Genomic DNA, 268,278 nt, shown 5'->3' on the forward strand with positions numbered 1-268,278 from the left:
TAATGCAAATGTCTCCATCAGGTTCCTTCCAGATATGCTGGAGCTACAACTCCTGGAATTATGGCATAAGATTTCCTTAAAATTGTTCACAGACAGAGCTAGACCCCTAAGCTGACTAACAAAAGAGTGAGAATGAACATTACACTGGCTCAAAACCAATTCTGAAGACTTCCAAATACTGTATACCAGAGACCCAGTCTGGTGTAGGGTTAAGGTAAGGGTCCCCAACTCCCGGTCCATGGACTGTCACCCAGCCACGGCATGCCAGAAACCGGTCCACGCAAACAAGCAAAGCCCCATCCATAGGATGCAGGCAGCAAACAAAATCACGCCCCCTTCAGTCCACGGAAAAACCTCTCTCCACGGAACCTGTCCCTGGTGCCCAAAAGGTGGGGACCTCTGGGTTAAGGCATCAGGATAGAAAACAGGAGATTATGAGTTTTAGTCCCATATTGGGCATGAAGCCACTAGGTGACCTCTCCCTTAGCCCTAGGAAGGAAGCCATGACCAACCACTTTTAAAATCTCGCCAAGATAACTACAGGGACTTGTCCAGGAAGATGCCGGGAGCCCTCAGTGATGACAAGCACCCCATCTCCCCAATCATACTACTTTAGCACCAGTTCATCTCCAAGTGCCATGCATCAAGAACTTATAATTAGATCTGCAGCCCAACACTCCTTCACTCTTTAATATTTAAATTAATCTATACCTTGAATTTTGGGATGAGCTGCTTTCCCAAAGTCATTTTCTCCATATCGTGCCACTAGTAGTTCATTGCATAAATTACAAAATAGGGAATACATTTCATTAATGAAAGAAGGAGAACAGATACCTGGATACCGAGAAGCCTTCTTTTTCGTGATAATGGTAGGACCTTGAATTTCACCTTTATATTACTCTCTTTTTTAATGTAGTAATTTTGTTAAATATTACATTTAAAAAGATAAAAATCTAAGAAAAATAAAAGAATAAAAAGAAAAAAATAGAAAGTGCAGGAAAAATAGGAAAAACTATAAAAGAAAGAAAAAATAAGAGTAAAGAAACCAAAAAATGGCTTCTGTCTTTATACTATGAACAATTTTAATACTTATCATCTTCTCTTAAAATATGAGAAATGATTTCTTCTTCCCATATCTCAACTCTTATTTATTAACAAATCCTTAAAGCCTTGTTTATTTCTAGTCAGCAAAAGTTGATTAAGGGTTACCAGAAATAACATGTTTATATTAGTCTTGATCAAATAAACCTACTTCATATTTCTTCTTTTTATTTTTAACTACCTTGATCTTAATCTCTTCAAATAATGTCCTCAAACTTGATTACTTTTCAGTTTTTCTCACAAAATTCTTCAAATCTTTAACAAATCTCTTTGTCTTAATAATTAAAAGGGACATAAAAAATTACAATCCAAAAGAACAACCTGGACAATATTGGATTTAAAGGGTTTTGTTAAAACTCTTCTGTCAGTTCCAAAACAAACTTTGGCTGTTCTGACTTTTTACCACAGAGAAATACTTAGCTGTGAACAATTATTTGAACACTATATTTTTCTATCACCACTCCAGACCTCCAGAATATCATTCCCTAGTGGTCTGTTTGGCACTATCCCTTCTCTGCTTTGGAAAGATAGTGAACAGCTGGGTGTTGTTATTGTTGTTGTTTTTGGGCCAAGGTGTTTTGTGATCCTGCAGGGTGATGGAGGATTAGTCAAGAGAGCTTATTAGTCGAGAGGATTATTTAACAAGTTACACATCCCGCATTACAATTGTTGTTTTCATTCAGGTTTTAAATGCAAGGCACTAGAGATATCTTCAGTGTGGTGATCTTATTAATCCAATAAAATAATTATCATCATATCGAACATGGTAGAGAACTTTTGGTAATGTCTGTAAGAAACAAACTAGTGAAAATGGAATCTAGCAGGAAGGGAAGTTTACAACAGTGTCAGCTATATTTCACTATGTAGATAGTGAATAAATGTGATGAATTGTATGTAGGATGGATAAAGTGCAAGATTAAGAGAAGTTTGACTTTTTCCCCCCACTAGCATTTGAAATATTTATTAAAGTATTTTTGCTTGCTGTAAGTTTCTTCCCTCCCCTCCCAGTTTAGGAACTCAAACCTTAAGGCAGGGCTTTTCAACCAGTGATATGGGTACCACCTGTGGTACATTGGCACCTGGCAGGTGGTACGCGACCATCCTAGAAAAGTGGTAGTGGGGGAGGGGAATGAGCTGAAATGGTGGCAGCACTGCACAAACCTGAGCGAGAGACAGCTGGAGCTGCAGGGCTGTCAGGGCTCAGTGGAAGCACCAGGATCAGCGCTTCTTCAGGGCTGTCAGGGCTCAGCAGAAGCACCAGGATCAGCGCCAGGCTCCAGCTGGAACTCGGTGCTGATCCTGGCGCTTCTGCTGAGGCCAGAAGAAGCGCCGATCAGCTGGAATGTTGCAGCTTCCCCAGGGTCTTGTGATTTACATTCAGATGCTTGGCAACTGATTCATATTTATAATGGTCACAGTGTCCCAGGGTCATGTGAAGTGACCAAAACCTGCTGCAACCACCCAGCATTCAGCGGGGAATAAAAACCAAACACCCCCCACTGCTGATCCTCAAAAGAAATGCTCACAACAATGAAAACCTCGGACAGGAGGAAGAGCACCATTGTAACTTCGAACAGTCACTAAGTGAACTGTTGTAAGTTGAGAACTACTTGTACTTCATCACTTTTTGCTAGGCGACTGGTGGTACTCGGATGTTGCCATATCCTAAAAGCGGTACAACGGGTGAAAAGGTTGAAAAGCCCTGCCTTAAGGGATCCCAATAGAAAGGCTGAAGCCAACATGTAGCCATATCTTTGATACATGTGCTGTCTGGCTTTCCTAAAGACCACTGAGACTTTTTGTAATGTATTCCACACAAGAATGACAGCTGTCAAAGGCCGCTCCACGTGGCCGCACTGACAGCTGTCATGGAAGGGCCGCGCACGCGCGGTAACAACCACGAGCTGTCAAGAGGCCGCTCCACGTGGCCGCACTGACAGCTGTCAAAAAGCTGCGCATGTGCAGTAACAGCCGCGAGCTGTCAAAGCGGCAGCAGCCGCGAGCTGTCAAAGTCGCGCACGCGCAGACACATCAGCCACTGACAGCCGCTAGCTGTCAAAACGCCAGCTAGGTTTACCCGGGTTCCCAGCTGAAATGGCAGCCAGCTGACAGGATCCCCAGCTCAGAGGCGCATGCGCCATCACTGGGGAAATGTCAAAAGCTGCCAGCTGATTATTGGGCACGGCCCCTCGGCGGGAAAACGCCCGTCCCTGATTCGTTAACCTGTTTGACAGTTGCCTATATAAAGGCTGTTTGTACCGTTTTGCCCCGTCCGGGCTGAGTCAATAAATGTTTGAGCTGAAGCCATCGTCTCCCTCTTCATTGCCCGAGACAAACCACCTGGCGACGAGGATGGGATCGCGGTACAACTAGCTGAAGTCACGGCCTAGAAGGCAAGCCGTCCCAGCCGCCCGATATCGCTGAAGTCACGAGCTAAGTCACTGGCTGGGGCAGGTTAACCTTCTTAGTGCCACGGTACCACTGACCCAACATGGCAAATCTCGGGCATGTTAGAGAATTCGACGTCCGCCACCCTGAAGGCTGGGAGTCGCATTGGGGCCAAGTCAAGGGGTACCTCGTTGTGAATAAAATCACCGAGGACCGCCACAAGGCCGCCGTGCTCCTATGCCTCAGTGGACCGGCAGTATATGACATTGCCGTGGGACTCTGCAGCCCGGACCCGGTCGCCACGGTGCCATACGCTGAGCTAACAGATCGCCTCAGAAAACACTTTATGCCCAGGCGATCAGAGCTGTATTGGCGACTCCATTTCGCTCGCCGTCGCCAGCAACCAGGGGAACCTTCCACTGCCTTCATCGCCGGGGTCTGGCACGCCGCTCGGAAATGCCATTTCCTGGACCTGGAGGATCGCATCCAGGATCAAGTCATCGCCGGCCTCCAGAACGAATGCCTGCAGAGGAAACTTGTGGCAAGGCCCACAATGGACCTCGCAGAGCTCATGCTAGAGATAATGGCATATGAGGACAGCCACCGTGAAGATCCCCTGGCGTTCAGCGACAACCCCGGCGCCTCGGTTCATCAAGCTCAGGAAGCCGACCAAGGACCTCCGGAGCCCGGCTCCGGAGTGGACGCAATCCTCTCCCGATTCAACCGGATGGCTGCCGGTCGAGAAGGAAACCGCGGACAGAACAGGCCAACGGGCCCCAGCACGAAGAAACCTCCGGCAGGCAACGGGGCCAGATGTGCAAGCTGTGGTGGGGCCCACGCGAGAGCCACCTGTCGCTTCAGGAATGCGAAATGCCACGGTTGTGGGAAGACCGGCCACATCCGTTCTGCTTGCCGCAGTCAAAACCGGGAGACCCTCCACGAGCTTGATGAGATCCCCGCAGGTAGGACCAAGTTCCCCCGCCATCCCCAGGGGTCTGTAGGGTCCGTATTTTCCCAACCCAAACCCACTGCCACGCACCTCATCCGTGCCAAGGTCAAGGCCTGGGTCAAAATTCAGGGAGTCCCCTGCGAGATGGAGGTCGACTCAGGGTCCTCTGTCTCCATCCTATCATGGGACACACTCCAAAAAATAGCACTTAAAACCAAACGCCGCATTCCCTTGCAACCTTCCAAGGTCCTGCTAGCAGATTTCCAGGGCGCCCCTATAGAACTAAAGGGACAGGACAGCCTAAAGATTGAATTCAAAAAATTCAAAGGGAACCTTTTAGCCCAGATAACCGAACACCCCCGGACCAGCCTTATCGGGTTGGACTGGTTTGAGGCATTAGGCATTCGCCTAGAAGGGACGAACCGCATCCAACCTCAGTCATTAGAAGACATTTGCAAAAATTTTGCAGATGTATTCAACGGATCACTAGGCAGATACAACGGCCCGCCCATCGACCTCAAGCTCAAACCTGAGTTTGGGCCTATTAGGATCAAAGCTAGAAGAGTCCCCTTTGCGCTGAAGCAAAAAATAGATAAGGAGTTAGACCGCTTAGTCGCCCTAGGAGTCTTGGAGCCCACCGACAGCGGAACATGGGAGACTCCCATAGTGATGCCTGTCAAACCAAATGGGGACGTGAGAATCTGCACGGATTATAAAGCAACCCTCAACCGCGCACTGAACCCCCACGCGTACCCCGTCCCCTCTGTCAGGGATGTCCTGTCAGAAATCGGCTCCGGCTCCGTCTTCGCAAAATTAGACCTAGCACATGCCTTTCTGCAACTCCCTGTCACCAGAGAGACTGCAGACGCCCAAACTATAGTTACTCATCGTGGGGCGTTCAAAGTGAACCGCCTCCAATTGGGCATATCCGTGGCACCTGGGATTTTCCAGGAAGTCATGGAACGCACCTTAAAAGGCATTTCCGGAGTATGCCCATACTTCGATGACGTGCTCATCGCGGGCGACTCCGAACACATGCTGGCAGCCAGGCTGCATGAAGTTCTCAGTAGATTCCGGGCAGCCGGATTAAAGCTAAAACGAGAAAAATGTTCTATCGGGGTCTCCTCCACGGAATTCCTAGGGTACAGGATAGACTGCAAAGGCATTCACCCCACCAATTCAAAAATCCAAGCCATCAAGGCCGCCCCAGCACCCAAGAATAAAACAGAACTCCAGGCATTCCTGGGGCTCCTGAATTTTTATCACGCTTTCCTACCCGGCAAAGCGACTATAGCAGAGCCCCTCCATAGATTGTTGGACAAAGGAGCGCCCTGGCAATGGACCGCCGCTCACAACGACAGTTTTATAAAACTCAAACAACTACTGTCTAGCGATACCACCATTTCGCACTACAACGAATCCAAGCCCCTATGCATCGCAAGCTATGCATCCCCTTATGGAATCGGAGCGGTCCTAAGCCATACATTTACCGATGGCACACAAGCCCCAGTAGCGTACTACTCTAGGACCCTCTCGAGGGCTGAACGCAACTATGCGCAAATTGATAAAGAGGCACTAGCCATAGTAGCTGGAATTAAAAAATTCCACGATTATCTGTACGGCAGGCCCTTCACCATTTACACGGACCACAAACCTCTCCTTGGGTTATTCATGTGGGACCGTCAAACTCCCCAAATATTGTCCCCTCACATGCTGCAATGGACTACATTTCTCTCTGCATATTCCTACCAGTTAATCTATAAACCCGGCAAAGAGATGTCCCATGCAGACGGTCTCAGCAGACTGCCCCTGCCGCAAATAGACCCTGACCCGGCCCCGGCAGGTCGTATATTAGCCATACAGGAGTTTTCAGAATGCCCAGTGACAGCCAGGGACATCGTGTCCGCCACCAGCAGGGACCCAACGCTCAGCAGAATCCTGGCCTGGGTGTCGTCAGGCTGGCAATCCACCTGCCCCAGCCCCAACATCCAGCCGTATTTCGTGAAACGCCACGAGCTCACCACCCATTTAGGCTGCATTCTATGGGGGAGCAGGGTGATAGTTCCTCCATGTCACAGACCCAGGGTCCTCCAAACCTTACACGACGGTCACCCGGGCGTCATAAAGATGAAAGCCCTGGCACGCAGCTACGTATGGTGGCCTTCAATTGACAAAGACATCGAGGCACACGTAGCTGGCTGCTACCTGTGCCAGCAAACCAGGCCAGCGCCCCCCCCCCATTCCCCTATACACAAATGGGAAACTACAAAAAACCCCTGGTCCCGCATCCACCTCGACTTCGCTGGCCCCTTCCAGGGACAAATCTTTCTTATCATTGTAGATAGTTTCTCTAAGTGGTTGGAGGTTCTCCCGGTTTCTAGCACCACCACAAGTGCCACCATCCAGGCTCTAAGGGGGGTTTTCGCGACGCACGGTCTTCCCGACATAATAATCACTGACAACGGGCCTCAATTTACCTCCCGTGAATTTCAGATCTTCACAACGAGCAATTGTATTAAACACGCCACGTTGGCCCCCTTTCACCCATCGACCAATGGCCTTGCAGAGGTCATGGTGAAGACCACCAAAGACTCCCTCCGCAGGCTCGTCACCGGGGACTGGCACCTCCGACTCGCCCGATTCCTCCTCGCCCAGCACACCACACCCGTATCCACCACCGGAAAATCCCCCGCAGAACTCCGCTGGGGTCGCCGGCTAGTGACTCAACTCGACAGGCTCCACCCTGACAGGCCTGCAGCCGAGAACACTATCATTCCACCGTCAAGGACCTTCAACCAGGGACAAAATGTCTAGGCCCGCAACTATGGGGGAAGGGACAAATGGACTCAGGGGGTTATCCTCGAACAAACCGGCCCCCTATCTTATACTATCAACATCGGCGGAGGGCTCACCCTTCGGAGGCACGCAGACCAACTGCACCCCAGGGCACCCCTCAACACCCCTCCAGAGCCTACGCCAGAAGATACCAACCGTCCCAGCACCAATCACCCCGCTATCGCCCAAACACCCCCCGATCTTCAAACCCTGCCTCCCGAGGAAACTCCCGTTGACAGATGAAGAGCCACCGCTCCGTCGCTCCACAAGACCCAGACGACCCCCAGCCTACCTGCCGGACTTCGAGTGGGCCGGAGGCACGCCGACATTCGGCCATAGTTAAAAAACTGTTCTAGTTACACTGTTCTCTTCAAAAGGGGGGGGAAAGGGGTGTAATGTATTCCACACAAGAATGACAGCTGTCAAAGGCCGCTCCACGTGGCCGCACTGACAGCTGTCATGGAAGGGCCGCGTACGCGCGGTAACAACCACGAGCTGTCAAGAGGCCGCTCCACGTGGCCACACTGACAGCTGTCAAAAAGCCACGCATGCGCAGTAACAGCCGCGAGCTGTCAAACAGCAGCAGCCACAAGCTGTCAAAGCGGCAGCAGCCACGAGCTGTCAAAGTCGCGCACGCGCAGACACATCAGCCACTGACAGCCGCTAGCTGTCAAAACGCCAGCTACGTTTACCCGGGTTCCCAGCTGAAATGGCTGCCAGCTGACAGGATCCCCCGCTCAGAGGCGCATGCGCCATCACTGGGGAAATGTCAAAAGCTGCCAGCTGATTATTGGGCACGGCCCCTCGGCGGGAAAACACCCGTCCCTGATTCGTTAACCTATTTGACAGTTGCCTATATAAAGGCTGTTTGTACCGTTTTGCCCTGTCTGGGCTGAGTCAATAAATGTTTGAGCTGAAGCCATCGTCTCCCTCTTCATTGCCTGAGACAAACCACTTTTGAAGGCTAAACTCCTGTGTACTCAGCAAGAGTTTGCCAATAAACTGTTGCTTGACAACAAAGTTCCCCTAGTTTTGTTTAGTTTTGAACTAAAGTTGTCCAAACATCTGTGACCTTGTGCTAGGTTTTTCCCCACTTGTTAAGCAATAAAATTTGTTTTGATAATCCCTAGTGGGTTCCTATCTAGGTCCAGGATTTTTCCTGATATATTTTCTGGCATTCATTTGCTGGAATTATTCATCTCCCCCATGGAGGCTGATACTCTGCTCTATCTTTCTCAAACAGTTTCAGTCCCACAGGCATTCTTGGTGGTGTGCTTTGCTCATCTGATGACTTCTACTAAACGGATTACAAAATTGAGTTGTGTGGGAAATGCCCACTTTAAATAAGGGAACAAAATGTTTGGAGAGTGATGCAACCAAATATCCTTTGTCGGCATGCACAACTACAATGATCACCAGGCCGCTGACCACCCACCCACCCACCCACCCAAAATGCAAAAGGAGCTAGAACAAGGTAAGATTATGAGTTATGTACCCAAGAAATCCGACATAGCAAATCCCAAAGGTGCTTTTCCAAAAAGCAACTGGACTTTGTTTTTCCTTGGACATTTCATTTCTCATCCAAGAAGCTTCTTCAGTTCTGAACTTCTTGGATGAGAAGCAAAATGTCTTCAAGGAAAAACAAAGTCCAGTTGTCTTTTGAAAAAGCACCTTTGAGACAACCATGACCCGAATGACTGAGAATCTCCATAGATAGCTACATAGAAAAGATAAAGAAAGCAGTGTCACTCAAACTATAACCTTTACAATAGGAATGCAACTTCTTAATACTACTATTATGGAATGATCTTATTATGGCTCACTCAACTTTCTTTTCTTGTAATGAAAAGACCTACCACATGCTAGATCTAAATAAATATTGGCATTTAGCAATAGCAACAATAGCACTTATATACTGCTTCATAGCGCTTTACTGCACTCTTTAAGTGTTTACAGAGTCAGCATATGGCCCCCAACAATCTGGGTCCTCATTTTACCAACCTCGGAAGGATGGAAGACTGAATTAACCTTGAGCCAGTCAGGATCGAACTGCTGGCAGTCAGCAGAATTAGCCTGCAATACTGCATTCTAACCACTGTGCTACCTTAACTCTGTCATGGTAATCATTTATTGTGTCTATGTACTGGCTCCCATCACTACCAAGGAAAGAGTCTGGTTTCTAGTATCTGTCTTGTTTCTTTCCAGGGTCAACAGGCGGCTCTGGTTGGCCTGTCTTTTGATATTTCTTGGCCTTCCCTCACACTTATACTATGTACCATCCTATGTGACCAACCTCCACAACTGGTTAATTTTGAGAACATCCTGTGATTCGAATCATTCATATTGAGGTAATACTGCAGGAAGACGCACTTAATGAAACTCTGGAAAATAGAGTGATTTGAAATGGCAAAAATTAGAGATGGATGGGAAGAAAAACTACAATATAACGATATGTCTGAATATGCAGGAAGAGACCAGGATGAGAGTAGTCCAGCATTTCTGTGTTTATTTCTGCAAGACTCTCAGACAGGTAACTTGCTATTACACATGCTCTTTCTGACTGTCTTCTTGAAATGTATTATGATTGTGCAAAGTAGAGTGTCTTCCACCGAAGCATGTTCCTTCCATCCACATTTACCTTTTTGTATATATAAAATTGTTTGGCAGGATTTCTTTCATTATCCCTGAATTATTTTCATTGTTGTCCCCCCTCCATCTTGACCATCAAGTCAGTAGAAATTGGCTTTACAAAGCCTGCAGGCACAATTTGCTGAGTCTGCAAATCTACATGATCTCCGGGAGGATGCAAGCACCCATCCAACTGTGTATGTTTTAGTAGGTAATTGTTATGGCATAGCCAAGCACCTTGCCCATATTGCAAATACTGGATCTTGAACTTTCATAGAATATTTACTGTATAGATTACTTTACTGTTTGGGATACTTATGGATAAGCAGCCACTATTCATACATATATTAGAGTCCAACCTGATTTGAGAGTTCTATCTCTCATATATAATACTTGGAAAGACTTTGATGACATATTTTTGAAAAATGTCCAATGGGGTCAGTAACCACAAAGGAATGTTCTTCTGTTCTTGCCCATGCTATAACTACTAGCCAGATAGGTTAGGACTTAAAATTGCAGTGGCCACTGTCAGATTCATGGCATAATTAAACATTTTTAAAATGTGAGTTGCCTTTTATTTTTCCAGAACCTTATGACCTTGAAAAAGCCTCTGTGCTGACTAACAGTTTACAACTGATAAGCATCAAACAGCTTTTCTGCAAAAAAAAATGTGGAAAAGGGGAACAAGAAGATGAAAAGAAGATTTAAAAATAGCAGGGAAAATCAATTTTAAAAAGCAGAGAACACAGCAAATGTCCTGGAAATTGCCCAGGATTCAAGGTAACAACAAAGTTTTAATTAACCAATTCAAACTAAATTTCAAAACTTTGGCCACCACACCCTCCTGCCAATCTTTTGATTAACCAGATATTGCTTCATAGGTCAGTAAGGGACAAGTGAATGCGAGAGTAAGAATCCAACAGAAGGAAGAAGAATAGAACCATCAAACATAGAGAGGAAAGAAGGCCTGTTAAGTCAGAGATGGGGATGAGACTATAGAAGCATGTGTATATACTAACAGAGGAGTATCGTTGTTTGCAGCTATGACAAACTAGAGGATAACATTTGTGTGTGTTAACAATGTTCTCCATAAAGTAAGAGCATGACATGATTCCTTCAAAAGGTGATATGTCATCTGTCAGGAAAAGAATTGTCACCCTACCAGCTTACTCAAAACTACTGGAATCTACTTTAGGGTACAATGTGTCACCTATTCATTTTGTTGTGGCTGCCATGGAGCCTCAGGCACAGATTACACTCATTTCTTCAGCCATCAAAAAACAAAGAATTCTTCGGGTATTTTTTCTGCCTGTTTTCATTCAATTTGACAAAAGAAAATGGGCTTTAGAAATTCTTTCAGAAAAAAAGAAAAGAAAATTGAACAGAGGTCTGCCTGGGCAGGGTACAGTGTGTTTCCACTCATTCAGTTGTGAGGCGTGTTTCCACTCATTCAGTTGTGAGGCAGCTAAAGGGTGCGTGTGTGAATATGCTCTTTTCCACTGTGCAATCATTTCATCTGGGCTCCCCACAGTTTTAATTAAATTCCAAGGCAAGATATAAAGAGCTAAAGGTTCTATTAACCAATTCTATTTTTGATCCTCCATCACTCCTGGATGGAGAGAGAGACTTTTCCCAATGTAGTAAATAAATCTGGATTCAAAAATTTCACTGTTGCTGCCATTTATCTGCATCAGGATTTCCAGGAATGTCTGCAAGTTTTGTGACAGTCTGACTGAAGCTCTGCCTGGTTTTTATGTGCATCATTCATGCATATGCAACAAACATGTACATGGAAAACACATATATCAACCCATGTGGAGCTTCTATTTTCATAGCTGTGGTCTTTCTTGACCATTTCTCGTCAACAGTCATTGCCATTTTCCTAGCCTGCTATTCAAAATCTGATTCCTTTGCCATGTAAAAGCCTATTGTACCGATTACTTCCTTTCTGCACACCTCTTTAAAAAAAGAAGAAGAGATGAATAATTTCTGGAGCACAATATATCTTCAACATCTGACTGATTTATTCCATACAGTATGTGAGCATATTGCACACCACGTCAACTCTGCAACTTACATTTACCAACAGCTGTTTTTCTTTCTTGGAACAGATGGTGCATTGAATGTTCCGTGACATAATTCACATTTGCGTTATCAGTCACAAATGCTAATGTGTTGGAGGCAACTGCATTTTTGTGTTGAGCTAAGATATATTTAGTAGCCACAGCACTTTTTAGCATCTTCTCCAAAACTGTTTGTTAGTTTAGTCAGTGAAAGTCAACTTTTTCCTCAAGTTGAGTGGATAACATTAGCATTTCTCTTTCTATAATAAAAGAACATATTTATTCATCATCCATTTTTAATTGATCTTCATCCATCACTCTTTACACTGATTAAGAGGTCGGTGTTCCTTGACTATTTCAGTAATTTAGATCTGATGCAGCACTAACTTCTAAAAACATTTCTCTTAGAAAAAGCTGTGGCATGCTGCTAATTTATTTCTTCAGTTTACATGCATAACTACATAATATCTGACCATATGGTACGAAGCAACACTTATAAAAAAATGTCACATCTAGTCTGAACTCTGGGGTGATTTGACGGCAAAGTGCTCCTCTTGATATGGATCTTGCATTTTTCATGAACTGTCCGTCGATTTAGCCATTCTAAGCATTAGGAAGTCAATATATGCTTTTTGGAAATTTAAATGTATCACATATTTATTTTCAAGAGAAATGTGTGATTTGCCCAAAATAGAATCTGTCAAGGCACAGCTAATTTTCATTAGTATCCACTTGAAAATGTTTCTTGGCTCGAAATGATGTCTGTGGGAAAATTGTACATGAAAAACATACATTGGAAAGGATATAAAATATGCATATTTGAAGAAGCTGCATGCACAAAATGCATATTTGCCAAAGGAATACATAAATATATAAAAAGGGCAGATTTGAGAAAGTGAAATAAATGTATTTTAGGAGATGTTGTAAAGAAACATACATATATTAGGAAAAGATGTATACAAAATACGTTTGGGGAAAATGACACAAGACAGCAATTTCAGATTGCATATGTGTGTTTATTTTAGTAATTTATAAAATAACTTGTTGCATTTACTAATACTTGAATGGATCTCCTGCTAATCTAGACTAGATTTTGACTGACACTGTCATCTCTATTCTGTAGTCAGTTTACTCAAACTGAACATTTTCAGACACTGAGGCCTGGGCTGCCCAGCACTCAATCATGTCCTGCTTTCAATGAAATAAGCTGAGGGCAAAAAAGAAGCAAAAAATCCCAGAGCAATTGCAGCAAGGATTTCAGAAAGAAAAGATGGAGAAAATAATTTCCAAAGCTGGAAAAAAACTTTCCTGTCCTTCCTTTTCACTGCTTCATTAAAAAAAACCAAGCAGCCTCCCAGTTTTATAGACACAGTCCAACTCATGCTCTTGCAAAATTTATTTAATGTTTATAAAGTAAAGATAAGGAGTTTAGAACCAAGGTAGGAGAAATTTCCTGACAGTTAGAACAGTCAATCACTTGCCTCCAGAAGTTGTGGGTGCTCCATTAATGGAGGTTTTTTAAGAAAAGATTGGGCAACCAATTGTCTGAAATATTAGAGGTTCTCCTGCCTGGGCAGAAGCTTGGACTTGAAGTCCTCCAAGGTCCCTTCCAACTCTATTATTCTGTTTCCTGAAGATTCATTCTTACAGTCCTTCATTGGTTATGCCACTATGTATCTTGGGAGTTATATTCTCAGGAACCCTACAAACATAAGGAAGTTTATCAACTTTGTATCTCTGATGTCTGTCTGTCTGTCTGTCTGTCTGTCTCTCTCTCTCTCTCTCTATCTATCTATCTATCATCTATCTATCTATCTATCTATCTATCTATCTATCTATCTATATCTAAACTTGCAGGCATGTCAAACTGCAACGTCATGTGACATCACGCGATGTATCGGAGCTTTTTCCGCATTGCCGGCAATGGGGTGGGCGCGGTTTCGTCGCAACGCATCCGGCCTGCGGGCTGGCAGTTTGACACCCAAGCACATATCCATACAGTTATTTTATTAAGGGTGCAGTTCTCTGAAAACTTGCAATTTGCATTGTGCAATGCCATGTGTTGATTAGAAGAAATATCTTTGGTTCCTGTTAACAACAATGCCATCACAGCATATGTTCATTTCCATATTGACAAAGTGGCTTGTTTTTGTCTTTAGAGCTTTGACAATTCTTCTTTGCAGAATCCTTCTTGTTCCTCTGAGCTTAAGGAGTATTGGTTTTATGAAAAGAAAGAGAGAGAAAAATCAAGAGTACCAAAAAAATGAATTGTTCAAAATTAAGATCAATTTTCACTTAAAAATAATGTAGAACATGAACGAATAACAGCTGGGCTTCATTCCTACTTATATTGTTCCAACATGGAGCAAACATGAGTAAAAAAGTGGATTCTGTTCCTGACAGTTTTCATAATGAAATGCAGCGAAGGCTAGGTTATTCTTTGTTTTTTCTAAGTGGACAGAGGACAAATATAATATTGTAAAGCACACAACTGTGTTGCCATCATCTTGCACATAATATCAGACAAGCTAAGAGAGAATGCTTAGAAAATGGACAGATTTTCTGAGGATGTTTACAAATAAGAAGATGATTCCACTTCAGATAAGCAGAATTTGTCAAATGCTAAAAAAAATATTGCTATTGTTTAATATTTAAAATCTATCCACAGCACAGAAAATGGAACAGAATAGTATTTAGAGTCCTGGAATGTTCAAAACCATTTGTGTGAGTGTGTGTGTGTGTGTGTGGAGTATTTATCTATGAACTAGCCTTTGTGTAAATTCTTTTACAAACATTCAGGTATTATTACCATGTGAGGGTTTTTTTTCACTCTCTCTCTCATTTAAAAATATAGTTGTTCTGCTTCCAATACATGTCTTGGCTATTTCTTCCATTATTGAAATTATTGAATGTTAGTTCTTTCACACCTTCTTTGTTACTTGCAACATATCTGATCTGCTAAAATTATGTACTGCAGCCTGGTTAGTCACTGTCTGTCTTATTTTAAGGCTGTATCCAGGACTGAGTCAGTTTAAGTCAAGGATTGTTTTACTGGGTATCCATCTTGACACCCAAAGATACAAAGAAGGACTAAAATGGCCACTTCAATCATTGAGCCATCTCTGTAAATCACCAGTATCCGGGAGCCCCAAGCCTGAAAACATAACCTGATCTTGAGCACCTTTCAGACTATCAAAAGGGATGGAGTTAATCCCTTTACACATTGGGTTTTTTAAATATTTTGATAACTATATTTGAGCACAGTTTCCTTTGTAATATAGCTTATGTATCTTATTTTATGTGTCTAAATATATTTTTTCTGAGATAAAAAAAAGTTACGAAAACCTGGCTTAGATAAACTGTTCTGATTTGTTCCTGATTCTACAACATTGTTTGTTAGGGAAAAATTATATTTCTAGCAAAAATTTTTTTAAAAAAACTCATCATTTTAGAAGGGTTTAGGACAACTTGTTGCAGCCAACTGACCATGAGACAATTCGCTGCTGGACAATTCAAGGCTGCATTAATCATCTCATTCAGTTACATTCTTGGTGACCATGTTTCTGTCAAAATTATTGTAACTCTTGCATTTCTGGATTGATTTCATTTTATTATTATTGGCCACATTTCCACTGAAATTGATTTAACTTTTGTATTTATTGAATAGTTTTGAGGCAAGTTGTCCTGTGGGGAATTGGCAATGGAAAGTTATCCCATTCTGATTTTAGAATGTGTGATATTACCTAGTTTGGTAATGAAATGGCTGCAAGACAGCCACAGAGAGCACCAAAGATCTCACAGTTCAACCTTGAGCTACAAGTGTTCTCTTCTATGGTATATTGTCTAAGATATATCATGTAGATATATTTACTACATGTGTTAATTTATGTAATAACTTATTTGAAGTTACAAATACTTTGGATTTAGCTATCATACAGTTGTCTGCACTCTTAGAGATACTTAAGGATTCTTTGCATAATGTTGTTCAGACTTGCAAAGTTCAACCTCCGCTATAAAGGGTTTTTTCTTGCAGATATGAAATGCTGAACAAGTAACATTTGGCAAGGAAAAGTAGAAGTGCAGAAAGCAAGGAAGATAATGTTGTAAACTTTTCTAGTCAAAAGTAATGCTTTGTCTGCAACTGGACCAAAATTATCCTTGCAAGCCAGGGAATTGTCAAATGAAATTTAATCTGTTCTGAAGCTGGGATAGAGAGAAAAGTGACATAGCAATAAGTTATCCAAATCTGGCATATGCTATAATTGAAGAAATTTATGTAAATGGATTTATTCACTTGCATATCAACTGATTCCATATAAAAGTTGTGAAAATAGTACATTGTAAACTATGTATTATTTGATTAAATTATGTCCCATCCAGTTGCTCTTGATTCTTAACAACTACTTACATTTTCACCAGAAGGATCTATCTCCATCTTAGTCCTTGAGGTCTTGCCTCTGTAATTGAATCCATTCACTTTGCCTTGGGTTGTCTTCTGCTCTTGATTTTGTATCTTTCCCAGCAATATAAACTTTTCCAAGAGGTAATCACATAATTCCCCCATCTGCAAGCATTGTTTGGGTATACTTTTCCTAGCTAACAAAAGATGCAGATATCAAGTAGGTCCAGATGTTGAGTACATATGTTTTGGGGTTTGGGGGTTTTTTTGTTTTTTGTTTTTGTAAAAGAGGATCCAGCTGAGATTGTACAACAGTCTCTTGTCTCCATCACACCTTGGCAAGGAGAAATGTCAAAAGCTACTCTTCTACCACACGGAAGCCAGATTATTCAGTCATCTCCTGACTTAAAGACGAGTTTAATTCTAGTATCATTAGTTATTCTAAATCAAGTTAAAATGTTTGTGTCCAGGCTGTGTCATAACATAAATCATTACCATTATGTATTCATGGTTACAGGGGTCAGAAAATTGCTGCAAAGTCTCATGGGACTAAATTTAACTTTTTTGTTCTTATGGCATCTTACAATAAGCTAAGTGCCAGAATCAAAGAAAGTTACTCTAAAATGCAACTTTTCCAATAAAAAAGAAAAACAACACAGTGCAGAAAGGTGAAATTCTATGGCTCTTCTCAGCTTACTAAAGAATATTTGTGTGTGTGTGTGTGTGTGTGTGTGTGTGTGTTTGTGTCTAGATACATAAAATATACAGGAATGGAACACAATATTTGGAAGTAATAATCACACCAGTATGAGTACTTAAGATTGCACTCATTTTATGGAAGATGAGAAAAGAACATAGTGACATTCAGAAACACTTAAAAACAGAAGACAGAAGGGGAGAAAGTATTGTATATCTCTCCAGGCAGTCAAGGAACACAAAAGAAATGATGGCAAACAAAGACTTCAAAGCCAATCAAGTGCAGTACCCAGGATAGGCCTGTATCAAAGTTCTACCTCATGGAAGTTTCCAACCAAATTACATCAACACCCAGCTATAATTAATCACAGCTGTTTTTAGTGTCTTTTGCTTATATTGCCAAAATCAGTTTCTTTTCTCTTGTTCTTGAAAGTCTTTGCCTCCCTCTGCCAAGGATGAGGCCATCCAGGTTTAGTAAGTCTTTGTTTATTCTAGGTGGTATGTATTGAAGATGAGAAAGACCATCCCAATAGTCCCAATTATTCCATATCAAGTACAAGACAAGACACAGAATAACCCTTAAATAAATGCTTAATTCTGTATTACATGTTCAACCAATACCTAGGTATTTAAAGTTGTATGCATTGTGAACCTAATGAAAAGAGGTACACACCATTGCCCAGTTCCTCCTAGCCAAACTTTTCATGAAACCAAGCTTACCACAGAGATGGGTGGAAAACGCCAAGATGGTAGCCATGACTATGCAATCAGAGCCCTAATTATGTGTCACACATAAAAATGGGGTGAGGCTTCATTCATTTGGTTGTGGCTGCAACCTTGAGTTTCTGGACTCTTCCCCCAGATATCCGTGCAAAGTTGCAGGGCGCATGACATTTGAATCAACAGAGCCGCTCTGAACACCTGCAAGCAGTCTCTCTCTGCACTCTTTTTGTATTAAGTCAAACTCGGTTCACATTCTTTTTTAATCAAGTATGATAACAGGTTTGAATTAATTCAAACATGCTCTCTTTGAAATAAGTATAGCCAGTTATCAATCTTTATCTTGAAAATAAAAGTTCCTCTAAATTTTAAAATAAATAAATAAAGTAAGTATATGATGTAATGCTATATATCACATACCTTCAAGAAACTTTACAGCTACTTGGGAATTCAATGTTTGGGTTCTTGGTGCTCTCTCAGTTTGGTTTTTTTCTTGCAGGCGGTTCGTTACTTAGCTAGGTAACTTCATCAGTGCTGGAAGGGAGTGGGATTTTGCTCTCTGTTTATATCTATTTATTTATTTATTTATTTATTTATTTATTTATTTATTTATTTATTTATTTATTTATTTATTTAATGGGACTTATATGCTGCCCTATCTCCCGAAGGACTCAGGGCAGCTAACAACAGTAAAATTTTATTTATTTATTTATTTTTTATTTTAATTCCATTTATATCCCGCCCTTCTCCGAAGACTCAGGGCGGCTTACAAGCTTAGCAGTAGCCTTCATTCTATGTATATGCCTGCTTATTAGGGCTTTCACACACACCCAAGCGGCATTATTACAAAGTCAGCTTAATTGCCCCCAACAATCTGGGTCCTCATTTTACCTACCTCGGAAGGATGGAAGGCTGAGTCAACCTTGAGCCTGGTGGGATGCGAACCTGCACTAATTGCAGGCAGCTGGTGTTACTTAAGGAGGCATTAGCCCACTGCTCCACCAAGTAAAAATACAAATATTAAAAATTAAACTATATCTATAGCCCCAACTACAACCCATAAAACCTTAAAACCAGATTAAAACCCCATTATCATCATCAGTCCAGGTCGGCCTGTTGGAAAAGAAATGTCTTAAGGTCACGACGAAAGGACCGGAGGTCTGGGGTCATCCGGAGCTCCAGGGGAAGCTGATTCCACAGGGCAGGTGCTCCCACAGAGAAGGCCCTCCCCCTGGGGGTCACCAGCTGACATTGTCTGGCCGACGGCACCCTGAGAAGGCCCTCTCTGTGTGAGTGCACAGGGCAATGGGAAGTCGTTCCTGGCAGCAGACAGTCCTGTAGGTATCCCAGGCCTAAGTCATGTATATGAAATGGCTTGCCTTGTCAGTGTTGATGGAAGTGTTCCCAGTAGTTCCTTGATTAGCCTGTAGTTTACTACTTGATTGTTCATCTGACTCTTTCTCATTGTCTAACTTTAGTGTTTCTGGAAATGGGAGAGGCTGTAGCTGTCAGATTCAATAGAGGTAGCAGTTCTTGAACAGATTCCTCTTCTTCTGAAGCCTTAAACCCAACAGAAGCTGAGTCTAGAGCTTTGATTATCAGAAGGCAAGGGTCAAATCTTTGCAAATATTTATATTTATCAAGCTTACAGCTCTAGCCTACAATAATAATCCTTCACATTATGACCCATGCTGGTTCATTATTAGCCGAGGGGGAGAAAATAGAAAGTTTTGGGGTTACCTGAAAAGTAACAGACTAGATCTAGAGAATCTGAAAGCGGCTTTGGGCCATCGTAATGCAAATTGCACCCCCCTTTCACATGTGCATGACATTACGAGACCCTTACAAAAAAGTCAGTGCTGCATTGCGATGGTACAAAGCTTGGTTCATCCTTGCCTCTTGATTTGGCTCCACCCAAAAAAACTTCTTGCAACAGCCCAGATTATTTGGACCAGTGAATCTATGCAACTAATAATGGCTGTTAATTCTGAACAACAATGGGTGTCTTCATCTATTATGAAGTCAGGGTGAGTTGATAAAGGGAAAAAGCATAAGGCTGTTTCTCTGTGATTCCCACGTTAGGCAGCCTGCAGGTGAGATACTCCAATTCTGGAAAAAAAAAGTCAAGCTTCTCAGGAGTAAACAGCTTACAATAGTTTAGCTTAATTGCATTTGCATAAATTAATTATGGAAACATTTTCACAATCAAAAGTGGCATTTTGATACCCGACTCTAATTAATCTAATTCAACAGGACATAATTATGTTCCAGTGTCAAGTTCAAAACTGAACACTGTAGTACACGGAGATAAAACTTGACTTAAGACACGGCCATAATTATTTACATCCTCAGTCTGAATGATTCAGATGAATCTGAACATAGCAATTGTATTTACCCAAACTATTACTGGTTCCTTTATTTATGTCATACATTGATTAAATCACCACTCTCCTTCACTTCTTTTCAATTCAATTTCTTGACCATATTCACTGAAAACTGTATCAGGCAAAGCTTGCTTTGTATTTGCCCTATTTTAACTGGCATATTTCTCACTGATACGAGAGATCTTCAGGAACATTTTATTCATTAAAATGAGGTTGCATTTCACAAAAGTACACCAGATTTTCCTTATCTCTTTTAATACATTAAAGTCTGATGATGGCATAAAGAAATATGTACTGGAAGGCATTTTTGACAGTTGTGTTTATTAACACACATTTCTTTTTTAGGGCTGTTCTTTAAGAAAGAAAGAATAGCTGTGTGTAAAAATTACCTTTCAAAGCCATATTCTAAATCGTCCTTTTGTTCGAGCTGTTTGTTTTTGATGTTTTGCATATGTGAAATCTCTGAAAAAGTAGGGTTGCCATGGAATTGTTAAATATGAATGTTGTTAGCACTGGGAATAAATCAGTGGGTAGAGGCCCATATGTCCTGTAATACTACCAGACAATAACTGCAACTAGATAATAAGAAAATGAGCTTGGTAGCTCATCAGAGTCTCCGTGGTCCATCAGTTTAAATGATATTACAAGAATTGTTGGGTAACTTGATATTTTGGAGGATAAAATAAAGCCTTTGATCCAGGTTTTTTTTTAAAAAAAGATTTCCTTCAGCACCAATATTAAGTCATGCAATAAGCATACTATGATTTTGAGGAGCATTTGCATTTTTATTTTTATTTCACAGGCAGTCCTTGTTCAACCTCCACAATTGTGACTGGCACCTTAGTGAAGTGGTCACTAAGAGAAACCGTGACTGTGCTTATGATCTTACTTCATCTTTGCTTTACAGACCTGTCACAAGTGGGAGGATTGGTCACAAAATTACTTTTCATCATCATCATTGTAATTGCGAATGGCAATAAATGAAAACTATCTGTATTATGTACACTATTATTTTAAGTCTGCATTCATAGATCAGCATTACAGGAGCAGCACAACTATAAAATTAATTATAGCAATGCAAATAGTTAAAAAAAAATTCTTTATAAACTGAACAGTTCCCAGATTGACCACATTGCTCATTTCTTTGTCTCTCATTTGAAAAGTGATTAACTCAAACCTTGATACACAATGCATAGCAACAATCTACAGCTGTAAATCAGGTACGCATCTCACCTTTCATCTGATGCTTAAATAATGTTGTTAGACAACACCCTGGCCTGAAAAATTTATAATCCTTAATGTCTAATTATCGATTCCAATATTGGGAACACAGCTAAAAATAATATATATATATCTCAACATACAGGGATTGATGCAGAGTTATATTAACAATTGTTGAGATCAGCACAAAATGCAAATATAATAGGGCAAGACTAAGCTATATATGGGTTAATGTTCCAAGTCCTGAATTATATCACCTTCAGCAAGCAACCATCATTTGATTTACCAAAACAGGATATTCATGCTTGTTATATCAAGCCATTAATAAATAATATAAATTTATCCAGCTTTCTATAAAGAAAAAATATTGGTTTAAGGACTGCCAAAACTTAAAAAATTGTGAAACATTAGAAGGAACAATTTCATACAGGACAGAGAAATTAAATAACAAATTCTTAAGTTGAACATGATGTTAAAAAAAATATTCAGAGTTAATTCCATATTGCTTTTAATTCTGTAAAAAACATTTTCAAACAACTTCTTCAGAGCTGAAATAATCAAAAGTAATATTCAAAAAACAGATGTAGTCACTATGTTTAAACTCAGCTTATCTAAATCCCACTATTGGGATCAAATATCAGCTCTTTGCCTTCTTTAATAAAACCACTTACTACTGTATGCTAATCCTTTAGGGTCTGATCCAATAGAATATACAAACAAAAAATCTTTGGCATCAGGTTAAACATAATCTTTACTTCTCAGAACTATAATCCTATAAAAGAAAAAAAATATAAATATATAATATCAGTAGGGGACAGAGAAATTGAAAAGTTGTACAGTTAGTACTCAGTATATATCATAGATGAAGGATTGACTATAAAAAGCAGAATATGTTAAGTTCTTTTTAACAAAAAGCGAAAGGATTTAAAAGTGTTTTTAAATGTCTGAGCTGAATACCAATGTGTCCACTATTTTATTATTTAAAGATAAATCTCTTTTTTTAAAAAAAGAGGAAGGAAAGAAGAAAAAAGCTAGTAAAAGTACTATTGAGTGAATGTATTCTAACTTCTTCTTTGTTGTACTCCTGGTGTTCAATATTTAAAAATATTCAAACTTTTCATATATTTCTAATTTTACTTCTTTAGCCAATTATTTTTCCCCTTAAAAACTGTGCTCCATATGTTTCAGTTTGCCATGCGGAACAATATATAATGTACATCGACACCACTCCTGCTTAAATTTGGCCAAACTTTTATTATGAATATATGCTGTTAATTTTGCTATTGCTGCCTAGTCTCCAAGTTTAAGTTCTCAGTGGTGACGCATCCCTTTTCCAATGTTGTTCTAAGTTTACCCTCAAGGCTGTCAACATGTATCTCAGTAAACTGTGATTTTCTTGTTGTTGTTGATCTGTCTTGGACTTATCCCTAATTTTAAAATCTGTTTTGCATTCAAATTTAGATTCTAAGACTTTTAGCATGATGGTCAGATCATAACTAATTATGATATTCTGTTGGTGTATATCCGGGTTTCTCAACCTTGGCAACTTTAAGACGCCTGGACTTCAACGCCCAGAATTCCCCAGCCAGCCATAGGTTCTTCGGTTGGGTTATATGAAAGATTGAACAAAGGAACTACTCAAAATTTTGAGACAGTAATCACATCCCCACAAAATCAACACCCTCAATCCTTTTTTTTTTTTTTTTTGCATCTAGATACATTTAAAATGCTAGAACTTCAATTGCATGGTTGCAGGCATAATCTTGAATTTTTGTCCACTATATTTTGTTTTTTATTCTGCCAAACTATGTTTCCACCTTGGGCATGAATGTCCAGGAAGGAAGAGCGGGGGGGGGGGGGGGAGTGAAAGCAATTGGCAACAGCCATATTTGCAGAAGAGTCGAAGAAGTCAAGAGGATAGCCAGGACCATGTGGTCAACATGCCCCTTTGTCCAGGCATGTGACATCAACATGTGCAAGAAAGTTAGTTTTGAATGGTTGAAGGGTTGATAATGTGGTTGCAGATGCCATCTTGATTGACTCTCCATGATGATGCCCCTGTGACAGATCCATAAGCAAATGCTGGAAAAGAACAATACTGTGCTAGGAATAGAAATCAATCAATTTCTTACATGTCTGAGCTAATCAGTGTGATCAATCGGCTTTATAATTTAATATTGACCAAGTTTATCTTTGAATAAAATCACCTGCATTTATCACATTTCACTATGACAAAAGGTCTCTCGTACTGCATTCAGCCTTTCTGAAATAAATAAGTTCAAGCATCCATTCTGTAATAAAAAAAATCTTACAGAAACAGAGAGACAGAGAAGGGGGAGGATTTGGACCACTGCATTAATAGAAAAGTTAGTGTATAACTTTCAAATTAGTAAAAGTTCCATTAGCCAAACTAATCTCTTTACTAAATGGTAGCATTTATATTATGGTAGCAAACCATGAGTTCTTTTTTGTGTATTGGTTTGCATAAAGATAGTTGGAATAGTTAAAATTAGAGTATTTCTGGTTATTAATTATTTTTGCATAATGACTGATTTCTTTTCTTGTTCGACTAGTTATTAAAACCAAAAACAAGAAAACATTAAACATTAATAAGCTGAAAATGCAGTAGGATAGAGTTCTATTATTTGGGCCTTCCAGATATGCCTTAGAGAGCAGGAATTCTAAAGCATCTGGAAGTTAATCTCGAGGGTACCAGGTTGAAAGTCACTCCACAGACATTCATTTTAAAATATGTTATCTGCATGATTTAGCAATCTCATTATGACTTCCTGCCAATCCTTTCCTTTTGATTGTGTGGTTGTCACAGGAGCAGGAAATTAGAACAAAAGAAACATTTCAAAATATCAGTTGCCAACTATTCTAAGGATATCCACACCTACAACAAATATTCCCAATGTATTTAAGATCTTCCTCCCTAACTAATAATAAAGATATGCTTTTCGGGTAGGTAAAACTTTGCTTTGAAACAATGAAACGATGTAACCTTATTAAAATTTCTTTAGGCATTTCTTTCCCAGGGTTCAAGGTAATCCAAGCCCAGGTGTGAAAATATTTCTTCCTCATTTGCAGCACTCAGAAAAATATTCTGGAAGAAGAAAAAAGCTCAGTTTAAATAAAAGAAGACTATTTCTGAAACAACTAGATCCATAATTAATGTACTTAGCATTTGTGTTGATCTTGGCAAAAATTTGAAAATCTGACTGTCACATTCCAAATGAAAAACATGTTCGTATTCTGCAAAGTACTTGACTACTGAAAAGCAAATAAACAGGGTTTTTTCCTCCTAAGATGTCATATTTTAAATTCAGCATCAGTTAGGTCTCTGCAGAACTCTTGTTTCATCTCAATCAATTATTTCATAAATATTGTATTTATGTAACATATTTTCATTGACCTTTAAGTACACTTAATACAAAATGGCTGTTTTGCAAATGATTTCAGACTATGAATTCCATTTCTGTAGTTCTCATTATAGCTTCACTGGTCAATAAGGTACAAGAAGCATGAAGTGAAGAATTTAATTAACATTTTAATCAATAAATGATTGCAATTTCACCAAGCTCAAAGTTTGTACTATATTAAAGTATAACTTGTTCTTTTAAATATATCCTTAATATTACAAATGTAGTTTTCCAGAATAGTTGCCCAAGAAGAAAATCCTGAACACAAAATAGAATTTTCCACTATCTTTGCCATTTTTTTTAATAACAAGTAAGAATCTCTTAGCTTGGTAGACAGTGATCCTTAAACTGAGTGTAAAGATGAGATGAGATCTGAATAAGTTGAATACATTAATAATATTAATTAGTTAGAAATAAGAATGCATTCATTTTTTTTAACAACGCTGTAATCACTTGCATTGGGATGGAGTTGGGGCAACTGAATGGAGCTGAGCATTTACTGGCTGGATGCTCTTCCTGATGCCTATATGGAGTTCACAGCAAATAATAACTCATTGCGCCCAGAGAGAAAAATATCTGCCATTACCTAGGATTGAACTCACTGCCTACTGATTGTGAGGTGAGAGCTCCACCTCTAGGCCACTGCGCTGCTCGCATTCATAATGTTTATTAATAATTAAGAAATTAATTACAGAACAGTTAGCCTGTTTCCTTTTTTGTTTAACTTCCAGGGTTGCAACTGAGAGTTTCTGTCTTTAATTCAAAATATGTGATCAGGTTGTATAACTTATGGCTTCTTCTATTGCTATGTTAGAAAACTGCCAAAGAAGGAGGAAAAGATGGAACTGGACTAGGAAAATATGGACAGATTCATTATAAATCTTTTCCCAGAAGTCTTTTACTATGGGGCAAGTCCACCACATGTGGTAAAAGGTTCCTTCTACAGCTTTACATTTCCAGCATTTATTATCATGTGTATGATAAATTTTTGCAAGTTTAACCGGTGTTAAATACCACCTATACACCATCTTCATCATATTTTCTTTCAAAACATTGCATGCTGTAAACTTAATACCCTTTTTCCACATCCTCTCCCAGTCCTCCATCATAATGTTATGCCCCACTTCATTAGCCCAATCAATCATCACTGATTTCACTTGTTCATCTTCTGTGTGCCACTCCAGCAATAAATTATACATCTTGGAAAGATTCTTTGATTTTGTATCTAACAGTAACGTTTCCAATTTGGATTTCTCTATTTGAAAACCTCTTTTTTTATCCATTTTATACACTTCATTCATTTGGTAATATTGAAACCAATCATCAACATTATCTTTCAACTGCTCATATGTTTTTATCTTAAATTGGTCTCCTTCTTCTACCAATATATCCTTATATTTCAGCCACTTGGTTTCCATATTTGACCTTTTCTGGGTCTTAGCCTCTAGTGGTGAAATTCACCAATACAGAAAGATCCACAGAAAGATTTATAATGAATTAAAGAAAGTTTTGAAAAACACATTTATTAAGAAACCAGAAGCCGCCTTATTGGGTATAGTCGTAAAAGAAATTCCCAAAAAAGATGTTACTTTCTTTCTGTATGCCACAACAGCGGCGAGAATTTTGATAGCCAAGAATTGGAAGACACAAGAAATACCAACGGTGGAAGAATGGCAGATGAAAATGATGGACTATATGGAACTCGCTGAGCTGACCGGGAGAATCCGTGACCAGGGAGAAGAGTCGGTGGAAGAAGATTGGAAGAAATTCAAGGACTATTTGAAGAAATATTGTTATATTAACTAGTTTGAAATGGACTTGGAAGTGTTTATAGGTTGTAGTTTTAGAGTTTAATGTTTAGTATTAAGGATAATATGAAATAATGATTGTTAAATGATAAGAAATTAAATATAGATAGATATTAAATATGATTTAAAATTATGAAATAGAATTTGCTAATGATGATTTACGATGAAACACAGATAGAGGGGACTTGAGGAAGTCACCTGAATATGATTAGAAAGATTAGGAATGACGGAGGTTAAGTACTCTTTCTGTATTTTTGTTGATTGTATTGTTTACGTTATGTCTTGTTTTTTATATGTATTTTTTTTGTTAAAATATATGTTTTCATAAAAGCAATAAAAAAGAGGGGCGGAAAGGAAAATATGGACAGAAGCTTCACTTTTGTCTCTTCAGTTTTAGAAGGAAGAAATGTGCCTCTGAGTTCAAACCTGGAGATCCTAAATTTGAGATTTGGGGAAGTCTCTGCCTTTGTTTCTTGAGCAATGTATTTCCATGGCTGAGTCAGTCTTACTCTACAATTTTGCCATCTTCACTGCGAAGGATGACATTCAGTTCTATAACATCTCTAAAAAAGTGTATATAATTTAAGCACCCTTGAAATCCTACACCATAGCACCTACTATCCATGAATGTCTCAAGTCTTTCCTTATTAAAATGCAGCAAGTAATAGAAGGCAGGAGCAACTGAGGTGTTTCCTGGACCAAACCTCCCATGTATAACATAGTTGACAAATTAGCTCTAGAATGTTCTTCCCATGTCATTAAGAAATTCAGGTAGATAGTTCCATGCCAGCACAGAAGAAGTTAGGATAAAAAAAGTTAGGAGAGTTAGAAACTTAGAACTTCACTTTGTAGAAGATTACTTCTGTTCACCTCCATGAAGACGAACCATGCACACACACATGCAAAGACACACAGAAACATACATACAGAGTGTTCTATCTTACAAACAAGCTTTAATCCCCCCCCCCAATACCCTCTGGCTTTACCAATTCCCAATGAGTAGGAACTTCTGTCATCCACCCATCGTAACAATAAATATTGTCAAAAATAACTGAGCCAAAGTTATGGAGAAATATTACTGTTTCCCGTTACAAGAGATTACAATAATAGTATAATAGCCATGTTTAATGTAAAAGAAGAGAAATAGAAGAGGAAGTAGCAACAAAGATATCCTATATCACAGTGGTTCCCAACCTTACTGGCTCTGTGGACTGGCAGTGGTGGTGGGCAAGGCAAGAGGGGGGGATGGTTTCATTTATGTGTCTGCTGCTTGCACAAATGGAGCTTTGTGCTGTCACATGCTCACACACCACTTGCACAGCCCAGTTCCCAACGGGCCGCAGCCCAGTACGGGCCCAGGGGCTGGGGGACCCTTGCTATAGCAGGAACAATATATAGATATTATTGTAGATTGGATAGAAGGGAGAGAGAGAGAGAGAGAGAGAGAGAGAGAGAGAGAGAGAGAGAGAGAGAGAGAGAGAGAGAGAGAGAGAGAGAGAGACAGAGAGACAGAGAGACCACAGAAATAGACTTGGTATACACTGTATGTATGTACAAAGTATTTATTTATTTAGTTATATTTATATACCGCCCTATTCCCTGAGGACTCAGGGCGGTTTACAGGGAATTAAAAATCCAAAATACAAAAATTAAGAACCAAATTAAAAAATATTAAATTAACCCTGTAGTCAGTTAAAAAGAACCCCAAATTAAAAATTCCTCCTCAGTCTGGGCCCGAGAGCTCAAAGAGCCAGGTCTTCAGGCCCCGGCGGAATGATCGAAGGTCGGGGGCAGTTCTCAGCTCCACCGGCAGCTGGTTCCAGAGGGCAGGCGCTCCCACCGAGAAGGCCCTATCCCTGGGTGTCACCCGCCGGCAGTCTCTTACCGGCGGGACCCTGAGCAGACCCTCCCTGTGGGAGCGCACTGGGCGAAGGGCATTTGATGCCGGCAGCAGGTGTTCCCTCAGATATCCCGGACCCAGGCCAAGTATAGGCTTTGTCTCTGTCCCATTGGACTTACAAGGCTCTACGGATTTAACAGAATTAACATCTGTTTATGCTTTCCACTGCTGCAACATCACAATGCCTGTTACAAATGAGTAGGGCTTATATCATGTCAGAGTGATGCTGTTTTTATCAGACTGAACCATTCCGTACAAGCACACCTATGGACATTGCTGTCTGACTTCATTTTCATAACCAATCGTTTTTTAACCTGCCCTGCCCAAATTATCCTTTGAAATACATGGTATTAACAACAAAACTCTCTATAGTTAAAGAGACAAGAGCAAATAGATTTCCAATCCTTTCCTTCCATTTCCATTTATCACTACTTCAGGTAGATCTAGAATTTAGATAACTCAAAATAATGTACCAATTAAAGAACACAAAGAGCATTTTCAAACTGAATTAACAATATATATATATTGATCCTTCAAGCAAGAAAGTTACTCATTACTCCTTTTTCATACAGATTTCTTTTTCTGTCAAGTCTCAATAGAATATTGGGTTTTGCAGATTTTTTTAGCCTAACTTTAGCCCATCAGCTCTAAATGTTTTTCAAGTCACAAGCTATCATCACGAATTACTTTAAAGTCACCATTTCAAATTACACATACAAGTTAAAACTGCAGTAATCTCTGTGAGTTCATGGCTGGAAATTACTACCATGGATGTTACATTCTAGATAGAGATTTGGTCTGTCATTAAATGAAGTGCCTATAATGAGAATCAATCTCAAAGAGCTTTTTTTTTTTTACATTAAGCTCCATGGACTGCAATGTCAACAGCAGGGAATCTGTGATTTGGATGCATTTTATTCAAGCTTCTCATTCATTCATTTCCAGACACTGGTTCAGTGTCGAAATATGGATGCATTTCCCAGGATAGGGGGGAATATGTTCTTATGATAGATGTTCAGAGAAGGATAGATGTCCACATTTTCACCAAACAGAAGGATCACATAATCAGTGGGTTCTGTCTGAACTAGGCTCTGGAGATGCAGAAATCAAGTCAGCAAATGTTAATTACCATTCAAAATAGTTTGAATCCAGGAAGCAAGGAAGGCAAGCATCCATAGGTCAGAGGAAATGAGCCCCGGAAAATGGAATAATCATGAGCTGTGAAACAGTTGCAAAGAGCCAGGATAAAAGTTTAAAACAGACAAAGGAAAGTATGAAGGCCAACTGTCCCAATTAAGCGAGCTCTTTGGAAGAATGGATATGCAACTACTGTAGCAACACTATTAAAAAAACAACTATCCAGCTGATTTCCACATGTTGCATTAACATGCATTCCCACTGTCTATGAGTTGGCAGAAAAGAACATCCGTGTAGAATTTATATTGTGCTGCTCCCATGATTGAGCTGAATTCTGCTTCAGCAACGAGCACAGGGCACAGTTCTTTCTTAACAGATTTAATTCAGAACAGATTCAAGATGGCAGATGGAGGATTTGTAGGCTTCTTTTTTCTCTCCCACCCAGCAGGAAAAAACACCGCCATTTTCCTTAAGTGCACCAAACCAAACGCAACACACAAACACACAATACTACATCTTTTCTTCATGTTCTGCAGGCAAAGCGGTTGTCATCCCCACCACACCTCTCAGCATCTCAGAATACTCCCTTTAACTCCCAAATCCTGCACTGCTACATCTTGCTGTGAAGGTAATCCTAGATTTACAACCAAAAGCTGTTGTTAAGTTTGTTACAAGAATCATTGCAATTGTTAAGAGATTTAGGTGGTTATTAAGCAAATCCAGCTCCTCCCCCCCACTGACTATGCTTATCGGAGGACCGCTAGGAAGTTCATAAATGGTGATTACTCATCCCTGAGATACTGCAACCATTATAAATACTGTACATCCCAGTTGCCAAGCACCCAAATTTTGATCATGTGACCATGGGGTTGCTGGGACAGTTGTATGTGCAAGGACCAGTTGTAAGTTGAGGATTACCTGTACCTATTTTGTAAGAAGGCCTCCAAGGCTCACAGTTGTAATTGACATATGTGACACTTTTGTATTATGACAGCCTTCAACCTGGTTTTCCCATTAGTCTTTTTAACTTTTTTAGGACATGCAGGCCTTAGTGGGATGCAGGGGAAGTTGTCACAGAGGTCTACAATCAGGAAGTGGACAATTCAAGGTTTTGTCATGCTTGACTCCACTACACGTGCATGTGCGTGCGTGCGCGCACACACACACACCCCTTGCAAGCAGGCAACAGAAATAGGGAGGTGGGGTGGTAGATCTGGATTGCAAGGGAAGGAATTGTGGAATGCAAGGGCCGACTGTTGCCTGGCAATGTCCTGATGCCCAAGGATGAAAGATCGTTTCCCAAAACAAGTTGACTGCAATTGATTGATGGACAATGAACAGTGGGTGGCCCAGGGGAGAAAAGGAGATTTTAACTACACTGCTTCATACAAGAAAACTTCAGAACTGGCTTCACTTCTCCTGTGCCTATGTGGAATTATCAGTAAAGTTATACTCTTGGTAAAATAATGTCCCAGGAGTTTCTTTTGCTGCATATGCCAATGGGATGGTTGACAGTTTTAGAAAGCATCAAAGTCAAAAGATTAGACAACCACCAAATGTGCATATCACCCACCCAACCTGGTTAGGACTCAGTGACATTTTATTATGTTTTATTCTTGCCCTGTACACATTTTCTGTGTTTTATTCTTGCCCTGTACACCGCCCTGAGTCCTCCGGGAGAAGGGCGGTATAGAAATATTAATAAATTAAATTAATAAATTAATTTATTTATTTATTAATTTAATTTGTATACCGCCCTTCTCCCTAGGGACTCAGGGCGGTATATTTCTTCTGATATAAAAAAGGGAGGTTTAATGTTGGTTATGCAAAGTTCAACATGTTGAAATATCTAAAACAACCTTGACTGTATGATTTATGAGCCACAGGGTCCACTCAATTTTTCTAGCAGAAGTTCATAAAAACATAATGTCTATAAAGCTGCATAATCCAACTGGTTGTAAATTATTACTTCCAGGTGGTAACAATCACTAATGAGAATATATATATGCCAGGCATTAATTATTTTGTTAATGAATAAGAGATAATGGGAAAACAGTGAAATTATTAGTAGGAGCATGATCCAAACAACGTTTTCAAATGATGACAGTGAGACTTTTAGCGAAATAAAGCTTTCTCATTAATTGCTGGAACTTCTAAGTAGCTCCTCTAAATCATAAATGTGAAACTTCAGGTTTCCCCTTAAGAATGAAAGGGTGCTTTGATTCCTTCCTCACCAGAATACACCATATATATCTCATTGATCAGTAGTTATGGCAAAATAAACATTAGACAATGAAGGACTATAAATGTCATAATAACACTCAGCATCTCACCAGTCCAATTATTCAGCTAAAGCCTGGCAAGAAAAACAGTTGAACATTATTTCATGCATATAAGTCACACAACAATCAAGTTATATATTTAAAAATGGGATCGAAGAGTTTAGGCAGAGAAATCTATCCATCTTAGGCACAAGGAGCCATAACAATACCATAAGCTGATCAGGTTTGCTTCTTTATTGTTGCCTGCCTATTTACAAGAATCTTGCCAGATTGGCTGCATTCACTTGGGAACAGCCAGATAAAGGCTTCAGGGATTTTTTTTTTTTGGAGGGGAGGGGGAGTCTCCTAGGCTTCCTCCCCTGCAAGAACTCCAAGCTTGCCAATTTCTTAATTCCTCTCCCTACTGTAACTCTCTACCACGATCCATTTGGACAACAATTAAAACATTTATCAGGAAATAAATTTATATAAAAATGAAAAAGATATAGAAGTTCAGTATTTCTGGATTCAGGAACTTGTTAAATAATGAATATTTAATAAAAGGTAAAGCCCAGATAGTCTGCTACCACACTGGATTTATTTCTCCTAAAAATTGAAAAACAAATGTAATAAGAGAGTTCTCATTTAATGATTCCTATTCATTGTATGTGCCATTTATAGACTTTGGACAGAAGCCATTGGTATGTTACATCAGCTAAATGCTACCCTTCTGGATCACAGTTTCGAAAGCATTCATTATGCTTCCAAACCAAGACAGACACGTAAAGTAAGAAAAAAGAAAAAGTGAAGTAAAGATAATCTGTGGGTTACAAGAATTGCTAAGGTTATTGCATCTAGACAAACATGGGAGCTTATTAGATCTCCTCTTGAAATAAACTCTGTATGTTATTTCATACTCTAGAAAAGGCTCATGTCCTCAAAAGTAGACCTTTTTGTCCATTTACAAGGAAAATCAATTCCATGTTGCAGAAAGCAGAAAAATCAGCAGATCACAGCCAGGTTTAGGCCAGGTATATATGTGGGAATGGGGGTTAAAAAGGAGATAGATCTCCATTTATATTCCTTTTTAAAAAAAAAAATTCTTCTTCTCCTGAAGACAATCCTGCTTCTCTCTCTGACACAGAATAATTTTATATTCCCTTCTGAGTCGTGATAGAAATTTTGGAAGTTATAGGTAGGTATGCACTGATGCCTGGAGTAACCTAGGAGAGCTGGGAATTAATCAAGGAGCACAGATTCCATTCATGCACTTTCTATGTCTTTTGCCCACATAAATTAAGCTCATAGAAATGCATTTGAATAGATGGAGTGATCAAATCACATCCTGTTGCACAAATATCTCAATGCTCCTTTTATTGACATTCACTTTCCTGCAACTCCCAAAATAGCACTTTGAAAGGATTCCCCCCCCCCCCGGTTCTTGTATCCATTTCAATCCTCTGAGTCTGCAAAATTTGGCAGTATATCTCCTAAAGCACTGAAGAATGAATAATACTGAACAGAAACATTAAAAAGGGAGATTGTACTGTGGTAACTGACAAGCCTGGGGTGAAGTTCACTAGAGAATGAAATACACTAAATGATCAATTGGAGAGAAGTCCGAAAGTCTCTTCATTTCAATCAAGAGTTTGGACTGGTTTTGGCACTGAAATTGCCTTGCTGGGAAGGGAAAGTGACATTACATTTATTCTTCTGGACTGGGCTTCTTCACAACTTGCAGCCAGGATACTGTACTAAAGCCATGGTGACACAGTGGTCAGAATGCAGTATTGCAGGCAAATTCTGCCGACTGCCAGCAGTTCAATTCTTGCTGGCTCAAGGTTGACTCAGCCTTCCCTCCTTCCGAGGATGCAACTTGTTGGAGGAAATATATGCTGACTCTATAAACCACTTAGAGAGGGCTATAAAGCATTGTGAAATGGTATATAAGTCCAAGTGCTATTGCTATTGCTAAAAGAAGCTCTGAATATCTTAGAACCTTGCAGTAGCTCCCCTCATCTGGCTCCTTCCAGATGATACTCAGCAGTTAGTTGTCAACTACATGGTATTTATATGCTGAGGTTCTGCAAGACTGTGCTTTAGCCTCCATGCTATCTAACATAGCAATAGCACTTAGACTTATACACCACTTCACAGTAGTTTATAGCCCTCTCTAAGCAGTTTACAGAGTCAGAATATTAGCCCCAACAAGCTGGCTCCTTATTTTACTGACCTCAGAAGGATGGAAAGCTGAGTCAACCTTTAGCTGCTGAGACTTGAATTGCCAAACTGCTGGCAGTTGGCTGTCAGCAGAATTAACCTGCAATACTGCATTCTAACCACCGCACCACCATGGCTCTAACCATGGAGTAGGCAATTCCAAGATTGAGAATAGCAGCTCTCTCACTTGCCTTTCCAAGGCTGGTAGTGGAAATGCTGGCTCGGTACCTGAATGTGATAAGGACCAGCAAACCAAAGCTCCAGTGAGACAGGATGGAGATAGTGACAATGCATGATTTCTAAGTCCACATGAGTGACATTCAACCTGCTACAGAAAAGATGGCATTCCACCAAAGGATCCCACCTGTAGGTTGACACTTTTGGATTCATCACTGTCTCCTCTGCTGCACAAAGTGCCCTTTACCAGGTAAGGGCAATGAGCTCCAGACTGCCAGAACCAAAATCCTTAATCCTCTCCTAGTACAGGTAGTCCTTGACTTACATTCGTTCATCTGGTGACCGTTCAAAGTTACAGTGGCAGTGAAAAAAGTGACATATGACCATTTTTCACACTTACAACCACTGCAGCATCCCCATAGTCATGTGAGGAAAACTCAGATGCTTGACCACTGAGTTACTTATGACAGTTGCAGTGAAGATGATCCAAGGTTGGCCTCCAGTTGAGTGGGAGGGACTGGGATGTGGAACAGAATAAAGAACATTCCATTTGGAAATGCCTGCAGTCTTCATTATACATTGCCTTCTAAAGACTCAGATGATAGAGGTGCAGAGACCTGAAAGGGATTCTATGGCCGCAGTGACTTGAAGAGATATATTCAAAGAAGCCTGAACTATGACCTGGTATTCTCAAGTATTGTGAGAATGTAAACATATGTTTTACTTTGCAGTTAAAATTGAAGCTAATCTTACCAGATGGTCTGAGAACTACCATTTAAAAACAGCAGTAATGTTCTTTGGAAACGTGTAAGCATTGTTCAGAACTGTTAGGACACCAGCTGTTGGTAAAGTTGCGGCCACAAAGGCTTCAAATGGGATTGAGGGGCTTTATATGGAAAAAAGAGTATATCGCAATATCTCTTCACTTCAGTGATCCAACACGAGTAGTATCAGCTATGCTGGCAGCCGAACTCTCTAGCCCAGCATTTCTCAGCAACTTTAAGAAGTGTGGACTTCATCTGGGCAATTCTGGGAGTCCACATAGTCCACAAATCTTAAAGCTGCTGAGATGGAGAAACACTGCTCTAGACTACTCTATTTGCTATTACCTAAAGGGGATCAAAGTCATTGCCCTCAGGCTTCCTTTTAAAATTTTGTGCAGGTTTTTGGGCATTTCATGTGTTTCATGAGAATGCAAGATAAAATTAACTTTATTATGAACCTATGCAACAGTGATAAGTCAGGCTGAGACTCATCTCCAAGGAATTCTAGTCAGAACATCTAAAAAGAGCTAATATATGTACTGATCACGCTTGGCACCCAAAACTTTTCTGAAGGACACACGTTATAGCTTCTCCTAAAAATGATTTCAAATGGGAAATAAACAGAGGAAAAGTACATGCAATAATAAAAGGGTCATTAAATGGCAGGGCAAATCCAATAGCATTGCAGTTATGGTTTTTATTAGAGATGAAATATGTAGATGGATAATTGGCTGACAAGAAAGGAGCTTTGCTGAACGTATGGGAGGGAGCAAAAGAATCAAGGGCAACTGCAGGTCATCAGAGCTAGCAGAAATAAAATAAAAGATAAAATCCAAAAGGGCAAATGGGATAACAGCATGATTTTGTGTGTGTGTTGTATCAAAATGGGGACAAAGCAATTGTGCACTGGATTGCACAGTATATATTTGTGTGTTTTTCACTTCGATAAAACAGTCTGCATGGGTAAACAATTGAATTTGCCTGAGGCATTACACTACGCAGCAAATGTAAATTTTATATTTAACTAGCATTATTTCATACCAATATGCACGTAGCGTTCCTGCTCTGAAATCCAATCTATCCCAAATCCAGCAACAAATATAATGACAAATGTATTGGAAGGAAAGCCATCACTCTTTGAAATAAGATTATAGAAAACTCTGAATAAGGAATTTGAGAACATAAGCCATCAACTATGAGCCCTTAAGAAACATCCTGAGACACTGTATGCCATGGGGTTTATTCCAATAATTCTGATTATGACTACATTTTAAGCTAATATGAATCAAGATCATACATCCTAGTTCATTTTAGCATGGAATAAATTTTGCAACCAGAAATAAACGCAACTGTATAAATGTAAAAAATGAAAGCTTTTTTGCAATATGTAATTTAAGAATAGGTATCCTAATTTATTGAGCCATTATTAAAATGAACCGCAACAGTAAATGGACAAATTTCTGGAAATCCTGAAATCCAGATTAATAAAAAAATATGGTAAATCCATCCAAATAATTTTTACTCCCTTCCAAAAGGTTTATATGCACACTGTGTTTTACTTCTATTTTATCTGAGTCCACAGTTCATTAAAGAACATTTTATGTCATGGCACATGCTCTTTTCAACATCCTTTCCCAGGAATTAGATGGTTCCCTGGCCCTATTGGCCTTCCATAAGGCCAAATACATGTTTTTATTCCAGGACCTAGGAATTTCAAGGTGTCATTTAGCCTGTGCAATAGTCATGTTGATCCATCATTTTCACCTGGGTTGCAAATTACATGTAGCTTCTTTATTGTTTTATGTTTTTTTTAAACATGTTTTACTCATAAACCTATGGGGAGCTTGATGGGGTCCTGCATCAAACTGTAGATCACATTGTTGACCAACTGTAAGCTGACAGCATATACTGGTCTCATTTTTAAAATATAAATGATGCTGCACTTCAATACTTAGCCTAGACATTGGTATTTGAACATAGTTCATTCTAACATTTATATTTTATTGGGTTCTACTAACCTAGATGAAATGTTAATACTGTATATTGCTAGTCCATGTATGATATGCTAAATAAATAAATATGTGGAGATGGGGAATGCAGAACTCAGTTTGAAAAAATGCTAACTGTAAATTAATTTGTCTGTCAGAGTTCTATATTCAGTTTGCATAATGGAGTACAACTCATGTAGAAAATCCCTTAACCAATGCACAAGCAGATTTGCTCACTTGACTATAGAACTGTGCATACAAATGAAGGCCACCCATTGAGTCTTCTTTCCCAGTCAAAACCCAACTTAAGTAAGAAAACAAAGCAATTATCTTTTCTTTATTATTCTGGGAATAAAACAAAGACAATTGTACTTCTAGCATGTTTAGAAGAAAAACATTTGGTCCACGGTGGATCTCCATGTTGATCCCAATTTAAAAATATTGTATTGCAATTTTGAAAAGAGAAATATGCAAAAGAACCATATGCAAAAAGAAATTAAAATGGCAACATTCAACAAATTAATTAATTATGAATTTCTAATTGATTCCCATGTTGTTGAGGACAAGATTCTTTGAAGTACTTGGTCTGAGGCTATATGGGGATGACCTTGAGAGAAATTGTCAGAAACCATTACAAAAGCAGCAAGGGCAGAACCATTGCTTAAGCTTTGGGACAGTAGATAGGAAAAGAACTAGGCTGGCTCTTCCCTGACTTAGTGTGATGTAAGGAAGGAAATTTAAAACACAAAGCAGACCTACAAGATCCTATTAATAGAGCCTATCACAATATAGTTTTAGTCTTCTTGTGGAGTCAATTTCAATGTCTAGACAAGACTTCAAAGGCTCATTTTGACCAGAATTTCCTCTTATAGTACAATGAAGAGACACAGTGGAAGTTGAATCAGCTAGACTCTTCCTTCTTTAAAGTAGGACCATTATATCCACTGCCATATCTAATTGTTTATATAGAAACAATGGAAAAATCCATCATCACCAGATGGATTTGTAACTGGTTCACCAACTGCGCTCAACATGTAGTCCTTAATGGAACTGCATCTACATGGAGGGAAGTGAGCAGTGGGGTATCCCAAGGCTCTGTTTTAGGTCCAGTACTCTTCAACATCTTCATCAATGATTTGGATGAGGGGATGGAAGGGGAACTCATCAAATTTACAGACAACACCAAGCTGGCAGGAATACCCAACACTCCAGATAATAGGCTCAAGATACAAAAGGATCTTGACAGACTTGAATACTGGGCCCTATCTAACAAAATCAAATTCAATGTACAGAAAAGTAAGGTTTTACATTTAGGCAAAAAAAAAACCAAATGTGCAATTTCAGAATAGATGGTACATGGCTCAACAGTAGTAACTGTGAGTGGGATCTTGGAATTCTAGTGGACAATCATCTAGATATAAGCACTGTTCTGCAGCTGCCAAAAAAGCCAACTCAGTCTAGGCTGCATTAACAGAGGGATAGAATCAAGATCATGTGAAGTGTTAATATCATTTTATAATGCCTTGGTAAGGCCACCCTTAGAATATTGCATTCAGTTTTGGTTGCCACAATGTAAAAAAAGATGTTGAGACTGTAGAAAGAGTGCAGAGAAGAGCAACAAACATGATTAGGGGACTGAAGGCTAAAACATATGAAGAACAGTTGCAGAAATTGGGTATGTCTAGTTAATGAAAAAGGGACGCAGTGGCTCAGTGGGTTAAGTTGCTGACCTTGTCGATCAGAAGGTCGGCAGTTTGGTGGGTCGAATCCCGAGTGCCACGTAACAGTGAGCGCCTGTTACTCGTCCCAGCTTCTGCCAACCTAGCAGTTCGAAAGCACGTAAAAATGCAAGTAGAAAAATAGGGACCACTCCGGTGGCTTTGAAACGGAGATGAGCACCGGCCCCTAGAGTCGGAAACGACTAGCACGTGTGTGCGGGGGAACCTTTACCTTTTACCTAGTTAATGAAAAGAAGGACTAAGGGTGATATGATAGCAGTGTTCCAATATCTAAGAAGCTGTCACAAAGAAGAGGGGATCAACCTATTCTCCAAAGACCCTGAAGGCAGGATAAGAATGGAAACTAATCAAGGAGAGAACCAACCTAGACAAGGAGAAATTTCCTGACAGTTAGAACAATTAATCAGTGAAACAACTTGCCTCCAGAAGTTGTAGGTGCTCCAACATTGAAGAGTTTTAAGACGAGATTTGACAACCATTTGTCTGAAGTATTATAGGGTTTCCTGCCTGAGCAAGGGATTGGACTAAAAGAACTCCAAGGTCCCTTTCAACTCTTTTATTCTTTTATTTTTTTATATGGTTATTCACAATACTTGTATGGCCACTTTAGGAAGATCATTATTCTCAAAGATATGATACAAACAATGAGGAGAGGAGAGGAGAGGGGAGGGGAGGGGAGGGGAGGGGAGGGGAGGGGAGGGGAAGGGATATTTGGATTACAGGGGATGCTACCCATGCTAATCTGATTTTAACATCATCCACTATTTATAGCCTTGGTGGAGCAGTGGGCTAATGCCTCCTTAAGTAACACCAGCTGCCTGCAATTAGTGCAGGTTCGAGTCCCACCAGGCTCAAGGTTGACTCAGCCTTCCATCCTTCCGAGGTAGGTAAAATGAGGACCCAGATTGTTGGGGGCAATTAAGCTGACTTTGTAATAATGCCGCTTGGGGTGTGTGTGAAACAGTGGCGTAGCGTGGGGGGTGCAGGGGGGCCCGGCCGCACTGGGCGCAACATCTGGGGGGGTGCTCACACTCGCAGCTCTCTGCCCCTGCCTGGCTCACTCACTCCCTCTCACTGCAGTGCTGGCTGTGCGAATCCGATCCGAGCCGCCGGGTCGCCGCCCACTGTGGAGGGGGGGTGCCAGGCGTGCGGTTAGGGGGCGCAAATTACTTGCCTTGCCCCGGGTGCTGACAACCCACGCTACGCCACTGGTGTGAAAGCCCTAATAAGCAGGCATATACATAGAATGAAGGCTATTGCTAAGCTTGTAAGCCGCCCTGAGTCTTCGGAGAAGGGCGGGATATAAATGGAATTAAAATAAAAAAAATAAATAATTGTCCAAAGGATGAATGCATATGATAAATAGGAAAAAAGAAAGAAACCAAGGGGAAAAAGAAGAAAAAGAAAAACCAATAAAACACTCTTAGAAAAATATCAGTTAAAGCATTACTGGAAAACTATTTGATTTCAAATTCCATTGCATTGTACTTCAACTAAAACTTCCAATAGATATATTTATAAGCATTGGAATTATTTCTGACTACAGTAAGTTATTTTGCCCTTAAAAGCGGTGTCTAAATTTGCCTTGTGTGATATATGATAACTAGGGGAGCCATTCTTGCTTAAATTTGGCATGCTTCTCTTCTGAATGTAGGCTGTTACTCTTGCTATTGCTGCATATTCCTCAGGTTTGCTTTCTGGCCTGGCATCATTGGAAAATGTCTCTTTTTCCAGTACTGAGTCAACTTGACTTCATCAAATTTTAGGGTCAAATATAGAATATACTCCTCCCTACAGCCAGATCAGTAGCCTCTGGTTCAAATAGCAAATTTAGTATTTGAACCAATGTCAGTTACAACTCATTTACTCATAAGAATAACAAAGATTCATCTTGGGAACTAAACTTCTAAAAAAGTGTTGGGGGGGGGTTAAACTAAAAAGAATGGAGGCAGGGGCTTTAATAAGAAGTCAAAGAAAATAGTTAAAGAGTATCAATTATGCTGACATGCTGAATTGTTGCCTTTGATTGCTCTGTCCAACACATTGTGTTAAACATGTGATTTCTTGACATTTCATTTAAAGCAAACCAAAGCATTTAACCAGGCTATGTTCTATATTATATTTAGGAGGATTTGCACATTGGTTGCCTAAAAAGGGACACTGCATTACAAATTGCCAGCCATAAAACTGCCATTTGAATCCTTCTGTGGAAGGCTTTGATCTGAATCGCAGTGAATGGTCATTCCTTTTTATTGTAGATAAATACCGAGATGATTTTAACTCTTGATTTCTAAAGCAGGCCAGGTGCAGAGAAACACAAATTCCCAGACTTGAAAGCCTAATTGCTGTTCTGCCCAGGGAAATAAAAGTAAGGGAAGCACTTAAGGGGAGGAAAATGTACATCTGTTTAAATGACTCAGTGTTTAATTGAAGTAATGACTATGTGAACAACACTGATCACATTGGAAATCAATATTATAAACTTGGAATCTTTATGTTTACTTTATGGTTAATCCAGTCATTACGGCAGGCATCTAAAGCAAACACTGCAGCTGTACCATGTTTAATTCATCAATATGTTCGCTCAAGACTGACTGCTTCTCTGTTAGCACTACATAATTTTAGCAGAGCATCTGCCAAACTCCAGTCTATAACATCCCAGTTTTGTAAAGAACTATTAAAGATCCTTTTTTAGGTTGGCAAGTAAAGCCACTTCTGGGTTTTTTTAAAAAATAATAAAATGGAATATGAAAACAAACAAATCAACACAAACACTCTCAGTTGCTAGCAAATGATTTGGCAAATTAGAATGGTTTATTAGCAGTTTTGACCAGCTTTCTGCAACTTGTTGTCTTCCAGATGTGTTGAGCTTCCCCATGCATTATCTTCAGATAGCAAGCATTCGTCTTGAACACATTTGGAGGCCAGCAGGTTGAGGAAGGCTGGTCATAGCCTACATATACAGGTCTAGGGCAACTCACCGTGATCAGCTCGCCACAGCCAACTCACCATGGCCAACTCACAGTAGGACAACTTGCTACATGAGAAGAGTTACACTAATACAGAAGAAATGGTGGAATAGAATCATTGAAGAAATGATGCAAAAGGAGGGACAAATGAAATGTGCATGGCAAAAATTAAAATTATTTGTTTGTTTTAAATTATTAGATTGAATTATTGACTTGTCCTGCGGCAAGTTGTCCCATGGTAAGTTGACCATGGCGAGTTGTCCCATTCTGTATGTACACAGCCCCAAACCCCAGAGGGTTGTTTTGTATGAGGGCAGGATTTCCACATTATATTTGATTGATTTTGTTCAATTTTTAGGGCTGCCCATCTCATATAAGCACCTCTGAGCAATGAAGACTGTTAAAAACATTAGCACTACAATAAGTAAAATGTCCACAATAAGAATAAAACAAAAACAATGGCAACCAAGGATGACCATCAGCAATATACTAACATTATCCCAGAGGTGCACCTAACCTTCCAAGACCTGGGAGAATAACAAGCTCTTAAGAGCCTCTTGAAAGACCAGCCAAGTTTCAGGGAAAGGATGTTCCAAAGGGGAGGTGTAGAAAGGCATGCTTCCTGTCTCCCACTAGATAACACTCTTGATCAGGGATACCTTGGCAACTTTAAGACTTGTGGACTTCAACTCCCAGAATTCCCCATCTCTCAAAATTTAGGGAAATGGGGAATTCTGGGAGTTGAAGTTCCACAAGTTTTAAATTGCCAACGTTGGACAACCCTGCTCTGGATGAAACCCAGAGCATGTATCTCTCCTGTCAGACCTGATGCAGATCAACTGTAGAAATGCACTCCTTCCAATATCCTGGCCTCATGCCATAAAAGGTTCTATAAGTGACAAACAGCACTTTGAATTGCACCTGGAAGCCTGTTGAGTGCCACTACAGCTTGCAAAGCAAAGTTGTAATGTAGGCATACTAAAGCACACCCATCATTGTTTGTGTGTCCACATTTCAGTACTATTTATTTATTTATTTTATTTATTTAATTAGTTTTGTATACCGCCCTATTCCCGAAGGACTCAGGGCGGTTTACAGGGCAAAATTTAAAAGACAATATAAAAGTTGAAATAGAAATAGAATTAAAATGAATTAAATTAATTAATAGCCCAACAAATTAAAACAAAGTTTAAAAACTTTAAAACCCCTCAGTCCAGGCCAGATAGATCAAAGAACCAGGTTTTCAGGTCCCGGTGAAACGAACGAAGGTCGGGGGCGGTCCGGAGTTCCACAGGCAGATCATTCCATAGGGCAGGTGTGCCCACAGAGAACGCCCTCCCTCTGGGGATCACCTGCCGGCACTCCCTGACCGGCGGCACCCTAAGGAGGCCCTCCCTATGGGAGCGCACAGGACGATGGGAAGTTGATGCCGGCAGCAGGTGCTCCCTAAGATAATCCGGGCCCATGCCATTTAGGGCTTTATAGGTCATCACCAGTACCTTGAATCTCACCCAGAGGGCAACTGGAAGCCAATGCAGCTCGCGGAGAAGAGGCGTTACACGGGAGTATCGGGAGACTCCCATCACAACTCATGTGGCTGCATTCTGCACCAGCTGAAGCCTCCGAGTGGTCCTCAAGGGCAGCCCCATGTAGAGAGTGTTGCAGTAGTCTAACTGGCAGGTCACGAGTGCATGAGTGACTGTGCGTAGGGCATCTCAGTCCAGATAGGGCCGCAACTGGCGGACCAGGCGAACCTGGGCAAAACCCCCCCTGGTCACGGCTCCTATATGATCTTCCAGACTAAGCCGTGAATCCAGGAGGACGCCCAAGTTGCGAGCCCTATCAACAGGGGGGGGTAACACCTCACGCCCCATAATTAGTGATGGACAAAGCTGGTTCTCCTGAGATGCCGGTATGCGCAACCACTCAGTCTTGGCGGGATTGAGTCGAAGCCTGTTTCTCCCCATCCAAACCCGGACCGCCTCTAGGCAATGGGACATCACGTCGAGGGCATCACTGGGTTGGTTTGGGGTGGAAAGAAAGAGCTGGGTATCATCAGCATACTGATGATATCCCACCCCAAAACCACGAATGAGCTCACCCAGCGGCTTCATGTAGATGTTGAACAAGAGGGGAGAGAGGACCGACCCCTGAGGAACTCCACAAACGAGAGGCCTCAGGGCGGATCTCTGCCCTCCCGTCAACACCGACTGTGAGCAGCCCAGGAGGTAGGAGAAGAACCACTGTAAAACAGTGCCCCCCACTCCCAACCCCCTGAGACGCCGCAGTAGGATACCATGGTCGATGGTATCAAAAGCCACTTAGAGATCTAACAGGACTAGGACAGAGGAACAACCCCTGTCCCGAGCCTGCCAGAGATCATTCACCAGCACGACCAATGCTGTCTCCATGCTGTACCCGGGCCTAAAGCCCAATTGGTATGGGTCTAGATAATCAGTTTCCTCCAGGAACAAAGGAAGCTGATGCGCCACCACGCTCTCGACAACCTTCGCTAAAAAGCGAAGGTTGGAGACCGGACGATAGTTGTTTAAAATAGCCGGGTCCAGAGCAGGCTTCTTGAGGAGGGGCCTCACCACCGCCTCCTTCAAGGCAGTAGAGAAGGTACCCTCTCTCAAAGAAGCAGTTATTACTGCCTGGAACCAGCCTCGTGTCTCCTCCCGAGCTGAATACACCAGCCAGGAGGGGCACGGGTCCAATAAACACATGGTGGAACTCAGTCTCCTCATTATCCTGTCCACCTCATCCGGAGTCACAGGATGGAATTCACTCCAAATGACATTCTCAAAATCGCTCAATTCCTCCCCATCAGTCTCTGCCCAGTCAGAGTCCAGACCAGCTCGAATCTGAGCAATTTTGTCTGCAAGATGATGACTAAACTCCTCAGCCAGCCCCTGCAAGGGCTCCTCCCTCACCTCCTGATTATGGAGGGAGTGGGTCACCCTAAACAGGGCGGCCGGACGGTTATCTGCGGACGTGATGAGGGCAGTGAAGTAATTAGACTTTGCTGTCCTCATCGCCACAAGGTAAGACCTTGTGGCGGCTCTCCACTGCAATCAGTCAGATTCAGATTGGCTGGATCTCCAACAGCTCTCCAGACCCCGTCTCCAACACTTCATCTCCCGAAGCTCCACAGAAAACCATGGGGCCCATCGGGATCTGCGCCGGATCAGGGGTCGCAAGTGTACAACACGGTCGAGCGCCTCAGTGGCAGCCCTTTCCCAGGCCTCCACCAAGGCGTCGGCCGGGCTGTGAGTGACGGAAATAGGTATAGACCCAAGCGCCATCTGGAACCGTTCCGGATCCATTAGGCGCCAGGGGCGGAACCACCTGGTCGGTTCCGCAGCCCAGCAGTGAGGGGTGGCAAAATGGAAGACCAACTGCAGGAGATGATGATCAGACCATGACAGGGGGACAATAGTTGGCGAGCCCCCTCCCAGATCATCAAGCCACTGTCCAGATAGAAAAACTAGGTCGAGAGTGTGACCCCCCCTCATGAGTCAGACCCTGAATTATTTGGGTCAGGTCCATGGCCATCATGGAGGCCATGAACTCCCGAGCTAACTCTGACGATCCCCCTAGGGAAGGAAGGTTATAGTCACCCAGAACTATAAGACTGGGAAACCCAACCACCAACCCTGAAAGGGCATCAAGAAGCCCGGGCAGGGCTGTTGCTACACTGCTGGGCACCAGGTATGTCAGCAACAAGCCCAACTGAGCCCCAGGGCTGCACCTCAGGAGGAGTGACTCACTCCCGCCCATCTGTACAACAGTGGTTTCCCGCGGATATAAGGTCTCCCGTATAACCACCACCACACTCCCGCCCCTACCCTGAGCCCGCGGCCGGTGAAGCAAACAGAAACCTGGAGGGCAAAGCTCAGTCAGAGGGACACCTCCCTCTGAGCCCAACCAGGTTTCCATAATGCATGCCAGATCCGCGCTTTCCTCCTCAATCAAATCACAGATGAGGGGAGCTTTGTTCACAGTGGATCTGGCATTAAAATATACCAGCCTGAGCTCAGGGCCCTGATCCCCCTCACCCCCCAGATAAGCGGGTACCAATCTGAGGGTCGGAGCGTGCCACCGCTTGAAGACAGCGGGTGTGTGATCCCAGATGTTGATATGGCCCTCCGTGTAACCGCCTGCTGCCATTCCCAATCATCGTGGGGATTTGAAACCCCACCCCGCTGCTGGGAAAACCGGAGGTCCCCAACCCCATCTCGCTGGAAACCATCTCAAGCCCGGACTGACAACTGGTTGATAAAATACACCCCATATCCCTCCCAACCCTACCATGTACAAGAAGTATACCAAGATGATGGAAGGAAAACTGCTGAAAGGTTAAGACATTTGCCCACCAGTAATCCTCCAGAATCACAATCAATATTATTTCAGCCTTGTGTCCAGGTACAAAATTCATGTTTCACCTAAAGGTACTACATTGCCGTAACATTGATGAAAATGTAGAAGCTGCCTCTCATGATACACAAGGACCTGTAGAAAGCTGGTTATCCGCCAATTTATGCAATCATCTGAGGTCATCTCAAAGGTGCCTTTCCAAAAGGCAACTGGACTTTTTTTTTTAAAGACATTTCGCTTCTCATCCAAGAAACCTCTCCAGTTCTGTTCAGTTCTCTTCAGAACTGAAGAAACTTCTTGGATGAGAAGCAAAACATCTTTAAGGAAAAACAAAGTCCAGTTGCCTTTTGAAAAAGCGCCTTTGGGATAATCATGACCTGGATGACTGAGAATCTCCACAGACAATCATGTGAGATGTTTCTAAATAGTATCAGCATAGCACATAATAGCCTGCCTCATGTATATACAGAGGCAGGCCATTATGCACTATGCTGATACCATTTAGATACAATACAATACAATACAATACAATACAATACAATACAATACAATACAATACAATACAATACAATACAATACAATACATACATACATACATACATACATACATACATACATATATACAGTACATATATATATATATATATATATATATATATATATATATACTGTATATATGTATGTATGTATGTATGTATGTATGTATTGTATTGTATATATATATACAATATATATATATATATATATATATATATATATATATATATATATATATATATATATATATATATATATATATATACACACACTGTATATATGTATGTATGTATGTATTGTATTGTATTATATTGTATAATATAAAAGGGACGCGGTGGCTCAGTGGGTTAGGATGCTGAGCCTGTCGATCAGAAGGTCGGTAGTTTGGCGGGTTGAATCCCGAGTGCCGCGTAACAGAGTGAGCGCCTGTTACTCGTCCCAGCTTCTGCCAACCTAGCAGTTCGAAAGCACGTAAAAATGCAAGTAGAAAAATAGGGACCAGTACGGTGGGAAGGTAACAGCGTTCCGTGCGCTTTTGGTGTCTAGTCATGCTGGCCACATGACCACGGAGACATCCTCGGACAAGCGCTGGCTCTTCGGCTTTGTAACGGAGATGAGCACCGGCCCCTAGAGTCAGAAATGACTAGCACGCATGTGCGGGGGAACCTTTACCTTTACCTTTATATATATTTCTGCACCACAATCCAAAGCCTAGAATTGAGTAACACATATCGCTAGATTAGTTTGCATAGCAGCAATTGAAAATAGGAGTGGGAGGAGGTTTGAATGCCAGACTGGTCTTTAAATGACATGCATAGGGACTGTGACAAGTATGTAAATTACTTCAGCAACTTGCATCTCTGACCTAGTGGAATGTGACAGCATCTTTGTTACTGTGTAAGGCTCATACTGGCACCCTTCCCACATTGATGAGCTTCTGTAGCATCCATGTCAATAGTTTGCCTTCTCGGGATACTTTTTACAATATGTCTTGCTGTGATACTTCAATATCTTTACCTTGGGAATTCCATCTCTCATATGCAGCTCATAAGGCTTTGTGGCTTATCTGCCCTATTGTTAGTTCCAATAGCCAATCATAAATAGAGATCATTGCATGTTTAGTTAACAATTTTTAGCCACTAGATTTTTTTTCCAAATCAAGACAAAGGATGAGGCCAGATGAGACCAGGATAAAAAAAATGCACGAAGCCAAGACAAAAGCTAAATTTGATGTAAATGTGTATATTCTTAAAGGAATTAAAGCCACCAGGATTTAAGTTGGACATGCAAAGTTTCCTTTGCAAATATAATTCTACCCTAGGTTGTTGGGTTTTTTTGCATTAATATTGTAATCTATTGTCAATTTTTAAAAAGGGCTCTTGACACTCACATGTGATCATAGTTTTGCAGCACTGTTCTAGAGGGTACCAGTCCTAGCATACAGGATTTAAGCCTTTATCAGCTTCATTTTGCATATGAGAGAGACGTAAACAAATAATTGTCTCTTGTGTCTTCTTGCTTGTCATGAATGCAGGTCTCTGTGAATGCACATGAATGCACAGTTACGCAGGTTTTACTTTTTAAAAATGCTGCAATGTAGCTTAAGTGATGAGATCTGGAATTATTTCCCATGAATTAATGATCATTGATTTATTTAGCAGACATATGCCCAGCAAACATATAAGCCCTTCCTATATAAAAAGAACACCTAAATATTCAATAAGATTACTTCTTTAGGAACTTTGCTCTGGTTTCTCAAATAAATGGTGAAAAATAGTGGTGATATGCACATAATGGTGAAAAATAGTGGTGATATGCACCAGCTCCGGCTGGTGTACTTGAATGCCAGGTCTGTCGCTAACAAAGCTCTTCTCGTCCGTGACTTGGTCGAGGGTGAGCAGGCGGACCTGGCTTGCATCACGGAAACTTGGTTGGGCCCAGAGGGCGGTATTCCTCTGGTTGATCTTGCCCACCAGGTTTCCGGGTGCTACACCGGCCTCGGGCTCAGGGTAGGGGTGGGGGAGTGGCTGTTGTTATGAGGGAGACCTTGTGCCCACGGGAGGCCACCGTTCCCCAGATAGTCGGGTGTGAGTCTCTCTTCTTGAGATGCGGCCCGGGTGCGCAGTTGGGCTTGCTGCTGGTGTACCTTTCGCCTAGTCACGCAGCAGCAGCCCTGCCTGAGCTTCTCGATGTCCTCTCTGGGTTGGTGATTGAGTTCCCGAAACTTATAGTTTTGGGGGACTTCAATCTACCATCTCTGGGAGGATCATCCGAGTTGGCTCGGGAGTTCATGGCTTCCATGACCGCCATGGACCTGACGCAAGTAATTTCGGGACCGACTCATGAGGGAGGCCACACCCTTGACCTAGTTTTCTTATCTGGACGGTGGTTAGATGATCTTGGTGGGGGCTCCCCAATTGTTATGCCCCTGTCATGGACCGATCATCATCTCCTGCGGCTGGTCTTCCGTTTTGCCACCCCCCGCCGTGGGTGTGTGGAACCTATCAAATGGTACCGCCCCAGACGCTTAATGGATCCCCAGAGGTTCCAGGCGGCGCTGGGGTCCCCACCTGCCTCCCTTGCTCACAGCTCGGCAGATGCCTTAGTGGAAGCCTGGGAAAGGGCAGCCACTGAGGCTCTTGACCGAGTTGTACCCCTGCGGCCCCTGACCCGGTGCAGATCCCATCGAGCTCCATGGTTCTCCGCGGAGCTCCGGGAGATGAAGCGTCGGAGACGGGGCCTAGAGAGCGGTTGGAGATCCAGCCGATCCGAATCCGACCGATTGCGACTAAGAACCTATACTAGGTCTTATCTCGCTGCGATAAGGGAGGCGAGGTCTAACCACTTCGCCACCCTTATCGCGTCCGCAGATAATTGCCCGGCCGCCCTGTTTAGGGTGACTCGCTCCCTCCTGAATCAGGAGGTGAGGGAGGAACCCTTGCAGGGTCGTGCTGAGGAGTTTAACCAGCATCTGTCGGACAAAATCGCTCGGATTCGGACCGGTCTGGACTCTGACTGGGCAGAGTCTGTCGAGCAGGACACGGGCGGTCTTGTCGATATCACCTGGGAGGAGTTTGATTCTGTGACTCCAGAGGAAGTGGACAGGATCATGGGGAGGCTGAGCACCACCACATGTTTATTGGACCCGTGCCCTTCCTGGCTGGTCTATGCAGCCCGGGAGAGGACACGCAGCTGGTTCCAGGCAGTTATATCGGCTTCTTTGAGTGAGGGCAGCTTCCCCGCCGTCTTGAAAGAGGCGGTGGTGAGGCCTCTCCTCAAGAAGCCTGCCTTAGACCCAGCTGTATTGAACAACTTTCGTCCTGTCTCCAACCTTCGCTTCTTGCGAAGGTTGTTGAGAGTGTGGTGGCACATCAGCTCCCTCTGGTCCTGGATGAAGCGGATTATCTAGACCCGTACCAATCGGGTTTCAGGCCCGGGTACAGCACGGAGACGGCATTGGTCGCGCTGGTGAATGATCTCTGGAGGGCTCGGGACAGGGGGCATTCCTCTGTTCTGGTCCTATTAGACCTCTCAGCGGCTTTCGATACCATCGACCATGGTATCTTGCTGCGGCGTCTCAGGGGATTGGGAGTGGGAGGCATGGTTTTACAGTGGTTCTCCTCCTATCTCCAGGGACGCTCGCAGTCGGTGTTGGCAGGAGGGCAGAGGTCGACCGCGAGGTCTCTCATTTGTGGAGTTCCTCAGGGGTCGGTCCTCTCGCCTCTCCTGTTCAACATCTATATGAAACCGCTGGGTGAGATCATTCGTGGTTTTGGAGTTGGGTATCATCAGTATGCTGATGATACCCAGCTTTTTATTTTGACCCCAAACCACCCCAGTGATGCCCTCGACGTGATGTCCCGTTGCCTGGAGGCGGTTCGGGTCTGGATGGGGAGGAACAGACTTCAACTCAACCCCGACAAGACCGAGTGGCTTTGCATACCTTCATCCCGGGTTTATTCGGACATTCCACCTCTCGCTATGGGGGGCGAATTATTACCCCCCGTAGATAGGGCTCGCAACTTGGGAGTCCTCCTAGATTCACGGCTCACCCTGGAAGACCATATAGGAGCTGTGACTAGGGGGGCTTTCGCCCAGGTTCGCCTGGTGCGCCAGTTGCGGCCCTATCTAAGCCGGGATGATCTATGCACGGTCACTCACGCGCTCGTGACCTCTCGACTAGACTACTGCAACGCTCTCTACATGGGGCTGCCCTTGAGGACCACCCGGAAGCTCCAACTGGCACAGAATGCAGCCACGAGAGTTGTGTTGGGAGTTTCCCGATACTCCCATGTCACACCTCTGCTCCGTGAGCTGCATTGGTTGCCAGTTGTCTTCCGGGTGAGATTCAAGGTACTAGTAATGGTGTTTAAAGCCCTACATGGCAGGGGTCCGGAGTACCTTAGGGAACACCTGCTGCCGGCGTCAACTTCCCTCCGCCCTGTGCGTTCCCACAGAGAGGGACTCCTCAAAGTGCCACCGGTCAGAGAATGTAGATTGGTGGCCCCCAGGGGGAGATCTTTCTCTGTGGGCGCCCCGGAGCTATGGAACCAGTTACCGGTTGAGCTCCGGACGGCGCCCGATCTTCGCTCCTTTCGCCGCGATCTGAAAACATACTTGTTCGAACAAGCCGGCCTGGCCTGAGGGGGGATTGGTGGGGTTTTTATTATCATTTTATTGGGGTTTTTTATTATGTACCAATTGTTTTTATGGGCATGTATTTAATTACCTTTTAATTTTTGTAACTCTGTGTTTTATTCTTGCCCTGTACACCGCCCTGAGTCCTTCGGGAGAAGGGCGGTATAGAAATATTAATAAATTAAAATTAAAATTAAATTAAATAATAATTAAAAAGAAACTAGCTTCACATTTCCCAGAAATCTTTTGATTAAAGGTGGATTCTGAAGCAATTTATTTTCCACTGATGGGTCTTGAGAACAGCATCAGGATCTAAGACTGAATTGGGTCTGGTTTTAAATATAACGTTTGCCATACAGTAATTTCTGCCATAATTATGCTCTGTCCTTAGTGCTGTGCTATGGCATATTATTATAAATATTTAGGATTGGCATATGCTTGCATGACAGGGCACAAGCACATACACTCACATCCTTACCCCAATGAAGATTCAGTTTTAAGATGGCCAAGGCAATCCTAAATTGCATTAATAGAAGCATAGAATCAAGATCACGTGAAGTACTAGTACCACTTTTAGTAAGACTACACTTAGAATACTGCATCCAGTTTTGGTCACCATACTATAAAAAAGATGTTGAGACTCTGGAAAGAGTGCTTAGAAGAGCAACAAAAATGACTAGGGGGTTGGAGGCTAAAACATATGACGAACGTTTGCAGGAATTGGATACTACTAGTCTAGTAAAAAAAGAAGGACTAGGTGTCTCATGATAGCACGGTTCCATAATTCGAAGGGCTGCCACAAAGAAAAGAGAGTCAACTTATTTTCCAAAGCCAGAAGGCAAGACAAGAAGTAATGGATGGAAACTACGGAGAGAAGCAACTTGGAATTAAGGAGAAAGCTCCTAACAGTGAGAACAATTAACCAGTGGAACAACTTGCCTTTAGAAGCTGTGGGTGCTCCAGAAGAAGAGACTAGACACTCACTTGTCTGAAATGGTATAGGGTCTCCTGCTTAAAGCAGGGGATTGGACTAGAAGACCTCCAAGGTCCCTTCCAATTCTTTTATTCTGTTATTTGTTATTGAAAATATTCGGCTTGAGTGCAGTACCTGTAACTATTATCTCAAATCTAACATCAAGTTAGTAGGGCGTATTTTAGTGAAATGGAGGCAGGTTTTTTTTCCTGCTTTGGATTAGAGAGAACTGAAGACAAAATCTACCAATGAGTCTTTGGAGTTGCATTGTTGTGATTCAGGGCCAGCCTGTGGGTCCGGCAGCCGGCTCGGATGTCTCGGATGACTCAGACGAGGGGGAGGAGGAGGGTGTTGAAGACGAACTTGCTGATGATGGCTTGGAGGCTTCGCAGAGCCCCCAGCCAGGGCCCTCTTCTCAGCTGCGTGAGCCCGACAGTGCGGATGATGATGACCCACAGCTGGCCCTGTTCAAGGACGCCCGACGCAGGAGGCAGTCAAGCAGGAACAAGCAGAGAAAGGCTGTGGGACTCCTCGGAAGGAGGCACAGGGAGGCCACGCCCTGAACTCTAATAAAGGGAGTGTTTGGGGAAGGGCTGGTTGCTGAAAGCAACCGCTCCGTTTGAGGATCACAGTTCCAGTGTTTTGTTTCTTGTTCTGTTGTTTGTGTAATAAATCTTGGCAGACGCCTTCCAGCTTCAGACGCTCTCCAGCCTCTGCCGTTTGTACAGGGGTTGCCTTTCTGCAAGGCCGGTAGCAGGCTGGTTCAGAACATGCATGGCAAATGGATGTGGGTGCCAACTCTCAGTGGTAAACTCTAATTCGGAAACCTTTTAGTAGCTGCACAATGTTTCTTGTTTGCCCAACACGCTGCAAAGGCTTTTCTTTGATTTGTGCCTTACCCTCAGCAGTAAGAGATGAGGAGGACCCCATTCTCTGAGAGAAGCTCTCCTTGTGCTCAGAATGAACTTGAGACCTTTTTACATGTATTTTTTCACTGCCCTTTCTACACAGCAGGTCTATCCTTACCAGTGGTGTGGCGTGGGGGGTGCAGGGGGGGCCGGCCGCACCGGGCGCAACATCGGGGGGGCGCATTAGATGCATTTTACTTTAATTACATCAGTATTTTCATAACAAACAATACATGTGCTTAGGGGGTAAGGGTTTCTTTAACTAATCTAGTGGAAGAGACTCGAGTGCTAAAATCCACGGGTTAGGGGGCGCAAATTACTTGCCTTGCCCCGGGTGCTGACAACCCACGCTACGCCACTATCCTTACTGCTTCCTAACAGTAACCAAATCTGTTATCTTTCCTCTGCACAGATTGGAACCTACCATCAACAAAAGAGTTGCTAAGCTGCTATCGGTAGTAATTTGCATAAAAAGGCATCATGAAAGCATCGATGGTGACACTTTTTTCTTCTTCTACCGCATTGCATTTTTAATTTATTCAATTTCTATTTCATCTTATTTGATATTGTTTTATTCCGTTTTGTTCTATTCTTATTATATTTTCCCCCTCTCTCTGATTTTTATAATCTAATTTGGGGAGTTTATATGACCATTACACTATTTTTGTTGTATTAGGTCATTACTTTTCTTGGTATTATTATTATTATTATTATTATTATTATTATTATTATTATTATTATTATTATTATTATTATTATTATTATTATTATTATTATTATTTGGTTATCTGGTCAATGACCATAGCTGAATAAATTTGATTTAATCTGCCTTGATTGATAATGGCTGGAGATTGTGCTAATTGTGCAAGTAAGTCATTTGAAGATTATCTTATCCTGCATTCATGGAAATATAGCATTCTGTTCATATGATGTAATAACTGCATTTTATTCTGGTCATATCTGGAGAGTTGTGTTCAATTCTTTCAAGAAAGGAGATAAACTGGAGCATGTATACAGCAGGACAGTCAGAATGGTGAAAGAACTGAAATAATCCTATCAGAAAATGATTAAAATTATTGGACAAATTATGTTGGGATCCCAGTTGAATCCAGCTGATAAAAAAATGAAGCCTTCTTTTTTTTTTTAGGAGAGTAAATTTAACTCTTATCATGTAACATTTGGGAATTGGTAAGAAGACAAAAGAGAATTAGAGAATATTTAAAATGCCATTGTTATTCATTTTGCATTGCTTTATGTATTGGAGGTTCTTATTTAATTTTGCTTAGCATATTGCTAAGTACCATGTTTCCTTTAACATTATTTCCAAGATAAAATCTAAAATGAAGGAATTAATTCATGTGTATACATTAATAACCAATCTTTGGGAAGGTATTTCATTTCTGAGAAAGGAGATTATAATCACTGTAAGTGTAGCTATACTAGGATAGTATAAGAACAATGTAATCTCCGCAGAAAACAGTCACATTCTTCCATCTTTATAGATTTTAGGTTTGTTTTTTTAAAAAAACAACAACACAATTTTAATCAATTATCACCGTCATGCCCAATGTAATGTAAAGTGAGGATGACCTTGGGGAAAGAGGGAAAGACATGCTGCCCAGAAAACAATCAGACAACAGCAGCAGCAGCAGGACTTCCGGTGGCGACGCGACGCTGAAGACAGCCGTCTCCGGGCTGTCCGCTCCGCACCTTTGTTGAATCATCGAAAACAGCGCCGATCAGCTGTTTAGGTGATTCGGAAGCCCCCTCCCCAGGAGAAGAGGAGGGGGTGAGGCCCCAGGTAGGGGTTGAGCTCTCCGGGGCCGCCTGAGCTTTAAGTTTGGGCGGCTGAAGGATCGAGCCCCCCCGAAGCCTGGGTTTGCTCCGGGCTGCGCAGCGTCTCTGCTCCGTGATTTTTGGAGCAGAGCCAAGCATTAGCAACCACTCCTCCCAGAAGGAAGGACTCTTGAGTATCAAGACGCAGGCAGAGCGGTACAGGAGGTCAAGGTGAAGTGGACTTTTATCTTTACTCTCTAGCTCAACGGATTTTATGGATTAAAAGTGAAAGTGTGCAACAAGTGAAAGTGGGGGAAGATGGCGACGAAAGCCTCTAAAGTTCTTCGGAGTGCGGGGGCTTCCCCGGTGCAACAGACTTCGTTGCAAGCTTTGCTCCCTCCCGCACCTGCTCCGGCACTGACTCTTAAGGATTTACAGGATGCCTTTGAAAAGCAAACACAATTAATGTCAGATATGATGGAAAAGCTGGAGGAGAAATTGGAGGAGAAAATGGAAGAGAAGTTGGAAGAGAAGTTTAGAGCAATGAGGGCAGACATCTTGTCTACAATTGAAAGTGTGGCTGTATGTGTGCAAAGTTTGGATGAAAAAGTGGAGGATCTTAGTCAAAAGAACTCTATATTAGAAGTAAAAGTATTAGAGAATGAAAATATAAGGGATAAAATGGACGGAGACTTGAGTCTGGTCCAGTACCATCAGATGGAGTTTGCTATCAGAATCAGGGGCTTAAAAGAGAATCCTAAAGAAGATTCAAAGCAGCTGATCTCCGAGGCTTTGGAAGTGGTACTGGGCCAATCAGCAGCTGAAATTGAGGGAAGTATAGATAAAATCTTTTGTGTGAACTCATGGATTGCAAGGCAGAGGAAGTTACCTAGAGATGTGGTGGTTTACTTTACAAAGAGAGCAATTAGGGATGAAGTTATTCAAGTTGCTTATGACACTAAGTTTGTGGTTGCTGAGCAAGAAGTTCTGGTTTTAAAAGAGATTCCTCCAAAGATTTTAAGGAGAAGGAAAGATTTTGCCTTCTTAGCACAGGAACTTAAGAAATGTGACATTAAGTTTAGATGGGAGATCCCAGTGGGCATGGTGGTGATGCACGAAGGCAAAAGACACCGTCTGGTTACAGTGACTCAGGCACGTGATTTTTACAGCAAAGTTTTAAAAGCAACCCCTCTATCACTTCTGGAAGCTGTAAAGGGATATGGCGAGGGAAAGCCTCAAGATGCTGATGGAACACAGACAGAGGAGAATGGTGCTGGAGGGGATCAAATTACAGTTTCATCGGCAGCTGCTGGAGAGCAGAGGATGACGCGTGCCGCTTTAAGACGAGTGAGACAAGAGCAAGAACAAGATCAGCAGAAAGTTATGGAACCTCCAAAGCGTACTTACAGTGAAGCTGTGGGAGGGGCGCGGCCTAAGGAAGTTAAAGGGGTCCTGGCAGACGTGCTCCAGAAGCTTCGGGACGCCAAGAATGGCGACTAAGTTCCTAACCTGGAATGTTAATGGATTAAATTCACCACAGAAGAGAAAGAAAGTTTTTCAATATTTAAAACAATTTAAGACTGATGTTATCTGTTTGCAAGAAACGCATATTAGGGTTATGGACCAAAAGTATTTGTTGAACTCAAGGCTGGGCACGCAATTTATTGCTTCTGCAATTAATAAGAAAAATGGAGTGGTTATCTATGTCAAGAGTACTCTGACAGCGGAACTAATTGAAGTAGATAAACAAGGAAGATATGTTATGATAGATTTGCTGTTAGAAGGCAAAAAAACGCTTTTAGTTGGACTGTATGCTCCTAATCAACAACAAACTGATTTTTTTAGTTTACTACATACAAAGATTACCCAGTTGGATTATAAATCTTTTATTTTTATGGGAGATTGGAATGGTGTCCTTGATGTACAGCTGGATAAATCTGGTTTCTTTAAGCGTGCCCCGAGTCATGCTAAACTGCCTAAATCTTTTTTTGAAATGAAGGATGACCTGGAATTGAGAGACATTTGGCGAGATACACACGTACATGAAAAGGATTATACTTTTTTTTCTGATAGACATCAATCTTTTTCTAGGATTGATTTTATATTACTGACTAATGACCTCTTTTCTAGGACTAAGAAGGTAAAGATTTGTGCAAGAACTATATCTGACCATAGTCCAGTTTGGTTGGAGATCAACAAGGACAATAGAGATAGGCGCTCCTGGCGCATAAATGAGAATTTGTTTAGAAACCAGAGAAATGTGGAAGAATGTAAAAAGCAGATGAAGGATTTTTTTGAAATTAATATGAACAAGGATACCTCTATGGACATGGTTTGGGATGCTAGCAAAGCTTATATGAGAGGGGTGTTAATATATATGAACAATAAATATAGACGTAATTTGGAAGTTAGAAGGAAAGAACTGGAGAATGAAATTAGGGAAAAAGAAAAGGCCCTAATTTTGAATCCATCGGATGCGAAGATTAAGGAGGTCATTAAACTGCTAAGAGGACAATTTGATAAGTTGATGGCTGATCAGGTGGCAACTAACTTACGGTTTGCTAGGCATAATACTTTTTGCAATGCCAATAAACCAGGTAGGTGGCTAGCCTACAGGTTAAGGAAAAAACAAAGGGCTTCTAATATAGATAACATTGAATACAAAGGAAAGGTTGTGTTTCAACAGGATCTTATTAAGGAAGCCTTTGTGGATTTTTATTCTAAACTATATGTTAAGGAGAAGATTAATGAAACAGATATTGATGTATATTTGAAGAATGCTAGCATCCCGGTTCTTACACAAGAACAAAAGGAGGAGATTAATCAATTGATAACAGAAGAAGAAATTTTTATAGCAATTAAGGAATTGAAGTTGGATAAAGTGCCAGGTACGGATGGTCTGACTGCGATTTACTACAAACATTTACAATTGGAGCTGATAAAGCCATTAAGGGAATTGTTTCAGACAATTCAGAGGGGGGGAAAGGTGCCTCCGTCTTGGAGAACTGCTTTTATTTCTTTGATTCCGAAGGAAGATCAAGATGCTACTCAAGTAAAAAACTACAGACCAATATCACTTTTAAATACAGACTACAAGATATTTGCTAAGGTGTTAGCTAATAGACTGATGAGGGTTTTGCAACAGATGATTCATGGGGATCAAACCGGGTTTATTAGTGGTAGACAAATGAAAAATAATGTGAGGCATATAGTTGATGTGGTGGAGTTTTTGGAAAGGAACAACCAGATCCCTGCGGCGCTAATTTTTTTAGATGCTGAAAAAGCTTTTGATCAATTGAATTGGCAATTTTTGATGAAAGTTTTAGATAAAATGAATTTTGGGGATAAATTTTTACAACCAATTAGGGCATTATATCAAAAACAAACTGCCCGAATAATAGTTAACAATAGTCTGACTGAAGTATGCAATATTGAGAAGGGCACAAGACAAGGGTGTCCGTTATCACCTTTATTATTTGTTTTAACATTGGAGATATTATTGATAAAAATACGGAACTCGGAAAAAATTAAGGGTATTCAAATTAGAGATCAGGATTATAGACTGAGGGCGTTTGCAGACGATCTGGTTGTTACGGTGACTCAGCCAGAAAACTCTGTTGTGGACCTGATGGAGATAATAATGCAATATGGGAAGGTTTCTGGATTTAAGGTTAATGTACAAAAAACAAAAATTTTGGCCAAAAACATGACAACACCGCAAAAGGCCCTTTTAGAAGGATTAACTGGATTTGAGATTGTTAAAAGGGTCAAATATTTGGGGGTGTATTTGTCACCCTCAAATGCAAAGTTATATAAAAATAATTATGAAAAGTTATGGGGGAAAATTCAAAAAGGATTGGAGAGTTGGGAAAAATTGCAATTGTCTTTACTGGGAAGAATTGCAGCAGTGAAAATGAATGTCCTGCCTAAATTTTTATTTTTATTCCAAATGATACCGATTCTTAAAAAAGATTCTAATTTGGAAGAATGGCAACGGGGTATCAATAAATTTGTGTGGGCAGGGAAAAGGCCACGAGTTAAACTTAAGATTATGCAGGACACTCGTGAAAGACGTGGTCTTAAAATGCCTAATCTTAAATTATATTATGAAGCTGCTGCGTTGTCAGGAATAAGTGATTGGATTAATTTGACACAAGGGAGATTATTAAATCTTGAGGGCCACGACTTGTTATTTGGCTGGCATGCATATTTGTTGTATGATAAGAAGGTAGATAATGTGTTTAAAGTGCATATTTTAAGACAGGCATTGTTGAGAGTTTGGAAGAAGTATAGATATAAGTTAGACTACAAGATGCCGTTGTAGGCAATCCCGAAACATGCAATAGAAAACATAAATGTTGGCTTCAAACATGATGTGACTACGTATAAGGAGATCTTAAGCTTGGAAAGGAACGTTTGGTGTCTGAAGCCATACAATCTCTTGCGAGATGAGAAGATCGTTCAAACTTGGTTTCAATATACTCAATTACGTGCCAGGTGGAAAGAAGATCAGAAAATTGGTTTCTCAATGACCGATGAAAATTTGATAAAGCAAATTAGAAATCAGGGTCCAGCACATATCAAACGGATTTATCTTGCATTGATAGATATTGACTCAGAAACAGAACTTGTTAAAGACTGTATGATAAAATGGGCCCAGAATATTCAAGAAGTTATTACAATGGACACGTGGGAAAAGATCTGGGTGAGGAACGTAAAATTTACGCAAGCCCAAAACCTAAGAGAGAACTTTTATAAAATGTTTTATAGATGGCATTTAGATCCTAAAAAGCTTGCAAGTATGTATCCGAATTATCAACCTAAATGTTGGAGGTGTGGTGGCGAAGATGCAACGTATTTTCATATATGGTGGACCTGCAAAAAGGTTAAGGCTTTTTGGATAAAAATTTGGTGGAATATGCAAAAGATCTTTAAGCAAAGGATAAAGTTTTGTCCGCAATTGTTTTTGCTGGGCATAATTACAGATGCTACTGTTGTGGACATTAAGTTGATGTTGAATTTAATTACAGCAGCAAGACTCTTAATAGGTCAATATTGGAAAAAGGAGGAACTGCCGACTATAGAAGAATGGACTCTAAAGGTTTCTGACCTGGCGGAAATGGCAAAGATCTCGGCTTACTTGAAAGATCATTCGCAAGAACGTTATATTATGGAGTGGAAAAAGTGGATTGATTATATTCAGAACAAATATGGGACTAAAAAGTTTCACTTAGCATTTGAATAAGTTTTCTTTTCTTTTTTCCTTTTTTTTCTTTCTTTTTATATGTAACATTAGTATTGCTTGTAGTCATTTCATATGAGCTAGAGGGCGATAGAATCAATAGTTTATTGTTTTTAGCATATGGATGTTTATGATTGTTCTTTGTTTTTATACCTTGTACTTAGTTCTGGGAAGTCGGGGGGGAGGGGGAATGGGGGGAGGGATAGGGAGGGTTAGGTAGGGGTGGGTGGAGGGAGGGGGGGATTGTTAAAGATAAAATGTATGGTAAAACTTTTCAATAAAAAAAACAGCAGCAGCAGCAGCAGCAACAACAACAACAACAACAACAACAACAACAACAACAATAATAATAATAATAATAATAATAATAATAATAATGTTGGAAGGGACCTTGGAGGTCATCTAGTCCAACCCCCTGCTCAGGCAGGAAACCCTATACCAGGGCTTTTCAACCTTTTCATCCATTGTACCACTTGTAGGATATGGCAACATCCGAGTACCACCAGTCGCCTAGCAAGGTGTCAAAAACTTGATGACAAAAAAAAAAGGAAATAAGTGATAAAGTACAGGTAGTCCTCGCTTTACAACAGTTCACTTAGTGACTGTTTGAAGTTACAATGGCACTGAAAAAAGTGCCCCCCTAGCTACAGCCAAGCAAGACACCTGCCTGCCTGCCCAGCGGCGCTCTTCCTCCTGTCCGAGGTTTTCATTGTTGTGAGCATTTCTGTTGAGGATTGGCAGTGGGGGTGGGGGTTGGGGGGGTGTTTGGTTTTTATTCCCCCCATCTGCTGGGTGGTTGCATCACTTCACATGACCCTGGGACACTGTGACCGTCATAAATATGAATCAGTTGCCAAGCATCTGAACGTAAATCACAAGACCCTGGAGATGCTGCAACATTCCAGCTGATTGGCGCTTCTTCTGAGCCCTGACAGCCCCAAAAAGTGCTGATCCTGGCGCTTCTGCTGAGTTCTGACAGCCCTGCAGCTCCAGCTGTGTCTCGCTCAGGCTTGTGTGGTGCTGCCACTGGTTCAGCTCATTCCTCTCCCCCGCTACCACTTTCCTAGGATGGTCGTGTACCACCTGCCAGGTGCCAATGTGCCACAGGTGGTACCCGTACCACTGGTTGAAAAGCCCTGCCCTATACCATTTCAGACAAATGGCTGTCCAAACTCTTCCTAAAGACTTCCAGTGTTGGAGCATTCACAACGTCTGGAGGCAGGTTGTTCCACTGATTAATTGTTCTAACTGTCAGGAAGTTTCTCCTCAGTTCTAGGTTGCTTCTCTCTTTGGTTAGTTTCCATCCACTGTTGCTTGTCCTGCCTTCAGATGCAAGAGAGGCAGGAGTCTCAGTGGCTTAATGGTCAGAGAAATAAACTTGGGAAGCATTTGCCCTAAGGAATCAAATAGTCAAAAGTGCTGGTGGGAAGTTTGTTCCTTCAGACTTGCAAGATTCTGTTAATGTAGCCTTACAATAAAATAGAATTAATTCATCTAGTCATGTTTCCGGTCCAGTTTACTTGTGAATTCAGAATAATCCTTGCCTTAATTCTCTCTCATTTATTTAAAAATACAATTGGATTTTTTCAGCCAATTACTAACCCATGAGCACTATTAGCAAGATCTATGCCAAGCACCTTGCTGTTAAAAACTTGGATCGGATGGTTCACAGGCCATTGATTAAAGAACAAATCAGATTTCAAATAGTCTTATATATTAAAAAAATAAGAGTTTGTAGGGACCTTGGAGGTCTTCTAGTCCAACCCCCTGCTCAAGCAGAGACCCTATAGCATTTCAGACAAGTGACTGCCCAGTCTCTTCTTATAAGCCTCCAGTGATGGAGCACCCACAGCTTCTGAAGGCTAGTTAATTGTTCTCACTGTTAGGAAATTTATCCTTAGTTCCAGGCTGCTTCTCTCCTTGTGCAGTGAGAAATCTCCTTGCATACCTCCTAAAAGCTTGTATAAATTAGTATTGACCCAGGTATGATTTTTGGGGAGCAAACATCACTGATCACAGTAATATATACTTTTGAGCCAGGGGTTTTTAAACTTTTTCAGACTGTGAATCATCTCCTGAACCCCATGAAATGACAGCTGTGACATTTTTCATGGAAAACAGTTCCTACCCTTTTCACTATGCTATACCTTAGGAAAAAATGCCATGGACGCCCCAATATGAATTTCAGTTAATTTTTTTTTCTCTTCTCTCTCTTCTCTTCTCTTCTCTTCTCTTCTCTTCTCTTCTCTTCTCTTCTCTTCTCTTCTCTTCTCTTCTCTTCTCTTCTCTTCTCTTCTCTTCTCTTCTCTTCTCTTCTCTTCTCTTCTCTTTTCCTCTCCTCTCCTCTTCTCTCCTCTCCTCTCCTCTCCTCTCCTCTCCTCTCCTCTCCTCTCCTCTCCTCTCCTCTTCCTTTTTTTGCCCTTAATCTCTCATGGAACTCCATCAAGTTATTCTAGAACATGAAATTTCTGCAGTACAGAAATTTGTTTGTTTTGAGCAATGAGGCCAGGATCATACAATTATACTTAGGTGTTCCTCAACTTCTCAGGTGGCCTCTATTCAGATCAGCTTAGCTTTAGAAGAAAAAGCTCCCATGAGCTTTTAAAACATTGGACTATTATCAGAGGAATACATTTCTTTCCTTTGGATGAAGTATGCGTAAAATTATTTTTGTTTCAGCTAGGCTTTGTTTTCAAGGCTAACTGAACCTTATTTAGTTTATTCCTTTGAGGGATTAAGAAACAAGGAAGATGACAAATTAAGTCTTTTTTTTACTCTCTGAGGTCCTAGCTTCTATTCAAAACTTATTAATCTGAGAACTTGAGAGACAAGTTTTACTTTCTCTCAAATCAAATTTCTTAAATCAAATTAAAAGCATTCTATAGGTTGATGAAGTAAATTTTAACAATGATTTTAAGCAGTTTATATTCTGGAGAATATAATTGGAATTTAAAATTAAATTGCTACTTTGACTTTAACTGGAAATTCTCTTTCATTAATGTTCTTTCTGAAATGTTTCTCTAAGTGATGTTTTATTTCATATGTGTAATTTTCTCTGTAGTACAAAATTGTTTGAATTATTATGTGAGTTTATTTAATTACTTAATGCTCACTACAGTCAAGTTTAAGTCTCATGGCACTTGTAACAATAGGAAGCAAGTGACAGTGGCATAGTTATAAGAGAATAAAACAAAGAAAAAGAGGCTAGAGGCTGGAAAAAGGAAGGGATTAGGCTCAAATCCAATTCCATTAGCTGTTTGTATATAGATATGCAAGAAACCGGAATTTAAACAGAACTCTGTAATCAGTGGTGGGATTCAGATAGGTGAACAACCGGTTCTCTGCCTGGATGCTGCTTCTGGAAGTCCATTCTGGTCCTGGGCAACAAAAAATTACCTACCGGTTCTGCCAAACTGGTGCAAACCGGCTGAATCCCACCACTGTCTGTAATGTTAACTGGGAGCAGCTATAGTTAATCATTCGTGTTTCTCACTGGAGACATCAGTTCCCAACAGGAAATCCTATAAATATTGCATAAGTAGGCAGGAATCCTCTAGTCATCTTTAGAAAGGAAGGAATACAGCTTCACTGCTACATTTTAAATTTTGTTTAATTTATTTTCTCTTTCTGTACAAACCTATTCATGTGAAATATTTCTAGGTAATTGCAATTTGACCTTCAATTTATTTGACAATCAGAGGTCTAATTTTTTGCTTAACAGATTGGGGGATGAGAAAGGCACTGAATAGTGGGATGATTGATGAATTCAGTAATGACGGTAGAAAGGAAAAGACATTACCTTCGTTTTATCATATAAGCCATGATTATCCAACATCATTTTCCGCTCATGGGTGGCATATCTCCGCAGATCACGTTCAAATTGCTGCATGCATATAAAATACTCGGTGTTATTATACCAAAGCCAGATTATCTATATCTATCTATCTGTCTATCTATCTATCTATCTGTCTGTCTGTCTGTCTGTCTGTCTGTCTGTCTGTCTGTCTGTCTGTCTGTCTGTCTGTCTGTCTGTAGGTCTGTCTGTCTGTCTGTCTATCTATCTATCTATCTATCTATCTATCTATCTATCTATCTATCTATCTATCTATCTATCTCCTTTGTTTTAATCTATTGTAGCACTCATTATTATAAACTTTTATTAATATAATGTAGATATAAATTTAAGATAAATTTAAGATAAATTTATATTGTCCTGCAACGACTTTTAAAATCCTACAGTGAAGATGTTCCTGAGAGCTAATATTAAAAACAAGTAACATGAGGAAGCCTGCTAGGTCCTCATTACTGCACATGTAACCATAAGTAATGTGATATTGCAATATTATATTACACTTTTTTCTATAATGAATGTGGTCTGCAATTCTTACAAGTTTTTTAATGGATGTTCACCCAGAGCTACTCTGTTGGATGTGCGATACTATATCACATTAGCTAGTATTGTCTTCCTGATAATTATAACTTTATAAGAAGAGATGGTTGAAGTTTAATTTAAACATACAGTGGATTCTATTTGCTTCTGACTCACAGAAGATGTCTGAGTGAAACAAAAATCTTTAAGTGTTTGCACTTTTTCAGGAAGCATTACAGTCTATAATATGTTTGTTGGTAGCTGCCTAGAGATTAGAAGCAACTGTCAAGGAAACACAAAATACAGAATAGAATAGAATAGAATAGAATAGAATAGAATAGAATAGAATAGAATAGAATAGAATAGAATAGAATAGAATAGAATAGAATAGAATAGAATAGAATAGAATAGAATAGAATAGAATAGAATAGAATAGAATAGAATAGAATAGAATATCTTTATTGTCATTGTGTATCTCACAATGAAATTTAGTACTGTCCACAGGGCACACTACACACAAGTAAAAACCACAAGTAATATTAAGGAATCAGTGCAACCTTCAGCAATATTCAGAAGTAAATATCATTGAGTTAAATAAGCTTACTCTAAAGGTAATATATAAATTACAGTTATAGTCTACACTTTCTAAATCTCATTCAACAAACTTGGCTGATTCTTTCCTGAAAAAAACTTCCCATTCTTCTCACCATCTCAGTTTTATCATTTTACGGAGACAGGAAGACATGAACTAAAGGTTATTTTAAAAAAAATTCTGCTTTCCATATTTATTCTATAAAATCAAATTTCTATCAAATCAGAATGCAATGAATGTTTAATTCAAATGTTGTAATGAAGTCTTCTACAAAATAAGTGAATTAAAATTTGGATTTTGCTTTGTTTATTTAAATTTTTAAACCCTGAAGTCTTCTGCTTATTGAAATTATATTTTGTTTTCATGTTTACTGTAGAATTTTTACACTTCTATGACCTGTTTTTAGAAAGTAGTTTTAAAAAACAGAAGAAAGAAAACAAAAAGGCAAATGGGTTTTCAAGCACGTTTTCTCTTAAACATAACTGCTATTTTAAAGTTCCCTTAGCTGAGGAGAAAGGTTTTGAAATATTCAAGTAAAGTTTCCTAAAGGAGGGGAACAGATTGATGCATGACCTAATGTTTCTTCATATGCTCAAGAAACTCAAATTCTGAAAAAAAAAGGCAAGGTGCCAACATAGGTAACTAATGTCAAACTTGGATTTTCCTGTGTGCAAAAAAAAAAAAGTTGCTGTTTTTCCTCCAGTGAATTTTGTATTTATAGCTTCTCTAAAATACTGAAACTGGATTGGGAAGACCAGATAAGATTTATGGGGGGAGAAATAATATTTTACCATTTCATGATGGGTCTGAAAGAACTCTATTAGACAGAGCAGAAGAACTGAAACAGTTGATGACACTTACAGAGAACAAGATGGATTACAGAAACCACAACCACAACCTGTAAAGGATACTGTTTATATTGGAATGTTCTAGTAGCAGTAGAAAGGGGTGAGCCTGGGCCCTTATAGGAATGTAGAATTTAGAAGGGTTGGGCCAGAACATCTTAAAGTTACCCCATCTTGTTAACAGATACTGCATTTCAGCTGTAAAGATCAGAGTATGATTATTATGGCTTTGTGGATGATTTCTATGTTACAGTTCTGGGAGATTATAGCCCATAACCTTGATTATAGTATTTCAGGGCTCTTTTGTAATCTTGTGGCCAGGACTACAATGATCAGTATAGTTGTGCATGCCAATAAAAGATACTTCATTGTATCGATCAAAAAATGCTTTGTTTCCTTGTTTGAAGTAGGTATTTTTCCACAACAGTTTATAAAACTCAATTGTTGCCCTATACTATTTCAGTAAGTATTTTTCCACCTATTCAGGACATAACGTAGCACTGTACCTTTCAGGAAAGAAACAAGGAGAAAATTAATATACAAGTGGCAAGCCAAAGAAATGAACATTTTTTCAGATGTACACTTCTGCATGGGATATTGCCTTATACAAGTTAGGATAGAAATATAAACAGGAAGAAAGGAAGTTATTTACCCTAGATCCAGTCCATCCTAAGAGAGCAAATGCGTAGTGTTCAAAAGGGGTAACAACCAGATCCACACGAATTGCTTTCCAGTCTTTTGTTTCTTCTTCAGCGAGAACCTCTGATCTGATGGCACTTCCTTTGTTCCCCCATTCCTTATGGACTTTTAAAATTGCAAAGCACTTCTGAAAATGGTCTAAAGCATCGACTTTTCTGCTTGGCAACTTTGTATTTTCAAACATTGATTCAATAAGATCATAATATAAGAGCAATTCCTAGAAGAAAACATATTTCATATATTATTATTATGCTGAGAGCCAATGTGAGGTGATTGTTAAGGTGTTTGCATTAAGTCATCCTCAGCATGAAGGTATATTGTGTGACTTTGGATCAGGCACTCTATCTTAGCCCTTGGCTCCTAGGACTGTAGTTGTGCGGAAAAATTGGAGGAGGAGATGATATTCCATGCTGGCTCAGGAATTCTGGGAGTTGAAGTCCACGAGTCATAAAAGAGCCAAGGTTGCCTACCCCTGGTCTAGTGCATATATCTTTGGGAGGTCTTGGATTAAACAGAATTTCAAAATATGTATTGCAAAGAATCCTACTGGTTGGGCAAAAGAAAACATTCCTATAACATTGTCAGCATTCCCTAAATAAATAAGAAGTTGGCAACAAAAGAATCACATTGTTATCCATGGAGGCTTTTGATAATCACGTGATTTATGAACAATCATTCTGAGCTATTATTCTAAGGATTGGAGCTTTAATAACTTGAGAGAAACAATTATTATAACTATGCTAAAATGTTTTTCCCAGAAATTATTCACGTATAACCTTTCATGTTTTGATGGGTAGAAGCTTTCTACTTGAACAAATATGAAACTGTCTTCACAGTGCAGAATGTGATCCTAAGTGATTACACTCCAAATCAAACATTAGAATCACAAAAGACAACACCTTTTGATGTACCAGTCAAGAAAATACAGTATTTTTCTGCATCAGTAGAAAATAAAGTAGAGCTTACAAGATGAAAAAACAACTCCATAGTTTATCATCAAAGTTACACAGCACATTATAGGATTATATGTAGGACAGCCTGGAGTCTTAAGCCCTTAATAGCAAAGATTATATATGCAAAAATGTTGAAAATAAAATTACTAAATATTAATAGCTAAGATTCATATTACTCCCACATATCATAATTCAAAAAGCAACTGTATATATTTCTAATAACTGAGCCAAAGCTTCTCTTTATGTTTTTCATATGTGAAATTTAGAAGAAAGAATAAAAAGGTAAAGGTAAAGGTTCCCCCGCACATGTGTGCTAGTCGTTTCCGACTCTAGGGGCCGGTGCTCATCTCCGTTTCAAGGCCGAAGAGCCAGCGCTTGTCCAAGGACGTCTCCGTGGTCATGTGGCCGGCATGACTAGACGCCAAAGGCGCACGGAACGCTGTTACCTTCAAACTTAGACTAGGAACATTAATTAAAAATTAATGCTTATTTTCTGTTCCAATGGAACTTCCTGAGTATGTGACAATACGCTGTACATACTGCTTAGTTGCTAAATTTCAGGCAATAGCGCGTTGGGTTGAAAGGAGAGTCTAGGTTAGAGATTCTAGCATGCATAGTGCAGCAACAACATATTTGGGGCAAAAATTGAGTTTCTTTTTTTTCCCCTAAGCCTAATTCTTTTATGGCAAATGACAGACTGTCTTTACCAAAAACAGAGAATGCTGAATGTGGGATGAGCATATTTATGACTAGCAACCTTGTCTACTTCTTCATTCTATTGAAAAGTGTTATGCGTCAGACTTGATTAACCAAATCCATGAAGGGTGATAAGCCAGTATTATGGATCTGCTGATGATAACCAACATGGAATATAAAAGAAGATACAAATTAACAAGGGGAAGGAGAAAAAGGTTGTGTGATCCAATTGTTTGTTTGTTTGTTTGTAAGAGAAAAGGAAAGCATGTGAAAATCTGAATGAAAGCAGCCTTCCTTATTTGTGGGCTGCATTTGATGACAAAAATATAGATAAGGTTGTGAAGTTTTGATTATAAATGAAAGAACCAAAGCACATGTCACAAAGAATGAGTTGGTGTCATCTAGATTGTAACATGTACGGGTAGTCCTCAACTTACGACGACAATTGAGCCCAAAATTTCTGTTGTTGAGTGAGACATTTGTTAAGTGAGTTTTGCCCCATTTTACTACCTTTCTTGCCATAGTTGTTAAGTGAACCATTGCAGTTTAATTTAATTTAATTTAATAATTTGATTTCTATACCGCCCTTCTCCCGAAGGACTCAGGGCGGTGAACAGGGCAATACACAATAAAAAACCAGATACAAAAATTAAAAAACCATTAAAAACCAATTAAACATCATGCCCATAAAATCAATACATAATTAAGTTAAAAACTAATTTTAAAAACCCAACCCCATCCCGTCAGACCAGGCCAGCTTGTTCGAAAAAGAATGTTTTAAGATCGCGCCGGAAGGAGCGAAGGTCGGGGGCCGTCCGGAGCTCAACCGGTAAGCTGTTCCAGAGGTCTGGCACGCCCACAGAGAACGCTCTCCCCCTGGGGGTCACCAATCGGCATTCTTTGATCGGCGGCACCCTGAGGAGGCCCTCTCTGTGGGAGCGCACTGGACGGAGGGACATTGACGCCGGTCGCAGGTGTTGCCGTAGGTAATCCGGACCTAAGCTAGTAACACAGTTATTAAGGGAATCTGGCTTCCCCATTGACTTTGCTTTTCAGAAAGTTGCAAAAGGGGATCGCATGATCCCGGGACACTGCAACCGGGACACTGCAACCGTCATTAAATGTGAGTCAGTTGCCAAGCGTCTGAATTTTGATCATGTGACCATAGGGATGGTACAATGGTTGTAAGTGTGAAAAATAGTTGTAAGTCACTTTTTTCAGTGCCATTATAACTTTGAGCAGTCACTAAATGAACTGTTGTAAGTCAAGGACTACTGTGTTTCCCCCAAAATAAGACCCGGTCTAATTTTCTATTATTATTATTGTTATTGTTGTTGTTGTTGTCTCCAAAAGAGGCACAGGTCTTATTTTCAGGGGATGTCTTTTCCCCTGTCTCACCTTGCAACAGTGGCATTGACAGCCCTGCCCAGCCAGCCAACTTATTTATTTATTTATTTATTTGATTTGTATACCGCCCTTCTCCCTAAGGACTCAGGGCGGTGAACAGTGACATAAATAATAGAATGTACAAATATAAATATTGAAAATAAATTAAACTTCTTCTGCAGCTGCTCATTGCCGCTCACGCATATCGTCCCTGGCCTCCATTTCACCATCATAGGCCTTCGGGAAAGGCCTCTGCAGCCAAGAACCGGGCTCCAGATTGACACATGCAGTGCCCCCCCTGGGCCCCAGGGGGCACCATGTGCATCAATCTGGAGCTCAATTCTCAGCTGCAGAGGCCTTTCCTAAAGGCCTATGATGGCAAAATGGAGGCCGGGGTGATGCATGCGAGCAGTGGCGAGTGGCCACAGAAGAAGTGGGCCAGCAAGGTGAGGCAGGTGTCACGGCATGGGAGGCCTGGCTGCAATGGTAAGCAGGTGCTGGGTGCATGAGGCAGCTCCACCACCCTCACCCCCACTCTAGCTTTATTTTTATGCATGCGCTTCGCCCCAAAGCTTGGGCTTATTTTCAGGGTAGGTCTTGTTTTAGGGGAAACACGATACCTATATTAAGAAAGACGGAATTAATAGGGTGATATCAGTTGCATGTTTTGTTCGAATGAATCATTATAACAAAAGAATCAGGGGAAGGTTTTGGAGAAAGTGGTGCACTATTCTGAATGCATGTGATCTGAGGAAAAGATTGTTTTGCTGAGTAACAGAAATGCATGGGTTGAAGCTAGATGAAAAAGCACAGAAAATTGATAGGGCATTTAGAGATCCCAAGAATGAATGAGAACGGTGATGTTTGCTGGCTATCTGTTTAAAAAATGACTGCTTGTTTGAAGACATCGTTTAAGCATAAATCTACTCTTCAATTTCCAAAAAAATACCTGAATTGAAGACGAAGCATGATTGATTTAAGAGTTTAGGATAAAGGACTGAGATAATTAGTGAAGTATTACAAAGGTGATGAGATATTCTGAATCTCGGACAGATCATTTTTTGATAGTGTCAAGAATGAGACTTGGGCAAAATGTACATGGAAGAACAGGAAAGAAATGAACAAAAACAGAGTGAATGCTGAACAATTGGAAAAAAGAAAAAATGCAGATATTGTATGAAAAAGTGGTGGATGGTATGTTAATGTTCCAATAGAATGAAGGGAAGAGGTGTCCTCTGCTATGCACAGAATAGGGTGGAAAATATGCTACAGAAGTATATGTAATAACACCAGTGTGACATATAAAAGAGAATGCTTGGCAGACTGATATTGGGGAAAAATGATAGATGTGTGCAAATGAGGAGGGGGAAAAGCACATAAAAGAAGGATTTCTGAAAAAAATGAAGATCAAAGAACAATATTGTGCAATGTGTTTATAAAGAAGAAGATAATTGCAAAAAATGTAGTCAGGAGAGCAAGGAACTGTTAAAATTAAAAGAGGCAGAGAAAATGCAGAGCAATGTCAATGAAAAGTAAGAAGGAGAAAAAAAGTGAAATATTTTGGAAGTGGATGAGGAAAGACAAGCACAAAGCCCCTAGCAGAATAAGTAAAATAAAAAATAAAAAGGATGAAATGATTTGGGATGAAATTGAAGCAACAGGATGCTAGAAGGAGTATTTTAGAGATTTGTATGAGAATGCTCATGATGTGTGGAGGAATGAAACAGAAATGAATGCTATAAATCTTAGTGTCCAAGGAAAAAATTATGACAATAAAGTCATAAAAGGCTCAAGAATGTTGAAAAATGATAAGGCTCCAGGTTTAGAAAGCATAATTGGAGAAATAGTAAAAAATGGATACATTTTGCTTATGGAGTGGCTGTGCAATTTGTTTAATGCATCTCTGAAGGCTGCATCTACACCTGATAATTTTTCCCCTATGGAAATGTGTGTGTGTGTGTGTGTGTGTGTGTGTGTGTGTGTATAGGTGTAGATATAGGTATAGGTATATTTGTGTGTGTGTGTGTGTGTGTAATATACACATATACAAACTCATATATATACATACACACACACAAACCCATATGCATACATACATACATACATACATACATACACATATATATAAGGAATTAGTTTGTTAAGTCTGCCAGGGAAGGTCAAGGCAGAATTCTGATTGAAAGGCTACGGAAGGTGACAATGTGCAAAATCTGGAAGTGCAGTCTGGTTTTTTGACGGGCAGAAAATTTGTAAGCCAGATTTTTGCTCTTCAGCAGACCATTGAGAAATAAATGGATGCGAGAATCACGGACTTGTGAAGTTGGAAGAGACTACTTTTTGAATATTGATAATTTGTATTGTTGGATGAGAGATTCAGATAGATGGTACCTTGAGACTAAGAATATTAATTTGAAGGTTGATGTATCAAAAGACAAGGTCATTGTATTTGACAGGTAAGAGTGATGTTCATATTCAAATGGTGAAAAACAAGAACAGTAGATGGTTTTGTATATTTTACTCAAACGTTTATTCAAATGGAAACATGGTTAGAGAAATTATTAAAATGGAAAATGGATGGTAAATGTGATTAAAAAAGAGAATCAATGGTAGGTGGTTGGTTGCAAGTTATGAATGTTTATCAAAATAAATGAAAATGTGTGGGTTGAAAAATGTCATTATGCTTACTGTTATATAAAAGCGATAGGTGGATAAGTCAAGAGAAACATAAAAGTTGGTTGTACACAATGAGAAAGGATACTATGTGATAAAAGAAGCAGAGACAGGGTCCAGAATGATGGGGTGCTGAGTGTATGTGGATTGATTAAAACAGTGAGTGATTCAGGACAAAAGAGGTTATTTGAATGAAGATCAAGTCACAAACCCAATGCATGAAGCAAGAATGAATGTGTTAAGGGTGTTGGGAAAATACTATAGGTAATTTCCAATGTGATTTGTAACCAGTCCAGTTCCAGTCAATCACTATGTTCAGATCAGAGCAAGCGTACATGAAACTCAATACAACTAGCATACAATGTAGCTTGGTGTTTATTTATTAAACATCAGAAAACATTAAAAAAAATTGGCAAAATTGGATAATAGGGAAAATAGGGTAACAGACGAAAGCAGGAAAGAGTTTGCAGTTTATGTATCTGTCTGTCTGTTTATCTCATTAATCAAAGACCAAAAAACTCTTCAAAGCCAATGTATTTACTATTTTAATGGATCTATTCTGTTGGTCTGATTTGACTTTCAAGTTGATCTTTATAATGTCCATTGACACTAATAGATACTTTCCACCTATTTTTTTAATTTGTTGTGAAATTAATTTGTTAGAAATATTTAAGCAACTATGCCTTAGAATGGTTAGTCATAAAACTGACCAAGCAGGCAATCCTAGTTTTAACTGTAAATGGTACCCATATCTTTTTGAGATATAAGTATTGTTAAACTGATTAGAAGCAATGACTTTATAGCAACCAAAAATATTTTATATGCAGGATGAAATTGTAATGAAGGCCATTACAATTCTATTTGACTTGAAGGAGGTATCTTCTTTCAAATGAGAGGCTTGGTAAAATGTAAGTTGAAAGAGAAAATCAACAAGGTCAGATCTCTCCAGACTACTTGGAATTATTTAAATCCATAATAATACAATTTATGCACATTTGCATAAATTTCAACAGGTCACTAAAATAGTCAATGAGCTACATTAAAGGAGCTAGTTATTAAAGAGAAAAAAGCTTTATTAAAACAATGGAAAGGAGAAGAACAAATATTTCTTGCATGGTTTAATGATACAAAAGGGGATTTTGAGGAGCATATCATTAAGACTATTAAATCCAGCAAAAGAGCAATATTATATCAGAAGTAGTAGAAAAATTCTTGGATAAAAATAGAAGCAAATTGATATTAAAGAAAGATAGGAATTCAGTTAGGTTGAACGATTTATTTCCATTTGTCTTCAGTGCAGAAATATCAAATATTTATACATAATGATATATCTTCAGGAAGAGAACCTGAAGGACTGAAGTAAATAGAGGTGATATAAGATGGATTTGGGGGGATGGTCAACCCAAGCTCCACAAAAATATGGATGATCAACATAGGTTCTGTTATATCTTCGGTTCTTTAGGCATTACGCGAGATGAGGTGTTGAAACAGCAAACAACTTTATTAACTCAGAACAGAAGCAAGCTAGTGGCTGCTGCACAGCTATTTATACGGTTGGCCTCTAGGCAGTGACCAATAGGTTTAAAGTAGCAGTTTCCCACCCCAAACCTAATTATCAGCCTGGAGACAGCAAGTCTGGCTCAGTAACAGCAACCATTACATAACACAGAAAAAGTAGGTCAGACATTAAACAAGTGATCAGACATTAAGCAAGTGATTTTAAACAGAAATGGCCAATACATTACAGGTTCCACAATGGATTTTTAGGGGGGGGGACCAGGAAAGGAATCCTTAAGTTTTGATGTCCAGCCCTATCAAAATACTAGTCCAGTGTATAAACTGTGTTAAAATGATAAATTCTATGCAGGGGTGAAATAAACAAAAACACACAAAAGATATGAATATCATGAATCTCTTCTTTAAATCCATACTGCTAGTACAGCTAAAAATTTTAAATACTGTAAGTTACTGCAGATCTAGAAAAATATGGAAAAGGCAACTGAAATGATCCAGTGATTAAGCAGAACAACATTTTGGTGGATGGAAGCTATTCATTTTTTCTGTTTTGTTTTCTTTCTTTTCTTTTTTCTTTTTTCTTCCTCTTTCTTTCTTGCTTTCTTTCTTTATTTTGAAAAATCCGAAGGAAACAGTAAGAAGTGGGATGGCTGAGAAATTCTGGGAGTTGAAATCCACAAATCATAAAAGGACCAAGTTTGAAGACCCCTGTGTTAAGTGAATCACTACAGTTCTTATGAACATGGTTGTTAAGTGAATCTTGCTCCCCCTTTGACTTTGCTTGTCAGAGGTTCACAAAAGGTAATCACATGACCCCAGGACACTGTAACTGTCATAAATATGAGTCAGTTGACAAGCTTCTGAATTTTGATCACATGACCACAGGGATGCTGCAACAGTCGTAAGTGCGAAAAATGGTCATAAGTCACTTTTTCCAGTGTTGTCATAACTTCAGACGGTTCACTAAATGAACTGTTGTAAGTTGAGAACTACCTATAATTTGAAATTAGAGGAAAGTAAATCAAAAGTTACCCACCACTCAGCTGGAACAACTCTTCTATGAGAAAAAAAATATTTGAAAAAGGCCAAATATGGCAGATAGGTTTGGGATATATAAATCATGCAATCCACAGAGAAACTGATAAATCAAAATGCTCATATTTATAGCTCTCTCTTTCCACAAACCTTCTTGTTTTGTGACTTGGGTTTATCCAGAGAACATTCTTTTCCTGCTGGATTATTGTAGGTAATTATAGCCCATTAAGTAAGTTAGCAATAAAGCTCAGATGAAATACTCACTTTCTGTTCCTGATTGAATAATATCAACTCCCATAGAGAGTTTCAAAATTAGCAGGTCCTGCTAAGTAGGAAAATTGATGAGGAGGCCATTTTCAGGAATAAATACCTCAAGTTATTCTTTAAAGCTTTCCCACCATTAGAAGGCTTTGCAGTTTGTAGAAGTTAAGTAGGGAGAACTATAAAGACCAGCAGACTGCAGACCGACATTATCAATGTTTTCTTCTTAAAAAGATGCATTTAAGCAGCAATTACACAGGTGCTGACTTCAGCAAGTAATAAAAATTCGACTCAAACTAGAAATGCCATTTTTAAATAAAAATCAAGGGCTAGGGCTAGATCCATTGGGACAACCTTTCTGATTAATCTGATTTGATGAAGCTCTGGACAACTCTCTTGTATTGAATTCCGGCAGCTGAAACACCATTTCCCAAGCTGCACTCTGATCTTTTTTAGCAAAGCAGTTAGCTGTGGAAATTTTAAGAAGGCCTAATCTGAATGTTGCAGGCTACACAGCATCAAGTAAACAGCATCCTCAGCTGATTTTGCAAGCGTCAACTCTTATTTTGATTGTGGATAAAGCAGCATTATGGATTAATTAATTTTATTTATTTATTTATTTTGTATAAATATTTTATTAGAATTTTTTAGCATAACATAAATCATTCAGTAATTTGTAAAACAGAATGTTGTCTGGGTAACATTTATAAGACAGTCCTTAACAATTAATTTCTATGATCTATATTCCATATGTTAATTTCATTTGATTTCCCCTTTCCCCAAAGTATCTTTCTTTGCAAAACATTAGATTAAGACAATTCTCATTATTTTAATTAACAACAGTTAAGTATATAGTTTCAATAATCCTATTTGTCATTTTAGTTGCCTTATCATAAATCCTGTACCGTGTTTATTTCACCTTATTTCTCCCCCCAAATTTATTTATTTATTTATTTATTTATTTTTATTTTAATCCCATTTATATCCCGCCCTTCTCCGAAGACTCAGGGCGGCTTACAATCTAAGCACAAATCAATGTGCTTAGCAATAGCCTTCATTCTATGTATATGCCTGCTTATTAGGGCTTTTGGCCTAATAATTCTAGATATTCTTACAAGTGACAATCTTTTCAACACTTAACTATATTTACATTGGTGGGTTTCATTCTGTTTTTTCCATATAAACCCTCTCATGCTTTTATATTTCTTAATCAATAAGTAAAAAAGTAAAAAGAGAGAAAAAAGAGAGAGAAAAAAAGAAGAAAAAAAGAAAAAGAACAAAGAAAAGGGAAACAAGAAAAAGAGACAAGAGCACTGAGATACAAAAAGTAACATATAACTTAAAATATGTATCCCTCCTAATTTAATATATATTTATTCCCTCAATTTCTTATTCTTTTTTACCATAGCTAAGAATGTATTTAATCTGTTTAAACTTTAAGCATTCCATTCAATAGTTCTAATCATCTAATTCTTTAACTCTCATTCAAAACACATTTTTATGCTTTTCTTATCGTCACATTTAAATAACTAAAACATTTGCTTTAGTTTATATCATTTCAAGTTTTTTCAGAAAGAGGAAAAAAACATTTTATATTAGTTAAGGAAAAAAGAAAAAAAATCATTCCTCTAAGAGTAGTGTATTTCAAAGTTTTTCCATTTTTTTAGCCATATTCAAACAAATGTTTCTTTTTAAAGTATTCTTTCTGATAAGCTCCATCTTTTTTCTGAATTTCCATTTTAGTCTTCTTTCTCTGGCCATTGCCTTTCTTAATCAATATGTTTTGCTGCATCATTTGTTTTCCTGTAAGGATTTTTTTCTCATTCTTTTCCTTATCTTCAAAGTTGCTTAGATGTGTTGAAATATTTCCCATTTGGATTAAATCATAATTTTTTATTTTATATGGTTTCATCTTCAAATCTCTATCGTCAGAATTATATTTAGTCATCTCTACTGTATTTTCCTGAGAAATTTCTTGGAGTGAAATTAGGTTAAAAAGAAGTTGATTCATGCTCTCAAGGTTGTACTGCATTTCCTTGTAGTTTAAAGTTATTGTCCTTTGAAATTTTTGCCGCTTATCATATGTTTCCTTTTGTAAAGTAATCATTTTAATATGGTTCCACCTTTAAGTCTCTATCCTCATAATTTTGTTCAGTCATCTCTACTGTATTTTCTTGGGAAATTTCTTGGAGTGAAATTAAATTGGAAATAAGTTGATTCATGCTCTCAAAGTTATTCTGGATTTCTATGTAGTTTAAAATCATTGTCCTTTGAAATTGTTGTCACTTATCATATGTTTCCTTTTGTAAAATATTTATTGCTTCAGCTTTGTTATTCTCACTTTGTTTACACAGCTGCATTTTCTAAAAACTTTGAGGTTCAGAGAAAAAAAATCCTTATCCACCAGCAGGTGTCAGCATTTGCTCATTTTTCATGTCTTTCTAGTCTTTTTTCTTTCTCTAAAGGGTAAGTTTTGCCACTAACTAAAAGGGAGGCAGCAGAGTCCCCCTTCCTCTTTCCTTCTTCGGAGATCTCTTATTTTGGGGACTTTCTTCTTCAGGAAAATAGGTAGGATAGAGAAAATCAACATTCTTACCCAGATTCAAGCATGCTGTTTAAGATCCACTTAGTTTAAAAGCTTATGGCTTCCGTTGTTTCAGCTATGGCTGGACATGGAGTTAGCCAGCCTTTTCTTCCATTGGTTTCTGGGAGGCTTCTCCTGGACTGTTCGGAGAGACCGCTGTCTCTCCTAAGTCTCTGGGATTTCCTTCTTTCATTCCACCCCTTCAGGGTGGGTTCTGGCCCCTTAGGGTCCCCAACAAAAAGAAATTTCAGCTGAAGGATTCGGCATTCCGAATCTTCCAACTGCTCTGCTGAAAAACAGGAACCGGAAGCCCAGATTAATTAATTTTAGCTGAATTATTTCAATATTAATAAAATTAATTCAGCTGCTCTTTGTTAACAAAAGGTCTTTTCCTGGACTATAAGTATTCTTTTTAGCATTATGAGAGAAAGGGGAATGATTTAACTTACCTATAACAATTATTTTGGATAAAAGGATTTAAATTTCACATTACATCACCTAACGTTCCTTCAGTTTGATTTCATTCAAATACTTTACCTTCCTTCCATTTGAGAGTAGACACTTTAAAATGAACAGTGAAAATATCCAAGTTCCCCCCACATGCATATTTTTCTTTCTGTTAAGTTCTAAAGTGAAGGTTTTGAATAGCAGAAAAACACAGAAATTCACTGAAGTCTGAGTGTTCTACATCTATAGAATTTCCTTGATAAATTTAGTAACTTCATCAAACCCAGTTTTGGTTCAGTGTCCTCTATGTGCTTCAAAGGAATCAGTGTGTAATATCAACCAACAATTCCTTGAAAGCAACTGCACCTCTTCCATGGATTATGCAGTTCCCTCTGCAGCTGTTGGGCAGTTCTTGGAAAGAGCTGAGCTGCCTTTTGGTTTGACCAATAGATACTAAATTACATTCCCATGCCTTTCCAAAAGCAGTTTTTGAGATCAAATCCAGAGAATTGTAGAGCCTAACCAAAGTTCTCTTTCCTGGTTTATCTATTAATATCATAAGGCAAAGACTACTGAATAAGACAGCACCCATTAACTGATGAAGTCAAGCCATTTTACAACAGGGCTGAGTCAAGAGCCCTCTTGGCCAGATTTTACAATATCTCTGGGGGTTGGAAGTCTGTAAAATCACCTTCTCACAATAAAAGGAGAAGGGCAAGCTATCTCCACATGCCCTTGCTGAGGGATTGTCATTGCAGAAACCATAGAAGCAGGTCATCTTTATCTCTGCCCCATTTCTTTTGGAGTAGCATTCTCTAGAGCAAGGGTCTTCAAACGTGGCCCTTTTATGACTTGTGGACTTCCAGAATTCCTCAGCTCGCATGCCTGGCTGAGGAATTCTGGGAGTTGAAGTCCACAAGTCATAAAAGGGTCAGGTTTGAAGACCCCTGCTCTAGGCACTTGAATGGCCCTGTCTTCTTTTCCTGTTCAGAAAATCAATAAAAACTTGCTATTCCAATAGTAGAAAATATATGTACTAAAGCTCAGGATTAAAAACTGTTGCATTCTTGATATTATCTGAGTTTGGTTGTTTTCCTGAAAACATTTCATTACCAGACTAGGTAACACCAACAATAGCAACCTGACACTTGCTATTCAAACAAGCTGAGTACTTTGTTTGACCTTCTAGCAATGAAAGTTCTTGTGTCAGGGCTGATTGTGATTAATTCTCAATATCATATATAATGTCAAGTGCCGGGGAAATCAGGAAATTCAGACAATTCAAATAAGTATAAAGATTTATTGCAAACTTAAGCTCTCTGCAAGAAAGTCAGAGTGGGAATTAAAAAGGCATTCAAGGTGGGTGGGACTTAAATCTCTTGTGGGCGTGCAGTGACTCATGGCTGATGACACATTTGACCACTCTCTCAGGCTCAGCCTGGTCATCTCCTACATATACTGTATGTTATTTTGTTGATGCAAGAAAATAAAACAAAATATATACCTAACTGAAGCAACAGGTGAGAAGAATACTTTAGACTCTGTTCTATCCACAATTTTGACCAGTTCAGTCTATTCTACATTTAATGTGTTATACTGCACTATCCAAAGCCAGATTTGCTGCATTTTTTAAATCTGAATTCTGCTGCAAAGCTAATCTAGAACTGCCTTCTAGCTGAGCTTAATGAGCATAAATGTATTTATCATTAGACAACTGCTAAATCAGTTGGTACGAGTGAGACTAGTTTCATGTAAAAAGAAAATACAGTTCTAGCAACAGGAACAGGAGAAAATTATTAGGCTGGTAAAATTACAAATGGCATAATTTCAGGGTCCATCTAATGTGTAAATCTTAAAAGCTTAAAAATGTCATTTCAATTATTTTTTTCAGTGATTAATCACAGCCTTGTTCAAAATTGATTTTCTGCTACTTCTTTTTTAGATTGGGTAGAAGAAGAAAAGAAAGAAAAGAAAGAAAAGAAAAAAGAAAGAAAGAAAAGAAAAAAGTAAGAAAAGAAAAAAAGAAAAGAAAAGCTATTGCAGTTGGTATTAGGAATCCTACTAAAATGACTAGAAAACATTTTCTCCTCTTTATTCATTTGAGGTGAGGAAGAGGAAGAATTAAGAACATCTGTCTAAATTCCAGACGACACAATTTTGTTATCACAAATTTTGTAAATGTTGGGTTTTGAAACCCAATGGCAATCATGCCAGGCTAGAAATTCTCATTTAGCAATAACTGAACAACTATTTATAGAACAAAAAAGGGAGTGCGGAATTCCAGTGAGGCTGAATGCAGGCATGTGTCCTGTCCTGTCTGTGTGTGTGTGTCTGTGTGTGTGTGTGTGTGTGTGTGTGTGTTGGCTACAGATCCGAGGGAAGAAAGAGCAGCAAGGTAACTAAGACATAACCTAGTTGAGGCTCTTTTACTATCAACTGGCTGCCAACCATTTTGTCCAGCTGCACAAGGAGCTGAGCTATTTCATCACTTTCATGATTGATCAACTGCCTTTGGCTTCCCTCAGATATGATCTCCCAGGCAGTGATTCCACCAGGCTGCAGAGCAGAAAGAAATATGAAAAAGCCATTACCTCTGCTAAATCATTAGCTGCCTCCGGTTCTCCCCAACTGCCACCTACTTGGCAGGCAGGCCATCAGTGACCTGAACTGTTGACTTTTCAATTGGTCATAAGAGCTCTGTCTTTTAACAACTGATCCTTGAGCTTATTTCCTCCTGTTTTTCAACCCCTTTTTCCCTTGGAATTTTCTCATGCAGACTATAAATTTGAAAGTAGAGGTGGTCTTACTTGTAATGTGGTTTGGGAGCCTGTTTGGCTAATTAAAATATGTTGCAATAAATTGCAGAGATGAGGAAGAGAGAAAGAGGCAAGATAATCCAGTGTGTGTGTGTGTGTGTGTGTGTATGAGAGAGAGAGACAGAGAGAGAGAGAGAGAGATTCCATTCTAGTGATGTATATAACAATAATTTCCAGTCTATCTCATCCTAGAACAGAGGTGGGCAACTATGGCAATTTTGCGACCTGTGGAATTCTGGGAACTGAAGTCCACAGGTCATAAAGTTGCCATAGTTGCCCACCCCTGTCCTAGAAGGACAAAACAACTCCTATCTGTGACCACTGTAATATAAATAAATTTGAATGTGCTGAATTACACCTTAGATTTCAACTTTCAACACAATCCCAACACAATGAAAATATTTTATTGTGATGGAACTGGTTATACATGAGCCCTCCCCAAAAGCAGAACGATGCTTATTCTGCAAGACTTCATTGTCTGCTAATAGGATTTGTGGTCCAGTTCAAAATACCGTTTGGTAGCTATGAAGAGTTATATAGTTTGGACCCTTGTTATCTTCTCCAAGTTGAATCTACCAGTCCTGTATAATTTAACTAGGAGAGAAGCTATGGATACCATCTGTAGAATGATTGGGATTGGAGAACAGCAATCTCAGAAATTTTCTTATTTAGAATTTGCCCATTGAGGACTAGCTAGCACCCATATTTTTTATTTTTTTAGAAAGCAGATTAATGCAGGGCATTTAATGGAAACCAATACAGACTTGATAAAGATTTTAATATTTTGTTGATTTTATGGATATTGTAATGTGTACAGGTTATAGGCCAGGTAGATAATTTGAATTGGTGATTATGAACATCATTTTAATAGATAAATAATATATGGATGAATGGGTTGCAAAATACAGTGTTCCTCCTTGCTAAATATAAAATATTTTGCAACTGAATAAAATCCACCCCCCTGAAGCTTTGCACGGGCTCACCACAGGGCTGTGTGCTTAGCCCCTACCTGTACTCACTGTACACATACGGTTGTGTATTATCCAACCCATCCACCATGATCATTAAGTTCGCAGATGATACCACCCTAGTGGGTCTTATTACAGGTGGTGATGAAACAGCGTACAGGGGGGAGGTACAAAAACTATCCTTATGGTGTTTAGAGAACAACTTGCACCTGAACAATGGCAAGTTAAAGGAGATGGTGCTAGACTTCAGAAGGAAAAGAGAGGAACCTGTCCCACTTTACATCGGGGGGGGGCTGTGTGGAGAAAGTCTCCTCCTTTAAATTCCTGGGAGTCTACCTCTGTAAAGATCTTACCTGGAAAGTCAATACAACCCAGGTGGCCAGAAAGGCCCAACAGAGACTCCACTTCCTTAGGGTCTTACGGAAGAACAGGTTAGAACAACGACTAATGACCTTCTTTTACCTGTCTACTATAGAGAGCATCCTCTCGCACTGTATTGTGGTTAGGTATGCTGGCCTGACAGCTGCGGATAGGAAGATATTACAGAGGGTGGTGAGCACAGCACAAAACATCATGGGGTGTCCCCTGACACCACTGGATGACATCGCCAGGGCTCGTTGCCTTGGAAGAGTGAGGAAAATTCTCAGGGACGACTCACACCCTGGTCGGTGCCTCTTCACTCTCCTACCAGCTGTACCAACAGGCTGAAGAACAGCTTCTATCCATGGGCTGTCAGGTTCCTGAACAGGATATAACTCTATGTATGATTGACTTGCGAGGCCGGTACGTTGTGCAATTAGCTCACATGGTGTAACAAGACGGTGGGTTTGTTGTCACTGTGAGTTGGGGGGGCACGAAGGGAGGCTCAGGCAATCTCACTCTACACATGTTGTACTTTCATAATAAAGGTTCATTCATTCAATCACCTTGGATGAGAGAAAGCCTTCATGGGTTTCTATAGTGTTAACATGCAAGATACTCTGAGGGTGAAATTTAGAGCTCTCAGAGAGGTCTGTGGATATATATTTAGCTGAAGCTGTGTTCTGGAGTACTTTGAAGACAATAGCTAAAAGTCTATAGATTTTTCAATAGGATTCAGGTTATTGATTTGGAAGCCAAGGACTGAGCTTACAAAATGAAAGGCATTATGCAGATCTGGAACTGACATTGACTTTCATTGGCTATTATTTGATACTATGTTCCATTTTTTTCTGTTCAGAGTTAAAAGCTTGCATGTGGCTGAAGAATGCAAATCAATGCTGCCTTTGAGAAATGAAGCTTGGGAAATGGAAGAAAACACTAATTTCACAGTCATACAGATAAACAGGCCTTCAGGGTAATTTCATTTTGCATATTTTTCTTCTTCTGTGCTATATCAACTGCCCCCTTTTCCATGTGTTGATCCATTGCATGGCATTCTTTCCCCCAAGTTCTGAATCTCCAGATGTGTGGACTTTCACTTTAAAGCAGGGGTCCCCAACCCCCGGTCTGTGGACAGGAACCAGGATGCGGCATGACAACAACCGGGCTGCACAAACAAGGAAAGCCCCATCCACAGGATGCAGGCAGCAAACAAAACCATGCCCTCTCCAGTCCACGCCCCCTACAGTCCTCTCTCCACATAACCGGTCCCTGGTGCCCAAAAGGTTAGGGACCTCTGCTTTAAAGTTTTCAAGGCAGCATACCAGAGCAGGTCAAGTACTGTCATGCACAAGCAACCAGAATCACTTTGTGAATAGGCCAAAGTAGATATTTTATTATTCATCACTTATATTTATTTATTTATTAAATCTATATACCACCCATTCCATTATTAAAGTGACTCTGGGTGGCTTACAAATAATAAGATAATGTAAAAACAATTAAAATTAACAACAGATTAAATAGACACTGAAAACCAAGAAGACAGGTGGCACTGGATGGAGTCTTCTCTGTATCCCATCAACCCACCCCCAGTGTAAAGTGCCATCATTGGGGCCCAAAGCCAGCTAGTAGAGCCAGGTTTTAGGGCTCTTCCAGAAGGCCAAGAAAGTGGGGGAAGGTCTCAATTCTGGTGGCAGAATACGCCAAATGGTGGCAGTCACAGCAGAAAAGGCTCTTCTCCTGGACCATACCAACAATAATTCCTTGTAAGACATTGTCCATAGCAAGCCTCTTCTGCAGGGGCAAATGGGATGGGTCAATCCTACTGGAACAAGATGGGTTTTCAGATACCTTGAACCCATTTCCACAAAAACACTATTTCTAGTCTGAAAACTTTTTTAATTTTCTTAATTTTTCTTGACTTTGAGCAAGAAAATGGTCATCGGTCCTTCACTGCTGATCTGAATTGCTGAAGTTCATAAAGTAACAAAAATTCCTTCACTCCCACTATATATATATATATATATATATATATATATATATATATATATATATATATATATATATATATATATATATATATATATGGATCCTTGGTTTTTCGGGTTTTTCCCCGCGTAGAACTAAAGGTGTAGGCGCAACGTTTCGACGGAATCCCATCCGTCATCATCAGGCTTTAGCTTCCTTCTTCTGGGAGAAGCATGTGGCTGTTTGTTCCTCTTTTTTAAACTGCCAGAGGGGGTGTGTTCTGTGGAGGTGTGCTATTGGGTAGGGGACCAAGTGTGTTCTGATTGGGTGGGAGTGTGTTTTGAATGGTGGGTGTGTTCTGATTGGGTGGGGGGGGTGTTCTGAGTGGATGGGCTGGTCTCAGCTGCCAGCTCCAGACCTGAGCTGGTGAGTTGTGCTGCTTTTGTTCGGCTTCGTGTTTGTGGTGGTGCCATGTCGAAACGTTGAAACGTTGCGCCTACACCTTTAGTTCTACGCGGGGAAAAACCCGAAAAACCAAGGATCCACATACAGGCACCCGCGAAAACCTCAGAAAACATATATATATATATATATATATATATATATATATATATATATATATATATATATATATATATATATATATATATATATATATATGTAGACCCTGTGTTAGGCTGCAACAAAGCCATTGAACAACCTTTTCTTTGAACAATAGGGTTAGTTCACAGGCTGACAAAAATTCTGGTAGACAATTGCAAGGTTCTTTGTTACATGCAATAAAAATTACATTTCCTTCCAGTTTACAGGAAAATGGTTTAAAAGACATACGGTAAATCTTTACCTTAAATCATGAGATAAATTAGTTCAAATTTATCTAAATTCTAACTTCTAAGCAATAATTGAGTTGCTGAAATTGCTGTAATCCTTTATTTTTCAGCTCTATAAATCTTTTCAAAGAAGTCTTTCTCAAAACCTTGGCTTGGAAGGCTTACTCTTGGTTGAGGAAATTACCAAAGGTTGTTAAAAGACTAACATTAAAAGACTAGCTAGAACTACTGAAGTCCAGAGGTCGGGAGGAATGCCGAAGTAAAACGTCTTGCAAATAAGAAACTAGACCAGTGTTTCTCAACTTCAGCTCTTTAAGATATGTAGACTTCAACTCTCAGAATTCTGGAGCAAATTCTGGAGTAGTACAGAGATCCTGCGCAGAAATGCTTCCTGTCTCCAAAAGTGGCCCTTATAAGCAGGCCATGAAAATGACAACCATCTTCTGTTTATTCACAGGATCCACATTGAGACTTTTTCTGTGATTCACTAGAATGTCAAAGGATTAAACTGGATAAGCAGTGAGGGTGAATATAACTGTCTATACCCCATGGTCTTTCTATTTACTCTCCATGTCCAACAAGGTGGTCTTAAGAAGCCATATGCATGCATTCATGTAGATATATGTAATCCATGATGCAATTTTACATGTGGTATGAATGCATGGATTGGATTCATGTCTGAGCAATGTACATATAGCTCCTCTTCAGACTTGAGGAAAACGGAAGGAGAAAACACAGGAAACATAAAAAGAACAAGCCAGCTTATATAACTCTTGCTTCTTACGCTAGAATACATGCAGAGGAGTCCTATTTTTAAAGATTCCATTTTGCTTTCATGTCTAGTAGCAGTCACTAGGACAATTTTCAGAAACAGAATGAAATGAGTGACATACTGTATATAGACTAGTGATGCCACATCTGGGTTGCAAAAATCAGGATAAATTTAAATTAGCAAAGAGGTACCAAAAGCTCTAATTCTTTGCTATCACATAATAATCAGCCCAATTTTTGCAATTTAGATCTGATAGTTTCTTTGAAGCATAATGGAAAGTTCAAGCAGTCTAAAATGTAATTACTTTATTGGCAGCTCAAGAAGACTGGCTCAGTAATATGGAATGGTGGAATTCCCCAAGTCAAATGAATGGTGTCCAGTGTATCTACTCAAAATCAGAATATTTATAGTGAGTCTGGGTATGCAGTTTTAGCATACAAAAACACAGTTCAAAAAACACACTGTTTTAGTTGAAGAATTGATCTGAGAAATATCTCTATTAAATTATAATCTTTGTTATTGTGGTTGTGTTTTCTGTTACAGCTATATATAATTTATTTTGCCTACAATTATTCTTCCTTTGTTGGCTTTAAAACAGTGCAAACAGCCATTTTCACTGAGAATCAAGATAATCTAATATGAAAGATTAAAATACTGAAAGAACACAGATGGCTTGGTACAAAACAGTTTAAATATAGCAGGTATTCAGATGTTCTGACAACAAAAGGTTAAATTACCATTTGCATTGCTCTATAGTTCTGATTGTTTTCTTATATTTGATAACCATTATAAAGTAGCAGGAAAGGATGAGTAACGTTGGGTTTTTAAAGTGATACTATAAATATTTAGAAAGAAATCTAAAATACTATGATATTGCAACTAGCCTCAGAATGAATAACATTCATATGTAGAGCCAGTTACAACTAAATACCCAGTTTGGTCTAATGGTTAAGGCACATGACTAGGAACCAAGAGACTATGAGTTCTAGTCCTACTGCCAGCTGCCTAATTTTAGGCCAGTCACTCTCTCTCAGCCCAACTCACCTCACAGGTTGCTGTGGTGAGGAAAATAGGAGAAAGGAGGAGTATTGGTATGTTCACTGCCTTGAGTTGTTTATAAAAATAATGAAGGTGCAACATAAATAAAAAATAAATAAATTTAAAATATAATAGAACCCACACCTTTGAAGCGCCCCACCCCCTTGCGGGGGAGAGATTCAGAAGCAACAGGTTGCCTTAAAAACATGCAACTATGAACCATGGAAAGCTAGATATTCTATATATCTCCAGAACTGTTATTATGATCATAGAATGTCAGAGCCGCAATCCACCAGGATGACTCTGAAGCTTAGGTCAAGAGGTTTCTTTTATTTCTGATTCACCGTTCCCAACAATCTTACCACACTGCCTGCTTTCCCCTGGGAAAGTCTGATATAGATCTAAGTGTTTGATCTCATATATTCCTCCCACCTATGGAGTCCAAGCTACAATGTCTTTTAACTCCCCTATCAGGACCTCCTTCCTTTCAGCCATTGATTTCAACACATAGAGGAGGCAAAGTCACATTTGAGACAACAAACCTGGTCTCTTGTATGATTCACAAAACTTGGTGCTGTTGTTCTAATCCAAAGATGGGTGATTAAGAAGGAGGTGTCTTCGTGAGCACAAGTTGACTTAAAACTGGACCTTACTCATGATGAGAAATTCCTCTATATGGCAAGAGAAGCTTGGCTAGGGCCCTATAAAACATTGTTCATCCTTATCAGTTACCAAAAGCATATATTTATACTGGTTTTATTTGTATTCAGCTGGCCTTAGATTAACTCTCTGAACACTACTTCTGAATGTCGGACTCTGTAGTGGGCCTAGCCTCAGCTTCAGCTTTCTAAATTGCCTTTGAATTATTGTCTCTCCGGTGTTCCAGACCTCATTAACTGTACAATCACCCCATAACCAACCATACCTACAAACACAGATCCATCCACATATTTTGTTAAATGTGTAGTTTTACTTCTCAAAGATTTCCAATGTACTGCAAAAACTGTTCTGATCGCAACAGCGCAGCCAATAGGGAAATAATGGAATTTATCAGCACTAGGATACCACTAGCTTTCTAATTCTACCTTCATCTGCACATTGAAATATTACATCAGATAAATAAATATGCTATCTCTTTCTCCCTCTGTGTGTTTCTCTCTCTCTCTCTCTCTCTCTCTCTCTCTCTCTCTCTCTCTCTCTCTCTCTCTCTCTCTCTGTGTGTGTGTGTGTGTGTGTGTACATGCATGCATCCATATGTCTTACTGCAACATTAAAAACTACATTAAACCCATGTGATAAGGCCCATAAAGCAACTTTTAAGTCATTATTGTACAAAATACTCTATTGACTACAGTGCAGCTTATCTTATTTATTTCCCTTTTAAGTTAAAAGAAGGAGGGGGATGTTCCTAGACTCATTTATCCCCAGTGATGCTACATCAAAATGCATTGTAGTGTTGACTTACTCCATTTGTTTTCCACAGCCTTTAGGAGGGCTTGGTAACGTTAAACTTCCAACTGAGAGAAAGAAATTCTTCCAAACTATTGGGCCCATGGGAAGGGGGGAGGTTTAACTGCCGTTTACAAATCAAACGGTGTGGAATGCTTTCTCCAGAAAGCAGATGAAAGAAAGTCAACATGTGACCTTAGCCATACTTTTTGATGCATTTTATGCTTTGAAGCAGCAGTACAAAAGCAGAAAAGAAGAGTTAATACAGAGAAAGGCTTGCTGTCAAAAGTATGAAAGTGTTTTCTGTGAAAGGTGTTTTGTTTTGTTCAGCTTCCCAAAAGGGTGGAAAAGTATACTTCTTTGCTTCACTTTTTGATATATTTTTTGATATTTTTTTAAATAATTCTCGAGAGCAAATACTTTCACCCATGCTATTTAGGATTGAGATGATAAAAATCCATATTAGCTACTAGAAGTTGGGCTCTGGATCACATGTTTGGAATTTGTGAGGATCCCAACCCAACACAAAAAGAGCATTATCTTATTTTTCTTGCCCCTTTGGATGGTCTACTATTCTATTTTGATATTACACATTCTGGATTTCCACCTTTGGACCATATTTACCCATGGAAAGAATTTATCCATGGAAAGAATTTACCCATCATTAAGAAGAGATTGCACAACATTTCTCTGAAATGATCTAAAGTTTCCTGCTTGAACAGGGGTTTGGACTAGAAGACCTCCAAAGTCCCTTCCAACTCTGTTATTCTGTAATTGTTCTGTTGTGTTTGAAAACATAATGAGATATTCTCCTTGTAACGTATAATGGGCTTTAGTCAATCATGTTTTTCAGAAGGCAAACTCAGCCTTTTTCTGAGCAGAGTTGTGGACAATGCAATGGGAAGAAGAAGAAGAACAAAAACTGACATTGTGGAGAAAGTAGTGCAATTGTGCCACATTGAATGTAACAATCTTTGTCTATTTATCTCTTAGGAAATGTTGAACATGGGCCTTGAAGCTTATAATGTTGTTTTGCATGCATTTCTAATATAATTGGCAAATATCCTAGTAGTTTAGATATACAGTTCTTCTTTTGAGGACTGAACAATCTGTAGATCTCACTTCAGAATCACTGCAAGATGGATTTTGAATGGAGATGTTTTTCACAACAACCTCAGTCAGAGACCTTCATTACAGACCTTGATTTACTTATTTTAATTGATGTTTTATACCACCTTTAACTTCACAATGGCTGTATTCAGTCAGTTTAGTGACTCAAATAAGCTAATTCTCTATTTCTCTATGTGTAGGCAACGCTGTACTGAAAAGTACAATAACATGATCTTTTGTATTGCAGGCTGAAAAATGTGTTGGACAAACATCCCGAACCTTTGTGAGGCAATGGCAGATTTGAAATTTTGAGAATTTGTCATGATACCTCACATAAAATGGCTGCTACCATAGGCTGTGACTAGCCTACACAAACAGGTTTGGGTGTCTCCTGAAATTCTAATGGTCATTCATTGACAAGTTCCTTGTACAATTTGAGCAAGAATAGAAGAGTGAAGTTCTTCTTTGTAAAGAGGAACAGAATTAGGATGATCAGCCATGCTAATTCTTCTTAGGGTATAATGATGACACCAAAAGGGCAAAAGAGATTACTTGTCTTTGTTTTATGAAACTCTGAATACTCTTTCAAAATGTTCCTTTTGAACACACAAAGACATTTTAGCAAATCTTATATTCTATTTTCCTGGAAAATTCAGGCAAAATAAACATTGCATAAAGTGTCTTTGTTGCTCCTACACATCCCACACTAAAACACCAACATCCTGGCACATGACACAGGTAGAATATTCCATCAATACACCGCTACCAAAGTGTTCCCTTACATCTGCCAACTAGCCCTTTTCTTTATTTTGAGTAGTGGTGGCTATCTGTCATTTCTATTTTATTATAATGATTCTTTTGCTGAGGTTGGAAATAAAAAAATGGTACTGTAAGACTTAAGTATCACTTTGCAGCATTGCCAGCTTTATGGTTCATTTTTTTTAATATTGGAAAATGTAAAACATTTCCCTGGATGAAGATTGAAAATAAAACAAATTTTACCTAATAATGTTCAGTAGGAAGGCAGGTGTATTTGTTTGTTTATGTGCTACCTTTATTATTTTTTACAAATAACTCCAGGTGTCAAACATATCCACTAACACACCTTCCACTTCTTACTTTCCCCACTACAATCATCCCATGAGGTGAGTTGGGTTGAGAAAGAGTGAGTGGCCCAAGGTCACCCAGTTGTCTCTTATGTCTGTGGCAAGACTAGAACTTACAACATCTCTGTTTCTAGCCTGGTGCCTTAACCAGTAGACCAAACTGGCAATAAGAGGCAAGGAAGACAGCAAGACTCAAGTTATTCTAGAAGGTCTGATTCAGAATAAAAAGTAGATCTCTGATATTAGGCAATGAAAGATACCTTTAGGACATAATAAAAATTGGGAGACTTACGTGCTCTCTCTGTCTCTCAGAAACTGTGCATGCTCAGCAGAAAAAAATAGTTGAGAAATTTAGGTTAAAAACCACGAAGATAGCTAAGTGCTGAGATACCCCCCCCCCCAAAAAAAAAGTAGTGATCTGAATAATGACAATTCCAAGCAACATTTTTAAGGAGTACAAGACTGATTTGTGAGTGGATTTAGCACCAGCAGTGAATCCACTGTAGACAGATTCAAATTAAGGGATGCGAGGATAAAGTTGGAGACAGAAAGCTGAAATGCCAGCTTCATCTCTTGAGACAAGTAGCTGGCTTCTCTCAGATGTAGTAAGCCTTACATGAAGGAGAGGCCAAGTGTCTGGAGGAACTTGAAACTTTCAATATTCAAAATACTACTTATTTTAAAAAGTGATTCTAAGAAGAAACTGAGAAAGGATGTATTTGAGAAGGGAGAATTATCCATATGAATTTCCTTCTAGTTAGGTGACATAATAGATACAGAGACATCCTTGACTACAGTATTGATACGGCATACAGGATCATCAACAAAAGTGGATTTTTTCCAATCAAGTAGAGTCTTATCAGCCACTTAAGAGAGGCAGGAGTAAAAAGATACAAAGATTCCCACCGAGACATGATGTATTAGAAAAAAGGACAAAAGTTGCCTGAAGTGACAATACTGAAGTGTTTCTTTCCTTTTCAGAAAGCTATATAGTTATTCTCCAGAACTGAAGACATCTTCAAACTATGATTCAGGCATTTGGAAATAAAAGTTTTAAATACCAACAGTTACCCTATTCACAATACATGGTAATACTATTGTAAATTACGTACACCAGTCAAAAGTTCCAGGAACAATATCTAAGCTGGGCATACATTGCAGATTTGATTTTTATCACCATGGGTCTATCTGCAAAAGAGTTGGGCAATATATAATCCACGAACCATGTGAAGATTCCAATATCATATCCCAGTATGCCACTGAAATTCTGGGCAAAATGGTCCAGTTAATGGAGCAGAAGGCCTCTAGCAGATAGACAATTCACCTCCCTAAAGAGCATCCACATTTTCAAGGACAATTTCACCCATACTTTGGCAAGGGGAAGTTAATGGTGAGAATGGAAGCAGAAAACTTCCACATTGTCATTCCCATTTTTAAAACCCCTAAATCCAGTACAAAACATGCCCGCATGGTGGCGACATGGGAGTTATTTGGGACTTTTTTTAAAAAAAATGAAATGGGTCTAGTTTTCCTCTTAAAAGTTTCCCATTTTTATTCATCTCCTTAACTTACAAAATAGGAGAACCTTAAAAAAAACAGGCTCAAAATTTGCAGATTTGTCCCCAGATCACCAGATAACCTCTTATATTCAACTCAGAAATCAGAAATCTATAAGACTTCCCCAAATGGCCTCTTTTCAGATGTTTTGGGCTACACTCTTATCCTTCTCAGTCAGGCTAATTGGTGACTATTTCACCCATACTTTGGCAAGGGGAAATTGGTGACTATTTCACCCATACTTTGGCAAGTGGCTCTTTCAGCTGTCTCCTGCGGCTCCCAGTCCTCTGCCATGTGCAGTCCAAAAAAAAAAGTGGGTCTAAAAAAGTTCAACCAATCAGTTCAAATATGCAGGGTAGGTGCATATCTTGCCTTGGCTCCACTCTTCAGTCAAACCCTGTTCTGCGCATGTGCACATGTATGCGCATGTGCACACATTTTTTTGCGGCTCCCAGTTTTTCCTTTTATGAGGGAACCAGTTCTGAGTGGCTCTTTCACTGTTTCAGGTTGCTGACCCCTGCCCTAGGGAAAAGGAAAGGAGAGATGGCAAATGAGATTGATGAGATATATAGAATCCACACAAATTATGTAAGAAATAACTTACCCAAGGAGGTACATATCAGATTTGTGAAGAAGACAATTAGGGATGAGATTTTGCACAGAACAAGGGACAACCCAATAGAATACAGAGGTAAACAACTAACTGTCCTCAAATAAGTCCCTAGGAGGGTAAGAGACTTGAGAAGACCCTACCAACATATTACATCAAAATTAATAAGACAAAACATCAATTTTAGGTGGCTGATGCCAGAAGGGATTTTGGTGACCTGGCAAGAAAAAAGATATAGGTTAGATTTGATTGATAAAGCAGAAGAGTTTTTCCAGCAACATCTAGGCAATGAAGATGAACTAGAAGAAAGAGAGTTAAGAGAAGAGAACAGTACAGAGAGATATAATAGAAAGACACAGGAATCACAAGGCAAAGAACGGGAAAAGGCGAGAAGAGAAAAAATGAGAATGAACTTCGCCGGGACCTAAAAACCTGGCTCTTTGAGCTATCTGGTCTGGACTGAGGGGTTTTAATGTTTTTAAATTGTGATTTTAATTTTATATTGTATTGTTTTTAAATTTTGCCTTGTAAACCACCCTGAGTCCTTCGGGAGTAGGGCGGTATATAAACCGAATTAATAAATAATAAATAAATAAATGATGATGATGAAAGTAGACACAAAGAACTCAAGGAAGATAGACCGACAAGGGCAACAAGATCAAAACAGAGGCAGTAATGTAGAAATATTAACAGTATTATCATTAAATGTAAATGGACTAAACTCCCCAGCTAAGAGAAATATAATTTTGAATAAGCTCAGTAAGAAAAACTTAGATATAACAATTCTACAAGAAACACATATAAAGACTCAAGACCAGGATTTATTAAATTACCCTAAGTTAGGAATCAAATTTGTATCACTTTCACAGCAGAAGAAAGGAGGAATTGTGATATATGTTAAAGAAAGAATCCCAGCAAAACAAATCTATCGAGATGAGGAAGGTAGAATACTGATTAGTGAAATTTTCCTGAATAAAAAAAAGGTTGCCCTGGTAGGAATTTACACCCCCAATGAAAAACAAAGACAATTTTATAAGAAACTGCATAAAGTTATTGCTGATATGGAATATGAGAACATTTGTATAATTGGCAATTTTAATGCAATTATAGACAGAGAATTAGATTATAAGAGTGAGGAAATAAGGAAACGAACCAGGAGAATATTACCCGGTACTTTTTTAAAAATGGTGGAAGAATTAAATATTCAAGATAGTTGGAGGGAGAGAAATTTGAATGAAAAGCAATTTACATACTATTCAGGGCGGCATCAATCGTGGTCCACAATTGATATGGTCTGGACAATGAAAGAATTAAATTCAGATATTGATGACATAGTAATAGACATTAATACTTGGGCAGACCATAATCCCATTGTAATTAAATGGAAAGAACAGAAGACAACAACAAGGAGGTGGACCCTAAAAAAGGCAATCCTAAACCAAACAGAATTTAAGCATAAGATGGAGGAACAAATGCGGACATTCTTCCAGACAAGTAAGAAAGAGGAGACTAGCACACAAAATTTATGGGATACGGCCAAGGTAGTTATGAGGGGAACTGCAATTGCGTACATGGCCAATGAATATAAAAAGAAAAGGCAATATCGAAAAAGTTTAGAGGAAGAACACAAAAAATTAGAATTAGAACTACAAAAAACCCCACAATGTAGAGATTTAAAACAACAGCTAGATTTAAATAAGCATAAATTGAATATTATAGAAAAGGGAGAAATGGCACAAAAAATAAAAAACATTAGACAAAATTTTTTGAACAGGCAAATAAACCCGGGAGATGGCTGGCCAATAGATTGAAAAAACAAAAAGATAATAGATGGATTAGTAAATTATGTAATCAAGCAGGGGAGATAGTACATCAAAATGAAGGAAAAAAAATGGGTGATGTATGAATTCTATAAAAATCTTTATAAAGAGGATGAAAGGATCACTGAGGAAAAAATTTCACAATATCTTATGAAAGCAGACTTACCGAAGGTTCTGGAAGAATTTCAAAATATATTAAATAAAGAAATAACAGTCCAGGAAATTATGGAGGCCATTAAAAAACAAAAAAGTAATAAAACACCTGGCCCTCATGGATTACCATCCGAAATATATAAAAACCTCCAAGAACTTTTGGTTTCAACCCTATTGGATTTATTTAATGAGGTACTAAACACAGCAATAACCCCAAATTCATGGAAAGAAGCAATCATCTCACTAATCCCTAAAGAAAACTCTGATTTGACCTGCATTAAAAACTATAGGCCCATTTCTTTACTGAACACGGATTATAAGATTTTCACGACTATAATGGCAGAAAGATTAAAAAAATATTTAGCTGAATTTATCCATATTGACCAAAACGGCTTCTTGCCTAAAAGACAAATTAGACATAATATCAGGATCATACTAGACATCTTAGAATATTATGAATTACACAGCGAAAAACAAGTGGCATTAATTTTTGTTGATGCTCAGAAAGCGTTTGATAATGTCAAATGGAATTTTATCTTGACTCAACTCAAACAGATGGAATTCAGAGGAAAATTTATAAATATGTTTAAAGCAATCTATTCCAAACAAGAGGCAAAAGTAATCATAAACAGAGAATTAACAAATAGCATTCAAATACAAAAAGGTACGAGACAAGGCTGTCCAATATCTCCTTTATTATTCATTCTTTCTTTAGAAGCACTCACAACAATAATCCAAAAAGATAAGCTGATTAAAGGATTAGAAATCAGAAAAGAGACATTTAAATTACAGGCCTATGCAGACGATTTAGTTTTCATTCTGGAAGACCCCTTAGAGTCTGGAACAAGATTATTACAGGTACTGAAAATTATGGAGATATTGCGGGATTGAAGATCAATAAAGAAAAAACTAAAACGTTAGTTAAAAATATGTCCAATTTACAAGAAACTGAGCTAGTAGAAAAAATTAATATCCAGACATGCAAAAGAGTAAGGTACTTGGGGATCCAACTGTCGGCAAGATGTATTACACTCAAAAGAGAAAATTATGACAAGTTAATAGACCAAATTACAGCAGACCTAGACAGATGGAAAAACTTGCAGCTCTCCTTTATGGGGAGAATAGCAACAATCAAGATGAATATACTTCCCAAATTACTCTTTTTATTCCAATGTGTACAAATTAAACTAGGTAAGGATTTTTTTTGAAAATTTAAACAGAATTACATCCAAATTTATCTGGCAAAGTAGAAAACCGAGAATCAAATTAAAATTATTACAGGATGCAAAGGAAAAAGGAGGGCTCGGCCTCCCGAATTGGGAAAAAATATTATCAAGCCGCAATAGTGGTATGGATAAAGGATTGGATACACTTAAGGAACAGAAGACTACTAGCATTAGAAGGTCATGACATGCAAATTGGGTGGCATGCTATAATGTGGGACGGAAAATATACGGCTCATCAATACTTCCAGAATCATCATATTAGATGGGCACTATTAGATGTGTGGATAAAAATTAAAAAGATTAATTATATAGAAATCCCCAGTTGGCTATCCATATTAGAGATTTTCATGCACCCCAAATTCATAAATTTAGGAAGAATAATCACATATAAAGATCTCTTAGATGAAAATGGAGAGCTGAAAACAAGAAAAAGACTATTAGAAGACGGTAGAGAGTTGGAATGGTGGGCATACTTACAAATACAGTCAAGATACAGAAAAGACAAAAAAGAACCAGAGATAAAATTAGAGCATACACAATTAGATAAAATCCTTCTAGGAACAGAAGACCAAATGATAAAAAGACATATCAATATCTATTAGAACAGGATTTGTTAGAAGAACAGGTAAAAGAAACAATGATAACCTGGAGTAAAAATTTTGGTTACAGTATTGACCTAGATAATTGGCAATCACTATGGGATAGAAATAGGAAGTTAACGCTAGCCACCTCCTATAAAGAGAATCTGTACAAGATGTTTTATAGGTGGCACCTTCCCCCTACAAGGTTAGCAAAAATAGATAAAAAAATCTCACCGACATGCTGGAAATGCAGAAGGCTTCCAGGGACTTACTATCACATGTGGTGGGAATGTTCAAAAGCACAAAATTTTTGGCAGCAGATAAAAAATTGGTTGGAAGAAATATTACTACAAAAAATTGATTTAAAACCAGAAACCTTCTTATTAGGGATTATTAATGATAAACTCAGCTAAGCATCTTTCTACTTATTATTGCATATTTGGCAATAATGGCATGGGTCCGGGTTACTTACGGGAGCACCTGTGGCCGGCATCAACTTCCCTTCGTCCAGTGCGCTCCCACAGAGAGGGCCTCCTTAGGGTGCCGTCAGTCAAAGAGTGTCGACTGGCGGCCCCCAGGGGGAGGGCGTTCTCTGTGGGCGTGCCAGACCTTTGGAACCATTTACCGGTTGAGCTCCAGATGGCTCCCGACCTTCGCTCCTTCCGATGTGACCTAAAAACATACTTATTTGAACAAGCCGGCCTGGTCTGATGGGTTTAGGGGTATTTTAATATTATTGTATTAACTTATTGAATTGGGCTGTAGTATTTAATATTTTTTTTAACTTTTGTATACTGTATTTTATTGTATTGCCCTGTACACCGCCCTGAGTCCTTCGGGAGAAGGGCGGTATAGAAATTTAATTATTATTATTATTATTAATCGCAGCAAGATTGGCATATGCCCAAAAATGGAAAAGAAAGGAAACACCCACTGAAGAAGAAATAATAGATAAAATTTTATCCTGCACCGAAATGGACAGGTTAACCCTAGAGATCAAAAATAAGACTGAATCAGAGTATTATGAAATTTGGCAAAATTTGTACGATTGGTTAGAAATAAGGAGGATCGCTGAGATGACTATTGTTTGATTAGTTGATGATGTAAGGATTTCTTGTTAGCACCTATAGCAGAACACAACTGAAATATATGTAAACATAACACTGACGACTGAAAGACAGTTTACCAAAAAATTTACAGGTTATATGTACAGTTTGTTATACTCTGTCCTGTCATAGAATGTATTTTAAGTTTTTGTTATTTCTTTCTGTAACATAAGGTAATACTAATAGTAGTGTTGTAGCCAGGGAAGTTGAATCATGTCCACTTTTGTTTTTAAATGTACATTTAATTTTTTTTTCTTATGTATATATATATAAACAAGGGGGAAAAATGGAACAAACAGCATGTGGACAACTACCAGATATCATGGATCACAGAAATCTCCTAAGACACTCTAAGTCAGAGGCCCCTTTTGGGCACCACGGCCGGTTCCGTGGAGAGAGGTTTTTCCACAGACCGGAGGGTGCCTGGTTTTGTATGCTGCCTGCATCCCGTGTATGGGGCTTTGCTTATTTGTGTGGACTGATTGCTGGCATGCCGCAGCCTGTTACTGGTCCACAGACTGGGGGTTGGGACCCCTGCTCTAAGTGATTGCACTTTCACTCTTAAGCTGATAGCTTTCTCTCTGTCTCTCTTTCAGTATTAAATTTTGCTACTTGTCCATGCAACCTGTTCCAATCTCTTCCAGAGCTGTACATAAAAATTATTTCCTATCAAGAAAATATCTATAGGTATTCTGACTTATTTTGCAAAATCTAATTCAGGTAGTCTATTAAATTCAAAAACTCAAATTGTGATTGATTCAGAAAAAAACAATGAAATACAACTTGGATGTTGGCATCAAATCACTGAATTGGGTTGATTGGATTCTGAATTCTAAAACATGTTCAGAAACTTCCAAAACGATTCAGTTAGATGATTCACAGTGATTTTCTTTTTTGATTCAGAAAGTTGATTGGATTTTTTTAACTGAATGAATGACTGTAAATCAGCAAATTATAGACATCCCTATTACAGCAACTACAACAAAATTTTATATATTGCTAGACCATAAAGATAATTTGAATCATCTGAATACACGTGTCTTGTTCATTTTTTGAAAAATATATAACCTGGTTTTTTTTCCTGTGTTCAAAGTGGGTTGGCATTATGCTTTTATTTTGAAGGATGAGTATGCCAGTTAATTATATCAAATGAACCATCATTTAAGAGACAATGGGAGGCAAAGCTGAAGAAAAATGGGAAGAGTTTTATGAAACAATAGTCCAAAATGATTAAGTTGGCTCAGCCATTTTCATAGCAGTCCAGAAAACAATGCTCTGGGAGAAATGGATGTATTATATCCAGCAAAAATAGAAGCTTGAAATTAACTATTTTAGGGTTTTAGAATTTTTAATGCATCATATTATGGCATGCTTTAGTATTCACTGGCTGATGAAAGGTGTAGTTACTCTAAGATTCCTAACACCCATGCATATGTTTAAACATATAAAAAGGTTTTTTTAAAAAAGGCAAAGATTTCCCTATCCAGTCGTGTCTGACTCTAGGACATAGTGTTCATCTCCATTTCTTGGCCGAGGGAACTAGCATTCTCCAAAGACCCTTTCCGTGGTCATGTGGCCACCATGGCTATACGCCAAAGGCACAGGAAACACCGTTACTTCCCACCAAAGTGGTACCTATTAATCTACTCTCATTTGCAAGCTTTCAAAGTGGTAGGTGGGGAGGAGCTAGGGCAAGGAACGAGAGCTGACCGCATTGCACGGTACTTGGGTCTCAAACCCGAGCTATTAGCTTTCCAGCTGACAAGCTTGGCATCTTTAACAGCTGAACATCCTGCCCTGGTAGTTTAAACATATAGGCTCTATCAAAATATTAGTTGCATCTCATAGAATAACATCAGATTAAAGAGGTCGATCTTACAGTTTTCTCTTCTCTACAGGCTGCAAGCAATCAATACTACGCAGAATGTAAAAAGTTGTATTGACAAAGGAATACACTCCCTAAGAAATAAATTTGACTCCCACTTTCCTTGTATTTAGGAATAACACATTTCTTTCACAAAGCTTTTTCTTAGTTACATGACTGGTTTTAATTTTAATCATACAGGCATTCTTTGATTTAGGAAGATTAGTTTAGCGACTGTTCAAAGTTACAATGGCACTGAAAAAAATTACTTAGGACCAGCCCTCATACTTATGACTATCACAGCATCCCCACAGTGACATGATTTATAAATCCTTAGTAAGGCCAGTGCTTTTTTTGTAAGAGAAAAAGGTGCCGGAACTCACACATGTCATACAACCCGCCTTGCCTACCCTACAAGGTTCCATCCAAAAAAGGTGCCGGAACTCCATTCTGAGTGTTCAATGAGAAAAAAAGCCCTGAGTAAGGCCATACCTGGAATATTGCATCCAGTTTTGGTCACCACATTACAAAAAAATATGTTGAAGCTTTGGAAAAAGTGCAGAGAAGAGCAACTAAGATGATTAATGGCCTGGAGACAAAAGCATATGAAGAACGGTTGCAGGATTTGGGTTTGGCCAGTCTAGAGAAAAGAAGGACTATGGGGGATATGATAGTAGTATTCCAGTGTTTGAGATGCTGACACAAAAAGAGGGAGTCAACTTATTTTCCAAAGTACCAGAGGCAAGAAAAGAAGTAATGGATGGAAACTAAGGAGAGAAGCAACCTGGAATTACGGAGAAACTTCCTAACAGTGAGGACAATTAACCAGTGGAACAGCTTGCCTTCAGAAGTTGTGGGTGCTTCATCACTGGAGGTTTTTAAGAAGAGACTGGACAACCACCTATCTGAAACGGTATAGGACCTCCTGCCTGAGCAGGGGGTTGGATTAGAAGACCTCCAAGTTCCCTTCCAGCTCTATTCTGATTGATTGATTGATTGATTGATTGATTGATTGATTGATTGAAATTTGCACATTTGGCAGCCACCATGTATTAAGATGGTTGTCATATCCCAGAGTCAGGTAATTGCAATTTGCAACTTTTCCAGCCATCCGCTGGCAAGCAAAGTCAATGGAAGCTGGATTCACCTAACAATCATGTTATTCCTTTAACAAAAATGGACATAAAATTGGGTGTAACTCACTTATCAATGAAAGTCTAGCATTATCTATAATCATTTTTTTCTATAGTTTACACATTCTTATTGTTATCAGCTGCCTTTGAATAAATAGGGAGATCTAGTCCTCGACTTACAATAGTTTGTTTACTGACCATTCAAAGTTACAATGGCACTGAAAAATGTAACTTATGACTGTTTTTCACAGTTACGACCTTTGCAGCATCCCCATGATCTTGCGATCAAAACTGAGATGCTTGGCGACTGGTTCATATTTATTTGCTGCATCACAAGGTCATGTGATCACCTTTTGCGACCTTCTGACAAGCAAAATCAATGGGGAAGCCAGATTAACAGCTGGCAAAATGCACTTAAACAAATGTCTCACTTAACAACAGAAATTTTGGGCTCAGTTGTGCTCATAAGTTGAGGATTATATGTATACACTCAGAAATTATAAATGTATACAAAAATGCATCTGTTATAATAGTTTCCAGAGGAGATAGAACTATGTGGAGGAATCCAGGCTCTTATGATGACTTGCTTAGCACTCATAACTTCAATACACTAATAGAAAGGTAGTTCATGTCGTGATATCGGGCCACAGCTAGAAGCAATATATATTTTGTTGACAGGTATCTGATTATTATCAACCTTTATTTTTCCCCCTAGTTACAGCTCTATATTAGGGCTCAAATCCCCTTATTATCCTGAAGCTCACTGGCTGACTTGGACCAAACATCATTTCACAGTCTCATCTATCGCGCAGGCTTACCGTGATATAAATCAGGAAGCAAGAATCAAGTTCACTACATGGACGAAATGTAGGACAGAAATAACCTATAAATAAATGAATTTTTCTCTTCCATGAAAGAATCAAAGACTGGAAGCCTTACCTAAGGTGCCACTGACCAGGAACTGCTCAGGTCAACTTACATTCAAGACATCTTGCTGCCTCATGTGATAGATCAGTAAAAGAAATATACTTTGATAGCAATTTTCATTTCTATATTTATGACATCTCTCTCGGGAACTACTGCTGCTTGATTACTTCATAGATTCAAAGCCCAATAGTATATTTTGAGTAACTCTTCTTATATCTACCATGTGCACACAGATAAGCATATTTGTGCATGCTCATTCACACCCATGCACATGGGTGTATGCGTGTGAGTGCAAGTGGAAAGAGAATGTGTGAGTTCTGTCCTTTGCTGTGTGAAAAACTAATAAATGAAATCATTAAATCATGGGAAACAGAATCAGGGCGTATTGTTATACAACTGGAGCATGTTCCAAAATTTAACTTCAGGTAGGAATAAATATGCATCAATCTCAGAGGAGAATCCCCTGGTCATTCTAGCAAACAAAAGAACAATTAAGTGTCTATGGCCTGGGAATAGATGTACAGAAAGTAATTAGCACTTTTTTTTTCTATCTAGACTCTAGAGCTACTCACAAATTAACAGAAGCCAATAAGTGAGATTGAAAAACAACTGCTGTGGTGTTGATTGGAGCAGATAAAGTATTTAGCCTGCAAATATATGTCTTCACATATATACATCAAGCAAAAACTAGAGAAAACAGTGACCTCAGGACAATTTCTCCTACCTGTTTCTTCCAGATATCAATCACTGTGTGTAACAGTTCCTCTTCCTGCCTTGATCCTGGAACAGTAATCAGAAAGTCTACATCATGTCCAGTCTGCTTCCCCCTGTCAATTACAAGTAAAAAAGGAAGAACAAAATCATACAGTTTCTGTGGGAATCAGGCTCTGCTTTGAGAGAGATTTGCTTCTCTTACTCCCTGCCTGTCACTCTTCCTTGTGAAACAAAAGTTTAAAGTGTTTGATGTACTGTATTTTGTCTCTAACTTGAAATGGATCAATACATGTTTGGAGTAATGGGTGATGTTGCACCTTTTGTTAATCTTACTTTTAGAAGGGTTCTGTTATGTATGTAGGCACTTGCATAGCAACAGCCGCCAGGGGGCGTTGGCCTGAACAGTTTCGGCGGGAAACCTAGGGACAACCCCATTGGCTGTTAGCTCACCTGGCCAGGTATATAAGGAGGCCAGGTAGCCCTCATTCCCCAGTTCACTACCCCCTTCAATAAAGAGCTGAACTCACACACTGGCTGGCGTCTCTTCCTTGCGTCGGACCCACTACACAATAGGTTCCCCCCCCATTGGAGATGCAAAACTGAACTATTTGTCAATACAGGTAGTCCTCGAACTTACAACCACAACTGAGCCCAAAATTTCTGTTAAGAGAAACATTTGTTAAGTGAGTTTTGCTCCATTTTACAAGCTTTCTTGTCACAGTTGTTAAGTGAATCACTGCAGTTGTTAAGTTAGTAACCCGGTTGTTAAGTGAATCTGGCTTTCCCCGTTGACTTTGCTTGTCAGAAGGTCGCAAAAGGAGATCACATGACCTTGGGACACAGCAACAGTCATAAGTATGAACCAGTTGCCAAGCGTCTGAATTTTGATCACATGATTATGGGGATGCTGCAAAGGTAGCAATAATTGAAAAACAGTCATAAGTCACATTTTTCACTGCCGTCATAACTTTGAACAGTCACTAAACAAATTGTTGTAAGTCGAGGACTACCTGAACAAGATAGTAGTTTCTGATAAATCTGACTGTTTTGCAACCATCCAACATTTGGTTCTTTAGTACGGTAACCATTTTATCTATTAATAAATTGAGAAACAAATCAATTATCAGTAAAACAGACCTAGTTGTGGATAACTGCAATATTTCTTTCCTATGAAGACAACATTACTGAAAGTTATTGTTCCTCAACAAAGGAACAGACTCAAACATATCTTCTGTATTTAAAACATATATATGTAAAACATAAAATATAACAATATTGTACATGAAATAAATGAATTAACCAAAATGTCTACATCTATCTGTATTAATATTAAAGAGAACAATGGTAAAATATATGAAGTGCTACAGAATTCTTCAAATTGTCGAGAGAATTGGAAGTTGACTATGTATAAAGTCAATATTAACAACAGCAACAATGTTCTTTATTGAAAAAGGATCAGATCTCAGAGGACTCTTTTCCTTTTTTGACAGTGCATAAATCCTGGCTTATATTAGGCGTCAACTCAGAAGGGAATATGAAGTGCTGGGAATGAACTAGATCAGGGATGTCAAGCTGCCGGCCCATGGGCCAGATGTGTCATGCCGAAACCGCACCCACCCCATTGCTGGCAATGGAAAAAAGTCAAGATACGTCACAACACATCATGTGACATTGCGAGTTTGACACCCCTGAGCTAGATGACTTGCACAACCCAAAGTTCTAGAGTCCCATTCAACCTCATTTTTTTTAACATGCAGAATCCAGTACAGGGTTCAAGGAACAGGTCTGGTCCTCAGTCTATAAACATTGTATGCAGAATCTTTATGAAGTTAAACATAGGACTGAAAAGGTAATGGATGAAATATTGGGACATAACATAGCAAACAATATGTAGGGAAAAATGAAAACTAGCCTACTTTCAGTATAATTTTGTCAAGAGAGTCACACTGAGACTACATCTTCTCCAGCTTGACCAAAGGATAGGCAGAAGAAGGCCTTCTCTCTCTCTCTCTCTCTCTCTCTGTGTGTGTGTGTTTGTGTGTGTGTGTGTGCGCGCACGCACGTGTGTCTGAATTATTTCCTCAAATCCATCAAATAGGGCCAGGGGTACTCAAAAATGTATCTTGATTCTCTCAAAAACTCCCAATAATTATTGTCAAAGAGCCAAAGGAAGGGAGATGAAGCAGGAGCTCAAGCTAAGTCTTAGATGTATGCCATGGAGACTGGATATTTGGGATGAATATATTCAGGCATACTAAGTAATTTTTTTCCATTTCTTCCACAAACAAGTCAACAAATATATTGCCATACATAAATACATACACGTAAGTTTGGTTGCTGCTCGTCCATTTCCCCTTTCACTGTATCCACCCTCCTTCTCTCTCTTCCCTCTTCTCTACTTTCTTTTTCCCATTCTCCTTTCTTTCCTACTCCCTCTCCTTCCTCTCCTCTCCTCTTTCCCTCACCGCTCCCCTCCCGTTTCTCCCCACTTCTCCTCTTCTTTCCCTCCAACCTTCCTACTTCCTTCCCCCTCCTCTACTCTCTTCCCTCTCTCCTCTCCTTTCTTCCCTCCCATTCCTCTTCCGATACAATTCAGGGGTGATGTCCGAGCAGCTCCTCTCCTTAGATTTTCAATGTCTATATTAGGTATGATAATATCCTTATCTCATTTTTCTTCCATCTAAATTAGTGTCAGCTGTCTTTTAAGCATATTCTCTTTTTCACCAACTCATAAAATTTTCCCCAAATTTCATAATACTCTGACTCTGTCTTATCTTTAATTATCATTGTTAATCTATTCATTTCCGTACATTCCATTATTTTCCTGATCACCTCTTCTTCTGGAGGAGCTTTCAGTGCCTTCCAGTTTTGTGCAAACACAATCCTAGCTGCAGTGGTTATATGAATAATCAAATATGTGTTCTCTTTGCTATATTTCTCTGGTAAAATACCCAACAGAAATATTTCTGGTCTTAATTCTATATTTTTCATCTCCACCCCGAACCAACCCAGTGATGCCCTCGATGTGATGTCCCGTTGCCTGGAAGCGGTACAGATTTGGATGGGAAAGAACAGGCTTCGGCTCAACCTGGCCAAGACTGAGTGGCTTTACGTACCGTCATCTCGTTTAGTCCAAGAGGTTCCATCTTTGATTATAGGAGGAGAGATGTTACCTCCCGTTGATAGAGCACGCAATCTGGGCGTCCTCCTAGATTCACGACTCAGTTTTGAAAATCATATTGGAGTCGTAGCTAGGGGGGCATTTGCCCAGATTCGCCTAGTATACCAATTGCGCCCCTTTCTGGACCGAAATGCCCTACGTACAGTCACCCACGCACTCGTTACCTCCAGTATAGACTACGCTGTCACCATTGTCAGTTTATAGTTTCTTTCCCACAATTGCTACCATCTATCTAATTCAATCGTATAACCAAAATTTCTTGACCATTTTATCATTGACTCCTTAACTTGCTCCTCCTCTAATTCCCTATATAATAAGTAGCTATACATTTTTTTAATCCATTTTTCTTCAGTTCCCATAAGTATTTCATCTAACTCTGTTCTCCCCAAATTAAAACCATCTATTTTAGCATCTTTTTCATATCTAGATTTTATTTGCGTTCTCATGTACCAATTCATTTTTATTCCTTGTTCCTCTAATTGTTGTTTAATTGTAATTCTCAAGGCATCCTGTGATTTTCAGTCAGCTATTTATTCTGATGAAGTATATTGTCAAGGAATAATTACCTAACTCAAATAGAATATTGATTCTCAGGTTTTAGAAATGATTTTATTATGTTTCCTCATGCTTTCAGGTAAAAGTCTGGTAATACTCTCTATCAATGAAGAACAAAAATAAGAGCACTAACTCACTCTACAACTGAGAATAAAATATACAAAATAGGGTTCTAACCAGTATAAATTCACTCAACTGGATTCCAGGATGTATCACTTTAGTACCTATGGTAACCTCAGGCAATCTACACTATTTTTCTCCTAGTATTTTTGTTTTGGTTTCTGCTCTCCATCCATATTATTCTCTATCTAATATTTAAGAGTGAGGCTATGATCAACTTGACCTCTAGATGGCTCTTTTAACTATAATTTTATGATTCTCCTTTCTAGATTCTGCTTAAATTGCTATATGATTAGGGTTCCATATAGATGCTGATTTTAGTCATAAAAGGACTTAAATTTCTGTGCTCAACTACATAGTTATCCATTCAAAGGTCAAAATGGCAATCAAAATAAAGGCCATTTAATTATTAAGAGTTATGGCAAGGGACGCGGTGGCTCAGTGGGTTAGGACGCTGAGCTTGTCGATCAGAAGGTCGGCAGTTTGGCGGGTCGAATCCTGAGTGCCGCGTAGCAGAGTGAGCGCCTGTTACTCGTCCCAGCTTCTGCCAACCTAGCAGTTCGAAAGCACGTAAAAATGCAAGTAGAAGAATAGGGACCACTCCGGTGGGAAGGTAACAGCGTTCCGTGCGCCTTTGGCGTCTAGTCATGCCGGCCACATGACCACGGAGACGTCCTCGGACAAGCGCTGGCTCTTCGGCTTTGAAACGGAGATGAGCACCGGCCCCTAGAGTTGGAAACGACTAGCACGCATGTGCGGGGGAACCTTTACCTTTACCTTTATGGCAAATAACTGATTTAAATAAACTGGATGTCCATATCTTCTCTTGGGTAGAATAAGGAATTGAGATCTACAACCGACATATTCCCAAACAATGCAAAATGTTTTGAAGTAGCATAAAGAAATATCCTCTAAGTTTTTTTTATTCTTACTGGCCCCAAGTTTTGCATAGGATTAGAAAAAAGAGGTGGTTACCACCTAATTGTAGCATCACATTTTTTTTTCCAAATCAGATTCTCAATACATTCAGCATCCTTTATAATTACCAAGCTCAGTTGCATAAAGAAAAGCTGAGCATTAATTATTGCTCTGGCTTCACTATGAATCAGGTTATTGCATAATATAAAAAAGAAAAGAAGCCAGCATGTCTTTAAAAGGCAGTTCTTTGGGGTTTAATCCCTTTGAGAATTAAGCAGACCCCATCAAAGAAGAAAAACATACAGTTATATTTTGCTCAGTGGCTGGAGTTCTCTGTGTGACATGTAACCAAAGAAGACATGCTGGCAACCTAGGACCAGGAAAACACACATAAATACATGAAGATAAAACATAACAAGTGAAAAACTTCCTCCCTGATGCTACCAAATGAGATAGATCTCCTATTTCATCCCATGTTTCCTTGGTTACCTTTTTCGGTTCTTAAAAACATCAATATGAGATTTCTATGAAAGAATACCATTCAAAATGACATCTCAAAATGATGAGATAGGAAGAAAGATGTTGATCCCTGACGTAAATCAGGCATTTAAAGGACCTTCTGCTTTGCAATTTAGCAGCTGTTTTCAATTACTGCAATCAAGTAAAAACTAGCAAGAGGTAAACATCCTTATTATGTATATAGTGTTATATGAAACACCTTGCCTATGACTTACAGCTCTATTGCATCTTCATATCATGGGCTTATTGTGACTAATAGTCATAAATTCTATGACTGTTCCATCAGGAGCCCCACTGAATCCCAGCAAGGCACAAGCAAACAGATCCACATGTGATTGATTAAAGGTGGCTATTTTATTGGATTCTACCCATAATACGGAACGCTGTTACCTTCCCACCGGAGTGGTCCCTATTTTTCTACTTGCATTTTTACGTGCTTTCGAACTGCTAGGTTGGCAGAAGCTGGGACAAGTGCGCCTTTGGCGTCTAGTCATGCTGGCCACATGACCACGGAGACGTCCTCAGACAAGCGCTGGCTCTTCGGCTTTGAAACAGAGATGAGCACCGGCCCCTAGAGTCGGAAATGACTAGCACGCATGTGCGGGGGAACCTTTACCTTTACCTTTTTTACCCATAATACTGGAATCTTTCCAGACTGCTCTGAGTTGCTTTGTTCTCCTTGGGAACAAAGAGATAAAGTCCCATAGAATTCAAGTGGGATCAGTCCTACGTTTCTTGTTGCTGTGCAACAATTCAAGGCTAACACCCCCTTGATCCCTCTTCCTTGCCAGATTGGCAGTTTCCCAATAGCAAGACTTACTTTTGCCTATCCACATATTGGACTGTACTGTATCAGCAGTTTACTAGAAGACTTTTCTTCATACATTTTGCTCATAAATGTACCACTTTCTTTATTTGGTTTTAATCATTATCATAGAGCGAGTTGAAACCTCATAACAAAAACATGCATTTTTATCGAAAAGATATATTTGAAAAAGACAATTGGGACGGAGTCTTCAACAAGGCAGCAATTATTTTACTTTTTTAGGCTCTGGAAATTTATCCAGATTCTACATCTGAATAAATATTCTATGCATTTATCCAGATTCTGTTCCAATATTTGAGGGGCTGCCACAAAGATGAAGGAGTCAAACTATTTTCCAAAACACCTGAAGGCAAGATAAGAAACAATGGATGGAAACTAATTGAAGAGAGAAGCAACCAAGAACTAAGGAGAAATTTTTTAACAATGAGAACAACCAACCAGTGGAATGGCTTGCCTTCAGAAGTTGTGGGTGCCCCAACACTGGAGGCTTTCAAGGAGAGACTGGACAGCCATTTGTTTGTAATGATATAGGGTTTCCTGCTGAAGCAGGGGGTTGGACTAGAAGACCTCCAAGGTCCCTTCCCTGTTATTCTATGTTCTATATGTCATCATTTTTAGTATAGATAAACATCAAATACCAATAATAATGATGCTAACTTTACACTTCAAAATCTAAATACAATTGTCAACATATGGACTACTGGGCCTCTACTCTCATAAATTGACTAGCCACCGTGCAAAATAATGACTTGAACTGCACAGAGCCTGGAATTTCTACCTTGCTAAGGGCCCCATTCATGCTAAAGATTTGTAGGAACCTCCCAAGTGTTGTCTGAAGAGGTGAAAGAAGTTTATAAGATGAGAAACCAGCAGAAAACCTAGATGCAAAAGTCTCTCAAATATACAACATGAAACAGATCATTGCTCAATGAATTCCTGCCTTACACTTAGTGGGAATTTGGTAAAGGGTTTCTTGTTGGGAGAGTCCCTGCTCTCCTATGATATTAAAGAAAGTTGAAAAAAACTCAAAAACTATTTTCATAGCATGTGATAATTTGTCAAAGCTTGCAAATTATTCAGAAATGTTCACATCTCTTACATAATGGGGACATCTTCTTCTATTTCTGTGCTTGCTTCCAGGTAAAATACTAAATGTACAGTATGTAATCCTTCCTCCTTTGTGAAGAGAAGGGAAAACAAAAACATATGTGCATAAAGAAATAAATGCTTGCATTAACCAGAGATGTGGAAAAAAAAAACGTAAATTGAAAGTAAACCTTGCAGTATTTCAGAGTATATTCATCACACAAGTTCTAGCTTTTACTTTGTCACTTAATTCCTGCTGATAAATGGAAGAAATTAGATTCACATATTCAAGTCCTAATCAGACCTTTTATAAATTAAACAATGTTATAGCAGATTAAGTACTGTGATTTTAATGTTCACAAGTATCCCCATTATTTACCATCAATAGTTTATATTCCCAAAATGGTGAACTGCTGAAACCTTAGACCTAGTAAACCTTCAATACAGCATTAGAATATCTCAAAAATACAGTAATGATAGGTTTCAGTTGGAATATGATAAACAGGTTGGGTATGCTAGGCCTATTTCAAAGACTGTACATTAAAAGTATCTGTATTTCAGATACTATTTATAAACTACAAGATATCCCATGTATTACAATGTCATGAGATCAATGATCAGAAGACAGTCCTTGCAAAAGCTGAAATATGAGAAAAGTACTTTATATCATATTTGATTACTCTCAGAATGTACTATATGCTTCTGTTAAAACAGATCTACACTAAAATGCACAAGGTTATATATTACTGCTGAAGCTAACTGGATTATTTATGTCATACTTTATATGAGGATTTATATTTAGCCTCTAATCCTATGTACACACTAATCTGGAAATAGCTCTATTTAGAGACATCAGGGCAAGGTTTTATTGAAGGGGGCAATGACAAAAGTAACATCCTGTCACCATGATACAGTCTTTACCTCCTTTGTGCATGCAGTGCAATACCATTTGTTATTTTGATGTAAGTGCCATAGCCCACAGACCCCTCTATTCCATTGAAATTAAGAGATGCCTACAGACTGGAGATGCTGTGAAAGTTAAAATCTAGCTTATTGCAATAGATTTAATTGATGGTTATGACCTATACCTATTAAATAAGCTCTTCTGCCAGAAATAAGTAATTGTTCTTTCTATGCAGTGAATCACTTAATACTACAGAGAGCAAAGGCATTTCTTGCTTATTCGATCTTATTTTTTTTTATTTCCTTACTTTAATTCTATTTACAATACAAAGTTTGTATTCTGAAAGCAGAATACACATAACCTTATTTAATTAAATTACTGAGAAACCTATAACTGGGTAGCATTATATTTCTAGTGTGCATAATAGATGCAAACCAGGAGACATAAAAATCATAATATTGCAATATTGATGTAGGTGTTTGGCCAATATTTCCAGCAGAGAAGTTTTTAAACATATTTGCTACTATAGAGAAATATTCAAAATCTTTCCTGTTTTCCAACTAGCCACTAGCTGTCTGGCTGCGACCAACAGACCTCTAGCAATTCTTTATGATCTGAAGTTTGATTTGGATTATCAAAAAGAGAGAGAAAGAGAGACCAATGATTAATATAATCATCTGAGTTGTGATCTGTCCTCTTTTTTTTTAAATAGTCAAAAACAAACAATTTTCCAAGGATTATGTTATGTTATTTATTCCTTTATATTTTATACAACATGTTGGACATGTATGGGAATTTCTCATTTCCTTGGCATTGGATACAATTTATAAAATATCTTTTCTACTAATTTTGATAGTTTTCTATGCCAATTTGATATCCACAAAAACTACAGGTAAAAAGTCTTCTTTATTTTTCTTTTAAATTGTTTTCATCCCATTCATTCATTCATTCATTCATTCATTCATTCATTCATTCATTCGACTTCTCTACCACCCTGGTAGAGGTGGTAGAGGTGACCCTGGCTAGCTTATAAATGCAAAAAGCAAATAAACATTAAAACAACAAATAACAACAACAATAAACAACTGTGGCAAAAAAAAGCAAAGATAGTACCCATGGTAATAGGTTCCTTGGATGCAGCCCCAAAACAACTGGAGCACCACTTGAACACCAACAACACTGACAAAAAAATTTTTTATGGTATTATTAAGAGTGAAAATTTGGCAGCTATGTGTTTCTCTGTTTTTGTTTTGCCATAAGAGTAAGGGGGGAGGTATTGCATTGGAATGGGTTAGTTAGAGAAATGAAACCTCTCCAGTTCTATGGAAGTTTACTGAGAGCCAGCAGCCTGGAAGACTTTCAAGGGCATTCTAGTAGGTGTGAAGAAGATAGCAGACGGTTTCTATAAAAACCAAGAACTTGTTTACATGAGATGATCAGACAACTGGGGTGTTTGGCTGGGAAAGTCATTGTTATATGCTATGATCTGATGCCTTGGGATTCTAGAATTACTTTTACTTCGCCTTTACTAGGCCATGTATTCAATAAACAGTAAGTTTTTCAGTAATGAAAATAATTCTGGACTTTTATTTGGATATTCTAACTGGAGGTTGACAGGTATATTTTTGCATTCTCTCTTTAACTAAGGTTGACATCATAATAAGAATTAATATAATATTAGGTTGCAAATAACCAGGAGCATTTGTTGAGTTCAAAGCACAGAAGGGTTTATTATTGTTAGTTACCTGTGTACCTGTCAACTAAAAGTCAAAGTAAAATAAGGGTCAATGGAATTCATGGGGGGCTGGACATTTGTGGCAACACAAGGACTCCAAACTGATGACATGCTTAACTCTCCAACTCAGCCTGCTTTTCTCCTACATAATATTTGAAATCCCAACCTTCCTCCTTTTATACTTTTATAAAGAACCTATGAATTCAGTCTTGCTTTTTTCATTCCTTCAAAGAAAAAGAATGTTCAGAAAAAGGAAGAGAAAGCTGATCTGCATCTGCCATAGCTGTGGTCTATCTCTATCCCTCCTCAAAGTAAAGCAAGAAATAAATTTTGGAATGCTATTCTTCAGTTATGGATAATTTATGCATGGAAATGTCTCTAGTAGTGGGCCTTATTCACAATGACAAGGTGGAAGCTTACCGCAAGGAGGTTGAGGGGTTGGTGAACTGGTATAAGGAAAACAGCCTAGTTTTAAATGCCAGAAAAACCAAACAGATCATTGTCAATTTCAGAAAAGGCAGGCACAGCCACACTTCTCTGTGCATAAATGATTCACTTGTGGAGATGGTTACCAGCATCAAATTCCTGGGTGTGCAGGTAACGAGCAGGCTGGCTTGGTCGCTCAACAGTGAGAAAATGGTGAAGTGGGCACAGCAGCACCTGCATTTTCTGCATCGCATGAGAAAAGCATATCTTCCTTCCCCTGTCCTGACCACTTTCTACAGGGGAACAATCGAAAGCATCCTGTCATACAGCATCACAGTCTGGTTTGGAAGCATCACTGCTTCAGACAGGAAGGTGGTGCAGAGAGTGGTGAGGATGGCTGAAAACATCATTGGCAGTTCCCTCCCCTCCATCCAGGACATAGCACAGAAGTGTTGCTTGAGCAGGGTCCGTAAGATTATCTGGGACACTACACATCCTCTTCATGACCTCTTTTCCTTGTTACCTTCTGGGAGGAGGCTTCGTTATATATTCAAGATGGACAGTATTTAATATTTATTTGTTATGTATATGTAGGGGTGTGTACATATGTGTGTAGTATGTTTAGGTGTGTGTCATGTATGTGTTCCACTTTGAGAGCGGGCAACTAAATTTCATTTTTGATGTGTGCCGTTGTGCCCACAGTAAAAAAATGACAATAAAGGTTATCTTATCCCATCTAGTGCTCACTCATACAACTTTTTACCAACAAATGAAAATAGTTGCATTCATATATGCTTATAGAATATTGAAAGGATTTAATTTGATTACTATTTATTTTTTTGCTATTGTGATATTTTATTGTTTTGAATATGTAGTCCTTATGGTTTTTTTGGGGGGTTAGTTTAAAATTCTAATAAACTGTCCATAGAGTGGCAACATTATAGATATAGTCCCCAACTTATAACTATTCACTTAGTAACCATTTAAAGTCACAACAGAACTGAAAAAGTGACTTCAACTGGTCCTTGCACTACGATTTTCTCAGCTTTCTCATGGTCATGTCATCAAAATTCAGGCATTTGGTAACCAGCATGTAATTATGACCATTGCAGTGTCCTGGAGTCATGTGGTCACCATTTGTGATCTTTCTGGCTGGCTTTTGACAAGGAAAGTCTATCGGGGAAGTTGGATTTGCTTAATAACCACATGACCCGCTTAACAAATACAGTGATTCAGTTAAAAATTCAGACCAAAAATAATAATAAAATCAGGTGTAATTCACCTAACAACTATCTTGCTTAGCAACAGAAATTCTGGTCCCCAATTGTGGTTGTAAGTCGAGGATTAACTGTAACAGCAATGTATCTTCCAGCAAAAGACATGTTCTTATTCCAAGTGAAGCCATGTGCAAATCAGCTGTCTCTGAATCCTTAAAAAAGGTAAACAAAGAAATCCAGTTTTTACTACCTGAAAAAGAGAATACAATTTCCACCCTCATACTTTTACAGTAGGAAGATACACATTGGCTGAACGGTAAAAGTTGCTGAAATAAAACTATCTGTCCGTGTGATATTGTAGCAGAAAAAGAACAAGAGAGGGGGAAAACAAGCATTCTTTTGCCACTCTTTTCCAATTTTGACTTGTACTGCACATTTTCTGTTTATTAAAGCAAAAAGAAACAAAAAAAATGTTGCCAGATAGAATCCAAGGCTTAGGAACATATAAGCACTGTATCAAGTTCACCTGTGTGTTTGCTACATGATCCTTATTTTTTCATCTGCCAGCTGGGGACAACAATGCATGATTGATGACAATGCTAGAGGCAAGATTTCATTGTATAATTCCTCATGATGTATAGTCAGAAGCTACAGAAAACCATGAGCATATGGGATGACAAAACAGAGCAATGACAAGGCATTGCAAAGGCTGTGTCTAAAATACTTCATTATATACTCTCAAAACTGCATTCCTTTCCTAAAAAACAATAATCTGTGCAGTAACTTGGGATTCTTGCCAAAGATATCTAATTCCCAAGTTGCTTTTATGTTTCCAGAGAATGGAACTATATGAAGCTGAAGTCAGAGTAGTATGTATTACTGTAGCTGAAGGACTATCTGTTTATGTGATTTCTGAAACAAACAAGTGATAGTTGATTAAAGAAATGTTCAGGAAAAAAAACATTCCTGCACATAGATTGTGCATTATTAAATTTATTTCATCTTCCCTGACTTTCTTAGTTCAACATCACATACCCATGTGCCTTAGTCTTCCATTCAAAATGCCCAACAATTCTTGCAAGCCAAGGTAGGCCAACAGTATAGAAAAGATATATTCAATTGTGGAATATATTCAATATTCAATTATTGTGAACATCAGGCTGCAAGCTGACATTCACAGCCCACCAATCAATCTGCCTTACAGATATAGACATAGAATCAACATCTTCTTGAGTATGCTGTTTGCCTCACAGGCACAGAAAGGTTATAGCTACAGAATGTTTTTTTTGGCATAAAAAATGGATGGGGAATCCATTTGTCATTTATTTTAATTAAAGTCAAATTGTTCAAAGACTCAATAGCTCTTTCATGGTATTCCTGGCCATCATTTACAGACTTTCTGAGTAACATAGGTTTTATTTTTTCTTCCTAGTGCTTTCTCACAATTGTGGGGTTTTCTTTTTTTCTGGATCAAACAAATGTTCCAATAGTAATTGATTGACCGGGTTGTCACCCAAGCTTCCCATTGTGGTCTGAGACAGAATGACTGGCCCAAAGTCACCCAGCCAGCTTTCATGCTAAGATGAAACTAGAACTCACAATCTCCTAATTCAGGGGTGTCAAACTGCCAACCTGCAGGCCAAATGCATCATCCGGAAGCCCACCCCACTGCCGGCAATGGCAAAACCATCCTGATACGTCACATGATGTCGCAAGTTTGACATATTTGTGGACCTAATTTCTAACCAATAGACCACACTGGCTCTTTAATATGCAAACATAGTAATGACCTTAAATCTAAGACCTTATGCTAAGCCAGTTAATATTGCCATTTGTCTGATGTTCTAACTAAATTGTGTTTAGTTTGTTTAGATCATCTTTCTCCAGCTCAGACCAAATAACATTCTGTTGCTAAAATGGAACTACAATTCCTATCATCTCCTGCCAGCAAAGTCCATGGTCATGTTACGTGGCAGATCTTCTCCAGAATGCTACCTGTTTAATTCTCTCATCTTATTACATTTAGCTAACTTTTTGTCTTCACAAAACCTCTGATTTTTTTAAAAAGGAAATGATCCAATGACCCTAGCTCTAAATATATGGGATTTTCCTCCCATTAAGATTAATATTGCCAAATGGTAGAAATCTAGATATTAGCTACTATTTAATGTATATTTATTTTTATTTTCTACTGAAATTAAGATATTAATTTAATTTCTGATCCATTTGTTAAAATTATCTCATTTCAGTCTTATCTCTGTTAAGCTTTGCAAACTGTTCTTATCTACTATTTTTGAATAACTGTCATTCATAATGTTTTATTACATAACTATTATAGAGCAGCTTTGAAACTTTAAGCTCCCAGTTCACATTTCTCATCATTTTTCAGTATTGTTCATTATTACAATATTTTGTACCATAACATTCTGCTATGTGACTTTTGATAAGGAACTCTAATTTTCTCGCTAACACAGTAAACATCCACATGATTATAGATAATAATAAAGACTTTGGAAAATCTGACACTGGACATATACTTTATCAGGTTTGGTCAGCTTAATATTATGTGCTTAAAAATATTTCTTTAGCTAGAATTTGTTTGGTGGTTTTTTTTCTTTGTTTTTGCAATGACACAATATTTTATTCATTTCTTAGATGTCAAGGTTGGTTGATTCCAAGAAGGCTTTGAGCAGCTTACAAATGTGCGATAATATAAAAAAGAAATGCCCAGACAGATTAACTAATATCAATCCCAAAAAATCACCAAGGTCTTCTCAACCATCCTAACCCCAGGCCTAGAAAATGAGTCAGGCCTCAAAAGAGAATATTTGAAAGTGAGAGCCATACATACGGCTATATGCACCACCCTTTTGAATAAAAAAAGTGAACTTGTATAAAAGGTTTGCCTTTTATAGTCTTATAGGTATAATATTTTTTAGGTACCACTGACTTTCACCAACTTCACTGATACTTGCACACTGCAGACTGAGGAAGAATCCATCAAACTAAGAGTTGTGTTATCACGGTACTGGAACAAGAGTGAAAAACAATGTTACTATTTCACTTAGGGTTCCAAAACAGAAATATCAACTTGTTAATGTTACAGAGTATCTTCATAATCTAAATTAGGAGGTCTCTAACCCTGATAAGAATTGGGCTACACAGCTGGAGGTGAGCGGTGGGCGAATGAGCGAAACTTAAACCATCTCCCCCGGTGCAGTCCATGGAAAAATTGTCTTCCATGAAACCAATCCTTGGTGCCAAAAAAAAAGAGGAGACCGCTGATCTAAATAACCCAAAGTACAGATAGCCGAGCACTCTTCTCAACCTGAACAAAATACCACTGTAATCCTGTGGTTCATTCTCAGAGGCTATATCCCATGTCCCCGTGGTGGCAAACCTATGGCACGCATGCCACAGATGGCACGCAGAGCCCTCTCTGTGGGCACACGCACTGTCGCCTCAGTCCTAGGCCTTCAGCTGGGTTTTATAAAACCTTTTCGCTTTAGGCCTTCACCGCTGTGTGCAAAAAAAAAAGGTTCAATCAATCAAACAATTTCAACTTCTCGTGGGGAAAAAAAAGATCTCACAAAGCTGGAATTGATTGAACTTTTTAGTGCCACTCAGTCTGCCGTTACCACCACAGCCCGCCCACCCAATGGACCAGGCCCACCCAATTGGCCACACCTACCCAATGGGTCACACCCACCCAATGGGTCATGCCCACCTGGCACCCGATGATACATACCGTATATACTTGAGTATAAGCCAACTCGAGTATAAGCCGAGACCCCCAATTTCACCCCCAAAAACTGGGAAAAGTTGTTGACTCGAGTATAAGCCGATCCGCCATTCTGCAAGCCTCCGCCGCCGGCGGAGGCTGGATCCGTGCTCTGCAAGCCTCTGCCGCCAGCAGAGGCTCGATCCGCCATTTTGCAAGCCTGAATACACAGGAATACCCTGTGTGGCCGCGGCTCTCGGGGAAGCCCTGGCTGTCCGCTTCCTCGCTCCACGCTGCCATTCGGGGCCCGCGCGTTCCCCGGGCAAATCGCGGCGCCCAGCAGGCGAGGAAACACGCCCGCTCCAGTCGCCCCCCCTTCCCTCAGGAGACGCGAAGCAAGTGACCGCCCGGAGCTTACCGAGGACTTGCGCGCGGCCGAGGCTTCGGTGCTTCCAGGATCGCGCGCACCACTCCCAAGCCGCCGCCGTCCGGAGACCTGCCGAAGTTTGGGGAGGTTTGGGGAGGTGCGCGCGCACCTCCCCAAACCTCCCCAAATGTCGGCAGGTCTCCGTTCCTCCGCGCAGACCTGCCGACATTTGGGGAGGTTTGGGCGCCTCCCCAAACCTCCCCAAATGTCGGCAGGTCTCCGTTCCTCCTGCCAACGTTTGGGGAGGTTTGGGCGCCTCCCCAAACCTCCCCAGGTCTCCGTTCCTCCGCGCAGACCTGCCGACGTTTGGGGAGGTTTGGGCGCCTCCCCAAACCTCCCCAAACGTCGGCAGGTCTCCGTTCCTCCTGCCGACGTTTGGGGAGGTTTGGGCGCCTCCCCAAACCTCCCCAGGTCTCCGTTCCTCCGCGCAGACCTGCCGACATTTGGGGAGGTTTGGGCGCCTCCCCAAACCTCCCCAAATGTCGGCAGGTCTCCGTTCCTCCTGCCAACGTTTGGGGAGGTTTGGGCGCCTCCCCAAACCTCCCCAGGTCTCCGTTCCTCCGCGCAGACCTGCCGACGTTTGGGGAGGTTTGGGCGCCTCCCCAAACCTCCCCAAACGTCGGCAGGTCTCCGTTCCTCCTGCCGACGTTTGGGGAGGTTTGGGCGCCTCCCCAAACCTCCCCAGGTCTCCGTTCCTCCGCGCAGACCTGCCGACGTTTGGGGAGGTTTGGGCGCCTCCCCAAACCTCCCCAGGTCTCCGTTCCTCCTGCCGACGTTTGGGGAGGTTTGGGCGCCTCCCCAAACCTCCCCAGGTCTCCGTTCCTCCGCGCAGACCTGCCGACGTTTGGGGAGGTTTGGGCGCCTCCCCAAACGTCGGCAGGTCTGCGCGACGTTTGGGGAGGTTTGGGGAGGCGCCCAAACCTCCCCAAACGTCGGCAGGTCTGTGCGGAGGAACGGAGACCTGCCGAGGTTTGGGGAGGCGCCCAAACCTCCCCAAACGTCAGCAGGTCTGCGCGGAGGAACGGAGACCTGGGGAGGTTTGGGGAGGTGCCCAAACCTCCCCAAACGTCGGCAGGAGGAACGGAGACCTGGGGAGGTTTGGGGAGGCGCCCAAACCTCCCCAAACGTCGGCAGGTCTGCGCGGAGGAACGGAGACCTGGGGAGGTTTGGGGAGGCGCCCAAACCTCCCCAAACGTCGGCAGGAGGAACGGAGACCTGCCGACGTTTGGGGAGGTTTGGGGAGGCGCCCAAACCTCCCCAAACGTCGGCAGGTCTGTGCGGAGGAACGGAGACCTGGGGAGGCGCCCAAACCTCCCCAAACGTCGGCAGGAGGAACGGAGACCTGGGGAGGTTTGGGGAGGCGCCCAAACCTCCCCAAACGTCGGCAGGTCTGCGCGGAGGAACGGAGACCTGGGGAGGTTTGGGGAGGCGCCCAAACCTCCCCAAACGTCGGCAGGAGGAACGGAGACCTGCCGACGTTTGGGGAGGTTTGGGGAGGCGCCCAAACCTCCCCAAACGTCGGCAGGTCTGCGCGGAGGAACGGAGACCTGGGGAGGTTTGGGGAGGCGCCCAAACCTCCCCAAACATCGGCAGGAGGAACGGAGACCTGCCGACGTTTGGGGAGGTTTGGGGAGGCGCCCAAACCTCCCCAAACGTCGGCAGGTCTGCGCGGAGGAACGGAGACCTGGGGCGGTTTGGGGAGGCGCCCAAACCTCCCCAAACGTCGGCAGGAGGAACGGAGACCCGCCGACGTTTGGGGAGGTTTGGGGAGGCGCCCAAACCTCCCCAAACGTCGGCAGGTCTGCGCGGAGGAACGGAGACCTGGGGAGGTTTGGGGAGGCGCCCAAACCTCCCCAAACGTCGGCAGGAGGAACGGAGACCTGCCGACGTTTGGGGAGGTTTGGGGAGGCGCCCAAACCTCCCCAAACGTCGGCAGGTCTGTGCGGAGGAACGGAGACCTGGGGAGGTTTGGGGAGGCGCCCAAACCTCCCCAAACGTCAGCAGGTCTGCGCGGAGGAACGGAGACCTGGGGAGGTTTGGGGAGGTGCCCAAACCTCCCCAAACGTCGGCAGGAGGAACGGAGACCTGCCGAGGTTTGGGGAGGCGCCCAAACCTCCCCAAACGTCGGCAGGTCTGCGCGGAGGAACGGAGACCTGGGGAGGTTTGGGGAGGTGCCCAAACCTCCCCAAACGTCGGCAGGAGGAACGGAGACCTGCCGAGGTTTGGGGAGGCGCCCAAACCTCCCCAAACGTCGGCAGGTCTGCGCGGAGGAACGGAGACCTGGGGAGGTTTGGGGAGGCGCCCAAACCTCCCCAAACGTCGGCAGGAGGGACGGAGACCTGCCGACGTTTGGGGAGGTTTGGGGAGGCGCCCAAACCTCCCCAAACGTCGGCAGGTCTGTGCGGAGGAACGGAGACCTGGGGAGGCGCCCAAACCTCCCCAAACATCGGCAGGAGGAACGGAGACCTGGGGAGGTTTGGGGAGGCGCCCAAACCTCCCCAAACGTCGGCAGGTCTGCACGGAGGAACGGAGACCTGGGGAGGTTTGGGGAGGTGCCCAAACCTCCCCAAACGTCGGCAGGAGGAACGGAGACCTGCCGACGTTTGGGGAGGTTTGGGGAGGCGCCCAAACCTCCCCAAACGTTGGCAGGTCTGTGCGGAGGAACGGAGACCTGGGGAGGTTTGGGGAGGCGCCCAAACCTCCCCAAACATCGGCAGGAGGAACGGAGACCTGCCGACGTTTGGGGAGGTTTGGGGAGGCGCCCAAACCTCCCCAAACGTCGGCAGGTCTGCGCGGAGGAACGGAGACCTGGGGCGGTTTGGGGAGGCGCCCAAACCTCCCCAAACGTCGGCAGGAGGAACGGAGACCCGCCGACGTTTGGGGAGGTTTGGGGAGGCGCCCAAACCTCCCCAAACGTCGGCAGGTCTGCGCGGAGGAACGGAGACCTGGGGAGGTTTGGGGAGGCGCCCAAACCTCCCCAAACGTCGGCAGGAGGAACGGAGACCTGCCGACGTTTGGGGAGGTTTGGGGAGGCGCCCAAACCTCCCCAAACGTCGGCAGGTCTGTGCGGAGGAACGGAGACCTGGGGAGGTTTGGGGAGGCGCACCTCCCCAAACCTCCCCAAACTTTGGCAGGTCTCGGACGGCGGTGGCTTGGGAGAGGTGCGCGCGATCCCGGAAGCACCAAAGCCTCGGCCGCGCACAAGTCCTCGGTAAGTTTTTTTGTTGACTGGAGTATAAGCCGAAGTGGAATTTTTCAGCCCAAAAAGTGGGCTGAAAAATTCGGCTTATACTCAAGTATATACGGTAAGTGGGTTTTGGGTTGCAGTTTGGGCACTCGGTCTCTAAAAGGTTTGCCATCACTGCCATATCCCAACTGCCAAGGGCAGAAAGAGAGGGCTATCCTTGGATGAATTTGGAAATCATCCCCCAGCCTCATGGAAATTTCTCAGGCCAGTCTTTTCCAACACTAAGTACCGAAGTCAAGAAGAATAAAAGCAGGAGGATTCAAAGTAAATCATAGAGAACCCACTTATTTCTGGGGCCCAGATGGAGGATAAGCTGACTCTGGAGTTCATCCTCTTCCACTGATTTATCAAATTAATGCATTTCTGCATTTTATCTTACAGCCAGTTTTATAGTGGGCAAGATGAAAATGTGTTAGAGGTTGTGAGATCTATACATACATCATATATATTGCTCTGTATTTTCCCCACTTACTTACTATCTTTGGGCTATGAGCAGGCAAGTGTCACACTGAAGTAATGTCTCCTTGACTTAGTCAATGGATGCTGGTAATACCATTCAGCTTTTCATGGAAGACAGCAGGAGATACACTTTGGCACTATCTGTATATCTTACACAGCTTAACATCCCAAATCAGAGAAGGGTTTTTATCTTAGCCCAATATAATGTTCTTTCTTTAGCACTTCTGGTTGAAAGATACAAAAAAAACAACCCATACTCATTAGGAGTATGTCCTTTTGACTCAGGACAAGTAGAAACTATCAAACATGTTCCTCTGTATGCCAGTTTTATCTAGAACCTCCAGCTATTCAAATTACCCCATGCCTAACTAGCAAAATAGGATACAACAATCATCAGTATAAGCATTTTCTACTTTCTGACACCAACCTTGAATATAACACACAAGGTTGCCAAGTTTTGCATGGTGGCATTCAAAATTCAGCAAAGAGCATTTGCATCTACCTGAATATAAATAGCCAGAAATAACTTGGGCTCAGCATAAACTATTGGATTTTGAATGTACATGCCATACCAGCTCTTGTAGTCTGTTTTTCTCAGGTTTGACAGGGGTGTGTAAGAGAAATGTATAATTCTTAAGTCCCTTTTGGATGATTTCATTGTTTTATTTCCAAATATACATGTAAATGTGTATGTGTGCGCATGCACATATGTGAGTGTGTGTGTGTGTGTGTGTGTATTTTATACTGTTATTCTATGTTTACATTGTCCAGATAATTAATTTTAATTTCTTCTCATTATATATGTATGGCCTTAGCAAGTTCTTCAGCACATTGTGATTTAATTTTGTCTTTTAGCTATTTTTTTGTCTCTGTGCATTTTTCTTAACTATCTAGACATTGTCAATTTAGTTTGGAATATTTTGTGTATTTGAATACCAGTTCTCTTGTGCGGGTTGTGATTGCAATAACTTCAAATAGGACACTGTTCTGTTCCTTTGCAATTCTATGCACAGATATCCAGAAGTAAACTCTATCAAATGCAGAGGGATTTACTTTTAAGTAAAGAGGCATGAAATTGATTGGGCTGTCAAGCTTCAAGCAAAAATGTTTCCTCAAGAGTGGCCATATGCTCAAGTCTCGAATGAGCGGAGTGTTGACTGAAATGTATATAGTTCATATGGCATTCTGTAATTTTATTCTAATACAGGAGAGTCCAGCTTTAGCTAAAGATTAGAATTAGAATTAGAATAACAGAGATGAAAGGGATCTTATGGGTCATCTAGTCCAGGGCTATTCCAACCTTTTCACCGATTGTACCACTTTTAGGATAAGGCAATATTCGAGTACCACCAGTCGCCTAGCAAGGTGTCAAAAACTTGATGACACCCCCCCCCCAAAAAGGAACAAAGTGATAAAGTACAGGCAGTCCTCGACTTACAACAGTTCACTTAGTGACTGTTCAAAGTTAAAACGGCACTGAAAAATGTGACTTATGACCATTTTTCCACACTTATGACCATTGCAGCATCCCCAGGGTCACGTGATTTACATTCAGATGCTTGGCAACTGATTCATATTTCTGCTGGTCACAGTGTCCCAGGGTCATGTGATCCCCTTTTGGAACCTTTTGACAAGAGAAGTCAATGGCTGGGAGGCGCCTGTGGGGGAGGGGTGGGGGGGCTGTGGGGGTGATCCAGGGGTCTCCAGTAGAGGGGGGTGGGACTGGGGTGGGCACCATGGCATGGTCCACCAGAGGAGCCTCACCGTCCCTCTTGGGCTGCGAGGGGGACTCCCAGAGGGTGGCGCGGGCTGCCTGGAGCCCTGGGCAGCAGAGGGCAAGTGCCCAGCCCAGCCCTCGAGCTCCTGGGGGGGCACCAGGACCCTGCAGGTCAACCCAATCCAGCCCCACTTTCCTGAGTGGGTGCTGGCTGTGCTTTCCTCCTCCTGCTGTGCCCACTCTCCTTGGCCAGGTTGCTCATGGTGGGTGCAGGAGGGCAAAGTTAAATTATTAAATTAAATTATTATTAAAAGTGCATGGGTCAGAGGGAAGCCCACACCCTCTCCATGTGAGGAGACCCAGCTTTGTAACCAAAGCATCTGTCGTGATAGGATGGGAGACCATCAGGTTAGGCCAGAAGGAGGGGGCAAGGGGATGGCAAATGGGCAGCAGGGCTGCTGATGGCCAAGTGCTAAGACAGGACTTCCCTCAGAGCCTCTCATTATAATCTCCTTCCTTCCTTCCTTCCTTCCTTCCTTCCTTCCTTCCTCCCTCCCTCCCTTCCTTCTTCCCTTTTCTTTTTTCCTTCCCTCTTCATTCTCCTTTCTTTTTTCCCCTTCCCCTCTTTCCTTCTTTTTCTTTCCTCTTTCACTTTCTCCTTTCCTGTCCCTTCTTGGATGCTCAAATGCAAAAGGGGAAACATTTCTCGATGCCTCCTTGCCTTCTGATCAAATGCCACTTTTGCTAGTAGTTTGTAGCCACTTAAAAGATTGGGGAAAACCAGGCTCAGTTTATCCCGTGCTTGCAGACAACAGTACAGCAGACTGTCGAAATTGTGGCTGTGATAGTTGATCAGAGCTCCTCCGTTTTTTATGTGCAACAGCTTTAGTGTTTAGGAACAGAGGTAGCTTAGTTGCTTTTCTATAAATAAAGGTAAAAGGTAAATGTTCCCCCACACATGTGTGCTAGTCGTTTCCAACTCTAGGGGCCGGTGCTCATCTCCATTTCAAAGCCGAAGAGCCAGCGCTTGTCCGAGGACGTCTCCGTGGTCATGTGGCCGGCATGACTAGACGCCAAAGGCGCACGGAATGCTGTTACCTTCCCACCTATTTTTCTACTTGCATTTTTACATGCTTTCGAACTGCTAGGTTGGCAGAAGCTGGGACGAGTAGCAGGCGCTCACTCTGCTACGCGGCACTCGGGATTCGACCCGCCAAACTGCCGACCTTCTGATCGACAAGCTCAGCGTCTTAACCCACTGAGCCACCGCGTCCCTTCTTTCTATAAATACATAATCCTTAAAAGGGTTCTCTTGTAGGCACCCTGCCTTGGTCTAATTCAGACTGGAAATATAGCAAAGGAAAATATTTTTCCCCACTTTGCTTTGTCCTGTTTTCCCCACTGGAAATGGCTGTTAGCGACACACAAGGGGTGTGTTTTTCCAAGAGCTCACAATTCAAGAATACCAATGTTAACTTGGATTGCCAACAAAGTCCTGTCTGTAACAAAACACAAAATTGCTTTCTCCTTTGAATTGGGACATTTCCAATCAAGTTGCCTCTCCTTCCTTCCTTCCTTCCTTCCTTCCTTCCTTCCTTCCTTCCTTCCTTCCTTCCTTCCTTCCTTCCTTCCTTCCTTCCTTCCTTCCTTCCTTCCTCACTCACTTTTTTTTAAGCTGTCCAAGGTTCCAGGCAGAGGTGGCAACAGGCAGGCAGTAGCGGGCAGAGGCTTCCCATTTTGACCCCTCCCCCTTGTCGTTGCCTCTGCGTGGCTCTCAGCTTATCTCCCCCGGACCTTCTCAGGTGTTTTTGTGTGTGTGTGCGCGCACGGGGGTGTGTGTCTCAGCCCCTGCAGCCCTGTGCCCTCAACAGAGACACTCTGTGATGGCAGGCTGCAAACTAATGAAAGCTGGGTTTTTTGAGTCCTTATTTCTTTTTCTTAACTTGCCACCGATCGCATCGCACCCTCCCCCCTCAGCTCCCACCCCCAGCCCCATGGAAGGCTGCAAGAAGCTCCCATCATAGTTTCTCTTATCTCTCCCATTCTTTTCCTCCCCCAGGTTACAGTGTGGGGCTGCAAGAAGTGAGACCCCCCCATGCGCCCACCCGCACACACACACACACACACACACACACCTGTGCATGGGCCTGGGAGAGGTGAGCCGAGAGCCACACAGAGGCCCTTCAGGCACAGAGGCAACAATGGGGGGAGGGGTCAAAATGGGAAGCCTCCTGCCCAGAGCCTCAGGCAGCTTATAAAAATGAATTTGCGAAGTGCTCAGAGTGCTGCCCACAAGGACGCCAAGCCCCACACGCTCACTTCCTGCCCAGGGGATGGGGCAGGGGCGGGGCTGAGGTGGTCCATTGCTGGTTCCAGGGCTGCCCCGTGGATCTAAGGGTGAGCATGTTCTGACTTTGATGGTAGCTACGAGGTTGTCAATCAGCACCTGGTCGGCCAGGGCTGGCCTCTTTTCTGAGTGGTCAGCAGGGACACCGGGCACTCACCACCCCCTGTCTGTATCCCCAGGAGGCGGGGCAGGGCAGCCCGTTACTTTTTACCTCCTCTTTTTACATCCTTTCCTCTCTCCCCCTCCTTTGCTGTGCACCTCCAGCTACGCTCCAGCGCCAATCAGCTGGAGCCTGGCACTCATCCTGGGGCTTCTGTCAAGCCCCAACAGCCCAGCAGCTCTAGCTGTGTCTCCCTTAGGCTTGTGCAGCGCTGCCGCCACTTCAGCTAATTCCTCTTACCCCTGCTGCCACTTCTCTAGGACCTCTCTGCCAGGTGCCAAAGTACCACTGGTGGTACGCATACTACCAACTAAAAAGCCCTGATCTAATCCAACCCCCCATCCAAGCAGGAGACCCTACACCAGTGATGGCGAACCTTTTAGAGACCGAGTGCCCAAACCACAACCCCAAACCCACGTATTTATTGCAAGGTGCCAGGGGTGCATCAGCATTATGGTACCCTCGGGGGGCGGGGGCAGGGAGGCACTTCTCAGTGCCGCCTCTGCATGCAAAAACCAGGGGCACAAAAATGGATCACTGTGCTGCAAGGTGCTGATACAAGGTGCTGCACCATGCAAGAACAGGGCAGGGCTAGTGAGTATCATGCAGGCATTAGCCCCACCCCCTTTGCAGCGCACGCATGCTCGCAGCCCCATGCATGCACGCATGCAAAATGCTTCCCTCTCCCTTTTCTTCCAGTCCACCAATCAACAATGGTTGGTGACCTCTGCTCTACCACCTGTACTTGAACTTGCTAGTCGGCCGCTTCGCCTCTTTTGTGCTGGGCGGGGCTCCTGCTCTGGGCAGCGGTGGCGGCCTGATGGACCTGCTGCTGCCAGCAGTGGTGCACGTGCCAACAGAGAGGGCTCTGAGTGCCGCCTCTGGCACGCGTGCCATAGGATCGCCACCACTGCCCTACACCATTTCTGACAGAGGGGAGTCGAGTCTGTTCTTGAAATCTTCCAGTGATAAAGCTCCCACATCTGAAGGCAAACTGTTCCATTGGTTGATTGTTCTCACTGTCAGAAATTTTTTCCTTATTTCTAGTTTGAATCTCTCCTTACTCAGTTTCCTTGTCTGGACTTCAGGTTCTTTTGAAAATAGATTGATCCCCTCCTCTCTGTGACAGTCCCTCAAATATTGGAACACTGCTATCATGTCTCCCCAGGTCCTTCTTTTCACTAGACTAGCCATGCCCAGTTCCTGTAACTGTTCCTCATGTGTTTTAGCTTCCAGTCCCCTAATCATCTTTGTTGCTCTTGTCTGCATTTTTCTAGAGTTCTAGTGTGGAGACCAAAACTGGTTCCTAAAAATCTCCAAAACAGCTTCTGTCACTGGAATCCATTCAATATTTTATTATCCAAACTTAACACTGTTCTTAAGTTTTGACTCTGTGGAAATCCAGACGCAGGTTCATGTAAATAATGCAACTCTACCTGGCAGCCATTCACAATATTGTAAGCCTTTAAAGCTTAAAGCTTATGAAATGTAACATACCAATCTGTCACTGTTTTATATGAAGTCATAAAATACATGGTTGGAGTTTTATTTTTGCTGCCTTGGCAGGTCTTGTAAATTGCATTCGTTTCCAATCAAGCATTTCAAATGGTATCATGGCAACTTCCTGAATGCATAAATTGTTGTGAGTGACAATCAATGCTGAAAGTCAGAAGTGTGGGGAGGGAAGATGGGTCTAAAAGATGCACATTCCCACTGAGTATTGATGCAGATTGGGCACCAGCTGTACTCAGCTGAAATGTTACCATAATCCATTCTTTCATCTTAAAACATCTATCTGGATTTACACACATACCAAATAATGGTCAGCACAATTTCTCACACTCGGCAGCACATTTTCTAATGGGTGCAAGGCCCACTGCAGTAGGGTAAGAGCAACATGGGCCATCTAGAACAGGGGCCTTCAAACTTGGCCCTTTTATCTTGTGCAACACTGTCTGAGGAATTCTGGGAGTTAAAGTCCACAAATCATAAAAGGGCCAAGTTTGAAGACCCCTGATCTAGAATGATGACTTTTGAATGTGCAAAATGAACAAGGGGGGGGACTACTGGTGAAGTAAGGATTGTGCATCCCAAGAGAGTATGGAATTTAAAAATAATTAATGTGTCAGATGAAACTTTTAGGGATGCTTTGTGAGTCCCTCCATCCACTCTTTCAAAAATGTTAATGTCCTGCAACAACAGGACACTAGCAGTCAGGGAGAAAATAAGCCGAATCTCTTAATATTTTGGTTGCTACTACCGAAGCCAATTTCTTATCCCATCTCTTCCATTTTGTTTAAGTGATTATGCATGGTGGCTTTGAGAAAAGTGAATGGTTGACTTGTACAAACTAGTACCAATGTTATTGGGTGTTCTCTCTCCATGTATCAGATGCTAGGGGCATTATGGTAGAAAATGCAAGCTATAAAGACAACCATCCTCTTATGTATTGCTTAATTGATTCAGGTTGAATATCAGGCTATAATGTCCCAGTCTAAATTCAAAGCCCAATTTTATATAAAAGCCTTGGGCTCTACTAACATTTAGTCACTCTAAATGGGCTACTTTTGTCAGACATTGTATGTGGGACCTTGGGAGACAGGAGGAAACCCCATAGCCTAGACCAAGGTTAGGCAACCTCGGCTCTTTTATGACTCGTGGACTTCAACTCCCAGAATTCCTGAGTCAGCTATGCTGACTCAGGAATTCTGGGAGTTGAAGTCCACGAGTCATAAAAGAGCCGAGGTTGCCTACCCCTGGCCTAGACAATGGCCTAATAAGAGGCAGTTCAGTCTACAGGTGGGAGAAAAGCATGGAAGCATTTAAGAAAGGACCTCCCCTAGTTTTCCAGACCCTAAAAAGAGGGGAGGGGAGAAATACTTTCTATCTGGCAAGATTCTGTTAATGTAACCTTACAATAAAATAGGATTCGTTCATCTGAGTTTACTTGCTATCTGGACTATCTCTCAAGGACAATAGGCTGAGACCTGTCTACCTCTTATGAGAAAAAATGCTAGTCACATCACAAACCTCTGACATTTTGAAAAACAAAAATCAATTAATTTATACAATAAAATATATTTCAGCTTAGTTCAAAAAATAAAAAAAATCATTACATTGGTATCTTGGCACTCAACTGCTTTAAAATGCATCAATTTTGGTACTCGGTGCATTTTGATGTGAAAATTTTGTCCCAGTACTCAGTGTTTGTTTGGTACTCAACGCACAAGCTAGAATTTGTGAGTATCAGCTGCCTTGTGACTCACTACATTACATAAGGAATATGGAAAAAAATTATTTAGTACTCATCATTTTTGGTACTCAGAATTGGTACTTCCCAAAACCAATTAACGATGATTACTGAACTACCACTGTATCTTATTGTGAGGTGGTCTTGATTTTTATCCAAATCAATAGAAGTTCATCTTAAAAAGCTTGATAGGACAGTGTCACTACTTAATTTTATTATTATCCATTTCCCCAACAAATATTTATATTATGACAAGTTTCCCTCTTAGCACATTACCTGTTTACTAGAAGTATTAAATGATAAAACATAATAATGGGAAGCCCTAGTCACTGACAGATTTGCTCAAACAATAACTGAATGATTGCTTTAGTTTCATTAATAATGTAGCAGTGGAAAAGAGAAAGGTCAGCTGCATAAAAATTATTTACTGAAATAAGTGGACAGTGTTTGAGGTTATTAATTATGAAAGCTCTGTTCTTTAAAGGGAGATCTGATTTTATGAAGCTATTTGTTGTACTTACCACTGGTAGAAAAGAGGTTTTGAAGCAAGACAATTTCCATTTACCAGTTCAGATTTTTATTATCCAAAGGAGAGTTGTTTGTTTTGGAATTACATTTCTATTCTCTTCTTCAGAATCTCATTAATATATATATAAACTAGTGAGTCTGAGCTTTTAGGTTTTTTGTGAAGGAAGTAGGAAGAAGACATGTTTCTTTACTGAGGCTCTAATAAAAATAACAAATTACTTAATGGCAGAGTGCTTGTTCGGTTAATGCATTCTAGTGGGCTAGCAGAAATAGGCACCCAGTTCTGACTCCCTCCTTTGATGGTTTTAAATGAATTATTTCATTGTCATGTTTACCACTCCAACTTTTAACATGCTCTTATTGGGGGAACATCAATTTTAGTCTATAGGCAGTCAAAACAATCCTTCTTCTCTATAGTCCTTCAAAATATAATGTTGACAATCTGTAATTCTGTTCAAGCTCCCGTGTATCTGGGTCCCCAGTCTGGGTTGCAAAAATCCAGAGCTTCTATGCCACCACATAGATATAAAAAACGCTTCATTTGCTACTAGCTGGTAGTTGTCTATTTAGATTTCCATCTTAGTTGTAGGAGAAATTAAGTAAAGATGACAGTTTTTCCATTAAAAGCTGAGGGCTAGAAAAAATAAACTACTGAAATTCATACTGGGTTGGCTAGGCATTTAACTTAAAATTGGAATTGTGTCTCTTGTCTCCATACACTGGCACAGGAATAGATATAAGGAGTGTGCAGCTGTTTACACACCTGCTGAAAATGTAACCGTTCTTCCAAATCATTCCAAAAATGTAAGTCTTTACTGAACCATAGCACAACAAATGGCTTAATCACTTGGTATGATGGATTGGGATAAAACACAATCTGGTACAAACTGGATTCTTAGAGAGCAGCTTTCCATAATTTCTGGGCCCTTTCTCATGCAAAGTATTGATGGCTTCAGAGGGAAAATTTTAGTTCAGGAACTGGGATAAAGAAAAGGGAAATTGAGGTTTTGGCTTGCCAGATTGGGTTTTATATTATCAAGCATCAGTGTTAACATGGATAAAAGAATGGATAATTCTTAGAAATAAAAGATTGCTGTATCTGGAGGGACATGACCTGCAACTTGGTTGGCATGCTTTTTATGGTATGGAAAAATAAAATACATACTGTAAATACTTCCAAAACCACTACATTAGAAATGCACTGTTATTAACTTGAGAAAAAATAAAATGTAAAATTTATCTGAAAATTCCAGGCTTTCAACAATGGAAGCATTTCTACATTCAAATCTAGTCAGTCTCGATAAAATATGGACATACAAAGATATTCTAAATTCTGAAGGGAACTTAAAATCCAGGCAAGTGATGGAAAATCAGGGCATCAATTTAATATGGTGGTCACATTTACAAATGCAAGTCAGATATGACAAAGATATTAAATAGTATGGATTTTATAAACAGTATGGATCAGACTATGTTTGATCAGACATTATTAATATCTGATGAAAAGTTAATTAAAAATGTACAATTTCTTATTAAATTTCAAAATGGAAGATGAACAAGTAAAAGAGACAATGATAGCATAGGCAAAGAATTTTGGATATAATATAGACTTAGAGAAATGGCAAAGCTTGTGGGAAAGAAACTATAAATTGACAATGTCAGCTTCATACAAAGAAAACTTATATAAAATGTTCTATAGATGGCACTTGCCACCAACAAGATTAGCAAAAATGTTTAAAAATATGTCAGAGAAATGTTGGAAATGTAAACACAAACCAGGTGCTTATTATCATATGTGGTGGACATGTGTTAAAGCAAGGAGATATTGGACAATGATCCACACTTGGTTAGAAAAAATGTTAGAGAAACACATAGACTATAAACCTGATTTTTTTTACTAGGTATACAGAAAAACTTGATAAGCAAAGTACATATTTGATTCTACATGTGATAACAGCGGCAAGAATTATATTTTCACAATATTGAAAGAACGAAGAAATACCACTAGAAGAAGAAATAATCAAAAAATAATAGATTGTGCGGAAATGGACAGACTTACTTTAAGATTGAAAGAAAAAGAAGAAACAGAATATTTTCAAACTTGCGACCTATTTTATCAATGGTTAGAGAAAAGATTTAGGGGTTAGGAATTTAATTTGTATTAGTGAATAAGGTACTCAGACAACACATTTTTGTTGAATAATTATTATTGAATTCTGTTAAAAAATAATAAAACTTTATAAAAGAAAAAAGAAAAGAAAAGGTTAGGTTGTGGCATTGATTTGTTTAGAGCACAGGTCTGCAACCCGCAGCTCCGGAGCCGCATGTGGCTCTTTCAGCCTGTTCTGTACCAGCCTGCTACCGGCCCTGCAGAAAAGGCAGGGACAACCCCTTTACAAGAAGGCAAGAGGCTGGAACTAAGCCTGCCAAATTTATTAACATAAAACAGCAAACAGAGCAAAGAGAGCAAACACGAACCATGAAACAGGAGCTATTCAAACGGTTGCCTTCAGCAAACCAGCCCTCCCACGCATTCCCCTTTTAAACAGTTCAGGGCGTGGCTTCTCTCTGCCTCCTTCCGAGGTGCCCCATTGCCTTCCTCTGTTTACTCCTGATTGACTGCCTCCTGCGTCTGGCGTCCTTGAACAGGCCCAGCTGTGGGTCATCTTCATCCACGCTGTCAGGCTCACACAGCTGGGTCTGCGTCATAACCAGATGGGAGGGGCCTGGCTGAGGGCTCTGTGGAGCCTCAATATTATTCTCAGCAAGCTCTCCAACACCCCCCTCCTCCTCCTCTGAATCGTCCGACCCAACTGCCGAACCCACAGGCTGACCCTGAATCACAACACTGCCGTCTCCTGCGGCTCCTAGTCCTCTGCCATGTGCAGTCCAAAAAAAAAGTGGGACTAAAAAAGTTCAACCAATCAATTCAAATATGCAGGGTAGGTGCATATCTCACCTTGGCTCCACTCTTCAGTCAAACCCTGTTCTGCGCATGCGTGCATGTATGCGCAAGTGCACACATTTTTTTGTGGCTCCCAGTTTTTCCTTTTGTGAGGGAACCGGTTCCGAGTGGCTCTTTCACTGTTTCAGGTTGCTGACCCCTGGTTTAGAGAATCTCAGCAAATACTAAGAGGCATTCATAGAATCGTGAAATAATAGAGCTGAAAGGGATCTCAACAGCATTATTCCAAGCACAGAAATAAATGGGTGGGACACAAAAGATGATGCTACACAGATGTAAATGACACTGGACCTCAGAGATCATTGGAGAGTGCATTTTTAGAAAAAAAATGAAAAACTAAGATAACTAAAAAGAAGAATAGTGCTCCCTAAAATTTAGCTATGACAGCTTAATTAAAAACAAGCATGAGCTAGATTCAATAGCATTATTTTTATTATGCGAAGGGATCTCTGAACATTGAGGCAGGCTGGGCTTCTCAGAATCACTGAGATCTATTTATGAGGTTGCATCCTAAACTGGATGGAGTAGAATATCAAAGTCTTACAGCCAAAAGAGGAGCAGCATCTTTCAGTGACATTCTTTGCATGAAAGAAAAAAAATTCTCCATAGATACCACCAAACAGTAAAGGAAATTGTGATGGATTTTTTGTTGCTTTTATTAGAAGCAGTTTTATTCCAGAATCATTATACTTCGACTAATTGTTATTGTTTCTTAATAAACTTTATCTTAATTTTGTGGCTTTTATTTCTTAGAGATATTAAGGAAAAATATTCACTTAATAAGTTGGAGTGACCGAGTCTTCTGCCTATTGTATTCACCTCATTTAATCTCTGAATAATATTTTACAGACCGTCTTTATTTCTAATCTTTTTCTCTCACGAACCATAGTAAAAGATGACACAATTTTGAAAAATTAGCATAGATCAGCTGACAAGGTAGTAAAGACTATTTACTATAGTATTTTAAGCAGAATCTTTTCTCTTTAAGTAATAGATGATGAAGTGAATGAAACATACCAAAGAGTTAATAGAATTCAAAATAGTACATAGTTAAGTAATCCAAAAGAAACTGGAGATCAAAAAAAAAAGAATCTGGATGATATCAAGTCAATTTCATTTTGAAACTTTAAATAAAATTCAGAATGGTAACAAACGAATAAAATATTCTACTACTAAAGCAGAGCTAAAAATTTAAATGAAATGAATAATCTGTTATTAAACTCCAGTGAACATAAATTCCACTGTTTTTAATCATAATAAACCATGTAAGTATATGCCAATACAATTGCCACAATTATATTTTTCTACAACTTCTTTCTTCCCACTATTACTTCTTTAATTTGTGGGTATTATTTGATGTTTTGAAGCATATATATTTTTATGAAGATTTCAGATAGTACTTGACTTACAGCCACAACCAGAACCAGAATTTTCGTGGCTAAGCAAGGCTGTTACTAAGCAAATTGAACCCAATTTATTGACATGATTTGCCACAAGTATTAATGTCAATGGATATTCCCAGTCATCCAAGTCATAGTTGTCCCAAAGATGTTTTTTCATGAGGCAGATGGACTTTCCCATTTTTTCCTCATCCAAGAAGCTTCTTCAGCTCTGACTGGATGGTGAGGAATGGAAGGATTTATACTGCAGTGTACAACACAGTCCTTTCAACAGTTCCAAGAAGGCTCCACACCCATTTGCACTACTCAGGTGACCCAGAGGACCCAGATAAACTGTCAGATGGCCTCAAGGACTCTCTAAAAGAATGCAAATGACCAGCTGTTTGCAAGGAGTATAAATGCTTCCATTCCTCACCATCCAGTCAGAGCTGAAGAAGCTTCTTCGATGAGAAGTGAAATGTCTTCAAAGAAAAAACAAGAAAGCTCAGTTGCCTTGTGATAAAGCATCTTTGGGACTACAGGTAGAGAATCATGCTGTCATTAAATGAATCCTGCTTCCCCATTGACCTTGCTTGTTGGAAGTCTGCTGTGAAGGTCACAAATGGTAATCACATGATCCCAGGACACTACAACCCATTGTAATTACATGCTGGATGCAACCACCTGAATTCTAATACATCGCTCTTACAGTTAGTCCTCAACTTACAATCACAGTTGGGATCAGAATATCTGTTGCTAAACAAGGCAGTTGGTAAGTGAATTATGCCTGATTTTGCAATCGTTTTTATGCCACAACTCTTAAGTGAATCCCTGCATTTGTTAAGTGAATCATGCAGTTGTTAAGCAAATCCAGCTTCCCCCATTGATTTTATTTGTTGAAAGCTAGCTGGAAAAGGTCACAAATGGTCAGGCCTACCATCTTCAGCTAGTTGCTTCGCTGGCATCCTGCCATAAATTACGAGGGAGGGGAGAAGGAATTTGGGGAAGTGGAATTCGAGCATGGGAATGGGGGATACAAAAGGAGGGGGTGAGAGAAGCTGATGAGAAACAGAGGTATCAAACCGGAATACGCCAGCTGCCAAGGACACATGGCCTGGGAACAGAATGCAAATCTACATTTGCAGGTGCCAAACCACAAAGCAGTTCTCAAAACATCAAAAAGGCATGCTATTGGACACTGGCCAGGGAAAGGGGGAAAAGGTGTAACCATTGCGCGAGAATATTCAGATCTAGCTTTACTTTCGCTTTAGCCACTTACCGTATCTTTAGTAAAAGAACCTTTCACTTCAAGTAAATGGAGTCAAGAGTTTTTCTTTCCTACATGCCTAAGTCGGGACAGGTTTAACAATTACATTATGCCAGGATACTGCAATGGTCATAAATATATGCTGGTTACAAGTGCCTGTATTTTGATCAAATGATCATGGCGAGACTGCAACAGTCATAAGTGCAAGAACTAGTCATAAGTCAGTTTTTGTGACTTCTAGCTGTCTCTAAATGGATGGTTGTAACTCCAGGAATACCCACATATCTTAAATATTTGTTTCAGAATAAATTCTTCAGTTTTTTCCACTGAAATTAGTGTCTTAAAATTGCTTAACTTTTGCTTCAATCAATTTAATATGCAGGACACTTATGAAGTGAAATACTCACAATGGACAAGCACTTGCTGCGTGTCGTTGCCCTCTTTATAAAGCTTCTACTCGAAGAATAAAGCAATGATTAGGAAAACAGTGACAAAGTGGAAATGAGTGGAATGAGTATCACCACTACTAATGGAGCTGTCTCATCTGTACTCTGATATATATTTGCCCAATTTCCACACACTCCACAAATCTAACTTTCTGACATTTATATTTCATGTACTGGATGATCAAACAAGCTTATCTGGAACCTTTTCACTGAAGATGCTTGCTGTGAATGATTTGCCAATTTCATTGTGCAAATCATCTTCCATGTTGTCTTTAAAATGCTCTTGTTCTCAGAGGCCACAATTAAATTCCTCCATATGGATCCAAGGGCAAATGGGCTTTTCTGAAACATTGCTAAGACTCCCTTTTCAAATTACTTACTTTCATCCCCTCCGGATAATAGCTTCCGATGTTATCCAAGTTTCTTCTATGGCTCCCCTGGCATTGCTTGTTTTGTAAAAAACCAAGCAGAAGCTCTGGCATCAGCAAGTTATCCAGGTAGTACTGACTTATGCAAACTTTATGCAGAAATATGTTGTAGTCAGTGATGCAAAACAGGTGAGATCTCCTTTTGGAAAGTCAGTTCAAACATTATGAGCACTCAGATGATTTGACTTTAAATTCTATTTACCCGAAATCTGGAAATCTGAACCCATAGTTCAGTAGCATGCTGTATGAAGTGGGTGAGATCTCTCTCCCAAATTCCATGCACAAGAACTGACCAACATGGATGACAACACTTATTCCATCTGTCCCAGATCAATAGATATGTTATTACAGAGAAGCAATTTACCCAAGTTTATAGAATAGCAATAAGCACATAGACTTATATACCACTTCACAGTGCTTTACAGCCCTCTCTAAGCAGTTTACAGAGTCAACATATTGCCCCCAACAATCTGGGTCCTCATTTTACTGACCTCAGAAGGTTGGGAGGCCTAAGTCAACCTTGAGCTGGTCAGGATCGAACTGTTGGCAGTTGGCAGAGTTAGCCTGCAATACTTCATTCTAACCACTGCGCCACCTGTTATTATCTCCTAATAATTGCCGTATCTGTTGCTTTGATAGGACCTGCCTAGTTTTAGTCTCACACAGCATCAAAATAGTCAGCTTAAGAAGAACTTATCTAGTTTTGGTTCCATTTGGAAACCACTTCTGGATTTTGTGCTTGAAAACTGAAAAAAAAAATCTTTAATTTTAGGTTTGGATGATTAGAATGATTTTGCTGTTATGAAACTGGCAATTTAGAAATGTAAAGCAAAAGGCTGACGCTGTAACTTTATACGTATGTATGTATGTATTTATGTATATGTATATATGCGTGTGTGTATGTGTGTGTGTGTGTGTGTATATATATATATACACACACAGACACATATATATGTATACATATATATACATATATATGTATGTGTGTATACATATGTGTATGTGTGTGTGTAAAGGTAAAAGGTAAAGGTTCCCCCGCACATGCGTGCTAGCCGTTTCCAACTCTAGAGGCCGGTGCTCATCTCCGTTTCAAAGCCGAAGAGCCAGCGTTTGTCCGAGGACGTCTCCGTGGTCATGTGGCCGGCATGACTAGACGCCAAAGGCGCACAGAACGCTGTTACCTTCCCACCGGAGTGGTCCCTATTTTTCTACTTGCATTTTTACGTGCTTTCGAACTGCTAGGTTGGCAGAAGCTGGGACGAGTAACAGGTGCTCACTCTGTTACGCGGCACTCGGGATTCGACCCGCCAATCTGCCGACCTTCCGATCGACAAGCTCAGCGTCCTAACCCACTGAACCACCGCGTCCCCTATGTGTGTGTGTACACTACACTAAAGGAAGTTGGTAGTCACTACTTTTTTCTTTCTTTCCTACTTTTTTCTACACTCTTCTTTTTTTTCTCCTTAGTTTTCTTTATTTTGGCTTGTATTTATATTTTATCCCACATATAAACTCTAATAAAGGGTGTTGTTTTTTTAAAAAAAATGGGAAGTTCAAAACTTCTAAAAAGATTCACTCTTATTAACTTTGAAATGAGTTCCACAAGGAAAGAAAAAATATCTCTCCAGCAAAGTTCCTCAGCCTTACCGAAATAAAATATTGACGCTAAAGAATGTATTTATGCATAAGGAGGAGAGAAACAAAAGAGCACTAGAGTAGCAAGAACATGTCAAGCTTTTACCTGCATGCCTCAGGGGAAGGAATAAATGTTATTTAAAGATGAGTGTGCTTGTAAAGTATACAAGAATAGATAGAAGTCAAATAAAAAGAGGTTGCCAGCTTGCTAGCACTTTTGACAGTGATGGGATTCAGTCGGTTCACACCACTTCAGCAGAACAGGTAGCTAATTTTTTGTTGCCCAGGCCCAGAATGGACTTCTGGAAACGGCATCCACACAGAGAACTGGTTGTTCACATATTTGATTCCCACCACTTGGGTCAACTTATTTTCCAAAGCCAGAAGGGAAGACAAGAAGTAATGGGTGGAAACTACGGAGATAAGCAATTTGGAATCAAGGAGAAACTTCCTAACAGTGAGAACAATTAACCAGTGGAACAACTTGCCTTTAGAAGCCATGGGTGCTCCATAAGAGCACCATAGAGCCTTGGTGGAGCAGTGGGCTAATGCCTCCTTAAGTAACACCAGCTGCCTGCAATTAGTGCAGGTTCGCATCCCACCAGGCTCAAGGTTGACTCAGCCTTCCATCCTTCCGAGGTAGGTAAAATGAGGACCCAGATTGTTGGGGGCAATTAAGCTGACTTTGTAATAATGCCGCTTGGGGGGTGTATGAAAGCCCTAACAAGCAGGCATATACATAGAATGAAGGCTACTGCTAAGCTTGTAAGCCGCCCTGAGTCTTCGGAGAAGGGCGGGATATAAATGGAATTAAAATAAATAAATAAATAAATAAATGAATGAATGAATAAATAAATAAATAAATAAATAAGAAGAGACTAACCAGTCACTTGTCTGAAATGGTATAGGGTCTCCTGCTTGAACAGGGGGTTGGACTAGAAGACCTCCAAGGTCCCTTCCAATTCTGTTATTCTGTTATCTGTTGTTGAAGATATTCAGCTTGAGTGCAGTACCTATAGAACTGAGACATTATGTTGCGCTTTCATAATAATTCATATTCTCAGCCTGTCTCAGTAAATAAGAGCAATGCTAAGGATGATGCCATGGCTATCTTATTAAATAATTTCAGTATGCACATACATGCATACATACCTATCTACTACTAAATGCTTAATGCTAGTGGAGTTGTAGCTTGACAAGGAACTATTTCTGGGAGTTTATGGCAATATTTCCTGACCCACTTTCATGTTAAGAGGGATGTGAAAATAAATGTCAAAACAGTCTTGGCAGGTCTTAACACTACTGAGAGAGAACAAACAGGAAGAAGGTAATGCAAAGATGGAAATATCACCAGTTATCGGTCTTCAGCGTCAGTAGCTATATTTAAAACACAAAGCTGCCTAGATCAATTTGGATTCATTATTCTCTAAGATTAATCAAATGCATTCTACATTCACAGATATATAAGATTCACTTCTGTATATATTGTCCAGCATTGCTTTTCTACCCACTCCTCATATACACTCCAGAGAGTGGGTTGGTGGATAGATGGATGGATGTTTAGTGCTGGCTTTTTATAAACAAAACAGAACGCCTGGGAATTATGTTGAAGCTAGATACTTAGGCAGCTCAAGTTCCTCTCTGTAAATGTAATTCTAAAGAGTTGAAGGGTCAGTGACTATTTAACCAGTTTAAGTCATAATATAGATAAAGCTCTGAAAGGACTTGGCAGATTGCCACAGTTATAATCCTTCAGCTTTTTTGCATAAATTCTGCCTTCAAATTACAGGAGGCAGATAAGCAGCCCTGGAACTATGGTATAAAACTCCTTAGCAAAATAGGACCTCTTTAAAAGTTTTTTAAGCCGTGGTGGTGCAGTGATTAGAAAGCAGTATTGCAGGCTAATTCTGCCAACTGCCAACAGTTCGATCTTCACCGGCTCAGGGTTGACTCAGCCTTTCATCCTTCTGAGGTCAGTAAAATGAGGACCCAGATTGTTGGGGGCAATAGGCTGACTCTGTAAAGCACTTAGAGAGGGCTTTGAAGCACTATGAAATGTTATATAAGTCCAAGTGCTGCTGCTATTGCTACTGCTATTTTCGTCATGTCATTTCCATTTCTTCCTAGACTTCTCTACTCTGGAAATAGCTGTTTATGATGGAGCTCTGAAAGACCCTGGTCATTGCATGAACTAATATCCTTTCATTTCCTCCTCCCCCTCCCCCTCCCCCCAGCATTAATCCCTATATCCTACTTTCACAGAGATATAGGATTCAGCTCTGGATATATTTACCAAGTCCTCCCATCTCTTCTATGTACACGCTTCACAATCTAGATAGATAAAGCTGGAAGAGGCAGCCCAGACTGTAATCCTATTATTATCCCAGGGGCATAATTGAGCTTAAATTGTAGGCCAAGTATCCAGATGTTGATGCAGATTTAGAAACAAACTGGAATATAGCAGCCTTATTCTCTTGTCTTTCTTTCTTTCTTTTCCAGGTTCACGCAGAAGCCTGAAAAAAGTTGGACTGTCTTAATGAACACTGGAGGGTAGTAGATTTCTGCAGATTAGGCTGTGTCTTTGTCTAACCTTTTTCAGAATAAGTGCATCCCTAGTTTATATGTTGCTTTGATCAAATAAATGCTGAAAAACACTGCCTGTTTTTTTTAAAAAAAATGTATCTTGTTTAAAAAATTAAAGCTATGGATACAGATAGTCCTCAACTTACGAACACAATTGAGCCCAAAATTTATGTTCCTAAGAGAGACATTCGCCCCATTTTACAACCTTTCTTGCTACCGTTGTTAAGTAAATCACTGCAGTTGTTAAGTTAGTAATATGGCTATTAAGTGAATCTGGCTTCCCCCATTGACTTGGCTTGTCAGGAGGTCACAAAAGGGGATCACATGCCCCTGGGACACTGCAACCATCATAAATATGAGTCAGTTGTCAAGCTTCTGAATTTTGACCAGGATGCTGCAATGGTCATAAGTGTGAAAAATGGTCATAAGTCACTTTTTTCATTGCTGTTGTAACTTCAAATGGGCACCAAACAAACTGTTGTAAGTCGAGAACTACCTGTATTTACTGTAATCCTTATAGTTATTTCTTCCCTACTGATTCTTCTTTGGAACAATTCACATGAAATTATAACCTCATGGAAGAGGTTTCCATCACAGAACAGGACTAACCATCTCCGTCTTATTATTAGTTGATAATAACAACTCCACTACAAAATATTTTTAATTTTAAATTTATTTATATATATTCTACCTTTATTAATTTTATAAATAACTCAAGGTGGCAAACATACCTAATACTCCTTCCTCCTATTTTTCCAACAACAACATTTCTGTGACATGCATTGGGTTAAGAGTGTGTGTTTAGGCTTAGCCCAAAGTCACCCAGCTGGCTTTCATGCCTAAGGCAGGACTAGAACTCACAGTCTCCTGGTTTTCAGGCCAGTTAACCATTAGAGCAGGGGTGCCAAACTGCCGGCCCACAGGCCGGACAGGTCACAGTGACACCGCATCCACCCCATTGCCAAAAATGGGGAAAAAGCTCCGATACGTCATGCAGTGTCACGTGACGTCACGAGTTTGACATGTCTGCATTAGAGCAAGCTGGCTAATGATGCTGCTAATATTATTGTTGAGTTTGTTAAGTTCGCTTACAAAAAAAACAACTTGACATTCTCACTACAGATTTGGAAAATATGCTTCATTCAAACCACGCTTTGTTTTGTGATAATATCAGGCAAAAAATTACATTGCTTATGTCTAATAAGAACAATGCTTTGATATTTGCATTATATTCTCACATCATCTTCCTTGGCGATATTGATTCATAAATTATCAGAACACCTGATGAGCAGAAACACAGCACAATTATTTGAAAGCAGCAATCATGACACTCCGGGTCCTTCAACCAATCTCAATGTATAGATGGTATACATTGTATACATAAAGGAAATGAATAAAGGGAATGAAAATTCATTCATTTCACTAGACTAGGTAAGGTAAAGGTTCCCCTGCACATGCGTGTTAGTCATTTCCAACTCTAGGGGCCAGTGCTCATCTCCGTTTCAAAGCCGAAGAGCCAGCGTTTGTCCGAGGACGTCTCACTGGTCATGTGGCCAGAATGACTAGACGCCAAAGACGCACGGAATGCTGTTACCTTCCCACCGTAGTGGTCCCTATTTTTCTACTTGCATTTTTATGTGCTTTCAAACTGCTAGGTTGGCAGAAGCTGGGACGGGTAACAGGCGCTCACTCTGTTATGCGGGACTCGGGTTTCGACCCGCCAAACTGCCGACCTTCTGATCAACAAGCTCAGCGTCCTAACCCACTGAGCCACCGCGTCCCTTCACTACACTAGCCATACCTAATGCCTGCAGCTTTGTATAGACACTAATCAAGGAGAGAAGCAACCTAGAACTAAGGAAAAATGTCCTCACATTGAGAACAATAAACCAGTGGAATGGCTTGCCTTTAGACTTCGTGGGTGGGTGCTTCATCACTAGAGGCTTTTAGAAAGAGACTAGGCAATCATTTGTCTGAAATGGTATAGACCAGGGGTAGGCAAACTTGTCTCTTTTATGATTCGTGGACTTCAACTCCCAGAATTCCTGAGCCAGAATTCTGGGAGTTGAAGTCCACGAGTCATAAAAGAGACAAGGTTGCCTACCCCTGGTATAGACAGAGTCTCCTGCTTGAGCAGGGGGTTGGACTAGAACAGGGGTAGGCAACCTCGGCTCTTTTATGACTCATGGACTTCAACTCCCAGAATTCCTGAGCCAGCCATGCTGGCTCAGGAATTCTGGGAGTTGAAGTCCATGAGTCATAAAAGAGTCGAGGTTGTCTACCCCTGGACTAGAAGCCTCCAAGGTCCCTTCCAACTCTGTTATTCTACTCTGTTAATTCTGAAAAGATCAGAAAACAAGCAAAAATGGCCAAGTCACCAAGGAAAAGTATAGATAAGTAACCCAAAACTATAACTATTGAACAAAAAATAATAAAATAAAATAAGTGGAGGTTATTTATTTATTTAGTTGCATTTGTATACCGCCCTTTCCCTGAGGACTCAGGGCGGTTTACAGGGAATTAAAAATCAAAACATACAAAAGTTAAAACCAATTTAAAAAGCATTAAATTCACCCTGTACACTAAAAACCCCAGTTAAAATTTTCTCCTCAGCCTGGGCCCGAGAGCTCAAAGAGCCAGGTCTTCAGGCCCCGGCGGAATGATCGGAGGTCGGGAGCAGTCCTCAGCTCCACCGGCAGCTGGTTCCAGAGGGCAGGCGCTCCCACTGAGAAGGCCCTATCCCTGGGTGTCACCCGCCGGCAATCTCTCACCGGCGGAACCCTGAGCAGACCCTCCCTGTGGGAGCGCACTGGGCGAAGGGCGTTTGATGCCGGCAGCAGGTGTTCCCTCAAATAACCCGGACCCAGGCCATGTAGGGCTTTATAGGTAATAACCAGCACCTTGAATTTCACCCGGAGGGCAACCGGAAGCCAATGCAGCTCGCGGAGTAGAGGTGTTACATGGGAGTATCGGGAAACCCCCATTACAACTCGCGCGGCCGCATTCTGCACCAGTTGAAGCCTCCGAGTGGTCTTCAAGGGCAGCCCCATGTAGAGAGCGTTACAGTAGTCCAAACGGGAGGTCACAAGCGCATGAGTGACTGTGCGTAGGGCGTCTCGGTCCAGATAGGGACGCAACTGGCGCACCAGGCGAACCTGTGCAAAAGCCCCCCTGGTCACGGCTCCTATGTGATCTTCAAAATTGAGCCGTGAATCCAGGAGGACGCCCAAGTTGCGAGCCCTATCAACGGGGGGTAACACCTCACCCCCCATCATTAGAGGTGGAATAACTTGGTTAACCCGAGACGCCGATACGCACAGCCACTCAGTCTTGGCGGGATTGAGACGAAGCCTGTTTCTCCCCATCCAGACCTGAACCGCCTCCAGGCACCGGGACATCATGGAGAGGGCATCACTGGGTTGGTTTGGGGTGGAAAGAAAAAGTTGGGTATCATCAGCGTACTGGTGATACCCCACCCCAAAACCACGAATGATCTCGCCCAGCGGCTTCATATAGATGTTGAACAGGAGAGGCGAGAGAACCGACCCCTGAGGGACTCCACAAATGAGAGACCTCGGGGCGGATCTCTGCCCTCCCGTCAACACCGACTGCGAGCGGCCCTGGAGGTAGGAGGAGAACCACCGTAGAACGGTGCCTCCCACTCCCAACCCCCTGAGACGCCGCAGCAGGATACCATGGTCGATGGTATCGAAAGCCGCTGAGAGATCTAATAGGACCAGGACAGAGGAGCAACCCCTGTCCCTAGCCCTCCAGAGATCATTCACCAGCGCGACCAATGCCGTCTCCGTGCTGTGTCCGGGCCTGAAGCCCGATTGGTACGGGTCCAGATAATCAGTTTCCTCCAGGAACAGAGGGAGCTGATGCGCCACCACACTCTCAACAACCTTCGCCAGAAAGCGAAGGTTGGAGACTGGACGATAGTTGTTTAAAACAGCCGGGTCCAAAGCAGGCTTCTTGAGGAGGGGTCTCACCACCGCCTCCTTCAAGGCGGCAGGGAAGACACCCTCCTTCAAAGAAGCAGTTATTACTGCATGGAACCAGCCTCGTGTTCCCTCCCGAGCCGCATAAGCTAGCCAGGAGGGGCACGGATCCAACAAACAGGTGGTGGAGCTCAGTCTCCCCATGATCCTGTCCACATCATCAGGGGAAACAGGGTCGAACTCAGTCCAGATAACATGCTCAAGACCGCCTGATTCCTCCACATCAGACTCTGCCCAGTCAGAGTCCAAGCCGGTCCGGATCCGAGCGATTTTGTCCGTCAGATGATGACTGAACTCCTCGGCTCGTCCCTGCAAGGGATCCTCCCTCACCTCCTGGTTAAGGAGGGAGCGAGTCACCCTAAACAGGGCGGCCGGGCAATTATCTGCGGACGCGACAAGGGCGGCAAAGTAGTTAGACTTCGCCGTCCTTATCGCCGCAAGATAAGACCTTATAAAGGTTCTTAACTGCAATCGGTCGGATTCAGATCGGCTGGATCTCCAACCGCTCTCTAGACCTCGTCTCCTTTGAGTATGAACACACACACACACACAAATGAGTGTGTTTGTGTGTGTGTGTGTGTTCATACTCAAAGGAAAAGGATGTGGGGAATGTATATCAGTTCTCAATGAAAAATAGCAAAATGCTAGAAGATAACCAAGAAAAAAAAATCAGTCTCTTCCAACAAAAGAAGTACATATTTGCCCAGGAAATGGTGAGGTACAGGATAAAAAAGGCGGATGAAATCCCAAGACTGATAACATGTAAAATAATAATTAAGATGAATAAACTCTACATTTCCAGCATTGCATCAAGGATACTGAAAGAAATAGTTGTCTGGCCAGACCTTCTCCAATTATCTTTGAGCAGTTTTGAAGAACTGGTGAAGCACCTATTGTCCAATATTCATGAAGAGGATACAAGAAGATTCCCAACAAAATAATTTCAGCCCAATTCAAATGGACTCAGATAATTAGTGTCATTCAGTTGGATCAGGAGCTATAGGATGACCACCATCTGAACCTGTTTCCTAGAAATGGATTTATGGAGATTGACTTATAACCGAATGGAGATTCCTGGCCAAAAGAGGATTTCTTTAGCTTATTATTGCTCCTTTAAGCATGGTGAATGGATTCCTCCTATAGAGCGGACCAGTAGCCTTAACATGAGGCCAGCCCCATCCTGACTGACTAAATCAGGCTGGAGAAGATTTAGGGTTGATTGAATGAGCAGTAATTATCATCTCTTCAGACCATCTGTTCTCAAGACCTACAAACCAAAAAGATTCCAAATTTTTTTAAAAAATGTTGTCACTACTACACCCCAGTGATCTGCTCTAGCAGATCCAAACTGAGAAGGAAAAAATGAAATGTGCATGGAAAGGACAATGCATATTGTACATAACAAGTCACTGACTAGCCCCATTCTCATTTTTCTTGGGGGAGAAACTCTGCATCATATTGAAAAGCGATACTGGTCTGTTCTTTATGGACTTGATGCTTGCAAAACACTTTATGCTGGCTCAGAAAAGAGCTTAATGAGCCCCACTCTGTTCTCGATCTGATCCATCACAAGAATTTCTCCATATGTACTCCAGCTGATGTCCCATCTGCTTCATTGCTCTCAGCTCTTTAATAAACCAAGAGGAAACCATCTGGATCCATCAGACTTCGAGGTGAAACTGTTTTAACTTGGAAAGATTTATGTCAACTGTCTGGCTAAAACTGACCAGGGATTCTCTGTGGCAAAGGAATTCTCACACAAGGCTTCTCAGTTTGCAGATCATCAGCTCTATGAGAATAATCTTACATGAGGGTACATAAGGTTTTCTATGGACTATTGGCATAAGTTCACGATCATCCTGGGATAAAAGAAATCCTCAGCTACTCTCCTGAGAGGCAGGTTTTTTGGGACTCTGAATTCTCTTGATCAAGAAGTCTAGGATAATCCAATTCCATATATGAAAGGAGTAGACGTTTTGTCTAATCCTGTAATATTTAGTAACTGCAGCAGCAAATCTTTAAGATCTTCAGACTAAACCTTTCAAACCACAAATCAGAGAACAGAGCAATGTAATATTGAAAAGTTCAAAAAAAGGTCATCATTTATTTAAAATAAATATATCAGGAAGAATTTTAGCCCAGAACATCTTTGGTGAAATATTGATTTGCACATACACAAATCATTCCCTATTTGGGGTGCCAGAGTTTAGAAAACCTTTTCTTGAATCTCCACAAAATATTTCTCTCCCAAAAATGGGAATAGAGTAAAAGCCTCACAGCAAATTTAAAACTCTGGTAAATTATATACAAGAAGCAGCTGTCTTGCAGACTGATGTCTCAAACCATGTAGAACTTTAAACAATATTATTAATATCTTAAGATAGCAACTTTTTGTATATGGCAGGACCTAGCTGGCCTAATCTGGGCTTGGAAGCTAAATGCAATTAGACTTAATATATATATATATTAGTGGGGGGTTGTTTATATTTACACTTCATAAGTGCTTAATAAACAACATGTTGTCTGGGCCTTAGCTTAATAACATATATTAAAATCCTAATCTTTACCCTCTATCACTTCTCTTCTGTTGCCAAGAAAATTGCATGGATTTGCTAGGCAGAACTGCAACTGAACTCCACTTTATTCTACTTTTACCAATGGTTTGAATTTAAACAGGAAGCTTAATGGCTCAATTTCTATAAAGGTAAAGGTTCCGTAGAGTCAGTCATGTCTGACTCTAGAGGGCAGTGCTCATCTCTGAATGAATGAATGAATGAATGAATGAATGAATGAATGAACCTTTATTGTCAAAGTACAACCATGTATGCATTGAGATTGGCTGAGCCTCCCTTCGTGCCCCCACCCCCAACTCACAGTGACACAAACCCTCCATCTTATTATACCATGTGAGCTAATTGCACAACACACCGGCCTCACAAGTCAATCATGCATAAAGTTTATAAAATTATTTCCCGTTCAAAAGCCTAACAGCCCATGGATAAAAGCTGTTCTTCAGCGTGTTGGTACGTTTGGCTATACTCCTATATCTCCTACCCGATGGTAGGAGAGTAAAGAGATACCGTCCAGGGTGTGAGTCATCCCTGAGAATTTTCCTCACTCTTCCAAGGCAGTGAGCCCTGGCGATGTCATCCAGTGGTGTCAGGGAACAGCCCACAATGTCTTGTGCTGTGCTCACCACCCTCTGTAATGCTTTCCTATCTGTAGCTGTCAGGCCAGCATACCAAACCACAATACAGTATGAAACGACACTCTCTATAGTAGACCAGTAATGCTGAGGGATCCAGCATTGTCTGAAGACATTTCCATGGTCATGTGGCCAGCATGACTATATGTCAAGGTGCACAGAACACTGTTACCTTCCCACCTAAATGGTACCTATTTATCTAATTGCATTTTCATGCTTCTGCACTGCTAGGTTGGCAGGAGTCGGGCAAGAATGGGAGTTCACCATGTCACACAGCACAGAAGTCTTGAACCAGGACTGGCAACTTTCCAGCTGACAAGCTCATGGGCTTTAACTGCTGAGCTATTGCTAGCCCTCCCCATCCCCCATTTCTATAGAGGGAGATTTATAAGATACATGAAAGGCATTTCCACCCAAAGCACAAAGCATTTATCTGGATGCTACCATCCAAACTGTAGCATCCTGGTGAGATCTAGTTGATGGATTTGATCAGTTTATTGAGCCACCCAACTTAGAAATTTTGAGTCTGGGTAGGATTCAAACCAAAAGCAGTGACAACAAGATAAACTGTAACACAGAAGATATCGTTCCATCTATTACAGACGGGGTCACCTGGCTCACTGCCTGTGAGAAAAACCAGGCTTTCACTGCCTTACAAACCACCAAATCTGTCCTAAAGGGCAGGGACTACAAAAGAGAAGGCACACCTCCTGGGTTTTGTAAGATGACATTGTGTTATAGAAGGGAACACCATTATCCCTCTCCAAAGTTTACCCCTTTTTCTTCTGTCCTGGATCCTCCCCCTTAGCTGCTACAAGCCCCTGGCCACACAGGCTCTCAACCATCTAAGCATCTCTTTTCCTCCTTTCCCTACAATAGACTTCATTACATGTTATGTCAAGCTGTGGAGTCCTTGGTGCTTTCTGAGCTTGGTTGTTTTCTTGCTTAGGTTTCATTACCCAACTAGATGACATCATTAGTACTGATGAACACCAGCACTGCACTGATGATGCTACCTAGTTGGGTAATGAAATGTCTTCAATAAATCAACCTAATTCAGAGACCAACAATTCGACCCTGAGCTAAAAATATTTCATTACCCTTAGGTTTCATTACCCAACTAGATGACATCATTAGTACTGATGAACACCAGCACTGCACTGATGATGCTACCTAGTTGGGTAATGAAATGTCTTCAATAAATCAACCTAATTCAGAGACCAACAATTCGACCCTGAGCTAAAAATATTATCTTCTACTGATTGGGTAAAGTTACTGATGTTGTGAAAATAAAATAAAGAATAGAATATGTGTACCATCTTAAGAGACAGAAATAAGACAGAAATGAACATTTCCTAATAAGAAAATATTAACCAGCCATTCTGAGTTGTCAGCCTGTTTTTTACATTTCAACTTTAAAAAAAAGAATAGCATTGGCTGGCTACTAATAAGAATATGATGCTGCCAATAGAAAGAAGAAAAAGTGAACCAGTAGCAAAGATATCTCTTAAGAGAGAAGTAAATTAGTAAAATTAGATTAAATAACAACAGCATAGTATATAAAATTGCAAATTATTTTCAGCATTCTTCCATAGGGAATGGAGAAGTATTCTGACTTAGGTATTAAGTGTGTGGCTCCTCCTGCTTAGTATTCAAAGAAAAATCTTTCCATACCCTGAATTCTAAATATGAGTAAGGTTTTATCTCAGTAGGGGTCTCCACTTTATGGAGACAGTTCTGAGAGCCTATCGTAAAAAAAACTAAAGAAAACTGTAGCAATGCGAGTACACCAAAGGAATACAGTTGCTCTCTCAAAGCATCATCATAATTTGGTTATTTATAAGCCTGTAAGTCTCTAAATGCATAAATTGGCCATGAAAGCATTCAATTAAATCATATTACATGAACACTGAATAAATGGATCTAAAGACCCCAGGGAACAGCTAACCTTGTTTTCAGATTATGCCCTATGCAAGGTATTGAGAGAGAGGGTGGCGGTGATAAAGTTAATCATAATACTTATGATTTCTATTTCACATCCATCAAGTGGTTTTCACTTTAATATTGGCTAACAGCTTGTTTTCGCTTCAGATTCAAAAGGTTTTTTAAAAAAAAAAATTCTATGCAAAGTTCACATGCCTGAACCAAAAGTACCCATACTAAACAAAAACTAAACTTTTTCATTAATAAACTGATGAAATGAAGGGGAATATTGGCATTTAATAAATAATAAAAATGACCTTTATTTATTCAAAATGTATCAAGTTTGCTTTATCTTAAAAAGACTAATTGAGGAGGCTATTCAGGTCAGTGGCTGGAGGTAAAGTTGACTGAATTACATTGCGCTGTTTTAAAGGTTGTGATCAGGCAAAAAAAAAAGTAAGACAGGGCTGTGAAAATTTAATTTGACTTAGCAACACCATTAACATCTCAGTTTTTTATGCAATGGGAGGCTTTCTAAAAATATGCCTACATAATTTAACCACCCAAAGTTGCCAAGTGGATAGTTCCCACATAGAAAAAAGTAGGATGTGTGACCTTAAAGAGAAATTATAGAAAGAATCAAAGGTGACAACATTATTTGCTTCCAGGGATATCTGACAGACTATCCTTTTGAAGCACAGAGATGAATGAATTTTCATGAGTCACAATGTGAGCAGATGGCTTCATTTTGAGACTCGTTGGCTTTGTATTAACCCCTCTCCTTTTATGACTCTGCCATCTTTTTGCTTAGTGTCGTTGAGAGTTTTGAAACACCACAGGAGATTATGCAAATGGGCAGTTATGCCGCTGAGTTAATTACTAGCAAGCATGTGTCAATCTTGTCAGAATCAAGTTAAACATGAACATGTAGGTCTGCTCTAGAGAGTAACAGAACAAATGCAAATCCGAGCAATAACCATCTATCATCATCTCTCTGATGAAGAAGATTGGAAAATATGAGTGACTCATACTAATACAGAAGAGAGCAGGTTCACTCCAGATGAAGTGAAGGAAACTTCTGGTCTGGATTTCATTTAACATGGCACCAAGCACCTTACATTTCATATTATTGAGAATTTAGTACAGAGGTATTTTAAGGGAAACACACTTTTGTGTTAAATCAAAAGGGTGGTACCTATGACCATCCAGATGTTTCTAAGCTTTCTGAGCTTCAAGTTGTAGCCACATTGATATGCCCCTTGTTCCTGACCTTCTGATTCTTTAGCTAGACGCTAAAGACTGTGATCAGACATATTTCTCCTTTGTTTTTTACACAGAGGCCATCAGAGGTAATTCTGTTTTTTTTTTGTTTTTTTTATATCTATCTCTTTCCTGTATTTTGGAAACTCAGTACAGCCTAACTAATTGTCTTGTATCCTTTGCATTCTGTGAGATAGATCAGGATGATGGAGAGAATGACAGTGATTTCACAGCTGGATGGGAAATTTGACACGAGTTTCCCAGTTCCTAATCCAACTTTCTGATCATTGCTAGTAGAAAGGTAAAAACTGCTGCCTTCTTTTATAGTCCCTTTTCTTTGCTGCAATATTCATATTTGTTAATAATCTGTACCTTTATTCAAAAAATTCTATCAAAATTTATCACAGGGTTAAACTGTGAAGCAGGTGCTTTGTGAATTTGTGTGTGTGTGCACCTTCATTATTTTTACAAATAATTCAAGGCAGGGAGCATATCCAACACACTTTTCTTCCTGTTATTTTCCCCATAACCCAGTAAGGTCAGCTGTGCTGAGAGTCATTGGCCCCAAAGCTCCTAGTTATGGTGGGCCTTGGACCCACGTTCTCCTGCCTTCTAGTCTGGTGCCTAACAATTTAAGTGTCTTTCAGCCTAAAATTAGTTTAAAGTTTGGGTTCTTTTAGCATTCCACCATCTAAAAACCACACAAATTAAACAAGAGAGAAATAACCCAAACTGAACATTTCTCATCTTTCTCCAGAAATTCTATGATGGCATTGGCCCTGCTTCCTGTGATCCCCAGGCAGGGGAAAAAAGGATCAAGTAAGCCCCGGGGCCAAAGAAAGCTGCTGATTTATGTAAGGAACAGATGGATGGGTAAATAATGAATAACAAATTGAGGTGGGAGAATAAATTAATGCAAATAATCAGCCACAAAAATATCCCCATAAAACTAAACAATTAGAAGAAAAAGTTGAACGAACAAAAGAAAGTTATTACAACTTACTTTGAGTTTGAATGTTTTCAATGACTTTATTGGGGGCTTTTTTTTAGCTTTTTTAACGCTTTAAGGGTTCAGATGGCCACCTTGTTATCTTCTGCAGAAAAGTGACATAATTGAAGGAACAGATAGGGCACAGAAGGAAGAAGAAGTGGATATCTTGTCCTTGAGTGTTTCCAGCATCAATGAAATTCAGCTCCTTCTGTCGTCCACTCTGGAAAACAGAAGGAAGCAAACCTAACTCTGATTATGGTGGCAGCCTTGCCTTCTCCTTGTCAGGCATGAGAATTGGGAGGGAAACATATAATGAACATTCAGCAATAACCTTCAAAGAAAGAAGTGGAAAAAAGCAAGTGGTGAAAAAAGCAAGGTTCTACATTTAGGCAAGAAAAACCAAATGCACAGGTATAATACAGGTGATACCTTGCTCAATCACTTCAATATGAGCCAGCAGCGTGCCGCAGCTGCCAAAAAAGCCAACACAGTGCTAGGCTTATTGTGTAGTGCGTCCGACGCAAGGAAGAGACGCCAGCCGGAGTACATGTTCAGCTCTTTATTGGAAGGGGGGTAGTGTACTGGGGAATGAGGGTTACCTGGCCTCCTAAAATACCTAGCCAGGTAGGCGGACAGCCAATGGGGTTGGCCCTAGGTTTCCCGCCGAAACTGGGTTTCCCGCCGAAACCGTTCAGGCCAACGCCCCCTGGTGGCTGTTGCTATGCAGGTGCCTGCATACATAACACCCCTCCCCCCTTAGAGAAGAACCACATAACAACTATGGAACAATTTGCAACTAACTACATAACTATATACACTGTGTGTCAATGCAAGGCAACAGTGGGGTGGTCACTTGCACACAAAGTCCGCTAGGTAGGCAGGTGTCCTGTGGGGCCGGGTGGACTGTCTGGGCGTGACTTGGCCCTGGGCTTGGACAGCCGGTTCATGAGGCCTCTGTGCTGGGTTGAGCAGAGCTGGGTTCAGGAGGCCCTCCTCCTCTGGTTCCTGTTCTGTGTTGTTTCCGGTTGGGCTGACCTCTCCCGGGGTATGGCTATCCTGTTGGGCGTGTGTGGTGCACTCAGGGACCCTTCCTCTGAGCTGGTCGATGTGTCGCCTTATGTGTCTGTCCCCCTCCACCCCCACGATGTAAGAGAGGGGGCCAGTTTTCTCCACCACTGTCCCCAGAATCCATGGATGCCCTGCCCCGTAGTTCCTCGCCCAGACCAGGTCCCCCACATTGAAAACTCTGTGCGCTGGTGATGATGATGATGATGACGATGATGATGATGGTGGCCTATCCGTCTCTGCTGCTACTCGATCTGGGTGTAAACGGTCCAGCTTGGTGATGAGATGCTGTCCCCATCGCAGTTCAGCTGGGCTCTTCCTGGTAGCAACGCACGGTGTAGTGTGTTGGGCAAGTAGAAATTTGGCCAGTCTGTGATGCAAGTCCCCGCTGATGATGCGCCGGAGTGCGTCCTTGGTCGTCCTTACCATCCGTTCAGCTTGCCCGTTAGTTGATGGATGAGGTGGCACGCGGAGGTGGTGTGCCTAATCCAATTCGCCTTCAAGAACACCTGGAAATCATTGGCGGTAAACTGAGGCCCGTTATCAGACACAATTATGTCAGGGAGGCCGTGTGTGGCAAAGAGAGCTCTGAGCACCTGGATTGTCCTACCCGAGGTCATGTTGGGAACAGGGACTACCTCCAACCACTTGGAGTGGCTGTCCACTACTACTAAGAACAGTTGGCCCTGAAATGGCCCTGCATAGTCAACGTGGATGCGGGACCAGGGTGTGTGTGTGGCCTCCCACCTGTGCACGGGTGCGTGTGGCATCTCTGGCCTGGATCTCTGGCATGTGTAACAGGCCTTGACCCGTTCCTCAATGTCCTTGTCCAGCCCTGGCCACCAGAGGTAGCTTCTGGCCAGAGCCTTCATCCTAACCACCCCCGGGTGTCCCTCATGTAAGGAGTCCAATACCTTGCCCCGGACTGCGGTGAGAATGATGACCCTGCTTCCCCAGAGGAGGCAACCCCTGTGCGTGGAGAGCTCGTTGCGCCTGGTGAAATAGGCCTGGAACTCAGGCCGCCGGGGACTTGTCCTGCCACCCTGTGCAAACCCAGGAATGTACCCTGCTCATGATGTTGTCGGTGGCTGTGTTGCTGGCAATGTCCTTGGCATGGAGTGGGCATTCTGGTAGCTCCTGCAGGGCTAGGATCTGTGTTGCTGGTGCCGGGTCTGGTTCGGGGGTGTCAATGGGTAGCCTACTTAGGCCCTCTGCGTGGCCCATCTCCTTCCCTGGCTTGTGCACCAGCTTGCAATTGTAGGCTGCAAGGAAGATGGACCACCGGAGCATTCTGGGGGACAGAATTTGGGGCGTCTGCCTGTCCGTTGTGAACAGGCCTAGGAGTGGTTTGTGGTCCGTGTAGACAGTGAACTCCCTGCCATACAGATAATCGTGGAATTTTTTGATTCCTGCCACGATTGCCAGGGCTTCCCTGTCAAATTGGGCGTAGTTTCTTTCTGCTCCAGACAGCGTCCTGGAATAGTAGGCTATGGGAATTTGCACCCCATTGGGCTCGAGGTGACTAAGGGAATGCATCGCATGCGATGCATATGGGCTTTGTCTCGATGAAATGGGTTACTGTGGACTTATCCGACAGTAGTGCTTTTAAAGCCCTGAAGCTTTGGTCATGGGCGGGAGTCCAGACCCATGCTGCCTGCTTGTCCAGTAGCCTGTGGAGTGACTCTGCAATGGCTGCCTTGTGTGGAAGGAATGCGTGGTAGAAGTTTAACAGGCCCAGGAATGCCTGTAGCTCTGCCTTGTCCTCGGCTGTGGCGACCTGCCGGTGGATGCTGGCCGCCTGGCTGCCGGTCCAGGTCTCTTGGACTGCTTGGATGGCCCCGCAGGCCGCTTCGTGGGCCAGGATGGCGTCTTCGGCTTCCTGGAGCGAAACCTCCTCTCTTTCGAACAGGCGCTCTTGCAGCCACCTGTCTCGTAGGCCGCAAATCAGCCAGTCCCGTAGCCACTCCTCCAAGTTCGAAAACTTGCAGGCGACGGTGGCTTCTCGTAGGGTGGCAAGGAATTTGGCACCGGACTCGTCGGGGCGCTGGTCCCTTTTTTCGAATTGTGACCTCACGGCCACTTTGGAGCGCCTGGGCCGGAAGTTGGCATTGAGCTTGGCCACGAGGTCCCAGTACGTGACGGTGTTGATGGCCTCTGGGGCGAATAGGTTCGCGGTGATCTCCAGGAGTGCTGGTCCCCTGATGCAGAGCAGGGCTGCCGCCTTCGCGCCGTCCTCTGAGATCTGGTTGAAGCACATGTATAGTTCGGCGTGAGCCAGGTACCAGGCCCAAGTCTCGGAGTGGCGGGTGTCGAATTCGCGGGGTTGTCCGGCCCTTGCCATCGCGGTGTTGGTTTGGGTCTCAAGTTGCAGATGCGATGACCGGTGTGGTCCGGTCGGCTGGCGGTCACGTTGGGAGGAAGGGAAGATTTCTCCTTCCTTCAGCGTGCGGTGCGCTCCCCAAGTGACTTTAGCTCCTTGTCGGCAGCAAATCCCACCTTTGTCACCACTATTGTGGAGTGGGTCCGACGCAAGGAAGAGACGCCAGCCGGAGTACGTGTTCAGCTCTTTATTGGAAGGGGGTAGCGTACTGGGGAATGAGGGTTACCTGGCCTCCTTAAATACCTAGCCAGGTAGGCGGACAGCCAATGGGGTTGGCCCTAGGTTTCCCGCCAAAACTGGGTTTCCCGCCAAAACCGTTTAGGCCAACGCCCCCTGGTGGCTGTTTCTATGCAGGTGCCTGCATACATACATAACAAGGCTGCATTAACAGAGGGATAGAATCAAGATCACGTGAAGTACTAATACCACTTTACGATGCCTTGGTAAGGCCACACTTGGAATACTGCATCCAGTTTTGGTCACCACGATGTAAAAAAGATGTTGAAACTCTAGAAAGACTACAGAGAAGAGCAACAAAGATGATTAGGGGACTGGAGGCTAAAACATATAGGGAGCGGTTGCTGGAATTGGGTATGTCTAGTTTAATGAAGAGAAGGACTAGGGGTGACATGATAGCAGTGTTCCAGTATCTCAAGGGCTGCCACAAAGAAGAGGGAGCCAAGCTATTCTCCAAAGCACCTGAAGGCAGGACAAGAAGCAACGGATGGAAACTAATCAAAGAGAGAAGCACTAAGGAGAAACTTCCTGAGAGTTAGAACAATTAACCAGTGGAACAACCTGCCTCCAGAAGTTGTGAATGCTCCAACACTGGAAGTTTTTTTAAAAAAAGACTGGACAGCCATTTGTCTGAAATGGTGTAGGGTTTTCTGCCTGAACAGGGGGTTGGACTAGAAGACCTCCAAGGTCCCTTCCAACTTTATTAAGTGAGGAAGATGCTCCATCAAAATCACTGGGCCTAAAGGCATCCAGACCCTTAACAAACATGCACTCCACACATCATGAGAGAAGGAGTAATCCTGCTAAATACTGAGACCTGGACACACCATCCATCAGCCTGTGATCATTTCTGCCACCTGCATTCAGCTAGTGTCTCAAAGGTATAAAGCCCAGAAGGGTTGCAGATGAGTTGGGTGTCTCAGAAGCACATCTGAATGCAAACATTTTATTTTTACTTTTTAGCTTTTGCTTTCCTATTTCATCCATTGGTTTAATACAGCAAATATGGTTTCTTGTGGCATTGATTGATGTTATTGTTGCATTTTACTGCTTGAAGAAGTGTTTGTGTAGGAAGCATTATATAAATATGTCAAATAATAAATGAATAAAACCTCGAGGCACCTTTGGAATTTTCAAACACTTTGGAGTTAATGTTATGCTGATCATCATCATATTGCTCATTTCTCTCGCCAAAAGACAACAAAGCAGGGTGTCTTCTTCTGACTTTAACAGAAAAAGAGTAGATGGAAGTTGCTTCTGAAGGTTCTCTACAGGAAAAGAGCTGTGGGTCCCTGGAGAAGAGCTGCACACAACTGAGATGTGGAGAATGTCCAAAAATTCTTCTTGAAATCTGGCCACTGACAGAGTTTTCTAATTCCTGTAGGACCTCTTTAACTTGGAAAGTTTGCCATTCTCTCAGAGGTTCCCTAAGCACAATTGCCACAATGAAGACTTGTTTTCATAACCATTTAAAATCAAAACTTGACGGATGGTAGCTGTTCTATCCCTGGTTTTCTTAGAGTTGTCAACAATGAAATATGCAAAAATTGCAGTAATTTCAATTTTGGCATCTCAACGCCCTCAAATGTGTACTGGGGAGGAAACAAGAGGTGTGATCATAGATTCGGTGACAGCAACTTTACTACAAAACAGTACAGTAACATGTTTTCAAACACTAGGATTCATGTACCATAAGTAATCTTAACTTCCTCATGAGACTGATAGCAACATGACTGCATATTTAAGGCGATGATCTATATCTTTCTAGCTTGGCAATGTGGGACAAACTGTTTTTCTGCTAACTGTTAACTTCTGCCAAGCTTTTTAATTCCCCATTCCAGAATGTTGGAACCATGTGACTCCCCACTATTGTCTCAAACCTGAGCAGTGTGAAACAGACGCCATACGTGACAGGGAGTGCGTTTTTACCTATGACTGAGCTGCCACTGTTGTCTTAGTAGCCTGAAACTATGCGAGCTAGGTGCAAATACAGCATCTGTTGCCATCATTAAACTTAATCTCCTTAGACTGGATTTGCAGCAGAGTTCTCAAAGCAATTGAGATGTCTAAGGGAAAAAAAATCGTCAAGGCCATCTGGAAAAACTTGTAAGATCATCATTTCTGCTTCCTATTTCAAAAGTGATTCAGCCTTAAGCAAATTGTCTTTCGTCTTTGACCCTTCCGGTTCAAACAAAATGCTTTTGCTCTCTTCTGTATATAATGCTGATGGAAGCTTTAGAACAGCTTGGACCCTGCCTGGATTGATTCATTGCTGAGTTCTTTCTCCATTATATAATAGCTCCAGGGTCAAATTCATAGGTGACTTCAAAGGACAAAAAAGGGTTTCTTTCTCACACGTTGACTTTTAATGCTTCCGCTTATGAAATACTGGCCCTTCTTAGAATATATATGTATTTATTTTATTTCCTACATGATGACAGCAAACTTTCTTACAGGTAGTCCTTGACTTACATCCAATCGTTTGACGAATGTTTGAAATTATAAGGGACTCAAAAAAAGCTACGACCTGTCCTAAACATTATGACTGCAGCACTACCACCACCCCCAGTCACATGATTGCATTTGAGTCTTTTGGCAACCGGCTCGCATTTATGACTGGTGGCAGCCTCCTGCAATCACACAATCATACTTGGTGACATTTTTGCCATTTTTCCCTTTCTCTGGCAAAAATCATCCATTGAATAATTTGGATTCAGTCTTAATACCACGCGATTCACTTAACAACCATGTGATTCACTTAAGGGCTGCAGCAACTCACTTAACAGCCATGGTGACAAGAGTCATAAATCCAGGTCTGATCACGTGGCGATTCAACTTACAACTGATACTTCTAGTTTCAAATGTAGTCGTAAATTAAGGCTGTGTGTATTTACCTCTTGTAGCTTTTTTTTTTGCTTTTCTTTGGCATGCCATTATGCGCCCATTGCCATATCATTTCAAACTTTTCTCAATTGGCCATTTTATCATCATTGTTTTTCCTTTTAGACTAAATTTCATATTCATTCCTGTTTCCCTAATCCCAATGGGAAAGAGGTTGAAGAGGAGTCTCGGAAGCATATAAGAAGCCTTAAGGCAACTATGGATTGAAGATCTAATCCGAAAATCAGCTTATATGTCAGTAAGTCCAAAAGGCCCTTTTATTGTAAGTAACCAATTTGAGTCTTTTGCTTACTTGAAAGAAGTGATAGGAAAGAGACAATAGGAAATGTATCAGTTTTTCCACCTCTGAAAGAAAATCATTTCTTAAGACCAAGAGATAAGTAATCCCAGGAATAATGATATGTCAAATTTTATTTATTTATTTATTTATTTATTTGATTTATATACCGCCCTTCTCCCGAAGGACTCAGGGCGGTGTACAGGGCAATAAAAATAAGAATACAGGATACAAGATTTAAAGTTAAATGATTGTGCCCAATGTAGTAAGTTAGTTAAAAACAATGTTAAAACCCCAAACCCATCAGACCAGGCCGGCTTGTTCGAATAGATATGTTTTTAGATCACGCCGGAAGGAGCGAAGGTCGGGGGCCATCCGTAGTTCAGCCGGTAAGCGGTTCCAAAGGACTGGTGCGCCCACCGAGAACGCTCTCCCCCTGGGGGTCACCAGTCGACATTCTCTGACCAGTGGTACCCTGAGGAGGCCCTCTCTGTGGGAGCGTACAGGACGGAAGGAAGTTGACGCCAGCAGTAGGTGCTCCCATAGGTAATCCGGACCCATGCCATGTAGGGCTTTATATGTCATCACCAGCACCTTGAATCTCACCCGGAAGGCAACTGGAAGCCAATGCAGCTCACGGAGCAGAGGTGTAACATGGGAGTATTGGGAGATCCCCAAAAGAACTCGCGCGGCTGCATTCTGTACCAGCTGAAGCTTCTGAGTGGTCCTCAAGGGCAGCCCCATGTAGAGAGCATTGCAGTAATCTAAACGAGAGGTCACAAGTGCATGAGTGACTGTATGCAGGGCATCCAGGTCCAGATAGGGTCGCAACTGGCGCACCAGACGAACCTGGGCGAAGGCCCCTCTAGTCACAGCTCCTATATGATCTTCTAAGGACAGCTGTGAATCTAAGAGGACACCCAAATTGCAAGCCTTATCTACGGGGGGTAGTAACTCACCCCCAATAGTAAGAGATGGAATAATCTGAATTTCCTGAGATGCCGGTATGTACAGCCACTCAGTCTTGTCAGGGTTGAGTTGAAGCCTGTTCCTCCCCATCCAGACCCGGACCGCTTCCAGGCAACGGGACATCACGTCGAGGGCATCACTGGGGTGGTTTGGGGTCGAGATGAAAAGCTGGGTATCATCAGCATACTGATGATACCCCACTCCAAAACCACGGATGATCTCACCTAGCGGCTTCATATAGATGTTAAACAGGAGAGGTGAGAGGACCGACCCCTGAAGAACTCCATAAACGAGAGGTCTCGGGGTCGATCTCTGCCCACCCGCCAACACCGACTGTGAATGTTCCAGAAGGTAGGAGAACCACTGAAAAACAGTGCCTCCCACTCCCAACCTCCTGAGATTCCCTGTTCACAAATTCTTCTGAGTGAACCAACTATCATGGATCTTCTTCTTTGCTTGCTACAAAGTCACTCCAAAAACACTCATTCAGATGTGTGAGGGAATGAAGTTGGCATTGCTGTCTTCTCTTCTAGGCTGCGTTAATAGAGGGATAGAATCAAGATCACGTGAAGTATTTACAAAGCCTCAGTAAGACCACACTTGGAACACTGCATCCAGTTTTGGTCACCACAATAAAAAAAAGATCTTAAGACTCTAAAGAGTGCACAGAAGAGCAACAAGGATGATTAGGGGTCTGGAGGCTAACACATGAAGAACAGTTGCAGAAACTGGGTATATCTACTTTAATGAAAAGAAGAACTAGGGGTGACATGATGACAGTGTTCCAATATTTAAGGTCTGTCACAAAGATGAAGGGGTCAAACTATTTTCCCAAGCAGCTGAAGGCAAGACAAGAAACAATGGATGGAAATTAATCAGGGAGAGAGGCAACCTAGAACTAAAGAAGAATTTCCTAACGGTGGGAACAATCAACCAGTGGGATGACTTGCCTTCAGAACTTGTAGATGCCCCATCACTGGAGGCTTTCAAGAAGAGACCGGACAGCCATTTGTCTGAAATGGTATAGGGTCTCCTGCTCAAGCAAAGGGTTGGACTAGATGACCTCCAATGTCCCTTCCAAGTCTCATTCTATGTTCTTTTCAAAAGCAGCTGAAGCCAGGCAGAAATGTTTCCCACTTCACTTCCCCAAGGTTCAGCGCAGCTCATGTTTTTCTCAAAGGGTTGTAAAAGTTTACAGCCCTAGAAACTTGCATTCATTTACTCTGAGGTATCCTGCATTCATTTACTCTGAGGTATCCATGCTGACATTCTAGCTGCCAGCCTAATTGAGCCACACCCTGGCACTTTTAAGGACGTGCTGAAATCCAGAGGAAGCCTCACCCCATCCAGACCACTGGTGGGATTCAGCCAGTTCGCACCGGTTCAGCAGAACCGGTAGCTAATTTTTTGTTGCCCAGACCCAGAACGGACTTCCGAAAGTGGCATCCACACAGAGAACTGGTTGTTCACATATTTGAATCCCACCACTGATCCAGACCCTCAGCTTACAAAAGCAAATGCCAAGACGAAGTGTGTTTGGGTGCGTAGGAGAAAAGGAGACAGCAAGCAGCATACAGACAGGGAATGCACAGGCAACATGCAGAGATTTGCAACTATTACAGGCAGGCCAGATGACCATCTGTGAGCTGTGTCAGATGTAAGGAACCAAAACAACTCCGTGAATAGGCCAAAGTAGTTTCTTTATTGTCGATCACATATTGACAAGAGTCTCATCAGACTTAACTGCATTCTTTTGGGAACAAGCAGACAAAAGCTTCAGTAGTCTAGGCTCTACTGCTTCCTCCTATGGAGTGACCCAAGCTAGAGCACCTCTTTACTTTCCCCTCTATACTAACCAGTGATTTCATCACAACTGCCAGGACTACAAGCCACATTGGGCAGCATATCCCGATAGGATTCACGCCTGGAACTCAGCTTGGAAGCTCAGCTGGAGTGCTCAAAAGCAACACTCCTTCAGGGCACAGTTTGAAGCTTGGTAGCAACTAGAAGAGGAACAACCACATCTCACCCCAACTAGTGCAAGAAGTTTTGGAAAAAAGGAAAAGGTTGTACGCCACTTTATGGCCTTTGAGTATTTCTTTGAACTGAGTATTGCAAGATTGCGTAGAAAGGACTAAGTATTATTGAGGATGGGAGGGTTATTATTATCAGTGGGTTTTTTGAAGAAAAAAAAAGTGCCGGAACTCACACACATCATACCACCTGCCTTGCCTACCCTACAAGGTTCCATCCAAAAAAGGTGCCGGAACTCCATTCTGGGCGTTCTATGGCAAAAAAAGCCCTGATTATTATTATTATTCATAGTAGTAGTATTAATTTATTTTTATTCCTTATACATTGTGTTTCTATTTTCTGTAAGCCGACTAGAGTCACCGTGAGTAGGCAGCTATATAAATTTTCCAAAATAAATAAATAAACAAGCCAACATTGATTAAAGACATATGTGTCAAGCAATAACATTTGATACGTCGGAAAGTTGACGATATGTATGTGACACCTTGCGAATCTCACAGTTGACTCAGAGCAATAGCTTCTTGTTGGGGAAGGTATGTATTGCAATGAGGGGTTGTGTCCAGTCTTTAGAAAGCAATAAAAAAAAAACTCTCACAGGATGAATGAATTTGTCAAAACTTGTCCGATGAGATAAACTAGGCAGAATCATGTTATATTTTACAATCAACCAAACTGTGCTCATTATTCAAAACAATGCTACAAATATCCACAAATGGGACACTTTAAAGAGATTAGCCATCTCTTTGAGCCTATGGCTACGTATCCCAATTTCCTGAATGGGTTTAATGTCTGCAGATGGGCTGCCAAGCCTCAAGGATGTCTGCAGAATATTACTTTCATTCAACGCCACAGTGCTTCCTTCCACACTAATAAAAATGAGAAATTATGGCTTCTTTGCAAATTTCTCCCACCCAAATTTTCAGAGATCTAACAATTAAGCCTCTGCTGCTGCTGCCCTTGGATTCTGGGCTTATTGCCAAGACTTAAACTGGCAGAAAAACACAGATAAGAACCAGCTTGCTAATCTACCCAAGGACCTTGAGAAAAGACCAAAACAGAATCTTTGCTTAGAATGTCTTTATTATGGGCCCGTGCAAGAAAATAAGTGAACATCACAAAGAAATAACACATTCGTGTACGCATACAAACATGTATTTCTTTTATTTATATCCTGCTTTTCGTAGAGGGCCTTAAGATGGCATATAAAGAGCTCCTTCCTGTTTTCCTGTACAGAAGCAGCGATGGTGAGGGAGGTTGAGCTGAGAGAGAAAATGGGTCACCTGTCGAGTCTCTATGATTGAAATGGATTAGAATCAGTCTCTCCACTCCTTACCCAGCATCTGTACCATTACACCACACAAACTATACACACACAAACAGAGAGGGAGTGATGTTTCTCGTACTATACAATATAAGGTAAAGGTAAAGGTTCCCCCGCACATGCGTGCTAGTCGTTTCCAACTCTAGGGTCCGGTGCTCATCTCCGTTTCAAAGCCGAAGAGCCAGCGCTTGTCCGTGGACGTCTCCGTGGTCATGTGGCCGGCATGACTAGACGCCAAAGGCGCACGGAACGCTGTTACCTTCCTACCGCAGTGGTCCCTATTTTTCTACTTGCATTTTTACGTGCTTTCGAACTGCTAGGTTGGCAGAAGCTGGGACGAGTAACAGGCGCTCACTCTGTTACACGGCACTAGGGATTCGACCCGCCAAACTGCCGACCTTCTGATCGACAAGCTCAGCATCCTAACCCACTGAGCCACCGCGTCCCTTATACAATATAGTATTCCTTTTATAAAACATGAGACCAGGATATTTGTGGGGCTGCCTCTCCCTAGTTACATCTACTCATCCCATCTCCTAGGAGATACAAGGTATAAGTCCCGTCCACAAAGGAATATCACCTTATAGAACTCAGGTATAATGATCTATAATGGAATGTATGAATTATTGGGGTGGGGGGAAGAGACGAGGAGATGCTGTCTAGGAAACAATCAGGCAAAAGAAGCAGGATCCCGCAGTCGCTTAACGATCAGAGAAAGAAGCTGAGGAAAGACCCGCCCTAGTTAAAAGACAGGAAGTTTGTGCCTTCAGACTTGCAACAAGTCTGTTAATGTAGCCTTACAATAAAGTAGAATTAGTTCATCTTGTTGTGTTTCTTGTCTGGTTTACCTGGGAAGACTGAGAAGAACCTTTTCTGTTGTGGTTCACACCCCATCATTACCCATAAAACATCATTATCCCAGTGCCCTAAAAACTAACTAAGGCAGAACTATGTGTCAGGATTTAGGAAGGTCTCTGTCTTAAAACCACACTAAGCAGCAATCTTTGTGAGGTGTCTACCCTTAGAAAGGGGATTACCTTGTTGATTACAGATGAGCAAGAGACGTGCTTATTCCAAAGCTAGAGATACAAAAGTTCCTTTGAAGCCAACCAAAACTGCACCAAGGAACATGTTAAAAGGATCAGATACAGGTAATCCTTGACTTACAACAGTTTGTTTAGTGACCATTCGAAGGCCCTGAAAAAAAGTGACTTACGGCCGTTTTTCATACTGACGTCTGTTGCAGTATCCCCATGGTCATGTGATCAAAATTCAGACACTTACAGTTGACTCATGTTTATGATGGTTGAAGTGTCCCAAGGTCATGTGATCACCTTTTGAGAACTTCTGGCAAGCAATGTCAGGGAGGAAGCCAGATTCATTTAACAACCCTGTTAGCAACTCAACAACTATAGTGATTTGCTTAACAACTGTGGCAAGAAAGGTTGTAAAATGGGGCAAAAACTCACTAGTTGCAAAAATGTCTCACTTTGCAACAGAAATCTTGGGCTCATTTGTTGTCCTAAGTCAGGGGTAGGCAACCTTGGCTTTTTAATGACTCGTGGACTTCAACTCCCAGAATTCCTGAGCCAGCATGGCTCATCTTGGAAACTCTCCCTTTCCCCTCAGCATGGGAAAGTATTCATTCCTGGCAGAAGAGCTCGGAGCATCAGTGGGTGAACAAGCCCCTTCACCAACACATGACAACAATCCATAAAGGGAATCTATTGTATACTACAGGGGTCTTCAAACTTGGTCCTTTTGTGACTTGTGGACTTCAACTCCCAGAATTCCTCGGTCAGCATGCCTGGCTGAGGAATTCTGGGAGTTGAAGTCCATGAGTCATAAAAGAGCCGAGGTTGCCTACCCCTGTCATAAGTCAAAGACTATGTGTATTGCTTGACCAAATGTTGCAGAACTAATTCCTGAACCTCCGTGTACTTTCCTAACCCAAAACTAACCTCTTTCTTAATATTCTGTCCTGCTTCATCCATTCTAATAGTGTTTCCTAGAGATGCCTTATGCACAGCCTGTTAATAATTCTAAGTGGACTGGTTGGTCTGTAATTAGCTAGATCAAAGCATTTCCCTTTTTTATAGATCAGAACTACAATGACTAGACACTGATCCCGGGGGATATACACTGTCTGATCAGTACAAGTGAAAAGATTAGCTAACATTACTCTTCATCATTCTACATTTACTTTTCTTAATTCTGGTGGTCAAAGATCACCTGCTGGAGGTTTTTCAAGCTTGAATGGGGCTATGAGTTTCGTATGCCCTTCACAAGAACTGGAGTTACTGACTTTTCTATCATTCATAAAGCTCATTTTGTAATTAATTTGATTGCTTTTGTTCTGTAACCATGTACTTCCTATGTACTATATCAGGAGTCTTCAAACTTGGCCCTTTTATGACTTGTGGACTTAAACTCCCAGAATTCCTCAGCCAGGCATGCTGACCGAGGAATTCTGGGAGTTGAAGTCCACAAGTCACAAAAGGACCAAGTTTGAAGACCCCTGTACTATACAATAGATTCCCTTTATGGATTCTTGTCATTTGTTGGTGAAGGGGCTTGTTCACCCACTGATGCTCCGAGCTCTTCTGCCAGGAATGAATACTTACAGAAGTGTCATCTATTATGAGCCGCTGAAAGATAAGAGCTTTCATCATATATAAGACAGCAGTGCATACTTGAATCCAAGCAATCTCATGATGGAATTAATACTGTGGAATGCACTGAGCCAGAACCTTTAGATGAATCAAGGTATATGGAATAAGCATTAGAGATAAATAAGACAAAGACATCTATGGTCTGAATTACTTTGCTCAATTTGTCACAAATATCTTTTAGGTTCAAGTTTCCTGAGATATTTATATAGATATTAAAAGTGTTCTAAACAAATAACTAAATAATAGTGTGTGAGCTGTACAAATTATAGCTTTGCATATTTCTGTTCTCCCAGCACCTAGATTTGTCTTTTTTTAATCAGCAGTCTCAATGAGCAAGGAATGGGGGGAAACTAACTCCATATACAAGTATTTCCATAGTAATGATCTATAGCCTCACTCTAGTATTGCTATGGTAATAGAAAGCCTTCATTAATGATGTATTGCCATAGTGATGGTTGGGTGACACTATAAATTGCTTATGTGGAAAGTCTCATTGAAATCTAGTGTTAATAAGCATGCATTAGATGCTTCATTTCGTTCTTAGAGAATCTTTTTATTGTACTCTCATTTGTTTCATTTGTACAATTTCATTTGTACTTCTATAACTGTCTGGTTCGGTGCAGCAACCAAACAGGTCAGGTACAAACTTCAACGGATAGTTAGGACTGCAGAAAAAACAATTGCAACCAGCCTGCCTGTATACTGCATGGGTTAGAAAGAGGGCTGAGAAAATATCTACAAATCCCTCACAACCTGAAGCATAAACTGTTTGTTTTTTCCCTTGACCCATTGCTCTGCTGAACACCTAATTCCCACAGTACTGTCTCATGTCTAAGGATATTTATCCATGTACGGTAGTATGGCTGTATTGCTATTATCCTTCTCATCTTTTCTACTGTCTTCTCTTATTGGTATCATTATTATGATTATTCTTCAGAACCAATGAAGCTTCTTGGGTGAGAAGTGAAATGTCTTCTTCTTCACCCTCAATGGAAAAACAGTCCAGTTGCCTTTTGAAAAAGCACCTTTGAGACATACTTATTACCTAATGTAATATGTGTGTGCGTACATACAATTATACTATTTATAGGTAATTGTTGGGGGGACGAGAGGAGGCGGGTCATATTTTGGGAAGGCAAGTGAGTAAGAGACTTGTAAGATCACTCTTTGGACTATGTCAGAGGTAGGCAACCTCGGCTCTTTTATGACTCATGGACTTCAATTCCCAGAATTCCTGAGTCAGCATAGCTGACTCAGGAATTCTGGGAGTTGAAGTCCATGAGTCATAAAAGAGCCGAGGTTGCCTACCTCTGGACTATGTGATCCCTGACTGGATTTGATAATCTTTCCGAACTAACCAGGAAAAGCAGAAGCTGTGTGAGAAAGCTATGAAAACAACAGTGATTAGCAAAAGGCATGCTACTCAACACGTCTGAGATAAAAGAAGATTATCTACATCAAATTACTAGTCTGTCGAAATACGAAACCCAAAAAATATTCAAATCAGTTCTAGTTTATAAAAATGTAGATTTTGCTGTACTCTTTAAAAAAAACACATACACAATAGTGAAGTCCGTGCTATAATTGACGTCATAAAATATTTTGCTTCTGTTTTGATGTAAGGAGCTACCTATGGTAGTGCATCATTATGTAATAGGCAATACTAAATCCAAATACAGTATGCACATACTTTACAATAATTTATTGAAACATATTCTGATTTCCTTTGTACGGTATTCAGTCAAGAGCCTTGCTAAGAACACCATAAATTCATTCCCATTGACACTGTAGGTGGAAGAAGAGGTATTTTTAGATTTTTTTATCACCGTTTTTCCAAACTTACACAAGACTTGCTTTGCATTTTTTTAAAAATCGCTCAGATAGAAGTGTGATTGCTGAAAGGTGTTTTTATCATATCCTAACCTGATGCAGCAGATATACTCAAGGGGAAAGTCACAAGGCACAAAATAAAAGAATATTTAGAATTCAGTTGAGTTATATTCCATTAATCATGCATGGCATAACCGCAAAATTTCCACAAAGCTTGATCTTAAATGTCATTATTCAGAGAGAGAAAAAAATCAGAATATTCTTCCAGGAAATTAGTTTAATGTTAGTGAAATCCTGCAGTCCTTTGACATCAGAGGAAGACTTCTGTTTTCAGAAAATGGAATCCAAAGCTTTGCCCTAGCAAAAGCTTCAGGAAATAAACGCATAAACCAGGACATTTCAGATGAAATTCTCAGATAACTATATCGTGAATTGCTAATTTAGACTGACTCTGAACATTTTAGATCAGTATTTTTCAAACTTAGTGGCTTTAAGATCTGCAGACTTCGGCTTCCAGAATTCCCTATGCCAGGGGTAGGCAACCTTGGCTCTTTTATGACTCGTGGACTTCAACTCCCAGAATTCCTGAGCCAGCTGGCTCAGGAATTCTGGGAGTTGAAGTCCACGAGTCATAAAAGAGCCAAGGTTGCCTATCCCTGCCCTATGCTGATTGAGGACTTCTGGGAGCTGTCCAAACATCTTAAAATTGCAAAGTTTGAAAACTTGATCTCCTCCTAAACAAGATGCTTCCCTGAGTGCTATTCAGCGTAACTCAATGGGAGCGGTGTGTGCAGAGAAGGGCATCCTATATAATTTGGGGATAAAGATAAGAAGCTATGGAAAGATGCATTCCTTCATAAGTTCTGAAGTTCTTCATAAGTTCATACCGACACCGTGAACTATAGCCAAATCTAATTTAGTCTTCCATCTACTATTTTGCTTTGTTTCTCCAGTATAGCATGAGTCTAAAGTTTAAATCAGTCATGCAGCAACCTGTCCTGCAAGACATCACTCCAATATGATGGGGTCCCAGCTGTTCTGAGACTGTTGCCTTCAAACTCTCTCCTGTCTCTAGGACTCTGCAGTGGGCTGTGAGAATAACCTTGGCAGACAGGAGGAAAAGCTACAGACTAGATAATACTCTGATAAGAGAATTCTAGTCTAAAGGAGGGACCCTCCCTAATTGTCTAGAAAGTAAAGGGGGGAGCAAGGACTTCCAGACTTACAAGATTGATGTAAGCTCTTCAAGGTAGGGTTATTGTAAGGTTACAGTAACAGAATCTTATAAGTTTTGCAACCCCCTCCCCTGCCTTTACTTTCACTCCTTTGGATTAATATTTTATTTTATAATAAAAATTTGGGTTTGATTCATTTAGTTAAAATTCTAAATTCTAAAATTCTAGTTAATATAGTTAAATTTTGTTTACATAATTTACATAACATTGTACCCTCTCTCTATATATTGTACACACATAAAGACCTAATCATTAGAATTATTGTTAATACACATCACAGGGCGTGCGGTGGAGGCGGGGCCGGCCAGGCGATGCAGGGTAGCCAGTTAGGCATGCAGGGTGAGGCGACGGTGGCACAGGTCCAGCAACAGATAGGCCACCAGCCTGGCTGACACAGGTGAGCACAAGGACCCTCTCAACTATTTTCATGTAAGCTTTGTAGCCTGTGATTTTTAAGAGGGTGTCATTTAAGCTACAATGTTGAGCATCCATCACCATTATCAGTGCTGGTTAAAGGTACTGGAAATTAAAGTTCATCCAACTCAACATCACCCACCATTGTTCTACAATAGTGTTTCCCAACATTAATAACTTTAAGACATGTAGATTTCAACTTCCAAAATTCCCCATCCAGCACAGCTGGGTGGGGAATTCTGGGAATTGAAGTCCACCTACCTTGGACCAAGATTAGGTCCAACCCAGTCACAGAGAAAGGCAGAAAGTCCATAAGGATTTTCTCTCCAATTTTGGGGACAATGAATGCTCCATGTTCATGTCTACAAAATGGATAAAAACATTGTCAACATTCATCCCATTCTCTCTTGAAATTATTTAGGATTCTTTTTATGTAAAATATTTGTATGACATATCTTATTTTAAAAATCCAACCTGATTCAACGTGGCATTGGCATGGTTTGCAAAAACATTGACCCAGACTTAACACAGATGAAATTTCCAGAAAACCTATATTTTATACTTACCTTCGGAAGCCACCAGTTAATGTTACAATAGCATCAGGTAAAATTTTCCACACTGTATCTTGAACGATCCGAGTTGCTGCATCTGCTTCGGCTTTAGATACAGAGCTAATAAGGTCATCATAGTACAGGAACCCTGAAAAATGATTCTTAGATTATACATCTTGTATCACTGTACATTTCAAAGTACTGATTTTCACTTTTAAATACCTTAATATCAGAGGGCCAAGTTATTTGTACGACTGCCTCTCCCCTAGGATAACTGCCTGTTCCATGCACTCTGATAGGATAGGTATACTCTAAATCCCTTCCCTATATGTTACCATCTAGTGGGACCTAGACAATGTGCCTCTTCTGGTGGGCCCTACCCTTTGGAACATCTCCCTAAGATCCCAAATGCCCCCACTATCATAGCCTTCCGAAAAGTCTTGAATGCATGGCTTGTCCCACAAGCACTGGAGTAGTTTGTTTGTGAATTTGTGGAAATATGTGGAAGTACCAGGAGCTTCCCTGTTGGTTTTATGCTTTTTATTATTTTGTTGCTGTCTATATGTAACCCAAGATTATGTTGCCTAAGATGGGCAGATATACACAGCTTTTAAGTATCTTATAAAGAAAATAAATACATGATGAAGTTGTCCAGGGCAGTGTTTCTCAACCTGAGCAAGTTGAAGATGCGTGGACATCAACTCCTATAATTCTGGCCAGGGAATTCTAGCAGCTGATGTTCACAAATCTTCATGTTAAGCCAGTTGTAGCTAAACATTATCTATAATTTCACAGGGAAAAATTATGATTAAAAGAAGCTGTAAGAATACATTAATGCTAATAAGTAACTTCTGTTACATTTGACACACAATTATATAATTAAGGCTCTGCCATCCATCTTATGTTGGGACCTCCCAATATCTTGGCATTTGTCCATTCTGTTTTGACACGGAACCACTGATTGGTTCAAAATTGGGAAAGGAGTCCGGCAAGACTGTATACTGTCGCCCTGCCTATTTAACTTATATGCAGAGCACATCATGAGAAAGGCAGGGCTAGATGAATCAAAAGTTGGAATTAAGATTGCTGGAAGAAATATCAACAACCTAAGATACGCAGATGATACCACTCTAATGGCAGAAAGTGAAGAAGAACTAAAGAGCCTCTTGTTGCAGGTGAAGAAGGAGAGTGCAAAACTTGGGTTGAAACTTAACATTAAGAAAACCAAGATCATGGCATCCGGCCCTCTCAATTCCTGGCAAATAGATGGGGAAGAAATGGAGGTAGTGACAGATTTTATTTTCCTGGGCTCCAAGATCACTGCAGATGGGGACTGTAGCCAAGAAATTAAAAGACACTTGCTCTTGGGGAGGAAAGCCACGGCAAATCTAGACAGCACATTAAAAAGCAGAGACATCACCCTGTCAACAAAAGTGCGTATAGTCAAGCCTATGGTCTTCCCAGTTGTAATGTATGGCTGTGAAAGTTGGAACATAAGAAAGGCTGAGCACCAACGAATTGAGGCCTTTGAACTATGGTGCTGGAGAAGACTCCTGCAAGTTCCTTGGACTGCAAGGTGATCAAACTGGTCAGTCCTAGAGGAGATCAACCCTGACTGCTCTTTAGAAGGCCAGATCCTGAAGTTGAAACTCAAATACTTTGGCCACCTAATGAGAAGGAAGGACTCACTGGAGAAGAGCCTAATGCTGGGAAAGATTGAGGCAAAGAGAAGAAGGGGACGACGGAGAATGAGGTGGCTGGATGGAGTCCCTGAAGCAGTAGGTGTGAGCTTAAATGGACTCCAGAATATGGTAGAGGACAGGAAGGCCTGGAGGAACATTGTCCATGGGGTCATAATGGGTCGAACATGACTTCGCAGCTAACAACATAATAATTAAACTGAACTTGGATGAGAATTTGATTTTCAGTTATCAAAAATAGCCAAATATTTTACTAAGATTCCTATTAATTTTTACTTATGTAAAAATCATTAGGATGAGATCCATAAAATGCCTCCAAGAAGTTTTTTCTCTGGCTACTCCAGAAACCACTGGCATTCTACTACTAAGCTAGAGAAACACAATTTAAGCTAAGCCAAATTCAAACTTGCTAATTTAGATGTCAAGAACTTCCATGGATTATCATCATCATCATCATCATCATCATCTTCTTCTTCTTCTTCTTCTTCTTCTTCTTCTTCTTCTTCTTCTTCTTCTTCTTCTTCTTCTTCTTCTTCTTCTTCTTCTTCTTTTCTCTCTCTCTCTCTCTCTCTCTCTCTCTCTCTCTCTCTCTCTCTCTCTCTCTCTCTCTCTCTCTCTGTGGTAAATACAGTGAGAGGGAAGAGATCTAGCCTTCTCTCATTCCGTTTTTCTAAACAGAATTTAACAAGTGTTTTGCACAAACCAGAGTGAACCAACTTGATAATACTTCTTTAATACGTTAATCAATTAACCAAAAATCAGTTAGTAGATGAATCCGCCTTTTCATTTGAGTGATAAAATATCTGGTCAGTTCTAACAAAACAAAACATTATGCACAAACCAATAAAATATCTCTATTAGAATAGAAAGGAGGAAGACTCAAATTGCATTGTTGCAGCTGCCACATTGAGTTTTTTTAGTCCTCCCCTGGCTTCAAAATTGCCCTAGGATGGGTTTGTCTATCTATGAAACAATAGTGAATACCGTTTAATTTATTCAGACATAAAGGTGCTTTAGAGCAAGGATATCAAACCTTGGCAACTTTAAAAACTGTGGACTTCAAGTTCCAGAATCTCCCAGCCAGCCATGCTGGCTGGAAAATTCTGAGAGTTGAAGTCTACAAGTCTCAAAGTTGCCAAGCTTGGACACCCCTGCTTTAGAACAAGAAAAGGTACAAGGAAAATAGATGTCCTGATAGATCCATGAGTGATTGATGACTGGTCAACAATGCCAGCCTCTAATTGGCTAGCATTAGTTAAAAAGTTCTCCCCCATCTCTAAGTCAACTTTTAAGATTGAGAGAAAACCAAGTCATGTTGTATAAAAGGACTTGAAAGCTTTAGTTCAGCCAGTTTCTTAATACTCCAGCTGAGGGACCTTGGTTCTAAGAAGAAACGAAGTGATTCCCACGAGCAGAGATTTCTATTTAAATTGATTGACTCAATTCTTGTCTTATTCTTTGTTCTTCTCAGTCTGTCCAATATTTCTCTGAATATGAAAGGAAAGGGGAAAAAGGAAGGAAAAAACTAAACACACCCAGCCCATTGTTTTTTTTATTAAAGAGTTTTACAAAAAAAAATTTACAATACACATCCCCAAAACCCACCCGCCCCAAACCACCCCCCTTCCCCCCCCCACTTCCCAGAGCTGAATACAGGGTCATAGATATAATAATCATATTCTAACTAAAATTATCCATTATAAAATTAACCAAATTCATAATGTGCTTTAACTCCCCTTTAACGTTCATACATTCAAATTATTAAAAACATAATAATAATAACTTAAACAAAAATATAATCACCCACCCCATTGTTTTGTACATAAATGATTTAGACATAATATAGGCCAACTCTGCTCATTTAATTTCCAGCATACAGAGGTGGAGGTGGGAATAATGTAGACTTAAATATCCCTGCTCAGTTATCTTGTGCGACATGTGTACATTATTCCAAGGTACCTCATAACTATTGGGATTATATTGCATATAAATATGCTAAGAAATTAAAATATTCTCACTGAGATGTAGAATGAGATTAAAAATAAGTGTGGATGAATCATCCCAAAGGAGATTTTTCAAGAGGCAACTGGACTTACTTTGTTTCTTTTCCTTGAAGATGTTTCACTTCTTATCCAAGAAGCTTCTTCAGTTCAGAACTGAAGAAGCATCTTGGATGAGAAGCACAATGTCTTCAAGGATAAACAGAGGATGTCCAGTTGCCTCTTGAAAAATCACCTTTGGGACAACCATGACCTGGATGACTGAGAATCTCCATAGACAAGTGTGGATGAGACATCCAAGGATCCTGCGCTTGGAATTCTGATGAAATTCCTCGCTGGAATCTCACTACATGGTAGAAGTATTGTAGCTTGCACAGGAGTTCTAACAAAAAAATAATAAAGATATATAAAAGTGCTGTAATGCAAGGAAATTAAAACCCAGAAATTCCTGCCCATCAAAATAGATCCATGTTATGCAAATCAAAGAGCTTGCAACTGAGATCCTTCTAAAGAAAAGTATCTTTCACACCCAAAACAAAGTTTATTTTGATAAAATGTAAACCATCTCACTAACAACAGATGCGGTGATTTTCTTAAAATATTTTATGCTACAAACCTGAAACCAATATGAAACTTTATTGTATGAATGATCAGTAATTATGAGGGAGATAAGCAATTTAGAAATATGAAAAATAAATAAACAATATAAATATCTCTAATTGAACTAATACCTTGTGGGATTATTGGGACTACAATTCCCAGATTTTCTGGCCATTCACATGAGGAACCCTGGGAATTGCAGTCACAATATATCTGGAAATCCTGCATTAGGGGAAACTGCATTAATCAAACAGAGCGGGTATATGCACATCTGTCGGGTGATTTGCTCGTTTAAGAGCAAGACTGAACATACAATTAGATAACGTTTACCTGCTTTTTGCATTCTTGTTAATGTCAGGTTCTTGTTACATTTTACTTCTTCCAGAGTTCGTAGTCCCATTCTGTACCATTTGTCAGATGTCTTCAGTCCAACTCCAAAAACAGAAGTAAAAAGCTATGTAGAGTGGAAATGTATTCAGTTTAATAGTTTGTGGGGTGCTGGGCCAGTGCAATGCAGAGTTTCATGTTTTCTCCTGACATTTAATACAAGTTCAAGAGTTCCAGCCACACTGTAATTACTGTATTCTGAATGGCCACTTCAACTAAGACTGTATGAAATATGAAGGAAACATGTTACAGGTAATTATCATTTAACAACAGTAGTTAGGACCAGAATTTTTGTAGCCAAGCAATGCAGCCACTTGATTACACCTCTTAGTGATGGCTATTCCAGCACTTCCAGTTGCCCTCATTAAGTGAATGCCATGTTGTCATTAAGCACAATGTCATGTTGTCACCATTTTCAACCTCCTGTCACCTTCCCTGTTGACTTTGCTCGTCGTAAGCCGGCAGTGAAGTCAAAGTTGCAAATGACAATCATGTGACCATGGGACACTGCAGCACTGAATTTGCAAGCCAGTCATTGAGCATTCTGGGTAGCAATCACATAACCAAGGAAATACTAAGATAATTGTGAGGTCATACAAGCTGTGGAAAATTCAGATAGTTGCTGAACAAGTGTTTAAGTGAGGACTACCTACTATATACCTAAATTTGGAAAGGATGTAGATTGCAGCAAGCAGCAGCAAGTACTCCTATCCAATAATATTTGCTATAGATTGAACAGCAATGCAAATATCACATTTATTAATAAAAGCAGGGAAGAGCACAAAAGGTAACAGAGACTTTACTACATCACCAGGGGGGAGAGACAGAATTATGGGTTTGTAAAACATGTCTGACAATGAGTAACATCATCTAGGATCCAAATTAGAACCACTTTCTACCCATTGAAATACAACTGTCCACCATGGCAGGTCTTCCCTCTTTCTCTCCTGAAATACATCACCCAAAAAGGAGGTTTTTAAGCCTTTTCCCCTTGACCTTGATTTTGGTAAAAATCATGTTCTAAGAGGTAGTTCTCTCCTCAGTCAAATAAATAGCAATAGCAATAACACTTAGATTTATATACCACCCCATAGTGCTTCACAGGGACGCGGTGGCTCAGTGGGTTAGGACACTGAGCTTGTTGATCAGAAGGTTGGCAGTTTGGCGGGTCGAATCCCGAGTGCCGCGTAACAGAGTGAGCACCTGTTACTCGTCCCAGCTTCTGCCAACCTAGCAGTTCGAAAGCACATAAAAATGCAAGTAGAAAAATAGGGACCACTACGGTGGGAAGGTAACAGTGTTCCATGCGCCTTTGGCGTCTAGTCATGCCGGCCACATGACCACGGAGACGTCCTCGGACAAGCGCTGGCTCTTCGGCTTTGAAACGGAGATGAGCACCGGCCCCTAGAGTCGGAAACGACTAGCACGCATGTGCGGGGGAACCTTTACCTTTTACCTTTTAGTGCTTCACAGCACCATAAGGGTGGTTTATAATGTCAGCATAGGTCCAATCTAAGTCCTCATTTTACTGACCTCAGAAGGGTAGAATGCTGAACCAATCTTGAGCCCTGTCAGGATCGAACTCCAGGCTGTGGGCAGAGTTTAATCACTGCACCATAAGGGCTCCCAACAATAATGTTTTGTTGGTGCTTTAACTACAGACTAGTTGGTCCTAGAAAGATATTGAGAAAACAAAGCAATGATCTTCATAGAAACTGGTATCTCAGAAGATCAATGCATCTATTCTATATATGCCATCTTATGAATAGACTGTTGCTCAAAGTTGCATGGCAAGTAATGGAATACATTGAATTTTAGAACTGGCTGGAGAGTCCTATTTAAATCTTCCTTTCTGATGAATCTCCAGGCTTTGAATTTGGGTCAAGCTAATTTATCTTGTATTTCTAAGAAGATGATTTATTAATGCAAAAACAATAAAGAAAAGAATGATTTTTGAATGCGTATGGCTTGTCATTTCAGACAGAGCAAGTGAAATTGTCTGCTCTTTGTGAAAAGCATGGTGCTTGTGAGGAAGAGCTGTTCCATTTTGTAATCTCATTTGTCAAAAATTACTTAAATTCTTATCTATTAATTCTCTAGTATTTTGTTAATAGGATCATGAGAATTCACAGAGTTGTTATTAGCTCTTACATAATGGTCAGAATAAGCTTTCTAAAGCATGAGTTATCGCTGGCAGAGAAGGAAACAAAATTAAACTTTTCCATCACTCCCGAAATATTATCTGCTTTTTAAAACACTGTCAGTAAAGTTAGATTTCTTCATGGCCGTGTTCCAGTAGTAAATCACTTTATGTGCAATTAAACTTCAACTTAAAACAAATTTACTTGGAAATCAGGCTTAAATGAGCCAACTAAGTGGACTTAAAATTAAGACTAAATCCTGATGACTTATATGCTACTGTTAGCACAATTAGTAACAGATAAATGAAATGGTTAATTAATTAATTACTGCACTTGTGTCTTGTCTCATTCAATAGATACTGGGCAGTTGAAAAATTATTCATTAAATGTGTTGATTGCTGTTCATTAAGAATGAAGAACAGCATGGATTGTAACTGCATTAACTCAACAAGTAGGTTTTCAGAGCAGACTCTTGAGAGGCTGTGTGTGATCTATATTTGACCATCTGGATCAAAGCTTCTCCAGTGTCCAGGTGCTCAGATCCACGACATGGACAAATGTTTATTGTAGGTTTTATATCTCATCTTTTGTCTGGAAACTGAAATTTACCCGTGTAGGATCTTCCCTCATTTTCTGATCACTACAACAGTCCTGTTGGTCAGAGAAATAATGAGACATCTAAAAATCACTCAATATACCCCACATGGGGGGAGGGGGGGAGAGGGGATTAAATTTGAATGCCAGATTTCCATTCATTAGGCATAATAACTCAATCACATCCACTTTTCATACACCTAACACTGGAAGAGTGAAAGAGCAAAGTGATTTGTCATTAACTAATTACATTTCCATAGGACAGGGGTAGGCAACCTTGGCTCTTTTATGACTCGTGGACTTCAACTCCCAGAGTTCCTGAGTCAGCTTGGCTGGCTCAGGAATTCTGGGAGTTGAAGTCCACGAGTCATAAAAGAGCCAAGGTTGCCTACCCCTGCCGTAGGATATCCAGCAGAATTTTCAGATGCCCAATATTCATTAAAAGTAGTCCTCGACTTACAATGGTTTGTTTAGTGACCGTTCAAAGTTACAATGTCACTAAAAAAGTGATTTATGACCATTTTTTACACTTACGACCATTGCAACATCCCCATGCTCAGTGCTCAAAACTCAAATCTTGGCAACTGACTCATATTTATGATGGTTGCAAGGTCCCGGGATCTTGTAATCATCTTTTGCGACCTTCCGACAAGCAAAGTCTTAACAACTGTGACCAGAAAGGTCATAAAATGGGGCAAAACTCATTTAACAAATGTCTCGCTTAGCAACAGAAATTTGGGGCTCAGTTGCAGTCATAAATCGAGGACCACCTGTACACCATATTGAATGCCAGTTAGTTTACTTGAGGAGCACCCAATTTAGGAAGGAGGAATGCGACTTTCTTAGCCATTATACAGTACTTCCTTCTCAACCAAAACAAGGTTAGATTTCCTTTTTTCTTGTAATCTGATCTGCAGACTCAGAGGAAGAAATGCAGAGAAAACGTATATACACCCTTGGCAACTGTCAGAAAGAAAAGCAGAAGCCGACTTACTTTAATTGATCTGTAGTTTTCATCGTTGAGTACTGCTTTCACTTTAGAACTCTCCCCTTCTTCTAATATATCCTGAATACATAGGAGACATATTTGTGCAGGTTTGTACACATTTCTGTGGTATTTATGTTGCAATCTAATTACTCCTAATAGCCTCTCAGTGCTTAAGCAGTCCTGTTTTTAAAATTCAGGCTGAACTCTTACACTTACTTAGTGTTATTGGTTTTGTTAGGGAAAAAAGCATGCTAGGCATTTTTTAAAAAAATATGCTGCTGAGCTTTTATTGTTGCACAATAAACGGAAAGTAGAATCTGAACAGCGATTCTAGGCAGCATTTAATTATAGTGTCCCCCTCCCCTTCCTTAACATCCATCCACAGTGCAGAGAGGGAAATATGTCTGTCGCTAAAAATGATCAGGGGAAGGGGCTGTTTTGCAAATTCTCTTTAATTTTAATGCTTTGGTACAAAAGCGATTCCTGGAGACTCTCAACAAAAATTAACACAATGAAATGATCTTGTTTCAAAAAGATAATGGGAGGGATTTATAATGTTTCTCACTAAGTGGTGGGAGGGATGTTATTGCCTTGAGACAAAGGCTCTCCCTTGTAACAGGAGAGACTAAACTACACGTTTGAGGTATAACATGTTAAATATTTTCTTTCTTATGTCAGAGATCAGGGCTAGATCATAACCCCAGCGTTATGTTTGCATAGGGCAGGGCTTTTCAACCTTTTCACCCATTGTACCACTTTTAGGATATGGCAACATCTGAGTACCACCAGTCACCTAGCAAGGTGTCAAAAACGTGATGACCAAAAAAAAGGGAAAAAAGTGAAGAAGTACAGGTAGTCCTTGACTTACTACAGTTCACTTAGTGTCTGTTTCAAGTTACAATGGCACTTAAAAAGGGGCCCCCAAGCCACAGCCGAGCAAGACACCTGCCTGCCTGCCCGGCAGCGCTCTTCCTCCTGTCCGAGGTTTTCATTGTTGTGAGTGTTTCTGTTGAGGATTGGCAGCAGGGGTGGGAAGGTGTTTGATTTTTATTTCCCCCATCTGCTGGGTGGTTGCAGCAGGTTTTGGTCACTTCACATGACCCTGGGACACTGTGACCGTCAAAAATGTGAATTAGTTGCCAAGCATCGGAATGTAAATCACAAGACCCTGGAGATGCTGCAACATTCCAGCTGATCGGCGCTTCTTCTGGGCTCAGCAGAAGCGCCAGGATCAGCACCGACCTCCAGCTGGAGCCTGGCACTGATCCTGGCACTTCCACTGAGCCCTGACAGCCCCAAAGAAGCGTTGATCCTGGTGCTTCCGCTGAAGCCTGACAGCCCTGCAGCTCCAGCCATCTCTCTCTCAGGCTTGTGCGGTGCTGCCACTGGTTCAGCTTATTCCCCTCCCCCGCTACCACTTTTCTAGGATGGTCGCATACCACCTGCCAGGTGCCAATGTACCACAGGTGGTACCCGTACCACTGGTTGAAAAGCTCTGGCATAGGGTATATTTTATTGTTCTCTCCACACCCATCCATATAGTTTTGAACAAGATGAATACTGTCCTCAGTTGGGACTAGATTTACCCTTGTTAAGCAAGGTGGAGCTGCAACTGATTTTATGACCATGTTTGGGTCATGTTTGTTAAGCCAATTGTTGCAGTTGTTGAATGAATCACATGGTTGTTAAGCAACTCCGGCTTGCCTTATTGACTTTGCTTGTCGGAAGCCAGCTGGGAAGGTCACAAATGACAGTCACATGACCCTGGGATGCTGCAACCATTGCAAATTGAGTGCTGTTGTAACTCTGAACAGTTGCTAATGAATGATTGTAAGTCAGGGACTGTCCTCATTGAGAGGAAAAAGATCAACATGGACACAAGGAAGTCACTGATGTCTGTCTCTGAGTGGGAATGCTTTAAAAAGCACTAGATGACACCCTCACAAAATATACCTCGATTATTTCTTTGACCCGTTCTCCCATCCAGGGCAGACCTTCAACGTCATTCACTCGAACTACAGTGAATGGAAGACCCTTCAGCACAGAAGCTGCTCTTCCAAATGCAAGGCAAAACTCTTTATTTTCCTTGAATTCATACTTTTCCACCAGGATTTCAAATGCATCCTTGACACGGTGAAGACAGGAAACAGGGAAAAATCAGGAAATTCTTTAGTCCATCCAGAAAGTTTAAAATTTGTAAGCAAATGAGCAAATATCTTTAATTATTAATTATAATACTTATTATTAATAATAACAATTATTAGTTATGATAAATATAAAACACAGCTGCTAAATATTTCGTTCACGGGTATCCTTAATACCAGGGGTCTTCAAACTTGGCCCTTTTATGACTTGTGGACTTCAACTCCCAGAATTCCTCAGCCAGCATGCCTGGCTGAGGAATTCTGGGAGTTGAAGTCCACAAGTCATAAAAGGGCCAAGTTTGAAGACCCCTGCTTAATACCATATCCTGTAAAGATGTGTTGTTTTAGCGTTCATTATCCAGAGAATGCTGACATATAGAACATAGAATATAGAATAACAAGAGTTGGAAAGGACCTTTGAGGTCTTCTAGTCCAACCCCCTGCTTGAGCAGGAGACCCTATACTATTTCTGACAAATGGCTGTCCAATGTCTCCTTGAAAGCCTCCAGTGTTGGGGTGCCCACAACTTCTGAAAACAAGCCATTCCATTGGCTGTTTGTTCTCACGTTAGGAAATCTTTCTGTAGTTCTAGGTTGCTTCTCTCCTGATTAGTTTCCATCCATTGTTTCTTATCTTATCTTATCAGGGCTTTGGAAAATAGTTTGACCCCTTCATCTTTGTGGCAGCCCTTCAAATATTGGAACAGAATCTGGATAAATATATAGAATATTTATTGAGACATAGAATTTTTTTATTTTTATTTTATTTTAATTCCATTTATATCACGCCCTTCTCCGAAGACTCAGGGCGGCTTACAAGCTAAGCAGTAGCCTTCATTCTATGTATATGCCTACTTATTAGGGCTTTCACACACACCCCAAGCGGCATTGTTACAAAGTCAGCTTAATTGCCCCCAACAATCTGGGTCCTCATTTTACCTACCTCGGAAGGATGGAAGGCTGAGTCAACCTTGAGCCTGGTGGGATGCGAACCTGCACTAATTGCAGGCAGCTGGTGTTACTTAAGGAGGCATTAGCCCACTGCTCCACCAAGGCTCTTGGTGGAATCTGGATAAATTTCCAGAGCCTAAAAAAAGTAAAATAAGTGCTGCCTTGTTGAAGTCTCTGCCCCTAGCCTTTTTTTTCAAATATATCTTTTCATGAAAGTGTCTTAGTTTGAAGCAATCAAGGATAATAGTTTAAAGCAGTTTCAGATCCCAAAATCAGAAATAAACCTGGCTGAAATTTAAAAAAAAAGAATTGATGCAGAATGTCCATGGATGGGTCTGCAAGATGGTGTATGTTACAGTCCAAGCCCCCTTCTTTTTAATATTTATACAGTACAATCATCCATATCAAAGGGGCAGAGCTTGGACCATGATGCCACAACTGCCATCTTGCAGATTTTATTATCCTCCACTTTGAACACCACAGGCTGGGTACCAATTTCAGAAAGAATTTGGAAGAAGACATTGCCTAAAGACATTTAGGCAAGAAAAACCAAATCCACAGGTATACTATAGGTCAGGGGTATCAAACCGCTGGTCCACGGGCTGGATGTGTCAAGCCGAAACTGCACCAACCCCATTGCTGGTAAGGGAGAAAAAGTCGTGATACATCGCAACACGTCATGTGATATTGTGAGTTTGACACCCCTGGTACCTTGGTCAATAGTATTAACTGTGAGAGGGATCTTGGAATCCTATTGGACAATCACTTAAATATGAGCCAGCAGTGTGCTGCAGCTGCCAAAAAAGCCAACACAGTTCTAGGCTGCATTAACAGGGGGATAGAATCAAGATCAGGTGAAGTGTTAATATCATTTTACAATACCTTGGTAAGGCCACACTTGGAATACTGCATCCAATTTTGGTCACCACGATGTAAAAAAGATCTTGAGACGCTAGAAAGAGTACAGAGAAAAGCAACAAAGATGTGTAGGGGACTGGAGGCTAAACCATTTCAGGAACGGTTGCTGGAATTGGGTATGTCTAATTTAATGAAGAGAAGGACTGGAGGTGACAAGATAGCAGTCTTCCAATATCTCTGGGGCTGCCACAAAGAAGAGGGAGTCAAGCTATCCTCCAAAGCACCTGAAGGCAGGACAAGAAGCAACGGATAGAAACTAATCAGAGAAGCACTAAGGAGAAATTTCCTGACAGTTAGAACAACTAACCAGTGGAACTACCTGCCTCCAGAAGCTGTGAATGCTCCATCACTGGAAGTTTTTAAGAAGTGACTGGACAGCCATTTGTCTGAAATGGTGTAGGGTTTCCTGCCTGAACAAGGGGCTGGACTAGATGACCTCCAACGTCCCTTCCAACTTTACTATCATCATCATCATCATCATTATACATCTCCTCATTAATATAGCTTTTGAACATTTCAAATGTCACCATTTGTTCTGGATTTGCTGGATGTACTTTTATTTTTTCCCCTCTGGGAAGATTTTACTAGTAACTCTGATAAATGGATGTGTACTGATTTGCCAAACCCAGAATAAGTGGCTGTATGAAATGGTGCAAAATTATTGCAAAAGTGAATAAATAGGTTTTGTGGTTCATAGCACTGTAGAAAGGGAGATAATATTATCTTTGCAAAAGGCAAAAGGGAAAGGAAAGTGCAGCAAACAGATCAACCACCTGTAGTTTGCAGTGATTTCTCTAAACAGCAGCAGTACTGAAGCAGTAGAAACAATATCATTTCCTGGTCTTATATTGTTAGCTCCTCTAAGCTGCCACAGAACCCAGCAAAAGGAACTGCGTCTCTGCCTCCTCCCTGACTTATTTGATGGAATTTACTTCCATCAAATGGAGGTAGTGACAGATTTTATTTTCCTGGGCTCCAAGATCACTGCAGATGGGGACTGTAGCCAAGAAATTAAAAGACGCTTGCTCCTGGGGAGGAAAGCCATGGCAAATCTAGACAGCACACTGAAAAGCAGAGACATCACCCTGTCAACAAAAGTGCGTATAGTCAAGGCTATGGTCTTCCCAGTTGCAATGTATGGCAGTGAAAGTTGGACCATAAAAAAGGCCGAGCGCCAAAGAATTGAGGGCTTTGAACTATGGTGCTGGAGAAGACTCCTGCGAGTCCCTTGGACTGCAAGGCAATCAAACCGGTCAGTCCTAGAGGAGATCAACCCTGACTGCTCTTTAGAAGGCCAGATCCTGAAGTTGAAACTCAAATACTTTGGCCACCTAATGAGAAGGAAGAACTCACTGGAGAAGAGCCTAATGCTGGGAAAGATTGAGGGCAATAGAAGAAGGGGATGACAGAGAATGAAGTGGCTGGATCGAGTCACTGAAGCAGTAGGCGTGAGCTTAAATGGACTCCAGCAGATGGTAGAGGACAGGAAGGCCTGGAGGAACATTGTCCATGGGGTCGCGATGGGTCGGACACGACTTCGCAGCTAATAACAAAACAACAACAATACTTTTGCCCATCATCTCCAATGTGTAATATATATATATATATATATATATATGGATCTTTGGTTATTCGGGTTTTTTCCCGCGTAGAACTAAAGGTGTAGGGGCGACGTTTCGACGGAATCCCATCCGTCATCATCAGGCTGGTGGCTTCTGCTTCCTTCTTCTGGGAGAAGCATGTGGCTGTTTGTTCCTCTTTTTTAAACTGCCAGAGGGGGTGTGTTCTGTGGGTGGAGGTGTGCTCTGATTGGGTGGGGGAGTAAGTGTGTTCTGATTGGGTGGGAGTGTGTTTTGAATGGTGGGTGTGTTCTGATTGGGTGGGGGTGTGTTTTGAGTGGATGGGCTGGTCTCAGCTGCCAGCCTTAGACCTGAGCTGGTGAGTTGTGCTGCTTTTGTTCGGCTTCGTGTTTGTGGTGGTGCCATGTTTTTATAGTGGGTGTCAGTTTGCTTATTGTGTAGTTTGGAGGGGTTTAAAGTGGCTGATGTTGCAGCTGTAGTTAGGTTTCTGTTTTGTGGTTGTGCCTCGTTATCATTGTGGGTTCGGATTTGCTTTTTGAATGGTTGTGTGGTGGTGATGTCATGTGGTGTTATCATGACTTTGGGTCTATCATTCTTGGTGGTTGGAACTCGTCTGTCAATCAAGGCGGGTTTCCAAATGGTTGGTAGGCGAGAGGTATCATCTCGTTTGTTTATGCTGTGGGGGCGTTTTTCTATCTCAATGGCTTCTCTGATTATTCTGTTGTTAAAATGTTCAATTTTGGCGATAGTTTTGGTTTTTTTAAAATCAATTTCATGTCCCGTGGCTTCAAAGTGTTGGACCAGGGATGAAGTTTGTTCTCCTTTTCTGAGTGAGATTTTGTGCTCTTCAATGCGTGCACTTATTCTTCTGTTGGTCTGTCCGATGTATGTGGTGGGGCAGGTGGTGCATGGGATTTCGTATACTCCTTGGTTTTCTAAGCCAATTATGTCCTTGGGGTTTCTTAGGATGGTGGATATTTTTCTGTCTGTGTAGAATGCTGTTTTGATGTTGTGTTTTTGGAGGACCTTGCTGATTCTGTCTGTGGTCCCTTTTAAGTATGGGAGGAGGGCTTTGCCATTTTCTTGTTCTCTGTCTTGGGTTTTTGTGGGTGTCTCTCTTCGGATTAAGTTGGTAATCGTGTTTCTTTGGAATCCATTGGCTGTTAGTACATTAGTGAGAGTGTGTAGTTCGGTTTTTTGGTGTTGTTCGTCAGCTAGGCGTTTTGTTCTGGAGATGAGTGTCTTGGCTACGGAGTTGATCTGTGCTGGGTGGTGGTGTGAGAGTGCGTTCAGATAGCAGTTTGTGTGTGTTTTTTATGGTAGATAGTGTGTCCTAGGGAGCCGTTGGATTTCTTGTAGACTAAGACATCAAGGAAGGGAAGTTGATTGTTAGCTTCTGTTTCCATGGTGAATTGTATTTTGGGGTGTAGGCTATTGAGGTGTGTGAGGAAGTCATCCAGTTTTTCTTTGCCGTGTGGCCAGATTACGAAGGTGTCATCTACGTATCTGAGCCAGAGTTTGGGTTTGTGGTTGGATTTTTCTAGAGCGAGGGTTTCAAAGTGTTCCATCACCTCACATGTACAAGATTCATTCCAATTCATAGAGATCATAAGCTAACTAAACTTACAGCCCTGTGACCTACTTGTGAGCTTCGATGTCGTATCCCTCTTCACCCAAGTGCCAATCAAAGAAGCCTTGACAGCTATCCTAAATAAATACAACCCCCCAAAACACATCCTAGATCTGACCAACCACTGCCTATCTAACACATACTTCATCTACAATGGACAAAGATACAAACAAATGGAAGGAGCACCCATGGGATCACCCCTTTCACCTGTCATCGCAAACCTCTACATGGAACACTTTGAAACCCTCGCTCTAGAAAAATCCAACCACAAACCCAAACTCTGGCTCTGATACGTAGATGACACCTTCGTAATCTGGCCACACGGCAAAGAAAAACTGGATGACTTCCTCACACACCTCAATAGCCTACACCCCAAAATACAATTCACCATGGAAACAGAAGCTAACAATCAACTTCCCTTCCTTGATGTCTTAGTCTACAAGAAATCCAACGGCTCCCTAGGACACACTATCTACCATAAAAAACACACACAAACTGCTATCTGAACGCACTCTCACACCACCACCCAGCACAGATCAACTCCGTAGCCAAGACACTCATCTCCAGAACAAAACGCCTAGCTGACGAACAACACCAAAAAACCGAACTACACACTCTCACTAATGTACTAACAGCCAATGGATTCCAAAGAAACACGATTACCAACTTAATCCGAAGAGAGACACCCACAAAAACCCAAGACAGAGAACAAGAAAATGGCAAAGCCCTCCTCCCATACTTAAAAGGGACCACAGACAGAATCAGCAAGGTCCTCCAAAAACACAACATCAAAACAGCATTCTACACAGACAGAAAAATATCCACCATCCTAAGAAACCCCAAGGACATAATTGGCTTAGAAAACCAAGGAGTATACGAAATCCCATGCACCACCTGCCCCACCACATACATCGGACAGACCAACAGAAGAATAAGTGCACGCATTGAAGAGCACAAAATCTCACTCAGAAAAGGAGAACAAACTTCATCCCTGGTCCAACACTTTGAAGCCACGGGACATGAAATTGATTTTAAAAAAACCAAAACTATCGCCAAAATTGAGCATTTTAACAACAGAATAATCAGAGAAGCCATTGAGATAGAAAAACGCCCCCACAGCATAAACAAACGAGATGATACCTCTCGCCTACCAACCATTTGGAAACCCGCCTTGATTGACAGACGAGTTCCAACCACCAAGAATGATAGACCCAAAGTCATGATAACACCACATGACATCACCACCACACAACCATTCAAAAAGCAAATCCGAACCCACAATGATAACGAGGCACAACCACAAAACAGAAACCTAACTACAGCTGCAACATCAGCCACTTTAAACCCCTCCAAACTACACAATAAGCAAACTGACACCCACTATAAAAACATGGCACCACCACAAACACGAAGCCGAACAAAAGCAGCACAACTCACCAGCTCAGGTCTAAGGCTGGCAGCTGAGACCAGCCCATCCACTCAAAACACACCCCCACCCAATCAGAACACACCCACCATTCAAAACACACTCCCACCCAATCAGAACACACTTACTCCCCCACCCAATCAGAGCACACCTCCACCCACAGAACACACCCCCTCTGGCAGTTTAAAAAAGAGGAACAAACAGCCACATGCTTCTCCCAGAAGAAGGAAGCAGAAGCCACCAGCCTGATGATGACGGATGGGATTCCGTCGAAACGTTGCTCCTACACCTTTAGCTCTACGCGGGGAAAAACCCGAATGACCAAAGTTCCATATATATATATATATATATATATATATATATATATATATATATATATATATAACTATTCCTGCAATTTTTGTCATCTTTCATAAACTGATAAAAAAAAAAGAATCTAGCTCCATAACTGTGTGTCTATTCCTCTAAAAGTAAGTATCTTTCAGTAGCAACAGATTTTTTAAATGCTAATGAAAGTGAATCAAATTGAGGCCCATACAAGAATTTTAAAAAATAAACTTAGTAGTATTTTTAGACAAATACAGCAAATTCAGACTTGATAATAAATAAATAAATAAATAGAAATTCTGAAATCCCTCTCTGTGCTAAAATCTTCAGGTTTTAGAAACTTACAACATAGCACATGCTCTAAACATACTTATTCACAAATATACATATATGGAGAACACTTCCTTATAAAGTTGCCAAGATTTGGACATGACTAAATGGTTAAAACAACCATTTCCCAGCCATATGTATATATTGCTAGTAAAACATTGGTTGGAAAAAAGTGTGTATACTAGGAACAACATGTAGAAAAACATATATCAACATCATTAACTGCAGGGCTGAACCTAATTGAGAATTATTGAAATGAGAGCTAAAGACAACACTGACAGAATCACAAATACTTCACAGTATCAAAATTGTTTGCTTGTTCACAGTTAAAGAAAGAAAACTCAAAATAAATTCTCTGTACAAGAAGAAACCTAACAGCCATTGTTCGCATTGACAACATAATGTGCTGTCTCAGTCCAATAAACTTGCTAACTTGGCAGATGAAAGTTAGAAGAGATGTAGTTGCTAAGATAACATCTATTTCCTGCCTTATTCTCTTTTAAAAAGCCAGTTTGGGTCACCCAGATACAGGAAAGGCTCACAAATGTCAAAAAATGCTTGTTACTTAAAATACAGGACTAAACTGTGCATTATTTGGTTCTACTGGAGGACAAAGGGAGTTAAGTTTCCTTTCTGTATAATGCTCTACTTTCATCATTTCTTGTAAATGGAATGAACGACCACCAAGTATTAAGGTTCTAGGCTATTATTAATGGCAAAATATGAGAAGAACTTTACACTCCGTGGGAAAACGACAGGACAATCCAAAAACGTCTAAGACAAGCAATGACATCTGGCAAATTTAGGTAACATACTAAAAGGATCATGGGTGGAACGCAAGGCTTAAAGTTCTTATTTACAATCAGTGATCAACAAAATTACAAAAACACATGTAGAACAGTGCTGAATTTTTACATAATCTGTTGCCTCATTTTCATGGCAGCCCCACAAAATTTTGCTATCACATACAGTAGGTAATAAGATATTTCGAGTCTTAACCTGGAGCTCTCTGCACAGAAGAGAAAAAAATATACCTTTTATCTAGTGCTTTATAAAAAGTACCATACAGTATAATAGAACTAGTTGGTTATTCTTGTTGAAGTGTACTCTTTACGTTGGTCTTGGAATATGTAACCTGAAGTGCAGAAAGGAGAAAATGATTTCTATCCCTTGGGAAAGCTGAGCTTATTTAGACAATGTTCTGGTTCCCAAGTAAAATCTGTAACCAAATTTCCCTAGTCAATCCCACTGAATTCATTCTGACATTCTCTATCATTTATTCTTTGAAGAAAAACTTGATTAGCCTGCACACGCCCCTCACAGTTAAGGAATTCTGCCAAAAAGCCAATATGACCTTAATATGATCTGCTATATCCAATTTAATACATGGTCATCCGTCAAACTTAGCAGAAGTAATAAAACTCTGAAAAAGAATTGATTCTTAAGCTAGTAGCTGATCATATGCCTTCAAGCCATCATTCCAATCTCAAGTCTGAGGGACACACAAGGGGCAGTGAAAACAGAGCTTGGAATCAATAAGAGTTTAGTAGCATCTTTTCCAAGTAACCCATTTTGTTAAAAGCCATAAACTCTTATGAACTACAACCTTCTTCATCAGATCTGTAGTGTAAAGTTTTAATTGGGATGAGGTGGAGGACATAGGAGGGAAAGACAATGTGATTATATAGATCCAGCTTACACTGAAACAAATTAAAAGTACTTTATCAATTAATTATTGCAATGTGCTAAAAATCATTGTATTGGTTGAGATCTTCTGAGATAGCTGGAAACCTTTTGATCAACCTTGTCATCATATACCAAATCTTTCCCTCAGTTTTCCTGGTAAAGTTTCCTAACTTCCAAGAAACTTTGAGATCTGTAATGCAGTGTCTTTGGACATTAAAATGCTCTGATGTTACATTGTCCTTGTTTGAGCCCTGATGTCAAACTCATTTCCATTAATTTTTTTGTGCAAAATTTGACCTTTTTGTCCTATATAGAATCCAGAGGGGCCCAGTTACAAGGGTACCAAATTCTATGTAAGTTGACCTCTTTACTTTTTCAAATTTGAAATTTCATTTTTTAAAGCACCTTGTTTGGGTTAGATTAATCTATATCCCATCATTGGGTAGACCCATGGATTAGATCCAGGCAACCTGAAATAATCAACATAAATATGAGTAAGGCCTCTTTCATATTCATTTGGTGGCCAATTCCAAGATGTGTTTGCCCCCCCCTCCCCATCACATCCTTTCCATTTATTCCAAGTGTAGCTTTTCTAACCTTTCAGGGTCATTGGAAATTTTTCTGTCTCTGGGCTTTCCTCTAGTAAGTAAAGAACAAGTTTGGGATTTGGGCACCAGCTGTTGGAAATCAACTTTGGAAACACTAACATCCTTCCGCGGTAAATGTTAGGCAATAGATGCAGTAGAGAACTCTCTTTTCCTTACCTAAAATATACCCTTTACTTTGCATGTATCTATATAGCATTCTGTGCGCCTTTGGCATCTAGTCATGCCGGCCACATGACCACGGAGACGTCCTCAGACAAACGCTGGCTCTTTGGCTTTGAAACGGAGATGAGCACCGGCCCCTAGAGTTGGAAACGACTAGCACGCATGTGCGGGGGAACCTTTACCTTTACCTTTATGCAACATGCTTTCTAAGAAGACTGTTATTTTTGGGATTTCATCAGTTCCTTCCCCTCTCAATTCAATTCCCTTTCTCTTCTGAATCCCATCTGATTTAGTTGAGGTTCTCACCTGACCTACTCTGATTCTATTATTGTGTAGTGGGTTTTGAAGGCAATGACCAGACCAGCATTATACAAAAGTGTTTATTCAACCAAGAACAGAACTGTCAAATACTGGCAACATGCCTGCTATTTATACATTTCGCCTCTAGGGTGTCAACCAATCACAACACTAGCTTGCTTGAATCCTATTGAAGTTTCCCTCCAAAACTGTTGGAGGTACTCTAGTTTTACAGCACCATAATATCAGTATTAATACATAACACCATAATAAAGAGAGTATATTACATCTCCTTAGCAATAGACAGACTGAATTAATTTAGAGTTTCCTACCACCACATTATTTCCTAAATAAAGCTTATTTTTAGTTGTATTAACAGACTAATCCTTTCTTGTTAAAGTTGTATTCCTGATATTAGTGTTCTGTCCCCACATATTCTTTCCATGAAGCAAAGCTAATGGCTATTCAACACCAAGTGCTTGCTATTTTTTCTAGCCTATGATTGGCCAGCTGGAAGGAGTGTCAGTCAATTCAGTGGGAGGATAGTAAAAGAGGCCATGTACTCACACAATGGTACAAAACTGCTGTAATGATTTGAGGGACTGGGCAGCATGGAAGTGATCTTACAAGTCTCGATTATTTTAATCAGGTTGCTCTAAAAATGACTGGATCTCACTTCATGTTTGTATTGCCATTAAATTAATATTGTATTTCCCAAATGGTTTTGCATATTTTCTATGGTAAAACAAGATATCTGCAAAGAGCATAGTCCAATATTATAGAACCTACATGATATGAAGATACCTTTTCCTCTCGGAAATTATCATTTTTTCCAATTCATTTGATACCCATCTCCCCTCCCATCATAGAAAAACAAGCTACATTCTGTTTTGGGGTGCTTCATTTGCCTCCCTCTGCTTCTTGGTTTTTCCTATCAACTACAGATTGATGGCTTGTGGGATAAACCAGATAGGAATCACAACTAGTGTAGATGATTTCTACTTTATTATAAGTCCAGTTGTAGAACATGGATGGGACCGTGGGAAAATTGTGTAACATTTTGAATAAGTATGAGCCAATAATAAATTGTGATGAGTAACACAATGTAGGAATAAGATGAATGAAGAAGAGGGAGTCAAGCTATTCTCCAAAGCACCTGAAAGCAGGACAAGAAGCAACGGATGGAAACTAGTCAAGGAGAGAAGCAACCTAGAACTAAGGAGAAATTTCCTGACAGTTAGAACAACTAACCAGTGGAACAACCTGCCTCCAGAAGTGGTGAATGCTCCAACACTGGAAGTTTTTAAGAAAAGACTGGCCAGCCATTTTTCTGAAATGGTATAAGGTTTCCTGCCTGAGCAGGGGATTGGACTAGATGACCTCCAAGGTCCCAACTTCTTCTTCTTCTTCTTATTATTATTATTATTATTATTATTATTATTATTATTATTATTATTATTATTATTATTATTATTATTATTATTATTTATAAAAAAGACTGATGAATGAATAAGGACTTGACTATAAGGTATGTATCTACTTAGCAAAAGTTCAGAGTTGGAGGGTCATTTTGTGTGTGTGTATGTGTGTGTATGTGTTTAAGATAAGATTTAAGCACAATCTATTTCTATGTACACATGGAAAAGGAATAAATATAAATCTTAGGCATGATGGAGTTGTTATTTATAATGTCAGATTGAGAGAATTAGTGAAGGATAACAAAATAATGGGAGATTCTGAATGTGAAACAGAGCATTTTTTTATATTGAGAGGAGCTGGTCTTGAAAAACATTGGATATATAAAAAGAAAAAAGAAAAGTTGAAGCAGAATGACTGCAGGAAGACAAAGTATAAGTCCTGAGAGAGAGAAAAATATTAATCTCCCAGCAGAATGAAAAAGTAGACATAAGGAAAAAAGATGTGGAAACAGTTAGAAGAGAATGAAAAGAATTATGTCAAAGAAGTATATGGAATTATGCTAAGAAATATTTAAAAGATGTTTCATAGAATGATAAAATAAAAGTGACTGATCGTAAAAAAATGGTTATAAGTGAACCATTTCTTCAAAAAAGAGAAGAAATATTGTATAATGTTTATACAGAGTAGATGAGGTCAACATTTTCAACAGACTTATTATAGCTTATTTCTTTTTATTAACCACACAAATCTTTTTTGATCCTATGAAAGTACAACTGTTTTTCTTAAAATTGGTTGGGAGGTTATTGGTTGATTATTTTTTTCTAAACATATTAATATTTTATTAGGCCTTTAATTTAATTTTGAACTACCTACTTAGAATAGGGTAGTGATATATTAAACAGTAGAATTAAAATAAGTGTAATAAAAGTTAAGAAAAAATGATAGAAAGGAAAGAAGAAACACTGAATATGTTGAAAAATGGCAGGGCTGCAGGAGAGATGGTGTCATTGGAGAGATGTTGAAATATGGATGTACCTGGATGTACCTATTTAATATGTGTGTGACTACTGCATTTGTATCTGACGACTGGAAGAATATGGTCCTTTCTAATGCAAAGTGAAGATAGCAAGAGTGAATGTAAAAAAATAAAAATGGGGGGACATATTACATAGTTAAGGGACGCGGTGGCTCCGTGGGTTTAGGACACTGAGCTTGTCGATCAGAAGATCGGCAGTTTGGCTGGTCGAATCCCGAGTGCAGCGTAGCAGAGTGAGCGCCTGTTACTCGTCCCAGCTTCTGCCAACCTAGAAGTTCGAAAGCACATAAAAATGCAAGTAGAAAAATAGGGACCACTATGGTGGGAAGGTAACAGCGTTCTGTGCTCCTTTGGCATCTAGTCATGCCGGCCACATGACCATGGAGATGACCTCAGACAAGCGCTGGCTCTTCAGCTTTGAAACGGAGATGAGCACCGGCCCCTAGAGTCAGAAACGACTAGCACACATGTGCGGGGGAACCTTTACCTTATTACATAGTTAAATGCACTTGGCTAGATATTTGGCAGAAATCTGACTCAAAGGGTACTCAAGAAGACATGAGCAAAATGTGGGATAATTATGAATATAAGAGAAATGGAGAAGAGTAATAAAAAGATAAAAAAGAAATATAGAAAAAGAAATAGAAAGGAAAGGAAAAAAGTATATTAAAGTAGCCTTCAGTCTTCTGAACAGCAGTTATATTTATATTTTGCTCTCTCTGTAAGGTTACATCAAAGATTCCATAATCTAGCCTTTCTAATCATCAAATCCATAAATCATCACTTCATTTTTTTCTTTTTTTCAGCAAAAGGTCCCTGAGGTGTTACTAATTGCTAATAAATGTACTACTTGATTTTTCTCTATGAGTTATGGTAAAACAAGAAGATATACAGTAGGGTCAACAAAACAAGTGTGGAGTAAGCAGAGGTTGAATACAAAACTGATTGGTAAGAAAGACATGTGTTGGGGGCTTGGTCATATGGAGGGAATGAATGAAAATCAAATTGCAAAACAAATATATGAAGAAAAAATGAATGTATTGAGAAGAGGTTGTGGCTGGGTGGAGTTGATGAGATTCTGAAAAAGAGAGGGATAAAAACAAAAGAGTGAATGTGTAAATTAACATAGGGCTGTGGTGAAAGCAAGGATGGTTTACAATGACTGAAAATTGTGGTCTGATATAGTGAATGACATCAACGGGGGGGGGCAGAAGGATGCAGAGAGCCTCACCTTTTGCTCCTGAAGATGTTACCTGGTGAGGTAATGAAATGTTTGCAAGCAAATAGCCAAGTTCAAACAGCACTGAAGATCCCACTGTTTAACCCTAAGCTACAGATATTCTCTTCTGCTGAAACCATGATGGATATGTCTTTGTGAATGAATGAATAAATAGTACACACTAATTTATTGTTGATGCTATGTGAAAAGCTGGAACTGTAGACATTCGAACTTCTTTCGGTGTGCTAACTTTCTATTATATGCCAACATATTATATCAAGTGAAAATTTAAAAAGCATGCAAGGAACTGATCTCTGTGGGTAACTACAGTATTAGCTGAAATACAATTTATCTCACCAAACCAGACATCAAGCATGATGTGAAAAAGGTTCTCTAAAGGTAGAACATGAGCCTAAATGGACTCCAGAAGATGGTAGAGGACAGGAAGGCCTGGAGGAACGTTGTCCATGGGGTCGCAATGTGTCGGACAAGACTTCGCAACTAACAACAACAAAGGTAGAACCTTTGAAAAAGACTAGTGTAAAAAGTACATCAGGTTTCTTAGTACCTTACCAAAGAACACCACAATGCCAGAGGTTCTTTATAAGAAACACCAGTAGCTTCCTTATAGAATAAAAGACACAAGAGACAGGCAAGAAAAATCGTCCATTCCCACTATCTGCATAACCTCTCAAGATAAATTTATTTGAACAGGCCAGCCTGGTTTAAGGGTTTGGGGTATTTTTAATTATTTATTGTTAGGGCTTCATTAATTTAATTTTACTTTTAACTTTTGTAACTTTTGTAGTGCTTTTATTGCCCTGTACACCGCCCTGGGTCCTTCAGGAGAAGGGCGGCATAGAAATTCAATTATAAATTAATTAATTAATTAATTAAATAAATAAAATATAAAACATTTGAAAAAGCAGCATTATAGTTTTAAACTGAGAAGAAAACTAAAACGCTATGTATGTCTAATCAAATACTGTTGGCAATCAATTGAAAGACGGGCATTAAATCTTTCATTTCAAATAGTGCTTTCATTGCTCAATGCTTTCTCCCACTACCAGGAACTCATTAAGACATTTTAAATAAAAATTAAATCAGCACTCCTTCAACAAAACATTGTTGATGAATGCCGCAATAAATTATGGAGTTGCCTTTTTTCTATAAGGCACATTTTGGCATGTTTTGATTTATTTACTTACAATAAAAAAACTGTCATTATTGCTATCTCCGTTCAACTGGGTATAATTTGAATTGACAACACAAACAAAAAGAAAAGAAATAAATGCAGTAGTTCAGATTTAACATGTGTTTAATAAAACAAGGGTCTTCTTTTTAGGACTTTTTTTAGGACTATGTAATATAAAGAGTTATGTGCTTGACTGTTGCGCATTACATAGTAAAACAGATATTCTACCACCACCAGTGGTGGAATTCAAATATGTGAACAACTGGTTCTCTGTGTGGATGCTACTTCTGGAAGTCCATTCTGGGCCTGGTCAACAAAAAATTAGCTACCAGTTCTGCCAAAGTGGTGTGAACTGGCTGAATCCCACCACTGACCATTATTAAAAGTAATATTGGTCTGAAAACTATTTTCCAATTTTTGAAAGTTTTGTTACCTTCTAGCAGAACATCTCAATGTTTCATTTGTTCTTGTGAGATTTCTCCATTAGTCACATTCTTCATGAATACTTTCGTTTCCCAATTGAAAATGGTTCCTGCATATTGTTCCCACATTATGTTACTTCCTGGACTTGAATTAAAGCTAGGGGAGCTAGAAAGCCTATAGATGGCTGTAAAGGTGGTCTGGGCTTATTTCTTAAGTTTCTATCCCAACTTTTCTCAACAAGCAAAAGACAGTTTAAAACAACCTCCTTTCATTTTATCTGTGCTTAGTTGGTCTGAGAGGAGGTGATAGGTCCAACCATCCAATCTGTTTCTATGGCTGAGGATAGACTTGACTCTGGGTAGTTTCAGTCAAAATCTAATACTTCACTTATATACCGCTATAAGTCAAATGGATGCCTATCAATCACCTTATCATTTACTTATTTTTTTAAAAAAAACTATGCTTCACTAATGAAGTTATCACCAAATCTACAAAGAAGAAAAAGTGAACACAATATTTTCATTAAATATTTTATTTTATTGAATAAAAATATTCACCTATAGATATTCAGTAATATAATGGCAACTATAGCTATTATCTGAAAGTTTCCCCAAACCCTCTGAATAAAGTGGAATCTAATAGGGCAGCAGAAAATAGATGAACTATTTTTCATGTATAGATATGTGTATGTGTACTGTATCTGTGTACCAACTGATTTGCAACCAGATATTTTCTCACATACGTACAAATACACATATACTTTCCCATAATTCCTTTTCAGAGTATCAAGAAGGAAAAGGAACAACATAAAAGGATAACATTGGGAGGGGAGAACAAGATACAGCAAAGTTGGATGGAGATATAGGTAGTCGTTGACTTATAACCATTCATTTAGTGACGGTTCGAAGTTACAACGGCACTGAAAAAGTGACTTATGACTGTTTTTCACACTTATGACGGTTACAGAATTTTACCTTTTATCATTCCTTTCTTACTTTAGCTTTGTTGGTGGTTTGTGCTTTAAACAATCGTTTCCTTGTGCAGAACAATCAGATTCCAAGAAACAATAGTGTTCCCAGAAATATATTTTTGCTTACTATTTTGTCACACCAAATGGTGAATTTTCTTTCCCTAAAGACTTTCCACAGTACAAAAAATATTGCTTGGAAGATATATACCTTTCAGTATTCAGCTACCTGCAAGAAGTCAAATGTAACTACAAAAAAAGCAAAGGGAAGGCATTTTGCTTTCTGATTTAAAACTATATTAATAATAATTTATTTATCACAGTGACAAAGCCGTTTCTCTTTTTAAAACGTAAACAGGAAACAAAAAGAATTGCTCTCCTCAGATATAGTGAGACATCAAGTACTCACAATATTCAAATATACACTTTCTTATTATCATGAGTAATGGCCTGGAGGACAATGCAATTCAAAAGCATTTGTAATGAACTTCAGGATGGCACCACCCTTTACTTCAGACTTAACTAGTTTCTCCTCTCAAAATTAAATTGTATTTGTCTGCAATAAAAATGTCTTTCTGAGTTTATGGCAGTTCACAATTAATACTGTCATCCAAACCAATTCCTTGTGGGGAACACGGATGTGGGAGAAAAAAATACAATTTTTATTTTACCTCATAAAAATCACACTGCAAATCGGAATTGCACCTTCAGGGGGAGATGGATAGGCAAGGACATTTTGGGTACGTTAATGTAAGAAGTATAGTTTGCTAGTATCAAAAAAGTCAGGGATATTATTAAAATTGCATGATGAAAGTGAAGAAAAATATTCAGTGGTCTGTGGATACATGATTTATTATGTGACTTGACCACAAAAATAATGGTTATGCCATTATTTGACAAAAATCCATTTTTTGATTGACAATTTTTGAAGTTTTCATGGCCGAGCTTTGGGCGCTTGGCAAGGACATATTTATGGTTTTTGCAGTGTCCTGTGGTCACATGATCACATTGTATGACAGTTTTGCTGAAAACCAGCATTTGCTCCCAGTTTTCAGCAAAATCACACCCATAATAAACCATTGTTTGCTTAACAACCACTGCAAAAAGATCATAAAATTAGGGTCAGTCACATTTTATGACTATTATGACATACAACCATACTTGTCAAAGATTACCTGTATGTCAAAGACTACCTGTAAACCAATCTAGGGATGGGGTATCCTTCTTTCCAACCTCTCAAATACCTACCCAGGAAATCCCTATTTTTTTAGTAGGGCAGATAAAGGTCAACAAACAGCTTTGGCAGACCTATAGCCTCCACTCCTCCACAGGTGCACTGATGTTTTAGCTGCCATTTTGGCCAGTAAGATCATCCTGTTTTGCCTGAGGAAGAAGAGCTGATATTGCTGCAGACACAGAGAGCACCGGCTCTCAGTTGGCAGAGGAGTCTCAATTTGAGAAATTTCCAGGCATGTGTCATGCTGAGAAACACAACAGGTCCTGCACACCTGGACAAGCAGGCATTGGATTACCTACCACAGTGTATCCTGATCATGACCCATTTATAAAAGGGAGAAACAGAGTTGGTACAGCTTGAGTGAGACTGGGGCTACAGGCCTAATGAGCACATTAGTATTAGCCAGTTCTTCATTGGGATGGATCCAAAATCCATAAACTCTTGTTAGTATTTTAAACTTTTATCATCAAAGTTTCTTGCCCTCGCTTACAAAATGATGTCAGAAAAGAGGACTGCTTCAAAGTAATAGCCAGGTCAGGAAAAAAGATTTTATCATCAACTTTGCTTAAACAGAGATTTATTTTAAAAGAAATAAACATCAACAGATGGTTTGATACTGTAAACTCTTGAATCTGTTATGAGAAAACAATTCACATAATATGAATAGGGAACAATGGATAAGAATGTGCCTTCTGTATAAATGACAATTCTAGGCAATTATTTGAAAATGTTTTCTAGGCGTCATTTCTCTCTTTATGTGAAATCTCTGCCTTATTTATTTATTTCTCTCTCTCTCTCTCTCTCTCTCTCTCTCTGTGTGTGTGTGTGTGTGTGTGTGTGTGTGAGAGAGAGAGAGAGAGAGAGAGAGAGAGAGAGAGAGAGAGAGAGAGAGAGAGAGATATTTAGAAGGACAGATCTATGAACTGTAAACCTCAACTTGCAACCACAACTGGAACTTGAATTTTCGGTTGTTAAGCAATGTTGTAAAGTGAGATATGACATGAGCACATCATTTATTGACTGCAATCCTTGCAATCCCCATTTCCATCATTAAGCAGAACAGAATAACAACATTGGGAGGGATTTTGGAGGTCTTCTAGTCCCACCCCCTCCTCAAGCAGGAGACATTATACCATTTTGAACAAGTGACTGCCCAATCTATTTTTAAAAACCTCCAGTGTTGGAGCACTCACAATTTCTGAAGGCAAGCTGTTCCACTGATTAATTATTCTATCAAGTAATTTCTCCTTATTTCTAGATTGCTTCTCACCTCCATTAGTTTCCATCCATTTCTTCCTGTCCTGCCTCCAGGTTCTTTGGAGAATAGGGTGACCTCCTCTACTTTGTGGCAGCCCCTAACATATTGGAAAACTGCTATCATCTCACCCCAATCCTTCTTTTCATTAAACTGCAACTGTTCTTTATATGTTTTAGCCTAATCATCTTTATTGTTCTTCTATGCACTCTTTCTAGAGTCTCAACATCTTTTTTATAGTGTGGTGTCCAAAATATTACTGGTTGTTAGCTGAAGAACTATCCCAATCCAAGCCATTCCAGGCTTGGTCTCTCCTAGCCTTGCACCTCAGTAAGATGAGGTAAAGGTAAAGGTAAAGGTTCTCCCGCACATGCGTGCTAGTCGTTTCCAACTCTAGGGGCCGGTGCTCATCTCCGTTTCAAAGCCGAAGAGCCAGTGCTTATCCGAGGACGTCTCCGTGGTCATGTGGCCGGCATGACTAGATGCCAAAGGCGCACGGAACGCTGTTACCTTCCCACCGTAGTGGTCCCTATTTTTCTACTTGCATTTTTACGTGCTTTCGAACTGCTAGGTTGGCAGAAGCTGGGACGAGTAACAGGCGCTCACTCTGTTACGCGGCACTTGGGATTCGACCCGCCAAACTGCCGACCTTCTGATCGACAACCTCAGCGTCCTAACCCACTGACCCACCACGTCCCTTAGTAAGATGAGGGACTGCTCCAATTCCACCCACCCACCTATCCTCGCAATCACTGCCCTTTGGCTATCCTGAATCCTGCCTTGTGAGGCAACAAACACAGTGGTGGGATTCAGCCAGTTTGCACCAGTTCGGCAGAACCGGTAGCTAATTTTTTGTTGCCCAGGCCCAGAATGGTCTTCCAGAAGCGGCATCCACACAGAGGACTGGTTGTTAACATATTTGAATCTCATCACTGAACAAACAGTCCCAGAATCTCACAGCTCTGTGACAGTTTACCATACCCCAGGAAACTATAGTTGCCCTAGCCTAGTCCCAGTCACCACAGCACTCCAGGACCCCCGGAGTTGACCTTCGCTTTCGTGTTCTTGCTGTTGACAAAGTGTTTCCGGCCTGGCTGTGGGCTGTGCTGGGACTGTCTTTGTGCTGCGAAAAAGTAAAAGTAGCATACAAAACACCCCTATGCAAAGAGCTGTGGGCATGGTTTTATTTTTATTTTTCGTACCATGAAGACAGCTCGATCCCCACCCAGTCTCAGCACCAGGCTGCCTCTCAGGATGAAGCCCAAGGAAAGCAAGAAAATGAACCCAGCCAAATAATACTCTTTCCCCAAATATTGTCCAAACAGAAATAGCTGCTTTTAGAGTGTGTGAAGCATCTAAGAAAAGGCCTTTGTCAGTTTGCCATTCAATAGCATTTCTCACAATGCACAGACTTCAGGCCAAGCATAATGGGATTCTTTTCTAGAAATATCGCATTTGTGCACACTTAGGACATTAGAGTACCTCCAGCAATCACACTTCTGAATACAGGTGCAAATGAAAGGCCCTGGATTGCAAAATACTTATCTAAAAGGCCTTGCTTGCTATTAAATATAAATTCAAACGATGTCTGAAAAATATATGTTGATTATAATTCAGGCTGAAAATTAAATGGAAGTTTTCTCCTCTGGAAGTAAATATTGAAAACTTTGAGCCATTATCTGAGACTGGCTGCCAGGTTAACAAAGCACCTGTTGTCTAGTTTTGTTGACGGTATGGAAAATGCCATATTTAATTGCCTTTATAAAACAGCTCCTCTTCTATACAAGAGTTCAGAAATGGCATTGTAAAATCCCAGAGGCCCCCTCGAAATTGAAAGAGGTGAGAGGAGGGGGGAATCCTGTATGTATCAAAGATTTCACAGCCAGCACAGGCTGAAGCTTTAACATCAAAAGCTAAAAATAGAAATAGAGGGGGGGGAAATATCATCAAGTTACAAAAGGAAAAAAAACCGATATATTTATATCTTAAAATAAAGTGGTTCTAACAAGATGCTATCACTGACACATAATTCAAGATGCTTTGGACCTAATTTGCCGCTTACATGGAACTCAGCCAGAGACAATACAGCATTTAATGGTTGAATGCCCACAGCTTGTATAAGTAAATTGCACAGATGCCTCATTGAAGCTCCATATTTGCACAGAAAATAATATTTTGGGACATATTTTTCTAAACATATGAATTATAGTCACAGTGCAATAAAAACAGCAGGATTTAAGATTATAAAACTGTTGGTACGTTGAATATCTTTTGGGGTAAGTATAAGTCCCCATTTTCCTATACCACATTTCATTAGTAGTCCCAACCCAATTTACTGGTCATCTGAGGCCACCTACTCAGCAAATCTTGCTTGTTTTATAACAATTTAGATTTCCCTTAAAGAAATGCAGAAGTTGTCCATTATCTTCAAAAGCTCTCTAGCCTCTCCAGAGACATCTAGTCCACAAAATTCCTGGAGATTGAAAATAAGCTTATAGCTCAGAACATCTTTCTCCAATCTGCTATGCCCCAGATGTGTGGAATATCCAGCACGTTTTTGCCATGTTATTTTGAGTATTTGTGGAACTGCAGTCCCAATACATCTGGACAACATTCAGTTAAGGAAAGCTAATATAGATAAAATTTGTTTTTCAGATGCTACTATGCATGTAAAATGAATGTGTGTTCATCAAGGCAGCCCACTCTGCTCTTTGACTTATGTATGTTTGGAAAAAGTCTCAGGATGCTCAATTTTTGTTGTTACTGTGCCAAAGGTGTTTTTCCAAAAGGCAACTAGATTTTATTTTCCTTGAAGGTGTTTCACTTTTCATCCAAAAAGGTTCTTCAGTTCTGACTGAATCGTGGTGGATAGAAGGATTTATATTCTTTGCAGTCATCTGGTTGTTAGCACTCATTCAATCCATGAGCAGATGACTGCAAGGAACACAAATCCTGCCATGCTCCAACATTCAGTCAGAACCAAAGAGGCTTCTTGGATGAAAAGCAAAAAGTGTTCAATGAAAAACAAAGTCCACTTGTCTTTTGAAAAAGCACCTTTGGTATAACCATGACCTGGATGACTGAGAATCTCCATAGACATTCTGCTGTTGCTATTGTGATGCAGGGATTATTCCCAACACCACAAATTTCCAATTTTTTTTCCTGAGGTAAAATGTCTCAGTTAACATACCCTGCTTTCCCACACTGACTTGAACACTTTTTTTTCAATAGCTGTAGTTTCTCCTGTATAAGCGTCTATTTAGCACATTATAACTTATCAGTGGCCTTGAACTTAAATCTGTAGAATGCATTCTGCCTTACTTTGCCAAAATTCTTGTTGGGTGCCAGGTAGGAGTTAAGGGTTTTTCTGTGGGAAATCACTGGTTTGGTTGGTTTTTGGAGTTATTTTTCATTGTACAACTTAAGAACTGCACAGACCTAAAAAGCCATGAAATCTTTAGTACGGTTATACAGTAGAGGTAGTTTGCAAAAATCCAAATTAATCAGATATAGCATAATCTCCTGTGTCTCTCAGAACAGCATTGCTACACTATGGTGTGGGACATGTTTCCAATCAAATAACACAACTGATAAGACACAACCCCTGTCAAACTCCCTCCCTGACTAGAAACATGGTAGATGGATGGATGGATGGATGGATGGATGGATGGATGGATGGATGGATAGATAGATAGATAGATAGATAGATAGATAGATAGATAGATAGATAGATAGATAGATAGATGGATGGATGGATGGATGGATGGATGGATGGATGGATGGATAGATAGACAGACAGACAGACAGACAGACAGACAGATAGATGCATAAGGTGTACATTTCTTACAATGACCACACTAAATAGCAGTACAGTAAAATGAATCCGGTGTAGCTTCCATCCATTTTGGATATACTACCTCTTATTCTTGTGTTTCATTGTTCCTCATATCCAAAAACAAGCAATACAATACTAAAATACACATATGCACATATAAACATACCCACTGTAAAGAATGTTGACTGAAATTATCTGATCTCAGCAGTGTGGGATCCTTCATAAAAAAGGATTCTAAAAGAAATAATTGAAAGACTAGAGATTTATTACAAATAGTTTGGGAGTCAAAAGCAAAATCTAAGCCAGGGGTGTCAAACTGCCAGCCCGCAAGCCAGATGCATCATGGCGAAAGTGCGCCCACCCCATTGCCAGCAATGGAAAAAAAGTCACAATACGTCGTGACACATCACATGACTTTGCCAGTTTGACACCCCTGATCTAAGCAAATGCAGTTACCCTCAATTTATTTGGGAGACCTAATTTAATCTTGAGATGATCATATAATAAAAGAACTATTTCATTAAAGCTCTTTGTGTATACTTTATACAAATAAAGAGCTCTTAAATCATAACATATTGCCAAAATTCAGTATTATGGAGAAATCAGTGCAACAGTTTACTCTCTATGTGTTTGCTTAGAAGACAGTCCCCTTGACTATACAGATAGTCCTGGACTTACAATCAGACTCTTAGCAACTGTTCAATTTCTGACAAACCTCCCCAAAAACCTATTTACAACTCAGATTCAAGGTTCTGATGTCCAGGATCCCCTCAGGGCCACATGACTGCATTTGGGACATTCTGTAACCAGCCCACATTTATAACCACTTGCAGTATCCCATAGTGACATGGCCCCAATTTATGATTTTTTCCCCCAAAAAACCAGAAGTGGCTTTCAGTTTTCAGCAAAAAAACACCACCCCATAATGAACAATCGGTTCACCTACCAACTGTGATGTTCACTTAACAACCATGGGGTTTGCTTTATGACCCGCCACATTCACTTAATGGCTGCTGCATATAAAGTCACAAAATGGAGGCCAGTCATGTGGTGTCCCACTTTATGACCATCACAACTTACAATTGAAATTGCAAGCTCATTTACGGTCATAACCTGAGGATTACATGTATCCCTAGAAAGGTAGGTGACAGAAATTTCCAAAACATAAGGAGTAATTGCCCTAAGTAACATCCTGTTATTAATGGCAGGCCTTTGACGGGCAAAGCCTGTTGTCTTGAATCCATCAAATGGACTTAAGGGAAAGAGAGAGAAAAATACCTGTTCACCCAGAGGAAAGATTCTTGATTATTGGCTCCTCTGAGCCTCTCCTAAAAGCTGTGAAGAGCACCAGCAGAGCCAACGAAGGCCGTCATCTGCAAATGCCAAGATTCACAAATTCTACAGCTACTGATCACTAGCTAAGTACAACTCGGCTGTATTTACACATCTTTCCCCTTGCGACTCAGCACTGAGAGAATAAGTGCAGAGAGGAACAATAAAACTCAGCAAAAACGAATGAGCTCACATCAGAATAGGTGTCACCTGATTGCTCTATTGTCCATCCAATATACATTGTTTACTGGTGGCCATAATAAAGAATGTTTATCTATCTGAAGTCTCATTATAATCTTTCCCCATTTGGCTAGTTCAGCACATCCTGAAGAATTCATGGCCTCTTCCTTCCTTCCATTTAATGTGTCAAAATCAACTGATCTGGGAACTGTATCTGTGTCAGCTTTGGCAAGGGAATAGCATTCTGAAATGCATCTGGAGACAGATGTCTAGTTTAAGGATGCAGAATTTTAACAGGAATGCTAAGGAAATCAGGAAATTTGTCTTAGGTCAGTTTTCTAACAGTAATTTGCAATAATTCAGGCTTTAGCACAAGAGTCCTTTGAGACTGAAGTGGTTTATAAGTCTCGTTCATTTATGTTATTTTATGTTATGTTTATGTTATTTTTAAATCAAATTTAAAGGTCGCCCATCTCATTCTTCAAGTGACTAAATACATAAATAACATAGCAGTAATAAGGACAAGTTCTAAAACAATTCAACGAAAGCCCCTTCAACCAGTAGTAGAAAAATGGCTTTAAGCTGATCAGCTTCATTATACTTCATTAAGCTTTCCCAGTCTAATATAGTCATATAATAACATTTCTATAATAAAAACACTTCAGTTTAAGGTAACTTTAAAGAAATACAGGTAGGCTTTGACGTACGACCACAATTGAGCCCAACACTTCTGTTGCTACTTGAAGCAGTTGTTAATTGAGTTTTACCCCATTTTACAACCTTTCTTACCGCAGTTGTTAAGTTAGTAGCACAGTTCTTAAGTGAATCTTGCTTCCCCATTGATTTTCCTTGCCAGAGAGTCGCAAAAGGTGACTCTGGGACACTGCAACGGTCATAAATATGAGTTAGTTGCCAAGCATCTGAATTTTGGTCACATGACCATGGGGGGGATGCCGCAAGGATCACAAGTGAGGAAAACGGTCATAAGTCACTTGTTTTCAGTACTGTTGTAACTATGAATGGTCACTAAACAAACTGTTGTAAGTTGAGGACTACTGTATATCCGGTTTCCACACGTCAGTCAAAAACATAAGAAATTGCAGTATAAAAGCACCATCTTATAGTCCACAGCACATAATCTGGGAAGACTTGGTTCAGACTTGAAAGTTGTTTTGACTTTACAAGTCAAGATCCATGTAACCAGTTCATCTTGATCTTTCAGGTTAATGTTACATTGAGCAGGGATGGATCCTGACAGTCTTCCAACTGACTGAGCCTATCCAGCCTCCGAACAGAGCAAAACATTATGCTGACGAACTTGTGCAAACCACAGTGCTTTCTGTAGCTTCATTTGCTATAAGAACTGTGCAAGCAGACATTCAGTAATAGTGACAACACGTATTTACCAGTGCTAGGATTCACACAAATCTACATTGCTATTCTAACATATCATCTTACACACAACACTAGTCGCTGTTTCACTTTTTTTAAAAAAAGAGTTCCTTCCTCAATTAAATTATATAACGAGAACATGGATCATTTTTATCCATGCTTGGAGTCACTACTGTTCATAAATCCAATTGCAAGTATTTTAAGTTCTTAATTCTTTTTTTCTAGAATTCAGGTTTTACATTCTCTATCTCCAAAAGGACCACAGTGCGCTGGTTTTTTAGTCCTGCAATCTCTCTTTGTTTTCATTAACTTCTTAACTAATTACTGAACAAAGCACAGTCTGAAACAGACTGAGGGTGTCTACAGTTATTTACCTTCATACAGTAGTAAATCCTGCAAATTCTAGGCTATAAATATTAATTGAAAAATGAAGGGAAAGACATAGCTGTTAAGAGTACTGATGCAAATGAGAGAGAACAATATATTCTGGGGCAGACTTCAGATATGTCATGTAGCAGGCACAAAAACTGTATAATAATATTCCTGTTTTGGGATGTCATGCAAATTAAAAAAGAAGTTCCAAGCAACCCAAACAAAGCAATATATCTTAATGTTAAAATATGAAATAATTTGGGGGGGGGGGGAGTCAGACAGTGATTGTGGTGTACGGTAAATTTCACAAGGGAAGAAAACTGCCTAGCAGCTTGAACAATTTCTGAATTATTAGTGATGCAGTGGATCAAAATTTAGCATCTAGCAGAACCTGGTTGCCGTCTGAGATAAAGCACAGTCAATCTGTTCCTCATTTCAGTGGAATGATTAGCATTCTTTGCATCCCGAAAAATCTACATATATCCATATTTAGTACACAGAGAGAGCGACAGCAATGAATCTTTGAAAGCCCATCTCCCAGCTCGCGAAACCGATTTCTCAGTTGCTCCAAGAGGTCTCAGTAACCTTTGTGACAATTCTAAATTGGTAGATCAACCAGTACAAAAGAAAAATAGAGCAAAGAGATTGTCAACACTGTGCACTCTTGCCTTACAGCAGCGATAGGCAGGACAACTCTGCAGCCAACACCTCCAAAATGTTAAGAAGTTCTAATGTTCCTATGCAAGTTTGGTGCTGTGGTTAATGCATCAGGCTAGAGCAGACCTGGCAATTTCTGGGGTCCGGTGCACATCCAGCCCTTTGCCTGTCCTTGTCCAGCCTGTATGGATTGCTTTCATTTTGAAGGCAACTGCTTTTTTTTCATTTTATGTATGTGCATGCCTGCAAGCCTATGCACCTTCACAGCCCTATTGGTTCAGCTCTCCACAACAGCCCCAGTTTCTCATGTTGCTCCTTGGAAAAACCAATTGCCTCCCCCTGGACTAGAGATTAGGAGATTGTGAATTCTATTCCTGCCTTAGGCATGAAGCCACCTGATGACATTGGGCCAGTCACTTTCTCTCAGCCCTAGGAAGGAGGCAATGGTAAACCATTTCTGAAATGTTGCCAAGAAAACTGCAGGGACTAGTCCAGGGGTAGGCAACCTTGGCTCTTTTATGACTCGTGGACTTCAACTCCCAGAATTCCTGAGGCAGCCGTGCTGAGGGGAAAGGGAGAGGTTTCCAAGCTGAGCCATGCTGGCTCAGGAATTCTGGGAGTTGAAGTCCACGAGTCATAAAAGAGCCAAGGTTGCCTACCCCTGGACTAGTCCAACAGTCACCAATCCATACCAATGTCATCAGACAGTTATATGACCTTTCTTCATCCCAGAGCTTAATAGACACTTGAGTGCCAGAATAAGAAAGCATCCTTCCAAAGGAGGGAGTGGGGAAAAGTGATGGGAGATGCTGTCACATTGAACTTTATCATTTAGATGCAACTTGGGGGAAGATATAGGAGTTATTCTAAAAGCTCTCAGGGATCTGTACATGTTGTATGTTTTACATTAAATTTCTTATGATTTTCCTGAAATGTAGAAATGTAGAAATTGTCCACTTTCTACAAAAGCTTTCTAGAGCTTTCCTAGAGATTTTCCCTAGTCTACAGAATTCCCGGAGAATGAAAATGAGGTTATAATTCAGAACATCCTTCTCCAAACTCCTATGGTCCAGATGCGCTGTGACTTCAACTCCCAAAATACCCAGCATATGATATTTGAGTATTTTAGGAACTGTAGTCCTAAACAACATCTAATTAAGAAAGGTTTAAGTTATTAGTGGCCTTGGTTTATAATATAGGATCCATTTTCCCAAACCTTCTTGGATCTTAAATAGAAGATAAGGATTTGCCTACGGGAAATATTAATTGTTAAATGGGTTGATGGTGTTATTTTTTTACTGCAAGGCCAAATCCAGCATCTCCAAAATGCTAAAAAGCAGGTCTGAAAATTTTAGTCCCACTCACTTGAAAGTCAACACACTACCACCAGCCTTTTGGTCCTTGAGCAGGGCATGAAGTGAAAGTGTTCCCCACAACCTAGAACTAAGGAGAAACTTCCTGACAGTTAGAACAACTAACCAGTGGAACAACCTGCCTCCAGAAGTGGTGAATGCTCCAACACTGGAAGTTTTTAAGAAGAGACTGGACAGCCATTTGTTTGAAATGGTATAGGGTTTCCTGCCTTAGCAGGGTGTTGGACTAGATGACCTCCAAGGTCCCTTCCAAATTATTATTATTATTATTATTATTATTATTATTATTATTATTATTATTATTATTATTATTATTATTATTATTATTATTATTATTATTATTATTATTATTATTATTATTATCAAGGTTTCCTTTAATTCCAATACTGATAAGAATTCCATGCTGATTTCACACTAGAAAAAAATGCTTCTAAAATAATGAAGTTGAGCAAACACCTGCCAGGAATTCTTTCTGCATATTACAGCACATATAAAGATTTGAACTGGGCTATACGTAAGGTGAGAGCCAGTTTAGTGTAGTGGTTAAGGCATCAGCTAGAACACAGGTGTCAAACTCCCATGTCGTGTGACGTGTCACAATGTATTGCTGGAGCTGGGGTGGGCACAGCCTCCATATGATGCAACCAGCCCATAAGCCAGCAGTTTGACACCCCTGAGCTAGAATCTTGGTCCCACCTTAGGCACAAAGCCAGCAGGGAAAGCTTGGGCCAATCACTTTCTCTTAGCCCTAGAAAGCAGGTAATAACAACCCACTTTGAAATCTTGCCATGAAAAACTGTAGAAATTGTCCAGGCAATCACCAGACATTAACCCTAAGTTAAAGACAAAGAAAGGGGGGGGAATAAGGTATGGATGGGCCAGAACATGTAAAATAATGGCACTGACTTTTATTTTATTTATTTATATTTTATTTTAATTCCATTTATATCCCGCCCTTCTCCGAAGACTCAGGGCGGCTTACAAGCTTAGCAGCAGCTTTCATTCTATGTACATGCCTGCTTGTTAGGGCTTTCACACACACCCCAAGAGGCATTATTACAAAGTCAGCTTATTGCCCCCAACAATCTGGGTCCTCATTTTACCTACCTCGGAAGGATGGAAGGCTGAGTCAACCTTGAGCCTGGTGGGACTCGAACCTGCACTAATTGCTGGCAGCTGGTGTTACTTAAGGAGGCATCAGCCCACTGCTCCACCAAGGCTCTTTTTTTTTGCTAGATATACAAAGTAGGGAAAACTTTTTAGAGCAGCATCATTCTGGGTTCCACAGTCAGACAAGGGAAGAGAAAGAAGCTTAAGAATGGAACAACTGGCAATGTTGCAAAACATTGTCTTTCAGCCTCTCTGGTAGGGTTGCATTGGGGAATTTCTAATGGTTTTTGTTTGTTTGGTTGGTTGGTTTTGTTGTTGTTTTTTTGCTTTTGTCTGCATAGCTTCCAGCCAGATCTGATTCATTTTCAGTCCTGGTCTTTCTTTTGCTGGCTTCTTCTCATATACCAGGGGTGTCAAACTCAAATTCATTGAGGGCCGCATCAGCATTGCGGTTGCCCTCAGGGGGCTGGGTGGGTGTGGCCAGGGTGGGTGTGGCCTACTGGGCAGGCGTGGCTACAGTGCGTATGGTTGGGTGTGGCCAGCTCTACATCGTTCGCCTCAAGGGTGCCTATGGGAGCCTGGGCAGGAGTGGAACAGATCTAAGGGTCTCTGGCAGAAGGAGGGTCTCTGGGCCAGGGCCAAGGCAGTGGGGGCCGTTCCCTCACTGTTTCCAGGATGGCTTCGCGGGCTGCATGAAACCACTTCGCGGGCCGCATCCGGCCCCCGGGCCTTGTGTTTGACACGTCTGTCATATACCATTCCATTCTTGGAAAGTTATCCTGCTGATGTAAATCCTGGTTACATAATTCCATTCCAATACTCCATTGGGTTAGAAATAATTATTCCCCCCCCAAAACGGATAGGCCTGAATCTAAATCAGAATAACAGAATAAGTGAGTTGGAAGGGACCTTGGAGGTCTTCTAGTTCAGGGCTTTTCAACGTTTTCACCCATTGTACCACTTTTAGGATATGGCAACATCCGAGTACCACCAGTCGCCTAGCAAGGTGTCAAAAACTTGATGACCCCCCCCCAAAAAAGGAAAAAAGTGATGAAGTACAGGTAGTCCTCGACTTACAACAATTCACTTAGTGACTGTTTGAAGTCACAATGGCACTGAAAAAAGTGCCCCCCAAGCCACAGCCGAGCAAGACATTTGTCTGCCTGCCCGGCAGCGCTCTTCCTCCTGTCCGAGGTTTTCATTGTTGTGAGCATTTCTGTTGAGGATTGACAGCGGGGGTGGGGTGGAAAGGTGTTTGGTTTTTATTCCCCCCGTCTGCTGGGTGGTTGCAGCACTTCACACGACCCTGGGACACTGTGACCGTCATAAGTATGAATCAGTTGCCAAGCATCTGAATGTAAATCACAAGACCCTGGAGATGCTGCAACATACCAGCTGATCGGCGCTTCTTCTGGGCTCAGAAGCACCAGGATCAGCGCTGAGCTCCAGCTGCAACCTGGCACTTCCACTGAGCCCTGACAGCCCCGAAGAAGCGCTGATCCTGGCGCTTCTGCTGAGCCCTGACAGCCTTGCAGCTCCAGCCGTCTCTCGCTCAGGCTTGTGTGGTGCTGCCACTGGTTCAGCTCATTCCCCTCCCTCACTACCACTTTTCTAGGATGGTCACGTACCACCTGCCAGGTGCCAATGTACCACAGGTGGTACCCATACCACTGGTTGAAAAGCCCTGTTCTAGTTCAACCCCCTGCTCAATCAGAAAACCCTATACTACTTTCAGACAAAGGGCTGTCCAATCTCTTTTTAAATGAAAACTTAAAAGTGTTCTTTCAATGGGCATGAGAAGCTTCTCACCAGGGCATCTTCTGGCTGTTTTGCTCTCAATTATATTATTTAGATAATCATAAAATACTTATTTCACTGACTAGCTTAATAATGTTTATGTTAAAAACTTTAATTACATTATTAATTTTCTTTCCCGCAAATATGTGGTTGATACTCCATACTCCATGCACTTTACTTCAAGTTTCAGTGAATTCAGAATTCCAAATCAGGATGATTCCTAATCCAATTGATTACAGCAGATTGTTAACGACTATGCTCTGAAACAAACCATGTGATTGATTCAGTGTTTGCCAAGCTCAAAACTCAATCACTCTTTACTCTTCAAATCATTAGATTGTAAATATCACTACCAATATAAAAAAAGGCCACTTGAAGATCTCACACACACTGAAACTATCAGAGGCTACCACCTATCTTACTATTGGAGAAGAATTTTGACAAAAAGATTCATTTATCAAGGCTTCAGATGGGTAGTGGTCTCTCCCTTGCTAATTTATTTGTCTCCTATCAGATTCTGGAGATCAACCTGTGGAAATACCCTGATTATAAAATTCCCTGCATGAAACAGAAATTGAAATAGATGTCTTACAAAACCCTCTCCAGCTTTATGATTGATCACACGACCATCGGATTGATTATTGATTATTTATTGCTGGACTTATATGCTGCTCCAATCAAAAGCAGCTCAGAGCAGTTGATGTGCTCTATTTTAGAAATCATGTTGATCTTCCATTGTTCTTCAAATCTCAAGAGAGAGAAATTTACCTCAGATACTCCTGCAGCCAATTGCTATAAAGATTTATTTGGGGAAGAAATAGAGCTGTTTGAGTTGGCTTTCTCGTGCACACATATAAAGAGAGAGGAAAACACAGGGAAAGAGAGAAAACAGGGTGTGATTCACACCCTCTGGTGTCAACCTATGATGCTGGGATTGTGTGTGTGAACTGAACTAAGTAACCATGTGGAAAAAGACTAACGGCATGCATATTTCCTTCACACTTTCTCCTTGCAGGATGCTGATTAGCTCAGAAAAGGATCTGTCTCTGCGTTTCCTTAACTCACAGACCATTCCCAGCCATTTGATAAGTAGATCCAACAATTCTGAATGGGTGAAATCAAAGGAACTACCATTAGGTTCAAGTATCTTTGGCCAATTGTTACTTGCCAATGTAACTATTCTCAGAACATGTGTTCATGGTAATAAACTCCAGACATTATTAGGTTGCAACTCATGTGGAAGTCTCTCCATCCATATCAAAGGCCCCAAGTGCAGAAAATTCCATTCTATCTATGGAGATCCAATTTCAATGACATCGCAACAATGTCTAATCGTGGAGGGGGAGACTCCTTACTACTCAGTGTTGAATTTTGTATGGGAATGTATCACCTATACAGAGCTTTATAGTCAAGGAGTTAGTAAAAAGTGTAAGATTTAATGGAAAATTATCCAAACATTGTATACATATTTATTTAAAAATAAATCCAATTGTAATTTACAGGAATTATTTCCAAATTAAAAAAAACAACTGGAACCATTATTTCTGATGGGTATATGAATCACAGATTTAGGACTTACAACATGTCTGAAAATATTAGCAAGATTCGTTTAACTTTAGCAGTAAAACTATATATATTACCGTCAACTTTTGGTTATAATTCTTTAAAGTTGTCCTTCTCTGGCAGGCATACTGGGAAATGCGAATTCTGACAATATCTGAAGTAGTAGAATGATCTTCATCTACCTAGGTAGACAGGGAGAAAAGATACTATTTGTTAATCCAACAACTCAGAGGACAAAGGTTTCAAACCATTTCATATAAGTACCCTGATCCATCATAAGTATATTTTCTGCACAGTCACCTCCAACTATATTCACATTAAAGTGGACACAGATAGAGCTCTTCCTTGTTGCCCCATCTGACAAATTTTAAGTTTTATGGGACAAACCAAAACATACATAGCCCATACTCCATGCACATATTAATAATTTGCTTGGGGTGCAAGTCCTACAGAATTATAGAAAGTAGAAAGTTAGGTGGGAGCTATTTAATTATTTATCTATTCATTCGTGCATTCATTCATTCATTCATTCATTCCTTTTGTTAATAAACAGAACAATTGAAGACCTAGACAAATGTTTTTCAAAAGAGTAAAAACTTGTGCAAATGTAGGCCTATATATAGACCCAGACAGCTAAAAATAAATATGTGGCCTTTAGGAGAAGCACAAACATACTGTCAGGTCCCTACCAGAACGCTGCCATTCTAAGGGGAGGGGGAAATGTTGCTTGGGGATTGAAGATGTTTCCATGTTGTTTCTCCTTTTGCTTTGATGTATCCACATGGGAATTGGGGAGGAGGGATTGAGCCCTCAGGGCCATCTGGTTTGACTCCTTTCCAGCTAACTCTTGCCTGTTACCAAGGTCGCAGCACCAGAGAACAACTTGTTATCACCTTTTTGGCTCAGAGCTCACAACAACTTCACACCAGTGGATTGGCTGGGGCAATGGGGGTGGGGTTGGACAATGGGAAAATAACCTAATGCAAGAGTGTCAAACTGCCAGCCCGTGTCATGGTGAAACCACGCTGATCCCATTACTGGCAATGGAAAAAAGTTGCGATATGTTGCAACATGTCACGTGACGTTGCTTGACACCCCACGCGGGAACTTCAGATTCCACCTGGTCTCTCTTCAATCACTTTCTCTCAGTAAAAGATCCTTTTGAAACAACGCTCGTTTCAAGAGTCATGCTTTCCTGAGGAGATGGCTGAGGTAGGACCTTACACATACATTTTAAACATACATATTCATGTTTTTATTCAGAATGACTTTGCAAAGACAAAGGTAATCAGAAAAATCATTATTACTACAGCTAATAAAGGGTGACCAGATTCAAATAAACATACCTCTCCTTTCTATGAGGTTTTTTCCCAAAGGCTATTGTTGTAAATATTTTCATTCCAGTGCAAATTCCCAACATTTTATATCACTAATCTAAACAAATAACAGTAAAATGCTGTTGTGTTACACTTGCTTTCGAGAGGCAGCTTTTTTTGGTCACTGTGGAAGTTGTACATTGAGCTAAACAGGTTTTTTTGGTCTGCTCTAGTAACTGTCTTCTTCTTAGGGAATGTCGTCATGCAGGCATTAAGTACGCAACAAGAAGAATTATGTAGTTTTCATTTTGGGTTAAGCAATCAGGGCTATCCTGGATCTGCTTGTTTTATTATTGCCCTCTTGTCCTTTTCTTGTAAATCTTTTCGAGCCTTGAATTCTCGCCAATTGCCTAGTCTCTGCCTTGAAATACATTAATATTTCCTTGATTTAAACAGAATTGTTTTCAGGAAAGTGGAAGTGTTAGGAAAATCTGGCGCAACAGAAAACTGTAGGAGCAATACCCAGTTAGTTCTACACAAGGAGAATGAAGTTCACCTCAAATGAATTTTGCGTAACCAAAACCCAAAGCAGAGTTAACATAAAAATTGTAATGAAATAAAACCAGGCAGAAAGCACCCTGCTATGAATATGTTTAAAGCAGCTTGTGATGCTTTGCTGACAGAATGAACTTAGTGTAGGATATTTTGCCACTTCTAGAAATAAGGAAGAGTTTAAATAAAGGTTAATTGGTTTTTAAGGGTTTTCAAATTATTTTTGCTGTAATTTAATTGGAGCCACAAGAAATAGGCATTGCTTATGTTACGATCAGCTAATTTTACATGAGAGTCAGTGACAAATATTGGACTCTAGTAGATTGACAAAACTTGCCCACTGCAGGAGACCCATGGTCACTCTTACTTAGGAGGGGAGAGAAAACTGCTATGATTTGATGCTATAATTGGGCAGAATAAGGCAAATTTAGGATATCAGCATAGAAGAGCAAACTGTATATTTTTAAAAGTATTTGCGTTCTCCACAATCAAGCTCCAATAATTTTTAGCTAGAAATTATAATATGATTGATCTAAAACAAGGAAATGTTCAGGTAATCAAAAGCTTACGAAATTGGGGACATTCAAACTTCAGTTGACAATAATTATTTCATTAGTTAATTCAATATACTTAGCTACCTTAAGAGATTAGAAGAAAAAGGCTGTTGTGAGGATGTAGAATAATAAAACATATTGCCTACACAAAGTCAGTACTGATAATTTGTAACAGTCTGAAAACAAGTCAAATTAAAATGGCTCACCCTACCCAATGAGATAGTCAAATTAAAACAAATTCCATTCAGCGTATCAGTGGTGCCCATAAAAAGAAGCAATAAAGAATTGTATCTTTTGAGTTCTTCTAAGAGACTATGCGTGTGACATCTGATGCTCTCCTATGTTGTCTTCCATAGTGGATCCCCTGCACAATAGCAGTTAAAATCATATTAGAAAATTAAGTAATAAACTGTATCAGGAAGGCACACCCAGAGAGAGCATGAAGAAACTATCAAGAGCATTAAGCGATATTTATTTATTTATTTCATTTATTTAATTTAATTTGTATACCGCCCTTCTTCCGAAGGACTCAGGGCGGTGAACAGGGCAATAAATACTAAAATACAAAGATACAAAAATTAAGAAAAGATTAAACCATAATGCCCAATACAATACAACAATAAATTACATAAAAACAATGATAAAACCCAAACCCATCAGACCAGGCCAGCTTGTTCAAACAAATAGGTCTTTAGATCACGTCAGAAGGAGCGAAGGTCGGGAGCCATCCGGAGCTCAACCGGTAAACGGTTCCACAGATCCGGCACACCCACAGAGAACGCCCTCCCCCTGGGGGTCACCAGTCGGCATTCTCTGACCGGTGGCACCCTGAGGAGGCCCTCTCTGTGGGAGCGCACTGGGCGGAGGGAAGTTGATGCCGGCCGCAGGTGCTCCCTAAGGTACTCCGGACCCATAATAAAGTATATAGAAACAGGATTGTTTTAACTAACCTTTTGAACATGACCTATGAGGTGATTAGCTGGACTTCATAGAACAATAAATTCTAGAACCTGGAAACTGGCCAAAGAGATAGGTGAAGTATAGCCCTTCTGAAAACCACTGTGAGTATGGACATTCAGGTGGGGGGGAAAGAAATCCACCAGATAATTGGTTCAAGATTGGAGATGAATCCTCTTAGTCACAATGTTTCACCTTGTGGAAAATACCGCCTACACCCTAACAAGCAAAATGGCTGGCTATTTTACTATTGGCATGCTAGAAAGCCCTGAAGCACTAGCACTAGCACTAGCCCTGAGACTTATATACCGCTCCATAGTGCTTTACAGCCCTTCGTAAGCAGTTGACAGTGATTAGTTTTGCAGTTAAGGAGGAGAAGACCTGAAGCCTGCAAAGGATGAAAAAAAAGAATCCATATTATGTTTATAGGTAGGACAGGGAATCTCCACAATTTTCATGGGATGTTTGGGGCAGGTTACTTTAATTGTGCAACGCTAGTTTAAGTCTTATACTTCAAAATGGCACTAGCATCACTAAAATTACCAGTTTGTGGCAATTGCACCAAGTCAAATTCATCAACTTGCTCGAGGTTGTCATTGATTATCATGAATTTAAAGGTAAGAACCAGCCTTTTGAATTCTGATAGATAATACATTGAAAACCAATGCAAAGGATAGGCTATTAATGTCATACTGTCAAATGACTAAGCTGCAATCGGCAGTTAGTATTGAACAGGTTTTCAAACCCCATTTAATGGTACCCCATTACTTACGTGATGCTATGTGTTTCTTTAGGTCTACAGATGTCCTCTGTGCCTCTCCTGTAACATCCTTAAGAATGGAATTTTTAATTATTGTGCCAGTCTGTGCCAGTTAGTGACTAATTAGAGTTCAGACAGAACTCAAGAATATGTACTGTCATACAGCTTTATCTCTTCCTGGTATAAATGAAGGATCAGGTGGTAAGAATAATAAGTACAATCTTGGCCCATTTTATAAATCAAAATTGTTAGAATTTGTAGAAATATATTTGTAGGAATGTAATGTTTTAGGCACCATGAATGATATACTGTGTTTGTGTTTCTTCCATTTCTTTTCAGTTACAAAGCAATTTTTTATTTACGTGGAATCTTCTGCAGTCTGTGTACATGCTCAAACCATATTTTGATTGATTATCTGTGTGAGATCTGTGTAACCTTGGTGTTTTTCTCTTGGCACTTCTGGGTGTAGGAGACTGGAAGTCACTTAAACTCCTAGCTTTGGACTGAATAAAATAGTCATTTGGACCCTCTCAGTTTGTTTGTTTCTTGATAAGTTATTTTTACCAAGGCACAATTTTAAGCACTTCAAATTTCGGAGGCTTATCTTGTCTCCCACCTAGATTACTTTTTTCAATCCTTTGGTAATAATTGTATTATGGATTGAGACCCAAGGCACCAAATAGGTGTTTTCTTCAACCCACTCTTCTGTAACAGAGTGGAAACAGAGTTTTTAGAAATCATCTATAAATGTATGAAATTATTTGTTATAATTCTAATTTGGCCATGATGCCTTTGAAATTTTAGGAGACATAATTGTGGCATCCACTTAGCAACTTTATAAGGTCTGTATTTTAGAATTCACCACTAAAAATATAATTCACTGTTTAAATTATGACCGAGCTTGAAATAAATTTGTTGCAACCTACTGAATCCCAATGAGATTACTTGCCAGGACAGATTCAGATGTACACACAGTATTTTTTTTTAAAAAAATTAAAAAATACATTGCAAAAATTACAAGGAAATTTACTATATATATATATATATATATATATATATATATATATATATATATATATATATATATATATATATATATATATATATATATATATATATATATATATATATATATATATATATATATATATATATATAGAGAGAGAGAGAGAGAGAGAGAGAGAGAGAGAGAGAGAGAGACAGAGAGACAGAGAGACAGAGAGAGACAGAGAGACAGAGAGACAGAGAGACAGAGAGACAGAGAGAGAGAGAGAGAGAGAGAGAGACAGAGAGAGAGAGAGACAGAGAGAGAGAGAGAGACAGACAGAGAGACAGAGAGACAGAGAGAGAGAGAGAGAGACAGAGAGACAGAGAGACAGAGAGAGAGAGAGAGAGAGAGAGAGAGAGAGAGAGAGAGAGAGAGAGAGAGAGAGAGAGAGACAGAGAGAGAGAGAGAGAGAGAGAGAGAGAGAGACAGAGAGAGAGAGAGACAGAGAGAGAGAGAGAGAGAGAGACAGAGAGACAGAGAGAGACAGAGAGACAGAGAGACAGAGAGAGACAGAGAGAGACAGAGAGACAGAGAGACAGAGAGACAGAGAGAGAGAGAGAGAGAGAGAGAGAGACAGAGAGAGAGAGAGACAGAGAGAGAGAGAGAGAGAGAGAGAGACAGAGAGACAGAGAGACAGAGAGACAGAGAGACAGAGAGACAGAGAGACAGAGAGAGAGACAGAGAGACAGAGAGACAGAGAGACAGAGAGAGAGAGAGAGAGAGAGAGAGAGAGAGACAGAGAGAGAGAGAGACAGAGAGAGAGAGAGAGAGAGAGAGAGAGACAGAGAGAGAGAGAGACAGAGAGAGAGAGAGAGAGAGAGAGAGAGAGAGACAGAGAGAGACAGAGAGACAGAGAGACAGAGAGACAGAGAGACAGAGAGAGACAGAGAGAGAGAGACAGAGAGAGTGAGTAAAAAAGCTTCCCTGTGTAGCTGCTCTTCTTTTTCTACTTAAATATGTCAGTAAAGAACTAATCTACTTGGAACTACTGTGTATTTCAAACTGGGCTGTTCTATATAATTTCAAGCTTGTGAAATACATTTTTTAAAGAAAGGAAACAGCATCCTTTTGCCAAACTCTGTGTTTTTCCCACAGGGACACCATTTATCCTCCACTCATTCTTTAAATCTTTTCTTGGATTTCTGGAGCCTAGTTTAAATGTCCCCATGTTACTATGTCAGCTTAATATGTAGACTGCCTTGTGGGGGGGGTGGGGTGTATGAATGCATTTACCTAATTTGGATACCTTATACAACACCACAGACGCAGAAATCATTTCACATCAGATAGAGGCTGTGTTGCCCTTGGATTACAAAAGTGGTCATCTCCTTTTGGGGGAAATCCCCAATTTTTCATGCAAAAGCCCTCCAAGTATCTCCAAGTAGGGTCAAGATCATGAAGCATTAACACCAGTCTATAATCTTAAATTATATAGTTTGGCTTGGTATAATAGCTTCTTAAATACCTATGCTTATTTAATACAGGAATGTTGAATAAGTTGAATAATGTTTTGGAACAAAGAGGGTGAACATTTTTTTGTTGCTTTGAAGCTTTGAAACAGAGGTTAGGGGGAATCTCATTGCCAGAGATGCTGCAATTATATCAGATGTATGAACCAGAATGGGCTTTTAAAAAGCAAGGATTCCCCCTTGGTTTAAATGACTCATATTCAGCAATTTCTTTGTAAATTCATAAATCCCATCAGTTATAGCATGTCAATAATGCTGTACATCTACTTCATTTAAAGGCGATATACAAATCTTAAGTTAATTACAATGAATTCTTCTGAAAGTCTTGTAAAACTCTGGATGATTTCAACTTTGAAGTTAATAAACCTGCTGGGAGCATTTGATAGGATTAAATTTCTTTTACATCCATTTTAGCAAGTCAGTGAGAATTGATTGGAAAGATAATCCATAAATGTCATTACTATGACATGAGATCAATTGTAACTTTTGTAGATTCTGTTGGGGTAATTGAACAAATTTGTAAATATTACCATCTTCGGCGTCATTCCTTTTTGTGAAATAGTTTTCAAGAAATTGGAAAAATTCAACCTAAGGCATATACATTGAATTAATTCAATTTTACAATTTATGGAAAATTGAAATACATATACTACTGTCCTTCTTAAAAGAACTACCGGTAGATCGTAACGGGGAAGAAGATGAAGAAAAAAGCTCAAGCTGTTAGCTGCAGGTAACTTCACTCTTTTCAAAATCCATATTATAATGTCATCAGACAAGTATATAACCTTTTATAGCCAAGGGCTCTATTTTCCACTTGAGCACTGGCTAGAAAAGTACACTTCAGAGGTGGGGACAGTGAAAGGAGCTGTGAGGTGCTCTCACATTCAACTTTATAACTTAGAGGCAGTTTGGGATAAATGTGGAATTATTCTCTAACTCTCAGATATGTACGTAGCTCTAGAGATTCTAATTGTGCCTGTCTGGGGAGAGAATTGTTGCCATAGAGTTGATCCTTCTTCAGTCAGCAATTAACTCAGCAATTAACTGACTAGGTCAGGGGTAAGCAACCTTGGCTCTTTTATGACTCATGGACTTCAACTCCCAGAATAGCTGGCTCAGGAATTCTGGGAGTTGAAGTCCATGAGTCATAAAAGAGCCAAGGTTGCCTACCCCTGGACTAAGTAGACCAACAAACAAACAACCAGGAGAACCTACCCTGAAAATAGTAAAAAAAAAGGTTTTCAGAGGGGAAAAAGGAGCATGTGAAAGGGAAAGATGTGAGACTAAAATAGAATTGGAGTAACCATTAAGAACTGGTGGGAATGGGCAAGAATGAAGACAAGTGCTAGAATCCAGATGCTGGATCATAATAAGACACCAAATTTCTGGCCTCTAGTTTACATTTATGGGTGCATGTAAAATAATTGAGAAAAACTGCTGGCAGAAACTGATAACTCTTAGTAGTACTACTAATACTAATTCTAGTAGTATTGGTTTTGTTGTGTACTGGGTTTCTTGCAAGCAGGAGGCAAGACGAGAGAGTTCAAACAGGAACATTGCTTTATTGTAGAACAGGAACAGAACTAGTAACCAAGGCTTCTATGCAGCTACTTATACAGCTGGCCACTAGGCGGCGAATAGGTTTGGCCCAGAGCCAACCAATGGTTCTCCTGGAGACTGCATTTCTGGGCAGCCTACAACCATTACACAGACTCCCTGATTAAGCAATCTCAAGTAGCATTCAAAGACACATGGAAACAGCTCAAGTAAAAGGCCCAATACATTACAGGTTTGGCATGTTAATACATGTCACATTAGTTAATTATGGTGGATATTTTACTCTTGATTGGTGTACTTTCAAACACACAGTTCATTTGTTGTTTCTTATGTTGCAAAATTCATTTTGAAGTTGATACCTGCCTCCAAGTCAGGCATTGTATCTAGTCCCTACTTTATGCCTAAGTATTAACAAGTCTAAACAGTACTGCTTTGTCCTTTGTAGGTTAATGATATTTTTTAACCCTTTTTTAATCCTTTTCTTCAACAAATCCAATGACAATAATGGCTAAAAATATAATTCCTGTGCAACATTCTGAACAATAGCGCCACCTGGTGGAGTATTTTAGATTCTTGCTGTACGATTGAATACAGTAGAACCATTTTTCAGACTCATTCAAAATTCAGTCATTAGTTCTTTAATTGCCTTAATGCACCCAGAGTGCAAACGTACTGTGCTGAATTGTACAATACAACAGCCTGAAGAAATTTCAGATATTCTTTTTTTTTTTTTATTGAAAAGTTTTAAAAATACAGTTTTCCTTTAAAAAACCCCCTTCCCCCTCCCTACCTCCCCTCCCTACCTCCCCCCTTCCCCCCCCTCCCCCCCTCCCTCCTCCCCCCCCACCTCCCCCTAACCCCCCTCCCCCCCCGGACTTCCCAGAGCTAAATACAAGGTATATATATATAAAAAGGCAATCATAAACAACCATATACTAACAACTATAAATTCTAAAATCCATCACTCTCTAACTTATATAGGATCAAACAAAACTTAGCATTATTAAATATATATAGAAGACAAAATAAAAAAAGAAAAAAGAAAACGAAAGAAGACTTATTCAAATGCTAGATAAAACTTCTTGACCCTATACTTATTCTGGATAAACTCAATCCATTTTCTCCATTCCATAATATAATGTTCTTGCGAGTAATCTTTCAAATAGGCCGAAATCTTCGCCATCTCTGCCAAGTCGGAAACCTTTAAAATCCACTCTTGTATAGTCGGCAGTTCCTCTTTCTTCCAATATTGACCTATCAAAAGTCTTGCTGCCGTAACTAAATTCAACATCAACTTAAAGTCCACAACTGTAGCGTCAACAATTATTCCCAACAAAAAAAATTGCGGACAAAACTTTATCCTCCGTTTAAAAATCTTCTGCATATTCCACCAGACTTTTATCCAAAAAGCCTTGACCTTTTTACATGTCCACCATATGTGAAAATATGTTGCCTCTTCATCACCACACCTCCAACATTTAGGCTGATAATTCGGATACATACTTGCAAGCTTTTTAGGATCTAGATGCCATCTATAAAACATTTTGTAAAAGTTCTCTCTTAAACTTTGAGCTTGAGTGAATTTTACATTCCTCACCCAGATCTTTTCCCACGTGTCCATTGTAATAACTTCCTGAATGTTTTGGGCCCACTTTATCATACAATCCTTAACAAGCTCTGTTTCTGAATCGATCTCTATCAATGCAAGATATATCCGTTTAATATGTGCTGGTCCTTGATTTCTAATTTGCTTTATCAAATTTTCATCAGTCGTTGCAAATCCATTTTTTTGGTCTTCTTTCCACCTGGCCTGTAACTGAATATATTGAAACCAAGTCTGAACAACCTTCTCTTCTCGCAAGAAACTATATGATTTCAAGCACCAAATATTCCTTTCCAAACTTAAAATTTCCTTGTAAGTAGTCTCATCATGTTTGAAACCAGCATGTATATTTTCTATTGCGTGTTTTGGGATTGCCCACAATGGTATCTTGCTGCTTAACTTATGTCTATACTTCTTCCAAACTCTCAGCAATGCCTGTCTTAAAATATGCATCCTAAACACAGTATCTACCTTCTTATCATACAACAAATATGCATGCCAGCCAAACAACAGATCATGGCCCTCAAGATTTAATAACCTCGATTGTGTCAAATTAATCCAATCACTTATTCCTACTAGTGCAGCAGCTTCATAATATAATTTAAAATTAGGCATTTTAAGGCCACCTCTCTCACGAGTATCCTGCATAATCTTAAGTTTAACTCGTGGCTTTTTCCCTGCCCACACAAATTTATTGATACCACGCTGCCATTCCTCCAAGTTAGAGTCTTTCTTAAGAATCGGTATCATTTGAAATAAGAATAAAAATTTGGGCAGGACATTCATTTTCACTGCTGCAATCCGTCCCAACAAAGACAATTGCAATTTTTCCCAACTCTCCAGTTCTTTTTGAATTTTCCCCCATAACTTTTCATAATTATTTTTATATAGCTTTGTATTAGAGGGCGACAAAATCACCCCCAAATATTTAACCCTTTTAACAATCTCAAATCCAGTTAATCCTTCTAAGAGAGCCTTCTGCGAAACTGTCATATTTCTAGCCAAAATTTTAGTTTTCTGTATATTTACTTTAAATCCAGAAACCTTCCCATATTGTGTTATTATCTCCATCAGGTCCACAACAGAGTTCTCTGGCTGGGTCACTGTAACAACCAGATCATCTGCAAATGCTCTCAATCTGTAATCCTGATCTCCAACTTGTATCCCCTTAATTTTTTCCGAATTCCGAATCTTAACCAATAGTATCTCTAATGTTAATATAAATAACAAGGGCGATAGCGGACAGCCTTGCCTTGTGCCCTTCTCAATATTACATACTGTTGTCAAACTATTGTTAACTATAATTCGGGCAGTTTGTTTTTGGTATAATGCCCTAATCGGTTGTAAAAATTTTTCCCCAAAATCCATTTTGTCTAAAACTTTCAACAAAAATTGCCAGTTCAATTGATCAAAAGCCTTTTCAGCATCTAAAAAGATTAGCGCAGCAGAGATCTGGTTGTGCCTTTCCAAAAACTCTAACACATCAACTATATGTCTCACATTGGTTTTCATTTGTCTTCCACTAATAAACCCCGTTTGGTCCCCATGAATCACCTGTTGCAGAACCCTCATCAGTCTATTAGCCAAAACCTTAGCAAATATCTTATAATCTGTATTTAAAAGCGATATCGGTCTGTAATTTTTAACTAAAGTAGCATCCTGGTCTTCCTTCGGAATCAAAGAGATAAAAGCTGTTCTCCAAGACGGGGGCACCTTTCCCCCCCTCTGGATTGTCTGGAACAGTTCCTTTAACGGTTTTATCATCTCTAATTGTAAGTTTTTATAATAGGCCGCAGTCAAGCCATCAGTGCCTGGTGCTTTATCCACCTTCAGTTCCTTAATAGCTGTAAAAATTTCTTCTTCTGTAATCAGTTGGTTAATCCCCTCTTTTTGTACTTGCGTAAGAACCGGGATGCTAGCCTTCTCCAAATACGTATCAATATCTTTTGCATTAATGTCCTCTTTAGTATATAATTTCGAATAAAAATCCACAAAGGCATCCTTAATAAGATTCTGTTGATACACAACCCTTCCTTTATGCTCAATCTTATCTATATTAGATGCCCTTTGTTTTTTCCTCAGTCTATAAGCCAACCATCTGCCTGGCTTATTAGCATTGCAAAAAGTATTATGCCTAGCAAACCGCAGATTGGTCGCCACTTGATCAGCCATTAATTTATCAAATTGTCCTCGTAACAGTCTAATAGCCTCCTTGATCTTCACCTCCTCTGGGTTCAAAATCAAAGCCTTTTCTTTTTCCTTTATTTCATTCTCCAGTTCTTTCCTTCTAGTTTCCACTGCACGTCTATGTCTATTATTCATATATATCAACACCCCTCTCATATAGGCCTTGCTAGCATCCCAAACCATATCCATAGAGGTACCCTTATTCATATTCATCTCAAAAAAATCCTTCATCCGCTGTTTGCATTCTTCCACATTTCTCTGATTTCTAAACAAATTCTCATTTACGCGCCATGAGCGTCTATCTCCTCTTTCCTTATCAATCTCCAACCACACTGGACTGTGATCAGAGATAATTCTTGCGCAGATTTTCACCTTTTTAGTTCTCAAAAGAAGATCATTAGTCAACAAAATAAAATCAATCCTCGAAAAAGATTGGTGTCTATCAGAATAAAATGTATAATCCTTCTCCCGCAAATGTCTCTCACGCCAAATATCTCGCAATTCCAGGTCATCCTTCATTTCAAAAAAAGATTTAGGCAGTCTAGCGTGACTTGGAATGCGTTTAAAGGCTCCAGCCTTATCCAACTGTACATCCATAACTCCATTCCAGTCCCCCATAAAAATAAAGGATTTATAATCCAACTGGGTAAGCTTTGTATGAAGTAAACTAAAAAAGTCAGCTTGTTGTTGATTTGGAGCATATAATCCAACTAAAAGCGTCTTTTTACCTTCAAACAACAGCTCGATCATAACATATCTTCCATGCTTATCTGCTTCAATTAGGTCCGCTGTTAAGGCACTTTTAACATAAACAACCACTCCATTTTTCTTATTCTCTGCAGAAGCAACAAATTGCGTACCCAGCCTCGAGTTCAATAAATACTTTTGATCCAAAACTCTAATATGCGTTTCTTGCAGGCATATAACATCTATCTTAAATTGTTTTAAATATTGAAAAACTTTCTTCCTCTTCTGCGGTGAGTTTAGTCCATTAACATTCCAGGTTAAAAATTTAGTTGCCATGTATATCCTCGAAAAGCTCTTGGACCACAGCTTTGATAGGACTGGTTACTTTAGGCCGTGCTCCTCCCACAGCTTGGCTATGAATGCGATGTGAAGAATCTGAAGACTTTTGCTGATCTTGTTCTTTTATTTTCTTTGCTCGTTTTAAAGCAGCACGCGTCACTCTTTGCTCTCTAGGATCATCCAAAGAGATTGTAGCTTGATCTCCTCCAGCACCATTTTCCTCTGTTTCCTCCTCTTGTTGTTCTTCTTCTCCAGATCCCTTTCCAGCTTCCAAGAGCGTTAATGAGGTTGCTTTTAAGACATTATTGTAGAAATCACGTGCTTGTTTCACAGTAGTCAGCCTATACCTTTTACCTTCATACATCACCATCAGCCCCTCTGGAATCTCCCATCTGAACCTTATATCTCTTTGCTTGAGCTCTTGCACAAGAAATGTATAGTCCTTTCTTCCCCTTAAAATCCTTGGAGGAATTTCTTTTAAAACCAAGACTTCTTGTTCAGCAATCACAACCTTAACATCATAGGCAGCTTGTATAACTTGATCTCTAATTTCTCTTTTTGCAAAATAAACCACCACATCTCTAGGCAACTTTCTCTGTCTGGCAATCCATGAATTCACCCGAAACACTTTATCCATAGCTGCTCTTATTTCAGATGCTGGCTGGTTCAATACCCCTTCGAGAGCCTCAGAGATCAGCTGCTTTAAATCTTCTTTAACATTCTCTTTTAAGCCTCTAATTCTGACAGCAAACTGCATCTGGTAATATTGGGCATGGCTTAACTCCCTTTCCAACTTGCCTCTTTCAATTTCATTCTCCCGTGCTTTTACTTCTAGTATAGCATTCCTTTGAGCCAAATCATCCACTTTTTCATCTAAATCTTCCACACATTCCGCCACTTTATGCACTGAAGTCAAAATGTCTACCTTCATCACGCTGTACTTCTGTTCCATCCTCTCTTCCATTCTTTCCTCAAATTTCTCCAATTTCTCCTCCATCTGTGCAAATTTATCAGCAATTGATTGATTAATTGATTCCAAAAGTACCTGGGCATGTTTATCCAAGGCATCTCGCAAATCCTTCGATGTCAGCACTTCAGGAGGGTGCAATGCCTGTAGTGATGATTGTTGCACCGGCGAGGATCCTCCACTCCGAAGAGTTTTAGAGGGAGGTTTAGCCGCCATCTTTTAATCCTCAATTATGACGCACTTTCAATTAAAGTTTAAAAAGTCCAACAAGTTAGAGAGTACAGTAAAATAGTCCTCTTCACCTTTTCCTCTTGTACCGCTCTGCCTGCTCCTTTAAATCATAGTCCTTTCATCAGGCAGGGCTGGTTCGCAGACGCCTGGCTCTGCTCCAGGAAGTTCGGAGCAGAGACGACGGCCAGCTGGGAGCAACCCAGGCTTCGGGGGAGTTCGATCCTTCAGCCGCCCAAGCTCAAAGCTCAGGCGGCCTCGGAGAACTCTACCCCTACCTGGGGCCTCACCCCCTCCTCTTCTCCCGAGGAGGGGGCTTCAATTTCGCCCGAACAGCTGATCGGCGCTGTTTCAGGCAAAAAAACAAACAGCTGAGCCGCGGGCAGCCAGGGGAGGCTGTCTTCAGCGCCGCGCCGCCAGCGGAAGTCGAAATTTCAGATATTCTTATATTTGCATCAGGTTGTACAGACCAACATCTCTACAAATGTCACCTCCTGCAAAATCCAGATTTCAAGATCAGAATAGAACTGGAAGGGACCTTGGAGGTCTTCTAGTACAACGCCCTGCTCAAGCAGAAGACCCTATATGATACCAGACAGGTGGCTGTCTGGTCTTTTCTTAAAAACCTCCAGTGATGATGCACCTACAACCTCTGAAGGCAAGCTGTTCCACAGGTTAATTGTTCTCACTGTTGGGAAATTTCTCCTTAATTGCAGGTTGCATCTCTCCTTCATTAGTTTCTAACCATTGTTGCTTGTCCTGCCCTCTGGTGCTTTGGAAAATAAGTTGACACCATCTTCTTTGTGGCAGCCTCTCAAATACTGGAATACTGCTATCATGTCACCCCTAGTCCTTCTTTTCTCTAAACTAGCCATACACAATTCCTGCAACCGTTCTTCATATATTTTTGTCTCCAGGCCTTTAATCATCTTTGTTGCTCTTCTTTGCACTTTTTCCAAAGTCTCTACATCTTTTTTTAATGTGGTGGCCAAAACTAAATGCAGTATTCCAGGTGTAGTCTTACTCAGTGCTTTTTTTGTAAAAGAAAAAGGTGCTGGAACTCACACGTCATACAACCCGCCTTGCCTACCCTACAAGGCTCCATCCAAAAAAGGTGCCGGAACTCTGCTCTGGGTGTTCTATGACAAAAAAAGCCCTGGTCTTACTAAGGATTTATAAAGCGGTACTAATACTTCACATGATTTTGATTCTCTGCCTCTTTATACAACCAAGGATTACATTCGCTTTTGGGGCTGCTGTCACACACTGCTGGCTCATATTTATCATCCACTAGCACCACTAGAAGGTCGGCAGTTTGGCGGGTCAAATCCTGAGTGCCGCGTAGCAGAGTGAGCGCCTGTTACTTGTCCCAGCTTCTGCCAACCTAGCAGTTCAAAAGCACGTAAAAATGCAAGTAGAAAAATAGGGACCACTACGGTGGGAAGGTAACAGCGTTCCATGCGCCTTTGGCGTCTAGTCATGCCGGCCACATGACCACGGAGACGTCCTCGGACAAGCGCTGGCTTTTCGGCTTTGAAACGGAGATGAGCACCGGTCCCTAGAGTCGGAAACGACTAGCACGCATGTGCGGGGGAACCTTTACCTTTACCTTTACTAGCACTCCAAGGTCCCTCTCACAGTTGAGCCAAGTTTCACTTAATCTGTACTTCTACCTTTGGTTTTTCCTACCTAGATGTAAAACCTTGCTTTTCTCCACATTAAATTTCATGTTGTTGGATAGGGCCCATTGTTCAAGTCTGTCAAGATCTTTTTGGATCCTGAGCTTGTCTTTCTGGGGTGTTGGCTATTCCTGCCAGCTTAGTGTCATCTGCAAATTTAATGAGTTCCCCTTCTATTCCCTCATCTAAGTCATAATGAAGATATTGAAAAGTATTGGGCCTGAGATAGGAACCTTGTGGTACCTCACTGCTTACTTCCCTTCATGTAGATGTGGTACCATTAAGCCAATTACAAATCCATCTGGTGGTGATGATGTCTATGCCACTTTTTCTAGTTTACTAAGAAGTAGATTGTGGTCTACTTTGTCAAATGCCTTGCTGAAGTCTAACTATATTATGTCCACAGCATTTCACTGGTCTACTAATTAAGTCACTTTGTCAAAGAATAAAATAAGAGTGGTTTGGCAAGATCTGTTTTTAACAAACCCATACTGGCTTCTAGTTATAACTTTCTTTGTTTCTAGATGACCAAAAATTACATCTGGATTTTTGCAGCACAGATCTGGCAGTCCTAATTAATGATAACAGAAACATTGTGAGATTTATTTATCTATCTGATTTATACAGCCGTCCACCTCAAGGCAAGTGACTCTGGGTAGCATACAACAAAACTAAAACATTATTTTGTTCTTCTCTGAGAACATTTAACACATTAGAAAAACCATTGCAACTATATCACTACCTCTTAATCATCCAATCCTATGTACAAAAAGACTGAACTAAAGAAAAGTATTCAGTAAAGACTTTTTTGCATTTATGCTGCCTCTAATCCATCCAAAGTCCATTTAGTCCTATCTTCTCTTTGTCCCAGTGGCCAACCAGAAGCCTAAGAGAGGTTAACAGGCATGAACAAAATAGTCACCTTCCACTGTTTAATATACTGCAGGTTATCTCAGTTGGGCAGCAGGAAAATTAAAACAGCAGGGAAGGATATATCAAAGTCAATGGTGTGATTATTAACCTTGTGTAATCATAAGTAGTAATTATTATTAATTTTGGGTCTGTTTTGTATTTCTTGGAAGGGTTTTCTCCAAAGGAAGACATTCTAAAGCCATGTTTTGACAAAATGTATTGTGCATTTGCCTATGGCAAGCAAATTATTGAGGTTTTAATCCATTTAGAGTCAATGCAATCAGCCTAGACCTGAGCCATCCAGCCTAACCATCTATCAGTCCTAACCTGTCTTTCAATTTCCAGTTTGATGCTCTTCCCATCCCATTGCTTTCACATTGTTCCATTTGACTTACAGGAAGCTGATATTTCTCCGAATCCACTGGTCTTCCCACCTCCATGCAGGCTGTCAACCACCTGACATCAAGAATCCTAAATCTTGAGCTGTCCTCCACCTTGCGTTTATGCAGCCATCCCAGGATTTCAGAGTAGGAATTATTCTCAGCCACAATGTGGGTGACACAATCACTAGAAAAACAAGCATAAAGGTTGAGCTTCCTCTTGAGCAGGATTTTATAACAGCAAACAAGAGAACTGCCAGACAGGAAGGGAGATACAATTTGATGTTATAAGAAATCCAAATATATTATTATATTGCAATAATTCTCTAAGACTCAGACTTGGTGTCTATTAACAACCTTATAACTTGCATTTTTCCCAGCCATTTCATGCCCACAGTATGAAAAAAAATATGGCATGCTTACATCCTATAATAACGAACATTCTTAATATTACTCAGTTGCTTTGTGAATAAATTGTGTGCCTGGTCAGTTGCCTTGTGAATAAATTGTGTGCCTGGAATAAAGCCAGAAATCTCTTTGGGCTAAATATTTTAAGTAGTTCATTGCTAATGTTTTCCACTAAACTTCAATCCTCAAAAGTAAACCCTTAGTACATAACAATTTGTTAAACATACATGAAACAATCCCTTTGAACTATGTGCTGTAGATAGCAAGCAAGCAGTTTAAATTCAAGCATAGCAGTCTGTGCTACGCTGATATTTTAGTTGTGGCTTTAATGAAACTTTAATGATTGGGTGAGTAGGTAACTAATTATAACTGTTCTTAAATCACTACTCAAACAGACATCCTTATGGCAGAGTCTGGTTTGGCATATTATGCAAAGCATTAGAAATGGGCACGCCAGAAAATGGGTTCTTTGAGAGGCTTAGCACAATTGTTCCAAAAGGTATATGGGGGTTTTAGCAGAAGTGTTGTTGGTTCATGATCACAAGTGCAGGCAGCTTCGAAAACAAGTGTGCCAACTCTTCTAGAAGACACCACTCCAAATACTAGAAATATGTAATGTTCCATGCTATTAACCCACAGAATGTAAGCTGATGGAATGACCCCACAGTTCACTTTCAGTAGCAGAGACACAAACAGTGACTTGCCACCACAGTTAATTAGAGTCACAGTCTTAGTAAATACTGGAATATGCTATAAAGAACAGAAATGTGAATGCTCAAAAAGAAAAAGAAAAATGAGTGAGACAATAAAAGCTTGTAAAAGGTCTTCAGGGGTAGGGAGGGAATGAATAAATACTGTATTTTCAAGTTTTCTTCCCTTGGCTTTCGCTCTTTATTGTTTGCTTATGTCCTGACTCTATTATTATTCATAAATAACCCAAGGTGGCAAACATGCTTAATATTCCTTCCCCACTCCTCTTCCTCCTCCTCCTCCTATTTTCTCCATGACAGCAACCTTGAGAAGTGAGTTGGGCTAAAAGAACAGGACTGGCCTAAAGCCACCCAGATGCCTTTCATGTCTAAGGTGGGACTAAAACTCATGGTGTCCTGGTTTCTAGCCTGGCGCCTTAATCGCCACTGGTCTTCACAAACAATATTGTGCTTCAATGGTGGATTTGGCTTACAGTGACTAAAAAAACCCACACTTGGTGGTAACTTGGAAATCATTTCTTGTTAAAACACCATTGTGATGTTAAATTTTTATGGACACAAATGCCATCTGCACACCAGCCCCTATGCATCCACAAATCACATCCCTATGCTCTCCCACAAAAAAACAAGCACACGGACTTTTTCAATCCAATATTAGCTACCCAGGACCAACCCTATCAAAGTATGGCAATCACCTCGCTTTGCAACCATCCTGGAGCCCCTAAAGTAGCTGTTGTAGAAAACACCATCTCATTGCTAATGCAGAAATGTGACTCAATTGTCTTCTTTATAAGGAATAGGAAGACCGTCATCTTCTTGATCTTGTTGAAGGAAAAGTCTTCATCATGGTTCAGTCCTAGCCAGGAATAAGCAATATGGCGACTGCTTTAGAAAGAAGGTTGCAGTTTATTGAAGAGGAGAGCCAGACAGAAAGATGGCTCTGGAAGAAAAGAGAGCGAGCATATGTAGGGAGTGGGTTTTTATATCTTCTTGAGCCTTTTGTTTGGAGTTGTTCTTGTGGCATGAATTTTGACCTGAGTCTGAGTGTGCCTTTCTGGTATTCTGATGGCGGTGGGTTAATCCTATTATGTCTCAAAGGTCAACCCTGCTTCCCTGGGGCTGTGGCTGATGACTCTTAGATTTTTGGTGTGAGGGATTGTTGATTCTAGGGATCTTTCTTCCTAATCCCAGTTTCCTGACTCCAGTCTTTCTGACAAGACTATCACATCTGCAATTCTGCAGACTTGGTTTTTGTTTGGGACAGAGAGACCTGGGAGCGGGGTCGGTTTCTGCTTTTAAAATCCTTTAGGGAAATATATTCTGCTTTTTAAATTATTTCCAAAAATATTTCTTTCTCGGGGGGGGGGGGGGCTGACTTCCCACAATCACAATCACTGGCACCAAAATTCCTTAGGACAACCTTGAGTCTCTAAGTCCAACTATATAAGCGCCAATGATGTTTCTAGCACATAGTTAGAAATACAGTGAGTTCATTCTGATCTTTATCATTTCACAAACACGAATACAAAGAAGCTGAACCTGTAGAAAAAATAATAGTAGTAGTTGGGATAGGGGGAGGAAAAATGTTGTGCTTGCTCATCATGAAAGCAATTATACAGCACAATCACATCCAGATCAGCTATCCTGAAAATTCACTTTTGTTCCAAACATAGGGAAACTCATTTCTCTATTGCAAAGCCAGAAAACAATGCCCGTATCATTATATGGAGAAATAGCCAGCAATTAATTATTTGGCCCCATTTTTAGATTAATTTTATTATTTCAAAGCTGTTAGGAATTGCTGTTAGTTGGATTTATTTTCTGCTGCAGGGTTAGTAGCATCTGCACAGAGCAAGAAAATAGGGCAGAGGAAAAATATTTAAATCTCCTCCTTCTTAAGCTCCAGTACTCTCATCCAGTTTTCCCTTGGTCGTAGGATAAATCTAAGGCTAAGTCTAGAAAAATTGGAAAATGTGGAAATAGATTTCCTACAAAAAATGCTGTTTGGTCCAACCAATTTAACAGGAACTTTGTCAATAGCAATGCCAGGAGAAAGTTTCAGGCAGGGAAAACTCTTATCCTCAGTTGCAAAGTCATACAACAAATAGGTAGAGAATGCAACATACAGTTTTAGGTATTCTGGAGACCCAGTTGTTGAATCTATACAGTAACCATCAAGCCAAGAAGGTAGACATTCTTTTTGTAAATAAACAATCCTTCCAAACCATCTGGCCGAGAAGGCCTATGATGAAAGGTCCAGAGCAATGAAATAACATTGAAATAAATCACCAACTTCTAGCTTCCTCATCACTAATTCAAGTTTTGGTCCTTAGGATGAGCAACTTAATTGTCAGAACCCCTGAATGATTTCCTTACCCAGCATGTTTTGTTTTGTTCCTCCATTTCATCATCTGATCCCTAAACATTGGTTTAGTTTAGTTAACATATTGGTTGGTTATTTATTTACCACAGACTTGTAAACCAGACAGAACAACAGAGTTGTAAAGTACCTTGGAGGTCTTCAGATCCAATCCCCAGCTCAAGTAGGAAAACCTATACCACTTCAGACAAATGGTTGTCCAGTCTCTTCTTGAAAACCTCTATTGTTGGAGCACCTACAACTGCTGGAGGCATGTCATTCCACTGATTACCGGTAATTGTTCTAACTGTCAGGGAATTTCTCCTTAGTTGTTCATTGGTTCTCTCCGTAATTAGTTTCCATCCATTGCTTCTTGTCCAGACCAAGAAAGTAATACCACAGGAAAGCTAAAACAATGTTTATTGCAATTGGCTATAATGACACAATCTTGCCATTTTATTGTGTTGTACTTCCTCCAATCTTACCCTTCAGTGTACTAGGGAGGTTTCTGTCTGAAACTGCTGCTTCCAAATGTTATTTCATTGCTCTGGACTTAAAACACTGTTTCAGCCCCTTTGGCCTAGGTATCAGTTCCTGCATATTTCCATCAACCTTTTTTCTTCTTCTTCTTCTTCTTTCTGCAAGTTCCCACGGGCAATAAAGCAGCAAATTGCTGAACATTGGAAATGTGATTATCTGTTGATTCAGGGCAGGAAATGAAATAAGAGACATCAAGTCTTTGGATACGTTTAATGCATTTTAAATGTAGTTTCACAGCTTGCCATGATAACAGAAAACATAACGGAAGCAGTGACATCACAATGCCTTCCACACTTGCATCCCAAGAACCAGAAGCATGAGCATAAAGTGTGGCATTTGATTCGGACAATCAAATCACAGCACATTTCATCATCTCCCCCTCTCGGATCTGTGAAGACCCATGACCTTAAATTGCAACATTTAAAAATCAAGATTGACACACGTCTTAAAACCCACTCAAAATCTCTCGAAATTAACCTACCCATTTGCCTGATGTCATGACATTATTGCCCGTGCTTGCTGCTACTCTTGATCACTGAAAATAATCTCTCAGTCAAAAAGAAGGATGCTTCAATGGTCATCCCCCTTTTCCATTTTTAAATGAAGTTTCTGGCTAAAGTTTTATGGCTCTCACGTTGTTTTCTTTGTGTCTTGAGAATCCTGTACTTTATGCAACTCGGCAGACTTGTGTATCTTTAGGGTATGTCAGCAAGAGCTTTGAAAGCTAATCCAGAATTCTACTTTCATATCAGTCCCACCAGCTGTTAACAAAAATAATAGAGACTGGATTTATGTTTAACCCTTTTTATTATTGTCTGGGCCAACATCCCATGAGGGAGAATTAGAAGAGTTTATACTATCATAGTGTATATATACATATACTACTATATATAGCACATTTATATCTGTGATAATATAGTATTGTACTATGACAATACAGTGTATTGTCATACTATCCTTTTTTAGATATTTTAAATCATTCTGCGCACCCTTTTACACTGGAAAAGTGTGAAATACAGTAAGTTGTCCTGAGCAGTAACAAGTCAGTGCTATGTATATCTGTTGAAAAGAAAGTCTCATTCAATTCAGTGGGATTCATTCTGGGAAAATGAAATTGAACCAGAAGGGCTGTGTAGTACTTCAGATTCAAAGTCAAAAAAGTGTGCTGAGATGTGCCTTTTCTATGGATCACACTGAGGCTGTGGAGGGCAGTCACAGGATCCTGGGAAAATTTAAAGAGCTGCCAATTCAAAGAGCTAAAAATGGCCACATAAGAATTCCTGTATATTCCAAATCACATTTTTTTAATATGGACCTGAAATGGTGCTGAGTTCTAAGAATATCTTTTCCCAAACTGGTGTCTAGATATGCTGAGGTTTCTGTTTCCAAATTTCTAACCAGTGACCAACTGGTGGGCACCAGGTTGTGGAAGGCTAAAATAAAAAGATTTCAGCAGAGAAACATAATCCGATGCATGTCTGCTCAGAAGTGAGTCCCACTGAGCTCAATTAGACTTCTTTCCAGCAAACACAGATAGGACTGTATGATCAAACTGATTGCACATCATTTTTCAAATCAACATTATGTTACCTTCTCCTTTAATTAAACTGATGTGCTCTGCTTTGTTGTCTCAAACAACAACAAAAAAATTCAGTTAGAGTTGTTTAACTTCTGCTTCCTGTGGTTTATATCCCTTTATATAAAATGTGCATATTTAATGTATTTGTGGATAGCTGAAGTTCTGGGAACTCTGCCATTTCTGCACTCACAAACAGCAGCTCAGCCAGCATGCCCTAGTTTCTTCTGTTATTTTACAGCTGCGTTGTATCCTTGGCAAAACAAAAAAATATAAGAAATGTAGAATTTCCACAGATATTGTTGACATTTTTTAAAAAAATATATATTGACAGTTAAATTGTCCCAGTTGAAGTGAATTCAAAACGGTTTCCAGTAAAACAAGGGACACCTTCCAGTGCCTGAATTTTTTTTTTTAAAAAACTGAAATTGTCAAGTCCTATTTTCTTCTCCATATTTGCTCTGGCTGAAGTTATCATTTTGCTATCAGGGACAGGAAGAGAAGGAAAGAAAAAGTGGTTGGTTGTTTTTCCCTTGTCAGCTTAAAAGCTATATCTAGCTGACTTCAAAATGTTAAAGAGGGTTGAATAGGGGCGGGGGGGGGGTCAAAGCCTGGGTGGGAAACCCACGGTCCATCCCATTGACATAGATTAAATGGTAAAACCTAAAAGTAGCCAGCAAGAAGACCATGGCAATTCATACTGTCAACAAGACTAGGGTTAGGGTTAAAGGACACATAGATGTGCCCATTAACTCACCAGCCTGAAGAAGATTTTGCACTTCTGACTGATTTTTGTCTGTCTTGACATCAGCAGCTGCAAATGCCAACTGGCCATTGTCTATTTAATAAGTGTTTTTGAAGGGGGGGAAAAGGAGCGGACACCCTAGTGCAAGTACTTTTGTGACCATGTTTATTTTGGGGTTAGGCCCAGACCAAAAAAACCCCCAGGAAAATAGCCCTTAATGCTTTCTGTAAACATTATGCATGCTTACCTGGTCATTTTGCCCCAAATAGTTGGTTGGTATAAGGAGAAAGCTACTTAGATACTACTTAGATCCATCTTCCTGCTTGTAAACTCCCACTGAAAGAATGATAGGGATTTAAGAGACGTAGTTTGGGAATTCAGCACTAAGGTGCAAATTCTGAATTGGCCCAATGACACATGTGAAGGGCACCCAAACTAAAGTAATGAAGCACACAGGTTGGGATATGCAGACACAGCTTCTATCAAGATATTTAAGCTGTGGATTCCAAAATTTTAGACATGGATGTGTTCCTCTCAACATTACGACTTCCTTTTATTTTATTTTATTTTTTCTGCAACATTTCCACCAGGGAATGGTACACCTGTTCAAAAGCAGCCACACTGTTAAGTGTCTTGGAGAGGTGATTACTTTTCCAGTGCTATTGTTGGAAAGTAGGGCTTTTGTTCCAGTTTGTCTGGTTCAGCTTGTTGAATTCAAGAAGCTGTGCCTCCATTTCCCCCATTGAAAAATGTCTTTCTTCAGCCTCTTTGTAACTTCTGAACTTTGGGTCCTAGAAGGGACACGTTAGCTTTAGGCTTGGCAGCTCTGCCTCCATGTCCCAGACAAACTGTGCAGCGGTGAACTTGACAAGTGTTTTATTCATTTTCTGAGTCTCCTTGGCACCAGATAAAATCCAATCAGGCTACTAGGCGATTCTCTCTTCTCTCCCCTAACCCATTGTTTTGGATTGGAAAAGGTGACAAGATTTTTGTTGCCAGAGAATGTTCTCAAGACAGCAGAAATTAAGATAATCATGGATTGCCTTCAAACAGATGTTGAGGTTTGGGAATAAAGATGGTGGCAATCTGAAAGCTACTTCAAAATTCTGAATTTCAATCAATTGTCATTTCTGCACACCTGGGGTTTTTTCTTCTCTCTCTCTCTCTCTCTCTCTCTCTCTCTCTCTCTCTCTCTCTCTCTCTCTCTCTCTCTCTCTCTCTCTCTCTCTCTCTCTCTCTCTCTCTCTCTCTCTCTCTCTCTCTCTCTCTCTCTCTCTCTCTCTCTCTCTCACACACACACACACACACACACACACACTTTATATTAAGATTTCTTCTTCCTCACTGCTGCCTTTACCATCCGTGATTGATAAATATTTGAGAAGGAACTGCAGATGGTGGGAGAGGCCAAAGCATTTTCATATCAGATTCAAATGTTTACCAATGTTGTTTTCAATCCTCATTGGCAGCTGGGTGGTTATTTTTGTTGACTTGTTGCCATGGGAGGTTGATTTTAAAATTGGTATCTATTTCTGGTGAGGTGTGCAATGCTTCAGGGTTATTTTAAGAGAAGGGCCTTTCACTCAAAATAATAAGGGGAATGTAATAAGATAATTTACATGATTTGAAGTCCTGGAGGAGGAAAAGTGGGTTATATAGCTAACATATTGAAAAAGAAAAAGAAATGAAAGCAACTATAAAAAAAACAATGTTATCTTTCAATAAAAAATAACCATTTAAAATAACCGTCTCACCCAAATACAGTATAAGAAGTTCGCAACTTACAATTACTACCGGGACCAGAACTTCCCAGTCCAGAGAAGTGTAGAGAAGAGCAACAAAGATGATTAGGGGATTGGATGCTAAAACATATAAAGAATGGTTACTGGGATTGGGTATGTCTAGTTTAACGAAGAGAAGGGTGAGGGGTGACATGATAGCAGTGTTCCAATATCTCAGGGGTTGCCACAAAGAAGAGGGAGTCAAGCTATTCTCCAAAGCACCTGAAGGCAGGACAAGAAGCAATGGATGGAAACTAGTCAAAGAGAGAAGCAACCTAGAATTAAGGATAAACTTCCTGACAGTTAGAACAATGAGCCTTGGTGGAGCAGTGGGCTAATGCCTCCTTAAGTAACACCAGCTGCCTGCAATTAGTGCAGGTTCGCATCCCAGCAGGCTCAGGTTTGACTCAGCCTTCCATCCTTCCAAGGTAGGTAAAATGAGGACCCAGATTGTTGGGGGCAATTAAGCTGACTTTGTAATAATGCTGCTTGGGGGTGTGTGTGTGAAAGCCCTAATAAGCAGGCAAATACATAGAATGAAGGCTACTGCTAAGCTTGTAAGCCTCCCTGAGTCTTCGGAGAAGGGCGGGATATAAATGGAATTAAAATAAAAATAAAAAAATAAAAATTAACCAGTGGAATGAGTTCCTCCAGAAGTTGTGGGTGCTCCAACATTGGAAGTTTTTAAAAAGAGATTAGACAACTATTATTTGTCTGAAATGGAATAATGTTTCCTGCTGAGCAGGGAGAACAATTAACCAGTGGAACAACCTGCCTCCAGAAGTGGTGAATGCTCCAACACTGGAAGTTTTTAAGAAGAGACTGGACAACCATTTGTCTGAAATGGTATAGGGTTTCCTGCCTGAGCAGGGGGTTGGACTAGATGACCTCCAAAGTCCCTTCCAACTTTACTACTACTATTATTATTATTATTATAGAAGACCTCCAAGGTCCCTTCCAACTCTGTTATTCCTATTCTATTCTATTCTATTCTATTCTATTCTATTCTATTCTATTCTATTCTATTCTATTCTATTCTATTCTATTCTATTCTATTCTTAAGCATAGTGGTTCTTGAGTGAATCATGCCCAGTTTTATGACCTTTTTGCCACAGTTGTTAAGCAAATCACTGCAGATGTTAAGTGAATCAGGCTTCGTCACCCAGTACCCACCCCCATTGACTTTGCTTGTCAGAAGACAGCTGGGAAGGTCCAAATGGGAATCACATGACCCCAGGACACTGCAACCCTAGTAAATAAATGCCAGTTGCCAAGCATACAAATTCTGATCATGTGACCATGGGGACGCCGCAACACTTGTAAGTGAGGTACCTGCTGTACAGCACTTTTTTCAGTGCCATTGTAACTCTGAATGGTCATTAAATGAACGGTTGTAAGTTGAGGACTACCTGCCTAGAGACTAGCAATGCAGCATTCGAAAATTGTTGAAATTCATTACAAAATGTTATCTCGTCAGGAAGGCTAAAGGCAGGCAAATGTTTTGCATTGGAAGTTGAATTCCTTTACAAACGACTTTACAGCCCCTGAGAGTCAAGGGGGAAGAATTGTGATTATGGAGACATTATTTTGAGGGGAATAAAGTTTGTCAGAAGTATTTTTCTTAGGCTTTATATATCTTGGCCTGACTCAGAAGCATTTTTCTTGGGTCAGGTTTGGAAATTATTACACTTTCCATGGGCTGCAATGCCTTCATAATAACTCCAAACATATCACTGGATAAAGACTGGTACCCCTTCCCTCTTCTCCAAAACTTCCATTCGGGTCAATTTCTCCATATGCCAGAAAACATGAGCAATTGCACCTAGGCACTTAATGACAGGTGAGATGGCAGGAGGGCCTGAGAGACTGTAGGGCCAAAAGGCTCCACATGTTCAAGACACAATGTTTGGAATCTCCACTATTGACTCCATAAGTAACAATACATACATTAATCCGAGATAGATTGCCCCTCAGATTTTGCATCGGTATAACTGATGTGCTTCCACGGATGTAACAGATCTAATGTTCATGTAATAGAAAAAGGCAGCTGATAGAAACCTCCTTGTGTAAGATAGCCAGGAGCAGAGTTAATTTAATTGTGGCTATAACATTCAGCACTATTGCTATATTAAGATGCCTGAGTGTTCTTTCAACACATTGCTAATGCGATTCTCCAAATTAAGAAGGTTTATTTACAGGAACAAGATATTATGCACTGTGATATTATTTTACTTTAACATCTGCTATCACATTTGGCCATTTAGGTTAGCTCAGGTTTGGGCATATATCATTGCATGGATGACCTTTTTTAAAAAAATTAAAAGTGTGAAATCTAATATGGATCAAGGAGCTATAACCTTTTCCCTTTCCCCATGTTGCCCTTCTGATCATGCTATAGCTTTGGAAAGACTCCAAACACATATCAAAAACATCTGAGAAACCACCAACAGACTATTACAACCACATGGAATCAGCTTAGCACACAAACCAACTAAACCCTTAGAAACAGAAATTAGAATAGGAAATTAGAATCTTTTTGTCTTCAAAAGACTTAAGTAATCCAGCAGCCCCAGAAGAAAAAGCAGGAGGTGTCTACAACATACAGTGTAATGACCGCGATAGCCACTATGTAGGACAAATAGGCTAAGTTTCACCGAACACATCCATGAACATAAATTAGCAGTCAGAAAACATGATGAAAACTCTTTAATTTCACAACTTATGGACAGACTTAATCATAGTTTCCACTGGGAAGCTATGACTATCCTAGACAAAACCAAGTCCAAAAACACTAGATAATTTCTAGACAAATTAGATTGTCAAATTGTCAAAACTTTTTTTTTTTGATTTTCCAAAAGTCAAAACTCGCCATCAGTAGACACAGAGACATAAACAATATCTACACATTGTAGACACAGGAGACAATCAACAAGCCAAAAAGGGAACAAAAAGACCAAAACACCTCTCCACCAACAATCAACACCCAGGTGAACATAGATTAACTCCAAGATTACTATCAGACCAATAATCAAGAAATAAACAATACTGCCAAATAAGCTAACAATAAACAACCCAACGAACACCATGCTCACCAACACTGACAGAGCAACTCACTAGAATGTAAACTGAGAGCAAACCCCACTCCCTACTAGCACTGATGATGTTATATAGTTTGGGCAGTGAAACATCTGCAAGAAAACAACCAAGGTCAGAGAGTAGCAAAGACCCCCTCAAGAATCCTTCCATTGGCAAGAGTAGGAGATTTCTTTTCAAACTAGGTAGCAGTTTCCAGATATTCAGATTTACGATAATGATAATGATAACTAAGAAATTTATACTGATGAAGGCAAAAAAAAACTTGCAGAGGCCCTGAAGAACAACTCTTATGAAGATATCTGATGGAGATGAGTCCACTCATTCTGGAAAAAAAATAGCATCTAAGTATGGTATATGATAACCACTTTCAAATATTTTAAAGGGTCACTTCAAAGATAATGGAATAAGCCTGTTACTCTGGGGTAGTTTTCTTCAAGTTGTTACCTTCAGGTGAAAGAGAATATATTTTCAAGAATTCTAAACCAACTTCTCCCAATTTTGGGAGTTATTGTGCCAGAATTCTGGAGAACTTCAAGCTGGAAAAAATGGTTTCAAAAACAACATCCACAATTAGAAAAGTTTCAAAACCATGGTTTCAAATGAAAAGGAAATGAGTCTTGACTACATGTTAGAGACACCATTAGGAGGGAAACAAACACCCCAAATGTAACAGATTCTCTTCATAATTGATTTTATGTAAAAATTAGACATAAAGTGTTGATATGGTAAGTTTCTTGTAGAAGTAAAGCATTTGCTCATTTTGCTTCAGCAATAGGATCACATTCAACTCCCTTCACTCCATACCCAAAAAACCCTCCCTTCAAAATCATACCACCAAACTTCACTGGCTTATTGCTGATTTTCAGTGACATGATTTTGTATTGGTCTCTTTTTAAGTGGTAGCTTCTTGCTAATCTTGACTGAACCTGAATAACCCAAGCAGGATGCACCAGGTTATTATTTAGGAAATCTCAAGGTTGTAGGGCAGACTGGGAAGTTGAAAACAACAACCTGGAGAAAAGCAATGGCAACCCATTTCCATTTTGTGGCCCCCCAAAAATGACATGGATGTGTCCAACTAGTTTTTGGGAATAAGGGAGATGGCTTTGGATCCAGGCTCCATAACTATTTAAAAGGGACTAAAGCTTTTTTAAAGCCCAGAATGTCTGGATAATGTTCAAAAGTGGATCAGTGGACACCTCCTTGTAAAACGGGGGAAGAAGTACAGCAGAATCAGACTTGCAAGTTTAGTTCATTATAGCCAATCTCAATAAAAATGGTTTTAGCCTTCCCGTAGAGTTGATTTGCTGGTCTGGTCAACCTAGGGGAGCTGATAATACTCATCAAGAGTTGCACTTGACTTGAGAGAGTCTTCACCTAAACTGATGCATTAGACCTCTGCAGGATTAATGAATCTCTTATGCATTGGAAGAGCTTTCTCCCGCCTTCTCCAAAATTGTCCCAAAATTTCAAACCTGCCCTCTCTGGCAGCATATACCCAGCCACAGTCTTATGTTCTTCCATATTAATGCACTCTTCTGAGAAAAGAAAAATAGTACACTTTTGTCTTGGAAAGTGGTCACAATTGCAAATACAATTGTGGGAAAGCCCACTAATTCCTTCAGAGTAGGATTTCCAATCAGGTTTTCCCCCACAAGCAACACCTATTAAAAATCTGTAGTTATTAATTGCCTGCTGAACATATTTAGCACCTTTACACACCTTCTCTATTGAAATAATAAGGACGGCTCACTTATAGAAACCGTCTTATTTATAGAACACCCACATTACTTTGAAATAGGGCACTGAAATCAGAGCACTGCAAAATGCACAGAAATATCATTATACACAAGACTAAAATCTCATTCCATAACTGCCAGAGAGAACCACATAATAAAATATGCCTAAACTTAAACCTATATGCCAAATTAATTATTTAACAAAGAGGACCTCATTCTGAATGTATAGATATTTACCATAGGTGTAGTGCTAACTGCAGTTGTATATTAATAACTATTGTTATAACACTAAATGAAGCTAAACATAAATAAATGATGCTTGACAAGCCACTCACTCTAAAGTTACAATAATTCTTCATACTAAAGCTTGATGCTTTCTTATTTTGCTAGCACTTATTCAAGTGTGCTAAATGTCTACAATTGCTAAAAGATCTCCAGAAAACACCTATATACGCTTTCCAGTACTTTATACAATCAAGATACACACACACCTGGGGGAGCTGAGGGCCACACTTGAGTCCCGAATCATATTGGGGGAAGCTCTCATACACACACTCACAAAATGAACTTGGCGTGACATTTAATAGACACTAATAGAATTAAATGAGCTTCAGGCCACATGATTGTTTAGTATTTTTCTGTCCTATCACATTAAAGTTTATTAGATTGAGTCATTAGATTGAGCTCTGGGGCATCTCTCAAAGTTTCCAAGGGGTATCTATACCTTTGGTCCTCAGTCTCTTTCAAACCTGTTGGACACACTTATCTACACTGATAGGCATAAACTTGCACTGACACTTTTCAACCCAATTCTCCATTCAAAGAGCTATTAATTGTTTTCGTACCTGAACTCGTTTTCCACCTGGAAGCCTTTTCTTCTTGCTAGATCCATCAGGAAAGTTCTCCTGGTCATTCCCATTTTCCTCTCCACAATGAAAATTGTGATGTCCTTAAACTCTATTTTGTAACTGCTCAAAGGAACTGCAATTTGCATTCTTTTCTGCCTTTTCCTCACGGGACTAAAGTTGGTAGTTTTGATCTTATTCATGATACACCGTCTACTTTCCTTTGTTTGTTGAAACCTAGACTTCTTTCAGGAAAACATGAAGCTGGCAGTCAGTCGGTCTGACCAACCAACAGCCTGCTTTTGAAGTTGCCATCCGGTGATGTCACTTGCTCTTTTTTCCCCCCAAAGTCACAAAAAAGAAGTTTTTATGCTGTACACCTATTTATCACTTTTCAGAGCACTCCTGAATCAGACAACTTTTGAGTACTTTCTAGAAAACCAGAAAAGATATAATTACTGTCATGCACTGTCCTATCTGAGAAAAGAGTTAAATAACTTCCATAAAACTTATCTGCAGCTGATTTTTGAAATAACAGCCCAATTTATCCAAGGAACTACAGCAAGTGAATGTCTTATATAAACAAAATAGTTTCAGCGTGGGATAATGAACCGAGCTATACAGAGGCTAATTTAGCTAACTAGTCAAAATATTGTCCTCATTTTCAAGTACTAAGTACTGAGCAGACTTTCAATGACAGCTTCTTAGTACAATGTCAGGGCGGGGGGGGGGGAGGGAACTAAAGTCCTGAGCACAAAATTCTATATGGATTTATAATTTTCCTGTTAAAATGCTTGCCCATACAAGTTCACATGTAAGATTCCTCACTTCTCCACGGCGACCTTAATTTAAGGTGGAAATCTAAAGAGGCTTCTACATAGATACAGTATAAAGTTTCTCAGTGAGTATGTTCTGGGCCTCAAGCCTTGCTCGCCTAATCCAATGAAGAAATCTCTTCCAGGGGGAATATCAACCAAATGACTAATTCTCCTGATCTAATTAGATGAATACAGAGTTCTGAAAACTTTTCCTTCATCAGGTATCATTACATGATGTCATATAATTGGACAGAGTCAAACAACTGGCCACATTTCTCCAAGACTAGCCAATTTTTAAAAAGTAGCTATTTATAGTTGTGATTTAGTACAAGGTTACTCAGAAGATGTTGGCCATCTCCAGAGATTTCAGCCATTTAATCTGCACAAGAGAGGTTGTAGATAACAATTTCATAAAAGACACCCATCTGCAGCATCTGGGGTTGTTGCTAGAATATTGATGAGGGGCAGTTGTGTTTTCATTAGGCCAAGACGGACACTGAGGATGTCCCATTCTTCATTCTTCTTTGCACAATACCTCCCTATCATTCCAGGGCTGTTCTTCGATAACTCACCTCAGGAGCAGTAGTGGGATTCAAATATGTGAAAAACCGGTTCTCTGTGTGGATGCCGCTTCCGGAAATCCATTCTGGGCCTGGGCAACAAAAAATTAGCTACCGGTTCTGCCGAACTGGTGCGAACCGGCTGAATCCCACCACTGCTCAGGAGTATAAATCCAGAAGGCTGCCTGGAAAAGGAAAAGCCTTCCTGTGAATTTTTGACAAAGTTATACAGTTCCCCTTGTGTTCTTTAATTTAAATTCTGGAAGACGTTTTGAGGAAAATGGATTTTCTATCATGATGCTTATGCATGTAGTCCTCAGCTTACAACCACAACTGAGCCCAAAATTTCTGTTGCTAAGTGAGATGTTTGTTAAGTGATTTTTTTCCCATGTTATGATCTTTTTTGCCACAGTTGTTAAGTGAATCATTGCAGTTGTTAGTTAGTAACCCGATTGTTAAGTGAATCTGGCTTTCCCATTGATTTAGCTCAGGGGTCTTCAAACTTGGCCCTTTTATGACTTGTGGACTTCAACTCCCAGAATTCCTCAGCCAGCGTGCCTGGCTGAGGAATTCTGGGAGTTGAAGTCTACAAGTCATAAAAGGGCCAAGTTTGAAGACCCCTGATTTAGCTTGTCAGAAGGTTGCAATTTTGATCACGTGACCATGGAAATGCTCTGGTTAAGGCATCAGGCTAGAAAGTGGGGGACCATGAATTCTAGGCCCAAAGTCAACTGAGGGACCTTGGGCCAGTCACTCTCTCTCAACCCTTGGAAGGAACCAATGGCAAACCGCTTCCAAAATCTTGCCCCAAAAAACCTGCAGACTATCTTGAAGGCACTAAAAAGAAAAAAGAAAATCCTTTCTATCGCATTTTGTATCATGGCTTCTAGATGCCACTAATTAATTCAGAAATAATGATAGAAAGTTCAGCAATCTGAAACAATTGCAGTGTCAGACGTGCCTCATCTTGAACCTCTAAGTAAGAATGATCCTTAACTCCATTTGTTGAGAAAGGTGTAGCTTACTAGAAGTCAAGTGAATTACAGTAACGCAAAGCCAGAACTGAAAATCATGCGTCAAAATCCCAAAGTTCTCTTCTCTTAGGTATCTCCCATTGCTAGCCCTCTCATGTCCAACTAAATTCAAAGAAGGTGTTTTTAAAACAGTCACTTCAAGTGTAGAACGGTATGCAGCTGCGTTCTGTTCCCATCCAAATGACCTTGAAGCCTTACCTCAGGGAAATACGGGGAACTCTTCATTCCCCTCGAAGCCTCCCTCTCCCATCCAGCCCCCCTTCCAGTTCATGGCAGATTGGCACCGCGTGGTAGCGAGGCGTAAGCGTGAGGTGGCAACTGACATGCAGCAAGTTCAGCAACTTTCTGTGGTGAAATGTACCCTGGATTCCCAGGAGGGAGGAGCTGCATTCCAGAGGGCCAAGACGAAGCAAAGTTTAAAGTTCGGTTGGAAGAAAGAGAGTTAAGACAGATCCTCCCTAGCAATTCTCAGAGTATATCTTTAATGATGCAAGTAGTTGCATTAATCTGGCAAGTTTTCTGTCTTTAGGTGTGGAACAATAAAGGAACCTGCTCAGAAGTAATTCTACATTCCTTTCTTGGTTCCTAGGGCATCCCCAGTAAACAGTCATTGTCAGGATGCTTGCCATTCTGGTGGGGGGGGGAAACCTTGGGACTTTCTCTGATGTATCCATTTTACTTTGTTCCTCTCCTGCTTTGATGTATCGTCCTGGGAATGGGAGGGGGGAGGGATGAGCCTGGGGCCATCTGCTCTGTCTCATCTCCGGACAACCAAGGTCGCGGCACCTGAGAACAACTTCTTATCACCTCAGCCCGGAGTTCTCACAACACCTTCGCACCTCTGGATTGGCTCTCGATGGACTGGGCAGTTGGGAAGGGTTTGAACAATGGGGGGTTTAACCTAATGTTTTCACGCGGGAGTTTTAGATCCTGCCTTACTTCCCTGCAATCCCTATCTCTCAATAAAAGATCCTTTTGAAATGCTGCTTGTTTCAAGAGTTTGACTTTCTTGAGGCGAGACCCTACAGTCATGCTAGCTAAAAATTATTTAAGAATTGTAATTCAAAAGGATGATGAGGTCCTGGCTGAGGAAGTCTTAAGTTTTAATATCCCTGCTTTAGTCTTCTACCATAAGCAGTATTACATCAATACACATTCCAATCAATTTCAGAGAAAGATTATCAGCACCTCCACTTCATATTTTTACAGGCTTTGTTGTGTTCCTGGACTCAATATTGTATGCTATACTGTGGAAATAATTACTGTACAGGTAGTCCTCGATTTACAACCATTGATTTAATGACTATTTGAAGTTACAACTGGGAAAAAGTGGCTTATAACCAGTTTTCACACTTACCACCATTGCAGCATCCCCATGGTCATTTGATTAAAGTTCAGGCGCTTGGCAACTGACTCATCCTTCTGACGGTTGCCGTGTCCCAGGGTCATGCGATCAGATGGCTTTCAACAAGCCAAGTCAATGAGGGAAGCCAGATTCGCTTAATAACCACAGTGATTCACTTAACCATGGCACAAAAGGTCATGAAATGGGACACCACTCATTTAAGAACAGTCTTACTGAGCAGTTGTGGTCATAAGCCAATGACTACCTGTATTGAGAAGGATCTTATGTTTAAGTCATGCTCCAAACTTATCCAAATGCTGAAAGGCCTTTCTAGAATGACAAAATGAATTCTTTAATATATTACCTCTTCGTTGACACTTAGAAAGAGCGCAGAACCAGTCACAGGCTAGCTGGCTGGCAAGATTCCAACTCATGCAGAGCTTCAGGGCTTCCTGTTATCTGAGTCATAGCACCATGTGCAATATCTCATTCTTCATTGCCCATGATTAGAGATATAAAACCATATTGGCCACAGAACTGTTTGCGGTAAAATGTATGTCACAGACTTCCTTTAGATCCTCATCAGTGGATTTCCTTGCAAAAACGTGTGCAGCAGTACCAAAGCAATTAAAACTTTCTCAAATTTGTTTTAAAAGTTGCATCTGTGCTATGGGGAAGGCTGCCTACAATAAACAGCAAGGCACTGTTTATCCTAGATTAGACTATGGTCTAACTGTCTGACATGTGGATGAACAATCTTATGCCCTCCACTTATTTTAGTCTACAGCTCCTACAGTCCTTTGTTATGGGTCGTGTTGTCTGGCTCTGTTAAAGATCAGCTGTCCAAAGTACAGGTAGTCCTCAACGTATGACCATAACCAAGCCCAAAATATGTGCTGTTAAGCGAGACATTTGTTAAGTGAGTTTTGCCCCATTTTACGACCTTTATTACCGCGGTTGTTTAAGTGAATCACTGCAGTTATTCAGTTAGTAACGAGCTTATTAAGTGACCCTTACCCATTGACTTTGCTTGTCAAAAGATAAAAAAAGGTGATCACATGACCCCCGGATACTGCAACTGTCATAAATATGAACTAGTTGCCAAGCATCTGAACTCTGATCATGTGATCAAGAGGATGCTGCAACAGTCGTAAGAGTGAAAAACAATCATAAGTCGCTTTTTCAGTGCCTTTGTAACTTTGAATGGTCACTAAACGAACAGTTGTATCTGGAAATTCAGCAGGTTGAATTATAACCAGTACAGATTCTCCATGGCTGAACACAGTCTTTCTCTTAATATGCAACCATGATCATTTTAACAGGACCTTCTAGACATCAGCTCTTGATCCTTTTAAAAGGACAATCTGTGTTCTGATGTTGAATTCTCCTCTCCTCACATGAATGAGTTTAGGATACAGCACACCAGTACCTTGCCTGTGACCCAACAAAACTCTCACAGTGACTTTGATATGCTGTAGAATCATAAAGGACTCTTTGTGACAACATTTTTTTCTAGCACTGTCATATCAAGAAGTTCATCTAGAAATGGGTAGGAGATGAAACAGCCTTGAAAACATGCCACTAATTCATAAATAGCTCAAGAGGCCATGAAAAACCCAGGGACTCGTATAGGTCTTGGTATCTACTGACCTTGGCTGTTAGATCCATATGTGTCTATTTATTTGTTTCTCTTTATTTAGCATCCAAATTATGCAACATTTAATCTGCTAGAACTAAAATGAAGATACGGCTCTAAGTAATTAGCTTCTTTTTTTCTGTGGTTGTTTTTTTTTAAAAAATAGCTTTTTTCTACTTCTCTGCACATCTTCACAGTCATTTCAGTAGATCTTCTGTTTATTAGTTTCTCCTGTGAGACTTGCTAGTGGCTTGAGAACTGTTTGTAGGGTTATTTATTTATTTATTCGTTTGTTCATTCATTTATTCCCTATGAGCATTCCATCTGTCGCTAATGCCAGTTAGCAAAAAGTTTAGAATACGTTCGAAAGGATCTTGCCACCACCCGTTCTTTGAAGGATTTTTAACGAGATCTCACACTGGGGCAGGTTGAGAATCAAAATAGAGCGCGTGAGCATTTTTGTCTTGAAAAAAAAATAGCAAAAAAAAAATAGCACAGAGTTGGATATCTGCGAAGACGTAGCACCTAGCTGTAAAGACTAATGGATAAGATACATTCTAAAGTTGCTTTCTAGTTTCTTTTTCTTTTGTTTTCTTTGTGTTAATTTCCTATCACTTCAGGCATCTGTTCTGATTACCACCAGGGAATCATTCTGCATTCATTACAGCTTGCAACTTCTGTTCATCATCCAAGTCGGTCTGAGTAAAGTGTTAATTAGTTGTACTTGCTGTCACTGTTAAGTTGGCAACCCCAGGCTTCTACAAAATATGACTGTTGTATCAGACTCTGAGGGTATGGATTATACTCGATACACACAAAGGATCTGCTTGACTTATAGAGGCAGTGGGCCTTGAGCTGCATCAGCACCGCGTCTGAAAGGCTCAGACCATATCTATCTATTTCTGGAGACAGTGTCTCACAGCATTTTCTAGAATAAATTATGATGAAGTCTGCACCGAGGCTTAATTCAAGCACTATGCCATTAAAGAAACAGTGTGATGCTCTGCTACTTTAAATTGATGATGACCTCCGAGGTGAGCTAGCAGTGGAGGCAAATAATTGTGCCAGTGAAATTCAACAGTTTTGGATTAAAGCAGGAGTGAGCAACTTTGAGGTGGGGGTGAGGGGAATTGAGGCTGTATTTGGCTGTTGAATGGCCTCACAGGAGGGGTATAAGATGAAAAATAGTGAGCTGAGCTTGGACAACAATTAAACTTAGATTTATATTGCTTCCACTACATTTTACAGAATTAAATAAAAATGGTATGATTACTCTCCAGATACCTATGTAATCATTTTCCCCATTTTAATGCATTAAACATTATAATTTGTTAACAATGTCTGGAGGTCTCTGGAACTCACGTTTCAAAGGCCTCTTTCAAAAATGCATCTTCCAAAAATAGCTTGTCCTGTTTGATAAACTCAAGGCACAGACAAACAGACGGTTTGTAAATTAATAACTTAGAACTGAAAACAAATCAATCCATTAACCAATGGTTGAGTAGGAGTTGGTAAATGTAAGCCAATGACCAGTTCCTGACAAATTCCTTAGCTCCTCCTCTTCTTTTATACTGTTTTATGACCTTTGAAAGAAAAAATGCTCAGCAATTAGAGAAGCATCAAAAATGAATTACTACTTCTGCTTGTTTCAACTTTCATTCTACAAATATGGGTAACAAGGATAGGCAGTGGATATGATAATGGTAAAAAGTGACTAGGCTCATGTGTGTAGTAGAGAGTAAGAAAAATAAGCTGGATGGAAATATTCAAAAATGTCACCTGAGTAAAAGGAGCAAAAATATTTTTAAGTCCAGAGCAAAGAGGTGGAATTAGGAAGTGACTTGGGCAGACACAGCCCTGATTCACTGGAGTATAAGACATGGAGGAGATACAGCACAATCAGACCTGCATGATTCTATTCTTTTTCATCCTAGAGTTTTCCCACAGGTGCAGGATCCTTTTTTTTTTTTTTTGGATCAACAAATGCAATTTCACACTTTCAAATACAATAGCTAAATCCAATTGGATGATTTTCATCATCTGGGTTAATTGTGTCCTGCCATTTTTTGCTTGGGTTTTCCACATGCATGTTTATTATTGGTGTTAAAGTGGTAGACAGTACAGGCAATGGTGGGGTGTTGCTCGTAGAATGGGGCCATACCATTGTAGGCATTTTTCCCCAGAGTTGTTCTGCAATAGCCATTTGCTACGGACTATCTTGCTGCTGATGTGGTCAGGAAGAGAACCAACAGAGAATGTGCATCTCCACACAAGTAACGTACAAAATTCTGTTATTATAACTAATCTCAATCAGAGTAGTTTTAGCTTTCCTGTAGAATTGATTTCCTGGTCTGGTTTTCGAAGTGGGATTCATACATGACGTATCTAAAAAAGGCCCCGAACCTTCTATCTACTGTCTGATTTTGAGTGCGGAGGATGTACAGATTTTTCTCAAACTATCTTAAATATGTTTTAGGATTCTTCCTGCAATTTCTATGTTTCCAACCTCAAAAGGGTTGGAAAATATATTGATTTTTAAGCAGTTGTCAGGGGAAATTCCAAGGGCTACAAAACAGGGATTGATGGACCACATGAAAGGAAATTCAGGACTTTAGGGCCTCAGATGGCCTCCTCTAGGAAAAAGCATATGAATAAGCAGCCATATCCATCATTAGGATGATGGATAAAGCGCACTGCCTTTCTGCATGCCATTCCTACAAGAATTCACAATTGTCTCTCCTATATATCATACTTTCTGGTGAGATTATATGAAATTTCAGAACCAATTACTGCCCTGTCACATTAACTAAACCAAGGATCAAGATTCCTGTCCTCTGGAATATCTTACTTCCTGAATTGAGATTTGTTCCCACCCACCTGACTATTTGTAAGAGCTCATAGTGCAATATTTCATTAGGAATCATACTTCTGGTTGAATTCTCTTGATTTCACCCCATTTTTAGTTCTACTTTTTTTTCCTAATGCATAAAATATTGCACAGCAATCAAGTAGGATTTCAACAAATAATAAGCACTGCAGTCAAAACGATTGCAACCAGCCCGTTTCCCATTGAGGACCTGCATATTGCATAAACCAAAAAGAGGGCTGAGAAAATATCTCATCCTGACATAAACTGTTTCATCTTCTCCCCTCAAGATGCTGCAATAGGGAATTGCATGCCAAAACAACTAGATACAAAGATAGTTTCTTTCCTGATGCCGTCACTCTGCTAAACACCTAACTCCAACAGCACTGTCTGATGCCTAAAGATACAGTATTTACCCATGTAGTAGGCTATATTGCTTGTCATCTTCTCATCTTTCTCATTTTCTCTTCTTTCTCACCTCTCATCTTTCCTACTACCTTCTCCTGTTGGTATATTACGATTTATCAATTGTTGTTTGTATCTTACGATTTACGATCTATGGCTTATCACTTTGTTGTTTGTATGTACACTGAGAGCTTATGCACTGGAGACAAATTCCTTGTGTGTCAATCATACTTGACCAATAAAGAATTCCATTCTAAAAAAAAATAACGTTTAGCAACTAGGTGACGAGATTTTAATCAGTGTTGCTTGTTCTGAATAAATCCATCTCATTGCAATATTTCTGAAATCTGCATTCCAACAATACTTGGAATTATTTAGTTCAGCAGCTCTCCTTTCTGTTATCTGAAACTCATTATTCCTTAGATTAGACAAGTTGTAAGTGGCGCCAAACAGTGATTGAATGATTACAAAGTATTATGTATAATTTGTGATAAAAAGAAATCCCTCGTCATAATAACAGATGCAAATTAATGAGCTAAAAAGAAAAGACTGAGAGACTTAATTACGCTGTATTATTTAAACGATAAGGAATACCATTTTGATGTTATATAAGAGTCTTTAACATATAAATTTGGAATAGCAGTCAGTTTCTACAAAACGTATCAGAGTGAAGCCATGCCCCTTTTTAAGTGCATTAATAGATACAAAGATATGGGGATTTTATTTTACTGCTGTAATGAGCATGTCGACTTTTTTACAGGTAGTCCTCGACATGCAACCATTTGTTTAGTGACGATTCAAAGTAACAACAGCACTGAAAAAAAGTGACTTATGGGCATTTTCCACACCTATGGCCATTGCAGCATCCCCATGGTCAGGTGATCAAAATTCAGATCCTTGGCAACTGGATGGTTGTAGTGTGATCATGTGATCATGTTTTATGAACTTCTGGCAAGCAAAGTCAATGGGAAACAAGATTCACTTAACAACTATGGCAAGAAAAGATTCACTTAACAACCACAGTGATTCACATAACAACGGTGGCATGAAATGGTACAAAAATCACTAAACTGCCTTGCTTAGTGACAGAAATTTCATGTTCCCATCTGCTACAAAACGTGCCATCAGGGACTTTGTAGAGCTTATTACAATGTCAAAAAGGAAACCCACATAGTAATGTGCAGCTGTACTATGTTTTCCATTTAATAACTTCCAAACAGATCCATGAGACCCATGTCACAAGCATCCCTAGTAGAAGGTCAAAAAAGTCAACAGGGTGGCTTTAAATGCATGCCTACAGCTGCCATCTTCACTGTTTTGAGCTCCATGCCAATGCTGCTCTCTTTAATATAACTGAGGAAGGAAGTTTTAAAAAGTCAACCCTTTTAATGTACTGTAATTTTAGTAGTTTTGGGGCAAAAAAAATGTCCTTTAACTTTTAATAATTTATTTTAATTGCTGTTTAAACAAATTGTTGGAGGTTGCCCAGAACTACAAAGAGCCAAAAAAAAGTGGGTAAAAATGGTCCACCATCAAACCGACAAGAAAATAAACAAACGCACAAAGAAACAAATATCAGAGTCTAGCGCATAGGGAGCTTCTCATGTCTTCTGCAAACGGCCCAGCTAAATCAATCTATTCTGTCCTTTTCATTATTAAGCAAAAGGTGTCAAGCTGTTGTTTATCACCCAGATGAATTCTAACAGAAGGGTATGGTCTGCATTCAGAAGAGATCGCAGACGCTGAAATGGTGAGGGTGGGAGAGAGAAAGACCTGCCTTGGATGGGACCGAGCAGGTGTTCAACCATAAGAGGAGACATGAGGGTTTCCTCCTCCCAAGTGAAGGTTCAGAATCAATTAACTGTCTCTTTCATTCTGAAAACATGAATTGAACTGCCTACAAAAACTCCAGGCACCCGAAACGGAGATACAGGCTACCTTCTGAGTCCTGAGAAACTGACTGTTTAACTAATGCTGGAGCCTGTATTGTTCTATTCTCAGGCATTTTATCTCTTTTCATTTTAATGTGGAATTAATTGCTAGATTCCCCCCCCCAAAAAAAAGCCTCCCATCATGTGCCATTAACGCACCATTATGAAAGAGTGTTTGATTTCTCCAGATGATTATTTTTAGACCCTTGGTCGTTTTTGTCACAGCAACATGTGAATCCTCTAATGTGTGCGGCATACATTTAATCAGAAATAAATCCAATTTATTTCAATGGCACTTACTCCCAAGAAAATATGCCCAGGTTAACGTTTGGCAGACTAAACTATTTTTTGAACCAAAGCACACCAAGCTAGAATGCAGGAATCAGAGCTGAGTTCAATCTCAGAGATTTGTGCGCATACACAAATGCATTTTTTTTTAGTTAGAATGTCATTCCTTAGTAAGTTACATAGTGGTATATGGCTAAGCAGATTTGATCAGAAGTGTTCTCTTGAGGTCAACAGTTATTCACAAATTGATTAACTGGACTTATTTTATTTATTTTGTTATATATAATCTAAAATGTATTAAATATATGTAGCGTATGTAGGGTACTAGGCTGGACAGACACCAACCAGAGCATAGAAAAACTAAAAGAAGCAGTGCAAGAATGGGAGATGTGGAAAGTCCTAACCCATAGAATCACCAAGCGTTGGACACAACTGAACAAATAATATCATCATCATTAGTATGTGTGGGTGTGTGGGTGGGTGTTGTGCTGGTGCTGGCAACGGTTACGTTCACATGAACTGCACAGCAAAATGATGTTGCTACAAGACAATCGAGGAGGTCTACCAGTTGCTCCAGTTCCCTGAAGTTAGAGTCAATGTCCCATCAGCACTATGAAACAATATTTAGCTAGCCAGGCTTCACAATACCACCAAAGAAAGGTCAGGTATGCTCCTGAAAACTTCCTGCAAAATCAAGCTCCATAGGATTTGTTCCAAGCAAGTGAAGAAAACCACATTAAAAAGAAAAAAAAGAAAAAGTAATATAACAGAGGAGGGGAGTGGGCTCTTCTTGGATGAGAATGATAAAAATAATTGCAAATCGCTCTGCTGGATCTCATCACAAATGATCATATCCAGCATTACATAGCCAACTGCCCTGATGGAAAGTGATGAGGAGATGGTATGGACGCAAAGGTATTAAAATGCCATGGCTGAAATATATTTTATACTTAATATATTTATTTAGAAAATTAAAAACCCAACCTTTTCCTTGAAAGAAGAGATGAATGGTCACAGCCAACTCCTAAAGGTGGCCCGATGGACAATTGCCAAATGGAGAAGTCATCTCAGTAATAATGTGATAATTCCCAGTTTCCAGAAAACATAAAAAAAATGACATGTGGCATGGAGAATATTCTCCGGTTTCTCTTCAGATCATAGAAATCTTTTGGTCTTTACTAAAATTATTTATAGTATACCAGGCAATCTTATTTGTTTTAATAAGTGTGGCTATCAGCTGAAACTGTTTTCAAATTGCTCAGGTCTCCCCAAAGTCCTTGCTCTTTTATTATTTAGAAGCAATTTGCCTTGGCTATGTCTTACCACAAGTTTTTTTTATTGTATCGTTACAGATATACTAATAATTCATTGTTATATTTTTCATTTGCTTTTCACTGAAATATCCTGGGACACACAAAGAAGCAGCCTTTGAAAATCTTTGCTGATGCAAGCAGAAATTCAGTTTGCATCCTAAAAACAGGCTTATGTTTATTTTCCAGTGGCTGTAAACCTGATTAGAAATGGACCTGTATTCCTCACACCAAGAAATAAATATAATGGGTAGAATGCTATGGTGGGTTTCCATAGAGTTAGACCTGAAGCAATTGAAGCATATTTTGGAAATATGGAGCAGGACAAAAGGCAGTCCAAGTGTATGAACAGAAGTCCTTTGACAGTGAATAAAGATAAAGGTAATGGTTTCCCTGTCAGTCATGTCGAACTCAAGTGTATTGTGCTCATCTCTGTTTCTTGGCCAAGGGAACCAGCATTGTCCAAAGACAATTTCCATGGTCATGTGACCAGCATAAAAAGGTAAAGGTAAAGGTTCCCCCGCACATGCGTGCTAGTCGTTTCCGACTCTAGGGGCTGGTGCTCATCTCCGTTTCAAAGCCTAAGAGCCAGCGCTTGTCCGAGGACGTCTCCGTGGTCATGTGGCCGGCATGACTGGATGCCAAAGGCGCACAGAACGCTGTTACCTTCCCACCGTAGTGGTCCCTATTTTTCTACTTGCATTTTTATGTGTGCTTTCAAACTGCTAGGTTGGCAGAAGCTGGGACGAGTAACAGGCGCTCACTCTGTTATGCGGCACTCGGGATTCGACCCGCCAAACTGCCGACCATCTGAAAGGCTGTCTCCTTCCATCAAAGTGGTACCTATTAATCTATTTGCATTTGCATGCTTTTGTATTGCTAGGAGGGCAAGTAATGGGAGCTTACCCAGTTGTACAGAGGTCGGGTCTTGAGCCCAGGCTGTCAGCTCTGCAGCTGACAAGGTCAGTGTCTATAACCAAGGAGCAGTAAATACCACTCATTAAATCCTGCATAAATTAAATATTAAATGTTATAAATTCCATTAATGGTAATGCCAGTGAGATGTCACCCACTCAAATTCAATGCCTGGTAACTAGACAAATTTTTACTACGTAGTTAAACCTTGCTCATAGCTCTCCTAAAAAGATATCGGTAAATCCCTTTCATCCTATTTGTCTACTTTATCCATTCTCTTCTCTTTCTTCTACTTCTTTCAACCTTACCAAGCTTAATCATTTTTTCTCATTCATCATTTTGAGCAACACATGCTCAAAAGAAAAGTCAGCCATCCTTTGTTCCAAGATCAATCGATTGATTCTTATTTGTGGTCTCCAATCCACAAATCAAAGGCATTTACCTTTTTCCACCTTTCTGTCTTTGCAGTACCCAACTTTCACTTTCATCCAACATACTTTACAACAAGAAAAAATATCACTTTCACTATTCTGAAAAGTCCTTATCTTGTCTAAATTTCTCATTGCTGTTCCTCTAGGATTAATCCCCCCCTTTATTTCTCATCTTTGTCTATTCTTCAGCCCAAGAAAACAGAATTATTTACTTATTCACTTCTTTGCCATAAATGTATGTTTACTAAAAGCGCAGACCAATATTAACTTCATTAAATATTGAGATAGTTTAGTGTTTAATCTTATGTTCATAAGGAACTTCATTTTTGCCTAATGAAGTAATGTCATCTGTATATTTCAAATAGTTAAATCAATCCAATTTTTATTCTAATTGTCACTTCTACCACTCTTGCCATTCTTATTATAAATTCATTGTGTGTATTAAACATGCACAGGAATATTTATGCCTTGTCTTCTTGTCTCACTCCCTTTCCTCTGTTTCTCCAGATTTAGTTCTTCTGGTAGCTTCTTCATCATTTCTAAAGATTCCTGGAAGAATATTCTCCTTGTATTCTTCTGTTCTCTGTGATACGATCTTACATTAGTTATTTGTTCCCACATTCCTCTGGTTTTTCTGAAACTTCCTGGTAAATTTTTTTCCTATGAGTGTGACAAAAATCTGCCTGGAAAAAGGCCAAAAAAATTGATAATAATCATAGGGTATCCTACTCCCAGATCTTCTACATATCCTGCCTTGTTTGACTATAAGTTTCCTTGGCGTTGATAAAATACAAGTCCAAGTCACAGCTTGAAAACAATCATTTCCTCAGATCTATGTAATTGGCACATAATTCTTCCATTCACATAAAAAAGTGAGATGGTCAAATTGGGGGAATTGATTGGTAATATTGCATAACACCATTGATTCTCATCCTCTCTATCAAATGATCTGTTTTAAGGTGGGAATATTAAGAGCTTTTACCATATAAGAATGGAAGATTCTCTAAATTTTGCTGAAATTCTCCTGACAATTGCAACTTTTGTTGCAAAAGGCCACTTGTGAACACAGCAGAAATATACACTGGTATAGTTGTACACAAAGGACGCGGTGGCTCAGTGGGTTAGGACGCTGAACTTGTCGATCGGAAGGTCGGCAGTTTGGTGGGTCGAATCCCGAGTGCCGCGTAGCACAGTGAGCGCCTGTTACTCGTCCCAGCTTCTGCCCACCTAGCAGTTCGAAAGCACGTAAAAATGCAAGTAGAAAAATAGGGACCACTACGGTGGGAAGGTAACAGCGTTCCGTGCGCCTTTGGCGTCTAGTCATGCCGGCCACATGACCACGGAGACGTCCTCGGACAAGCGCTGGCTCTTCGGCTTTGAAACGGAGATGAGCACCGGCCCCTAGAGTCGGAAACGACTAGCACGCATGTGTGGGGGAACCTTTACCTTTACCTTTTTATAGTTGTACACAGGGATTTTTTTGTCAGAGAACGCACCGGAACACAGTTCCGGCACCTTTTTTTGATGGATTCTCCAGAGTTGCGTTCTTTTCCTATTGTTTCCCTTCCTAGCCTCGTTTGTTTTTGAAAATGCCCCACTGGAGGTATGGTGCGAGTGGAGTCCCCTCCGTGCTGTCTGCCTCCTCTAGGAGGAGCCATGAGGCGCTGGAGCACCACAGCCAGAGTGTGCCTTGAATTGGTTGGACCATGTGGACCATGTGGTGTGGAAGCCGATGGTGGTGGTGGGAGACACATAAACATGGAGGCCATCTTTCACTAGAGGGTGAGTGAGTCTTTTGCCTTCCATTACAGAAGGTGGGGTGTGAGGTTAAAAAGAGGTGAAACAAGAGGAAAGGAAGGCAGCTGGCGTGGAAGTTTGCCCAACAGCAAAACTTTGCTGTTTGGTTCCTTGGGTAGTTCAAAGGCTGGGATGTCTACGAAAATCTCTTTTTAGTCTTTTATACTTTATATTCAAACTGCAGAGGGGAAGAATAAGAATAAAGCCAATGTCTTGTGATTTGGAGGTATAATTATTAAAAATAATATATATTAATTATGTATTGGTCAGATGTAAAGGTAGACCTATAGTGTGAGGTTTAATCAGATCTATTTATTAAATTGGGTTTAACTTAAAGGTAAATTAAAAGAAATCTCTTCACTGACAAGTTTCAACTTTAATTTCTTTCAAGTCAATATCCACATTAAACTCCAAATATAAATTTTTCCACCTTGTTTGACAACTTCTTAAAAATAATTCAATCTTTTACAAGCAACCAAATTTTGTTTTATTGTGCCAATTTCATTCCACATAGAAAGCTGACATTTCCACTCACTAAACTAAATGGGCATGCCAGTGTCCCCAAAGATTAATAAAATGCCTTCTTGTAATTTAAAGCAACACAGTTCATGGTAACATTAATAGTATTAACTTACCTTGAATAAAATCCTAGACTTTTAGATACACTAAAAATTGAAGGGTTTTTTTTTCAACTACAAAGGTAAACCTTGTAGGGTAGGCAAGGTGGGTTGTATGACGTGTGAGTTCTGGCACCTTTTTTAAAACAAAAAAGCACTGGTTGTACACATAATTATACATTTGTCTCCTAATCCTATGTATGTTACTGTTTTATACATGTATTTCTATTTCAAGAGTCTGGGTATGTTCCTTCTGATTAGATACACATGGGCATATGCAGCTATACAGATACACACATTATCAACGTAAATAAAACCACTTTCTCAAAATTCTAAGAGCAAATCACTGTTCACTTAAGTGCTTTGTGGATTTCAGGCATTCATTTATTATTTGCCACAAAGGAGAAACATGGGAAAGAGCAGGTGATGAGTGATGTTGGTATAAACATGGGTATTGTAGTAGCAGCCTACCAAAAACTCAGCAGTTACTCCAGATTGATTTGACAGCCAAGCTACAAAAAAAAATCAAGAATACAGAAATACAAAACTAATAGCCTTAGACTTCAGGACAAAATCCTATCTAATCTCCTTTAGTATTGTTAACATGGGGGGATAACAGAAGCTTTAAAGGCCATTTGTAGTGGTTCAGCATCCCAAAGAGCAATTTGTTTCTAACAAATCATTTTCATTTCTTTAGAAACATTATTGGTTAGGAGATATATGTTCTCAAAGTAATACTCATTGATCTTCCTGGACTTTGCCTGATGATGTTTTAGCTATAACATTTATGAACTCCAGAGTATTCTATAGAAATTATAGAGTTGGCTGTTGAGTTTGCAGTATATTAATTTCGCTTATTGTCTCCTAGGACTATTATGATACCATGTCAGCTTTATCTCTAGTTTTAAATAAATACCTCTATGACCACAACTTAAGAAGTAGTGCAAGATCGAAAGACATGGAGAGTCCTGTCCTGAGAGTCAGACACAACTGAATGGATAACATCATCATCAAAACTACAACTTATTTTAGAAAGTAAAGTCATTCTCCTATCTGAGGTGGGGGACAAAATAGAGTTTCTCTCTATTGATCACCACTATATTTGAGGGTAGAAGGATAATGTAGAGCAGAGATTTTCATACTATGGTCTGTGGACCACAGGTAGCTTGGAGGTCCACCACATGTCTACTGCAGCCTTATCGTTTCCATTACATTATTCATTTGTGAAAACGGACCGGTTCAACATTAAGCTGGTTCATTGAAATACATGTGGTAATACCAATAGTAACCTGAATATTAGAATTCAGAAGACTGGCAATATTAAAAAGATCTCAAGTGGAAAGCAGAAATGTGATCTCACCCAAGCAAATCCTAAAGAAAAGAAAAAGGAACAAGAAATATGATTGAAGAAGAATAAGAATAAGAATAAGGAGAAGGAGAAGGAGAAGGAGAAGGAGAAGGAGAAGGAGAAGGAGAAGGAGAAGGAGAAGGAGAAGGAGAAGGAGAAGGAGAAGGAGAAGGAGAAGGAGAAGTAGTTGGAAGGGACCTTGGAGGTCATCTAGTCCAACCCCCTGCTCAGGCAGGGAACCCTATACCAAAATGGCTGTTGAGTCTCTTCTTAAAAACTTCCAGTGCTGGAGCATTCACCACTTGTGGAGGCAGATTGTTCCAATGGTTAATTGTTCTAACTGTCAGGAAGTTTCTCCTTAGTTCTAGGTTGCTTCTCTCTTTGGTTAGTTTCCATCCATTGCTCCTTGTCTTGCCTTTAGATGCTTTGGAGAATAGCTTGACTCCCTCTTCTTTGTGGCAGCCCCTGAGATATTGGAACACTGCTATCATGTTACCCCTCGCCCTTCTCTTTATTAAACTAGACATAGCCAATTCCAGCAACCGTTCCTTATATGTTTTAGCCTCCTGTCCCCTAATCATCTTTGTTGCTCTTCTCTGCACTCTTTCTAGAGTCTCAACATCTTTTTTACAGATATTGACCAAAACTGGATGCAGTATTCCAAGTGTGGCCTTACCAAGGCATTGTAAAGTGGTATTAATACTTCATGTGATCTTGATTCTATCCCTCTGTTAATGCAGCCTAGCACTGAGGTGGCTTTTAAGGCAGCTGCAGCACCCTGCTGGCTCATATTTAAGTGATTGTCCACTTAAATTGACGGTGAATATTGATGGTGAATATTCAAAAGTGAGATTTTACTGAGCTGGAGATTTATTGTCCCTAATCCCTTAGCTTCAAAGATGTTTACTGAAGATTATTTTCAACCAGTTTATGCTAAGAGTTGTTGTTATTATAGCATATAGTAAATAAAATAATTCACGAAGTAAATAAATATTTAATTTTGATTTCTTATTTACAAAGTTTAGTTTTAAAAAGGCCTTAAAACTGGAAGAGATGGAAAGGCATGGAGAAATGTAAGTAAAATTTTTATTTTTAGTCCCTGAATGTTATGAATGCTTTTAAAGCCACAAGTGTAAAGAGGGAGATCCTTCTTTAATTGAATGGCCTCAATTTGGGGATCCACAAATGCAGAATGTTTGTGAAACATGGCAATAAATGGTCCAGCGCAAGCTGACAGACACAACATTGCCCTGAATCATATTTATTGATTTGATTTGAGATTTGATGTGATGTTTGCTTTGAGATTTGATTTGGTTTGGTTGCTTTAGCCCCCATCTCAACAAGCGACTCTGTTGCCATTTTCAACTTATCAGCATCTGCCATCTGAAATGGTTACCTCATTCTGCTTAAAGTTAGAGCTGGCCTTTGATTGAATTGAAGTAAAAGTATATACAATTCTTCTGTGACTGCCAGCATACACAATTCGTGTGGCCAGCTAGCTTATACTGTATCTATTAGTAGATATAATTCTTAGCCTTTTATATGTGATCATTTCCCTCTGTGCCACTACTACGCATATTTTGCTTTGTTTTGAAACAAATCATCTTTAGAATGCTGATATTTTCAGGATCTGATGTGAAAAGATATTTCATTTGGAATCTGGGAGAAGCTTAATGCAATCAAACAAATATATAGCCTCAAATCCTGTTTTAACAAACTTTTATGCATGTTTTAAACTCCAGAAATAATAAATTAACTGGAGTAGTAAACATTATTTAAACCGACCAAATATAATAGGGTGTGCATGTATAAAAACATTATGGCTAATGTAGAGGAAAATATAATAAAGAGCCAAGTGGGTCATTAAAAGGAGATTATTGCTTTTCCTCAAATGAGCATAAGCATATGAGCTCCCCCTGCTGATTCACATGATAATTTTATTTTGGTTGCTTGTTCCTGTTTTTGAATGTCTGTGAGGATATTTGGAAGATCTCAGGGGGTTTCTTAAAATCAGTAGACATTAGAGGCACGTCAGACTTTAGAAATATTCAACACCTCTTCAGCAAATATGAAAACTCAACATAAACAAAATCAGATACAATATTATGAAAAGTGAGATTTTTTTAAAAAAATTAATATTATACATATTAAAAGATATTAAGAGCTCAGGACTGTATTGGTTGGAAACATGCGGAGGAGGCCTTCATCCTGCAGTGGGTAGACAAAGGCTAAAAATGAATGGTTAAAAGATTTACTTGCTGAAAATATTCATAACCAACACATTACTAAGGTGCAACACTGGATGTGTACAAATTGTCTACTGCGCTGCTTGGCAATCCCAGACAGCTTACTAACATGGGTTGTTAAGGAACATAATTAACGACACACAGTTTATGTATAAATACAGGTAATCCTCGACTTACAATCATTTGTTAATGACCGTTCAGAGTTACAACAGCAGTGAAAAATGTGAGTTACAACCGATCTTGCACTTATGACCATCACAGCATTCCCAAGGTCACATGATCAAAATATGGGATTCTGGCAACAATATGCATTTATGGTGGTTGCAGCATCCTGGGGTCATGTGATTCCCCCATTTGCAACCTTCCCAGCTGACTGATTTGCTTAACAACCGTGGCAAAGGGATCGTAAAATCAAACACAATTCACCTAATAAGCACCTTGCTTAGCAATGGAAATTTTAATCCCAGTTGTAATAAGTTGAGGACCACTTGTATGGAAGAACTAAAGGATTTCTTGAATCTAGTGAAAAGAGTAAGATTCAACTTGAATTGAACCAGGGACTGATTACAGTCTGAAAGCTGAGTCCAAAGCAAGGTTTATTTACTAGTATGAGAAAATAACAAAAGATTGAAATGTTCTTAGTTTTAATTGAGAAGATTCACTTTTGTAGGCAAATGTCAGTAGATACTTCTGAGATGACATTGCATGTACATTGTATTTGGCAAGAGGTTGTAGCTTGTAGAGAAAAGCATCAGCATATTTGAGATATGGCCTTTTTATCATCTGTTTTATCATACTGAACAATATATGCTAAAACTGCTATTCTCCTTAGTATTAGTATGGAATGCCAAAAGGCTGATAAGTTTCTTCCATTTTTTTTCTCTGTTACTAAAAACCATTATGTAAAAGCTTTGATTGATCGAAGCTATGTTGGATGCAGAAAATCAATATATACTGGCATATATAGTAATGATCTTGCCAAATGAAGATTGTAACTTGGACTGGAATGAATGAATGAATGAATGAATGATTTTTTTACAACAGATTTTTTTTGTATATATGAAATAGAAATGTAGAATGTAGTAGAGTTTTTTCACCTGAAAACCACTTAGAGTCTCTTAGATTGAATGGGCAGTGCCTAAATTTGATAGATCAATCCATCCATAAATTTAAGGTTATCCGATCTTGTGCACTGAAAAAAATGGTTTGGTTTTAATTATGAACCAAACTACTGTGTGTCAGAAAGTATGAAATGGGAACATATCGATAGTTATGGCTGCACACTGAAAGAGTAATTCATAGGTTGATGGCAGTTCAGTAATAATGGAGGAAAGAGCTGAATTTGGGGGGAAACTGCAATAATTTGAATGAATATGACACTGGAGGGGGGAAGGTTATTTTCTTAGGTGGCATGAACGGATGGATGAGGTAAAGATGAGAGGATTCAAAAATGTGATTTGAAAAAACAAGAAGGAATGAAAATGATTCTTGGTGCTTGCTTAGAAAAAAACTAAACATTTTCAAATACATCCTTAATATTAAAGTCTATTCATATATATTCATAAAAAAGGGAAGAATCTAAACTCGTGATGGATTTTTATTGTTTATAGTACTTAGCACTTAGACTTATATACTGCTTCACAGTGCTTTACAGCCCTCTCTAAGCAGTTTACAAAGTCAGCATATGGCCCCCAACTATCTGAGTCCTCATTTTACTGACCTCGAAAGGATGGAAGGCTGAGGTAATCTTGAGCCAATAAGAATCAAACTGCTGCAGTCAACAGAATTAGCCTGCAATACTGCATTCTAACCACCGCACCACCATGGCTCTTATCTGTTTACAATTAAATACTGAAATAATTATTGAAGGAAACAAACTTTATGAGAGGTACTAAATCTGGGTCAGACCATTACTTGATACTTCTTTTCAGGAATGGATCAGGGGAATGGGACATAAAAAGAAATGAAAGAAAAAGAGCAAAAGTAAAATGACTGCAGTTGTGTATGACAATGCAAGACAGTCTCCCAACCAAATAAGAGAATGTAGATATAAGCTGAAACTGCTTAAAGCAAGTGCAAGAATTAGTATGTATCATGCTATAGAAGCGTATGGAATTACATTAATGGGAGGTAAGAAAAAAAAGATGCTTGATGGAATGATGAAATTAAAGAGGCTGAGGAATGATGCTGTTAAATAGCAAGAATATTTTTTAAAAACCCTTAATTCAAACAGATAATAACTTGCAAGCATTTAGAGAATCTGAGTGACCTACTTATCTCATTGATTTCAACAAGTCTGAGTAGAACTAAAAGCTCCATTATTTTCTTTCATAATTACCCAAAACAAAGGCCTGTTGAATTCAGTAGGAATTAGTTCTGAAAGAACATGATTTGTTCACTTAATCACCTCTTTGTAGGGCTTAAAAGCAAATTAGGATATCTCTATTGTCTTCCTAAATTGCTTTTTGTGGGTGCCAACCAACAGGCAGGTCATGGTCATCCAACAGGTATTGAATTCTTATAACATCTAAACATTTCCAACAGGTTTTTCAGCAACAGCTACTGAACAAACTGATCTCCACCAAAACAGGATATGTTCTATCATCGACTGACAAATGGTTAAAAAACAGGAAACCAGTAAGAGAAGTAAATAAGCAATTCTCACACTGAAAAATCTAATCTCCCAGGGAATGGCTCTTGAACTTTACAGCTTGTATATAAATGTTCAGTTAGAATTGACGAATGAAGGCCCATGTTTGCTGATGATACCAAACTGCAATGTTGATGATAACAAACTGCAACATGAAAAGGAGATTCCCAAATGACCTTTCTAAATTGGGTGAGTCGTATGAAAATGGCACATGCAGTTCACTGTAAATAAATGCAGAATGATCTATGTTGCGTATGTTGGCACAAAGTCCATTTATACCTAGACAGAGTCTGATCTGGCAGTGTCAAAGGATGAACGAGATCTCAGAGCGACGGTGAATAGTGCAGGGAAAATGTTGTCCCAAAACATAGCAGTTGTAATGTTAGGATCTTCAGGGAAATGAATTGAAAATAGAACCGCTAAAATAATCGTGCCCTTATGCAACCTATGATGAGGCCAGACAGAGTATCCTGCTCTCTGCATTTCTAAGAAAATCATTACAGGACTAAAGAAGATGCAAAAGGAAGCAAACCAAAATGACCCATAAGGCAGGACTACAGCAGTTGTGTTTGTTAATCACATTATAGACTTCTATAAGTCCTGAAAGACTCTTAGCTGTTGGGACTTTTTAGCTTGGAATAAAAGAAGCTAAGGGGACATAGGATAAAGATAGATGAAATATGCATCGGGGTAGATGACGTGGTTAGAACAAGATTGTTCTCCCATTCTCACAACTTGAAGTTATCCATTTAGGGAGATGCAGGAGTGACAGAAGTAAATACTTTCTCACACATCACTTGGTTAAACTCTGGCATTTGTGGCCAGTATTTGTAGTCAGCAGCTAGTTGGGTGATTTTAAAAGAAAAGTTCCGAGAAGGTCAATCTGTCACTGGCTATGAATATTGTTTATTACCTTCTGAACCATACACAGCACACCTTAAATATTGGTTGCTGAGAAGCAAGCTATGCGTTGACCATTTCTTTTTAAGGACAACAAGGTCCAGGCAGGATTGTTCTGAGTCTCTTTCTCACACTTCTACTTTTCCAGGGCTCAATAACTATTTCTCCTCTTATATCTCCTTTTCAAGTCCAGTGCTAGATTGCTCTGCACTAGCAATATTTACTATCACCATCCCCCCACCAGTATTTTATTACTCTTATTAAATACTATATTTTACAGATAAACATTCTCTTAAAGGATGCTGTAAACCAGAGGTCCCCACCTTGGCAACTTTAAGACTTGTGGACTTCAACTCCCAGAATTCCTCAGACAGCTTGGTTGGCTGAGGAATTCTGGGAGTTGAAGTCAACAAGTCTTAAAGTTGCCAAAGTTGGAGACCCCTGCTGTAAACAGTCAATTGGGTGCAGTGATAAATTAACACATTATTATATTCTTCATACACAAACCAATGTATTGATATATCTGTCAGCAAATTCTGCTTTGTGCATCAGTTGTTTTGACATTGGTAAGGATGTTATCTCAGGCCCAATCCTTTTTTTTTTAGAAAATGATTATCAAATTATTAGCTAACAATAATTTTCCACCCTGTTTCTGTCTAAACTGTAAAGGAATAATAATCAAAAAAATAGAAAAATATTTTAACTTTAAATAGAAACAAGATAGAAAGGGAAAGGAAAGCAGGATTTTTACACTAAAAGCTTGCATGCATCAGAACCATGGTATTCTCAGTTTGTCACATGTGGAGATTAGCAACAACTTGATTGAATAGACCCAGAGCGCAATTCCACAACATGTCAACCAGTTGGAAAAGTCTTGCTTAATTCATTCTTTAATTCCGATTCCAAAACAAAATTAAAGAAATAGAATAAACAAGCCACTGGGATGTATTGCTTCACTACTCTAATCTCATGGAATGGCACCATTACTACTCAACAATATCACTGTAATGAAATGGTCTTGTTGCAGGGCCAAGCTGACAAAAGACCAGGGCTTTTTTTGTCATAGAACGCACCAGAACAGAGTTCTGGCACCTTTTTTCAACAGATTTGTGCATGGTAACATTAATAGTATTAACTTACCTTGAACAAAATCCTAGCCTTTTAGATACACTAAAAACTGAAGGGTTTTTTTTCAACTACAAAGGTAAACCTTGTAGGGTAGGCAAGGTGGGTTGTATGATGTGTGTGAGTTCTGGCACCTTTTTCTTTACAAAAAAAGCACTGCAAAAGACTGTCTGAAGCAATCATTGCAGTTATTCCGGTACACTGTTGATTCAGGCTCTTGTTATTGTTCTGTCCCAGCCTACGACTGTCCTTGTTGCATCACAAGAACAACCCCTTTTTTATCAGTAGGCTGGAAAAACCAACCCTTTTTATTTCATATACAGTCCTGATAATTATTTCCTCAAAACAAAAACAACAGAATACTTTTCCAATGAATAATTGGTTCAAACAGCAAAACAGAGCAGGAGTTAAACAAGAATTTCACCAGTAAAACAAACAGACCATGATTCCCTTGAAGTTCTTTACAAACGGTTGCCTTCAGCAATCAGCACCACCCACACCTTCCCTTTTTATTAAGCAGCCCCAAAGCGTGGCTTC

The 268,278-nt window shown here is 40.2% G+C and overlaps 1 protein-coding gene across 1 annotated transcript; it reads right to left on the bottom strand.

Moving 5' to 3' along the window:
* Positions 1-24,403: 24,403 nt before the first annotated feature.
* DNTT (DNA nucleotidylexotransferase) lies at positions 24,404-230,091 on the bottom strand (the record flags this gene model as incomplete). Its single annotated transcript, XM_081328589.1, has 11 exons — positions 24,404-24,490; positions 64,020-64,103; positions 66,679-66,942; positions 102,394-102,496; positions 169,711-169,843; positions 174,326-174,449; positions 178,112-178,183; positions 180,059-180,229; positions 212,603-212,707; positions 229,736-229,973; positions 230,078-230,091. 11 exons carry the CDS (start codon positions 230,089-230,091, stop codon positions 24,404-24,406), a joined length of 1,395 nt encoding a protein of 464 aa, XP_081184715.1.
* Positions 230,092-268,278: the final 38,187 nt, after the last annotated feature.

The sequence above is a fragment of the Vipera berus genome (genome assembly GCF_964194415.1).
Source record: "Vipera berus genome assembly, chromosome: 5".
NCBI classification, from domain to species: domain Eukaryota; kingdom Metazoa; phylum Chordata; class Lepidosauria; order Squamata; family Viperidae; genus Vipera; species Vipera berus.